Source organism: Bubalus kerabau, chromosome 1 (assembly GCF_029407905.1).
Source record: "Bubalus kerabau isolate K-KA32 ecotype Philippines breed swamp buffalo chromosome 1, PCC_UOA_SB_1v2, whole genome shotgun sequence".
In the NCBI taxonomy this organism is placed as follows: domain Eukaryota; kingdom Metazoa; phylum Chordata; class Mammalia; order Artiodactyla; family Bovidae; genus Bubalus; species Bubalus kerabau.
Window position 1 is genome coordinate 5,151,747 of NC_073624.1, and position 243,793 is coordinate 5,395,539.

Sequence of the window (243,793 nt, forward strand, 5' to 3'; positions counted from 1 at the left end):
TGCACGTAAGTTTCCAACAGAAAGAACGGTGTCCGTTAAGTCCAGTCGCTCAGTCGTGTCCGACTCTTTGCAACCCCGTGGACTGCAACACTCCAGGCCTCCCTGTCCATCACCAGGTCCCGGAGCTTGCTCAAACTCAAGTCCGTTGAGTCAGTCATGCCATCCAACCATATGATCCTCTGTCGTCCCCTTCTCCTCCTGCCTTCAATCTTTCCCAGCATCAGGGTCTTTTCCAAGGAGTCAGTTCTTCGCATCAAGTGGCCAAAGTATTGAAGGTTCAGCCTCAGCATCAGTGCTTCCAATGAATATTCAGGACTGATTTCCTTTAGGATGGACTGGTTGGGTCTCCTTGCAGTCCAAGGGACTCTCAAGAGTCTTCTCCAACACCACATTTCAAAAGCATCAATTCTTCAGTGCTCAGCTTTCTTTACAGTCCAACTCTCATATCCGTACATGACTACCGGAAAAACCATAGCCTTGACTAGACGGACCTTTGTTGGCAAAGTACTGTCCCTGCTTTTTAAGATGCCGTCTGGAACAATGTGCTGGTATGTAATAGGCAACCCAGAGGCTCTGGTTCCTATTGCAGTCACTTACCCATGATGCACCACCTGTGCCCAGGGTCCCTGCGTGGTGGATGGACATCGGCTGGTGCGCCCTGCTTGACCACCTCTTCTCAGATTGTTACATCCAGGGCAGGCAAGGCAGGGCACCGGGCATCTTGCCCAGGGTGCTGCACTCAGCCCACTAAGCATACCTATCCTCTTCCTTCCTTGGAGCTTCCCCAGTGGCTCAGCAGTAAAAACATTCGCCTGCCAATTTAGGAGAAGCAGGAGATGTGGGTTCAATCCCTGGATCAGGAAGATCCCCTGGAGAAGGAAATGGCAATCCACTCCAGTATTCTTGCCCAGGAAATCCCATGGACAGAGGAGCCTGGTGGGCTACAGACCATGGGGTCGCAAAGAGTCCGACACGACTGAGTGACTAAACAATAACAAATTCCCACCTCGCCCCTGGGATGCTGGAAGCCTGGGCAGGTGGGTGCCCCCCCTCTGCTCATGCATCCCTTAGGCAGTCGTCGCACAGCTTTGCCTTTCGAAAGCTCTGCCTGATACTGATACCGAACCTGCCTCCTGGGCCCTGGCCACGACACCTGGGGGTCTCTGCCTCACTTCAGGTGAACGTGTGGGGCCTTGTCTCCACCTGAGGCTGCTGGTTCCTCTGCACATGTTTCTTACCTCCTCCAGCCTGAAACCTCAGGCTAAGCCCTACCCCCAGAACTTCTGCCTTGGCCCCCTTGTACACCCTGGCAGGTTCTGTCCCCCAGAACAGCCAGCGCTGGCCATTCAAGAAGATTCCATCCCCCCTGCACACCCCACGCTGATTTTGCCCTTGAGAAGCCTTTGGTTGGCGGCATAGGCTAAGATGAGGGGGAAGTTTATCTATGGGTGAATGCTGATTGCCCCCCATCTGGCTGGATCAGGTTGCAGGTGGGGAGATGAGACTGGGGTGGGGGAAGGGTCATGGAAAGAAGGAGGAAATGGAAGAGAATGGGTAGGGGAGCAGAGACCTACCTCCACGTGGGGACTTGGGGAGGGCAGAGATGGAGAGGGAATTTTAAAGATACTTTGCTGCTTATTAAAAATCTACACTGTGCAAGCAGAGAGCAGCCTGCATTTTCCATAGTGTGGAAGACTAATCACTGATCAATAGTCCAACAGCAAAGCAATGAAAATAATATATGGGTCTACGTATATGAACATGCTTTTATAGGCGTGCATATATACATATATTAAAAAGCATCACACCGGACAAGCAAGAACAAGGAGCAGCCTCCCAGGCCAGAGAACTAGGAGTGAGATTGGAAGTCCCCAGAGGTGAGCAGTTGCCGAGGCTGGCTCTGCCCCAGGGACATTTGCCAAGGTCAGACACCTGATCATCCTTTTCCATGACCACACTTGGCTCTGGGGTGGAGGAAAGCCTGGGCTGCCCAGCATGAGTTAGATAGGGAACCTCATGGACAGCTGGACTCTCCCGAGGGCCATGCTTTCACTGCTGGAATAAGTTACTAGGAAAAAGCCTGAAAAAACAAGGACGCTAGCCTACATCAAGCTTGGCACTGGGGAAAAAAAGAATCTCCCTGAAGCCATAACCACCAGCCAGCCCCAGTACAGGCTTTACACTGGCCTTGGGGACCACAAATCCCCAAGGAAGACTTTAATTTAATGGGAGACAACTCAGAGTGACCCTCGGAATCCTGCTGAAGCAGACGTGAATTATCTCTGGAGGGTCCCATTTTCAACGTAAGCCTCGAAGCATTACCAGTGATTAAGTAGAAAGGACAGCTTCCCAGATGGCTCAGTGGTAAAGAGTCCACCTGCCCAGCAGGAGACGCGGGTTCGACCCCTGGGTTGGGAAGATCCCCTGGAATAGTTACAGGCTACCCATTGCAGTGTTCTTGCCTGGAGCATCCCATGGAGAGAGGGGCCTGGCGGTGACGATGGTGGTGGGGGGGTGGTAATGACGGTGACCGTGATGTCACCCGACGAGTGCTACGCGTCCTGCAATGTTCCAAGCTCTTTAGGTGGATCGTCTTCTTTAACGTTCATAACAACCCTTCAGAGAGTAGATTCCTGATTGCTTTGATTTGACAGAGAAGGAAACGGCGGCTCAGGCAGGTAAAGGGATTCACTCAGCATCACAGAGCAAGTAGCTGATGGACCTGATGTTCACGCCTCGGAGTCTGACTCAAGCTTTGTGCTCTAACCACTGCGCAACACTGCCTTGTCCGCCCCAGGCTGTGAGCACCTCCAGGATACAGCCGCTGTCTGAGCTCTCCCTGTATCCCCGGCTCCGAGACGGGGCTGCACACGGCTGGTGCTCAGGAAGGCCTCTTAGTGTGGCCTGTGCACAATGACCTTTGCAGATGCAAAACCCCGCCCTGCGCATTGACACATTCCCTTTACAGGCAATAAGCATATCAACGGATTTGAAACCGTCTAGATTCATGAATAAAAGCATACAATCGTTGGCCAACGCTGACTCTTCCTGAAAGCATCATTTCTGGGACATCCTATGGTCTGCTTTACAATCAGTCAGGCCACCCAGAATCTGTTGTCCCAGCCCCGTCCAGAGCCCCAGAGACCCAGGGATCCTGGCTGCTCTCTGAGCCAGTGGGCGAGGACCCCCCCGGCTCCAAGGTGAGAAGACCTGTGATGACCTGAGGTGAGAAGACCTGTGATGATCCTCAGACTCGGCTGCCTGGGCTCTCAAAAGGAAGAAGAGTTGGGGAGGAGGGGTGGGCAGGGGCTGGGGGAGGGGAGGTGGCAGCTCGATCTGTCATGGAAAGAGAGAGGGAGGGATGCTTTCCTGCAGACAAGCTGTTCGCTTACCAGCTGACTTTGGTGAGAGAAAGAAAGAAAGAAAAAATTCCCAGTGCCATCTGCTCCCAGAGCGAGGCTGGTGTGGGGCCTGGGGCTCCCTGTGGCTTGGGCAGCCAGACCCAGTTTCAGAATCTGAGACAGCTGCCCCCTGGGTTATTTTGGGAAGCCGCTCAGCGCCGAGGCGCCCCGGCCTTCGAGGCATTTCCCGTCACTCCAGAGCTGTTTGCACACCAGCCCAAGACTGCCAGCTCCTTCCCCGGCCCTGGATGGGTTCCAGTTCAGCCCACGGGAATTGTCCTGCTTCCAGCTCCGGCTGCAACAACGCCAACCAGGGTCAGATTTCTTGGGACTGAGGAGAGAGGGAGGAGAGGGCAGTGGGCTCCGCAGCACCCCCTTCTCGGACTCCTTGGTAGGAATCACCCCCTCCACCCGCCTCGAGCCCCGCCAGCCGAAGATGTCCGCCCTGTCACATCCCTCATCCCTTCTCCAGTCTCTCCCCAGGGATGCCCCCACCCCTCTGGTCCCGAGGGGAGGAGGGCGAAGGGGTCTCAGCAGGGAATGACAACATCCAAAGGGCCTGGGAAGATCTTGGGCCTCTCAGGGAAGGACCTGAAGACAGCTTGGAAAGGCTGGGGTGGGTAGGAGATAGGACACGGTCAGTGAGTAGACACAAAGCCAGCAGCGCCGGGAGGACCCAGAGCATCAGGGAGCAGGGAGCTTTACAGCAGGACAGTAACGGGCTCAGGCTCCTCGGACAGGAAAACGCCAACCTCGGCTATGGAATTGGGGTCAGAGGGGAAGGATGCAGAGAGCCCACCTGGGGAGTCACTGCACTGAACTCCCTGGCTAGACTTCCAGGGGCAGAAGTGAGGGGAGGAGGGCCTGGGTCTGAGAGGCGAGGAAAAGGCAGAAAGGACGCAGTGCCCGGGTTAGAGATGGAGGGCGGCAGGGGGCGGCGGTGTCCAGACTGAGCCACAGGTCTCAGGCTTGGGAACCTGGAGGCTGGGGTGCACGCTCCGTCACTTCAGTCGTGTCCGACTCTTTGCAACCCCATGGACTATAGCCTGCCAGGCTCTTCTGTCCGTGGGATTTCCCAGTCAAGAATACTGGAATGGGTTGCCATGCTCTCCTCCAGGGGATCTTCCTGACCCAGAGATCAAACCCACGTCTCCTGTGTCTCCTGGATTGCAGGCGGATTCTTCACCACTGAGCTATTGGGGAAAACCCCAGGAGGTTGCAGGGGCTGGAAAAAAGGCTGGGGAGTCAGGAGGCAGGACAGCGGAAGGGGCAAGTTCTGACTTCAATGTGATGAGTTTGGGGTGGGAACCCCAAGGGGCCCTGTGCCCTGGGCAGTTCAAAATGTGGGTCTTGTCAGGCAGGAGCCTGGTGGTTGCCAGGGGCCGGAGGGGTAGGGATAAAGAGTTACGGTCTAACAGGTCCTGAGTTTCAGCTTTGCAAAATGAAAAGAGTTCTGGAGATGGGGGCGATGGTGCCACCCAGGTTCAGATAATGCCACTGAACCACACATGTTACAGTGCCTGAAATGGAAAATTTCATTATGTGTATTTTATCACAATAAAAAATTTTAATGGCTGCAACCCTCCAATTAAAATGCAGAGACATTCAGATCAGATAAAAAGACATAACTATTTGGGTCTATAGGAAAGCCTCTTGGGGGGACTTCCCTGGTGGTCCGGTGGTTGCAACTCCATGCTTCCAAAGCAGAGGGTGCGGGTTTGACCCCTGGTCAGGGAGCTAAGGTGCCTCTCAGTGTGGGCAGAAACATTTTCCTTAAAAACTCTCTTACATAAAGACACAGATCCTTTACAAGGAGAAGAAGAGAAAAGATTCCCTGCTAACACTGAAAGAAAGCTTATAAGGAGCTGCAGTAGAATCAAAGTGGATTTCAGAGCAAGAGAGATATTATAAGGGATTAAGAGAAGATCAAAAGGCTGTGACTATCGCCGAAGAGCAGCAGGCAGGTGGGCACTGGGTGGTCTCTCTCTCTCTCTGTTCCCATACCCACCTTCCCGCCAGCCTCCCATCCCGGGCACCCCTCCTTGTACCTGGAACCCAGCTCCTGCCCACTTGCCCAGGTGCCTCCCTCTTATAAGATGCTCTCTCTCACGTTTAATCTTTTCTCATCCAGAGCCTTCCCATGGGCATTTACACAGGCTCAGGCCTCCCCACTCATAAGACGTCACATGCCCCGAGGCCCCAGGTTACCAGCTGGCTCCTCACCAGGCTCCACGGAGAGAAAGCATGAAATCAACCCCCCTCCTACTGCAAATCCTCAGGGTCTTTGCTCCCTCCCTTCCGCAGGCCTCCCCGCCACGTTGTCCGTCCTCACTCTTCTTCAGCTTGAAAACAAGTTAGAAAAAATTTTATTTTTGTAGCTTTATTGAGGAATACTGTCCACACAATGGACATGAGTTTGAGCCAAATCCGGGAGATGAGGAAGGACAGGGGGGCCTGGAGTGCTGCAGTCCATGGAGGCGCAAAGAGTCAGACACGACTTAGCGACTGAACAGCAACAACGATGTACAAAAAGGAACTTTTCCCAATTTTAAGCGTGTGATTTGATGAGTTTGAAAAAAGGTGGACAGTCACGTGAGCACACCGATCCCATAGAGCATTCCCATCACCCCAAATTCCTCTCCTGCCAGCCGGGAAAGCACTGATCTGCATTCTATCGCCAGGGCTGCGCCTTTTCTAGAATTTCCTATAAATGTGTAGCCTCTTGCGTCCCATTTCATTCCCTTAGCCTAACGCTGTTGACGGCATCCAGGCTGTTTTTGTATCAACACCCTTCCCTCTATGTCGCTAAGCAGAAGCCCATTGTATGGAGACTGGAGACACTCTAATTCCTTTATGCCTTTGCTGGCAATGGGCATTCGGGTTCTTCCCAGTCTTTGGTTTTTGTGAATAGTATTGCTATTCATGTCTAAGTCTTTGTGTAGACATATGTTCTCATTTTTCTTGGATAAATACCTCGCAGTGAAATGGCTAGGTCGTATGGTGAGTGTATGTGTTACTCTATAAGAAACTGCCAAACTGTTCTCTCAAGTAAACGTACCGTTTCGCATCCCACCAGCAACATATGAGGACTCGAATCGCACTACATCCTTGTCAACACTTGCTATTGTCAGTGTTTTCAATGTAGCGTGTGGTGGAATCTCGTTGTGGTTTTAATTTTATGTCTCTTAAGTAATGGTATTGAGAATCTGCTAGTCCGCTCTGGCTGCTATAATAAAATATCGTAGACTGGGCAGCTTCTAAAAACAGACAGGGCTTCCCTGGTGGTGCAGGGGATAAGAATCTGCCTGCCAGTGCAGGAGACATGGGTTCAGTCCCTGGCTCGGGAGAATCCCATATGCCATGGAGCAACGAAACCCGTGCACCGTACCACAACTTCCGCGCCTGGGAACCGCAGCTACTGAGCCTACGTGCAGCAACTGCTGAAGCTTGTATGTCCTGGAGCCCGTGCTCCACAACGAGAGAAGTCAGTGCACCGAGAAGCCTGCACGTCGCAAGGAGAGAGTGGCCCCTGCTTGCTGCAGCGAGAGCAAGCCCACACACAGAAACAAAGACCCAGAACAGCCAAAGATAACTAACCAAACAAATAACATTATTAAAAAAGAAAACAACCAAAACGCAGACTTTTATTTATCATAGTTCTGACACCTGGGAAGTTGAAGATGGAGGTCCCCAGTGATTTGGTATATGGTGAGGACCCCTCTTCCTGGTCTGCAGACGGCCACCTTCTTGCTATGTCCTCATATGGCAGAGACCAGTCTAGTCTCTCTTTTCTTCTAAGGATGCTAATCCCATCACGGGGCCCCACCCTCATCCTAATTGCCTGTAAGTTGGAGGGGAGCAGGTGGATGGGGTGGGGCAGATGTAAGACCACCCTGAGACTATCTCACACTCAGACACCCGCTCCAAGGGTTCTTGGCGTCAGTCACTCCCCATACAGAGCTCATCCTCTGAGTGCCACTCGCTGGTCGGGCAAACAGGGCCTGGCCCATGCAGGCCCCCTGCCCCAAAGCCAAGGAAAGAAAGTGAAGTTGCTCAGTCATGTCCGACTCTTTGCGACCCCATGGACTGTAGCCTACCAGGCTCCTCCATCATGGGATTTTCCAGGCAAGAGTACTGGAGTGGGGTGCCATTGCCTTCTCCAGGGGATCTTCCTGACCCAGGGATAGAACCCAGGTCTCCTGCATTGTAGGCAGACACTTTACTGTCTGAGCCACCAGCCCCTCCCCAAATCCAAGGCTATCAAACAGTGACAACTTCAGACCTAGTGGGCTCTGTCCTTACAGAAACTCAGAGCTGGTAGGGCAGGGGAGGGGCCCAAGGCCAGCTGGATCCAGCCCCACTGACCTTGCCCACCGACCCTCACTCTCGCCCACAGAGCCTCCTTCAGGTTTGTTCCCATCAGCCATCAGCTCCAGGAACCCCTGTTCCATCCTGTTACAGGGACTTCTGCTTCGAGAAACATAGACAGCAAGTGCCAGTCTCCCTGGAGAGAGTGATGCGGCAGCTCCCTGGGGACAGACAGGGAGTCGGTTCGACCTGCAAACCAGCCACGAGGAAATCTCTGTGACTTTCGGGTGAAACTCAGCACCGTGGCTGTGGGGTGGGCCTGGGCCTCGGCTCTTCTGGCAAGTAACTGAACTCACTTTCCAGAGGGGCACAGGGCTAGTTTTGCAGCCACGTGGGTCTCCTGCCTCTGGAGGGTGATCCTGGGCCCGTCACCCCCACGTGAGAGGCAGGTGGACAGCAGTAGCTGAGTGTGGCAGGCGGGTCTCTGCCATCGGGTCAGCACTGACACCTGAGGGCCCTCCTACTCCAGGGTCAGCCCCTCAGCCCCCTGAAGGTCAGCGATGCTGGGCCCCTCGCAGCTGCCTGGCGGTGGCCCTGGAGACAAGCTCCTGAACCCCTCGCCCGCCTGCCCCACGGGGAGGGATGCTGCACTGGGGCTCAGCTCATATCCGTGCATATTTAAGGGGGACCTTCCCAGGACATCGGCAAGCTCCCCACATCCCTCCCAGAGATCCATTTGTTAAAATAAACCAGGCGAGATCAGAGGTTGGCTCAGAACGAAACCACGCCTAATTGGGTTCAAAGATATTCAGACGGACGGAAACAGGAGACGGGGGAGGGCGGGTGTGCCACAGACACACAGGACAAGAGTGGGAGGCCCAGGGCTGCACCACGAGGAGGCCCTCCGCAGCCCGGGCCTCCAGTGGTCCCAGCAGCAGGCCATGAGCAGCAGCTCTGGGGGGCTGTGAGGATTAATTTGGGGACCTCTGGGGCACCCCATCCGTGCTTTCTTTCAGCTTGTGCTTGCGAAACAGGCTGTAGAGGACTCGCAGCGTGCTCTTGGCGTCCTTGTTCACGATGTCTGCGGGTCAGGAGAGAGCAGGGCAGTGGTCAGATCCAGGAGGGGGTGACCAACCATCTGGGTTTCCCCTAAACTGAGGGGTTTCCTGGGACACAAACTCTCAGGGCTAAACCTGGCAGAACTCCTAGCAAACCAGGACAGTTGGTCAAGCGAGCCCTGAGTTCCAGGACCCGTCACAGGGCACTGCCACTGCCTCCTCCCAGGCACCCTCTCGGGGGGCCCCCAACACAGCACCTCCTCCAGACCTCGGCTCTCTGGACAGTCCATCCCCAGGGACCTTGGTCCCCCATCTCCTCCCCCTAGGACTGTCCTCCACTAGGGTGGGTGGGAACCGTGGGCACAGGGCCCCCTCATAGGAAAACTCAGCAAACACCAGGCAAGAGGCTGCACCCCCACACCGCCCCGCTCGGGGGCCCTGGCACGAGGCTGCCTGCCTACGAGAGTCCTGTACTCACCTTCAGGGTTGACAGGGTAGCTGAGGAGGCCTTCTTCCTTCAGCAGCTCCAGGGCCAGGGTGACATTGTGCAGCTACAATGACAAAACCCCATCGGATGTTGGCAAGATGATTCATCATGCAGCCAGGAGGCCACTTCTAGGGGGAAAGGCAGTCCCCAAGGAAGGTACCCAGCCCAGGCATCAGGGAAGGCTTCCTGGTGGAGGTGACACCTGGGAGTGAGTCCTGCCAGGTGAGGAGACTTTAGCCAGGGAAGGAAGCATCCTGCCTTTTCTGATGCAGCCTCGGAGCCTGTGTGCAATCGAGACTCCTTATAAATAGCTGAGTTCCATGGGTAAAGCATAGATGAGGAGACTGAGGCTCAGAGTGGCCATGGGCCCATCTGAACTCACAAAACAGAAAGTGCTGGAGTCAGGTCTGTCTCCCTCTGATGCCTGCAAAGCAGCTGGGGCTGGGGGAGCCCATCCCAGTCCCAAAGCCCGCTTCAACCAGGCCAGGAGGTTCCCATGGCAACCTAGCCAGGGGCCCGGAGGCCCAGCTGGCAGAGCAGCAGGTAAGCAAAGCCCACCCGAGGGTGCCTAGCTTGCTCCCAGTCCCCTCCTAGTGGGTCTGGGCAGATCTGGGTTGGACATCTGTGCACCAGCCCCCAACAGGTCACAAGTCACAGGTCGGACAAGGCACATGTCCTGCCTGGGCCTTGTCCCCTCCTCCGTACAAGGGGAATAGCGCATCTCCCAGCGGCCTCTCCAAGCTGCCGTGTGGACCAGTGTGATGGTGGACCCAGAACTGGAATCCTGAGGCAAGACATGAAGGTGGAATAACGAAGGCAGAGCCAAGGCCTCCCTGCAAGTTTCTGCCGCCCCAGCTCCTACAAGGGCTGGGAAGTGGGCTGTTTGGGAGGCCAGGAGCCCCTGAAAGACTCTCTCAGAGAGCGAGAGGGGCAGGCCACAGTCCTGGTCCAAGAACACGGGGCAGGGGTTGGGGGAGCATCTTCAGCCCACCCCAAGGACTCCTGCTGCCTCCCAGGCAAGGGGCAGAGTCCTCCATGACAGCTGGCTTCCTGGAGGCTGTGTGGGGACCACAGGGATCCAGTGAGCAGGGTCCTTCTCCATGGAGGAGAGTTGAAGGAGCACCAGATGGACAGAGCAGGGACTTCCCTGGTGGCCCAGTGGCTGAGACTCCATGCTGCCAATGCAGGGGCAGGGGTTTGATCCCTGATCAGGGAACTAGACCCCACGCGCCACAACTACGAGTTTGCTTGATGCAACTAAGGATTTTGCATGCTGCCGCAGCTAAGGCCTGTCACAGCCTACACAAATAAATTATTTTTTAAAAATGGACAGAGTAGCAGAGCTGCATCCAAAATGCCAGGGAGAGGATGGTGGCAGCTGGGTCACCAGCCCAGCAGGGCTGCCCCTCTAGAGCCCATCACGAAGACCAAGGCTGTCACGGGTGCCGATGTTCCCCAACAGGCAGGTCACACCTCTGGGGATGTGCAGACTGGAGGAAGCGAACCTCAGAGTGAGTGAATCAGCCCTCCACTGCCGTCCTGTCTCTGGAAAATGAGGGTTGTTACTGTTGCTATTGTTTTCCTTCTCATTAGGAGCACCATTCACAAGATGCACAGAAGGTAAATACCAGAGTGAAGACAGGACACTGGGCTGGACTCTCCCGCCTCTCAGCCCAGCCTTTGTGCTCACCTCCAAGCCTGCATCCTCACAGGATGGTCCAGGGGACAGAAGGGAAAAGGGGTCTGGGACCAAATGGCTTTAGGAAACGTTGGCTTCCATAAAGTCCTATGGAAACCCTCTGCTGCAGGACTTCTCAGTGCCTTGAATGTGTTACAATGTATCCTGAGCTTTTGGGACTATGCATGTTTCCCCAAGTGATTTCACCAAGGGATCCATTTGTCACGGAGCAGCTCACGGGACCAGTTTCTCAGAAACACTTCATTCACTGACTTTAAATATTTATTGTTAGTTGTTTATTTCTCTTAGTTGCGGCATGCAGGGTCTTAAATCTTCGTTGCGGCACGTGGGTTCTTTCAGTTGCAGCCTGTACGACCTTTAATTGCGGCAGGCAAAGTCTTAGTTACTGCATGTGAGATCTTAGTTCCCTGACCAGGGATCAAACCCAGGACCTCTGCACTGGGAGCACAGAGTCTTAGCCACCAATCCACCAGGGAAGTCCCTAAAAAATATTTACTGATCATCTGCTATGCGCTGGCCACGCAACTGGGGCAAAACCCAGACCTGCTGCCTGCCCTCGTGGAATTCATGCTGAGTATCACCGCTGTCGACCCTAGAACAACAATCACTCAAGCTTCTTCGGGTCACGCTCCTCCACGATGCTCAGTCCGACCAGGAGTAGCTGCCCCAGGCTCTAGCCCCACCCCACCAGGTCTACCCAAAGCATTAGTTTTCTTGCATGCACAGTTTGAGATGATGAAAGGAAAATGACCATGTTCTGCGGAGCTCAGAGAAGCTCACAACCCAGGAGGGTGCATTCAAATCGTTCGAGAGAGCAGTCATTGCACGTGGGAGGAAGCCGAAGGCTCCCGGCCCCGGAGTTTTAATTTCTGCAGAGCCAACAATGGCCTCGCTCCTCCAGCCCTACTCTGCTTCCAGCACTGAATAGCAGCCTCACATCGACACCACTGGCAGAGAAGGTCTGATAACGAGAAATTCAATTTCCAGAAGCCACACGACTGAGATAACAATTCCTCGGGTGTCCCACCTCCGGAAAGGGCCGCCGTTCCGCCCTTTCCAGTTGATGACCTCGTCAGCATTTTTGTTACCCATTCCTGCAGCTGAGGTTTCTTACAATAGCCCATAAAAGTGCATTCTTGGGGCCTGAGCTGAGAGGCTGCTTCTTTTCCCTCCGAAGAATGTGGCCCATCTTCAAAACGTGGTTCTGAAATCAGTGGAGTCAGCAGGCCGGCTGCACGCGGGGGCCTTGGAAGGCGGGACATTTGTCCCCGGCTTGTAACTGGGGATTAGGAGGTGAGCGAGATACTGGACGCCAGCCTTGCCATCTGGTGAAGCTCTGACCTCCGAGTGACAAACAGGGGACCCCTGTGCTCCTTTGGGTCCCAGTTCTGAGCCCCTGGTTCCATGGGGATCTGCATGAGACCCACCCCACCGGCTCCATCCTCTTCACCTTCCCTCATTGATCACACCTGGGCATCCTGACTTCTGGATAAAAGTCAGCACCATGGTCTCAGCCTCGCTCTGACACACCTAAGCCCTTGCTCTGACCCTGCAACTCTGGGTGAACCTCGTTCTTGGTCTCACCCTGATTCCGTGTCCCACGGGGCTCACCCTGGCTCCCCAGGAAGGACATGAGGCTGTAGTTTCCACTTTGTAGACGGATGAGCCTGGTCATCATTCTAACCTCAACGCTAACTGGCTTACTTGCCCTGTCTGAAGTCAGTTTCCCTGGAGAGAAACAGGAATGGAAATAGTTCCTATTCAGAGGCCCGACGCAGGAAGGAATTGGTAAGTTCATCCATGCTGCCCGTGGGCAAGCACCTCCCTGGCTGCAGTCTCGTGTCCTCTCAGCCCCGCACACGGCAGGGGTCTCTGCACCGAGGCCACAGGGCCTTGTCTGGCCAAGAGGGTGAGAAGGAAGTGACAGCAGCCCGAGTCTGAGCCTGCACCTCGTGTGTCCTGCTTCATCTCTGGGTCCCCTGCCACTGCCATGAGAAAACCATGCCATGCTCACTGCTGGTCCCAGGAGGAGGCACAGAGCTGAACCGCCCTAGTGACCCCCGCCCAGACGGCCTGGCACCCAGCCCATCCCAGATGACTGATGGAGCCTGGCCACGCCTAGAGCAGCCAAAGCAGACAACCTGCAGACCCACAAGAAGGAAGGTTCGCAGGTTTCAGCCACTGGGTATTTGGGTTGTTTGTTACACAGCATTTCCACAGCAATAGCTGACTCACACAGTGCCCAGTGAAGGTGGAGAGTCCAGTAAGTGCTGACCGCTGTTTCTACCGCAGCATCAAATACTGCACTGCTCCAGCCTGTTTGCTCTTCAGCCAATATCCCAGCTCTGGGGACTCTGAGCCCAAATCACTCTTCCAGTCAAGAGCACCCCTGCCTCCTGAGAGGGTGGAGATGAGACCCACGAAGATGGCCAAAAGAAGAACATGGGCTGAGGGTCAAGAGGTCAGCCCCAGTTCCAGCTGGGCAGCCCTGGGCATGTCCCACGGCCTCCAGGGCCTCAGTTTTCCCTTCTGTAAAATGGAAATACAACCCTGCCCTGCACTCCACCCCCCAGGAACGTGGAGTGAGAGAGAAACGGGGGTAACGGGCCTGGTGAGGCCAGACTCAGGTAAGAACTCCCTGCGAACATGGGAAGAGCTGTGGTTCAGGGGCCTAGTGGGTGCCCAGGAGCCCAGAGGGGATGAGGAGGTGGTCGAAGCCAACACCCAGCTAAGGGAGCCAGAGCAAAGCAGGAGGAAGGTGCAGCTGGGGGCACCCTGGCAAAGACCTGGAGATGGCAGAGGCCCAGGGGGCGGTGTGGACCACAGGCAGGCAGGGAGGCTGTGGCCGGGAGGCAGGCCTGGAACATTCGACAGGAACCCTGGTAGGGGAAGGGGGTCAGGCTTGCAGCCAGAAGCAGGGTCAGATGGGGTTGCTGATATGTGGGAGCCAGGCAGAAACCAAGCTTGGAACTAGGTCAGGGCAACTGGGTCAGGGCCCAGGGCCCCCTCCCACCCCCCACCTCCCCAGGGAAGGCCTTGAGATCTGAACCATCCTCAGGGCCACAGGTACATCAAAGGGATGGAAATCATTCCTTTTCCCAGAAATCCCAAAGGCTGGCACTGGGAACTGGCACCCAGCCCTGCCTGGTGTCCCTTCTCTACAGAGGGAGAATGGAGTACCCTCCTGCCCTGGGCTGTCTGCTGCTGAACCAGCCAGAGGGACCTTGGTGTGGACAGAGTTCAGAGAGGGCCACCTGGGGTCCTGGGAGGGATGAGGGGACAAGGGACCACGTGCCCCTGGATGCTTCCACCTTCATGATACTCCAAACCCTTTCCTGTTATTTGTGTGGTCTGAGGGGCAGCAACCCACCCCCGTGTTCCTGCCTGGAGAATCCCATGGACAGAGGAGCCTGGCAGGCTGTTGTAGTCCATGGGGTAGCAAAGAGTCAGACACTTTGAGCGACTGAGCACAAAGGCCAGCAGGGCAGGGACTGTGAGCCCATTTTAGCCAAGAAGCCTGAGATGCCAGCAGTGAGCTGGTGGTGGATTGAGGGCCAGAGCAGAGGCTTTGTCTCTCTGCCAAGTCTGCCGAGACACGCAGCTCAGGACTGGAGTGAACCCTGCCCTCAGGGGCCTCAGTTTCCTCCTGTGGAGACTCATGAGCATCCCTTCCCTTCACCGGCAGGTGTCCCACATGGAAAGGACATTCCCAGAAGGGGAACAGACTGCACAAAAGCCCACAGGTGAGAGAGCTTGAGGAGCTCAAGGAACTGCAGAGGCTCCACATGACAGGCCTGGGGGAGGGGGAGGGAGGAGCCCCATGAGGGCCCAGAAGCTGGGAGCAGTCAGGCCGATGCCCTGTCCCTTCCACCAGCATCAATCTCACCATTGTCCTTCCCCAACTCAGGCATAGACACCCCATCCCATCCCCGCCTGGGCTAATGCAGCCATCTCCCAACCAGCCCCCCAGACTCCAGGGTCTACGTGGGAACTCCTGACTGCCACGAGGCCAGAACCCCTGCCACCTCTGATTCTTTGATGATGCTATCCCCTCCCCTGGGGTTTCCCAAGCCCTTCAGTCAACTTCAGGGGCCACCTCTCATGCAAGGCCTCTCCTGATTCCTGCAGATCGTACTAACCGCATTTTCTTGCATTCAGGTTCCCCACCAGCCCACCCACCATGAGCCAACACATTTCACTGCAGCCTGGAAGACCAGATATCACTGAGAGCACAGTGTTTATAGACTGAGGAGTCCTTGAAAGCAGGATCTGTGTTGGATCATCTTTATGGCCATAGGGCCTGACACCAAGCAGGACCTCAGAAAATGACGGATCAGGTGCATGGGTGAATGGGTGGGTGGACAGGTAGACGGATGGATGCTGGATGGATGGATGGATTATGTGTGGATGGATGATAAATGGATGGGTGGATGGATGATGGTAGATGGATGGATGAGTGGATGGATGATAGATGGGTGGATGATGGATGGATGGAAGGATGGATAGATGAATGGGTAGGTGGATGGATGGGTGGGTGGGTGGGTGGATGGTGGATGGATGGATGGATGATAGATGAATGGATAGGTGGATGGATGAGTGGCTGGATGGATGGATGGGTGGATGGATGATGTGTGGATATGGATGATGGATGGATGGAAGGATGGATAGATGAATGGGTAGGTGGATGGATGGGTAGGTGGGCGGATGGATGGTGGATGGATGGATGAGTGGGTGGGTGGAAGGATGATGTGTGGATGGATGATGGATGGATGGGTGGATGGATGAATGGATGGTGGATGAATGAGTGGATGGATGGATGGGTGGATGGATGATAGATAGATGAATGGGTAGGTGGATGGATGAGCGGGTGGCTGGATGGATGGATAGGTAGATGAATGTATGGATGGATAAATGGGTAGATGAACTGGGTGGATGAGTGAATCAGCAAGTCAATGGATAGGTGTAAGAGTCTGCAGGTGAGATTGGTGGGTGGATGGGCAGACATATGGACAACCAAAGTTTCCTTCACCCTTTACTTCACCTGTAAGGGAATGAATTAAGACTGATCATGCCAGTTTCCTAGATCTGGGCACTCAGAGGAAGAGGGGGAAAGGAAAATCTTTGCAAAAACTTACCATTTCTGCAGGAGAGCTGGGAGTGAGATAGAATTCCTTCAAGTGCAGGAAGAAGCCTTCCAGCTGTCCAATCAGCAAGAGTAAGATGACGCCATCTGCAAACTACAAAGGAGGGGACTGAAGACAGGCCGCCTGGAGGATCCCGCTCTGCCTGTTACAGGCTGTGTGACGATAGAGGTCACACAGCCTCTCTGGGCCTCGGGTTCCTCTTTGAGAAACAGGGATGACATCCTGGACCTTGCGGTGTTGTAAACAGCAGCAGGTATAAAGCAGTTATTGGCTGCCTAGCACACAGCACATGCTTGATAAGATGAGCCATTTTTACATTTTCTGTGAAATAGCCTCAAATCATTTTTTAAACCACATACTGTTCCATGAGCTACAGAGGCTCAGAAGAAAACAGAGTTAAGTGTAAAACTATTCCATCAGGGAAAGGCAGAGACCATCACACCGGGCTCATTTTGCTGGCTGCTACATTCGTATTTGTCTGTTCTGTCTGTACGTTCAGAGATAAATCCATCACCCCAGCATCACATCATATGCTAATATAATCCTATTCAATCTCTTCAAAGACACAAAACACAAGATTGAATATTGGAAGTAAGTCACCGCTAGAAGTCCTTAATGGAATTGCCTCGTAATAGGTCTGTTTCCATGCTGTTATTTTGGCCCCAAATCTTGCCTGCTAATGTGCCACTGAAATACCGGGGACTTTAATATCCCCCTTTATGCAACAGTCTCTAAATACCACTCTCACGTGTGCCATTTATTCTGCAAACACCTTTATTTTGCCAAATGAGACATAAAGATGAAACAGGCAGAATGTAAACCCAAGACATCATCTGTTCATACCCACATAAAACACAATAAAACCACAACTTTTCATTGTGTGTCCACTGTGTGTCAGTGAAGCAAAAGTCGCTCAGCCGTGTCCAACTCTTTGCGACCCCATGGACGGCACAGTCCATGGAGTTCTCCAGGCCAGAATACTTGAGTGGGGAGCCTTTCCCTTCTCCAGGGGATCTTCCCAACCCAGGGATCGAACCCAGGTCTCCCGCATTGCAGGCAGATTCTTTGCCAGCTGAGCTACCAGAGAAGCCCAAGAATCCTGGAATGGGTAGCCTATCCCTTCTCCAGTGGATCTTCCCGACCCAGGGGCGGAACCCAGGTCTCCCGCATTGCAGGCGGATTCTTTACCAAATGCCAGGTAATCCACAAAACGCCCGATGGTCTCCATCTCACTTGTTACTCACAGTTCTATGAGAGTGGGATCCTGCATGAGGCTCAGAGAAGTCCAGGTCCAAGGTCACACAGCTAAGATGAAGGAGGTGTGCTCAAGCCCAGGGGCAACGTGGGCCCACCTGGCTTCAGAGTCTGCCACCTCTACCCTGCTGTGTCATCAGACCACGTCACACACGGGCTTCTCATGTGGCCACCGTGCAAGGTGCTGATGGCGCAGCCTGGGTTCAAGTCCCAGCTCTACCACTTGGGCTTCCCAGGTGGCGCTAGTGGTAAAGAACTCGCCCGCCGCTGCAGGAGACATAAGAGACGGGTTCGATCCCTGGTCGGGAAGATCCCTTGGAGAAGGGAATGGCAACCCATTCCAGTATTCTTTGCCTGGAGAATCCCATGGACCAAGGAGCCTGGCGAGCTACAGTCCATGGGGTTACATAGAGTCAGACACGACTGAGTGACAAGCACCACTTAGTCACTGTGTGACCTTGGAAAAGTTCATTAACCTCTCCGTGCTTAATGTGCTTATCTGTAAAATGGGATAGTAGCAGTTCCCACCTAAGGAGGCTGTTGGGAGGAGTTGGTGAGCTGACACATGCAAAGGGCTTTGCTCACAGCCGGGCACAGGGCAGGGCTTCATCGGATTTGGCTCCAGGCACAGGGCTACATAAACCCTGTTCCCCCCTGGCTAATGACAGGCTGTGTCTGAGACATCAGCAGCTCCAGCTAAGCTCACCATTAGCCATTTGATGACCTCGCCACTGGTCCCCCCAGACCATGTTGTGTAAACAGAAGCCAGGTAGCCCGAATCCTGCACCACCATGTCCAGTTAACGCCACTGGGCTCCAGCAAGCTCCACTGCTGTGCTGAGGGGCCTGGGCTGGCCATCGGCTTCCCTGCCCCCAACTGTGTTAAGGGAAATCAGAGGCATAAAGTTCTGGTGGGAGGCCACGGTCCACCGCAGGAGGCTGACAGCTCAAGATTCTATTCCTGCCCCGGGACTGTTCAGCGTCATCAGCACTGTGGACCAGGAGACTCGGGAGCCCTCGGACACGGGGCTGTGCTGGCACCCACAACCCCACCAGGCATACGTGTGTGCATGCTAAGTCTCTTCAGTCATGTCCGACTCTGCGATTCCAGGCTCCACTGTCCATGGAATTCTCCAACAAGAATACTGGAGTGGGTGACCATGCTCTCCTGCAGGGGATCTTCCCGACCCAGGGATCAAACCCAGATCTCTTACATCTCCTGCACTTGCAGGCAGGTTCTTAACCACTAGCACCACCAGGGAAGACAATGCAATTAGACAGGGGACGCTTGTGTGTTTTGAGTCATCGTATAGCATAGTCCAAGATTAGTTTGGGGGAAAACGAGCTGCAAGGCAGTTGTTCCACAATGAAAGTGATTAACAGCACAGACAAACCCTGAGGTCCTCACTTCACAGGACCATTGTCCTGCCCCTGATTGGCGATGCTGCCTCCATGCAACACCCCCATTGAAGAGGAGGACCCCAGGTTTCTGAGAGGTGACACCCCGGGTCACACAAGGTGGGCCAGGCTCCCGGTGGGCCCTGCCGAACCCTCTCCCTTTGGCCTTTCCCGACCCTGGACCCTGCAGCCGCATCCCTACCTGAGTGTCTAGATTCTGCACGGACAGGCCCAAGCGGTCCAGCTCCTGGTTGACGAACTTCACGATGGCCTGTCCAGGGAAGAACCGAGGCGTCAGGCCCCCAGCTCAGGTTTGCCACCTTCCCACTCAGGGTCACAGAAAGCTTCTCCCCTCTGCCGCGTGGCACCCAGCACAGCAGCTGCAGAGTGAGAGCCAGATTCCTCCCCCTTTGCCCTACCCTCTCCCCCAGACCCAGGTCAGGTGGGCGGCGGGGGGGCGGGCGGCAGGAGGCACTCTTGGAACTTTGATCTCTACCTCTTTGACTGCGTTCACCTTCTCTGGAGCCAGCTTAAATAATTCATCAAAGACGTCCTCTGCAGACAGATCCAATAAACACCTCATTACGATGCTATTATCTTTGTGCCAAACAGGGACTTCTTTTCCACCAAAGTTTCTCAGAAGAATCAGTCCAGAGAGAGATGTAATTTTATCCCAAGTAAATAAGTAAGTGTTAGTTGCTCAGTCGTGTCCGACTCTATGACCCCATGGACTGTAGCCCACCAGGCTCCTCTGTCCATGGGGACTTTCCAGGCAAGAATACTGGAGTGAGTTGCCATGCCCTCCTCCAGGGAATCTTTCAATCCAGGGATCAGACCCATGTCTCTTATGTCTCCTGCGTTGGCAGAGAGGTTCTTTACCACTAGCGCCACTTGGAAAGCCCAGCTGGGCACACAATAGGTCTTAAATAAACAGTCATCATTTCTAGCGTGGACACCACCCCATCCCCTGGGAACTCGCCCTGCCTCCCCGCAGTTCCCTGCTCCACCCAGCAGTCCACAGGAGCTGCCATGGGTGGCTGAAAAGGGGCCAGCCCCAGACTGACTCCTGGCCCAGAGGTCTCCTCCCCAGCATCTGTGGAGTGGCAGAATAAGGGCATCCAGCCCTTGCAGAGAGGCTGAAATCCCCGCAGTGCACAGAAGGCCAGCACCCTCAGCAGCTGAGTCAGGCCCACGGGAGCATCTTAGCAACTCAGGCCCCTGGTCCAGACTCAGAGGCACCAAGTCCTCAGACTCAGGCCGTTTCCCACCAACTGCATTCCTGCCATGAGCAGCTAACATGCCTCCCTGGGGAGGCTGGTCCTCAAGGCACTGAACACCCAAACTGGGTAGAATTTACCTCTTGATTCTGCAGCCAGCTACTGTGTGAGTCTGAACAAGTCATTTCACCTCTCCATACCTCAGTTCCCTCATTAGTGAAGGGGAGAATAAGCAGCACCAGACCACACTATGTAGGTTAAAATGCCCCATAAACGGACAAACATGGCAGAAATGCCACTGAGCCCCCCCAGACCTCTTGGCCTATGGTTAGTGAAACTGTGCCCCTGAAGGAGCCACTCTGATGACCCAGGCTAGAACACGATGGACACTCTAGACACGGTGTTAGGAAGCCTTGTTCCGTGTCCCTGCCCCTCACTGTGTGACCCAGTCTCATGCAGCCCCCTAACAAACACTGCTCCCTGGGAAACCCCAGGTCCTCGGGCTGCCCCTCCACCTGCCCACACACAGACATCTCACCAGACCGGCCTTCCTGGTACCTCCCTTCTCCCACTCAACCTTTCTCAGTCCTTGCTTTCAGAAGCCCCTCACAGGTCATATTGCCTCCTCTGCAGGTGAGAACCCCCTGTCTATACAGCTGTGTTCCAAGTGGGGAAGGTTCAGGGAGGAAAAATCATATTTAGATGGATGGATGGATGATGAATGGATGGGCTGGTGGATAGATGAATGGATGGGTGAATAGATGGATGGATGGATGGATGGATGGATGAGTCGATGGATGCATAGATGGATGCATGCATAGATGGATGACCAACCGCCAGCTGGCCAGGTGGACTGACTAAGGAATAAATGAATGAAAGAAGGAATGGCTGAGTCAATCAGTCAATTGGTGAAGAACTCTGTCTCAAAAACAGCAGCCAAAGTAGTGAACAATCACTATTAAGCACTTTCTCTGTGCTAAGCACGTCCACAAAGTACCTTTTAACCCCTGCCACCAGCCTAAGAGGTGGGTGCCATTATTAACCCCATTTTATAGATGAGGAAACTGAGGCACAGACAAGTTCAGTCACTCGCCCAAGTTCACGTGGCTAATAAATGGGGGAATTGGCATTTGAACCCAGGTTGCCTGGCCCCAGAGCCCACACGCTGAACAATCCACAGGTTTCACCACCGATGGGAATTAAAAATCTCTCTACCCATATGAGCAGCATCACGAGAAGGAACAGCCAAATCCACGGGCAGACAGACAGAAGGGAGGACAAAAGGACAAGAGGGCTGGAGATACACATGCATGCATGCTAAGTCGCTTCAGTCGTGTCTCTTTGCGACTGATGGACTGTGGCCCGCCAGGCTCCTCTGTCCCTGGGATTCTTCAGGCTGAATACTGGAGTCGGTTTCCTCGCCCTCCTCCAGGGGATCTTCCCGACCCAGAGATCGAACCTGCATCTCTTACGTCGCGGACCACAGAGGAACTGTGAGCGCACCCAATCATCCACCAGTCATAATGCCATGTCTGCCTCAGCACATACCCAGCAGAAAAAGATTTCCCTAAATTAGGAAGGTACTCACTTGATGGCTGGTCCTTGTCTGCGCTAAAGAGAAAAAGATAGGGGGTGGGGGTGGGGAGAAAGCAAACACACGGTTAAAAAAAAACAACAACTTCAGAGACGTAGTGTCTTTGTGTGACAAGACCTGGCAGAGGCAAGGCTGACAGAGAAACTTGCAAGCTCCCTTTTCCTGGCAGTTCCGTAAGCAGGCAGGGCCCTCGTGGGAAGCAAATGGCAGAGGTCCAAACCTCCCCCTGAGGCTCCCACACCTAGAAATGCCTGAATTGTGTTGTTTTTGTGGTTGCTGTTTTAGCTGTGCTATGCTTGCTAAGTCGCTTCAGTCGTGTCTGACTCTTTGCGACCCCATGGACTGTAGCCTGCCAGGCTCCTCTGTCCGTGGGATTCTCCAGGCAAGAAAACTGGAGTGGGTTGCCACGCCCTCCTCCAGGGGATCTTCCCCACCCAGGGATCGAACCTGTGTCTCCTGCACTGGCAGGCAGGTTCTTTACCACCAGCACCACCTGGGAGTCTGTTGTAGTTGTGGTGGGGGCGTGTTACACGACACGATAAAAGCGCCCGAATCCTCACTTGAGAGCCAGCACATGTTTACCAATGCACACCCCTGTACGTCACCACCCCCAGCACGGCGCAGAACCTTCTAGCACCCCCAGCTGGTCCCCACCCCCTCATACCCCACAAAGGTCACTGCCGCTCACAGGTGCCTGGCTGTGTTTTCATCTGGTCTGTTGTGTTTGCAATGAAACCATGTGCACGCCCTCGTGTCTGGTTTCTTTCACCGCCTTTTTATTGTCACTGAGTGGTTTTGCCTGGACTTTGTTGTTAAGTGTTCCACACCCCCCCGCACACCCTGAAAGCTCAGTTCTGCCCGCCTTGCCCCCCCCCCACCCCCCATGCCTGGGGAAGGTTGGGCTCTCCCAGGAGAGCCAGGTGGTCCCTCTGACTGCCCGTGACCCTGGCAGGAAGCTGGGCCGAGAGGGTTGGGGGAAGCAGCCTGAGACGAAGGCCCAGGGTTCTGCACGGAGGCTGCTGCCAGGAGGGGCACAGGCCCTGTGCAGCCTGGGACACAAGCCCAGGGCCGGGGTGGGCCTCACCGAAGCGTCCGAGCTCAGCAGAGGCTGAGAAGCGTGGCTTTAGGGCTGCAAAGGGAGGAGGGGTGTGGCCACCATGACCGCTGCTAACTGCACCCTCTCTCTTAAGTTCCCCAAACTTGTTCTCAGAGCCTAAAGCTTCGGCATAGATGGGTCAAGACAGATGATGTGGAGGGCATCTAGCCTCATCAGGTGGGAGGGGAACAGGCCTTCTTCCTGGGGTGTCACTGGGAAGGCAGATGCGCCAGGCCTCACTGGCAGGATGGGCCAACAGACGTCTGCTGCCTCCACCCTGGCCATGCCTGGCCCACACACCTCCGCCACAGACATTACCTGCCATCAGCTTGCAGGGGTTCGAGCCCGTCACCCTAGCCTGGCCCCAGCGGACACCCAGGAGGTGTAGACCCAGAAGGACCTCAGGGCTGGGGGCACAAAAGAGGGGAAGGTCCCTTTACGTGCATCATCTATAACCCTCACGACAGGCCCAACAAGTAGGAAAGGGGGGTCCCCCTTTATCAAAGGCCTGAAGAAGCTCGGAGAAGGGGAGTGACTTGCACAAGGACGCAGAGCTCATACCAGGCTGAGCTGCGACCTCAGCCCAGGCAGGGCTGGCTGCCCAGTCTACAAGCAGGAGACAACTGAACTCGCCCAGCTGGGCCTCTGAGAGCTAAATGGGTCAAGGGAGCTGAAACAGCCCAGTGCCCTGCACACAGTAGGCCTTCGGGAAGGGTTAGACAAGAAAGAAGAATCCACAGCTTTCCTGGAAGAAACCCACTCTCAGGCCAACCCAGAAAGACCTTTGGACCAGATGGGGTGGGCGGCAAAAAGGGGAAGCCAGGCAGTGGCCCCTGGCAGGGTCTGGGGAAATGCAGGCCTGCGGGCGGAGCGGGGCCCCTCTGCAGTTCTGGCAGCTTTGCAAGGATGAGAGACATTCTAGCCGGACCAGGCGGAGATTCTACAATTCACAGAGTGGAACCTGCGGCCCAAACCCAGGGGCCTGCTGCAGGGCCAGCCCCCCACCCTTCCCACCCCTGGAACCTGGGCAGGTGTCCCAAAGTGTGAGCCCACGGGTGGCAGGGGGACCCTTGGCTGAGGTCAGTTACAATCTCCACCACAGGGGAGTCCAGGAATGCAAAATGGCCAGGTCTCCCTGGAGAGAGATGCAGCTGGCGGTGTTGGAGGGCTTGAGGGGAAAGGCACAGGGTACATGCATGGCTTCCTTTACCACCCAGGCTGTTGGGAGTTTTGGCCACAGGCCAGCTGGCCCCACGCCACTGAGACCCTTCTAAAGGCTCACCCAGCCTGCAGTTCAGAGGTGCCTAACAGCAGCCCCCCTTCTCCCTGGACCCCAGGACCCTGTGGTTGCCTTGTTGCAGAGCCCACGTGCACGGCCCTGACCCTGATGTGTTTCCAACCCTGCCATGGAGCGTGTGCAGTGAAGGTGGGTATAGGCGGCTCTCCCGGCCAGGACTCCATGGGCCGGGCAGCACTTAGTAGGGCCGGCAGAGTGAGGACCCTGCCCAAGAAGGTCAGGCAGGTCTGCCCCTGCCCCGGGGCCCACTGCCCACTCCCGAGAAAGCCCAGCGCCCCCGCCCTGCCTCACCCACACTCAGTGAGCTGCTCCACCGATTTCTCCGACTTCAGGCCGCTCTTGGTGCGCTAGGAGAGAGAACGGGGGGCGTAATGGAGTAGCCACAGAAAATTTTAGGGCTTGTGACTGCCGCCAGAGGAGACTGGAGGGCCCAAAGCTGCCCCGAGGAACCCAATTCACCCTGCCGCATCTGCTCCTCAAGGCGGCCTCCCTCCTGGGCAGCCCTTGTGAGACCAGCTTAACTGTCCTTCTTCCCACGGGCCCTGAGCCCGACAAAGAGGGGGGACTGTGTCTGCCTCGGTGCCCAGGTATCCCCAAAGTCCACTCAGTGTCTGGCTCACAGGGCGTCAATGGACACGTGTTTACCTGATAACATATAAGTGACTGGCTGGGTGAATAAATGAGTAGGTGGATGAATGAATGGGTGAATGGGAAGGTTAATGAATGAGTGGGTGGGTGAGTGGATGACTGAATGGATGAGTGGGTGGTTGGATGAATGGGTGGGTGAATGGATAAATGAATGGATGAGTGGCTGGGTGAATGAATGGTTGAGTGGGTAGATGAATGAACGGATGAGTGGGTGGGTGGGTGAGTGGATAAATGAATGGATGAGTGGGTGGGTGAATGAATGGATGAGTGAGTGGGTGGATGAATGGGTGGGTGAATGAATGAATAGGTGAATGCATGAAGGAATGAAGTCACCTCTGATTTACATATAGCCATAGAATTCGTTAGTGGTTTTGAAAAAGTCAGGATGCATTCTCATGAGTTTGGCTGGACTTGGCATATTCTGCCTTCTGGGATGAGGGAAGCTGGCTGCTCCCCAGGCGCCCAGGAGGTGGGGGTGGGGAGAGTGGATAGCAGGCATGGGGGGCCCTGTTGGTGGTACTCAGGGTCTGTCTGAGAGAGAAGGCACAGACTCCTGGGCCGTCAGCTACAGCGCAAGTCCACACGTGCTGGAGAGGGAGCGCTCAGTAGATGCTGGAACCAAAAAGGCCCCTGGGGCCACTCTCACACCCATGCATTGGTAGACAAGGTCGTCACAGCGGGAGGGCAGCGGCGGTGGCCCAGGGTGTGAAGGCTCCAGAGGGCCGTGAATAGATGGTCACTTACGGCCCACGTGGTAGCCATCAGCCAGGACCTTCAGGACACCCCAGGCAGGTGTCATCTGCTGAGTAAGTGGGGCTGACCGGTCCACAGACCTCGTCGTGGCCTGGCCTGGACTCTGCATCTCTTGCCCACAGCTCAGGCCCAGCTCCCCAACCGTCCTGGTGGGACCTGGTGTTTCTCCCGGCTCCCTGGAACTCACCCTGGTTCAGCCCCCGCACTGTGCGGCACCCACCCCCTGGTCTAGAGTGTGGTGACGCAGCCTCGAGATGCCCGACCTGCACGCAGGCATCCTCCGGGGCCCGCCCCTTACCTCCATGATGATCACCTCCACCTGCACGTTGGTCGGGAGGGGCAGGTCGGGCTGGAAGCGCTTGGCCAGGGCCACGAGGAGATGCAGGGTGGCCAGCAGGTCCTTGTTGAAGATACCTGGGAGGAGACGGGGGCACGAAGTCAGGGCCCCTGGGATACCCAAACCCGGGGCCACGCGGTGGGCTCCTTATTGTCTCTACCACCCTCTGCAGCCCGAGGAGCTCGGTGTCCAGTCATCAGGGGAGCAGAGGTCTGGAAATCTACATTCAGAACCTAAAAATAGTCTCACTTGCTCCGGTCATCCTTTCTGCAAATACAGCCCAAGGGCACGAGCCATGTCTGGAGGGAACTTTCACACACAGATGTTCACTGCAGCGCTGTTTAAACAACTAAATGTCCTACGGCAGGGCCCCGGCTGAACAAATTGTTAGATCTGAGCTGAACGTGACCTGATTTAGGGGCTTTGCTGGTGACTCAGACAGTAAAGAATCCACCTGCCATGCAGGAGACCTGGGTTCAATCCCTGAGTCAGGAAGATCCCCTGGAGAAGGGAAGAGCAACTCAGTTCAGTATTCTTGCCTGGAGAATTCCATGAACAGAGGGGCCTGGTGAGCCTGACGACCTGACTTGGGGCCAACATGACAAGCATCAGTTATTGAATGTGAGACTTGAAACGCAGTGGCGAGAATAATGACGGGGGCCTAACAAAAACTGACACGGAACTATATTCAGCGTCCTGTGATAAACCATGATGGAAAAGAATATTTAAAAAGAATGTATACATATGTATAACGGAGTGACTTTCCGGTACAGCAGAAATTAACACAATGATATAAACCAACCATACTTTAAACAAAAGGAGAAAAAAGGGGGTTTGAAAACTGTTACCACCTCACCTTTCATACTGTTTCCTACACCTACTTCTGCTTTACTGACTACGCCAAAGCCTCTGACTGCATGGATCACAACAAACTGTGGGAAATTGTGAAAGAGATGGGAATACCAGACCACCTGACCTGCCTCCTGAGAAACCTGTATGCAGGTCAGGAAGCAACAGTTAGAGCCGGACATGGAACAATAGACTGGTTCCAAATCGGGAAATAAGTACATCACAGCTGTATATGGTCACCCTGCTTATTTAACTTCTATGCAGAGTACATCATGAGAAATGCTTGGCTGGAAGAAGCACTAGCTGGAATCAAGATTGCCAGGAGAAATATCAATAACCTCAGATATGCAGATGACACCACCCTTATGGCAGAAAGTGAAGAGGAACTAAAAAGCCTCTTGATGAAAGTGAAAGAGGAGAGTGAAAAAGTTGGCTTAAAGCTCAACATTCAGAAAACGAAGATCATGGCACCTGGTCCCATCACTTCATGGCAAATAGATGGGGAAACAGTGGAAACAGTGACAGACTTTATTTTGGGGGGCTCCAAAATCACTGCAGATGGTGACTTCAGTCATGAAATTAAAAGAGGCTTCCTCCTTGGAAGAAAAGTTATGACCAACCTAGACAGCATATTAAAAAGCAGAGACATTACTTTGTCAACAAAGGGCCGTCTAGTCAAGGCTATGGTTTTTCCAATAGTCATGTATGGTTGTGAGAGTTGGACCATAAGGAAAGCTGAGCACCGAGGAATTGATGCTTTTGAACTGTGGTGTCGGAGAAGACTCTTGAGAGTCCTTTGGACAGCAAGGAGATCCAACCAGTCCATCCTAAAGGAAATGAGTCCTGAATATTCATTGGAAGGACTGATGCTGAACTTCAATACTTTGACCACCTGATACGAAGAACTGACTCATTGGAAAAGACCCTGATGCTGGGAAAGATTAAAGGCAAGAGGAGAAGGGGATGACAGAGGATGCGATGGTTGGATAGCATCACCGACTCGATGGATATGAGTTTGAGTAAACTCTGGGAGTTGGTGATGGACAGGGAGGCCTGGCGTGCTGCAGTCCATGGGGTCTCAAAGAGTCGGACACGACTGAGTGACTGAACTGAACTGACCACCTCACCACCCAACCTTGGAGAGGCTATTTCAACTCCTTCTAGTCTCAGTTTTCTCATCTGGAAAATGGGCAGGATGAAGAGGTTGGAATGGCAGGAAATCCTACCAAGTGGCTAACTGGGTGGGACTTTGCACACTCGTTTCTTACAAGCAGGCACTGCCGATGCAACTTAGATAAGTTAACAAAGCAGGCAGGCAGCACCGGTCCAACAAGGCAGCTGAGCTCGTGTGCGGTGCTTGGGAGTCGGGGAGCCGTGGCAGCCCTATGGAGAAGGCTGCCTTCATCATCCTCGTGCTGGGCTTCGAGGCAGCCCTGGCCCCTGGGTAAGGGCACTGTAATTCTGCCTCCTTGCCTGCCCGCTCCCAACCCTCTCCACACCAGCCCCACACACTCTCCACACTCCACTTGGCCTGTGGCTCCTCCAGCCGCAGGCTCTGGTCCACAGACTCCAGGACCGCCGTGAGCTTGCGCCTCTGGCTGGCTGCGGTCAAGGCGATCTCCTCCACGTCCAGCTTGAGTCCGCTCAGCTTCTCTGAGGACCAGAGAAAGAGGAGTGGGATGGAGGGAAAGGGTGGGAAAGGCTGGGGGGGTGCAGACAGATGGGGCTCCTGACAGGGGACCCACAGCCAGTCCACTTCCTCCAGGCAGTCACGGGGCATGCTGGTTATGTGGCTGGGCAAGCCCGGCTCTCTGGAGACACCCCCAGCCCACTCCACCTTGACCAAGACCCTGTGCCCCACCCCCTTCCTTCCACACAGTGACCCGCAGTCCTCCTCTCTGCGGGGCAGTGTGGTCTAGTGGTTAAAGCCAAGACCCCTGGCTTCTCCCTCCACCATCCCCCCACCACTGTCTTCATGGTGAGACCTTGGACAAGCTACCAGGCCTTTCGGAGCTCAGTTTCCTCATCTATAAAGTGGGGATGATCACAGAACAGCTGTGCTGAGGGTTAACAGTACCTGCTCCATGGCAAGAGCTCAGGAAGCCGTGGATGGTGGGCCTGTCCTGCAGCCGTCTGCCAAGGGCTCTGCGGAGGGCGCCAAACGAGCCCCAGGCTGGCCCACTCTGCCCCCTAGGACTTCCTGGGGCTGAAAGCAGCAACTTACGGAAAAGGTGGTGCAGGATGAGCCCGTCGAAAATGTCCTCCTCCAGGCTGCGGACCACAATGTGCTCTGGGAGGAGCTCAGCGTTGATCCAGTCCATCAGCACCTGTGGCCCCGAGGGACAGCTGATGGGGGGCCACTCCCCACCCGGCTTCTCGCTGGGCTCAGCTCTGCCCGCCTCCCACCAGTCAACTCCTACTCGTCCTTCAAGGCCAGGTCAAACATCGCCTCCTCTGGGAAGCCTGCTCTGATCTCCCAGGTTGTTAGGGGCCTGCTCTGGGCTCCAGCAGACCTGAGCACTTTGGGCTTTATTTTGTCCTGTGTAAGGTTTTGATAATACCGGGGTTTTAAAATCCTCTGGGGGGCGGTCAGAGGTGGTGCAGGTCAGGAGGTCTCCCTGGAGGAGGTAACAGAAACACCCCACGGAGACTAGAGGAATACTGCAGAGGAAAATGGAAGCCCCTAGCCTGTGCGCAGCTTACAGCTGAGAACTGGGTGGTGGCCGTGTGTTCCCACCACTCGGTCAGCTGTCCACTGCCCCAGGCAGCTGAGCCAGAGAAGGAGCGCGAGAGCTGGGGTCTATGACCTGGGTCCAAGCCCAGCTCCGTCACTGGCCACCGTGTGCCCCCCGTGGGTCAGGCCACTCCTGAGGCTCTGCTCCCTGGGACGCAGGTGACAGTTCACCTCTCTCAACCGCCAGGAGGCTTGCTGGGATCACGCACAGAAAGGCACACCACAGGTGCTCAGGCAAGATCCCTTCTGCAGCCACTCAACAGGCCTCCCGGGAGCCTGTGGGGTCGCCACCCACCAGCTTGAGGTTGGGGAGGGGGTGGCCCACGGTCCCAACCCCAAGAAGGTAGGAAGACTCCTCCAGAGAAAGATGGTCAGAGAAGGTTGCCGCACCTTTTGCAATTCTTCAAATTTGGGGTTATTCCGGGAAGTTGGGGGAAGGAACTTCCTCTTCTCTCCTGGAAACAGAGCGGGGCATGACACATGGATGGGGGCCTGAAGGTCAGCCCTGGAGCCAGCGTCTCGACCAAGAGGGGAGACTGGTCCTACAACTTCACACGCACACACACACACACACGCACGCACACACACATGTGCAGAAGGGCACTCAGACACACAGGCACACAAGTGCATTCACACACACGTAGATACACATTCACACATATGTACACATGCCATCACACATACACACAGACACACACACGCCCTGACCACCCAACATCCCCAGAGACCTGGGTTTCCCAGACACGCCTCGTCCTCTGCAGCCCCTTCCTTCATCCAAGTGGTTCCTGCCTACCCCAGGACACTCTTCCCCCTCACTTCTCTCATGAACACCAGCCCATCTTCAGACACCACAATATTCAAATTTGAGGAACATACATAAACTCGAAAATTATTTCTTGTCTATCTGAAATTCACATTTAACTGGACATTTTATCTGACCCTCTTTCCACATACATAAGAAGGGGTCACAGACCAGTTAAGCCCAGGTCCCTGGGCTCCAAGGGGCCGAGGCAGCGTTCAACCACGACTGCCAGGCTCCCCGGTGTGGGCAGGGCATTGAGGGCACCTGCTTCTCCACTGAGGCCCAAGACCTGGGTCAGCATCTCCTCTACATTGAAGAACCATGGAACCCACAAATGGCAGGGCCCAGGCGGACCCCTGAGGTCATCGAGTCTCAGTGGATGTGGGAGACACTGAGCCAACCCGGGGCTGGCTTTGCGCACATCCACAGGACGCATCGCCTCTGTGTTCACATCGCCCAGCTGGAGTCTTGCAGACATGCTGAAGACCTCTGAGTCCCACCCGGCCTGTGTGTTCCTCACAGGAGGACAGGCTCCGGCAAAGGCCTGGTGGCAGGGGTGGGGCGGGGGTGGCGGTGCCTGAACGGCCTTGGCCCCTTCCTGGAGCGTCCTTCCTGCCACTCTGAATCCCGCCATGTTCCAGCTCTGCCTGCCGGAATTGTAACTCCAGACCGACTATAAAACCAAAAATAAACACTTTTCCAAATCACGAAGCCCTGCCACCCTAACAGCAATTTTCCTCCTGATGCTTTTCAACCTGAAACCACTTATAAACCGAGAATGCCAGACAGTTCATGAAGCCAGCCCTGCGGCGCCGGGCTTGCGGGTCTGCAATGCCACCCTCTGTGCCTGCTTCCTCGTCTGTAAAAAGGAGGTGAGCATGCCCGCGACTACCACTCTTCAGAGTAACAGGTGAGATGCAGCTCAGCCCCCGCGCCAAGGGGACCACACAGCAGTCAGCATCCTCAACACTGTCCCCGTTAACCTGGAGAAGTGGGGTTATGCGGGATCTGGGGATAACTCAGTGGAAGGTTCCAGAAGCAGGGGCGTCAAGTATAAAGCAGGAGGTAGAGGCAGGGGCTGGACAGAACTGGGTGTTCAGCGAACCACCTGGCAGCCAAGGCAGGGCCTGATACGGCCCGGGGGGTGTCTCAGGATGCCGGCCCTGCCGCTCCGTCCCACCCGGCCCGCACCTTGTGAGAGTTCTTCCTCGGCCGGTGGGTCCTCCTTCCCAGGGAGATGCAGCAGGTCGTAGAGGGACTCCGGCTCCATCGCTGCCTTGCCGGCCCTGGGGAGGCAGGGAACCAAGGACGTCACCCCCGAGTCACCCTAAACTCGAGGTCTGCTGTTTCCTCTAGACACCAGGAGGCGCGGGGAGAGGCCGGGAGCTGGCTGGGGGTGGACAAGTCACCGTACTGCCCGGGCAAGGGGCCAGGGTGCCTGCTGAGAGGGTCGCTGGGAGCCAGTGCTTGCGGGACGGCCCACGGAAATAGGCGGCGGCTGAGGTCAGAACCTGTGCAGAGGCTTGGCGGGGAGGAGGGGTCCTCCTCGGTCGGGTGCGGAGCCGCCAGCCCACAGCCCCTCCTGAAGCACACAGGAACCTCCACCCACCCACCCCTACCCGGGCAGTAGGACCAAGGGGGCAACCCCCTGCTCAGAGCTTCTTGGATCCAGAAAACCCTCTGGCTGACCTCTGGGGGCAAATCTGCTGGAGGGGCGAGGGCAGCAGTGTGGCGGTGGTCATGTTGACAGGTGATGTCTGCAGACCAGGAGCTCCTACCGGGGCAGTGGTGGGGGACAGGCCTGTCCTCTCTGGGCCCTGAGCCTGAGTCAGGGGGCACAGAGCAGCCCCCCAGCCTCTGGGTGAGTGGACATGGGACTGGGGTGCAGGCTGGGCTCTCGGGGGTGTGGGCTGGTCCTGCCTGGCTCAAGTTCTGAGCGAGCTTCTCCATAGTGGGGCTTATCATCCTGGCCTGTCAAGGGAGCTCAGGGGTCTCTCCGCTCACCGGGAAGGGCCAGAGTTTTCAGAGCCGGCCCTCCTCATCCTCGCTGCGGGGGAGGGTGCCCGGCAGAGTCAGAGCCTCCTTCCTGCTCCCCTGGACTCACTTCCTCTCCTGACGGGTGCGGCCCCGCCCCCCACTTCCGCTCTGGCCCCTGGGCCTCCCGTAGCACTTTCAGCCCCAAACAAGACATTTGGGGCCAGGGGCCTCCTGCAACAGAAGCTGGTGGTCAGCTCTGGCCCCGGGGGAGGCCTGGCTGGATTAGCAGGGCCCAGAGCTGCCGTGAGATGGAGGCACTCACAAGATGCTGTGACATGGGCAGCCAGCCTGGGGACTCCGGGGCACTGTCTGCGGCTCCATCCTGCCCTAAATCGTGGGGGTGTGGAGAGCACAGCCACTGGGCCGACTCATCCCCCCGAATTCCCAAGCCTCCTTTTGGACGGGGTTCTGTTCAAAGGACGGGACCAGAGGAAAGGCGGGAACTAGGCCTGGGGAAGGGGGAGAGGTCAGGAGATTGGGTTCCAGGTGGGTTCCTCCTCCTGTGTGACTTTGGGCAAACAACCTCCCCTCTCTGTTCCTGATGCTCCTTTACCGGGAGGGGCTGAACCTGATGGGCGCCAAAGGCAGCAAGTGTCCACAGAGCTGGGAGCTCCCTCCAGCCATCAGCAGCCCCAGGGGCCGTCCCTTGCCAGACCTGGGCCTCCCTTTCTTCATTGGAAGACTTGGGGTGGCTGGTCTCCTTGGCTGAAGGTTAGGGGAGATGACAGGCTGGAAAGGGAAACTTTCCCTGGCTACACGAGAGCTGGGAGGGTGCCCTTCTGTCTGCCTGGGACTCTGGACTGGGGGAGTGGCCGCCTCCAAGCCTAAGAGGCAGGGGGACCAGCTGGGCGCAGGGAGTGCTCCGCCCGGCATCGTCCCCGTGGGACCTCGGCTAAGACCGGGTTCTCCCGGCCTCGTTTCCACGAGGCCTCCCAGAGCCTCCCTCTCTGTGTGCTTGAGCTCAGGCTCAGAACCGAGGACTCACCTGGCTGCTTCCTCCATGCAGGGAAATGAAGGCCACGGAGCTCAAGCGCTGGTGGTCCCCGGGTTCCAAAGCAAAGCCAGTTCCGGTGCCCTAGGTCGGCAGGGGCCGCCCTGGAGGCAGGGGCAAGCGGCTCACTTCCTCCGGGGCCTGTGGCTTCTGCAAAGCCATCCAGGCTGCGTCTGCAGGGCGCTTCCTCCTGGCGGGGCTGTAGAACCTGATGCTCTGAAAGCGATGCCACCGCAAGCCCCTCCGGAAGGCTCTGCCCCTGGGCGTATGGGCCCAGCCACACCTCCATGCTCCCCAGAGGCAGCTCAGAGCTTACATTTCTTCTTTCTGTCCCTCTCCCCTCCCAGATATGCAAACCAAGCCAGTTCCTGAGGCCAGAGGCTGGGAGTCAGCTTCCCCCGAGGCCCCAGCCCCTCCATCAGCAAGCTGTCAGAGCTGCCTCCAGGCTGTCCCTCCAGCTTCTTGTCCCCACCTGGCCAGGGCCCACCTTGTCCTCTCGCCTGGACCACACAGGAGCCTCCTAGCTGGGAACACACTGCTTGCTCAAACCCCACCTCCTACCTCTGAATTGTTCTCCATAAGCAACCAGAGGACCCCCTTCACATCTCAACTCACTTAAAACCCAACAGCGGGATCCAGTAGCCCTTAAAATGAAATCCAGTCTTCCCGGCCCAGCCCAAGGTCCTCATGGGACCTACCGGCTTTCTCTCCATTCTCATCTCCTGACCTCTCCCATCCTCATGCCCTCCCAGACTCGACAACCCTTCTATTGCCTGAAAGTGCCACCTACCTTCCTGCGTTAGGGTGGTCACACTTACTGTGCCCTCTACCTAGCTTTTAAAATGGCTGAGTCTGCATCGTTATCATCAGCTTAAGTGCCTCCTCCTTCAGGAAGCCTTCCGTAACTGCCTTATCTAAGAAGCAGATCCTCTCATGATCCCATACCACAGCCCCTTAAGGCTCCTGAGTCCTAGTGCCTAGAGCAATGCCTGGCTTGAAGTGGGCTCATTGGATAAACATTGATGGCTGTTGTTGCCTAAGGGGATCAGGAAGTTTTTCCGAGGAGATGTGGGCTTTGATGGATGAATAAGAGTTTGCCAGTTGAAGAAAGATGGGTAAGAATGTTCCAGGTGGAGGGAACAGCCTGTGCAAAGGACTAGAGGAACACAAGAAGGCGAGGTCCCAGGACAGCGGGGCGGACTCAAGCTGGTCTCTTGAGCTTGAGTCTTTACGAGCCAGGCTGAGCTTCCATAGCAACAGGTGACAGTGCTGGGTGACCAGAGACTAACCAGCCTTTCTCTGCTGACAGATCCTGCAGAAAAGGGGGCAGAGCACGTGGGAAGCGGGTGAGCAGGAAAGTGGGGCTGCTCATGAAAGGTCATGAAAATGACAAAAGGTATCACTGATGCTAATATTTGCTGAGTGACTGATGATGAAGCAAGGATAATGGTCAGGGCTTTAATTTCACTAGGACCCAGCTTCGCAGGCAGATGCTCTTACATCTGTACATTACAGAAGAAGACACAGAGATGCATGGTCTAGTCTGCCGCTCTGTCCCACCTGTATGAGACTGGGGTTTGTGACAAAATGCAGTGAGAAAGAGGCTGTCACTCAATACAATTTTTAAAATTTGAATTTCATATAGAAAACTATATAATTATTTTATATAACTGTATTAGAGTTATCTGTCATAGCTTGGACATCCCCGGTGTCTCAGCAGGTAAAGAATTCACCCGCAGTGCAAGAGATGCAGGTTCGATTCCTGGGTGGGGAAGATCCCCTGGAAGAGAGCATGGCAACCCACTCCAGTATTCTTGCCTGGAAAACCCCATGGACAGAGGAGCCTGGGGGGCTACCGTTCAAGGGGTTGCGAAGAGTTGGATACAACTGAGCAACTAAGTATACATACACATCATAGCTTAATTTTCCTTATCTAATCCCATGGACAGAGGAGCCTGGCAGGCTGCAGTCCACGATGTCCTGAGGGTCGGACACGACTTAGCACTAAAGGACGATGATGGACTATGTAAAGGATGTAAATTACATTACCAAATCTCAAGAAGTTTTGCTTGTTATTTTTTTCTTTTTTTGACATCTTACTACATTTGCTTTTTCTTTCACTTTTTTTTCTGAACCATTTAAAAATAAATTCCAAGGAGGGATTGTGACATGTCATCTCCAAATATTTCAGAATTTATCTCCTAGAAACAAACATATTCTTCCATTGGACCCTCCAGAAAATTAACACTGAAATAGTAATATTTTCATGCGCACTCAAATTTCCCCAAATATTATTATGCTGTTTACAGGGGTTTTGTTTGTATTATTTTTACTCCAAGATCCACTCGGAATCATAGGTATCTCTTGGTTGCACTCGTCTGCCATGTCTTGTCAGGCTTTTAATCTGGAACAGTCTTCTATAACATGAATATTTTTAAAGCACCCAGGTCGGTTGTCTTGTAGAATGCTAATTTCACCATATCTGTCATTTCCTCATCTGCTTCTACTGACTGATTCTGCTCCTGGTTATGGGTCACATTTTTCTGCCCGAATGCTAGATATCAAGGATTTTACGTTATTGGGCAAGTTTTGTTGCGTTCCTTTGAAGAGTGTTGGCGTTTTTCTTCTGTTGTTGTTCGGTCGCTCAATCATGTCCGACTGTTTGTGACCCCATGGACGGCAGCACACCGGACCTCCCTGTCCTTCGCCATCTCCCGGAGCTTGCTCATACTCATGCCTGTGGAGTCGGTGATGCCATCCAACCATCTCATCCTCTGTCGTCCCCTTCTCCTCCTGCCCTCTTCTTTCCCAGCATCAGGGTCTTTTTCAATGAGTCAGTTCTTCGCATCAGGTGGCCAAAGTATTGAAGCTTCAGCATCAGTCCTTCCAACGAATATTCCGTGTTGATTTCCTTTAGGATGGACTGGTTTGATCTTGCTGTCCAAGGGACTCTCAAGAGTCTTCCCTGGCACCATGGTTTGAAAGAAGTTTTCTGGCAGGCAGTTAATTGTGAATTACTCTGATACTTTTAAATTGCTTTTAACCTTGACCTCCTCAAACTCTGAGCTCTGTCTCCTCAACTCAGTGACACCACTGAGCTCTATTTAAGCTGCACCCCAGTCCAGGACTCACGTCCAGGCAGGGAGCCTAGGCAATGGTAGGGTTTACCTCATTTGTGTCCCTTTTATTAAGGTTCACAGACCTGCCTTGCCTCTATTCTAATGTCTAAAATAGTTGTTTCCTACATTTTGCCCAGTTTTCCAGTTATTTCTGCTGGAAAGGTAACTCTAAACATAGAAATCCTTCTCCCATGAGATACTTAATTAGAAAGAAGAGGTACATTTTCAGTGGACAAACATGATCAACATCAGTTTAACTAAATAATTAAAATAAATAAATATACTGAGAAATGGGAGGGATCCACGCATTATGTCTCCTGAGAAGATGCACTGAGAAGAACACCTGGCTTCTGCCAAAAATGCAGAACCTGAATCTCATCATGAGGGAAACATCAGACAAAGGCACGCTGAGAGACATTCCAGGCAGTAACCGACCTGCATTCTTCTCCATCAACGTCACGAAGGGTAAAGAGAGATTGAAGAACTGCTCCAGATTAGAGGAGGCTGCAGAGATGTGACAAGATGTCAGTGCATTCATTTCCTTGGGTAAAAGGACATTACTGAGACAACTGGAGAAATAGAATTCAGGCCGCTGGGTTAGATAATGCTATTGTACCGATGTCATTTCCGGTAATGACACGTGGACTGAAATTACGGAAGAGAACGTTTTGGTTTTTAGAAAACATACATCAACATACTTAGAAATAGAAGGGCATAATATATGCGACTTATTCTCAAGGATTCAGGAAAGACATAATTATCTAGACAGATAGACAGATGCTTGATATCCACATGGCCGACCAACATCTAAATATCTGCATTTATATCTATTTTGAGAAGGTAGAAAGGATAAAGCAAATATGGTAAAACGTTCATGTTTATGGGGATCAGGATAAATATAGGAATTCCTTATACCATTGCAACAACTTTATCCTAGGTCTGAAATTCAGTTCAGTTCAGTTCAGTCACTCAGTTGTGTCCGACCCTTTGCGACCCCATGGACTGCAGCACGCCAGGCCTCCCTGTCCGTCACCAGCTCCTGGAGTTTACTCAGACTCATGTCCATTGAGTCAGTGATGCCATGCAACCATCTCATCCTCTCTCATCCCCTTCTCCTCCCGCCCTTCAATCTTTCCCAGCATCAGGGTCTTTCCAAATGAATCAGTTCTTCTCATCAGGTGGTCAAAGGATTGAAGTTTCAGCTTCAGCATCAGTCCTTCCAATGAATATTCAGGACTGATTTCCTTTAGGATGGACTGGTCGGATCTCCTTGCAGTCCAAGGGACTCTCTGAAATTATGTAAGCACAAAATGTTAATTGAGGGACTTCCCTGGTGGCCCAGTGGTTGACTCTGCTCTCCCTTTGCAGACAGCACGGGTTGCATCCCTGGTCAGAGAACTTAAGATCCCACATGCACATGGCAAGGCCACATGGCAAGATGGGGAAACAGTGGAAACAGTGGCTGACTTTATATTTTTGGGCTCTAAAATCACTGCAGATGGTGACTGCAGCCATGAAATTAAAAGACACTTACTCCTTGGAAGAAAAACTATGACCAACCTAGACTATATATTAAAAAGCAGAGACATGACTTTGCTAACAAAGGTCCGTCTAGTCAAGGCTATGGCTTTTCCAGTGGTCATGTATGGATGTGAGAGTTGGACTATAAAGAAAGCTGAGCGCCAAAGAATTGATGCTTTTGAACTGTGGTGTTGGAGAGGACTCTTGAGAGTCCCTTGGACTTCAAGGAGATCCAACCAGTCCATCCTAAAGGAGATCAGTCCTGAATATTCATTGGAAGGACTGATGCTGAAGCTGAAACTTCAATCCTTTGACCACCTGATGAGAAGAACTGATTCATTTGAAAAGACCCTGATGCTGGGAAAGATTGGAGATGGGAGGAGAAGGGGATGACAGAGGATGAGATGGTTGGATGGCATCACCGACTCAGTGGACATCAGTTTGAGTGAACTCTGGGAGTCAGTGATGGACAGGAGGCCTGGCGTGCTGTGGTTCATAGGGTTCCAAAGAGTTGGACACGACTGAGAGACTGAACTGAACTGATATGTTCTGATGCTCACCTGTCCACAGTGTGGACAGGCTGTCAGGCAGCTCCTGGGCCCCGTGAAGCGTCCCATCGTTCTTTGCGTGCTCCTTCGGGCTGTCTGGCGCAATGCCAGTGCGTTTAAACAACCTTGAAGTTAGTGCTGATTGAGGGCACACTGTGTGCCAAGCTGACTCCTGAGGGTGCAGCAGGGAGCAGGGTAGACACCAGCCCTGCCTCGGGAGCTGAAGTGTGGACAGGTGTGCAGCCGTGGGAGGAAACGTGATGTGGGAGGAGATCCCGAACCGTATTCTACATATGCAGAAAATCAGCATCCTGCACACGTGTTAGGGAAGGGCGCGCCTATGTCAGCAAGGGAGCTGTGGGCTTAAACGTACAATGTGACTTCAAAGTTTCACTTGACGAGACCCTATCTGGTTGTCCTCAGCCCATTGCTGGGCCGAGCCACGGGGCCCTCCCTGGTCCACAGGGACGGGGGACATGGGCCAAATCCCTCTGCCTCCAAAGTCTCCCACCCCTCCTGCATCTTTCTAGTACATCACGGCCTTATTTTCTGCCCAGAACTTGCCCTGTCTGCACTGACTTTGCCCACCCCACCCTAGCTGCACACCCTTCCACACTTCAGCTCCGGAGGCAGGGCTGGTGTCTACCCTGCTCCCTGCTGCATCCTCAGGACTCAGCTTGGCACACAGTAGGCCCTCAATAAGTACTGACTAAATAAGGTTCTTTATCGGATCTTCCCTGTAGCTGAGACGGTAAAGAATCTGCCTGCAATGAAGAAGACCCAGGTTCGATCCCTGGGTCGGAAAGATCCTCTGGAGAAGGGCATGGCAACTCACTCCAGTTTTCTTGCCTGGAGAATCCCGTGGACAGAGGAGCCTGGTGGGCCACAGTCCATGGGGTCGCAGAGAGTCAGACACGACTGAGCGACTAACACTGCTGCTACTAAATACGGTTCAGGCTTCCCAGGTGGCACCAGTGGTAAAGAACCCGCCTGCCAGGGCAGGAGACGTGGGCTCGATCCCTGGGTTGGGAAGATCCCCTGGAGGGGTGTGGGAACCCACTCCAGTATTCTTGCCTGGAGAATCGCGTGGACAGAGGCGCCTGGGGGGCTACAGTCTAGAGGGTCATAGAGTTGGACATGACAGGAGCGACAGCATGCATGCACACTCACATGAGCACAGTTGAAGTCCCTATTGTGCTGAGCCTGTGGAGGGCCCCACATCCCACCCCAGGGTAAGGGCTAACCCTGGCCGCTAGTGAGGGAAACAAGGATTCATTGAATCAAATTATACCCGCAGGAGCAGATTTCCACTTGAAACGAAACCACACAGAATCTGAGCTTCCCAAGCACAAGATGCTGTCCTTGCAGAAGGAACCATCCCCGCCCCTGCAGCGTGCATGACCCGAGCTGTCAGCCTGGGAAAGGCTTAAACCAGATGACCTCAGGAGGTCCCTTCCTGCTCTGAGTTCTCAGGGTCTACACATCCTGCTGAGGTCAGGTGGCCACGCAATGTCATGGTTCCCCAAAGACTGATCACAAGGCAGAGACCCTGATGGGAACAGCGGTCCTGCCCCCAACACCCAGCAACAGCCCTGTGGGGAGGGATGGCTGGACGTGGAGGCTTTCCACTGACGCCATGGGGCCAGCCGGAAAGAAGGGGGAGAGAACTCGGAAAAGACGCCAACCAGAACGAGCACACCCCCACTCCAGGTGGACCCGAGGAACTCCATCCTTTTCCAGCAGTGCCTGCTGCCTCTCCCCAGACAGCGTTTCACCTCGCCCCGCCACACCCCTCCATCATTGCGCTTCTCCCTGGGAATGATCCACTCACTTGTCTCTCTCTCTCTCCATGGCTGTTGTCCCTGGCCACTCGGACAAGCCTTTGAGGAACGTCTCCGGAACAAGACCAACCAGAAGACCCCTCCTGGGAGACAAGGCATCATTGCTGGCCTGAAGAACTGTTGCAGGACGAAGCTTTAGCCTCATCAGTATTAACAGATAATCCCATCCAAGAAAACCACCGGTAAGACAGACTCGAGGAGCTGGCGAGCCACAGCAGGTTTCTCACGCTCAGCACCAGTCGACCTTTTGAGCTGGGGGAGCCTTCCTGTGTGTCCTGGAATGCTGACCAGCCCCTGGGACCACAGCCACCACCTGCACCTCCCACCTCCTCCCATTCCACAACCCAAACGGTGTGCTCTTGTTGCCAAGTGTGAGGGCTGGGGTGGCGGAGAACCACCCTCGTCAGTATTTTAAGGAACGGGGCAGTAAATAGGGTGGCAGTCGGGGGCTTGCTTCCGTGGCAGAGAATCCACCTGCCAACACAGAAGACGTGGGTTCGAAACCTGGGTTGGGAAGGTTCCCCTGAAGGAAATGGCAGCCCATTCCAGGATTCTTTCTGGGAAAATCCCGTGGTCAGAGGAGCCTGGCGGGGTGCTAGTCCATGCGGTCACAAAGAGTTGGACACGTCTGAGCGACTGAACACACGTGCCCTCTGGAAAACTGTGGGTCCGTGACCTCGCCAGCAGTCGCGTGGGAACAAAGCCAAATGTGAGCTCAGGGCTTTCTCCAAAGCCCAGGGTCTTTCCAGCAAGTTTGTCATTTCAGCATGTTTAAAGAGTGCTGTCGCCTCACCCCCCAGGCTAGCCACACGTCCACAGTCACTGTTTTAATTCTGACGTGGAGAAAAGTTTGATATACCTGAAGTGTCCCATGACTTCTGCGGGGGAGGGTTGATAGCAAGGCCAGCGTGGAACCCCAAAGATCTGGCCCCGTCAGGGGTCACCTCAGGGTCCCTGGCCCCAAAGGGTAGGGAGGGGACCAGGGCCCTGTAGCAGCTCGTGCCACTGGCCACTGGCATCTCTCGCTTGGGTTTGGAACCAGGCGCCTGGGCAGACTCGCCCGCTCCGTTCAGTAGTGTGACTCAGCCGCTGTGAGCCGCCAGCCTCTGCTCCCACCCAGGAAACCCTCCGTGCAGCGCCCCCTCCCCGGGGACCCTTCCCCCCAGAATGCAAGCTGTCTCCTCCCTCGTCCATCGGCAGCCCCGCGGGAAGCAGGGCTGCACTGGCGTCACGGAGCCAGCGCCGAGCACGGGGTGGCCAAGGCATGATGGCTAAAGGCGCAAAAGAAAGCCCGGCATGCAGACAGAGACAGCGGCCTTTATTGGGATAAACCACCGCACGCCGCCCGGAAAGCCGGCTCCCGCCGCCCGCCCGCGGGGCAGGTAACAACACAGCCAGGGTCTCAGTGGTTTTTATTTAATACCCAGAAATCCAAAGTAAACACTGCTTAAAACAAATCAAGGACACGAAGACACTGGCACACAAATCGGGCGAGAGAATTTGGCTGCTTTAAAACAACACAGCTCTGGAGTCACATCCAGTTAGGACCTCAGGGCACGTGGGGCTCTGGGCTCAGCACTTCGTGATGCCGTGTTCGAGGGGGAACCAGAGCTGCAAGCAGGCGCCCCAAAACCAGGGGAGGGGAGGGCGTTCAAAAGACAGGCCACCCGGAGAACAGTAAGAGGAGGCATGTCATGACCTTTATCCATCACTGCATGGCTACCGATGGCCTTGTTTTCACTTAGTTCCTGTGGATGAAGGTCCCTCTTCGGGGCGAAGGTGGGGAGGTCATTCACTACAAATGGGAATCAGTGGAGGAGGACGGGTTCTAGAACTTTCCTCAGTTAAGGACTAAGAGGGAAGCTTTTGCATTCCAAGGAACCCCCAGCAAGTGTCAGAAGAAAGTTGTTTCTGTTGCCACAGTTACCCCAGAAGATGCTGCAGCGTGTGGGCCTCCGCAGCGGGGAGGTCCCGGGCCCTGACACTCGTGTCCTGACAGCTGTTGTCCCCAAGCCACCAGGGACGGCGGGCGGATCCCAAGAGGAGGAATCTAGCCACTGCAGAGGTCACCCTGGCTTCGGCCTCAAAACTGCTTCCCAGCCCTCACCCCACATGGGCTTTCAATTCTGGTTCCGTCCAGACAGCAAAGGGAGGAAAGTGACGCGGACGGCTCGAGGGGTCCTGCACAGGTGGGCAGAAGGCACACCCACGCCTTGGTGCCAGTTTGAGAAAAAGTAATTTGGAGACCAGATGACATGCTTTGCTGGAGCAGGGCTTTAAAGAGTCAGCATTATGAGATAAAAGTGCCTGTCTAGAGTTTTCCCATATATTTATCATTCCTGTTACTCTCCTGCTTGAAACACAAGTGGGCTTGAAGTGGGCTCACTGCCCTGGGAGCTGAACCCCACCACCACCTCCCTCCCTAGAAGAACCAACGCCCCTCACCCACACTTTCAGGACGTGGAACAGGCCGGGGGAGCTGCCCACCTGGGCTGAAGACCCCAGGCTTCTTTCCAAACCCAGGCCTCCTCTCCTTCACCCCCAGCCCCACCCCCGCAGGCCCGCAGGAACTGGCATCGCCCCGCCAGGCCCACGAGTGCCCACAGCAGGTGGAGGGGCCTCGCCTCCCTGGCACCGTGGTTCCACGCGTGTAATGAAGGCAGCACAGAATGTTCCAGCCTCGGCAATTTTGTCAACGTGGATCTTTAATGTCACCGCCTCCCGCAGGAGACGCTGTAATGCCGTTTTAATTATTTCTTTCCCCTGCTGGGTAACCTCCTCCATCAAATTGGCTATTCTGAACCCAGCCCCAGGCTGGCAGCCGCCAGAGCCCAGGCAGAACAGACAGCTGTTCTTTAAGTCCTGAGCACTGGTACGCGATGTAATATTAATGACATGCTCAACAGCTCTGACCTACAGCAGGAAGGCAAATATCACAGAAGAGAAAGGCCCATGTTGCCGGGGTGCTGAGCAAACTCGGGGGTCCAGGTGTCATGAAAATCCCGGCTCCACAGGGAGGTGGGGGTGGGGGTGACCCAGTGGAAGACCCACCTGATACCCAGCCTAGGGGTACCCCTTTCTCTCCCGAGATGAGGCGGGCGAGGAGTGAAGGGCATACAAATGAGGGATCGCATTTCCTTCGACAGGGTGCCCCAAGGATGCCACAGGCTGCAGAAAGCTGGGAGTCGCGGAGGACAGAGGTGAACACTTCGCCTTCCCTCTTACAGGCTGAGCTGTGCCCCACCCCCGACCCCACATATTGAAGTCCTAACCCCCAGGACCTCAGCAGGTGACGGTATTTGGGGACAGGGGTCTTCACAGAGGTAATTAAGGTACTGTGAGGTCATTAGGGTCCACCCCAATCCGTTCTGCCTGGTGTCCTTATAAGAGATGAGACACAGAGTCACAGACGAGGGAGAAGCGTAGGAAGCGAGGGAAGACGGTGTCCATCTACAAGCCCAGGAGGCTCCGAAGGCACCAGCTCCGCTGATACCACTGTCTCGACTTCCAGCCTCTAGAACTGAGACAATAAACGTCCATGCTCTAACTCACCCCCCAACCCATGGCACTCTGTTACAGCAGCCCCTGAAAACTGAAACACCCTGCTTTCCAAAGGTTTTTGGAAAGGCATCCATCCTCAAACAGGGCCTCTGGGATTGGAGACTTCCCAGTGGAGCTGTCTCCAGCTGCCTTTTAGAGCCAGCTCCAACACAGCCCACTCAGCCGAAGCAAGAGATGAAGAAACGCCTCAGAAACCCTTCCTCCCACGGACCGTGGCCGCTGGGTCCACTGGGTCCCAGATGTCTGCGCAAAAGCGAAATGCAAGCCACACGGAGCAGACAAGGAGTGAGGATGCGAGTGGACACTCCGGTCACAGCTGAGGCTTCCAAGAGCTCGGAGGGACTTTTTTTTCAAACTGAAAAATGCTTTTTTGTAAAAAGGCCTGGCTGCCCAGGAGAGTCCTGCCCAGGAGATGCCACCAGGGGAGTCGAGCCATCGCCCTGCTGCAAGGCTGCAGTGTGTTTCTGATGACTTGTGATCACTGAGGGCTGTCAGCTGGAAGGCCAGGCACCCCGCCCCCGCCTCCCAGGGGCTGACCGTCGGGGTTCCGGTTTTTTTTTTCTTTTCCATCTTTTGATCAACAATTGACTTGGCCCCCTGTGGCACCCCAGGTGAGGCGAGGCTGCAAACTGGCCAAAGCACTGGTGTTGGGAACCTGCATTTCTAAGGATGCCACCCGCTGTGGAATTACAAGGAAAGGAGGTGAAGAGAATCTATCAGGAAAAAAAAGTGGGGTGGGGTGGGGAGCAACCACAGGCTGGGAGGGGAGGCCAGGGCACCTCCCGAAGCACGGTCCCCGCTGAGGTCACTGTGGCTCCTCGCTGTCACTCCAGGTGCTTGTACTTGGTGAACAGGTTGTAAAGAACCCGCAGGGTGGATTTGAGGTCCAGGTTTACCACATCTGCAGAAGGAAAACAGAGAAACCACTGCGGGTGAGAGAAGCTGCCCCAAGTCCTGGTGCCAACACCTGGGAGACACGGGGACACCCTCTACGTCCCCCGCAGAGCACTCTTGCTGTCCCCACCACTCACAGGCCACTTCCCGAGCCCCCAGGCTGCCACCCCACAGGATGAGCACTGGGATGGCGAGGATTCTCCTTCATCCCTTCCAAGATGGGACCAGACAAGTCTGCGTGGTACGGGGTCTAGGACAGCCAAGGACACGTACTGGGGATCGCGGGCCATCCTGCGGGCCTCCTGGGGCAGGGCAGGCGGGAGCCCTGGTCCTACCCCCTCGAGGTCAGGACCAAGGTGTGGCCCAGGAAGTCCAAGCACCTAGTTTGGTGGGAAGGGGCCCTGTCCCCCCTGGGGGTTGAGGCGCCTGGTTCTGCTCCTCCCTTGCTCTCTGAGCTCCGACAAGGGCTTGGGGAGGGCTGCGGTCATGGGTCACGGGACAGAGTTCCTGTCCTCGGATGGGTGTTCAGCAGTGACTGCTGAGCCTCCCGGGGGCGTGGGTGGCGGGTAATGAGAACACCCCACCCAGGATTCAAGCTGTCACTGTCGGGCAGGGGTCCAGGAGCTCTGGAGTCACCTGCAAACTTGTTATCATCAGGACTTGGAGGGCCCGTTCCACAGTCCCTGAATTGGAAGATGCTTTGAGAAGCACCCCCCCGCAACCCCACTCACCCACCCCAGGGCTTCAGTTGTCCTCTCAAGTTAAGAGATTCCTGGTAGAGGTCATTTAACACAGGAGTCAGGTGCGGCAGCGAGGAGGCCTCTCGCTGGGGATCTGCCAGCCTCCACTGCCACTCAGACCTCACAGGCCATGACCGAGCCACGGCCCTGCTTACAGGCACCACTGGGCCATCAGGACAGCAACCCGACAGGCATTAAACTGCAGCCAACCTTAAATATTGTCTCAAGACATGAAGCAGCGTCTCCAGTCTGAGCAAGGGCATCTGGTGAGGCAATCGAACCCTGAGCCCGTGGGGCAGAGGCCGCGTCCTCCAAGTCAAGTGATTACTGAAGAACTGGCCTTGGTGGCTTCGCCAGCACAGGACTCTAGGTCCCTGAAGCCCTGAGGGCAACAGGGAGCTGGGGTCGGCAGAGCCCGGCCTTTGAGCCACACACTCGGGGCCTGATGGGAGAGACACGGCTGGTCACCCAGCCCCTCGAAGACCTGGGTTACCTTCGGGGCGAGCCTTGGGCTTCTTAAGGCCTCCGTCCAGCATCAGCTCAAAGGCAAACGACACGTTGTGGACCTGCCAAGGAAGCCAGAGTTAGCGTCAGGGCTGCAACTGGTCCCAGGCCTGTCCACTGCCCTCCATCTCCACCAATTTTCTTCTAAGGGGATGGAAGCAAGCATGGACAGGGGAACCTTTGGAATAACTCGGCCCACAAGGACCAGGGGTGGGGAGGGGGAGGGAGTCTGCGGAGCACAACACACACCTGCCAGGTGGGCCTCACTCCCCTTCCCAGGGTGGGGGGGCCGGGAGACACAGGAAGGAGTGGGCGTCCCCAGGCTCCGACACGCCCTCGTGAAGACAAGTGAAGGCAGCTTCCTTTCACAGCTAAGGAACCGAGACTCCGAGAGGGCAAGTCACCTTCTGAAGGCGCCTGGCCCTGGGCCCTGTCCCCAGCACACAGCAGTCACCTGCTATCTGTCAGAAGGGCCTCAAGCCAGCTGAGTGTGATGGCGTGCCCTCAACAGGGGTATATCGGTAGCCCTGACCCAGAGCAGGTGCCGTGGACCCTGCTGGACCTGAAGTCAGGCCACTGGTGGGTGCTGCACAGCCTGGTCCTGACCCTCGACCTGCTCGATGCCCCGGAAAGGTGGGCACATCTGCACTCAGCCCCCAAGGATGCTAGCAGTTTGCTCATTTCTATTAATGGCTGCTGCAGAGGTTAGACACAGAGCCACCTCCACTGAGTTTCAAGTCCACCTGAACCGCGGAGATACTGATGAGCAACCAAATCACAGCCAGCCAGATGTCTGCATTGAGTGAAGGCTGGTGGAGGCTGGGGGAAGGAGGAGGGCAGGGAAACCAAAAAGTAAAATAAATCACAGATGTCAGAGCTGGAAAGGACTTTAGGGCTCTCCTGTCATCAAACACCCTTTAAACAGCAACGGTTTCATGATTTCCCTGCCAATGAATCAGAAACACCACAACAAGTTTGCCTGCAAAGTGGTTTAATGATTAACCAGGAAAAAGACACTTGGCAAAATACTCCTCCCTTAGTCAAGACCACGAGAGCTCGGGGCACAGCAGAGAAGCTTCCAGGCCACGGAGGCACTGGGTGGGCAGCACTCAGAGACATAGAGAAGGCCACCATCCGCTAAGTATCAAACAGGAGCCCGGCCCTGGCATGGGGGACACGCCCCAGAGTGGGTGCAGGACACACACCCAGACCTGGGTGAGCTGCAAATGACCTGAGGCTCGCGGGCCACGCCGAGGGGAGACAGGATGCAGGCTGTCAGAGTCCCACCTGCAGGGTCCGGACCCAGCCCGGAGAGAGGGCTGAACCCAGCTGGGCCTTGGAGCAGGGACACGCAAGGGAGATGACCGGAGGGTCTTAATCTCCCACTTCCCAAAGGAGGTCCTGGGCGAGACGGGTGAGACCATCTATCATCTGTGCTGAGAAAGTTCCCAGGCTCCGAGAGGCAGGGCCGGGCTTCAGCCCACACAAGTCTGGATCGGAACCTGTGCCCTGCCTCTGGGAACATCCTGCCTCTTCCACCATCCGCTGAGATCCGGATCCCTGAGTCATACACACAACAGGTTTGGAGTCAAGACGGAGCCAGGATGGCCAAGAGGGAGAAACAGGGTAATGGTCGGGTTAGACCATCAGCCCAACGTGGGAACAGACATCTTCCGTGGCCCCCAGGCTGGCAGGATGCGCCCCCATCACGGGTGTGGAGCATGGTCAAGTTCACGAGGCCCCTCCCTGCCCCAAGGAAAGACTGGCTGGCAGGGGGGTGGGGGTGTGGGAGGCGGGGAGGTGCAGGGGTCGGGGGAACATCCTTTCAAGGCCCACCTCTCTGCAGCTGCTCAGCGCAACCAGTGATAGGTTTTGAGCAAGACTTTCCTCTGCTTTCTTCTCCGTCCGAGGAAACCAGCAGACAGGAAGCTGCCCCTTCCCCTTCCGTTCTCTCACAGACCTAAGCCTCAACCCCACAACCTCACTGCCCCTGCAGAGAAGCACCCTCGGAGCCCGGCTCCACGGACCTGGCACAAAGAATAGCAAACACCTCCCGACAGGACGTGGGGCCCCCTCTTTGACCATGATCCCCGAGAGTGAGACCCCACCCCAGGCCACACTCTGAACCCCAAAGCCCCTCACTGCTCCCAGGAGGCAGTCCACGGCCAGACCCCCAAAGTGCTTTCTCTCTGTGCTGCAAAGGAGTTTCAAAAAACCAGGTGGGGAGAGAGAAGGGCAGAGGGTCCCAGAAAAGAATGGGGTCTCCTGGTTCCGCCCCTGCTGATGATCCATCCACACCCCAAGGACCCCTTTCCTCCCTGGGGACAGGGACTCCGATGAGGAAGCAAATGGGAAAGCACCCTGAAACTGCAAAGCCCTTTCTGGGACTTGCTTCCAGGAATAACCTTCAAGTCTCCAGAACACAGGCCACCCCCCAGAGAGAGAGGGACACTGTGGAATCTTCCAGAAGATGACCACAGGCCCAAGGTACCCAGCAAAGTGACCAGCACAGAGCAAGGCTCAATGGTGGGGCTCAAACAAGAAGCGCGGGCGGCACCCACGCCTCTGAGACGGCTCGATGGGGCTGTTCGGCTGTTTGCAGGAACCTCAGGGTTGGAGACGTCCCATCTCATCTTTCTAAACTCCAATGTGATCATTTAAAAGCACACGCCCACGATGCATCTCGGAGTTTGCTCACTGATCTCAGTCTCCTATCACTGCTACAAGGACTCTCAGTGCCTGGCAGAGTCTGGGGTCCCGAGGATGCTTCGAGAGGGTCTCTCAGCATGAGACACCACTGCCCGGCCACAGTGGGGACGAGGTGCCCGGCCCCGGCCAGAAGTGGGTTCTGGTCGGTGTAGCACAGAAAGGCCATCACCTGCGAGGTGGTGGGAGGACCTGGAGGTTAGGAAGCCCCACGGCCAACGAGGAGCCTCCCAATGGTACCATGAGGCCATCACTCGTGGGGAGGAAGGCAGAGAATCCAGGGGTGGGGCTGGGGGCTAACATGGCTGGAGAAAGACCCTCCAGAACAACGGCTTCCAGCCAGGAGAGCTCTGGAGGCCACTGGGCCACCACTGGACTCTACAAGCGTCGACGGTCTCACACCACGCGGGATGCTGTCCCCTACAGCAGCCACCCGCCTCCCGCTCGAGGTGAAGGTGGACCGAATAGGCCTTGAGCCTCCCAGGGCAGAGGGTGATGGACAGAGACTCGTCTCATCTCAGAGGGAAGGAGGCCGGGGCTGGGAGGGGCCGCCCCGCTACTGCACAGAGCCTGTCCCGGAAAGAAGCCCAGCTCCAGTCGGCCTGGCTGACCTCACCCTTCTCACCAGCCTTCATGCTCATTTTTGTTCAGCTCTTTGTTCAGCTTCATGAACAAAGAAAAGATCTCTCCAGAACAATGCTTCTGGAAACTTCCCTGGTGGTTCAGTGGCTAAGACTTCTGGGAACCTCCCTGGCGGTTCAGTGGTTAAGACTTTGCCTACCAGCTCAGGGGACATGGGTTCAAAAGATCCCACATGCCTTGCAGCCAAAAAAACCAACACATCAAACAGAAGCAATATTGTAACACATTCCATAGAGACTTTAGAAATGGTCCAGGTCAAAAAACAAACAAACAAAAATCCTTCTGCAGCCGGCCACGTGGGCAGGAAATGCAAGATGAACTCCGTGACCAAGCTGTCTGTCTTCCTGCCTCCTGACCTGCCCCACGAAGCCCCGAGCACCCCCTCACCCACTCTGTGCACCGAGGAGGGGACCGTGCCAGAACCTCGCTGATCTGCTCTGATCCATCTCAGCAGGCCAGACGGCAGCGACATTTGGCCGCGAGCAAGCAGCCCTCGCGATGCCAGAAGCAGGCTGATTGGTAAACACTGGCCCGGCTTCCGGATGCGTCTCTGGCTGCCGCGCCTGCTCGCCTCGTCTGTCTCCCTGACTCATGGGTCTAGCACTTCGAGAAAATAAAATGACAGATGCTCTCGAGTTCAAGCAATACGGTCAGTCCACGAGCCAGGTTTCTAAAGACGAGGGACTAAACACTGCTGGGATGGCTGGGCCTGCGGAAGCCCTTGGCAGGAGGCAAACGCCCGGTCATAAGAGTGTCCCAAATGTGAAGGCCATGCCCTTTGACCCAAACAATCCTCTTTGAGGATTTTCTTAGAAAACAATCCACAGGAATGGAAACATATATTTACATTTACATATTCATGATCGTGGCATCCAGTCCCATCACTTCATGGCAAATAGATGGGGAAAAAGTAGAAACAATAAGAGATTTTATTTTCTTGGGTTCCAAAATCGCTGTGGATGGTGACTGCAGAGCCATGAAATTAAAAGGCACTTGCTCCTTGGAAAGAAAGCTATGACCAACCTAGACAGCATATTAGAAAGCAGAGACATCATTTTGCCAAAAAGGTCCATATAATCAAAGCTATGGTTTTTCCATGTATGGATGTGAGAGTTGGACCATAAGGAAGGCTGCTGCTGCTAAGTCGCTTCAGTCGTGTCTGACTCAGTGCGACCCCATAGACGGCAGCCCACCAGGCTCCTCCGTCCCTGGGATTCTCCAGGCAAGAACACTGGAGTGGGTTGTCATTTCCTTCTCCAAGGAAGGCTGAATGCCAAAGAACTGATGTTTTTTTTCTCCAACTGAGGTGTTGGAGAAGACTCTTCAGAGTCCCTTGGACAGCAAGGAGATCAAACCAGTCAATTCTAAAGGAAATCAATCCTGAATATTCATTGGAAGGACTAATGCTTATGCTGAAGTTGAAGCTCCAATACTTTGGTCACCTCATGTGAAGAGCCGACTCATTTGAAAAGACCCTGATGCTGTGAAAGACTGAAGGCAAGAGGAGAAGTGGGCAGCAGAGGATGAGATGGTTGGATGGCATCACCACCTTAATGAATATGAGCTTGGGCAAGCTCTGGGAGTTAGTGAAGGGCAGGGAAGCCTGGCATGTTGCAGTCCATGGGGGTCAAACATTCGGACACGACTTAGCAACAGGACAACAACATATTCACAACAATACCTTATTGTTTTAATAGCCAAAAAGAAACAAATGAACTGCCCTAGAGTGGAAAACAGGGACACTGGCATCAGAGCCGCTCCATGGACGTTGTGCAGCCACTGAAGATGGTGTCTAGGAAGCTCATGAAGCAGCAGGCAGACCACGCGGCACGAACAGGGGAAGGATTTGCAACTCTACTGACATTCGGCCACAATTATGAAGACCAGCATCGTCCCAGGGAAAGAGTCCAACGAGAACGTGGCGCACGACCCCTGGATGCGTTAGGCGCTGCCCACAGGGCTCCTTCCTTTCCTGAGGGTCACGTGTCATCACCACACCATTTTCTGGGCAGGCTGGACTTCCCAAAGAGCGGCCCAGGGACTCTACACTGCTCACCGGGATGCGCGTGTCCCGGGCCACTCCCAGGATGGAGACCGCGCACACACGTACCTTCTGATCGAAGCTGTCGGGGGTCAGGTAGAAGTTGTGCAGGGGTACAAAGTAATCTTCCAGGAGCCCCATGAGCAGCACCAGGTACACGCCGTCTGCAAACTACAGAGGAACACGCGTCATGTTCTGGGCTGTGCACGGAGTCAGCAAAGGCTCTGCAGCCCCTCAAACGGAGGAAAAGTGCTTTAGAGTTAAAAAAAAATCCGTCTCTTGTTGAGGAACTCGAGCCTGCAGTCAGGTGAAGGGCCAGGGTGCAAAGCGGGCACTTGAGACTGTATGTGATCACATGAAGTGTGGCCAAGTGGGGAGGACCAGACCACTGACCTTGGGGATAACGCTGGGTCCCACCTCTCTGGGTTGTCGTGGGGACCCTGTGAGGAGGGGGGCAGGGAGCACCGGACACGCAGGGAGTGCTCCACCTGTGCCAGCAGTGGGCACAGTTAATCCACAGCCTGCAGGGTGCCCTAGGCTTTGGTTTGGGGTTTGCTGCCCTGTTCTGCTCGCTCACTTGGTAAGCTGCCTGGGTGTCTTCTTCTAGAGGTATTCACGGCGGGACAAGACTTTCCCATGCCCTGTGATGGAGGGCTTTTGTGTGCACCCAGCACGCAGGTCCATCCTAGCTGGGTCCTAATTGGTAGGCCACAGTCTCTCCCCAGATCCCAGCCCCTTGACCTGCTACATGGCCCAGCAGCACCTCCCATGCACAGGAAGCGGCCAGGAATCTAGATCCAAAGACTTTGCTCTTTGCCTGGGCTCCCTTGCTCCCAATAAGCCAGGACAGGGGGCAACTGCTCCTTTTGCAGGTAAACCAACGGAGACCAATGAAGGCAGAGCAACTAGCCCAGGGGGAGGAGAGGACCAAGGTGCAGGAGGCGGGGCCTGATCTCTGGGACATGGACCAGCACGCGGGGCGGGGAGGGGGCAGGACCCGTCCGCCCACCCTCCCAGAGGACATCTCCTGCAGATCAAGGACTTGTGACGAACCCAGCCTCCAGATTCTAAAGCTGTGTGGTCCAATACAGTTTCCACTGGCCACAAGTGCCAGCTGAAAATTTTCACAGGCTTTTGAATGATACTGACTTATTTCAAGTTTAAACATGTGGGGAGAAGCTCAGAGAGGTTGAGGAACTGCCTCAGTGTCACAGAGCTAGGAAGCTGCCCCACAATCTAAAGTGGTTTTAAAAAGAAAGGAAAACACACACATACACACCCCCAGAGCAAGAACTGGAGCCGTGTGCTTTGACTTCCAGGACATCAGAAGTTTAACAATGAACATATTTATGAAAATACTCAGAGTCCTTTGCAACAACAAAAAGAAAAATCTGTATTTCGGGGGCCGGGTATCTCTTTTGGTGGATCACTGGCTCAAAATATTTTTAAGATATTACTTCATGTGTGTTTGCTCAGTCACTCCAGTCATGTCCAATTCTTTGCAACCCTATGGACTATAGCTCACCAGGCTCCTCTGTCCATGGGATTCCCAGGCAAGAATACTGGAGTGGGTTGCCATACCCTCCTCCAGGGGATCTTCCCGGCCCAGGGATCGAGCCCAGGTCTCTCATGTCTCCTGTACTGGCAGGCGCGTTCTTTACCTCTAGCACCATTTGGGAAGCCCCATTACTTCCTACTGTGCAGTGACAGAAAAAAATAATGGACACACAGAGCAGACAGAGATCAATGCAAATTTAAGCTTAGAGTCAGCCTAAGATGCGTGGCTGTTGATACCAGCAGGCAGAGCCATCTGAGCAGTGACCATCAGGGACAGCTGGCGAGGATGTGGGTTCTCACCACTGCCGATTAGAGTTTCAGGCGGGCAAAGCTTCCGGGCCCTCCGTGTAACTATCCACCTTTGCTCTAACAACCCCATTTGTAGGAGTTTATCCTGAGGAAGCAGATAAAGGTATAAACAGCTGTGTCCAAAGATACTGGACACGGTATGTATCTACCAGATCAGGAAACGTCCTATCACAAGGACTGGATTTAATGACACGCAGAATAGGAGGCAACTACTAAAGTGACGAACACACACAGGCCAGACAACACGAAAGGGATGCGACGGAAACCCACTCACTCACACAGAAAGAGGCCCACACTATTAAGTAACACTTTACAAAACAGCTGTTTTGCAAAACAAACAAACAAACAAAAAAAAAACCTGACCCTCAGCCATTTCAAAAAACACACTCATGCATACAAACCATCTAGAAAAATGCACACCCAACCATTAACTGCAGTTGGTTACCTCTGGAGAGAACGGTGAGGGAGCTGGGGCAGGGGCAGACTAAAAGGATGGTTCCTTTTCAAATGAGTACACTTCTGGACTGTTAATGCATCAGGCCGCAAATAATCAGAGGCTTAACGCGTGATATTAGTAAACTGCTTAAAAAAAAAAAGTGTTCTTGCCAATGACACACAAATAAATATATACGTTAAAAAATGGGCCATTCAGCTTTCAAACATAGAGCGAGCTGCCCACGAGGAGCCATCCGTGTGGAGAAATGATCTGGAGTAAACCCCCAGCGTCGTTATCTCTGGGTGAGGGGATTACGGGTGATTTTTATTTGTTTTGCTTATCTGCATTTTCAGACGTTTCTACAATGAACCTGAATTACTTTTTTAATTAGAAAAGCAAATGAGAAAAGTTAAAGAAAGAGAAAGGAATGAATGCAATCACCCAGGGGTTTAAGAAGGATCAGCTGCACATTAGAGAAACGGGCACCGAGAACGCGAAAGACGTCAAACTCAAGCACCCAGCTAATCCCGGGGAAATTATGTTTTGTCTTTAATGCTTGCCAAGTGCTCAAAACATATTTTCACGCTGCAGCTTTCGCTCTGAGTGGGGGTGGGGAGGTATACTTTCTATACTTGCGGCAGGAGAAATATGTGGTGTGTATTCACTAGAGGGACGCCAGCCAGCATTTGCTGGCTCAGCACTAAGGGTAGGACGGCCACGGACAGCAGAAGCAGAGGCCGCCAGGGATGTCCCTGGTGGTCCAGAGGTTAAGACTCCTCACTCTCAGTGCAGGGGGCTGGGGTTCGATCCCTGGTCGGGGAAATAGATTCCACATGCTGTGCAGGCAAAACAATTTTAGAAAAATTTTAAAAAAAGGAAGCAGAGGCAGCCACATATTCTAGTTTGAGGGACACGCACACGCAGAGGCTCTTTGGTGGGGGTGCCGGCACCTTGGAGGGCGCTGCGGTTGAATTGCATCCCTGCACCAAAAAAGACACCGATGCTGGGAAAGATTGAGGGCAGGAGGAGAAGTGGGCAGCAGAGGACAAGAAGGTTGGAGGGCATCACCAACTCAGTGGACACAAGTGTGACCAACCTCTGGGAGTTGGTGATGGACAGGGAGGCCTGGCGTGCTGCAGTCCATGGGGTCATAAAGAGTCGGACACGACTGAGCGACTGAACAATAACAACAACCTAAAAAGATGTGTTGGAATCCTGACCCCCCCTCCCGAACCTGTGAGTGTAAATGTACTTGGAAATAGGGTCTTGGCAGAAGTAAGCTCGTTAGGGTGGGCTTTAATCCAACACAATTGCGTTTTTACCAAAAAAGGAGGGAAATTTGAATACAGATCCAAGTGAAAGCCAAGATGGAGACAATACATCTGATGACTCAAAAAGGCCCAAAGTTACCAGCAAGCCACCAGAAGCTGGGGGAGGGGCCTGGCACTGACCACGTCCCTGCCCCCCACCCCACCCCCCTCCCAGAGCCTTGGAATGAACAGCCCTGTAGACACCCTGATCTGGGATTTCTGGCTTCCAGAACTATGAGGTTATATGTGTTGTTTAAGGGGCTTTGTTCCAGAAGCCCCAGGAATTAAAACAGAGGGTGTGGGAGAAGGTCCAGGAGGCTGGGGCTGGGACTATTTCAACTGCGTGATGGACATTCTCTGTATGACGAACACAACGCTGTCTGATTTTGTTCACGCAGCCCACTGAAGATCAGAGAGCTGGCTGGAAACCACACCAGACAAAGGATTCTTCAACCCAGAACACGGCTCACCTGGGTCTCCAGTTCCGTCACCTCCAGATTCAGCTTGTTGAGGTGCTTGTTCACAAACGTGATGAGAGACTGCAAGGCAAAGAGACGCGGGAAACGTGAGGGCAAGATTCGGCTCCCACATCACGGGACAGTCCCGACAGGTGCCATCTCTGGCTCTGGGAGACGCTTCCGTAACCTCCCCTGTTGGCTGGAACGAAAGGCTCGAGTCGAAAATGAAATGTTCTTACAATCACCCTTGGTTTTAATGAGATAAAACCTAAATCTACCCCAGCTGGTAAAGAAATGCACAACTCTGTCCACCAGCCCATGTGCACACGTAATGTGTGCACGTACCATACTTAACAGCCCTGCAGAAGAGCGATCTGCGCCCCCAAGATGGATGTGCCAACTCCCACTCAGGGGGAGATACTTAACTGCTTCAACGTAGGCTAGCTGTAGCCTTGAACTACAAAAGACTGAGACAGAAAGGCTGCCCGGAGCCACCTCCATCAGAGTTTCAGTAAACGAAGAGACCTCAGAGACTTGCTGAGTCCTGGTGTGTACCTACACAGGGCCACTGGCTTCTCCTCTTTGGTGAAAGTTTAAAACTTGTCGCCTACAACTTGTCTCAGTAATCAAACTCAACTTTCATGGAAACTCAGTATCAACCCCATCTCTCCCTACCCTGGACATGATGTCATTTCCTATTCATTTAACCCAGATATACTATGTGCCCAGCACTCTGATTGGTGCTGGGGATGCAAGACAGTAAGACAGAGCCCCACCCTGACATCTGGGGCACGATTCTCCATACATACACCCAGTGGAGGCAATGGGGAATCCAGAGATGCAGCAAAGCAGATGAAACTCAAATGTCAGGGTGGTGGTGGGATGTCGACAAGAAGCACGTGGATCCCTGGAAGATGAGGGCGCAGGGGAGCATCTCGGCTGGGGGGTGGAGTGGGCGGAGCAGCCACCCAGGCTGTGTACACCTGTGGGAGCCCTCCAGGAGGTGGAAGGGATGGGAGAGAGGAGTCGGGTGTGATCTCAGAGGGACCTGGAGAGCTGGACAGGGTCCCCCTGCTTTTATTCTGGGATTCAGGAGACACTAACACGACTCCCAGTGTGGGGGTAGGGAAGGGCCAGGCTGGAAGCAGGAAGGTGTCAGGGAAACAAAAGGATTCTTCCTTGGTCATTGCTGGGATCCCCACAATACGCCTTCTCAAAGAATGAATCAGATCTACTGCAAGCCAGGGCTTCCCTGGTGGCTCAGCGGTCGAGAATCCACCCGCCAATGCAGGAGAGGGTAGGTTTGATCCCTGGGTAGGGAAGATCCCCTGGAGAAGGAAGTGGCAACCCAGTCCAGTATTCTTGCCTGGAAAGTCTCATGGACAGGGAGGTCTGGCATGCTGCAGGCCGTGGGGTCGCAGAGTCGGACATGACTGAGCTAGGGAACAGCAAGTTGTGTGTGCGCTGGACGGAGTCCAGGGGCCGGGTGTGGCCGGAGTTGGGCTGGGGGCACTGCTCCGAGGGCCCAGAGTACGCTGCTTGTTATCCAAGCACGTTCAGTAGGCTTCGCCCACTTCTGCAAAGTGCTTCAAGAACTAACAGTCTCATCATCCCAGCCTAGACCAACACTTTTCAAACGCGAGTTCCATGGGAATTTAATGTGTTCTATCTATCCCAACATATTTAAATCAACAGATCTCACTACAGACAAACAAGCTTGGGGAAATGCACCCCACCAAGCCCCCTCTTGGTGAAGTGAAAGTCGCTCAGTTGTGTCCGACTCTTTGTGACCCCATGGACTATCCAGTCCATGGAATTCTCCAGGCCAGAATACTGGAGTGGATAGCCTTTCCCTTCTCCAGGGAATCTTCCCAACCCAGGGATCAAACCCAGGTCTCCTGCATTGCAGGTGGATTCTTTACCATCTGAGCCACAAGGGAAGTCCAAGAATACTGGAGTGGGTAGCCTATCTCTTCTCCAGGGGATCTTTCCCACCCAGGAATCAAAACAGGGTCTCCTGCATTGCAGGCAGATTTGTTGCCAGCTGAGCTACCAGGGAAGCCCAAGGCCCCTCTTGGAGAACTGCAAAGCATGTCAGCATATTACAGACTCTGAGAAGTCCTGCATGAAGCAACCTGTGTGGGAAAACTATTCAAGATCGAGAGCCATCTGCGCAGGGTCAAGGGCTCAGATTTTACAAGCAGAGATCCATCCCACAGCTGCCTTCCTGAGCATTCTGCAGGCGCTCAAATAACTTGATGTGTACTGAGTCTTGACTCCTCCAGGGGGAGAGAAAGCCATCCGCCTGGAAGCTCGCCATTCCCCAGCCCCTGACTCCAGAGCCTTTTCACAGGGCTTCTTCCATCGGAGACTGACCAGCAGGCTGCCTCCCCTTTGCGCTCCCAGCTGGGGAGACAGGCCAAATGGAGCTCAGAACAGCTCTGCCAACAGTGCCTGCTTGTTTACCAGGCACGTCGTGGATGCAGCTTCGCGGTAACGAGGCCAGCACAAGCCAGCAGGCTGACATGCTGAAAAACATTAACACATTGAAAAAAAGCCTTGATTCGGAAATGAACTGCCCCCCAGCGCTGGCAGGGTAATTCACTCCACAGCAGTGGCGGGGAGGATGGCCAGGAAGATACCCAGCAGCAGAGATGCTGAGTTAAAAAGGTGCTAATTTTATGCACTGCAGTTACGCTTTTGACTATAATTACACTTCAATCCATGTGGCAAACACTTCAGAGATTTCAAACATTTTCCCACCTCCTTCCCAGCACGGAGTTCATGCTGTTAAAAAAAAAAAGCACCCAGAGATGGAGGGAAACACCCTGACTGAGAACTCACCTTCTTCACAACACTGAGCTTGTCAGGGGCGTGGTCGAAGAGCGTGTCGAAGGCGTCCCGCTCTGCAGAGACACGGAGAAGGGTTTAAGGAGACGCGGGTGCTGCTCTGATCATCTCTGCATATCCCTGAAACCAAGCAGTGTCTAATCCCCCGGCATGTTCCACCTGCCTGGAAGCCTTTGCACTCCTGCCAGAGCCAAGAGGCAGGTGCTGACAAGGAGCAAGATCAAGGGAAAGACGCTTTGAAGGGTCCCTCTAACTCAGTTTCTGCCTCTGAACACAGAATACAGGGGAAGCACTCAGACATCACATCCTAGTCTCTCTCCATTTTCCCCACACACCTTGTTGATACATCTCGTGGATAAATCTGACCACCTCCCCAGGTAATTGTGGCTGCCACCCCCAAACAAGCCCTCACCTGGGGATGGTGGCTACAACTTCCTGCTGAATGGGTTCCACTCCTGCACTCCCAACTCCTCTGATCCATTCTCCCCTGAAGGCCCAGTAAGCCCTTTAAAGTTTTGCTGTTCAGTCGCTAAGCTGTGTCCGATTCTTTGGGACCCCGTGGGCTGCAGTACACCAGGCTTCCCACTTTAAAGTGTAAATTGGATCATTTCTTTCTCCCTCCCCACCCCTGCTTTCTTTCCATGAAGAAAGCTGAGCACCGAAGAATTGATGCTTTTGAACTGTGGTGTTGGAGAAGACTCTTGAGAGTCCCTTGGACTGCAAGGAGATCCAACCAGTCCATTCTAAAGGAGATCAGTCCTGGGTGTTCATTGGAAGGACTGATGCTGAAGCTGAAACTCCAATACTTTGGCCACCTCATGCGAAGAATTGACTCTTTGGAAAAGACCTTGATGTTGGGAAAGATTGAAGGCGGAAGGAGAAGGGAATGATAGAGGATGAGATGGTTGGATGGCATCACCGACTCAATGGACATGAGTTTGGGTAAGCTCCGGGAGTCAGTGATGGACAGGGATGGATGGCGTGCTGCAGTCCATGGGGTCACCAAGAGTTAGACATGACTGAGTGACTGAACTGAACTGGACCCCATCCCTGTGGGGACTAAAACTCTCCATCACGCTCTCATCGCTCTTATAATAAAGTTCTCTCTCTCCCATGAGCGCACAGGGCCCACAACTGCAGCATCACCTCCCAACACCCGCCCCTGCCTCACTCCACCCACTGGTGCCTCCCTCTGTCACACGCCCATCATCAGGCCTCTGCACCTGTTCCTCACCAGCCTCACCTCCCTGAGGTCGTCTGGGGGGCCTTCTACAACCACCTGTCTCTAAAAGAGCACCCCACTTCCACTCTCTGTCCTCTCACCCTGGTGCAACTTTCCTAGCCATTACTCACGGCTGTCAGTAAAGAATCTGCCTGCAAGGCAAGAGCCCCAGGTTTAATCCCTGGGTTGGGAAGATTCCCCCAAAGGAGGAGATGGCAACCCACTCCAGTATTCTTGCCTGGAGAATCTCATGGACAGAGGAGCCTGGCGGGCTATGGGGTCTATGGGGTCGCAAGACTCGGACACAACTGAGTGACTAAACTTCCACATCACTCTGTGCGAGCACGTTCTGGTTTTCCTTCTCTGCTGGACTGTCTGCTCCTTGCAGCCCGGGACCACTGTCTCACTTCTTCACTGCCCCATCACTGGCTCCAGAACCGTGAAGGGCCTGCAGCCAGTCCTCAGAACAAAGGAAAAGGGCCAGGAAATCCTGCTCAGAACCCCTCGCCAGCTGCTCTTCCCCAGGGTATCCACCTCTGTGGGAAGACCCCCAGGGCCGGAAGGGACCTATCCTGCCGCGTCCCAGGGACCCCGACCCACTCGACCTGCCTGCCACTTGTGGGCCCACCCATGCCTTCCAAATTAACACAGAATCAACCCCTTCTCTTTCAGTTGCAAGGCCACCAGAGGCTGGGGCGACGTGGCCGTCAGTGGACCAGACTGTCTGGGCCAAGGGCCTGCTTCCAGCCTGACGCTGCTATGGCAGGTCACATGGAGGCAGACAGAGCCCACTGCCGCCTGGAGCCCAGGCAGGGGGGCGGAGGTCTCAGGGTGGGACCCAGGGCCCGGGGGCCCCCTTCGGTCCTCAAGGATACCCGGCCCCCCAATGTGCCTGGGGGTGGTCAATGCTCAGAGAACCTCAACCAGCAGAGAGGCCCTCTATCCAAGCTGGGGCTGGGACTCAAACCCCCTGCATGGAGTCTGGGGGAGGGCTGGGGTAGGAAGAGCCCTGCACCCGTCTGGAGGGGGCTGGAACCTGGATCTAGAGATGACCCAGGGCCTGCTTCAGGATCGCATCAACTGAGAGAGGGGAGAAATGAGAAAAAGGCAGGTCATGACCAAGGGAGCCAGAGCCTGCGCCTCTCCTGGAGGAAGCATCCCAGATACTCCCCGGAGGCCGCCCCCAACGGCAGGCACTCAGCACCCACAGGCCAGGGCCCCTAAAGGCAGCTGGCCCAGCCCAGGTAGCCTCCCCCTTGGCCTTGGGGGCAGGCAGCAGGAAGGAAGGTGACAGGCAAAGAGGAAGGTGTGTATGCATGGTGTGTGTGTGTGTGTGTGGTGTGTACATACACGTGTGCACAGGGCTGGGGAGTGTGTCTGTGGAGGGGCACCCCGCTTTTTTCACCTAAAGGCCAACAGTGACCCAAAGGCCTGACCCTGCAGGTTTTCCTCCCCCCAGCTTTTCTACCGCGGCAGCTGTAAATTATTTTTATAATCATCTAAGTCCGATTATACTCAACAAGACAGTCTGCTAAGAGGGAGGGAAAAGAAAAAAAAAAAAAGCTAAATCTTCATAAAGCAAAACACAAACTTTAAATGCAGCTTAAGAAAACCCCCAGGAGCAGAACAGCCTTGACGTCAGCCGGATATATTTAGCCGAGCCACCGCTGGGCCAGCAGAGGCAGGGCGGCAGGGGGGCCATCGCGGGGCCTGGAGGCCGGGGCCCCCACGCCCGCTCGCCTGTCCCTGGGGGGCGGATGGCGTCACGGCCGAGGCCTGGGGAATGACAACTAATCTGGCAGAGAGCCTGGGGCCCGTGACTTAGGCAAAGCGTCTCCCTCCATGAGGTGGGGGTGAAAACAGACCCCAGCTCACCACCAGCGTTAAGGATTAAGCGAGGTAATGAATCAAGGGTGAATCAAGGGCTTCCCAAGTGGCGCTAGTGGTAAAGAACCCGAATGCCGATGCAGGAGACATAAGAGACGTGGGTTTGATCCCTGGGTCGGGAAGTTCCCCTGGAGGAGGAAATGGCAACCCACTCCAGTGTTCTTGCTTGGAAAATCCCATGGACAGAGGACCCTGGCGGGGGGCTACAGTCCATAGGATCGCAAAGAGACGGACACGACTGAAGCGACTTAGCACCCAGCACGCACAGAGAAACGGACTTCCCTGGTGGCTCAGACGGTAAAGCATCTGCCTACAATGAGGGAGACCCGGGTTCAATCCCTGGGTCGGGAAGATCTCCTGGAGAAGGAAATGGCAACCCACTCCAGGATTCTTGCTGGAAGATCCCATGGGTGCAGGAGCCTGGTAGGCAACGGTCCTTGGGGTCGCAAAGAGTCGGACATGACTGAGCAACTTCACTTTCACTTTCACACACAGGGTATAAAGGGAGAAGCAAGTGTGTCACTGATGTCCTCGTCCTGCCCCCACCCTGACCTCCCCGTAGGCTCTGGGGACAGTCACAGGGATGAATGAACAGGGGGCAGCCCTGCTCCCAGGAAGGGCACAGGCAGTCCACAGATGGGTACCAATAAAGCCAGAAAGATGCAGGAAGCAGCTGCATCAGCCAGGACCTCAGTGTCCACCGAAGTTCAACTTCCAAAGATGCTCAGCTTACTCCAGAAGAAGTGGGCCCTGTCTGAGTCTACATTTTTGAAATCAGAAGGGTGTCCAAAAGTCCTGAATTTCTGGCTTCTCTTGAAGAAATAGGAGCCGAGGCAAGAGTGAACTTCCATTCGTCTTCCCCTACTCCCAGTATTGATGAGCCCCCCGTGGAAGTGGAGGCGCAGACTCCCCTGTTCGCCCCCAGGCACCAGCACTCCCCGCCACACACAGCACAGAGGTGTCAGGGGTGGGGGAAGCCCTTCATCATTCAGTATTCTCACCACTTCCCTCTTTCGTGAGACCCATCTGGTCCCTGGGGCCCCGGAGCTTGGGGACATGGACACAGGCCCGGGGTCAGAGGAGCCCTGATGTTCGAGTCCAGGCTCGCTAGGGCAAGAAGAGGAGGGTGTTCTGGGCAGAGGGAACAGAGAGCCAAGAGTGGGTTCCTGATGGTGTGGCCTGGGCAGGCGGCGGGGTGGTGGGGAGGGTGTTGGCTAAGAGGGCTAGGTCCCTTGAGGGTAAAAGGAGTGAGTGGTGGAGGGCGGAGACCAGGAATGGTGTGATCCAGCTGCAGCGTCAGAAGCAATGGGGAGATGTGAAGGGGAGAGACCAGGGGCTGCAAGGAGTCCTGGAAGAAAAAGAAGAAAGCTTCTCCATCCTTCTCTCCAACTTCCTGAAGCCCGGGATGGGGAGGGGCACCTGCGGAGAAGAGGCAGCCAGCAAGCCCGTTACCATGGAGACCGGGCTGCAGCTCCCCAGCTCCCCTGGGGAGAGAAGGGCCTCCCAACCACCCCAGCCGGGACAGCGGAGCCTGTAGAAGGCGGGTGGGGGGGCGGTCCCAGGGGAGGTGCAGAGCGCCCTCCCACCCCCTACCTCGCTCAGAGTGCTAAGGTGAGAAACTGAGGCCAAGAACTGGGCTCCCTGTGAAGCCTGCGCCACCCCGCGCCCTGCCCCAGGGCAGACACGAGCCAAGGAGGGCCTGCCTGGTGTTCCTTGAACATGTGTGGTCAGGGCTGGCGATGCACGCAGGGGACACATACCCCAGCCCGCAGGAGGCTCACAGCTCAAGACACGTGTGCGTGCTCAGTCACATCCCACTCTGACCCCCATGGACCGGAGCCCCCCAGGTTCCTCTGTCCGTGGGATTCTCCAGGCCAGAATCTTGGAGGGGGTTGCCATTTTCTCTTCCAAGGGAGCCTCCCGACCCAGGGATCGAACCCGCGTCTCTGACATCGGCAGGTGGATCCTTTACCACTGGGCCAACCAGGAAGTCCATGACTCAAGGAGCCACGTGCCAAGGGAAAGAGGGCAGGGCCAAGCAGGGGTCCCTGACCGTCCAGGCGCCCCCATGCTTGTCAGGCACGGAGCAAAAGCGTTCCCAGCGAGCAGAGGTGAGTAAAGAGATAATGGAGGGGAGGGGGGTCAGAGGACGGGCAGGGATTCGGGCAGCGGCATCAAGGAGGGCCTCCCTGGAGGAGGTGAGCCATGCGGGAATCTAGAGGGGGAGCATTTCAGGCCAGGGTACTGCGTGTACAAGAGCCGGAAGGGGAGTGCCGGGGTGAGGGGCTGCTGAGGGTGCAAAGAGGGGGGCCAGGAGGCCAGAGCAGAGAAGAGGGGTGTCCAGAGGGTGGTCTAAGGGGGCCTTGGAAGCCCCTGCGAGGGCTGCAAGGCTTTAGCTTTCGGCAAGCTGGGGGTGAGCGGAGGGAGGGGTTAAGGAGTGCAGAGGAGCCAACTCGAGGGGCCAGTGGGGGGAGGTGATGGGGTCTTGGGGCTGCAGGGCCCGAGGGCTCCCAAGGGACACGGGCATATCGGGGTAACCAGGAGACCCGGGGACCTGCGTCAGCAGGAGCCAGAGCTGGGGGCGGGCGAGTTGCCTGTCACCCACTAATGGCCTGTTTTGCATTTCAGGAGCACAGGCAGCCCCGGACATGACGAGGGCGACGACTCCAGGCTCCTCGGCCTCTCGGGTGCCACGGTGCACCCCCCACCACGCTCAGCCATCCCCGGGGACTCTCAGCCACCATCCAGTCCACCAGACCCCCGAGCGCCCCTTCTCAGGGCTGCCAGGGCCTTCCTGACTGAGCATCTAGCCCCTTCTAGCATGGGAGGCTGCACACAGACCCCAGTGGAACCGATCCCCCTGAAGCCCCCTGACTAGTCCAGGCCCCCTAGTCCTGTCCCCCACACTGAAGTGAAAACACACAGGAAACCAAGGCAACCCTTGAAGATGCTTGGAGGGCCCCACTTGAGTCCCCTCTGTCCTCAACAAGCCCGAAGGCACAGGGAGGGGATAGCAGGGTGCCCTGCGCCCACCCCCCGCACACCCAGGTGCCCCCACACCTGGAGCTGCACTCCCCACCCTATTCTGCAGCCTCAGCAACTGAACACAGGAGGATTCCTTTTCACTCCCTTTTTCTTTTAATGTTTTTTAATAATATAGACATAAAAAAGACCTCCACTGCTACTTAAAAAAAAAAAAAGTGAAGACTGAATTTCCCCAGCACAGCTCAAGGACTACTTAAGGACACTTAAGGACATATAATTGCTGCATTTTCTCTGGTTCAAGACCTCTGGGAACTGAAGAGCCGCTCGTCCTCTTTGCACCCAAGTGGCAGGGGTACCTCTGGTCCCCATAATCACCGTGAGGCCGCAGAGGCCAAGCCCAGGGGTGCCCCCAAGGCGCACCCCTCACCCCGAGGCCCCCACCCGCAGCTAGGGACAAGCTCCTGTGGCCGGCTCACAAGGCACGCAGGAAACTTCTATTTGGTCTCTATTTTCCTCCTAACGTCTGTACTCCCCTCTCTGCTCGCTGGAGAACACGGCATTTGGGGAGTGCTGAGGGCTTCTCGATTTGAAATATCACCAAAGCGGGGAGCCTGGCTCCAGCTGCCTCTGGCTATGACTAAGAGCTGGGGGCTTCCCCTCCCGGAGGGCTGAAACGCTGCCATGAGCTGCCCTTGCACCTGCCACCCCTCCCTGAGATGAAGATGGGATGGTGGGGCTTTCATGGGGCAGGAGACAGCTCTATGGGAACAGCCACTGAAAACCAATAGAGAAAGAGTCAGGCCCTGGGCCAAGCAGACTGAACGTCTGTTATCTCACAAAATCCACCAACAACTCCGAGGACCCATTTTACAGATGGGGAACAGTGAGGTGAAGGAGGAGGCCAAAGGTCACCCAGCCACGACCACAGTCAATGCTGCCTGACTCTAAGGTCTGTTAAGCCCGAGATTTTAAGGTGGAAAGCTGTGTATGAAAGTACATCCCAGGACTTCCCTGGTGGTCCAGCGGCTAAGACTCTGCGCTCCCAACACAGGGGGCTCCGATTCCACCCCTGGTCAGAGATCTAGGTCCTTCCTGCATGACGCAACTAAGAGCTCGAACGCCGCAACTAAAGGTTCCACGGGCCGCAACTGAGACCCAGCACAGCCCAACAAATTAAATAAATGATCCGTTTGGTAAAAAGTACATCCCATAAGGAACCTCTGAACCTCCCGCTAGCTAATGACGCTCTGTATTCACAGGGACATCCGCCCTCCCCCTTCTCCTGGTTCACTCCCGCCCACCTCACTTTTCTAACCCCCCGCCCAGCCTCCCGACAGCTGTGAGAAGCAAACCACACTCCAAAACCCACCCTGGGCCCTGCGGCCTCTGAGTGACCGTGTGAACCCTGGGGGCTTCCTGGGGCAGCCCCACAGTGCCCAGTGACCTCAGACGCCCCATGCCCTCCCCAACCGCTCCCCCACCCAGTTACTTACCAAAGCGCCCCATCATCATCCTGCAAACAAGAGCAGAGAGAAGCATCAGACGGTCCACAGAGCTGAGTGAGCTGCGGGACAGAGGGTGGTGGGGATGCCCCATGGGCCCCCAGCTGGCCAGTCAGAGACGGAGTTATAAAAATGTGAGTCCCACGTGGATAAGTTCTCTCCCGCTCTAATTACAAACAGGAGGTGCTTATGTGGATTCTAAATGTTTGCACAAGACCGGCAGCAAATAGACATCTCTAAACCATCCTTTTAATGACATTTGTTGTGAGGGGGGAGCGGGCATTTAATCGAGGGAGTAGTTAACACGGATAACATTTCAGCAGAAAACGGGTCTTTTGGCACCTTGAGCTTAAACTTTAAAATAAAATGATTATAATCCATCACATGCTCAGTCATGTCCGACTCTTGTGACCCCATGGACTGTAGCCCACCAGGCTCCTCTGTCCGTGGGATTCTCCAGGCAAGAATACTGGAGTGGGTTGCCATTTCCTCCTTCAGGGGAACTTCCCGACCCAGGGATGGAACCCGGGTCTCCTGAATTACAGGCGGATTCTTTACCACTTGAGCCATCGAGGAAGCCGCGAGTTTAACCTTTAAAATACAAGGGTGCAGACTACCCAGAGGTCACATTCTGGAGAATGTGAGGACAATGCTCTTCCGGGGAAGCGGGAGACTAAAGGGTCCTGGAGAAACACAGGCTGGGCCCTGACTCGAGGCGAGAGCTGAAGCCACGAAGGATGGGTGGCTGGTTCATCCCGGAGGCTCTGAGAGCACAAACGCACAGGTGTTTCTGTGCACCAGCTTCCTGAGAGGCAAAGAGACCTCAGCCTCACCCCCAAACCCCTCTAGACTCAAGTCCTTGCCTCCACCTTATTTAACAAGTAGTCTCTACAGCACCTACCATGCACAGGCCATAGAGATATGGAAATAAACACCCCATGGCCCTGCCGCAGGACACGTGATGGTGAGCGAGACTCCTAAGCCCGCACTTCTACACAGCCCACATGCACCAGAAATGAGACATACAGGAGATGCTACAGGAAGTAAAAGGAGCCAGCCACTCCTGCTTGGCAAACAGGGAGGGCTTCCAGAAGGAGGCGACCCATAGCACAGAGAAAACCTGGAGTCTGGGAGACCACGCAGGAGGCTGGGCAGCCTCTGCTGGAAACCTCTCTCTACCTTGACTTCGGGGCACCCCTACACCCCCGCCCCGCCCCACTGCCTGAAATTCCTTGAGAGCCACACTGTACATCTCACAAGGCCCCTGGGCTGGATTTCACATTTCTATGGACACGATCTTTCTTGCCAGCTAGACCGCCATCCTGGGAGGAGTAGAACCGCATCCTCTCAGCCTCTGGGCACCCAACACGGTGCCCAGCCCACTACAGGCCCTGTGGGTGCTGGTGACCGGTGTGAATCGTTGGGGCCACTCTCCCAGGGGCTGGCTCTGGAGACAAAGCTCCCACTGCCCCCTGCTGCCCTCTCAGGGATCCCTCATCCACTGTGAGACCAGGGAAGACGGACACAGCATCTTCCCATCACTGCAGGCAAGTAAAAGTTAAGGATGTTGAAAGAGGAAATGGGGGAGAGGTGTTTAGACTGATCGGGAGGACCTGTGGTCCTCATGGATTCATCCGTCTATCTTAGCTCCATCAGAGGGAGGGAGCCCCCCACCACAAATAGGCCTGGCTGCTCCCACCCCCTTCAATGGGCCATCTGCCTCCTGCTCTCCCATCCAGGGGGACCCGGGACACGCTGTGACCCACAGAAGACACAGCACGCAGGGGGCCAGAGGCCTGCTGTTGCCCTGTCATTCTCCGGGGACCCAGAGGACACCGGGAAGAAGCCTGCTCCATGAGAGTGAAAGACACGGGGAGCAACAGAGGCCCCCACTGGCCAGCGCCAACCACCAGACTGTCAGCAAATAAAGTGACTATTGATTTAAGCCCCTAGGTTTGGGGTGGTTATTTACACAATGATGGATAACCAAGACGCTAGCCCACTCCAGACTCCCCCCGCAAGCTGCCCTTCTCCTGCTCCCAAAGGGGTCGAGCTGCCTGCTTGAGACCTCTCCCCAGGCCAGGCTCAGCACCCCGTCCCCATCCCCCCTCCCCTCCTGTGGGCCACGAACAGCTGTGCACACACGTCAGGAAACACCCATCTCTCCCGTCCACCTGACGGCTCCCACACCGGGGGTGGCTTCCTGTGCCGGCCTGATTTCTGAAAGACCATCCATGAATTCATGACACAGTAATTAATCACTCCCTGAACTGAGCAGGTGGGTGAGCTGAGACATCAATTTTTAAAGTCCTGTTTCATCTGAAACAGCTTTAATAGGAAGGCACAGAGGCAGTGCATTTCAAAGGTTCTTTGTAGGGAGTCCTAAGGCCTCTTGCAAACCACACGCAAAATAGATCCAATTGATTTGCTATTTTCAATAGATTTGAAGCTTTTCAGACTTCTTAAAAATCGCCCTCTGGGCTTCTCGAAAAGGCAAGATGGCTCAGGACTTTCTCAAAGGAAGTTCTAGCTTAGATGCGTGACTCTCTCCCTCTGATGGAACTAAGATAGATGGATGAATCAATCAGGACCACGGGTCCCCTGGACCAGTCTAAACACCTCTGCCCCATTCCCTCTCTCAACATTCTTAAAGTTCACCTTCCAAAATAAGGAATAACAGTCCACATCTTTGGAGAATAACTTACTTCAAAACATTAAAAATGTGGACGTTGTTAGCATGCCTACTACAAGGAGTTCACTGTTATAAATTTCCCCTCATTCTTACAAGAGATTTTGAATGTGATCAATTATATTTTTCTTTATTATTCCCTGTCTCACTCCAGAAAAGACTTCCAGCAGCGTAAAGAAGTTTTAATTCATATGCCATAGGTATTGACTCATTTTTCTATTTAGGGAGAAAATAAAAGATATGGAATTTCTCATTTAAACACCAAACCAAACTGCTGTCTTGCCCTTCTTCAGCAAGACAAACAAACAAACAAAAAAGAAAACAAAGAACAAAAATCAAAACCAAAAACACTTTGAAGAAAGTGCACGGAAGACAGAAAGCTAGGGTGGACGCTTGGAGAAAATTCCATCCCAGGGTCAAGGGTCACACAGAGGAAAATAGCCCCCACATGTCTGAGGGTCCCTGGCTGGAGCAGGGCCTGGGGGCGGGGTCCACTTACTCGGTGGTCGTCGTCAGCTCCTCGGTGACGTGGCTGGAGTGCAGCAGGCCTTCCCGTTTCTGAAAACCCCAAAATGAACAAGCAAATCAACCCCCGGGCAGGCAGGCAGAGCAGGAGGACATCACTGGCGGGGCAGCCACTCCTGGGGGTGATGGCCCTTTGGTGGCTGGAACCCCACCCCCCCCACTACCCCCCAGACCCTCTGCTCTCCACACTGCTCTTAGAGCACGCAGCTGTGGGGGTCTCAGGAGAGTCAGCCCAGCTCCCAGAGGACGCCCTGCAGCCGGGGAGGCAAGGAGCATAAAGGAATATGCATGACACGAGGGAGGCACCAGATTAAAGAACACACGTGCACCGGGCTGAACAGGGTCGCCCAGGAGCTGTGTCCATTCAGAGCCTCAGAGCGTCACCTCATCTGGAAAGAGGGTTGCCGCAGGTGTAATAAAGTTAAGATGAGATCGTAATGGACTAGGGTGAGTCCTGGCCGAAGACTGGAGTCCTTACGAGAAGAAAAAAGAGAGACACAGAGGGAAGAGGCCACGTGAGGCAGAGGCAGAGACCGGAGGCACGTGTCCACAAGGTGAGGAAAGCCAAGCGTGCTGGCAGGCCCTGGAAAAGGGAAGGAAGAACCCTGGCCTAGAGCCTTCGGAGGGACCCAGTCGGCACCCCGATCTGGACTTCAGGCCTCTGTTATGTGAGAGGACAAACGTCTGCTTTCTTCAGCCACCGCTTTGTGGGATTTTCTTCCAGCAGCCCCAAGACACTAACACGGTGTGTGACACACCTGTTCTGGAGCCTGGCAGGTGCGGAGAGGCGACGATGGTGGTGGAGGGGAAGCCTGTGCGTCCCAGGGCGGAGCTCGGCAGTCTAACCCAACCCCCCTGTGAGCCCCTACTTGAACCCCTCCATGGACGGGGAGCTTACTTCCTGCTGGACACCTCTCCAGATCCAAGCTCCCCAGGCTCTCCTGAGCTCAGCCTCCAGGGAACTCGCACCACTGGATCTAGTGAATGGAGATAACCAGCATCAGGCGGCCGCCAGCTTTCCCAAGGCTTCACCCTGGCTGATTCTCAGGAGTGCCCATGGAGGGCTGGGGGTGGGGGTGTGGCCCAGAGACATGTTATCCACTTGCTCAGACATCAAAGGTGCATCAGGCTCCCACCGCACTCTGGACCCCGAGCTGGGTATGAGTCAGACAGACTGAATATTTTGAAGTCTATAGTAGAGACTCTTGAGAATCCCTTGGACTGCAAGGAGATCAAACCAGTCAATCCTAAAGGAAATCAGTCCTGACTATTCATTGAAAGGACAGATGCTGAAGCTCCAATACTTTGGTCATCTGATGCGAAGAGCTGACTCACTGGAAAAGACCCTGATGTTGGGAAAGATTGAAGGAAGGAGGAGAAGGGGACGACAGAGGATGAGGTGGTTGGATGGCATCACCGACTCAATGGATGAAAGTTCACGCAACCTCCAGGATATAGTGAAGGGAAGCATGGCGTGCTGCAGTCCACGGGGTTGCAAAGAGTTGGACAGGACTCAGCAACTGAGCAACAACAACACAGCAGAATCTCAATTTTATGGGGAAAGCGCTGGAGCTCAGGAAAACCAAGTGACCTTCCAAGGCCATGTTCCCAGGTGCAAATGTAGCCTTCCCTCACTCCTTCCCTCCACGAACTGCCACGCTTCTCCCATCTCCCCATCTCGACTGGATAACTGGGCGTGGAGGGAACAGGCCAGGGGCAGCTCTAAGGCCTGAGGCGGGCCAGTCCCCGGGGCCTCCCCTCCCGCTTCATTTCTCTCTGGCCATGGCCCAGAGAATCCTCCCGTGACCTTGGTCAAGGAAGAAAGTGCCAGCAAGTGCCTGCCTGGGCCAGTAAAACATTCTGCAAACCCCAAAGATTTTCTTGGACAAAAGTGCGGGCCTGAAAGGAAATATCCTGGTTACTGAGCGCAGAGAGTTCATGGAGCCCGGAGTCTGACGTATGTGGGTTTGGGAACCACGTTCTCATGTGTCCTTGGGAAGCCTTTCCCGGCCGACCGCCCCGGGTGAGCATCCAAGATGAAGGGAACAGGCACAGTCCCCTGTCCATCACCACCTCTGACTGCAAACGTTTCCCTTTGGGAAGCAGACACGGCAGAACAGCAGGTAAGCCTCGCCTGGGGCCCCAAGGGGCATTCCTGCCCATCAGGTCTGGGCCAGGCTGGGGGGGTGATGGAGGGGTCAGACGGCTTCGAAAAACACAGGATCAGCCAGAGCCTTGCAGACCGCAGAGACCATGAGACTGATAAGTTTAAAAACCAGAAGGGAGTGTGGCGCTGGACATCTCCACGAGAGACATCAGGTTCCAAGCGTAACCTCAGTGCTCTGGCAGAAGCAGCTGACCCTTGAACACCCCAGCCTGCTCTCCTCCAGCGTCCCCCACACCAGGGCGACGGCCCAGGACACAGTAGGTGCTTAATACATGTTTGCTGGACGAGACTGTACACACAAAGCCAAGGCAGGGTCTATGCCCTTAAATTCAGAGGAAATCGACACAGAAGGTCCAACTCCAATCAGGCACACCCTGATGCCCCGTTACATTTTTCCAAATGAAGCAAGCGAAATGACCCTCAGAAAGAGATGATGGGGGATGATGGATGTAATTGGCAGAGAACACAGAGAGGCTTTGATTGGGGTACCAGAGTATCTATTTCATTCCTCTGGTCTCAGCCCTCTCCACTGAGTAATAAACTCATTCAAGAGGCCTGAATTCCAGCTACTTGGCTTTGCACAGAAATGAATGCTCTTTTCAAAAACGTGGAAATTAAACCTCCACGCACTCAAGCCTTTGAATCTGCCTCTCTTGAAATCAATGCCATTGTTCCTGCTCCATCATTTACCTTGAATTCAGGGCAAGGCATGCATTTTGTCAAGAGGATAAAAAAAAAAAAATAGAAGGTATCCTCTTAGGGGAAAAAGAACAAAAAGCAGGTGAACCAGAAGAGGAACGAGGAGGAGTGCATCTTGGAGCCTCTGGGGAGGAGCCGTGGGCAAGCGGGCTGCCAGGCTGGCGATACTCACCCGCACGACCACCACTTGCACGGAGACGTGTTCTGGGAGGTGAATCGGGGCCCGGAAGTGCATGGCCAGGGCCACGAGGAGGTGCAGGATAGCCACTAGATTCTTCCCGTGGATCGCTGGCCGGGGAGGCAAGAAGGGGACCGTTTAGATCATAAGACAGGAACCCCAGGCCCACGTCCCAAAGCCAGTGAAACCAACCCCAAAGGGCCCGCTGAAAAGCACAGGGAACTATACTCAGTATTTTGCAATAGCCTGTAAGGAGAAAAGGGGGCTTCCCAGACGGCTCAGTGGGTAAAGAATCCGCTTGCAGTGCAGGAGACTCAAGAGACGAGAGTCCGATTCCTGGGTCGGGAAGATCCCCTGGAGGAGCGTATGGCAACCCACTCCACCATTCTTGCCTGGAGAATCCCATGGAGAGAAGAGCCTGGGGAGGGGGGCTACAGTTCATGGGGAGGCAAAGAGTCACACACGACTGAAGTAACCAAGCCCGCATAAGGAAACAATCTGAAAAGATGTGTATGTGTAACTGCATCACTCTGCCAAACACCTGAAACTAAGCCAACACTGGGAATCAACTATCCTTCGATTTTTAAAAAGAAAAAGGGGAGAGAAGGCAATGGAGATGCTGAATGCAAATGAGAGCTCAGGAAAACCACAGGCGGGACCACAGGCCGCGGAAACATGGAGCGAGCTGAGAAGCAGCCTGTGCGAATTTGCTTCATTCAGTTCTGGCTTCTCATTTTTTTCTTTCCTGTTGGCCTCAGGTGACTTATGCAACCGCGTTCAAAGGCACGCTGTTCGTAGAAGGAGTGAACCGGGTGGTGGGGAAAGAGAGCGCGTGGGCAGGAACGTACAATGGGCACAGGAGGCGGCAGAGGTTCAGGAGAAACAAGTCACCTGGTCGCTAACCCGCCCCAGCCATGCGCATTCTTATCTGGGCGCTTAACGGTCCTTTCCTCTATGCCACCAACCGTCTCCAACAGGGAACGCCAAGCAGGGCAAACGGAGCTTGGGGGTGTTGGACGTTGACTCCAGCCCTGCCTGGGGCCCTGGCTGCCAACCCAGCCCCACTAGCTCTTCTGCAGGATGTGGGCCAAGGTGTGGTTATCACCCGCCCTGTGCCAGGCTTTACTGATTTCCTACCCCAGCCTCACAACCCAGGAGGCAGGTCTGTTCTGGGTCTCCATGCGGAGAAGCCGGGAGAACCGGGCTGCAGTCTTGGTCTCACCCAAGGGCAGGGACCCCACGCGGCAGGGAGAGTGTCTAAGCCGCGCCCTGGGGGTAACGCTGGGCAGTGGGCAGCTGGGTCAAGCCCTTTCCAGCCTCTCATGGTCAATGCTCCACTCCTCCGGGTTTATGTTCCAGCCAGAAATACTACGATGCACGTATTCTTAAAGCCAGCAAGCTCAGTGACATATTCTAGGGACCAGACTGAACCCTCTCCCGAGGTCCTGCCTCGGCCAGTCACCAGAAGTACAGCTCGCTGGGTGTTGGTGCCACCGGTATGTGGGGTGGAAGAACCCCTCAAGCTTCTGTCTTATAACCCAAACCCCCGCCCTGGCTCTGGAAGTCTCCCTTGACCAACCAGAAACAACCCCTCTCCACTCTAAAGCCCGGGGACATCAGAGCATCGCGGGTGTGACTTCGCCCCTTATCGATGGGCCCCCGGGACCATTGCCTTCCTCCACTCCTGGCTGCCTCTCTCAGACCCAGAAGGTGACCCAGGTGGACCCGCAGATGAATGACTAGGCGGGAAGCTCGACGGCCAGGCCCCCCAGCTCCCTGTCCCCGACCCGCCGGCCGCTTACAGTCCACAGTCCACTGGAGCGGCCGGCTGTGGGGCCGCAGAAGCTCCTGCACCGCCTCTAGCACCGTCTGCAGTTTCTGCTTCTGTCCGATTTCCGACTGGGTCACCTCGGCCACGTTCAGCTTGCAGTCTGCCAGCTTTTCTGCAATGAGAAGGACAAGGACAGAGTGTCAGGAAAAGCTGGAGGGACTCAGGGCCGCCTAGTCAACTGGCTGCCATGAGGTCTCCCCACCCCTGGCATGGCCAAGTGGATCGGATCACCCCCGGCCGTGAGGCCCGCCAGGATGCTGAGCCACGGAATTCTGAACTTGCAAGTCACCGCCGTGTCTTAGAAAACTGTGCCAGCAGGAAAAGGAGGGGCGGGGAGGTCAAGGATTCAAGCGTGGGTGTCCCACCTGGGAACATTCTATGCACAGAGAATGGACAGGATGATTCAAGGTGCAGCTGGGGAGGCGAGGAGGTGACCTGCAGGGTCCGGCCCGGAGGTGAGGAGGCTGGGCCAGCGGGCTCCGGGGGGAGGACTTTGATGAGAAAACAGGAAGGCCTCAGATGTGGCCCCTGCCTCCTTGCATGCCCCCCGTTGTTCTTTCTCTAGTGCTCGGACACCACGGCGAGAAGGATTATGAGATATTCAGGTCCCTGTGACTCTTTTCTCACCAAGAGGGAGCAGGAAGCAGTCAAGAGGAGCCGACAAACACCGTCACGTCTGCTCCAGATTCGTTTATGGAGACTAAGCCTCGGGCTTCCCTGGTGGCTTAGCTGGTAAAGAATCTGCCGGTGATGTGGGAGACCTGGGTTTCATGTCTGTGTTGGGAAGATCCCCTGGAGAAGGGAAACGCTCCCCACTCCAGTATTCTGACCTGGAGAATTCCATGGAATGTATAGTCCATGGGATCACAAAGAGTTGGACACGACTGACCGACTTTCACTTTCACTAAGCCTCAGCCTTTGAGGCTTCATTCCCCTCCTGGGTGGGGCCAGAGGGACCCCTCACGGCACTCCTGTTGAGGGGCAGGCGAGAAGGGCTCCTCATTCAGTCATTCCCAGACTCGGGGGTTCCCCGATAGGTTGCCTCTGCAAAGCAACAGACAGGACATCACAGGACATAATGAGATCAGGAACCTGGATGGTGATGAGAAAGTGCTGGGCACAGAGCCTGACGCACTGTGAGCCTTGGGCACGGAGGTGCCGGGGGCGGTGGCACTGGTGGAGGGAGGTGCAAAGGCCGTCGCATCCAGGCCAGGCACAGGCAGGGCTTCTATTTGGCGAGTGGTCCCTAGCAAGGTTCGTTTAAGGCGTCTTCTCTGGAGGCCCCTGCTACTTCAACATGGTCTCCCCACACCCTCCCCTCCCTCAACCGGCACAAGAAGAAGCAGTTTAATAGCCCCCTTCAGGATTCTACGATGACACAGCAATACCTGCTGGGCTCAGGACACGTCTTCACTCATTCATTCATTCATTTACAGAAGAGTTACTGAGCACCGGCCATGTCCAGGTGAGGTCCTAGGGCCGGAGGCAGCACAGACCAGAGAGAGCTCTAACGGGGGGTCATGGGGGGGTCAGCCACACCTGAAGGGCATCGGCTCGTGTAGGGCAGGCTGTGCCGGAGGCAAAACGAAGCAGCTCAACCGAGGACGGAAGTGATTCCGTTTACGCCTTTTCATCTCCCCGCATCTGTATCTAATAGGTCTGAGCTGAATAACCCACCGCTGTCTGTCCACATGCATGCTCACTTGCTCTGTTGGTCCGACTCTCTATGACCCCCATGGACTCTGCCAGGCTGTAGCCCGCCAGGGTCCTCTGTCCACGGGGTTTTCCCAGCAAGAATACTGGAGTGGGTTGCTGTTTTCTCCTCCAGGTTGTCCATATGACCCCCCACCCTGAAAATACACAGAAGGTCCCCAGGCGCTCAACAGCCAGGGACAGGAGGGAGCAGAGGCCCCTGGGGAAGGAAGCAGGGCTGCAGAGAGCCTCGCCCACCAGGGAGAAACGGGGAGCCGGGCACGTCTCTGCGGTCCCTTCCAGCCAAACCTGCAGACGGAACGTCCCGGGGGAGGAGAGGCCGTCGATGGAGAAGGGAAGGAAAGGGCAGGGGCCCGCTAGAGCTGCCGTCACAAAGCACCGCGGGATGGGTGACTTAAACGTGGAGTTACTTCCACACCGTCCCAGAGGCTAGAAGTCCAAGATCAAGGTGTCAACAGAGTCAGTCTCCTCTGAGGCTTCTCAAGGATGTCGGCTTGCAGACATCCTCACCTGGCCTTCCCTCTGTGTGTGTATGCATCCTCCTCTCCTCTTCCTAAAAGGACACCAGTCTGAAGGGTTTAGGGCCCACCCCAGTGACCTCACTTTAACTACAAAGATGCTGTCTCCAAATACAGTCCCATTCTGAGGTCTTATGACTTCAGGGGGGACACAGCTCAGTCGATAACAGGAAACAAGGCAGTTGGTTGAGGCTGATGCTGCCTGCAGCCACGTCTCAGGAAACTCCCCCTTGTGGGACAGAAGAGGTCCTTGGCCGCCCGTATCACCCGCATCCATCTGCCCACTGATGGGGTTTGCAGGAGTGGCTCAGGGCTTTGGCGTGGCCAGGACCCCTCTCTCCAGAGCCTGGGAAGAGCCAGAGAAAGACGGGGTGGGCTCTTGAGGGGGCAGGAAAACATGGGCGAATACAGGGCTCTGGATACTTATTAAGGGACGAGGTGCCTGCCTTTCCTCCAGGAGAGGGGAGACCCTGAGTCCGAGCAGGACGGCAGCCAGCCCGGGGGCCCCTCACTGCCCACAGGTGGTCCCCTCGGACAACACTGCCCATGCAGGAGTGACACCACCTGGAACCTGCCCTGGCAGAGGGTCTGGCAGCTGCTCCCGGAATCCACTCTTAGGGAGAGGGATGCATGCGGGGGCCTAGTGGTGACCCACAGATGGGTCTGCTGTCTGTCCTCATCTCCCTCCCCCTGGCTCCTCCCCGCTCCTGGCTGCACCTTTCAGAATCCTGTCCTGGTGCCTCCTCTGACCACAGAGCCCCCTGCCGCCCCCCCCCTCCCCGCCCCAGGGCTCTGTCCCCAGACCTCTTCTCTCTACAGAGTGAGTGAAAGTCGCTCAGTCTTGTCCCACTCTTTGTGATTTCACGGGTTATACAGTCCATGAAATTCTTCAGGTCAGAATACTGCAGTGGGTAGCCTTTCCCTTCTCCAGGGGATCTTCCCAACCCAGGGATAGAACCCAGGTCTCCCGCATTGCAGGCGGATTCTTTACCAAGCCCAGAAATCAGGTTTTGGCCTTGACTTTCAGCCAAGGTCAAGTTTTAGCTTTCTGTCTTTGGAAAGCAAAGAGCTCAGTGCCTCCATCAGTGTCACTGCTGGCAGCCCTGGGCCCCAGGGTCAGTGATCCCCTTGGTTTCTACCGCACCTCATCAGCGCAACAGCATCATTAACATGACCCGGCAAGACCTTGTGAAGTTCCGTTAATATCTGGACAGTCTCCTCCATTGTTCTCTTCTTCAAACAAAGTGGTGTGTCAAACCACTTGACACCCAGGAGATTTCAGAACTGCCTTATCAAGGAGCACTTATGCAAGATAGTGAAACAGGATGGAGCTGCAGCTCCTTGGGACTAAAAAGGCTGCCTGAGCCAATGCCGACCTCTTGTTATACATTACAGATAACAAAACGGATGCAGCAGGACTCACGGACATCACAGCCCCTTTGGAGCAAGTCTCGCATTTGCTGAGACCAACAGAAGAGGGGACCCAAAGGGTGTGCCTTGAGCAGACAAGGACTTCCTACGGGTTACCTCCTCTCAGACGCGGCTGTGGCCCTACTCCAGAGAGGGTGCTGGCACCCTTTCCCGGCATCTACGGCTGAGATGCGGAGGCACCTTGAGAGCCAGACTCCCAGGATCACATCGTTAGATCTAAGGCTTAGGGACACAATTTCGTCAAGTGGCTGAGTGAGTGAAGCCATGGCTGCGTGCAAAAGGAATCAGAAACAGAAGAGTGAGTGAGCACCACACTTTTATGTCTGCTTATGAAAATATTAGAAAGTATGTTCTTTGGGCAGTGAATAAAGCAGAGGTTCAAAGGACTATTTCAATAAAGCAGCATCATCACCAACAGCTAAGTCTTCAAGTCCAGGAGTCAGGGGGAAGCTAGGTCTTTACATAGAGAAGGAAGGAAGGAGGCTGATGAGCCTGGGCAGCTTCACCACCAGCTGTGGTGGACAGGGTCAGCCCAAGACCCACACCCTCCTCCGTCCTCTGCTGAAAGTAAGCGTCTATCATCACAGATGTCCATTTCAACGGCCTCGAGAGCAACATAGCACGCGACGCGCTGAGAACCGCTGTACCGACGATCAGCATGAAACAACAAAGCTCCAACCACCATTTTAATAATCAAATGGTGACAGTGTCTAAACAATCTTGACAATGATTCAGATTTGCTCTTAAACCAAAGAAGTTCGTTCTAAGAGGTGCGCTCTCTGCTTAGCCAAACAGAGGTTTAATCCTTGGTCCAGGGCGTTCAGCCAAACACTGAATCTGGACACTCCCTGCGAGTGGGGGCACCTGGTCCCATGGTATTAACCATCTCAGCCGTGCCCGCCTCCACTCTCTCCCTGCGGTTGGCCTGGGTAGGATGGGCATCTCAGCCCTGGCAGATGGCACAGCAGCCTCCCCATCCCCACCCTGCCTCGCTACTCCTGAGGGCTTTCTCATTCACCGGTTGCTCAGGCCACAATCCTGGCCATCAGTGTTCATGTCTCTGGCAGCTTTAACCTCCAACATATCCTCTACTTCCACCCCACACCGAACCACCCCAACCAACGCCCAGGGCGCTGTGTCAGCGCTCTGACTGACTCCCCCATCTTCCCCTCCTGACCCTGCTCCCTGCCATTCTGAAGCCCTGCACTCAGAAGCCTAAGCGACCTTTTAAAGCACAAACTGCGATCTCATCACGGCCCTGCTCACATCCTCAGGTGGCTTCCTGCCATGTGTAATAAAAGCCTCTGTCCACCAGGGCACGTGGTCTGTCCACTGCCACCTCCTGCAGCCTTCTTCCGCTGCTCTTTAAACACTACAGACTCCTCCTCTCTTCAGAGTCCGGGCCCGGAAGATTCTTTCCATGCCAACTGGTGCAGAAGTCGGCTGGGATGTCAGCTCCCCTGGGGGCTGCCCCAGACCGCCCAGCCTTTCCAGCCCACCCAGCTCCGCCCCTTGTAAACCTCTCTGATTCTCTCCATAGTGCTTGGCACTCTCTCTCTGTTGTGGCCACACCGTGCGGCTGGTGGGATCTTAGTTCCCAGACCAGGGATGGAACCCACATGCCCTGCAGTGGAAACACGGAGCCCTAATGAGTGGACTTCCAGGGACATCACAGGCATTGTCTTAGACCGTCAATTTGTGTCTTAGAGCATCAATTTGTGTTCACAACGGTTCTCTCTCTCCCCTCTGGCAGAACAGGCATCGGTGGTGGGGCATGGGGACCTTCCTCTCTTATCACCACTGAGTCTCCACACCCGCCACCCTGTGGGTGAAAAGGTGTTCATTCAGCAAATGGAGGAACAACCAGAAGAGACACACCTTCTCCTTCCTCACATGCTTTCCAAGGACTGACCGAACAAGGACACCATGTCTTCAGAGCCGGGTACCTGACACAGTCCCCACGGCCTCTCAGGCCTCCCCCCCACCCCCAACGCAAGATCACATTGTCTGTAAGCACTGCTGTGCAGAGTGTGCAAACCAGCCCGTGGGGACCGCGCTTGAGGAAGGACGCAGAGGCCGAGCCGAGTCCACGACCCGGGCAGCTGCAGAGGCTGCATCCTGCAGGTCCAGGGTCAGCCCCCTCCCCATCAGTCTTCTTTCCCTCAGGATCTCCCACACCAAAAGCACCCCCTAAATCCCAGGTCCCTGATTCAGACCCCTCTGCCCCCAGAACATCCCTGCGGAGCAAAACGTGACCCCACCCCAGTACTGGTCCCGCCTGGAAGGAGTGACCCTCCAGGTGGTTTGTGGGGAGACCCCTGCACAGGACAGCACATATCTGTGGGGTCATTAAGGGGCAAGGAGAGTGAGTAGATGAGCCCAGAGAGCAGGTCTGCACCCCACCAGGGCTGCGATGGACCACTAGGAGGTGAGTCCCAGTGGACAAGGGAACACTGAGTCCTCCCAGCCACCCTCACGGGGACCCGAGAGAGGGGACCTGGAGCCCAATCGAAGCTGAAGGCCCAGGGACGCCACGTGGGAGCCGAGGGCTCAGGCCCACAGCTTATGGACAAGTGACTGATGTCGCCATGTAGAGCATGGCGTGGTCCAGCTCCGGGGCCACCCCTCCCGGGGACTCACCCAGCAGCTTCTGCAGCACCTGCCCATCGTACAGGTCCTCGTCCAGCTGCTTCACGATGATCCTCTCCTCCACCAGAACGTCGTTGATCCAGTCGATGAGGACCTGCGGGGGGACAGGCGTTACGGCCTCGCTGGTGCCTGGAGGGCCAGGCAGTGACTAGAGCGCATGCAGAGGGGGAGACGCCCCCAGGTCAGGCGCCGGGCGAGTCCAAGGGGAGAGGCCAGCTGCTCTCTGCACCCCCCATCCCACCAGGCTGCAGGGGGTCCCGCGGGATTCACAGGAGGCCGGGCAGAGGGTGGCACTGGAGGGAAACTAGCTGCCTCCCAGAGGGGGACTTGGGTGTGTGCGAAAACTCAGCCGAAGGAGATGATGGTATTCACCACAATGTGGAAGGCAAGGGGAGCAAATGAGGAACCATCAGTAACACACACGGCCCGAGGCAGGCCAGCGAGCCATAAAATGTCCACACCAGTCCTGCCCTTAATATCCGCGTCAAAACCACACGGACCTAAAGCTACAAAGAGCAGGGGATCCCGAGTGGCCGCTACTTACGGCTCTGAGAACCGGCTCCCAGGGGCACACTACTTTTCTAAGGCTTTCCTGAGATAGAAGCCACATTCCACACAACGCACCCTTTTAAAACGTGCGACTCGGCGGTTGTCAGTAGACTCACAAAGTTGTACAACAGGCACATTGCCCTCTGAAGGACAGTTCCATCCAAAGGAAACCCCGTACCGTCAGCAGTCACTCCTCCTTCCACACACCCCCGACCAGCTCCTCCCAACCACAAAACTGCTCTCTCGAGGGTTCTGCCTGTTCTGGATCCTTCGTATGAATGGGAACCGCATCGCTTGTGATCTTTCGTGTCGGGCTTCTTTCCCTTGCTGCTGCTGCTGCTAAGTCGCTTCAGTTGTGTCCGACTCTGTACGACCCAATGGACAGCAGCCCACCAGGCTCCTCTGTCCACGGGATTCTCCAGGCAAGAACACTGGAGTGGGGTGCTATCACCTTCTCCTTCTCTCCTTTAGCACGATGTTTTCAAGGTTCACCCACGTTGTGGCACATGCCGGGGCCTCGCTCCTTCTTACGGCTGAGTCACAGTCCATTGCTCAGAGAGACACACTTTACGGATTCATTCACCAGGTGATGGGCTTGCCACCCCTTTGGGCCTGGTGTCAGCCAAGCTACAACGAACACAGGCGTGCAAGCTTTATGTGAACACACGTGTTGATTTCTCTAGACCAGCCTTTTCTCAACAAGCTTGCCTTCAATTCACAGAGTTTAATATATCATAAAAGAAGACAGTTTCAACTGTGAAGAGAGTTGTGAAGAGGAGACACAGGATTCCCACTGAACAGAATCTCATTTGGCCGATGCTGTTTAAGGCACTTCTCCTCAAAATGAAAGCGATGCCCTGAATAGACTTGATCAAAAATGTATGTAGTCCACGGCTTCCCTGTGGAGCAAAACCATAAAACTGTCTAATTGGTCCCAATGACCTCCTGGAGATGGGCACTGATTGGTCCTCTCAGAGAGAAACGGAAAGAACACAAATCCAGCCTAAAGTGTCCTCTGTCACCCTCTGATACCACGCCATCTGCAAAACCGGCCACAAAGCAAATTTCTGTGGAGTATGTTCTATTTTCCCTCTAACTCAGAAATATTAAATCAGACACACAATCCCATGAAATAGAAGTAAAAGTAAATTAAAGGGAGGATGGGAGGAAGAAAGAGGTGTGCAGCCCTGTGGCATCCTGGTTCTGCCAAAGCCACCCCAGCAGGGGGGTGGGAGGGAGGTGGCCCCATGCTGCAGCCCTCCTCCATCCGCCTTCTTCAGGGAGGGAGCATCGGCCTGGGAGGCTGGGAGCCGGACATCCCCACCCAGCGGCCTTCTCTCCCCACCTCCAGCATCCTTCTCCCATCACCCAGCTCCCGCCTCCTCTCTGACCACCTTCTCAGTGTGCTTGTGTGTGTGTGTGTGTGTGTGTTTGGGGGGTCCCCATGACACTTTCCGATCGTCCGGATCTTCAAAGGAAATAGCCCTGGACAGCTCCTCTCCATTCTCTTCCAAGGCCAGCTCATGCCATCCCATGACGTTCAATGCTTCCCTCCCGGTCCCAGTAACCCCCTAAAGGTCCAGCCCCATCTCTGCCCCATCCTCTGCTGGTGTGTTTCATGAGCATCTCTGACTGAATCTGCTGCTCCCCCCCACCGACTCCCAAATCTCTTCCTTATCTGAGAAGCAAACAGAATACTGTGCTCCAGCTTCAGGAGCCTGGATTCCACCCCTTCATTCCTTCATCCCACTTCCTGACTGCATCCACTTCTCACCACCTCCTCTCCCACCACCTTCGTCCAAAGCACCTCCCTAGGCCATTGCCACAGCCCCACCGACCAAGCATGCTGCCTCCTCGCTGGTGCTCTTCAGATCCCCAAGCATGCTGCCTCCTCGCTGGTGCTCTTCAGATCCCCAAGCATGCTGCCTCCTCGCTGGTGCTCTTCAGATCCCCAAGCATGCTGCCTCCTCGCTGGTGCTCTTCAGATCCCCAAGCTCCTCTCGCCCCAGGCTTTTGCACACGCTAATCCTTGCAGCCTGAATGCACCTCCTCCTGCCTCCCTCACTGGCTGGCCAGCTCTCACTCATCCATCAGGTCTCAAGCTCCGTGATCATCCTCTGAGCACTCCCCACACACCCCACCCAGGCCACATTCCCCAACATGGCTCTCACTGCACTCAAGGGCCTTTCCCCAAACCTGTTCACGTTTGCAGTGAGAACACAACTTCATTTGTAACTATCTCCCTGCTGGACTTGACGCTCCATGAGGGCAGAAACTATGACCTCTTGTCTGTGGCTCTGTCTCCAGCACCCAGTGCTCACCGCCTGGCACTGAGTCCATCAGTTAACCTGCTGAGCACCCACTGTGTGCCGGGCCCAGCCCGTCAGTCAACCTGCTGAGCACCCACTGTGTGCCAGTCAGTTAACCTGCTGAGCACCCACTGTGTGGCGGGCCGAGCCCGTCAGTTAACTTACTGAGCATCTACTACGTGCCAGGCTCTGGGAATGAATCAGGTGAGGACTCTATCCTTGAGGATCTTCTCTTTCAATCAGACATTACAAGACAAACAAATGCACACACTGTCAGGCTATGATCGACGTTATGGAGAAAAATAAGTCAGAACCGTGTGTTGGTCATTCAGTCGTGTCCAAATCTTTGAGACCCCACAGACTGTAGCCTGCCCGGCTCCTCTGTCCATGGAATTCTCCAGGCAAGAGTCCTGGAGCGGGTTGCTATTTCCTTCTCCAGGGGATCTTCCCGACCCAGGGATCGAACCCGGATCTCCCACACTGCGGGCAGATTCTTTGCCATCTCAGCCACCAGAGGTAAAGAGCCCACCTGCCAGTGTAGGAGACGCAAGAGACATGAGTTTGATCCCTGGGTCAGGAAATGGCAACCCACTCCAATATTCTTGCCTGGAAAATTCCATGGACGGGGAGCCGGGCAGGCTGCAGCCCATGCGGTCGCAAAGGGTTGGAGGTGACTGAGCAATCACACACACACGTCAAAATACAGTGGAGAGGCCTGACAGGCACAGCTCGGCCAGGTGACCAGGTCAACATTACAGGGTCAGTCATGTTGTCACACGTGCCCTGGTGGGACGAGATGAGGGACCTTCACCTCTGTGGTCTCCCGCCCCAAACCCATGACTCTGAGAAAAACATCAGACTAAACCTAATAGGAAGACATCCTACAAAACCCCTGCCCGGCCCTCCTCAAAAGCAACATGGTCATCAAAAACAAGGCAAGCCTGAGAAACTGTCACTCCCAGAGGAGCTAAGGAGGCAGGATGACTAACGTCATGTGGGATCCTAGACGGGACCAGAAAAAGTATATCTGCTAAGCACTAAGGAAACTGGAATAAATGGTGGGCATTAGTTAACAGTAATGTATTCATGCTGGTTCATTAATACAACAAATGTACCATGTTGATCTAAGATGTTAATAACAGGGGTAAATTGGGTGTGGAAATATGGGAACTCTTACACTATCTTTGCTATTTTTCTGTAAATTGAAAACGGTTCTAAAAAATAGTCTCCTGAAAAAAATTAGGCAGAGTTTGGGGCTAGAGAGGGCAGAGGGTGGCATCATCAACTCAGTGGACGTGAATCTGAGCAAACGCTCAGAGATGCGGAAGGACAGGGGAGCCTGGCGTGCTGTGGTCCATGGGGTCGCAAAGAGTCGGGCACGACTGAGCGACTGAACAACAGCACCGGAGCCAAGCAGTCACATTGGACCAGCTCAAGGGCCGGCACTGAGGGCCTTTCTTGTGCCAGGCCGTGGGGCCAAAGGAGGCTCAACTGGCCCCCTCCTCGCTCCGGGAGTGCAGGTCCAGCCGGGGGACAGAGATGAAGGGTGAGCACCAGGCATCATGAAGAAGGCTGACCTGAGGGGTCACAGGGCCCCAGGATCAGAGGAAGCAGCTTTCAAGGGCAGGATAGGAAATGGCTGAACAGAAAGTGGGCCCCTGGGGGGGCGGGAGCAGGCAGGCCTGGCATCCGGGTGGTGAGATCCCGGCCACGGAGGAGCGATCTGCTGTCGCAGCGTGGACCCAGCAGGGAGGTTGGAGGGGCCGGAGCCCATGGAGAGGCCACCAAACAGCCTCCACGCTGGGCTGGAGTCCCAGACAACCACAGCTTGGCCACGCTGCCACCGGACCAGGGGCACAATTCCAAACACCACGCTTTTCCCCCTAAGACCCGAGACCCAGCAGGTCACCGGTGGTGGCTCTCAGAGGTTGACCCAGCACCTTCCCCCCACAACCCAAGACCCCAAGACCTGGCAGGTCACCGGTGGTGGCTCTCAGAGGCTGAATACCCAGCGTCCAGACCCCCGAACCCAAGACTCTTGTGTCTATGAGTCCATGGGGCCTTTTCTGGACACTTAATGAGATTTCATTGGCTTGTAATTTTTTAGCAAAGTATATGATTTAAATTTAAGGCATAAAAGTAAGTGCAGGCTTAGGGATCCTAACCCCCTTTTTGGTCTCTGAAGCCCCCCTTCCGGCTTCACTCCGGTCAGAGGGATTCCCCCCCAGTTCTCCCTGCTTCTCACCCGCCGATCCCCTGCCTGAGCAGCTTTCCCTTCCTCCTGAACTCCCTGCCCTTCCTTGGGCCCTCACAGCTGCCTCAGAGAGACTGGAAGCCCCTGGGGCCAGGGACCCCCGTCTGCTATCTCAAACTGCCCCCCACAGCACCCAGCAAAGCCCGACAGATGCTATAAATACCAGGTGTGTGTGCCTGCTCAGTCACACTGAGTGAGCAGTGTGACTGAGTGACTCAGTCACAGTCCTGTCCAACTCTTTTGCGACCCCGTGGACTGTAGCTCGCCAGGCTGTGGTCCATGGGATTTCCCAGGCAGGAATACTGGAGTGGGTTGCCATTTCCTCCTCCAGGGGATCTTCCTAACCCAGGATCAAACCCACATCTCTTGGGTCTCCTGCAATAGCAGGTGGGTTCTTTACCACTGGGAAGCCCAGGTAAGCAGGGACGGCTAATGAGGCTCCAAAGGTGGTTGATCACTTTTGGCTAACAATTTAAAAGATTTCGTAGGCAGAAGTTTAAAGTGCCCCCTAAGACCTCAATGGTCAGGCCCATAGGATCCCTCGGACAGCGCAATGATGGGACTGTACCCTGTGATCAGGCTGTTATGGGACAGCTGACCTCAAGAAACAGAGATTGTCCAAGGGCCTGACCTCATCAGGGGAGCCCTCTGACTTTGGTTCCAAAGGTCAGAGACCCAGAAGCCATAGAGGGATCCAGGAAGGGGAACGCCGGCTGTGACTGGAGAGTGAGGTGGGTGTCTGCAGGAGCAGAGTCGACTTCCGCCACCCCAGAGCCTCCAGTAAAGCACTCAGTGCGACTGGCACCCTGATTTCAGCCTCAGGAGACCCTGAGCAGAGGACCCGGCCAACCACACTGATTCCTGGACCTCAGAATTATGGGCTAACTAATAGATGTTGCTTTAGGCCACTGAATTGGTAAAAATTAATGTACACAGCAATAGAAAACTAATACAACCAGCAATCCACTATCACAAAGCCAAGCACGAGCCTCACAGACCACAACAGTACTCCCTGTAAAAACCGTGCACTGCTGATGTCTGGGGTCTGCACTCGAGACCCAGCTCCACTGGGGTGTTTGCTGTGTGACCTGGAGCCAGTCACTTCACCTCTCTGGGGCTTCAGAATCTTCACTGAAAAGAAGACAAATCAGTTCTTATCCCCCTGTGTTCTATGTGACCTGGCAACTTCCTTTCCAGAAGTTTCTCCCAAGGTGCCAGTCCAAATGTGCTCCTAGACATTTTCTAGCTCAGAAGCGATGCCAAATTTTGTGTGGAAAAAGCCGAATGCACAAGAGAAAAAAGCCTGTAGGGATGCAAATTAAACAATTGCCACTGCCTTCTGTTTGATTTTTACATCTTCCGGGTTTTCAGCAGTATATATTCTTCGGTAATTAGAAAGAATAATAATAGATGCCATTTATAAAAATTAATCACTATCCAGATGGCTTCTCTGCCGAAACTGACAAGCAAATCCTAAAATGCAAATGGAAAGTCAAGAGACCCCAAAAAGCCAAAACAATCTTGAGAAAGAAGAACAAAATTGAAGAACTCACACTTCCTGATTTCAAATCTTCCTACAAAGCTAGAATACCAAAACGTGACACAGAGGTCAGTGAAACAGAAATGGGAGCCAGAAATAAACCTCATGTTACAGTCAACTGATAATCCGTGAGAGGGCTGAGACAATTCAATGGGGAGAGAACGGTCTTTTTAACAAATGGTGCTGGGACAACGGGATATCCACATGTGAAAGAATGAAACTGAACCCTTCCTTTATACCACATGCAGAAATCAACTCAGAATGGATGTCCAACTCTTTGCGACTCTATGGACCATAGCCCACCCAGCTCCTCTGTCCCTGGGATTCTCCAAGCAAGAATACTGGAGAGGGTTGCCATGCCCTTCTCCAGGGGATCTTCCCTAAAAGGGACTGAAACCAGGTCTCCTGCATTGCAGGCAGATTCTTTACCATCTGAGCCTCTAGGGAAGCCCATGATATATCCATATGATGGAATGTTATTCAGCCATAAAAAAGGAATGGAGTTTGGACACATGCTACAACACAGATGCATCTTAAAAAACACGATGCCAAATCAAAGAGGCCAGACACAAAAGCCACATATTGTATGATTCCCCCTAAATGAAATACCCAGAATATGAAAATTACAGAGACGGAAGAATGCTATAGAGACAAAGTGGTTGCCAGTGGCCAGGAAGGGGGATTCAGGACTGAGTGCTGATGGATATGGGGTTTCTTTCTGGGGGTGATGAAAAGTCCTCGATTGATAGAGGTGATGGTTGGACAACTCTGGGAGGACACCAACAACCACTGAATTGTGCAGTACGGGAATTCTACCTCAGTACATCTGTTATTAAGAAGCTAATCTCTAGAACGCAGGTGTTAGCATCTGCCTCTGCAGGGGTCATAAACCTCGGCGATCTCACCAATGTTACTGTCACCAGCCCTGGAGCTCTCTGCGTGTCAGAAGCCCCTTTCTGATTTACTCAGCATAACCAGCAGCACCTAGCACATGTAGACACCGTCCGAGGTGTTTAAGCTACAAACGTGACCCAGTCTCTGTCTCACGTGGGTCGCAGATGCTTGCTGGTCCTCTCACAGCCACCAGAGGGCGCTGGTTCCTGCCCCACCACACCTCCACCCACTGAGAGTCAAACCCAGATTCACCTTCCGCCACCTCTCTGATCCCACCTCTGACCACCCTCGTCCTTGCTGTCGAAGTCCATTCTGCCTCCCTCGTTCGCCCTCATATCTGCCTGCACGTGTTTCCAATGGGGTCTCTGCACTTGGTGCCACCCTAGGTACCAAACAGCAGGTCTCCACTCAAATGCCCACCCTCAGCCACCCCACCGAAAACAGAAGGGAGAGGAAACCACCCCGCTTCTTGCTTTAGGTTCCTCCCAAGTGCTCACACCACCAGGTCACATATTCATTCGTCCCTGGACATGTCCGTCTCCCCAGCTGGACCGCCAGCCCGCTCAAAGCCATCACCCCAGGAGGGAGACTAGGAACAGAACCTCGAAGGTTCTCAAACCAACTGAAGAGCTGCCTCCAGACCGAAAGGTCTCTCGGGCACGCAGACCTTTGCCTCACCCAGGACGCAGACCTGTCGGAAAACACACAGAGATGTCTCTGCTATGAAGAGACGAAAACTTCAAAAATTCCCATCTGGATCTCTGACCTGGTCAAAGTGCAAATATGAAACTGAGACAGAAAAGGGATAAAAGTCAAATTTCACCCAACAAGCCACAGAGGTCAGCTCTGAGAAGCAAAAGCAGACCAGCCGCCCCACTTCACTGCCGCCCAGCAGAGGTGCAGTGACCCCGGCCACCACCAGTCACCTTCTCCTTGTACCGTCCAGGTCACCCGTCTCGGTCCTCCATCTCACAAAAGACTTTTTAAAGGTGGCAGCCGTCCTTATGTTTTCGAGATGTACTCATTTGCAAACCCCGACTCCCGCAGGCACGTGTCTAGGACGTGATATTAATGGTGCCCTGGGCACAGGGCTCTTTGCATGGACCTTCCACAAGCTTGCTTAAACTAGAATAAAAAATTACTTCCCTGAGTTCTGTCTGAATGATAATCAGGACCTGCAGCCTGTCTCCCCCAAAGCTATGACAGTTATGTTTTAATCACTTCCAAATACGCTTGTCATGGCTTAACTCACTGAGGATTCAGGCTCATTACAACCTGCAGACACATCACCAGGCATATCTGCCCAGAGAGGATGGCATCGTCTTCTGCCCAGAAGACCATCCTTGTGCAGCTGACTTTCTTCTTAGGGGTGAAAGGAGGGAGCAAACAGAACTTAATAACCCAGAAGAGTCTTGTCCAATAAACCGGGAGATGAGACGGGAGATCTGCTCCTGGGGAGAAATGCCAACCCCAGGGACGACACCGCCTGCCAGCCTTGGACCAACGCAGCCACCAGGGTGGAGGCCCCTCTCTGGCGATTTACTCTGGAAAGCACAAGAACTGCCATTCCTTCTTCCGAGGATCATTAAAAATACAAAGGATCTCATCTGTAAACTGCTATCCTCCCCGGGGAAGCACCAGCTATTCACCCTGTAAGAGAGTCAGGGCGCTCCTGGAGGACGCCAGCTCAAAGGACCGCAGGACGAAACCCGTGCAGAGAGGAGACAGGAGAAGTCTTTCTCAAACCCGCAGGACACTCACTTCTAAATTTGAACCACAGACCTGCCCGTGTGCCTCCCTCCCGGCTCGGCCCTGTTCACACCCACGTTCCAGTGCCCAACACAGCACCCTCCAGACAGCAAGCACGTAGCATCCGATGTCACTCCCATGCGTGTGGATGGGCACAACGGTTCTCCTACTGCAATCTGAACCGGGATTTGAATCCAGGAAGCCAACTCCAGAGCCCACCACGCCCACCCCTTCACACTGCGTCATACACAGTAGGTGCTCAAAGACGGTGCTTCAACGAACCACCTCACTCTTAACGCCCGGCTTAGCCAGATCCTGGTGGGCTTGTTGGTTGGTTTGTTTCACGGGAAGCAGAGAGCAGCTCATATGTTTTAAATGGTGACAGCCCGGAAGAGGGAGGTTCAGAGAGGCTAAGTTGACAGAGAGAGACAGGACAGCGGCCCAGACGAGAGGTTAAAAAGTGCAGGTGATGGAAAACAGAGAAAAAGCAAGGAGTCTGTGCTTCCTCTCAAAGGTCCCGCTGGTCCCATGGCTGGGATGTGGCCAGCTGTCAGGAGGTCAGCCGGACCTCACCCTGACCTGCTCAGGCCTGCACGTGGTTCAAGCCCGGCACCGAAAACAACCGCTTCCGGGCCGAATCCCAGCAGAGGTCCCTAGGAGGCAGCCTGTGCTGGGACCTGCTCAGATTTCATCAACCAGAAGCCTGGATAATCAGAGTCTAGGGCTTCCCAGGTGGTGCTAGTGGTAAAGAACCTGCCTGCCAATGCAGGAGACGTAAGAGAGGTGGGTTGGATCCCTGAGTTAGGAAGATCCCCTGGAGGAGGGCATGGCAACCCACTCCAGTGTTCTTGCCTGGAGAATCCCATGGACAGAGGAGCCTGGCGGGCTACAGTCCATGGGGTCTCAGAGTCAGACACGACTGAAGCAACTTAGTACCCACACACAGTGCAAGATGGGCATTCTGAAAAGCAGTAAGGATCACACAGGCAAAGTGGACAGAGGTCTGTCTGCACCACCAGGCCTGGCCATCCGCCCCCTCACCTGGCTCCCCAGGGCTCCTGGTGAACCACCTGCACCAGTATCCATAGGTCCCCCCAGCCCTTGCCCCCTCATCCCAGAGCTCGCCTTCTCAAGATTCGGATCCTGGAGGTCTGAACTGAGGCAAAAGGCCTGTCCTGCCCATGGGCTGGGCTGCACCCTCCCCCGGGTGGTCCTGATGCAGACCCTCACAACCAGCCAGCAGCCCAGCTCCCCAGTCAGCACCACGGTGCGCGGTGACCTCAGGGCACCAGGATTGAGCGGGGAGCAAAACAGTGACAGTCCTTGATGGCTGGGGGCATGTTCTAGAGGGAGGAGAAAGAACAAAACCAAACAAATAAACAGACAAGTGTTTCAGGCAACAGAAATTTGAGGCAAAGAGGGCAAGAACGTGGCGGGTGGGGCGGCACAGGCAAAGAGGGAGCCAGAGAACCCATCCCTGCGGAGGAAAAGTCAAGAGAAAACCAAAGGCTGAAAAATAGCGCTCCAGGCAAGAGGCTGCAGGCGGAGAGGCCAGGCACGTGGTGGGGTCCCGAGAGCCGCTCTGGGGGGTGATCTCCAAGCCCCTGGCACGTTCTGCCCAACAAAGCATCCTGGTTTACATGGGGACCTTGGCGGGCAGGAGAGGACCAGTGTCTGGGAGGAGTGGGCTCTCAGAACTGCCCATCGGGTAAGAGACGGAGAAGAGGATATTCCCCACCCTTTCCGGTCTTTAGTCCTCCTTTGCCCCTCAAGGTATTAATGCCCCACACCCCCAGCCCCTCCAGTTGGCACACTGTACACCCCAGACATGGGCCTGTACCTGAACTGGGAATCTGGGGGACGTGGAGCTGCCAAAGCCTCCTCGGGACCCCGTCGGGCTGGCCCTGGATGCAGAGATGCTGTGGTCACTCCGTGTGGGCTGACCAAGGATGCACAGCTGCCCAGCGTTCACCCCAAAGAGGCCAAAACTGCCTGCGGTCTTAGGAGGCAAAGCAGAGGCGGGTGAGGCTGAGCAAACCTGGAAGGGGCAGGAAGCGGCTCTGGATCCCATAAAGCAGGGAAGTGGCTTGTTTGTCTTGCATCCCTGGGGTCCAGCACAGCTCCCCGACCCCCAGCCAGGGCGGAGATGAGGCCTCAAATGGACAGACTCATTCAAGATTGGACACTTCACACCAGTTCACAGGATCACCTGGGGCGGAGGCGGGGAGTTACTTCTCTCTGAGCCCCCGTGTGGATTTAAGGATGATACCCAGCTCCCTGGGACTTGTTTCAAGGAGTTGATGCTCACGGGCTGTCAAGCTTTGCTCAAATGTCAAAGAAGGAAAAAATCAGAGCGGGCACGTGATGGTTCATTTTAAGTATCAGCTTGGCCAGGATGGATGCCAAGGCAGCTGATGAAACATTTGTTCTGGGTGTGTCTGTGCTGGGGTCTCCGGGAAGAGATCGGCATTTGACTCGGTGGCCTGAGTAAAGTAGAGGGGCTCTCCCCAGCATGGGAGGGTGGCACGCAATCCAGGGAGGGCCTGAACTGGACAAAAAGGTGGAGGAAGGCTACATTCCACCCTCTTTGTGCCTGGGGCATCCGTAGCCTGACCTCTCGGACCCACTTTCCTGGGCCCCCACTGGCAGAGGGCACATTAAGGGACTTCTCAGTCTCCAGCATCACGTGAGCTGATCCTTATAATAAATCCCTATAGAGAGACAGAGATATAGATAGAAACACAGGCAGACAGAGAGATAAGACAGGTAGATGGAGACAGAGAGAGGTAGAGAGACAGGGCCACCTCCCACAGGTTCGGTTCCTCTGGGGAACCTGACAAGCACAGAACATCCCCTTCTCCTACTTAAATGCCGCCCACGCTGGTCCAGTGGTTGAGAATCCGCCTTCCCGTGCAGGAGATGGGGCTCCATCCCCAGTTGGGGAACTGAAATCCCACATGCCGTGAAGCAACTAAGCCCGCACACCACAACCACTGAGCCTCCGTACCGCAACCAGAGAAGCCCACGTGCTGTAACTGAGACCCGACACAGCCAGATAAACAAATAACTAACGTTTTACACACATTGCCCGTGGAGAACGCCATGGTGGCTGAAATGCAGGGTCATTTTTCCTCACCAACATTCTTCAGTTCAGGAAAAAACCAAAGTGGTATTTGGCGGGGGGAGGGATCTAAACCAGGCAAATCTAAACGAAGCAATTTAAGTCGTTCAGCACCAACATGCTGGGATGGGCCCTAAAACAGGCTGGAGAAGGAAACGGCAACCCACTCCAGTGTTCCCGCCTGGAAAAACCCCATGGACCGAGGAGCCTGGTGGGCTACATTCCACGGGGTTGCAAAGAGTGGGACACGGCTTAGTGGCTGAGCACACGACGCACACACTGAAACAGACATTCTCTGTCTCGACGTTTTAAACAGCCACAACTTGCAAGGCTTCTGTTTATCCTGAAGAAGCCCTCGTGAAAAGGCAGTTGTGTCCCAACCGCAGTGGTTAAGGGGGAGACACTTTTGAAGAGCCCCCTTTGATGGGATGTGTGAGTGGCACTGTGCTAACTGGCATCTGCCCAGCCCGAGGCTGCTGGGTCGGGGCTCACAGGGTGAGGATGCGGACGGAGCCCTTGCCAGCCGGGGGATTACCTCTGAAGCCCTGCTGAAGTTGAGATCAGAGCAAAGTTCAAGCTGCGCTTGGAGCCTGACTAATGCTACCAATGAACCCTCACCACGAGGCGGGGCTCGAGAGACCCCTGGAGAGAGACGCGTGGCTGCAGCGGCCCCGAGGGAGCCCAGAGCCAGCGCCCGTCCCCCACCCTTGCTTCCCTGGCTTTCAGGAACTAGGTGGCTGTCCTCTGGCCTCGCCTGTCCCCGAGCGTCCAGACGTGGCTGAATCTGCCCACTGCCCAGAGCAGGGGTGTCACCATCCGATGAGGACCCGCAGGAGCGTCCGGAGAGACCCACGGGCCCGCTTTTCAGAGCCTCCTCTGAGCGCCCCTGTTGCTCCAGAATCTGAATGCCTTGATCTCGTCTGCAAGGCGCTACAAGAGTTCACTGCGGCTGCTCATTCCCAATCTTAAGAAAAGGGTCCCCGTGTCCCTGGGTACAGCACAGGAGGGTGAGCGGGCCATCTGAGAGCCCCTGGGGCCGGGCACCCCTGGGAGACGCTCCAAGCCATCCCGTCCACCGAACGCAGCATTGAGGCCCCTTGACCAGCCCCCTGGCTTCACTCCTTTGACCCAGAAGAGCCTGAACCCAAAGTCTTGCCCTCACAGGACACCCCAACCAGGAGGCTCACCCTCACCTTCACCAGCTCCTTGAATCTGGGGTCGTCCCTGGAGGTGGGGTCGATTACCGTGCGTTCCTCGTTCTCCTCTGTGGAGACAAAGGACAGACGGGTTAGCGTTGGTGGGGGCAGCTGTCTTCCCTTGCACGGATGGGGGGATCGAGAGCAGAGACACCCCCAAGGTCTTCTCACGGAGCAGCCCTGCAGCCAGGCACACGGCCGAGGTGGGCGGGCCTATCTTCCAGGAAGCCATGGGGCACCTACCCTGGTATTTTGGGAGAAGCGATGGGGTGCTGGGGGAGCACTGATTCAGATCCAGAGAAAAGTCACTATAAATAAACCTGAGGAAGAGTTGTCCTTCACCAAGAAAGCTTGCTACTATGTACGAGCAAAACCCTGTAACACGCAGGACAGACCTCCATTAAAGAACTGTGTGTTTAGTCGCTCAGTCGTGTCCGGCTCTTTTGTCACCCCACAGACTGTAGCCCACCAGGCTCCTCTGCCCAAGGGATTTCCCAGGCAAGAAAACTGGAGTGGGTTGCCATTTCCTTCTCCAGGGGATCTTCCCAACCCAGGGGATCGAACCCACATCTCCAGCATTGGCAGGTGGATTCTTTACCACTGAGCTGCATAAGGAGTCTTCCCGACATCAAAGAATTATGCTGTGCCAAATGTCCATAGTACCCAGGGTCGGGGGAGGGGAGAGAAACCCTGCTTTGGATCTGGGTGATTTCCAGACAGTGCTCGTCAGTTTCCTCCGGGAGAGAGTCACCTGCCTGGGCAGCAGCTGCAGCCAGCCTGAGGACACAGCACAAGAGGGTCTTCAGAGAGCTGAGGGGAAGCCCCGGAGGACCCACGCATCTCCGAGCCCACCCAGCAATTGGCTGCAGGTCGGCCGTCTTGACGGCCTTTGCGTTTCTTTCTCACCAGCTCCCGCTGGCCTGGCCTTGTGCTGGGAACCACAACAGAGGCATTCACCAGGACTTCCCTTTGAACCAGGGATTGGAAAGAAGCAGAATGTTCCAAGACAGCCTTCCAGGTCCATCAGATCCCAAAGCACGCGCTAAGGAAAAAGGTGTCCAGGCCGTCACCTCATCAGTGTTGGCGGGGACGTGGTCCCAGGGAGGTGGGCGCAGGGCCAGGACCACTCGGCAGGTCCCACCCAGCAAGCCCCTGGTGTTGGGAGGCCCCTCCAGCTTGCATAGAGACGGGGCAGGTATTAATACTTTTTCTGATTTTCTGTATTTAAAAAAATTTTTTGGACATGTATGCACTGCTTTCTTAGTCTTTCTTTTTCGCTGCACGGGGTCTCATTGCTGCGTGGGGGCTACTCAAGTTGTGGTGTGTGGGCTTCTCATTGCGATGGCTCCTCTTGCTTCCCTCGTTCTCTTGTAATTCCCCGTTACAGGCTCTAGGGCATGCAGGCTTCAGCAGCTGCAGCACGAAGTCTCAGCAGTTGTAGCTCTTGGGCTTAGCTGCTCCACAGCAAGTGGAATTCTCCCAACCAGAGATCGAACCCATGTCCCCTGCATTGGCAGGTGGATTCCTATCCACTGGACCACCAGGGAAGTCCCTGTTCTGTATTTTCAGATGCTTCGACATCCTGGGGCCTTAGGGACTTACGGGGATTCCCCGCTCAGAGCCAGCTGACTCCCAAGACAGCAATTGTGTCCCCTGTGAGTGCCTTTCAATGCAAACAACCAACCCAGAGCCCACCCCCCGCACCAGCCAGCTCTCTAACTGAGCTCCCATGGGGCTCTTACACAGCCAGCCAACAGCCCCTGCCCTAATCACCTGAGACCAGGTACAGACTCCTCAGGGCAGTTCCTGTGTCCCAGAGGCCCCTGAAACTACCCGAACCAGCGGATTAAACCTGCTCATGAACTCTGCTCACCCACTCTGTCCTGTGAAAACCACAGTAAAGGCATCTGCTCGTCCTTCCCTGACACTGCTACCCTCCCCTGGCACCCGGGGAACCGTGAGTGCAACAAACCGTCTTTTCAAGGACAGTCGGCTCCCCACTCTCTTGGCCCATCATACTTAAATACTAATAAAGCTGACATTTGCAACCAGAGAGGCCGAAACCTACAAGGGAAAGCTCGCTTTGTTCCTGCAGACTTTTTTCTAAACACGACCTTGAGCTGAGAGCCCGGCGTGAGGTCTGATCACAAGGCTCCTCGTCAGCCCCTCCCAGACCGACCGCACACCCAGGGAAGTGCAGCTCGCCCAGGACAAGGAGCTGGCGGAAGCGACAGTACCGAGCAGGGAGTCTTCGGGGTGGACCTCCACTGGGGCGGGGCACATGGGCGAGTTGATGGCATTCTTCCCTTCTTCCTGGAGGTCACTCACTGTCAAGAGAAAGAGAAAGGGCAAAACCAGTGAGTATAAATGGGCTAGCATGGCCTCACATGTTGGCAGTGGAAACAAAGAGAAATCAACTCGTGTTTTTAAGGCATTTAACAAACATTCCTAAGTGGCTGGTTGCCCAGAAAGAGTCCGAGGAAAAATGCCCTGAACCAAGAATACATTCTACAACTCCTCGCCCACGCCGGAGAGTGCCCAGTTCCGGCCAAGCCCTGCCAGGCTGTTCTCACCGCTCTTCGGAACACATGACTAAGACACAGAAGCTTCTGGATGCTTCCAGATCTTGCCCAGGGCTGCTGGGGTGGACACAGCTTGGATCGCAGTGACAGGGTCTGAGAAGGCAGGGTCCCTGTTGTGGACTCTGGGTGTGAAGACCCCCCTGCAGGCACACAGGCAAGCCCAGAGTCAGAGGCGGCGCTGCTGTCCATGGCCAAGTTCACGGGACAGAATCCTGCTGGCCTGACGCCCGGGGATGCCCAGGGTCAGGAGCAGTGGAACACACGGCAGAGTCTAACAAACTGGACCCAGAGACCTGGAGTCTCCTGAACCTTCGCAGGGACCGCAGGGCTGGCTCCACAGTGAGTGGGGCGGCCTCCATCCACAGAACAGAGAAGGTCCCCTGCCGCCCCCCCCACCGCACCCCTGTGCTAGAGACCCTCCAGGAAAGTAGCTCGAGTCTCACTGGCCAAGGCGTCACCCTGACACCGGGGGGCTCACAGCCTCAGCCTTCAACACCATGTTCCTTCCACTGGCCCCAACTGCGTCAGACCCGAGGCTCCAGCCCCCAGCCCCCATGCGGTGGGTGCAGGGGGCCCTGGGATCTGCCCCCTTTCCAGCCCTTGGCTAAGGACCGCTGGGCAACAGTCCCCCACCACGGACCACACAACCAGCCTCTCCCTTGGTGATCTCCAAGGACAAGGCCCAGGCTTTCTCCTCTGTTTTGTGTATTTATTTTTAATAGTCATTGATCTACAATGTTGCTTTCATTTCAAGGCCTTCTCCTGTGTAATGAAAAGGCCTTAGAGGTAGAGACCTACTTCCCCGTTCAAATCGAGGTCACCTTGAACACCTCCAATTCTGGGACCTGGAGGGGCAGGGGGACAGAGAAGCCAGGCGACAGGCACGATGGCCTCGGGGCAGGCAGGCACGTCTGGGAACCTCTCTGCCTGTCTTCTCAAACGTCAGGACCCCCGCAAGGACTGAATGCAATGATGAACGTGAGACCCTGAGGTCGGAGCCGGGCACGCCGTGGGCTCCCTGGACTCAGCCACAGACCCAGCTCTGGGGCCAAGGCCGCCTCTGCCCTGCATGAGGACGAAGGCAGTAGGGCCCAGGACGCCGGCTTCCAACGTCAGGAAGACCCTGATACAAATCTAAAAAGCCAGGGGGTGGAGTGAGGCTCTCCGGCACACCCACAGTCTACAGCAGCAATGCTTTACACAACGATTCACAGCAAAAGGTGGAAACGGCCCACGTGTCCCCCGACAGATGAACAGGCACACCAATGTGGTCCAAACACACAACTGAACGTTATCCACCCACAAAAAGGAAAGGAATTCAGGCACACGCTGCCACGGAGCCATGAGGACACTGTACTAAGGAAAATAACCCAGACACGAGACGGCAAGCCCTGCGTGATTCCACAGACACGAGGTCCTGAGAGCCAGATCCAGAGCCACCGAAAGTAGAATGCTGGGTGTCCGGGGCTGGGCACAGAGGGCAACTATGGGCAGTCAGGGGGTAAGGGGGGCAGAGCTTCACTTGGGCAGACGGAAGAGGTCTGGAGGTGGATGGGGCTGATGGCTACACAGCAATGTGAATGTACCCACTGAACCCCACGCTTAAAAAGGGTTAAAAGGGTAAATTGTATGTTGCGTGTATGTTACTACAATTTAAAAGGAGAAGAGAAAGTGGGCCCCTGCCAACAACAGTCTGGAAGGCCGACGCCCTGCAGCTCGAGGCGTCACAGTCTCTCCCCCGCCCCCGCCCCACATCCTAGGAGCAGAAAGCCACCTTTTTATCCCCGCATCCCTGGCCGAACGCTGTGCAAGAAGCAGACACATGGGAAACACCTTCACGAGCAAATGGGTTTGAGACGCACACACGCCCGCCCGGCTCCCCAATCCAAAGATCCCCAACCGTTCACTCAGACCCCCGAGAAAACAGACCAAGCTTCAGCAATTACTTTCCCTGCAGAACTAAGTTACGGAGTCTTTGAACCTGCAAAGAGCTTTCCAAGGCAGAAAAGGGAAGCGGGGAAAGGAGGTTTTTCACAAAAGTCCTCACAAGGGGACATGGGTAGCGGCCAGGGCCCCTTACTCCTGCCTCCTAGGCCAATGTCACCAATGGAGAACAGAGAGGCCAGGGAGGTCCCTCCCAGTCAAGTCCATCTGCGGTGGTTCTGTTCTCCGAGGAAGAAGAACAGAAGACCCTGGTGTCATACGAGCAGAGGGCTGCATAGGCGGGCTTCAAGTCCCAGGTGAGCCAGGCAGCTGAGTCCTTATAATGAACCCGCAGCTCCTCCCAGAAGCCCCAGAGCTGCCTCTCAGGTCATCCACTCGCCTGGACACCGGGCCTGGGCCAGAGCGACCAGTGGTGGGTGGGGGTGCAAGGGGTGCGGAAATAAAGAGATGCTTCCACAAGTCCTGCCGCCTGATCTCAGCAATAAGGAGGCGTGGAGGGGGGAGGGCGCGGGAACGGCATTTTCAAAGCAGAGAAACTGGGTCACATGAAAACAGAGAAATTTTCACACCGCCCTTGAACATCAAAGATAACACTAAACAGGGCTCGGGATCTGGCGGCTTTAATGGATGAGAAATGCTTGCACAGACCCACCCAGAACTCAGGGCCAACAGCACATTCTGCAGGCCTGTGAAGCATAAAGCCCCAAGGAACACAAGTATGGTCTGTGACCACCGAGCCCCGGGTCAGAGCTCACCGTGCCCTCTGTGGATGTGTGGCCTCCAACAAGACCCTTCACCTTGCCCAGCCTCAGTTTCCCCGTCTGGAACATGGGGAGGCAGCAGCACCTACCTCACAGGGGCTTCTGAGGAATCAGTTCATCCCAGGGAGAACCAGGGAAGGCTTCCTGGAGGAAGCAGTATCTGAACTTGGCCTTGAAAGATGGCAAGAACCTGGAAAAGGGACATTGGGACTCCATGCAAAGCCCATGGATGACAGATCAGAGAAGGGATTCTGGAAGCCCTGTGTGGCGGCCGCATCCATGCTGAAAACCAGCAGGGTTCTTCAGGACTCTGCTACTATTCATGGCCTGGGAACCCTGGGGGACACAGCCCTTTCACCGGGGAGCCTTCAGTCCGAATCTAATGACGATCTTCTGAGGGTCAGTCTGGAGTCCGGAAGGAGGGCGCCCCTTAAACCATGGCTTTTCCCCGAGGCCCACAGTCTGCCAGGTCAGTTCAGTTCAGTCACTCAGTCGTGTCCGACTCTTTGCGACCCCACGGACTGCAGCACGCCAGGCCTCCCTGTCCACCACCAGCTCCCAGAATTTACTCAAATTCACATCCATTGAGTCGGTGATGCCATTACACCATTTCATCCTCTGTTGTCCCCTTCTCCTCCCGCCTTCAATCTTTCCCAGCATCAGGGTCTTTTCAAGAGTCAGTTCTTCACAGCAGGGGCCCAAAGTACTGGAGTTTCAGCTTCAGCATCAGTCCTTCCAATGAATATTCAGGACTGATCTCCTTTAGGATGGACTGGTTGGGTCTCCTTGCAGTCCAAGGGGCTCTCAAGAGTCTTCTCCAACACCACAGTTTAAAGGCATCAATGCCAGGTCAGTGGCTTTCCACTAATCCCAGGAATATCTTGGCTTTGAAAGCACTGGTCCATTTGCCGGAAAGTCAGACACTTCAAAGACCGGAAACACCAATGATCTTGCATCACAGAGATAGATTCCCCTGGCGTGTGGTGTGCACACTGGATGGGGGCGTTCAAAGGGCCTGGGGTCCAAAGTCCCAGGGCCAGGGACTCATTGTTGTGCTAAGGGTCTGCCCATATCCACACTAAACCCAGCAAGCAGTGCGTTCCCAACCAAGGTTCACCTTCCCGCAGTGATACTCTGCGCAGTGGGCCACACGGGCGACACAGGGCTGCGGAGGAGCCAGGAGGGCCGGAGGCTGGGAGAGGCTCAGAAGGCAATCCGGGAGAGGCCCTGATCGCTCCGGTGCTCCTGTGGGGACAGCCACACCTCACCCAGCCCCGGGGTGCAGAGCGGGCTATGCAGACCACCATCACCAAAACCCAGGCGCTTTCAGAATAAAGCTGGAAATTTAGGGTTTGGGGCAGAATCTCCCAATTTATAAACGCAAGCAAGTAATTCAAACTCCGTGGCCCAGACAGGGGCCTCCGATTTGCAATCCCAGGTCACAGTAAATGTCCAGCCCACACTCCTGCCTGTCGGTGGGAGAGGGCCAGCATTTCCTGAGCACCTACTGAGTACCAGGCACCTTCCATGCCTTCCACTCATCTAATCTCCCAACACGTCTGTGAGGGAGTGGCTGGCCCTGGCTTGGTCCTCGCTGGGCCAGTGTCTATCAGACATGAAGGCATCTGATATACACCAACCATGAGCCCTGCAGGCAGGACTGAATCATTTCTACCTGGTCTTCACTCACTCTGCCCAGCTATGTCCTATCCATCTTCAAGCCTCAGCCTGCTGGCTGCCTCTTCCAGGAAGCCCTCCTGGGTGCTCCTCACCCATTCCAGGCTCCCTTCTGCCCAGCTCGCATCCCACTGCTGCTGCTGCTGCTAAGTCACTTCAGTCATGTCCTATACCCACCTCTTTCCTGGACCATCTGCCCACACCAGTGATAGCTCAGCTCCTGCACATAGTAGGTGTTTACATTTGAGAAGCTGCACAGTGAGGGGCTTGGAACCTGGGAGCCAGTCTGTTGTTTAACTACTCCATGCCTCAGTTTCCATCTGTGAAATGGGCCTGATTCACCCCCAGAGACGGAGAAGGTAATGACCACGCAGAACAATGTCTGTCATGCAGCAAGCGCTCAGTAAGCACTAGCTTCCAGCTTCTGCCAAACAGAGGGAGGCCTATGTGTTTCCAAACCCCATCTTCCTTCCATCACCCTACCCAGAGACCAGGCAAGGTTTAAAACACACACCACCTCTCCTGGTTGGAATGACAAATGCATGAAAAGGAGAAAAGAGAATCAAAAACTAAAACCTCAAACGTCTCACAAAGGGCCTGCCATTTACACCCCAGGCTGAGCGCAAAGGTTCCATCCTTGATTTTTTTTTTTTTTATCTTTTTCTTCCTACGGGTTCCACTTATTTATTTATTTATGCCCAGGCTCTTTCCCCTCCAAAAAAGGCTTTTAGGCAGCTTTTTTTTTTTTTTCTTTCCCCTTTTGACATTATTAAGAAAACACAACTTTGAAAGCAGGCTGCTTTTTAAAGAGCAAGGTTACCCTCAAGGGAAAACACAGATCTGAAGACAAAAAGGTTCCTTGCTCCATGAGGGGCACTGCGGCGGGAGTGGGGAGCACAACTCACCCCCTGTAAAGATGAGGTGCAAGACTCTCCCCGGGGGCTGACCTGCTGGGGGTTCAGCGAAGATGCAAAGCCCCCACGGTAGGCGAGCCGCGCCCTGGGAGACTGAAGTGCTGGCAACTGCATCTGGAACATTTTTCCAAGCGTGTCCCTTCAGCACGGCAGGCACGCCTGCCACCGATGAGGGCTTTTACACCATATATACCCACGTCCTGGTTTTCCCAGAGAACAAAAGGACGGGGGGAGAGTTTCCAGCGGGCCGTCTGAACCAAGATCAAAGAGAAACCCCAACAAAAGCGGCCGCATGCCCAGCCCCGGCTCCCCAGCTAAAAGAAGAACTTGGAAATGGCAGGAAAGCTGTCTCAATTTGGGGCACTTAACCAGCCCGTTTCAAGACGTGCCCACTTGCAGCTATGACAGATCCTACTCGAGGAAACGGAGTGGTCCTCAGAACTGCCAGGAAAGACAAAGAAGGATAAAGGAGGGAGTGTTCCCATGTGAGTCCACGGACCCCAGATCTCTGCCCCTGCCACCCCACCCCCAGACTCCTGTCCCTCCCACCCCACCCCCCAGACCCCTGTCCCTCCTACCCCACCCCACAGACCCCTGCCCCTCTCATCCCACCCCCCAGACCCCTGCCCTTGCCACCCCACCCCCCAGACCCCTGTCCCTCCCATCCCACCCCCCAGATCCCTGTCCCTCCCACCCCACCCCCCCCAGACCCCTGTCCCTCCTACCCCACCCCCCCAGACCCCTGCCCTCCCATCCCACCCCCCAGATCCCTGCCCTTGCCACCCCACCCCCCAGACCCCTGTCCCTCCCATCCCCCCCGAACCCTGTCCCTCCCACCCCAACCTCCCCAGACCCCTGCCCCTCCCACCCCAACCCCCCGAGACCCCTGCCCTCCTACCCCACCCCACAGACCCCTGCCCCTCCCATCCCCCCAGACCCCTGTTCCTCCCATCCCCCCCGAACCCTGTCCCTCCCACCCCACCCCCCCAGACCCCTGACCTCCCATCCCACCCCCCAGACCCCTGTCCCTCCCATCCCACCCCCCCAGACCCCGACCTCCCATCCCACCCCCCAGACTCCTGTCCCTCCCATCCCACCCCCCAGACCCCTGACCTCCCAACCCAGCCCCCAGACCCCTGTCTCTCCTACCCCACCCCCCAGACCCCTGCCCTTGCCACCCCACCCACCTAGGCTGGGGAGGGAGAGTCAGGGTTAACTCCATGTGTGTTAGAAGGACCCAACAAAATCTCTGTTAAATAAGGCTCTCCATCCACGGGATCACAAAAGCGTCAGGCACAACTGATGTGTGTGACTTCGCACCCACACATGCTTCCCCAGGGAAGGGAGAGATTTCTACGACTCTCCACCAACTCTCTGCGCTCAGAGGGATCGCTTCTTCGCAGAAGTTACACAGTTATCAGAATAACTAAGTTCATCAGCCATGAAGGTCTTCCTAACAGAGCAGCTCTTCTAAAAATAAATGAAGTTGTATTTCACGTGGGGAGCTCACAGCTCAGTGGAGAGACCATAGGGCCCAAATAAGACCTCAACAAGCACGATGACGCCCACAGACTCGACAGCTGGCGGGGGGAACACAGACTCTACAACCCTGCCTGACAGCCAAAGACCAGGTGACTAAATGACTGGATGGTCGTAATTCAAGAGGATGAGCTACTTCCGCCGTATCATCCTCGTTAAAGGCCTTGATACAGGAGGCCCAACCCTTCCCGGGAAGTCAAGGCTCCAGCTCCAGGATTCTCGGGATTGCGACAGATGGATGCCTGCATGCTGTCCAGGGTAAAAGGCAGGGAGTGCTAACAGTCCCAGAGACAGCCGCTGCCCTTCCCGACCCAGACATAGGGAAAGAGACTTTCAGCCACCCACACAGCAAAACGTAAAAGGAAGAGCCTCTTAACCTTTCAAGTGGCCGATCTGGTTTGTTTTTACTGAGGAAGACAAGCTGGCCCCGTCTCGGGGATGCCAGCCCAACGTAACGAGCTCAGAGTATTTATGTACGTTTAACCTGCCGCAGTTTCTCAGGGCAGGATGAGTGTCTGACAAGACCCCGGGAATAAGGAAGCACCGTGACTGCTGCCCGCACCGTGGGGATTACTCAGCCTGAACAGTCTGATCGATGGGGTTTGCTCTGCTGCAGTACAAGGTTCCATGTCATTTCTCCAGATGAAATAAGTTGAGAGGCGAAGAGAAATATGTGAGCATTTCAATAAGGCAAAGCCCGGCAGAGGTCAACAGGCATAGCTGACCCCACAGCAAGAGCCCGCAGCTGAAGAGCGGTCCTGTTCAGCCAGCCTCTGGTTTTACAGTGGCCGAGCTAACGACCGCTGGCAGCCCACGGGGCCGGCCCTGGTCCTGGGGGGAGGCTGGTGTGGGCGAAACACATGGGAGGGTGTGTCCTGGCCTCGTCCGCCCAGCTGCCTGGCTCAGCCCCTGGCACAGAGGAGACTCTCAAGGAACAAATGGACAATTAATTAAGTGCAATACATGTGATGGTGTTGAGTTTGGCTTTTTTTTTTTAAGAATTTTTTTTTTCAATGAGGACCATTTTTTAAAGTCTTCATCAAATTTGCTGCAATACTGCTTCTGTTTTATGTTTTGGGTTTTTGGTCACAAGGCACGTGGGATCTTCACTCCCTGATCAGGGATTGAACCCGCACCCACCCCGCCCTGCAGTGGAAAGTGAAGTCTTAACCCACTGGACCACGAGGGAAGTACTGTGATGCTGTTGACTTTTAAAAAGCAGGTTCCAAAATACGACAGCATGGTATTTATGCAAAATACAGAATCAGAAAACTCAAAACTGAGAATTCCCTGGCGGTCCAGTGGTTAGGATTCCGGGCTTCCACTGCAGAGGGGCACAGGTTCCATCCTTGGTTGGGGAAACCAAGATCCTGCATGCTCCATGGCACAGCTGGAAAAAAAAAAAAAACTCAAAAATTCATTTGTAAAAAAGAAAACGCAAAGCTATGTATTTCTATTGTACACAATGAATTCATAGAAAAAGGAACGGAAGGATGTGCGCCAGCATGACCAGAACAGCATCCCCTGTGAGAGGGCCATGACGCAAGGACAGGAGGAGGCCAGGGAGGCTCTGCCATGGCAGCGTTCACACGGTACTCGCGAAAATTAGAGCTAAAAGAAGGCGCAGCAAACGGATGCTCTATAGCAGGGACTCAAAGGAGACAGCAGTTCTACAGGGAAGGAGATCAGAGGCCTACCAGAGGAGGCGAGGCTGCCCGTGGAGCTGATTCTAGGCCCAAGACTGCAGGCGAAAGGCCCCAGTGTGTGGGCGAGAGCAAAGAAGAAAGAAGCAGCCACCAAGACGTGGGACTTAGAACCAGCCTCTGCAGCGGCGGCATCTCGGGTCCTGCCCTTGGGGCGACCGTGGACCGCGCCTCAACAGGATGGCCAGCCAGCCTCCCACAGACCCTCTCTTAGTCTCTTCCCACCCCAAGTCAGCCTCTCCCCTTCTGCAGGTGACCATCTGCACTCCACTTCTTCTCCTCTCCAGATCCATGTGCCTGTCTTCTGGTGAAGCAGGGCTCAGGTATTCTAGATCTCAGCCAGCGGGTACGCTGACTCCCCAGAACACAGTCAGGGAGGAGACTGGCCCAATGAGAGCTAACAGCTGCAAGGAGACTTCCCTAGGAATGCAAAATGATGGGCACTCTTTCGCCTTGGCCCTGACCTAGGGAGGATATAGGTGGAAGTCGCCCCCATCATCTTACCACCTCTCAGAAACTGGCAATGAAGGCACTGGGTCTGCAGAGCTGAGGGAACAGAGTTGAGCTGTGCCATCTGTCTGCTGGATCAAGCCTTACCTGAGGCTGGTGACCTCAAGGCCTTTCTATCAAATGCACCAGTGAGTTCCATTTATTCTTAATCCACTTTCAGTTGGATTCTCTGTCATTTGCAGACTGTCTGGCTGTCACTCCCTGATAAAGGGAAGCCCAGAACGCCCACTGGCTCCAGGATAACCAAACCCCTAAGAGTGGTACCCAAAGACTCCTGGTGAATGAACCCCACCCCCCGTCGAAGGGCAGATGCAGTTCCCATGCTTTTTCATCTCCCAATGAGGTCACTCCTTTGCCCCAGCTGTTTCACCACCAGAAATGCCCAGCCAACTCCACCCGGGACCCCAGATTCTTCAGGGAAGCATTCTCTGCACCCTCCACCCTGCGGGCAGAGTTAGGGTGCCTCCTCTGGGTTCCCTCAGCTCCCAGCACGCATGACAGCTTCCATCCCTTACCCCCCGAAAGGAAATCGTGCTGTGTCCACTGCCCTGTCCCACTGGCCAGGCACTGTTCAAAAGCTGGCACACGACAAGCATCCGATAAACATTCATAGAATAGATAAGTGACTGTAAATGCATTTACGCAGGCAAAATGGAGCCGGATAGAGAACACAGGTAAGAGACGCAAAGTCAGAAGAACTGGAAACAGGCTGTTCTTGCGAAACATTCCACCTCCAGCCACTTAATTGGGTGAAAAAGAGCGTTTCCATTAAGGCTTACATTAGCCTGGCAGTCGTGGGTCACCAAGAACCCAATTACTGCGATGCGGCCGCAGGGAGGGTGAGGACCCAAGAGAAAGGAATTTGCTCTGCAATTAGGGACTTACTGGGACAGGCTGCCTCTGAGGCAACACTCCCAGACCTCGCCCGCTAGAGCGCGCTCCCACCGGCCACCTGCTTTCACATCCCCAGCGGGGCCCCCTGGAAGGAACGCTCCTCCAGCTCCAGGACTCCAGGTCTTCCAACACCGAAGCCTGCTTAGGTGCAAACACAGAAAAGGCTGGAGCTCTCACAGATCACTCCCTCTGCCCAGAAGCAGTCCTTTTCCTCCCCTGAGCCCTGCGTGATCAGAAAACTGTGAGAACCACAGAAAAAAATGAATTGTCTGTGAGAAGGAGAGCGGGAAGAAAGACTTCTAGGTGAGCCTTCAACATCAGGTGCACCGCATGAACCGCCCGGAGAGCAGAAACCAGGACACGGGGGCAGACCCGGGCTTCTTGCTCATAAAACGATGGCTGATCCTTTAGGGACCAATGATGACTTGATAGTTCTTTCAGACCGAAAGCAAGTGGGTCAACTGATTCAAGTCACCTCTCTGAAAGTATCAGGTAGAAAGAATCCCCCAGGGGCCTGAGACGGGGTATGGGTCTGAGGGTGTCTGCTCCTGGTTTCTCCCCACTCCGGTCCACCCCATCACCCCCGCCCGTGTCTCCAGATGTTGTTCTCAAATGCAGGCCCATGGAGTCACTCCTCTGCCCACAGACTGCCCTGGTCCTCCACTTCTCCCAACACAAAACCCAAACCCCTCCCCATGCCATCCCACCCCCAACCACTGCAGAGCTCGGGGCCAGGTGTGGTCCCAGTCTTTGCCACCAGTGCTCCGCCGCCCCCAGGAGCACCGTGTCCAGTGGCTGAGCCCGGCTGCAAAGCCCACTGCAAACACCCCTTCTTTCCTGGCCCTGCTCAGAGGCGCCCTGGCCCAGGGTCCGTGCTGTGCAGACAGAATAGCAGAGAGAGGGGAGAATTTGGAGACTCATCACAGAACATCCCGTGACCTTGGGCTTTAAGTCCTCCTGCCTTTCACCGTCTCGCCTCTGCAGAGGGGTTAGAACCAGACCTGTCGTCGTGACCACTCATTTAACGAGGCGGTGCATCCAGCAGCAGCCACATGTAAATGCTGGGTCTCTCCATCCCCGTCCCCTTACCTGCACCTGCGCTGGGCAGCCAGGAGTGCTGAGCATCCTACGGAATCACCCGCTCGACAAGTCTGAGGGTGCACCAGGCACACGCCAGCTCAAGGTCGCGCAGCCCAGAGCTCCCAAGTTTACCAATAGAGTGGACGTGCAGATGTCCTCCTGTTCAATTATGAGCTCCCAGAGGCAGAGGTCAAGTCCAATAACCCCTGTGCCCCCAGAGGTGGGCTCCGCTCACAGAGGAGACCCCCTAAAGGAGCAGAATCAAAGCGGACCTCGTAAAGCCCGAGTTATCTGCCCGTGTCAAGGTGTGAAACAGTCTCATTAATTAGCATTCAGGATGACAAGGGGCCACACACCTCCAGGGTCACCAGTTCTTGAAGAATCCAGACGTCGCTCCATCCCCCTCACCACACTCCAGGCACGTCTCATCTCGAAGATCCTGCACACCCTGCTCAGGCATCACCACCACCATCTCTCAGGTCGCTGAGCACTTCAAGCAGACACTAATTAGGCTGCATTAGAACAAAACTGCAACTCTACAGAGAACATCAAGGTGGCAGGTGGATGGGGCCAGCCACTCAGCCTGACCTGAGCCCCCCATGCCCGTTCTGAAAGGGGCAAAGTGTGAAGGGCCTCCCGAAGTCAGCCAGCACAGAGCCGGGGCCAGAGGACCCATGCCCAGTGATCAACACATGACATGGAGCAGGAAGCTCAGAGCCCCCAGGAGGCTCAAAAGCATTGCTCATCTAACTCAGAGTGACATTAAAACGCAGTCGCATGCCAGAGGCAGGGGCATCGAGTGGGCCTGGTCAGGTGACATGCCTGTCTGGGGACGTGGAGGGCGCCGGTCTCCCCAGGAACCCCGAGGGCCACCATCATGTAGCAGGCTCTCCTGGAGCCCCTGGGGAATCGTGTGCATCACCCCACCCCTCTGACGAACACCTGGACCATACTCCTGAAGCTGGCCTGCCCCAACCCCCAGGGGGCCATCCCGCTTTGCCTCCTGTTTTCTCAGTCACCTTGGCTCAAGTCCCTGACAGTCACAGCACCCTGGTCACATCGTCCTAAGCTGATGGCAACCCTGTGACGTGCGCGCTCTGTTCTCTTAATCTGGGGAAGGTCCATCTGCCACATTTCCACCCATCAGCCGCGCTGGTTCTGAGTAGTTGAACGCGATATCAATCACCCGTCATGAAAATCCATCATTAACTAACGATAAAGGAGAGAGAGTCTAGAAAAAGTGGAAGGAGGAAGCAAAGGGGTGAAACCCCAGAAAAACTTAGAATTACCAAAAACAAGGGCTGCTGCTGCTAAGTCGCTTCAGTCGTGTCTGACTCTGTGCAACCCCAAAGACGGCAGCCCACCAGGCTCCCCCATCCCTGGGATTCTCCAGGCAAGAATACTGGAGTGGGTTGCCATTGCCTTCTCCAATGCATGAAAGTGAAAAGTGAAAGTGAAAGTGAAGTCGTGTCCGACTCTTTGCGACCCCATGGACTGTAGCCTACCAGGCTTCTCAGTCCATGGGATTTTCCAGGCAAGAGTACTGGAGTGGGGTGCCATTTCCTTCTCCAATATATAGTGGTCGTATCTGCTAATCCCAAACTCCAAGTTTATCCCTCCCCAGCCGCTTTGGTAACCATGAGTTTGTTTTCCATGTCTGTGAGTTTGTTTGTAAATAAGCTCATTTGTATCATTGCTTTGGATTTCACAAAGAAGTGATATCATATGATATTCATCTCCGTCTGACTTTCTTCACTTAGTATGATAATCTCTAATCCACCCATGTTGCTGCAAATGGCCTGAAACTAACATAATATTGTAAATCAACTATGTGCAGGCATGCTGAGTCACTTCAGTCATGTCTGACTCTTTGCAACCCCATGGACCGTAGCCCGCCAGGTTCCTCTGTCCACGGGATTCTCCACGCAAGATTACTGGAGTGGGTTGCCATGCCCTCCTCCAGGGGATCTTCCCAACCCAGGGATCAAACCCGAGTCTCTTATGTCTCCGGCATTGGCAGGCAGGTTCTTTACTACTAACGCCACCTGGGAAGCCCAAATCAACTATATTTCAATTACAAAAAGAAAAAACCTAGTCTCAAGGCCATCTCCCCTTGCGTGTGTCGGCCATGGTCTCGGCCCCTTGGAGATGTGTCCCACCCACTCGGAGATGCCATGAAACCTCAGCGGGACCAGCCTGATGAGGTTAACACACTCTGAGAGAAATGCGCTTCGTAAGAGAAAACACGAGATGGTGGGGAAGATAAAACTGGTGAAGCAAGTTGGGCCGGTCCCCGAGCCTCAGAGCTCATATTAATTAGCCAGATCGTTAATGTCCCATCGTGCCCAGGCAAGACCAAAGTGTGCTCTGCTGAGGAAATAAGAAGATTAAACCATTAAGTCATTTTAAGAAAAAAGAACGGATTCTCTGTGAACCTGCCGCAGGAACAAACGCTCCTGGGGGAAGAGCGCTTGGGATCCGCGGGAGGGAAACAGGAAGCACGGCGCCCTCTGGCGGCTCGCGTCCGCCTGCAGCCTGGAGCCCGGCCCCGCGGAGAACCCGCCGCTGGGCAGAGGTGCGCCTTCCAAAGACGGCCAGTTCTGGGGGTGCTGGAAGCCATGCGCCTCTGGGGCTGGCGGCTCCACCCGGAATGGATGCCACTCTGAGGGCGACAAAGTACAAGGGCCTTGAGGACCCACTGTGCTTCCCGGGGTCAGGCCTTTGAAGAGAAAGCCCCAGAGGAGCAAAGCAGGCGGCTACAGGCATGTGGAGATGCCCGCCCAAGCCAGGTCCCTACCCCAGACCCCACTACCCTGATCTGTTCCCTTCCTTTCCTTTCCAGTGTTAACACACTCGACGCACATGTGCTTCTGTGCTTCTGAATCCGTGACCATAGCGCCTTCAGGGCAGACGGAAGACCTGAGGCTCTCCCAGCTCCCTGCACAGGGCCCAGCCCAGAGGAAGCATCAGTAACACTTGGTGCATGAACAGTGAATTCGTGAATGAATGAAGGTTTCAGGACTCCAGCCTCCCTTTCCGGTTTCTTTTTGGAACTCGTAGGAGCTATTTTCTGGGAAAGACTGAGGGCAGGAGGAGAAGGAGGCGACAGCGGATGAGATGGTTGGATGGCATCACCCATTCACTGTAACAGGAGTCTGAGCAAACTCTGGGAGACAGGGGAGGAGGAGGGAGCCTGGCGTGCTGCAGTCCATGGGGCTGCAAGGAGTCAGACACGACCTAGAGACTGAACAACAACATGTAGGCTGCATAATGTCTCCTCGCCCCCAAGGAGGTCCCCGTCCTAATCCCTGGAAACGGCGACCTTATGAACAAAAGCGACTCTGTCCGTGTTATCAAGTGAAAGATCTTGCGATGGGAGATGACCCCCGATTATTGGGGTGAGCCCAGTGTCATCACAAAGGTCCTTGAGAGAGAAACACAGGTGGATCCGAGTGAGAAAAAGGCAACGTGACAACACAAACAGAGACAGCGTGGAAGCTGCAGGGCCGCTGGCTTTGGAGATGAGGAAGGGACCGTGAGCCAAGGGCCGTGAGCGCCTCTGGAAGCTGGAAAAGGGTTCTCCCCTGGAGCCTCCAGAAGGGACTCGGCCGAGCAGGCACCCTGACTTTAGGACTTACGACCCCCAGAGCTCTCAGATATTAAATGTGCTGCCTTAAGCCGCCCGATCCATGGTGATTCATCACAGCAACCAGGAGACACTCATGCAGACCTCAGGAGCCCCAGCCACTCCTCGTCATTGCAGAAGGGCCCAGGACACCCTCCGGCCGCACCTGCCTTACCGAGCACCTGCTCTGTGCGAGGCACCTGGCCAAGCTCCAGGGGCACAACGGTCACTGAAATAGGTCACAGCCTCGGCCACCGGAACAGAACCAACAAGCACGAAGAAGGCATCGGGCCAACGCTGCGGACGAATCCACAGCTGTCCCCTACGTGTGGCTCACCTGGCAGTGAGGCGGAGGAGGCCGGCTGCTTGATGGCGAACGCACTAGCGTGTACTCAGGTGCAACAAGAGCAGGACTGACTCACCGCCAGCAAGATCCAAAGTCGCTTCCCCACCAGCGCCTTCTCAGCCCGGCAGCCGCGGGTGGGAGGAGGGGGCAGGTCAGATGACCCGCTCTCCTCCCCGCCTGGAACAGCCAGGGATGTGCTAATTGCTTGACCTTTTCGGCCACAGCGGTGCCCCAGAACCCCTCCCGGCCCCGGAACTTTGTGTATCCTCTCTGTCCCCCCAGGGCACCCGGCTTCTCCCTCCTGCCTCCATCCTTCCAGGAATCGGGTCCACCAGGCCCTCGGGCCATTTTCAGACACTGGCAGAGTGCAAGCTCTTTCCCCAGGTCATCTTTCAAGTCACTGAAAATAGCAAATACCAGCCCAGATGTCAGAGTCGTTGCCAGGCCTCTGGACCCAGGCCCAGGGGATCTTCCCAACCCAGGGATCAAACCCGAGTCTCTTATGTCTCCTGTACCGTCTACAGTACAGCTGCATCCGGAGCACATTCGGAAGCTGATGGAGGAAAGGATGCCTGTCGCAGGAAGTCAACTGCCTTCTGCTGCATCCGGGTACCTCCCTTGCTTCTCCCAGCATGAGAACACTGGCCAGAGAAAGAGGCGGCAGAGTGGGGATGGGTAGGGAGGAAGAGGACAAGGACTCAATCGGGTGTGAGGATCCAGGCAAACTACCCATCTGGGTGTGTGACCTTGAGCAAGTTAACTTCTCCCGGTGTCAGTTTTCCCGTCAGGAGAAATGGGGACACGACCTTAAGTGAGGGCTTCTCTGGAAGGAGGGAGAGCCCCCCAGCCAAGTTTCTTTGACATAGTGTCGCCCCTGAAGTGAGGATGCAAACAAGGCTTGTAGGGTGTGGGGCCAGGACTCAGAGCTGGAGCCTGGGACTCCAATCTAGTGCTCCCGCTGTGCGGCTCTGCACGACGGCCCCCGGCTTTCAAGCACCCTGCCTGGACACACTCTAGGCTGTGACATGTGGAGACAGGAGGTCATGCTGGCATTTGGTGTGTAGGGGCCAAGGATGCTGCTGGACATCTGCTGTGTCAGGGACACCCCCATCCCCATGGGGGGTCATCCAGGGCAAAACGTGCGGCGTGCTGAGGTGGGGAAACCCTGCTGGAGCTGACTCGGGAACCGCAGAGGGTGGACAGGCGAGGGGTCCGGACACTGCACAGCTGTGCGGCACCCACAGGGAGTCAGCATCTAAGGACAAGCGTGGGCATCCTTCAGCCTCAGGACCAAGGCTGGGCAGGGTCCCAGACCCCAGACCCTCCCCCCAGGGAGCCCCCAAACACCCTCAGCACCCTGGCCGGGGGTCAGACCGGGCAGCTGGGAGGCAGGGGGACTGGGCAGTGAGGGATACTCCCCCATCCCACACCTCCTTCCTTCCTAAGGGGCGAGCAGCTAGTGGGGGTCCTAGCTATTCTGCGCCACAGGCTGGGATCCACCTGCCCTGGTCCTTGCTCCCTGGGGCTGCAGGCAGCTCAGCTGGCTACTTGCCCGAGGCCGTGGGCTCCCACCTCTGGTTGCCCTGGCAACCGGGCACCCTCCCTCCCCAAGGAAGCCACGGGCTCTGGCAGGGTGGGCGCTCTGGACTCTGCTGACAGCTGGGGGCAGGCAAGGACAGGCGGACTGGCCAAGTGTGAGCCAACATCCTGAACGGCCTAGACAGCTGCTGCCCAGAGGCTCCGCTGGCCCGAGCCCAGGATCACAGCGCTAAGGGACCTTCTGCTGCTGGCCTGGCTCACCCAGGTCCACAGAATGGACCGTGGAGCTCCAAACTAGAGCCTATCCTAAGGCAGCCAGGCTTCCTTCAGCCCATCTGCCGGAAGCCTGGCCCCAGCTTTAGATGACCAGCCCCTTCTTAGACTTCGGGAGCCCTCCCTGGAAGCCCACCCCAGGGCCCCTGGGGTGACTGGCACAGCAGCCTGCTTCACTCCTGACCCGAAGTCATGACACTGTTGTTACTTTATGTTTTAGTAAACGGTCTGTCTCAGAAACCCTCCTACACTGTTGGTGGGAATGTAAACTGGAGCCACTATGAAGAACAGTGTGGAGATTCCTCAAAAAACCAGAAACAGAGCTTCCCTATGATCCAGTCTCCTGGGCAAATATATTCAGACAAAACTGTAACTCAAAAGGATACCTGCCCTCAAAAGTGCACAGTAGCCAAGACATGGAATCAACCTAACTGTCCATCCACAGATGAACAGACAAGGGCGTGGCACGTGCATACGATGGGACACTACCCAGCCAAAAAAATGAATGAGACGATGCCATCGGCAGCAACAGGGCGGACCTAGAGAGTGTCGCACCACGTGAAGCCAGTCAGAAAGAGAAGACAAACACCACACGATGTCACTCATACGTGGAATCTAAAACAACACGAACGAACCCATCTACGAGAGAGAAACTGGCTCACAGATGCAGAGAACAGACTTACGGCTGCAAAGGAGGAGGGGAAGGTGGGGAGGGGGGATTGTGACTTCTGCATGGTAGATGCAAACTATTATGTGTACATGTAACTGAATCACTTTGCTGTCTGGCAGAAATTAACACGTCGTCAATCAACTATACTTCAATAAAATATATTTTTAAAAATAAAGAATAAATTGTCTATCTCCAGTTTGAACAGACAGTCCAGGGTCCTCTGTCTGTACTCTGGAAGCCCAGTCCGGGGTCTGACACACAGTAGGACTTCAACAGAAGCCCTCTGAATCCTGAGTAAAATATGTATCCTAACCATGCCTCCTCTCCCTCAGGGTTGCAGACTCATGAGAAAAACCTCGTGTAAAACCCTCAGCTGATGCTCAGTGAGCGCGTTGTGCGGGGACTTCCCGGGTGGCTCAGCGGTTAAGAATCCGCCTGCCAGTGCAGGAGTACGGGTTCGATCCATGGTCCAAGAAGAACGTGCCGTGGGGCAACCAAGCCTGTGGGTCACGTCTATGGAGCCTGCCCTCCAGAGTCTGCGAGCCGCAACAACTGAGCCCATGAGCCCTAAAGTCCGCACTCCCCAGCAAATAGCCCCTGCTCACCACAGAGAAAACCCATGAGCACCCACAAACAGCCGAAAATAAATCAATAAATAAAAATGGTTAAGATGGTAAATTGAAAAAAAAAGTATGCTGGGAGAGTTTTGACGACCTAGTACATGCAGGACAGTCATGGGCATGGCTGCAGGAAAGGGAAGTGGGCCCCGAGCCTGTCCCAGGACACAGCTTCTGGGGTCTGCTGGCTTCCTCCCTTTCGGAAGGGTGTGCCTCCCCTGCCAGGCCTTCTAGGCGGATGAACACTTCTGTTTCCAAGTGTACCCCAAGTTTAAAGGCGTGTCCCACTTCCCCAGCTGCACACGAACTTCTGTTGGGAGGGACACACGTCATCTCTTGTTCCCCTTTGTGTGTCGTTATGTGTGTCTGGGACCTTAGATGGTCAGGGGCTGGGGAAAGGAGGGTGGTTAGATGAATTCACTTTTCTTGTAGTGCTTGATTCCATTAAAAAGGAGTTCTAAACCAGGTAATAGAAAATAGTCGATGATGACATCAACAGTATTAACTTGCCTTTAAACGCAGATTTCCTCCCCTTAATAAAAGAAGTCTGCATTTGTATGCACATTTGCCAGTGTGATCACGATGGAATTGGGCTCTGTCTGCACCTGCTCATTCACTCATCCGACAACCACTTCGTGGATGTGCCCTAAAGTCAGGCCTGGCACCAGGAGGGTCGGGCAAGGACTCAGACACAGGCCCTGCCCAGAGGCAGAGGGTCTCGGCATCCAGGACACAGATAATGGAGGTCTATGAAGATGCTGGGGACCCAGGAGGGAACAAGCGGCAGGCAGTCCAGGCAGGCTTCCTGGAGGAGGCAGCCTTGGAGTCTAATCTTAAAGGAGCCCGGCCCACGAGGCAGAGAGAGAGGGTGCCAGTCTCCATCCCCACATTCCCAGGAGGCACGGGAAGTGTGTTCTTTTGCCCTGGGTTGTCCTGTAGCAGGAGGTTGGCTAACAAGCCGGGAAGAGAGGCGATGCTTCTGACGTCCTGCTCAGCAAACTGCCAGCTCTTCACCCTCAGGTTCCCTTCTCTTGTCCCATCCCATGCCCACCTTGAAGTCTCCCCAACCCAGAAAAGCCTGCAGGGTGGGGATGGAGACTATGGCCCGCGCCAGGAAGGAAGGAAGTCTGACTCTATCGAGGAGGGCCTGCCCATCCCACACCCTCATATATGAGCTCACACAGGCTTCTGGGGAGACAGCCAGCTGGGGGAACAGGGCGGGGGGCCACTACAGACCACGGAACGGAAGCCCAGCAAGCAGGTGACCTGGCCAAGGAGGAAGCTAAATTCCTAGTGGAACCCAGCTACCCAGCCACGACATCCTCAGCACAAAGTAACAGCCGTGGGGCAGACACATCTTAGAAAGGTCTTAACAGTCTTGGATCCCGCAGGCAGGCACTTAGCTGGGAGGAGAGGCGGGAGGCTGAGCAGAGGTCGGCAGTGATACAGAAGAGCCAGCAGCCGCCTGGCTCCCCCGGGTCTCGCTCTGGGCGGGTGGGGTGGCCGCAGGACTCCTCGACCGAGCAAGCGGGCTGCCTCGGTCACTGTCACTTTGCCGACGGGGAAGATAAAGCCAAGGTCCCACAGGTAGTAGGAAACGGAGCTGGGATCTGGCCTGCCAGTCCCACCAGCTGAGCAGCCAGAACAGATACACATTTGCTGACTTGAGCCCCAGCATAACCTCTGTGTCCTGGTAGTCAGCCTCATCAGCAGAAAAGACAGGACCAAGCACAGCGGTGGTGAGCGCTATTCCATAAAAGTCCTCCGAGTGCAAAGACAGAGCGGGGCTGCTGATCAGCAGGCTGTGAGGGGTGGCGGGGGGAGGGGGGGCTGTGGGGGCACATGACCACGGAGCCACAACAAAGGGGGGCGAGCTTTCAGAGCCTGGGGACCCCTTTTCTAACAGAAAACTTAACAGACCACCTCCTCCTCCTTGCATCAGTCATTGTTACTTTTTCAGACAGAGAGAACATTCCAGCACGGCTTTCAGCTTTTTGAAGTCCAACAGAACCCGAGAAAAACTGGAAACCAGCAGTATTTACTGAGCAAGATCGCTATTTACTTGATCCCCATCATTATTTCCCCAAGTGAGTTCCGCAGACAAGGACGCTCACAGGTGTGGTATGAATTTAGGGTCAAGGAAGTGGAGGAAGTGGGTGAAGCAGAGCTACCCAGGAGGTTTTTCTTTCTTCTGCAGGACCTCTCAGAGGCTTGACTGTGCCTGTGTGCACCTTGTGATTCCCCTGGGGGAGGGTGGAGAACTCAGTAATCCACCCCTTCGGGAAGAAAAGGCAAGAGGCACAAAGCCCATCACAGCCCCGGGAGGGTGGACAGAGTCTGACCCCCTCCCCGCTACCGTCCCCTCCCAGCACCACCTGGGAAGGGCCACCTGGCCTGGCTCAGTCACTCTACGCCTTTTATCATCAAGTCTAAGTAAAATGAGGGCTTCCCTGGTGGCTCAGCTGGTAAAGAACCCGCCTGCAATGCAGGAGACCTGGGTTCAATCCCTGGGTTGGGAAGATCCCCTGGAGAAGGGAAAGGCTCCCCACTCCAGTAGTCTGGCCTGGAGAATCCCATGGACTGTATAGACCATGGGGTCGCAAAGAGTCGGACACAACTCAGCGACTTTCACTATTGTCCCAGAAGAACGGGTTCAGAGAGTAAACTAGGATCCTCCCTGCATTCAGCTTCCTTAAACCCCTCCCTCAATGGCTGGTTTCCCCTCGTAGAATCATCCTAACACACCTATGTGAATGGTCGAGGCAAAAATCGGTCTGTGAACTTTTCTCATGGTCCAGTGAGGTGGTGCCCATGCCCCACAGCAAGAGAAGCCACCGCAATGAGAAGCCTGCGCTCTGGGACTAGAAAGTGGGCCCCGCTCGCTGTAACTAGAGAAAGCCTGCACGTAGCAATGAAGACCCAGTAGAGCCAAAAATAAATTAATTAATGTTAAAATTGATCTGAGACCTCCTTGAGGGAAGGGGTATCTTGGTCACCTGCAGACCTGGACACCCATGACCTTTTCTTTAAGGACCCTAACCCTCCAGGCGGAGGCCAAGGAAGACGTGAGTTCTTTATTCCATCAGCAGGGAAGGAGCATGTGCAGGAAGCATCTTGGTGTCTGTGGCCCAGGAGTATTTGAACAACCATCATCTCACTCTGTCCCCCAAAAGGTCCCGGGGAGATGGCCTTCAAGCCTCAAGCTGAGGTTAAGAGCTCCCACCAAACTTCAGACTCCTGTTCCCATTTGCTGTGTGACCTTGGGTGGGTTAGTCAGCCTTTCTGTGCTTCAGTTGCGCTGTAAAATAAAACTGCTATGCAGATTGCATGAGACGAAGCACATTAAGAGACAGGGATAGCTCCTAGGCCCCAAAGATCTTGGCACATATCAGCTGTACCGATGTCCCCCATTTCAACTGCGGCGATCGGTGCTAATCAGGGCAGAGCTGGGCTCACCCCCAGACCGCCCCTTCCACTGATGCTGCCTTTGAAGAAAAGGCAGACCAAATCTCTCATCCAGTGGCAACAAGAGGAGCCAGATACTGGCCCCAAACCGCCAGTTTAAAGAGAAGACAGAATCAAAAGAGAAAGAGAAAATCCATTGTATCATTAAAGAGAAATTCATCACCTTCAAGAGCGCTAAAAATTCTTAATTGCTACTTGTCCCCGACAATGCTCCCAACACCACCCCTCTATCAAGACCCAAAGACCCACATGGCCCACTGGAGCTATGAAAACTTCCCAACAGGCTTCATTCCGCAAATCAGGCGCCGGTCCATCTGGGCCGAGGGGGCTACAAGAGGCCCCTGTTCCCACCGACCTCACACCACATCCTCACTACCTTCCTGGGGAAGGTTGAAGAACCAGCCCAGGGTCCATTCTGGGATGAATGACCCTCCACCATAAAGCAGAGAAGGAATGAAGGTTGGCCTGGGCATAGCTTCTGCTGAAAATGACGAGAAAGAAAACAGAGAGCAGGACTTCCCTGGGGGGTCCAGGGGCTAAGACTCCATGCTCCCAATGCAGGGGGCCTGGGATCGATCCCTGGTCAGGGAACTAGATCCCACAAGGAAGGTCAAGGATCCCACGTGCAGGAACGAAGACCTGGTGCAGCCAAATAAGTGAATAAAAAATATTTAAAGGAAAAAAAAGAAACAGGGAGGACTCACTGGCGAAGCAGGCGCGATTGGAGGAGGAGGAGTGAGACGTGCAGGCGAGCGTGAGGCCAGTGGGGACTCGGCGGGGAGACGGGCGAGACACACACCGTGGTCACGCGAGGGCCCCATCAAGGATGCTGACATGACTTGCAATTCCAGGGAAAGGCCCCTTTTGGGCGACTCTGAGGAAGGCCACAGGGGACAGAGCTGCCGGGAGGATGGGGTCGTTTTCACACGATAGGGCTCTGCTAACCACAAAGTCTTATTTCTATCTCTGCTGCCAACGGCTTCATGGGCAGGCAAACTACTCCCCAGGAAAAAAAAAAAAAAAACCCACAAGAAGAAGGAAGGAAGGGAGTATCCATTCCTGTGTGTGACTTAAGATGTGTTTGGCTCAGCAAAAAGCTCAACAATAGACTTTGGCCTCCAATACGCCTTCGATCACAGCCTGGCTGCCGGGCAGGTGGACGGGAGGGTCCACGAGGGGCTCAGCCCAGGTGCCTGTCCCAACGCCAAGCAGAACGCAGGACGCAGGCCCACGCGCCCCACGGCGCCTCTGCTGGACGCTGACTGCCTCAGGAGGGCCGGCGCTAATGAGAACACTTGTCACCCCGTTTCCACGACAACAGAAATCAAATACCAGAAACAAAGCCAGAGCAGGAGCTGAGGCCGCTCAAACTGGCAGACTGCTTCCTGTGACATGGGCTTCTCAGGGTGGGGGACCAGGGAAGGTGCTAGTGTTGGGGGGCAGGGCCAGGGTGCAGAAGCAGAACCACGCCCACCTTTGCCCCAAACTCCTCGATTTAGCCACAGGACACACTGCACGGCCTCAAGCCTGGACCGGTCACCTACCAGCTGGGTGACCATGGCAGGGCACCTGTCTGTGCCTGGTTCCCTCATCCATAAAGTGGGACTGACAACAGGGTTGGCAGAATAAATAAATTTATATATCTTCTGGTAAGAAGTGCTACTCACTCTTTTTCATTTATTCTATTAAAAAAATTTTTTTTTTGTCACACAAGATGTGGGATCTTAGTTCCCCAATCAGGGATTGAACCTACATCCCCTACATTGGAAGTGCAGAGTCTCAACCACTGAGCCACCAGGCAAGTCCCGCTGTTCATCGAGTATATGAGGTACATCAAGGCTGTATATTGTCACTCTGCTTATTTAACTTCTATGCAGAGAACATCATGCCAGTGCCGGACTGGATAAGTCAAAGCTGGAATCAAGATTGCCGGGAGAAATACCAACAATCTCAGATATGCAGATGATACCACTCTAATGGCAGAAAGTGAAGAGGAACTAAAGAGCCTCTTGATCAGGGTGAAAGAGGAGAGTGAAAAAGATGGCTTAAAACTCAACATTCAAAGAACTAAGATCATGGCATCCAGTTGAATCACCTCATGGCAAACAGATGAGGAAACAGTGACAGATTTTATTTTCTTGGGCTCCAAAATCACTGCAGACAGTGACTGCAGCCATGAAATTAAAAGACACTTGCTCCTTGGAAGAACAGCTACGACAAACCTAGACTGCATATTAAAAAGCAAAGATACCACTTTGCCGACAAAGCTCCATCTAGTCAAAGCTATGGTTTTTCCATCTAGTCAAAGTAGTCATGTACGGATGTGAGAGTTGGACCGTAAAGAAGGCTGAGCACTGAAGAATTGATGCTTTTAAACTGTAATGCTGGAGAAGACTCTTGAGAGTCCCTTGGATTGCAAGGAGATCAAACCAGTCAGTCTTAAAGGAAATCAACCCTGAATATTCATTGGAAGGACTGATACTGAAGCTGATGCTCCAATACTTTGGCCACCTGATGGGAAGAGCTGACTCACTGGAAAAGACTCTGATGCTGGGAAAGATTGAAGGCAGGAAGAGAAGGGGGCAAGAGAGGATGAGATGGTTAGATAGTATCACCGACTCAATGGACATGAGTTTGAGCAAGCTCCGGCAGTTGGTGATGGACAGGGAAGCCTGGCACGCTGCAGTCCATGGGGTCACAAAGAGTTGGACACAACTGAGCGACTGAACAAGAAAGCAATTCCGGAAGGAAACACATGCTTGCTGTACATGCGGCCTGACTGACCCACCAATTCCCAAGTTTGCTCAAGTGGGGAGTGTGTGAGCCCAACAGGGACACTGGTGCCTGGGGCGGGCCCTCTGTGGGCAGGGGCTTTGGGGCTGTGGGCGATCACGGGACAGGGCTGCCTGGGGGACCCAGCCCAGCCCAGGCTAGGCCAGCAGCAGCACAGGATCCTCCAGACTTGGTGCAAACCAAGGATCATCCAGAGTCAAGACCCGGGTCCCCACACAGCCAGGAACCCAAGGCTTATACAGTCCCAAAGCTGGTCGTGGTCTAATGGTTCTACTTGGGGCCCTGATGAAGGAGCCTTTCAGGGGTGAATGGCATTTCCCCCAAAATCCATTTGTTGGAGTCCTAACCCCCAGGACCTCAGAAGATGACTGAATTTGGAGAGAGAGCCTTTAAGGTCACGTGGGCGGGCCCTAAAGCCCTACAACTGGTGGCCTGGGAAGGAGAGGCGATGGGGACACAGGCACACACAGGGCTGACCAAGGGAGGACACAGGGTGGACTCCAGCCCGAAGCCAAGGAGAGAAAGCGGTCCTGACAGCACAGCCAGCCCCCAGGGCTGCGAGCCGACAGGCGTCTGCTGTTGGAGCTGCCCAGGCGTCCGCTGTTGTGGGTGCCCAAGGGCACACCTCTTTAGCTCGAGCAGGGCCCGGGCCTCCTGTGGGCGCTCAGAAAGGAAGGCCCTGGCCCACCCTGAACGGAAGGGCCACGTCCGAGGGCACCAGCGCCCCGCGGAGGCCTGCACCCAGAGGACCTCCAGGTCTGCCAGCTCTGCCACGCAGATGCGGGGAGCCGGTGCTCAGCTCCTGGAGGGCAAGAATAACAGAGCATCAGTCACGAAAGGAGAACGGCCCAGGCTATAACAGCAAACAGCTGTGTGTGTGAAAAATTACAGAAGAGTCAGGAGCCCCACGGTGTCATCTCAAAGGGGCAGGTTTAGACAATTCGAGTTGAAGGACAGCTCGCCTTTCACTTGCTCAGCGTCTGTGCATCCAGGGCCTCCTGCCTGCCAGGCGCTGGGGGTCCCTGACGCTGGGCCAGGCCGGTGAAGCCTGCTCCCCATGTGCCGATTTTGGAATAAAATAGGGGCTACATCCATTCTTTCATCTGACCCTCATCACGCTCCCTAAGGCAGCCAGAAAGTTCTCATCACCATCCCCACTTAATGGAGCACAAAACTGAGGCAGGGGGTGGTGCTCTGGGCTGCTGGAGTCGGGGCCCCGCCCCAGACGTGCGCTGTGCACCTACTGTGTGCCGGTGTCCCTGAAGCCTGAGCACAGCAGTGACAGCGCAAGGGCCTCGGCTTCAAAGTGGGAGGAAGCCGATCAGCAAGAAAATACGGTATTTCAGAGGATGCACCGAGCGATGGAGACAGGCAAGGAAGAGGGTGGAAGCCACACCTTACTAAGATAACTCACACTAAACCAACTGCAGCTTAACTGTTTGGGTTTTGGCTTTTTAATTAGGGTGTAGTTAATTACAACATTGTGTTAGTTTCAAGGTAAAAAGAGTGAAAGTCGCTCAGTCGTGTCCGACTCTTTGTGACCCCATGGACTATACAGTCTATGGAATTCTCCAGGCCAGAATCCTGGAGTGGGCAGCCTTTCCTTCTCCAGGGGATCTTCCCAACCCAGGGACAGAACTCAGGTCTCCCACCTTGCAGACAGATTCCTTACCAGCTGAGCCACCAGGAAAGCCCATGGATAGGTAGCCAATCCCTTCTCCAAGGGATCTTCCTGACCTAGGAATCGAACGAGGGTCTCCTGCATTGCAGGTGGATCCTTTACCAGCTGAGCTACCAGGGAAGGTGTACAGCAAAATGAATCAGTTATGCAAATACATATAGCCACTCTTCAGGCTGTTTTCCCACGTTGGTCATTACAGAGCACGGAGTGGTGTGGCCTGTGCTGCACTGTAGGTCCCGATCACTTACCTATTAGTGTGCCTATGCGTCAATCCTGATCTCCCGGCTTACCCCCACCCTTACCCCCTGGTAACCATAAGTTTATTTTCAACACAGGTTAACTGTTTCATTCTGTTTACAGGCTGGTTACATCCATTTCAATTGGGGCTTCCCTGGTAGCTCAGCTGGTGGTAAAGAATCCATCTGCAATGCAGGAGACTCCAGTTCAATTCCCGGGTCCGGAAGATCTGCTGCAGAAGGGATAGGTTACCTATTCAGGAGTTTTCCTGGTGGCTCAGATGGTAAAGAATCCACTTGCAATGCGGGAGACCTGGGTTCAGTCCCTGGGTTGGGAAGATCCCCTGGAGAAGGGAAAGGCTACCCACTCCAGTATTCTCGCCTGGAGAATTCCCATGGACAGAGGGGCCTGGTGGGCTACAGTCCAGGGGGTCTCAAAGAGTTGGACACAACTGAGCAACTAAGCACCGCGCGCGCACACACACACACACACACACAGACACACACGGATGTCCAGTACACCTGTGTCACCAGATGATATTCACCCAGAAGTCCCACTGGGTATAACTCAAGGCCATACCCGAAACCCTGAGAATGGACCCCGAAACTCCTGCCTCCACCCACCTTTCTCACCACAGGTTTCTTTCACCTCTGGCTCAGCCCAAGCTGCTCCTGCTCCACATGTTTAAAAGGTCCTTACTGAAGGCAGTTCCTGTGGCCCAGACACTGCAGCCAAAGATGCTCCCCCGACAACCAGCCACGGAATTCTCACGCGAAAAGCCACCTGCCATTTCTGGATGTCCTTTCCACCTTCTCAGAACATAAACAAGAAGGTCTCTGCCCATGACAAGCAGAGAAGGTGTCACAGCGAAACAACGCAACCTGGGACAGCATCCCCCTCCCTTGCCACTGTGCTCGGCCACAAGCCCCAAGGAGCGTGACGAGTGCTATTTAAATCCAAATGGCAGCAGCCTGAGCATCTGCTGAATCCTCCTTACCTGTCAAACGAGGGAAGCGAGAGTCTTAAAAGGAAGAGACCTACAGCATCTCGTTTTCAGCCAACACAAGCGATGCCAAGGGTGGGATACCCTGGGTTTACGCCCAACACCCACATCGTGTGGCGATGGCCGTCTCCCCTCCCCTAAGGACAGGGATGGGACCCGATGTCGGATCACTGAAGGTCCCGAGGCGTCAGTGGGTGGAGTGTGTGTCCGAGAAAATGGCTGTTTGTCTGATGGCTGGAAAAGCAGGCAGAATGAAATGATAAAGGCGAAGTTACTCTAAAAACGCTTGTCGGTTTGTGAGCTGTGGGCACCACGGAAATGCAAGCCTCACAGTCTTTTTCAAAGGAAAACAGAGACACGACTCCTTCTGCTCTTTCTAAACCAAGAACGCTTTTCCAGAAGGACCTCGGAGTGGGCAGAGTCAAGACGAAACACAACCCACTGTGTGTGTACAATCTATCCCCACGGCTCTCTCTTCCAAGAAGACAATAGTAGTAATAATAATAACCAGGTTTTAGACACAACGTGCAGTGGCCTGTGGGTAGAATTTGTTGTTTGTTGTTCTTGAGTCGCTAGGTCGTGTCTGACTCTTTGCGACCCCATGGATTCTAGCCCGCCAGGCTCCTCTATCCATGGGATTACCCAGGCAAGCATACTGGAGCGGGTTGCCATTTCCTCCCCTAGGGGATTTTCCCAACCCAGGGATCCAACCCCTGTCCCCTGCTTGGCAGGTGGATTCTTTACCTCTAAGCCACTTGGGAAGCCCAGAATCGGTGGAATAGGGTCCCCCAAAGTTTCGCATCCACCTGGAACCCATGAATGTGACCTTATCTGGAGATGAGGCCTCTGCCAAGGTAATCAAAGTCAGATGGGACCTACAGGATTGGGGTGGGCCCTACAAGCGGGATTGGCAGTGTCCTTACAAGTGGGAAATCTGAACACACACAGAGGGAAGAAGGCCACGTGACGACAGAGGCAGAGGTTGGAGTGATGTGCCTACAAGCCAAGGACACAGACAACTTCCAGAGCCACCAGGAACTAGGAAAAGGCAAGGAGGGGCCCCGCACCCCCAGGACCCCATCCCCAGGACCCCAGCTGAACTTGAGACACACATGAACTACAAAGTGGGCTCCCTGGTTGTGTCCACTGGCTCCTAAGCGTGGCTAAGGCAGGCGCGGCCCCCAGGCAGGCCTGCTCAGAGTGCTGGAAAGCCCAGGCTTCGGGCCCCGGTCGCAGACGCCCCCTGCACGCCTCTGTGCCTGGCTCCGGGCTGAGACCCAGCACGAGCCTCTTGACGGCTCTCTGGACGTCCTAAGAGCACGCAGATTATTTTTAGCAGCCGTTACTGCTCTCCTGTCACTTCATTAATTTTAAAGCCAAATAACCCCGTTATATATGACTTGACTGGCTTGTAAAATTACCCTTCGTTCCAACAAATATTTATTGAGCATGCCACCGTGTGCTATATTTGGCTTGGTACATTACATTTTTCCAAAAATAATTAACTTAGCTAACGATCACAAATCCCCTAATTAAATTTGCTCTTAAATGTGTTTAATTTTCCCACAAATGGAACGAGGAGATTACAAGTTGACCATTTTTCCCAGGTTGAGACAAGAAGCAAAAAAGGGAGAAGAGAGGACTTCCTGGTGGTCCGAAGGTTATCACTCGGCGCGTCCACTGCAGGGGGCGTGGGTTCAATCCCTGGTTGGGGAACTAAGGTTCTGCATGCCTTGTGGAGTGATGGAAAAAAAAGAGGAGCTGCTAGCATCAGGGCCCATCCAATAAGAATTCCACCACTTGCATTCACCCCACCACCTCTCTGGGCGTCTTAGGTGGTCACCCTCACACCCTGACGCTGCCTTATCACCTGCTTTGGAAAACCGGTGATGGCACAGAGAGATGGAGTAGCTCCCAGGAGGAGAGCCAGGAGCCAGGCCTCCATAGCATCAGAGTCAGCTCCTGCCTCCAGCTGCCCTCCTGCCACGGATCAGAATTGGGCCACAGGAAACACATGCAGCTACGTCACCCTCTCCTGAGCTCCAGGGTGACAGTGGTCCCGGCGAGTGATGTGGCACAGGGGGCCAAGGTGGGCGGCCTGGCTGCCTGGCGGGCGGGGCTGGGCAGAGCCGTGGGTGACCTCGAGAGTCACGGGGACGCACACACGTGGCTCCAGACAAATCAAGTTCAAAGTCAGGCAAAGCCCAAGAATGTGTGTGGCCACGCCACAGGAAAACAAAACCTGCTAAGGGGGCACATTCGAGGGGCGGCGGGTCCCATCCACTGGGAGGGAGAGGCCCCAACAGGGAGGGGTGCAGACAGCGTAATCTAAGCCAGGTGGTTAGGGCACCAGGGACTTCTCTATTATTCTTTACACTGTACACATGTACACTTTTTTTGCAAGTGCAATACATCTCACAATAGTTTTTTTACTTTTAAAAAAACTGTGGTGGGGACTTCCCAGGTGGTCCAGTGGTTAGGGCTCAGCACGTCCACCATAGGGGACATGGGTCCAATCGCTGGTCAGGGAGCTAGGATCCTGCAAACTGCTCAGCACGGCCAAGAAAATAAATAAAAATAAAATCTAAAAAATAAAGCAGGGACTTCCCCAGCGGTCCAGTGGGGAAGACCCCACCGTCTAGAGCAGGAGGCACACGTTCAATTCCCTGGTCAGGGAACTGAGATTCCACATGCCATGGGCAGCAGTCAAAAATTTAAAAACAAAACAAAACTTAAAATTGTGGTAAAATATGGGTAACATGACATTTACCGTTTTCAGCATTTTTAAGTGGACAGTTGAGTGGCCTCAAGTGTATTTACACTGTTGTCCGGCCATCGCCACCCACAGAACACTGCCTCTTCCCAGCTCTGTCCCCATATAACAATAACGTCCCCCTTCCCCTCCCCAGCCTCTGGCAACCACCACTCCACTGTCCGTCGCTGTGAACCTGACTCTTCTCGGTGCCTCGTGTGAGTGGAATCACGCAGTACTTATCCTTTTGTGACTGGCTCGTTTCACTGAGCATAGCGTCCTTGAGGTTCATCAGTGGTGTGGCCTGGTGTCAGGTTTCCTTTTTTAAGGCTGAGTCATATTCCCTCGTATGGATAAGCCACATCTGCTTAATTTCTTCCATCCGTGGACTCACGAGCTATTTTCACTTTGGGGCTGTTGCTAGTCAAGTTTGTGTCATGATCTATTTTTAAACACCAGCTTCCCAAGAAGGAGAGGGTTTGGGGAAAGACACACCAAGTGCTTCCCGGTCCCAGGCCCTGCGTCCACTCACATGGAAAGTACCCGGGGTTGCTGGCCCACAGTGCCCACCGTATGTTCTGATGGCCACTTCAGAGGCTCCGGGAAAAGGCAGAGGTAGCAATGATGCAATACCTTAAATGGTCATCTAAGAACATTCTAGAAAGTAGAACAGGTCATGCAAACAGGGCTTTTTTCATCATTGGTTTAAAGCAGGGATTGGCAAAGTACGGCCAGGGGGCCAAATCCAGCCCACCACCCACTTTTTTCTCTAATGTAGTTCTTTTTTTTTTTTTTTTAAATTTTATTTTATTTTTAAACTTAACATAACTGTATTAGATTTGCCAAATATCAAAATGAATCCGCCACAGGTATACATGTGTTCCCCATCCTGAACCCTCCTCCCTCCTCCCTCCCCATTCCATCCCTCTGGGTCGTCCCAGTGCACCAGTAGTTCTTTTATTATATATATTTTTAAGTGCATTTATTTTTGGCAGTGCCGGGTCTTTGATGCACAGGCTTTCTCCAGTTGCGGCAAGTGGGGCTACTCTTCACTGCAGGGCACGGGCTTCTCACTGCGGAGGCCTCTCTTGTTAGGGAGCCTGGGCTCGAGGCACTCGGACTTCAGTACTGGCAGCGTGTGGGCTCACGCTGAGTGGGCTCAGTTGTGGCTCACGGGCTTAGCTGCTCCGCGGCATGTGGCATCCTCCCGGACCAGGGATTGAACCCATGTCCCCTGCACTGGCAGGCTGACTCTCATCCAGCGGACCGCCAGGGAGGCCCCTCCACCTGCCTTTACTGGCACACACCCACATCTGTATGTCTATGTGTCATCTACGGCAGCTTTCACACTATCAAGGGCGGGGTGGGTGGTTTCGATAGAAACCAGAGGGCTCACAAAGTCTCAAGCACTCGTTCTTTGGACCTTTACAGACGAAGCTTGCCGGCCTTTCAATGATTAACAGAAATCATAACACCATCTTTTAATATGGCCATGGCGTGGAGGATCTAGGGCTGGGGTGACAGCAGGAATGGGAATTCTTTCCTCAGTTCTTAGAACCAGGGGAGGAGAGTAGGCTGAAGACCTCCCTCCGCCCCACGTCTAGCCAGTAGCATCTGAGCAAGTCCAGCGTGGCCTGCCTGTCCCCATCCACACCACCTCTTGGCCAAGGCCTCCAGTTTAACCTGACTTCTTCCTGCGACCTTCAGATTTCACTCACGACCTCAACTGGCTGGAGAACCAGGCAACCGGCAGGTCAGAGGCCAGCTGAGGCTGTACGCGTGTCCTAGGGTGGCTGCGACCAACGTCCACAGACTGGGTGGCTGAAAGCAACACACGTTCACTCACTCACAGTCTAGAGGCCAGAAGTCTGGGGACCAGGGTGCAGGCGGGACGGTACCCCCACACACACCCAGAGGCCCCGAGAGGACGCTTCCTGCCTCCTCCTGGTGTCTGGCTGTGGCCCTCAGTCCTTGGCTTGTGGCTGCATCCCTGGGCCCCCTGCTCTGTCCTCACACAGCCCCCCAACCTCACGTGACAGTGTCTTTCTCCCCTTCCTCTTCTAAGGACCCAGTCACACTGGATAGAGCCCATCCCACCCCAGCATGACCTCATCTTTACTTACATCTTTCGGGGGCGGGGGGAAGGGGCATGCCACGTGTACAGCTTCTAGGATCTTAGTTCCCGGACTAGGGATTGAACCTATATTCTTTGCAGCAATGCCACAGAGTCCTGGCCATTGGACCACCATGGAATTCCCTTTACTTACATCTTAATCACATCCTCAAAGACCCTATTACCCTAAACAGCCACATTCCCAGGTCCCAGAACTAGGAAGAACTAGCTCTTCAGAGGCCACAATTCCGCCCCATAACAGAGATCTTCACCCTTGTTTCTCTCCAGGCCTTCTTGGTCTGCTGATGACATTCACGGAAGCAAAGCGTTTCTGCTCTGAGCTTCATTTACTAATTACTGACCAGGGGATTTTTGCAGCAACTAACACCTGCGACCAGTGATTTTTATTTTGGCCAGCCAAAAATCATCTCTGTTACTTCACTAACACTTTGCGGGTTGTTACATTCAACAGTTACACCTGACACAGCCGTAAAGTCTTCTAGTTTTCGGGAAACGTTATCTTCAACCCACTCTTCTATAGAAAGAAGCAAAGGCATATTCTCCAGCACTATGAGTTTCATTTTCACTCTCCGTATCAGAATCAATCACTAGGCTTTTTGTCTTTTTCTTGGTCTTAATATTCACATCATCTAAATCAGAACTATATGCTGAAGAACTACCATCTTCTGAGACACTGGAATATAAATCACTTGAACAATCAGATACAGGAGCTGCATGAAATTCACCGAAAAATTATTCTTCGATCAAAATTTTGCAATGTGTCATCTTCAAAAATTTTTACCTTTATAACATACACAAGGTCGAAACAAAAACCTAAGGAAGCAAAAATGTGACTGATAACGGCAATCATAAGTTGTCTAATGAACCCTTGATCAATTTTAAGCTCTGACAACTTCGCCCAGAGATGTTAACTGTAACATCCTCTAAAAACACATTAAGACATCTCCGGTCAATAATGTGTTAAGTGCAGAGTCAATTATCCACAGACTCCTGCCACTGAGAGGGGAGAGGGGACACGGGTAGCTGCCTGTCTCCCGTCCCCACTGGGGCCACCCCCACTTGTTATGAGCCCCTGCTCACGGGCTCACTGACCCGGCACAGGTCAAGCCCGTGGCCATACGCCCAGGGACAGAGTCACAGGCTATATCCGGCTCCAGCCAGGCCAGCAGAACACTGTCCTCTTTGTCATAATCCCCCCAGTGCCTATAAACAGCCCGAGCGGTGGAGCAGCTCTTCCGGGCCCTCTCCCTCGCTTCAGAAGAATTATGTCTATTTTGCAGCACAGAATTTGCGGCTACAAAGCCCATGTTTTTGATTACACAGCACCTGTCAAAGGAGACCTTTTCCACTCACCGGCAGGAGAACTTTTATGGCTTGAAGTGTCACAGGAGATCTATGCCTCTCCCTTCGTGGCTGCTACTCAGCCCAGATGGAGCCTGGAAGCCGGCTGCTCCAGGGACAGGCACGGGCCGCCGGGGACTCGATCCCGCAGATTAGAGAGCCAAAGCCAGCCACCAGGGGCACGAGCGTGACACAGGCAGAAATAAACCCCCCCTTCCCTGGTCTCAGCTTCTGGTTTCACTCTTCTGCCCAATGCAGTCGTCCACGGGTACTTAGAGACAAATGTGTGCACACTCAGATGACCCCTGACGCTTCACAAGGCCCTCCTCACACGTTATCGAGTGTGATTCTTAAAGCAATCCTGGAGATTGATGAGGGAGACACTGCCATCCCTTGTTCAGAGAAGGGAACAGGGCTGAGCCCGGCTCAAGGTCACCGAGCTAAGAGGGGACAAATGGCCCAGGTCTCACCACCAATCTGCACACGGAGTCTTAAAGGGTGCCGAAGATCACTGTAGGGGAGAGGGGGTGGGGGATTTCTCTTTAAATAAATTTAAGAAGTCAGAAAGGACTAAAAACATACCCCAAATCCAGAGAGTAGAATCTATGCCATAGATCAGGAATCGGGCTTCCCAGGTGGCTCAGAGGGTAAAGAATCCACTTGTGATACAGGTGATATGGGAGACACAGGTTCAATCCCTGGGTCAGAAAGACCCCTTGGAGGAGGGCATGGCAACCCACTCTAGTATTCTTGCCTGGAGGACTCCACAGACAGAAGAATCTGGTGGGCTACATACAGTCCATAGGATCGCAAAGAGTCGGACATGACTGAAGTGATGGGGCACACGCGCACATACACACACGTAGACACACACATCAGGAGTCAGTCAACTATGACCCGGGGCCCAATTTTGGTCCCTGGCTGAATTCAATAAATAAGCTTTATTGGAACGCAGGCGCATCAGTTGTGTGTTTTCTATGGCTGTTGCTGGCTGCAAGGGCAGAGCTGAGTAGCTGCCACAAGACTGAAACATTTGCTGTCTGGCCCTTTACAGTAATGGTTTGCAGACCCCTCTCTAGATGATGGCTGGGAGGCAGAGGAAGAAATTTGGGCAAGTCCAGCCCCAGGCGCACACCCAGGACCTTGCATGCCCACGACAGCAAATCTGCAGCTCTGTGCCAGGCTCGTTCACAGTGGGAGCATCCAGATCCAATCCCCAACGGAGACAAACAAGGGCTGAGTCAGGCGCCAGCTGCTTGGGCACCAAACTCCACCCGCTCTGTGTTCCGGATGGCTGAGCCCGCGTTCCGGGTGGAAATCGGCTGCCTTTAATAGGAATGAAGCATCAATTTGAGTTTGATTTCCAGCCTGAACCTCCAGGGCTACCGCAGTCCCTAAAGTTCCTTGCAATGCGCTCAGAAATCGTGCTCCAAATTGGATCACTCCAACACTGAGAATAAAAGCCATCAGTGGGGCCACTCCAGCCGCGGGGACGCAGCCTCACAGGGCCTTTTACCGCTGGAGAAATCAAATCAACCTCTGCCTTTGGAGGGTCCCCCTGCTCACATTTTCACCAGGTGGATATTTTTAAGCTGGTTCAAAGTGTGGAACAACATCCAAATTGAATCAGACCGGGCTAACCTGGAGAAATGGATCTTCCATTCTCAGGCAGGGTCGGAAAAGAGGACAAGGCCGGGGAGAAAAGGAGTCCCTTTGACGCCGCTTGCCAATCACAGTCATGGTCGGCGCCCTTTATTACGACACTCGAGAACTCTGAGTTCATGCAGGACCTACACTGAGAAGAAAACCCAACCAGAGCCCTGGATTCCTACCCCGTCTTGGGGCCTCTGCTTCCTCATCTGCAACTGAGACTCAATCCTCATTTGATGTGTTTTGGAAGGAGGCTCACCTTGGAGCCAGAGAGCTGGACTTGCAGCTGGAGACCTCGGGGCTAGAGTCAGATAATCTGAAGCGGAGCCCACCGGCCACCCCAGAGACAGGGCAGGACACAGAGGATACAGGACAGGATGGGCTGAGGATGCTCAGGTGACCTGACTGGAGGGAGGGGGAGGGGAGGCAGGGCAAGTGATGCAGGCGGGGCAGGGTCTCACGGAAAGTGGGATCCGGCTGCTCTCATCACTCAAAAGCCAATACAGAGGCAAGGCTGGTGGAAAGGAAAGTTTGCTTTATTTCAGATGTTGGCAACCGGGGGCTTCCCAGGTGGCTCAGGGGTAAAGAATCTGCCTGCCAATACAGGAGACACTGGAGACTCGGGTTCGATCTCTGGGTCGGGAGGATCCCCTGGAGGAGGGCATGGCAACCCACTCCAGTATTCTTGTCTGAAGAATCCCATGGACAGAGGAGCCTGGAGGGCTAGTCCATGGGGTAGCACAGAGTCGGAACGACTGAGCTTGCACGCTCAGCATGCACAACCAGGGGGGTGGGGATAGGGATTGGACGCCTGTCCAAGGCAGACTCCCCACACACAGCCACCTCAGTGAGCTGGAGATTTCACTGGCGGAGGGAGGAAGCTCCACGAAGAAAGAGCAGTCAGCTCTAACAGTCGTCTTGCAATTGGTCATCAGTGGTCTGACCGGCCTTATCTTGATTGTTTTAAGTGCAGTTAATCTTCTGTACCAGGGTCGGCTCCTTCCCCTTTCCCTGAGGCCAGTTCTCGGAACTGCAGCCACTTACGTCATGGCCAGAGCCTGGTCCTCAGGTAGTTAACTTCACCACCTGGTGAGGGCTTCAGTGTCTATAAGACAGCTCCCAGGATATAGCTCAGAATATCATCTACAGCCCTTGAGAAGGAACTAAAGGTCCTCGCCCATGCTTAATGACTAAACTCTTATTATTTGCTTTCCTTTGACTGCTTTCCTTTGTTTCTGCATTTTCTCACTTCTGTGACTAAACTCATTCTTTGGCGAAAGTTTTCCCACAGACAAAAGTCAGGAAGAGGGCGTGGGGGACAGGGACCATAGGGCCTGTTCCGTTTCAGCACCAGCTCTAATCTCTGGGCGGGTCCTCCCAGACCAGCCCCTCTGTCTCTTCTCAGGCTTGTTTATCTAAGCCAAACCTTTCTGCTTGAAACAAGGCAGCCGCATCTCCCTCACCTACCACCTAAAGGATCCTGACCAGCGCTTCTCTGGCTCAAAGCTGACTCTCCCTCCATAAGGAAGTAAAGAGGATTTAAGTCTCACCCCATTCAAATGCAAGGCCCTCAACTGGGTTTCTCTTGGGTTGGGGTGTTTTGTTTCTCTCTGTTGGGTTTCCGGCGATGGTTGCTCTCATCCGTCACTGGGCTGGAAAGGCCCCTGAGTGTCCGTGGGGAGACGGATGACCATGCCCAGGGCCTGCCTCTAAGTTCACACCCCCAAGTTAACAGCCCTGCCTCCCTCCTGTCTCGTGGCAGCAAAGCTCCATGACTCGGCATCTTTGCCAGTCCTCTTCTCTAAAAATAAACACACCTTGAAAGAGGCGGCCCAGGAAGGAGCAGGGTTCCCCATGGTGTGTGACTGGCTTGGCGCTGGTCCTCAACCTGCGTGGACAGTGCTGCTTCTGCCAGTGATGGTCAAGGCCAGAAACTGGCCTCTGAGTCGTCCTCAGTGTGGTTCATGCCTCACCGGTCACAAGCCCCGCCCCACTCCGTGATCCAACCAGACACTGTCTTCCTGTCCAGGGGCTGCCCCGAGGAAGCACACAGAGGGGGAAGTCCTGTCTCACAGTCCTGGAGGCTGGAGGTCCGCCAGCCAGGGTGGTTTCTCCTGAGGGCTCCTTGCTAGGCGTGTGGACGGCAGCCTGCTCCCGCATCTTCACCGCTTCCCTTTGTGAGTCTGCGTCCTGTTTGTGCTCAGCCGCTTCAGTCGTGTCCAACTCTGCGACCCGGTAGACTCTAGCCTGCCAGGCTCCACCTGTCCATGGGACTCTCCAGGCAAGGATACTGGAGTGGGCTGCCATTTCCTCCTCCAGGGGATCTTCCCCACCCAGGGATTGAAGCTGCTTCCCTTACATCGCCTGCATTAGCAAGCGCGTCCTTTACCACCAGCACCACCAGGGAAGCCCTGTGTCCCGAGTTCCCCTAAAATAAGGACGCAATTCACATGGGATGAGAGCCCACCCTCCACCCTAACTCTGACTTAATTAGCTCTGTCAAAACCCTCCCTCCAAAGCAAGGTCACACCGCGGGACCAGGGGTTAGGACTTTAACACCCGAACTGGGAAGGATACAACCTTCCCCTCATGACCTTCTTTATCCCTGCCCATCAACCACCCCAACACCTACCTCTTGGCCTTCCCACATGCTATTCCCCCGTCTGTCCTCACTTCCTGCTAAATCCAACACATTCCCCAGCTCAGAGCTCAAGTACACCTTTGCAGGAGTGCCTGCCTCCCTGACCCCAGGCCAGGGCTGGACCAACATATGTGCTAAGGCCCCCTGGTCCCTGGAAAGCATCAGGGTCTGGTCTGTCTGTTCTGGGACCACCTAGGGACTGTGCCAGCATTGTATAGGCTCTGTTCCCAAGGCTGCTCCAGGAAAGCATGAATGAATGAGTCAGTGCCTCACTGCGTTTTCCCTAAAGAAGGCAGCAGAGGCACCTTTGCCGACAAAGGTCCATATACTCAAAGCTATGGTTTTTCCAGGGGTCATGGACCAATGTGAAAGTTGACAGTAAAGAAAGCTGGGCACCGAAGAATTGATGCTTTTGAACTGTGGTATCAGAGAAGACGCTTGAGAGTCCCTTGGACTGCAAAGACATCAAACCAAACAATCCTAAAAGAAATCAACCTTGAATATTGATTGCATGGACTGATGCTGAAGCTGAAGCTCCAGTACTTTGGCCACCTGATGCAAAAAGCCGAGTCGTTGGAAAAGACCCTGATGCCAGGAAAGATTGAGGGCAGGAGGAGAAGGGGGCAACAGAGGACGAGATGGTTGGATGGCATCACCGACTCAATGGACATGAGTTTGAGCAAACTCCGGGAGACAGTGAAAGACAGGGAGCCTGTCGTGCTACAGTCCATGGGTCACAAAGAGTCAGACACAACTGAGCGACTGAACGACAGAGGAACCACAAGTCTGCCCCATCCTCTGGCAGCCACTCTCCCAAATGTCATTAAAACCACATCCTGGAGTGACCGGGCTGTGGTCTCTGAGCTTCCAGAGTGTGGTCCAGACTGAGGAGTGGGCAGAGGTTCCCCGTGCAGCCCAGGTCCTCTCGCACAAGCCCTGGGGGCCTCTCCGTCCTCGCTCCCCATCTGTGAAATGGGATCATAATATGCCCTGGGGCTGCTGCGAGGACAGAGGAGCAGATAGTGTGCAGGGCTGGGGAGGGTGCTGGCTCAGAGAAGGCATCAAAAACGAGAAGGAAGGCAAACCACAGCTCCCACCAGCCTTCCGTGCAGGCCCTCGCTTATCCTCAAGGCCAGTGGAGACCAGGCTGCCGCTCCCCTGTTGTCGCTATCAGTGAGGGCCCTGAGGCTCGGTCAGCAGACTCTGGCACGGAAACCCTGCTGCTCATCAAGGAAGCTTCTAGGGCCCTTTTCATCCTGCCTCAGGTGGTTTCTTGGGGGCACCTCCCTCGATTAGCAACTGTTAGAATCTGCCCTTTGGAACTCAGGGAAGGTCATGGAATCTAGAGTCTTGCCTACAAGAAATGGCAGGATGGGCGGGGGGGATGCAGGGAACGGTGGTGCAAAAAGGCTTCTGTGCCCAGGAGCTGCCCAGGGTCGTGCTCGGTTTCAGCCTCAGCCTCCAAGTCCCCAGCCATGCCTTCTACTCTGTCCTGAACCAGTGGAGGAAATGAGCCTGTGAGAGCACCCTGCGGTCTCACCCAGGATTCTGCAGAACCATCCTTGTCTAGCTCCCACTCTGGCTGACCCTACAGGGATCTTGGGCTCCCAAATCACGGCGGATGAGGACTGCAGCCATGAAATGAAGACACTTGCTCCTTGGAAGAAAAGCTAGACAGCATATTAAAAGCAGAGACATCACTCTGTCGACAAAGGTCCCTATAGTCAAAGCTATGGTTTTTCTGGTAGTCGTGTACGGGTATGAGTTGGACCATAAAGAAGGCTGAGCACCAAAGAACTGATGCTTTCGAACTGTGGTGCTGGAGAAGACTCTTGAGAGTCCCTTGGACAGCAAGGAGATCAAACAAGTCAATCTTAAAGGAAATCAACCTTGAATATTCATTGGAAGGACTGATGCTAAAGCTGATACTTTGGCCACCTGATGTGAAGAGCTGACTCACTGGAAAAAAAGACCCTGATGCTGGGAAAGATTGAAGGCAAAAGAAGAAGGCAGCAGAGGATGAGATGGCTGGATGGCATCACTAACTCTGTGGACATGAGTTTAAGCAACCTGCAGGAGATGAGGGACAGGGAAGCTAGGCGTGCTGCAGCCCATGGGGTGGCAAAGAGCTGGATATATCTTAACGACTGAACAACAACAATCCCTGGCTAGCACCCAGTCTGGCTGACGCTGCCAGGGCAGTAAGTGCCCCTCTTTTAATCAGGTGCATCCAGGGGTTGCATAAGGAGATAAGGTGTCACCGAGACAGCCTGCCTTGGCTTCATGACTGTCAGCTGCACCATCCTCTGTGCCCCGACCTCAGCCTCTATCAGACTTGCCACATGGCCACTTGAGAGCTGACTTGGTCCACCTCCAGGGCGATGGGCTTATCCCCTCCTGCAGTCAGCCCCCTGGCCGGCCCCCGACCCCCATCGGCCAAGCCCTGCCAGCCGAACGACCTCTCCTGGTTGTCAGGGATACCCATCCACAAAGGCAAGACCCCAGCGAATGGTAAGAACCAGGCAAGCGGGCAAGCGAGGGGGGCCCTGAAGTGCAGGAACCAGTTAACACCTGGCATGCAAAACAGTTCCACTTACAACAGCATCAGAGACAGACCACCAGGGATAAATCTAACCAAGCAGGCACACCAGCGCGCGGAGAACTACGTATCCCTGCAGAAGGACACGAAGGAAGAAAGACCTAAATAAACAGAAAGACGTGCCGTGTTCCTGGACTGGAAGACTTAGTACTGTTAAGATGACTGTCCTACCCAATTCTGAAACTCAATGCAATCCCTACCAAAATCCCAACAGCAATTCTTACAGAAATATAACATCCACCCTAAAATTCATATGGACTCTCAAAGGACCCCGAAGAGCCAAAACAATCTTGAAAAGGCAAGAACAAACAGCTACAGCACACAGCGTGATACTGGCGCATAGCCTAGACACACAGAGCCCAAAACACACCCTCAGCCGACAGTGAGCTGGCGTTCATTCAGTGGGGAGCCAAGAGTGGGCCTCCCTGGTGACTCAGACGGTAAAGCATCTGCTTGCAACATGGGAGACCCGGGTTCGATCCCTGGGTCAAGAAGATCCTCTGAAGAAGGATATGGCCACCCAACTCCAGTATTCTTGCCTGGAGAATTCCAAGGACAGAGGAGCCTGGCGGGCTACAGTCCAGGGGGTCTCAAAGAGTCGGACACAACTGAGTGACTTTCACTTTCCCTTTTTCAAAAAGTGGACAGTAAGAGCGAAGGGAGAATCAACACCACAAGAGCTCAAGGTCACTCCACTGGTCACCGATCCCACCGTGGTAGCTGGTCTCGAGGGAGATCAGTGAATGCGCTGATGAATGACGGTGAGCCTGGAAGGCTCAAAGATTAACGAATCACAGTGAACAAATGAGAGATGAGAAGCGGGGCACTGGTCAGCAGTGAAACGGAAACTGTTAGTCGTTCAGTCCTGTCTGACTCTCTGCAACCCCATGGAAAGCAGCCCGCCAGGCTCCTCTGTCCATGGGGATTCTCCAAGCAAGAATACTGGAAGGGGTTGCCATGCCCTCCTCCAGGGGATCTTCCCAACCCAGGGATGGAACCCGCGTCTCTTATGTCTCCTCTATGGGTAGGCAGGCTCCTTAGCAGCCTGGGAAGCCCCACCAGACACCTGTGCCAACAATAAGACCCCTCAGAAGTACTCAGGCCCCTAATACATATGGGCTCATTCCCCCTCCCTGAATCTCTCAGAGCATCATTTTAAAATAATTGTCTTGACCCTAGGGGTCATCAAACCAGTTCTGTAAGCTATGATCGGCACATTTCTCCAATGACATGAAGCAGAATCATATAGGAGAAGTCCATGTGCTTCATGGAGGATCCCATCCTCCCCTCCAGACTAAGGATACTGGCTCGGAAACAGGCAGGGGTGCTGATCTATGAGGGAGGAGTGGGACAAGCTCTGATATTCTGCTCTCAGCCACACACTTTTTTTTTTTTTTTTGACAGCTTGATTGAGATAGAATTCACATTCCATGCAATTCACCCTTTGACAGGGTGCAATTCAATGATTTGGGGTATATTCATAGAATTTTGGAAACATCACTGCAATCAATTTAATAACGTTCCCATCACCCCACAAAGAAGCCCTAGGCCCATTAGCGGTCACTCCTGTCTCTCCTGCCCACAGCCCCTGTCAATCACTAGTCTAGTTCCTGTCTCTGTGGATTTGCCTCTTCTGGACACACCATTCGAAAGGAATCGTACAACATGCGGCCTTTTTTGCTTCTGGCTTCTCTCACTGAGCATCAGGATTTCAAGGTTGACCCATAATGCAGCCTGTATCACTACATTGCTCCTTTTTACTGCCAAATAGAATTCCACCGTATGGGGCTTCCCTGGTGGCTCAGCGGTAAAGAACCAGCTTGTGATGCAGGAGATTAGGATTCAATCCCTGGGTCAGGAAGATCCCCTGGAGGAAGACATGACAATCCCCTTCAGTGTTCTTGCCTGGGGAATCCCATGGACACAGGAGCCTGGCAGGCTGCAGTCCATAGGATCAGACACAGCTCAGCGACTAAAAAACCATCACCACCTTCCACCATATGGGGAGGGCACAGCGTGTGTTTCCATCAGCTACTGATGGACATCCGAGCTGTCTCCACTTCGTGGCAATCTCGAACAAGGAGCAAAGACCTGACACGACCTTTAAACAAACACCAGTCTCTTCAGGGACAGCACTCACACGCCGCTTCTGATCAAGCCAGCTAAGTGCTTACAGAAAGGATATTCTTTTCTTCCTAGGGATTTTTCTAAACAAGAAAATTAAGAGCAGCCTACAAGCAGGGCTCTCAGAAAGAAAATCTAAATAATAATTGTAGAAATGTGTCCTTGTGACGGGGCCCAAGCAAAAAATAAAACCAAGCCCAGCTGCACACAATAAGATTGAAATGCTGTGTGCGTCTCCAACAAAATTTCAAATCATTAAAATCTCATTATACTAATAATATGTTTTCTGGATCGACTTGACTAAAACACTCTCTTCCCCTAACAAAGTGGAGACGTTCCCAGAAACGGTCGCAGCGCAGGGAGTTTGAGGAGGAAGTGCAATCCCCTGGGACACCTGGTCTCCCGGCCCATCTCTGCACATTTTTTGCTGTCTGGACCCGATCGGACGACTGGCAGAAATTGTTGTTCTGGCCAAAGAGTTTACTTAGGTTTTTCCATGAGATGTTATGGAAAAATCTGAATGAACTTTTTGGCCAGCCCAACACAACGACTGTGCTCTAGCTTCTGAGCTCTCCTCCCTTCACTTGGGTTCTTTTTTGCATATTTATTTTATTTTTTTATTTATTTGGCTGCACCGGGTCTTAGTCTCGGCACACAGCATCTTTGACCTTCCCTGAGGCACGAGGGATCTTTAGGATCTTTACAGTATGCGGAATCTAGTTCCCTGACCGGGGATGGAACCCTGCCCCCCTGTATTAGGAGCGAGGAGTCTCAGCCACTGGACCACCAGGGAAGTCCCTTCACTTGTGTTCTTCTCTCAAGTTTTCTTAAATAAATGCAAGCAACCATCCAAATATTAATAGGCCATGATATTTTATTCCTTCTGTTCAGTTACTGCCGCCCGCAGCCTTCACTTTCTGCACCTGTTCTGTATTTGATGGATACAGTGGGGAGTGGCCACAATGGTAATTTTGATGAGACCGATGGTTAACATCTAGGTAGAGCTCATGATGTGCGAGCCTAGGCATTCTCCTAAATTTTCACAATTATAATTTTCAAAGTGAGCAGAAACATATAAAGAACTTGGCCGTGAACACCTGCACACCACTGCCTGGAGTCTGACATTTTTCTGTAATTATTTCACTGTGTATCCATCAATCCATCGCTCTATCTAGCAATCTATCTGTATTAACAAATTATGACAGATGCGTGGCTTAAAACAATATATATTTATTATCTTAGAGTTCTGGGGGGTCAGAAGTCCAATTGACTTGGGTACCAGTTCCACTTCTGAGCACCAGCTGTGATTCTAACACAGGTTCCAATGTGTATGGGGTTTTTGTCCACATCAAGCAATTCTCAAGCGCTGGCTGGCTGCCTAACAATTCAATTTCACTCTCTCTGTATAAAATACATAACCAATAAGGACCTAAATTTTGCTGGCTAAACCCCTGGTGTCAGGAGGGCTGTGTTCCCTCTGGAGGGTGTAGGAGAATCTGTTTCTTGGTTTTTCCAGCTTCTACAGGTGCCCACGTTCCCTGGCTCGTGGTCCTGTATCACTCCAACTTTTGTTTCCACTGACACATCTCTTTCCCTTACACAGCCCTCCTGCCTTCCTTCTATAAGGACCCTGTGCCCACTGGGATAATCCAGGATCATCGCCCCACCCTAGCCCCTCAACTCAATCACATCTGCTAAGTCCTTTGACCATGTAAGGTGATGGAGTTAAGACTCTGGGTAACGGGATATGGACATCTCTGGGGACATCTCTGTGATCAGCCTGCCACACCATCATAACGTTCATGCATTTCAGACTAAACTCCAGACAGAGATACTCTGCCCCTAAACATACACATCTCTATCTAAAGTGCTGTATTTATTTATAATTCTTTTTTTCGAGTTGAAATGCGCATACATTGAAATCCACATCAAGATAGAGGACATCCCTATCAAGATAGAGGATATCCTCACAGCAACAGAGGATGCCATCTGCCCCTCCCCAGCCAGGTCAGCCCACCCCCGAGGCAACCAGCAGAGATTAGCTGCGTGCATCTAGACCTCCTCCTCCTGAGAAACGGGGCCACGGTGTGCACTCCTTGGGCCTGGCTTCTGCTGGCACCGCGGTTTGGAGCATCCTGGCGCTGTGCGCGCTGGTCACGGGTTCCTTCTCATCCCGGGAGCCCCGCCCACTTCTCTATCCTCCTGTTGACGGGCGGCCGAACTGTCTCCGGGGTTAGGTTACCGTGAATAGAGCTGCTATAAACATCGTGCTACAAGGCTTCATAAGCACACAGGTGTCTGTGTCTCTTGAGTATCTCATATTGGAACTGCTGGGTCACAGGGAGGAGGGAGGTTTAATTTTTCAAGAAACTACCAAACTGATGCCCTAAGTTTCGGCTCCACTGTAAACCCCACCTCCAGCGTGTATGAACCTTCCATCTGCTCCACTTTCTCCCTGAATTGCGGTGAGATCATTTCAGCCATGCTGGCAGGTGTGGAGTGTGTCTCTCTGCTTCTAATTTGTGGTTCGTTTCCCGGGTGACTAATGATGCTGAGCTGAGGTCTTTTCCAGATGCATGTTAGTCATTTGTATATCATCTCGGATGGAACATCTGTTCAAACCTTTATTCTTTTACTGGGTTGTCTTTCTATTATCAGTTGAAGGAGTTCTTTTTATATCCTAGACACCAGTCCTTTATCAGACATGTGTTTTGGAAATTGTGATAATGGTGATTTGTAATAAGAAATACATATATCTGATCTTCATCCAAATTCCTGGCCCTAGGTCCTAAACCCTAGGAATTTCCTAAGTGATGAGAGCAATAAAGGCATCTTATGTGAATGGGGCAAGTTGTGCAAAGCCCCTAGGTACTCTAAGGATGGGGGTGGAGGCCAGGGGACCCAACCATGTGGTCAGAGAGTTGGTACTTGCAGGCACTCCACCAAATTTCCGGGGAGGAGAGAAGGGCTAGAGATGGACCTGCTCAGTCTCTAATGGTCAGGGAGTTCATCACCCGTGCCTACGTAATGAAGCCTTTACAAAAGCCCAGAAGGACTGGGTACAGAGAGGCTCCAGGTTGGTGAACAAAGTAGGTACTGGGGGGCACCCCTTCCCACATGCCTCACCCTGCATCTCTTCCATCCGACTGTCCCTGAGTTACATATCTTTATGATAAACCAGCAACCTACTGAGTACAATGTTCCTCTGAGTTCAGTGAGCTGCTCTAGCAAAGTAATCAAACCCAAGGAGGGGGTTGTTTTATACCCAGTCAGTTGGAAGCACAGGTGACAACTTGGACTCATGATCAGCAGCCAAAGTCGGGGGCGGTCTCGCGGGACGGAACCCTTGACTTGTGGCGTCGGGCGCCGTCTCTGGGTGGCGTCTGAACTGAGTATTTCTCACTTGAGGTATTTACAATGTTGTGTTACTTTCTGAGCATACAGCACAGCGGGGCTTCCCTGGCGGCTCCGACGGCAGAGAATCTGCCTGCAACGCAGGAGACCTGGGTTCAACCCCTGGATCAAGAGGATCCCCTGGAGAAGGAATGGCCACCCACTCCAGTATTCCTGCCTGGAGAAGTCCACAGACAGAGAAGCCTGGTGGCTTACAGTCCACGGGGTGGCAAAAGGTCGGAGACGAATGAAGCAACACTTTGACTTCACTTCATACCGCAAAGTAATTCAGTTACACAAACACCTGTATCTATTTTTTTCAGATTCTTTTTCTTCTAAGTTATTACAAAACATTGGGTAGAGTCCCCTGTGCTGCACTGTAGGTCCTGGTTCGTTATGTACTTTATACAGAGAGAATGGCATTGAATTGTTGGGCAGCTGGCTAGTTCTGGAGAATTGCATGATGTGGATTAAAAAAAATCCCCACACACATCAGAATTGGCGTCAGAATCACAGCCGGTGCTCAGAAGTGGAATTGGTACCCAAGTCATGGGAATATTTCCTTCCACGCGATCACTTGATCAGACCCAGCTGAACTTATATAATTTCATTGAATAACCCAATTCCCCCAAATATCCTTTACGTATTCTTTATAGAAGAGGAAACTGAGGCACGGGGTAGAGAAGTATCTTGCCCAGGTCCGGGCCCCCGAGAGCAGCAGAACAAGTTGTGACCCTCAAAGGTAGGTCCCCAGGTCAGCAGCCTTAACCACTATGCAGAGTGCCTCTTGCTCATGCAGCAAATAAACAAGGACTGTGGTAAGTGGCATTTCTTATCTCTGGAGAGGGGATGGTGACACACCAGGCCGGGGGACCCAGATGAGCCGGGCGCTGGCCACAGAGCCCATAGCCTCTGGGAGGAAGGCACGGGACATGGTGGGCAAGTGGGCAGCACGGGGCTCATCTTCAAGCCAACAGGGCAGGAAAAGAGGGCATGTGAGGGCCCCGAGCCAAGGAATATGGGGGATGGGCCAGGCGCCGGGCGGGCTGCGGAGGGCAGCAGCCTGGCCGGGGTCCCGGAGCAGCACAAAGCCGCTGGGGTTCTGCCTTCTTTCTGCAAATGGCAACGAGTCCATTCAGCACAAAGTGGATCTCGTTTGTCTCCAGAGCATCTCTCTACCATCGGGGCTGAGTGTACCTCATGCCAGGAATGATAATGACTTTGCTGCAGACCAGCTGGAAAGGTTACTGGCATCTGAATGGCTCTTCCAGTTGACAAGGTTGGTGGAGATCAAGAGCCAAGGCTGCCAAGGTTTTAATCTCACCGGCCCAGCAGGGTAACCTCCTGCAGAGGACTTTACTTCTCTGGGCCTCTGTTTGCTCATCTGAAAAATGGGAATAACTAAGAAGTATCCACTTATCAGCTGTGTGTGAGGATTAACTGAGTCATGGGTGGAGTGGTTAGTGCTGTGCCTAGAATATTCCAGGTGCCAACAAGCCTCAGCTGTGAGCCCTGACCTGAGTGGACTCTGTTCTGGGTAATAAAAAAAAAAATCTTTCCCTCACTTCTTAGATGAATGCCTTTTAAGCTTGTATATATTAAGGTCTTACTTTAAAAGTAAGGTATGTCTTTCAAAGTTAAGACTTTACTTCATTCAGGTCTCACTTTGAAAGATAATATTAATTTTCAAAACAAAAAACAGAGAGATGAAGACACTTTGAGGCTTTGGGAAAGTTGTCCTTCCAAGTCTATTTATACCAACAATGAATTCTGACCACCACAAGCCTGGTGTCCTCTTCCCAGCCTGCTCAAAGGATACTCTGCCCCCATACTTAAAGCAGCACCTGGATGCTTCTAGCAGATTCCATGGTGATAGGAGAAGCAGCAAACACCAAGGGTGGCCTTGGCTCCATCGAACCAGACAGCTGCTTCCGGGACTGCTGGATTCAAGGAAGCCCTGAGACTCAGGAAACCGTCAGTCCCTCTTCACCTTGTTAATAACTCAATATTAAACTAAAAGCTTAGTTTAAGCTTTAGTTGAGAAGATCCCCTGGAGTAGGAAATGGCAATCCACTCCAGTATTCTTGCCTGGAAAATCCCATGGACAGAGGAGCCTGGCGGGGTACAGTCTGTGGGGTCACAGAGTCGGAGACAACTGAGCGACTAACACTTCCTTCACTTTTCAAACTAAAAGCTAGATCCTTTGGAACTAACTTTTCAGATGAAAGTATGAAAACAACAGGTGTCAACTATTAAGATGGTGTTACTTGGGGAAACCAACATCCCTGACCCACTGCTTGATGAGCAAGTAAAGCTTCAAAGACGCAGACCAAGGACAATCATTTTGAAACACCCAAGCTTGACAAGCAAGCGTTCCAACTGCTAACCTGCAAACATAAGAATCTGCTCAGATGCTTCCTTAGGCTGCTGGCAAGGAAGCACCATCAGGGGGCCAGGCTGGGCGAGGATGGCTGCTGAGCCGGTCTCACCCACAAGGACCACTGAACCCCAGCTCAGAAACACCTGCTGCCTCGCAGACACAGGGATTCCCACTTCTCGGCAGCGCACAGCTCAAGGGAGCGTGCACGATGCTTCCTGGCCACACTTGGGCAGGACAAGAGGTAGGATCCCAACATTCCCCGAAAGGCAAACGACTTAAAGGGTTTGTGTCCCTCTGACACCAACCACCCACTAACACCTGCATGGGACACACCGTGAGAGAAGCAGCCCAGAGCTGCTGACATGATGCAGGACCAGAGTGAGAAGAGGCTTCTATTCCGGAGAAGACACTCACTCAGCAGTGAACCCACCCATACCCACACCAGGCTTGACTAACTTGGTCCCAGCATCGTTTCCCCAGCCCAGATGCAGCCTCAGAATCCTTCATAACACACAGGCAGACAGTCATTACCACTTGAATTGTCAGAAGGAAAAGGGCTGCCAGCCCAGCCCTACCAGGAACCAGCTCTGTGTCAATATCGTACCTGTCAACATTATCAGTAACACTTGCTTCCCTGGTGGCTCAGACAGTAAAGAATCTGCCTGCAATGTAGGAGACCCGGGTTCGATCCCTGGGTCAGGAAGATCCCCTGGAAGGGAATGGCAACCCAGTCCAGTACTCTTGCCTGAAAAATTCCAGAGACAGAGGAGCCTGGTGGGCACCGTGGGGTTGCAAAGAGCTGGACATGACTGAAGAGACTCAGCATGCGCTTACGAGCACTCAGTTGCTGATAAGACCTTCATCACATTGTCTCCTCACATCACCTAAGGGCAAGAGTCATCGTGATCCACCTGGGCTCGGTCAGGCAAAGAGGCTGACAGACACGGAGGAACAGGCCCTCAGAGCAAGGATGTGAGTAGAGCTGGCTCCAGCCACCGGCAAGCTGTCTCCCCAAGAAATGCACTGCCTTTCCAGGAACCAGAGAGGCCTCGTGGCTCAGAAATGCAGAGCTGGTGTCTCCCCCACATTCTTCCAACTCACAAATGAGGAAGTGATGCCCCAAAGCTGTAACACAAAGATGGCAAACCGCACTGCGTTATCAAAGGGGACTCCACGACCCGGACGCTTGGAGAAAGAAGGCAGAAAATGAAAGCGCCCCCGGCCTCCAGGAGCCGGTCATGTGACGCCCCAGATGCTGTGAGTGCCAGAAACCAGAAGGTGCTAGAGCCTGCCCCCATTCCATTTGCTCTTCCAACCAGGAAGCGGCACCTCCTTTAACGCTACTAACAAGGAGCATCTCCAGCCATTAAAAAAAAGAATGAAATAAGGCCATCGGCAGCAACGCGGATAAACCTGGAGATGATCATGCTGAGTGGAGCGAGCCAGACAAAGACAAATATCATATGATGCTGCTTACACGTGGGATCTAGAAAAAATGATACAAATGAATTTTACTCACAAAACAGAAACGGACTCAGAGACACAGAAGTCATATTTATGGTTACTAAATGGGAAAGGGTAAGGATAAATTTGAAGTTTGAGATTAACATACACACATCGCTATATATAAAATAATCTAAAAAACCTACCATATAGCATTGGGAACTATATTTAATATCTTATAATAACCTATAAAGGACAAGAATCCGAGAAAAGAATAAAAGTATGTATATATATATATATGAGCTTCCCAGGTGGTGCTAGTGCTAAGAACCCACCTGCCAATGCCGGAGACATAAGAGACACGGGTTTGATTCCTGGGTCAGGAAGATCCCCTAAAGGAGGGTATGGCAACCCACTCCAGTATTCTTGCCCCTGGACAGAGGAGTCTGGCGGGCTACAGTCCACAGAGTTGGAAAGAGTTGGACATGACTGAAGTGACTTAGCACGGACGTAGGCATATATATGTGTCATTGTTCAGTCACTCAGTCATGTCCAACTCTTTGAGACCCCATGGATTGCAGCATGTCAGGCTTCCCTGTCCTTCACTATTTCCCGGAGGTTGTTCAAACTCATGCCCATCGAGTCGATGATGCCATCCAACCATCTCATCCTTTGTCATCCCCTTCTCCTCTTGTGTATATATAACCGAATCAGTTTGCTATACACCAAAAACTAAGATGACATTGTCAATCAACTATACTTTAAAAAATAAAGCAACATTTCAATGAGTCAGAAGCGACTAAAAGCTCCTACAATTGATTGCAGTTCACATTTATATTCTCTTCCCCCAATAGCACTGAGTTCCGGCCATCAGATTAACACCACTGGGTCAACAAATGTCTGTAAGGCACTCCTGGACTTACTAATGGGCTTCCCTGGTAGCTCAGCTGGTAAAGAATCTGCCTGCAATGCAAAAGACCCTGGTTCAATTCCTGGGTCGGGAAGATCCCCTGGAGAAGGCATAGGCTACCCACTCCAGTATTCATCAGCTTCCCTGGTAGCTCAGCTGGTAAAGAAGCCACACACAATGCAGGAAACCTGGATTCGATCCCTGGGTTTGGAAGATCCCCTGCAGGAGGGCATGGCAACCCACCCCAGTATTCTTGCCTGGAGAATCCCCATCGACAGAGGAGCCTGGTGGGCTACGGTCCATGGGGTTGCAAAGAGTCAGACACGACTGAGCAACTAAGCACTACACAGACTTACTAAATGTCTCTTCAGTCACTACATAATCTAGTAAATAATAAATATACTCATTAGGAAGTAAAGCCATTTTTCATCTGAAACCTAAAAGGTCAGGCGTATGGCTAATAGAAGGAGAAAACATGCTTTCTTCAGGTATATCTTTGCTGCAATGGAACCGCACATTTTAAAACAAGAAAATAGCTGGGTAAAAGTACCTGCCCTCTGCTGACCACAGCAGGGGGGAAATCCATCACACAGAGTACTTAAAATCCGCTCACAGCTGGCGCTCACCCACTTACATCCGCTAACCATCCTTTAATTATTCTGACGACTGGACAGGGAGCGCGAGGGTAAGCAACTTCGGGATGTACAATAAATATTAATTCCATGGACTGGGGACAGGAATTCAAAGCTGAGCTCCTCTGATGAGTGTGGGGTTGCCAAGGCGACCTGACTCTCCTGGGACCACTCAGGTATAACCAAGATGCTAGGAGGACCACAGAGAGTTTGCTGAAAGGTAATGAACACAAAGTCATCACTCCGGGCCCAGCATCTCTACCGAAGCAAAGTTTCCTAGAGATTTCAGCAGATGGCCAGGAAAAAATAAAAAGCCCAGCGTGGGACATGCTGACGTGCCTACGTGCTTCTGTCTGAAATGCCCCAGGTGCATCTGGACAACAGTGGAACAAAGAGAAATGTTGGATCTGAAGATTATAAACAGAATAATAAGCAAAGGAAACCTGACAAAGCCATACCAAGCCCCCCTGAAAGCCACTTCCTCTCAGCCACAGAGAGAGAGGAAGACAGAGAAGTGATTTCCAGTGACTCCCCAAGGAGCGTGTACATTACAGGGGCCGACAGACTGACCCCCTCTCGGACCAAAAGCAGCTCCCACGGGCAGGGGCAGCCCTGCTCAGAGAGGATGCATGAGGGTTTGGAGCGAGAGACATGGCAGGGTCTGTTGGGAAGCTCACAGCCCACTGGATTCAAACAGGACCCACACTGACTTCTCTTCCCACTGAATCTTCTAGAGCCCACTGGGTACATGGCCCCAGTCCCTCAACCGCTCACCTCCCTCCCCTTCTTACCAGCCACCCTCTTTCTCTCCTTGCACATCAGGAGGTCCAACCCACAGTCACTGTGATCTGTAGCGATCACTTCCTAAGCGTCTTGTCCCTCATCAAGGTGATCATGTCAGTAAAGAGCCCCAGGTACATCCTACCTCCCTGGACAAAGGGGACCATACTCAGTACAAATCTCTTCCCTTCGTCTTGTGGCAAAGAAAGACACTATTCCATTCTTATTTTCAAAGGTACGTGGGATGGTGTGCTGAGATCTGCCTAAAAGAGGATGTGGAAATCACTTCGAAGTCACCATCTGCCCCCAATAAGCTTTTTATGCAAAAGACCCCGAAAAGCTGTGAACTCCACACCTCCCCAGGTGCCTCAGCCCCGGGAGTAACTGGGAGCAGGGTCAGGGGCCCTGGAGAAAGGTGGGGCCTCATCTAACCTGTTTCTATGCAAAGTTCCTTCCATCTCAGAGCAGCCTCTGGGTCGTTGCCCCTACATCAAGCCCTGCAGCTGCGGCTTCCTCACATCTCAGGAATCCTGCTGCTCCCAGCCCCGTACACTGCCTCCAGGAAGCCCACCCTGCCTGCACCTACACTCCAGCTGTTTCCTTACCAGTCGCCCCAATCCAGTTCACTCCACACCAGACTCTCTAAAGTAGTAGGGATATCGATTGGACACTGGCGCCCACTATTCACCAAGGATGATAGGGTCCGGTAACCACTCCAGCCTGTCCTGAGGCTGACCTTGGCCCACAAACCACACCACAGTCTGGCCACTCTGAATGGCCTGCACTTCCCCAGCAGGATTAGCTGGGGCCTCCTTCATGGCCCCTCTGATTCAGACTGGGTGTCCCCCCGGGTATCCATCACCATACCTGCCCCCGGCCCCACAGCGCCCAGACTCCTGAGGACAGGCCTGGGTCAGGTCCCTGCAGGCAACCAGCTCCCAGCTGCCAGGTCAAGATTCTCCCCTGCTGTGTCCTTAGGTCCTGGGAGCTCCGGGAGCCTCTTTCCTCTGCTGTCCTGGGACGGAGGCGAGAGGGCCTTCACCTCCCCACCCCCACCTCCCATCCGTCTCCCACCCAGAGCAATTATGGAGGACTCAACTGCAATTTCCTCTGAACTTTCACAGAAGTCTTCCGTGTCTCCTCACTCTCCGTCCAGAGAGGAGGGGGTCTGCCGGGGACACCCCATCTCGCTCCAGAACCCCTACCCCCAGGTGACTCTGTGTTTGGGCCACACCTGCTTGTAACCAGCTGGCCCAGCACAGGTACCTGGCCCCCGTGGGCAGTCCAGATTCTCCCCCTTAGGAAACTGAGCTGAGAGTTTGAAAGAAAGTGAAGTTGCTCAGTTGTGTCCCACTCTTTGCAACCCCATGGACTGTAGCCTACCAGGCTCCTCCGTCCATGGGATTTTCCAGGCAAGAATACTGGCGTGGATTGCCATTTCCTTCTCCAGGGGATCTTCCCGACCCAGGGATCGAATCCGGGTCTCCTGAATTGCAGGCAGACTCTTTACTGTCTGAGCCACCAGGGAAGTCCAAGCTGAGAACCACTGGTTTAAACTGCAGCTACCAGGTAAGGTTGTGTTTCCTCAACCATAAAGTGAGGGCAAAAGTCCCGCCTTGCAGGTAACTTGTGGGCAGGTGAGAAGTCTTCCCCTTGCCGGGCACCTCTGTCCAGGTGCTCTTCTTACGGAGAAGGGTTGATGTGGGATGGTGTTTGGGGACAGCCCAGAGTCCACGCAGCTGGTCCCTCTGTAAAGAACAGGGCGAACCGAAGGGAACACACTGGGGTCAGCAGAGCTGGTTTCGACTGAGAGTGTCTCCTGGAAGTTATTTAAAACCCAGAAAAGCAACTCAATACTTTCAACACTCAGTGCAAAGTTGCAGCCACCTGGTGTCTCTTTATATCTAGTTCCTGAGGTTTCAGTCAATGTCTTGCTCATTTATCTCTATGTGCGCATCAAGGGCTCAGAAGACGACCAGGGTGAAGAAAATCAGAAGACAAGTCGCAGGGCCAGAGAAAGTGTTTACCAAAGATGCATCTGATAAACGATTTGTATCTAAAATACACCAAGAAGTCCTAAAACTCAGCTACAAGAAATCAAACCACTTGATTTAAAGAATAAGGGACTTCCCTGGCAGGTCCAGTGGTTAAGACGCCGAGTTGCCAAGGCAGGGGCACGGTTCAATCCCTGGTCGGGGAACTAAGATCCCACATGCCACAAGGCATGGCCAAAACAAAAAAAATAAAGGATACATTAAAAAAAAAAATGGGCCAAAGATCTGAGCGGACACTTTGCCAAAGAAGCTGTACAGATGACACATGAGCCTAGAAAAAGAAGCTCCACATCATGTCATTAGAGAATGAGGACCTAAAACTGCTGTAAAAAATATAATTACAAAAAGAAAGCAACCAGTGGACAGCAACTTCCTGAACACTTGCTTTCCCCGGAAAAGCAGGATGGACAGAGCCTCTGGCTCGGCCGTGGTGGGCTCAGCTCTCACAGGCTGGCGCTGGTCCCTGGGGTCTGGGCAGAGGGTGGAGGTCAAGGCAGGCGGGAACCTCTCAGGCAAACGGGTGGAGGCGAGCCCATCCCCACCTTCCAGCCAGGGCCTCCTGGCCCCAGAGCTGGACCCCTGCCTCTAAGGACTTTACATAGCTGCAAGGGCATCCATCCCGGGGTGCCCCCTCACCCCATCCTGGCCTGCAGGACTGCTGGGGACCCCCGCGGGGAGTCTTCCTCTGCACCTGCTCCGTCCAGCTCTTTAACCTGAACCACTTTAGTGATTGGCCCTTCACAGTCCCCGGGCTTTCTACGGGGAGTTTTGGGGTTTTTTAACTGTTCCTTTCCACTTTTCCCAGCGCCCCACTGTTCATCACAGTTCCGTTTTCTAAGCCGGGCCACCACATGACACGACTTGCTTCCCTCCCATAGACTATCACAGCCTTAATCATGCTATGAACTCACCCAGGGCACTTCCTGCAAGGGTTCCTCCAAACCCCAGCACACATTTCTGAACATGACCTCCCCTGGCAAGCGACAGGACATTCACCCCCAATACGTGCCTCGGTGCTTGTCACAGCCCGAGCTCTGCAGGGTCAAATGCCCCACGCGCCGGAATCTCTAACTTCCCAGCAGTGCGGTCCTTGTCCCGGCGCCCTCCCCCTCACCTCCACCCACACTACTGAACTCATCGTGGACTTTCTAACAAAAAGGAAATGAAACCCACCATGCAGATGGCAGCACTCGAATCACCGTCTTCCCGAAGGTCCCTGGCAGGCAAATGAGCGCCTTCCCATGGGGGGTCTGGGTGGGGCCAGGACCTGCTGCAAGTGAACCACATGAGTGGCAGGGAGGGCAGGTTGCCAAGGCAGGTTGCCAAGGCAACAGGCCCAGAGGGAGACCAGCAACTCTCCATCAATCATTCAGGACCTCATTCTCCAGCCTTCGCACCTTGGCCTCCCTCCCACTCCCCACTCCTTCCGCTCTTCCCACAAGACAGACCGAAGCCACGGAGCCCTTCCAAGGTCAGTCCTCTTGGAATTCCTGCATCCAAGCTTGATTAACATTTGTGACCTTCTGTCTGCATGGGGGGGAACCACTGAGGGTGCCAGGCACCCCAATCTTGAGAAATGAGGCAGGGGACCCAGCTAACTCACACAGCAAAGCGAAAGCAGCTGGGAGTTCCTGGCGGTCCAGTGGTTAGGACCCAGCATTTTCACTGTCCAAGGCCTGGGTTCAATCCCTGGTCAAGGAATTAAGATCCCACAAACCGTGTGGTGTGGCCAAAACAAACAGAAAAAAAAAAAAAGCTATACTACAGAAATATCTCTTTCCTTCTGCTGTTTCATGGCTATTTTGTTCATCACTGGATGATTCTGACTACTCTTGGTATATTCAAATTGAACCAGATTCGCCCTTGATTTTCTAGACGCATGCTAGTTCACAAAGGCAAAGACAAACATTTTGCTTTGGAACTTGGGGCTAGTCCATGAGTTCAGGCATTTGCTCTTCATATTTCAAGGGAGTAAATGTCACCTATAAAAAGCTGTCATCATCCAGAAGATTCCGCTGACTTGCTATTCTGTGAGAGATGGCTTTCCTGGTTCCTTCGGGTCTCAAACATCACCTGCTCTGAGGCCTTCCCCAGGCACCTGTCTGATTGCACTCTTACACTTTCTTCCTAGCAGATATTATTATAAATCTGTTTTATTTATTATGACTGAGTCCCTGGTCCACGAAAGAAGAGCCTTGTCCATCTTTTCTTCCTAGGGTCCCACGGCAGGCAATGAATGAATTGGAGAGTATATAACATTTGTGTTTATAACTGCCGTAAGGCATAAAGAGGAACCGAAATGATTTTGGTGAGCGTGACAGATCATTCCCGCTGCCCCTCTGATCTGCAGATCAGAGACACAGTGGGAATGATCTAGGGTGGGGGTAGGCCATTTATCATCTCATTTAGGAGGTGTGACTTGATAGAAGTAACGCAGCCAGTCTGGATCCTAAATGTCAGGCTTCAGAGAGGAGTGACTCATCTGCTTTGTGCAACTTGTCAACTGAAAAAAAATGCACAGCCTCAAAGTCGAGAGTTATGTTTTAATTGGTGGACAAAACTGAGGACATAAGCCTGGGACTAGGCTAGCTCTGAGAGAGGGCTCCAGAAGAGGCAAGGGAGGAGCCAGGATACACAGGAGTTTTTGCAACAAAGACCAGTGAATCCAAACATCAAAAGATCACTGTTAATTAAGGAAAAAGAGATATTTCAAGTTAAAGCATTTAGTACTTTTCTCTGTACAGATGTGAGAGCTGGGCAGTGAAGAAGGCGGAGTACCAAAGAATTGATGCTTATGAACTGTGGTGCTGGAGAAGACTCTTGAGAGTCTCTTGGACTGCAAGGAGATCAAACCCGTCAATCATAAAGGAAATCAATCCTGAATATTCATTGGAAGGACTGATGCCAAATCTGAAGTTCCAATGCTTTGGCTGACTCATTGGAAGAGACCCTGATGCTGGGAAAGATTGAAGGCGGGAGGAGAAGGGGATAACAGAGAATGAGATGGTTGGATGGCATCACCGACTCGATGGACATGAGTTTGAGCAAACTCCGGGAGTTGGCGCTGGACCGGGAGGCCTGGCGCGCTGCAGTCCATGGGGTCGCAGAGAGTCGGACTCGACTGAGCGACTGACAGCAACAGTGCACGGGAAGCTGCCCAGGCCCACGCCCGGAGGAGTCGCCCCGCAGCTCCTGAGGCCAGCGTCCCGCGCTTCCGGGGCTGAGTCACGGGGAGGGGGTGGGGGGTGCAGGGGCTGCTCAGCAGGATTTGTCTCCATCCTGAATGTCCTCCTCCGGGCGCAATTCCACATCCTTTCACTTACTGATACGGCAGACAGCATTTTTTTCATTGATAAACTAAAGGTGAAAGGCCCTGCCCTCAGGGGGAACCATCTAATGTGGGAGAACTGTCACCGGCGGGAGATGCACGGACACACACACGGACACACACACGGATACACACACACAAGGACACACACACACACGGACACACACACATGGACATACACACACATGGACACACACACACACGGACACACACACATGGACACACACACACATGGACACACACACACAAGGACACACACACACGGACACACACACACACGGACACACATACACGGACACACACACACACACGGACACACACACCCCCGAGCGGAAGGTGTGTCAGTGTCTGTACATCTGCTCAGCCCTCAAGGTAATAGGTCACAGACATCCCCAGGAATACACATGTCAAAGAGAGAAATTAACATGGGACCACATGAGCCTGCAAGCCTGTCCTTGGGGTACACATGTTCCTGGGGGGTACATTAGCCTGGCAGGCACAGGAAGACTCTCTAAAGCACAGTCAGGCTCCCGGTGGTTTAAAGACCTCACTGGACACCCCTGACTCGGGATTCTCTCTCCCAAGGTCCAGACTGTGGCCAGCTCCCACCAGCCTGGTTCACAGCCAGCGCAGCACTACCCACCCTCACCCGCAGGAAATCTGGGCCCGGGGAAAGACTCCCCTGGCCAGAACAAAGGGAAAAACCAAGAATGCAGTCCAGGGAGAGGCCCAGGGAACAGCCGTGTTTAAAGAACACAAACAAGAGGCCCGAAGTCACATCTCCACAGCTCTTAAAAATTGTAAGAGGTGGCAGGAAGTTTTTTAGGATAATTTTCGTGGACACGTGGAGGCAAACATGGAGGGGCCTCTGCAGTCCGTTCGGGCGGGCCTCGCGGCCTCGGGCATCCCTTTCCTCCTCCCCTCTCACCCAGGCTGGGGGCGCAATCCGTGCAGTGCACCGCACCCCGAAAACCAGCGGACTCCCAGCAGTAGGCTCATCCCTCAGTGGTGCCCAATAAATACTCATCGAGCGGCCCCCAGGCAGGGCTGAACGCGCGGGCCTGCGGCCGGGGGAGGAGGCTAAAGAAATGGCTGGTGACCCGGGCCGCGGTGGGCGCAGGGCTGTCTCCAGCGGGCCGGGGGGCTCGTCCCCACGGCTGCTCAGCGTCCTGTCCTTAGCAGGAGCCGGCGATGCGCGTTTCGATGACGCCAGGAGCCCAAAGTGGGCTCCGTGAGCCGCCGGGAGAGGGGGCGCCGCCAGGTTGGCGGCTGGTTCCCGGTCTGGCGTTTAAAGGGGGTCAAGGGCTGTCCTGAAGGTCACGGCGGCGCGCTGCGCGGGCCCGGCGAGCTTGGGGAACCATGCGCGCGCGACCCGGAGCGGAGAGGCAGCGTGGTGCCCCGAGCCGCTCAATCGGGTCCGGCGGGGACTCGGGCCGCGTGGTCCCCGCTGCGCTCCATCCGGTCCAGGCGGGGCTCGGCGGTGTGCGCGCGCGGGCACGCGCGGCGGGTCGGCCGCCCGCATGGGTCTCGCGGAGCGGAGAGCGGCGCGGGCGCGGCTGGAGGCCGGCGGCGGGCGCACTCACCCTCCTTGGCCTTCTTCTTCCTCGCCAGCGTGCCGCCCAGCTTGCCGAGGAACGATTCGTCCTTCTTCATCCTGTGGGGCCGCAGGGCGGGCGAGCGCAGCGGCGCGGAGGACATGGGGGCGCGCGGGGACCCCGGTGGCCGGGCCGGGAGCAGCGCGTCTGGGAGCCGCCCTGGTCGCCTCCGCCGCCGCCGCCGCCGCCCGCTCGCCCCGGGGAGTGGCCGGGAGGGCGCGGCCCCGGCGCCGGCCCCCGCCCCCCGCCCGCCCCTGGCCCCTGGCCCCGGCGGCGTCCCGCCGCCCGAGGTCTGGCTCTGGGTCACCACGTCCAGCCCGCGAGAGCCGTCGGCGGTTCCCACGCGCCGCGTCACACTCACTCTCCAAACGCAGCAGTAGTTCCGCTCCTAAATGCCGCCAATCGGACAGACCACGGGCCCTCTGCCCCCCTTTTGTTCTGCTCGTTTAAGCCCTGGACTCGGGTGACCTTACCTGGGCGCCGGGGTGGGGGTGGGGGGTCAGCGAGGCAGCCAGGACCACCACCTTTGCACAGCCGTGCACATCAGATAAGCGCACAAATGGGTCGTTGCATTTGCTGAGCTTTTCCCCACAACCAGGCCAGGGGCTGGGGGGAGCCCTTGTGACCTGTGCCCGCCCTTTAGAAGCTTGGCACGTGGTAGGCAATGGCTACATGAGTACCCTCCTGCACACCTCGCCCTGTCCCAGAGGTGATTCCGGCAGAGGAATGAGCCCTAGTGTGGAATCAGGGGCTGGTGTTCCGGAGAAAAGCAGGGCAGGAAGACCAGAGGGGACAGTGTAGGGGGCTCCAAGGAGGAAAGAGAAGAGGAGGAGGAAGAGGTTTTCTGTGGAGGTGATGTGGTGGACTTGGGTTCTGCAGAGTTGACTCTGGGTGAGGTGAGTGGGGAAGGACTGAGCCTGGAGACCAGGTCCCAGGCTTCAACAGGAGAGATGAACAGGTTTGTGGAGAAGTTCACAGGTGGAAGGACTCCCAGGCTGGAAGGAGCGGGAAGAGTTAAGCCTGTTTCCTGCTGGGCCCAGGCCAGCGGGGCAGAGGACTTACCCAGCAGATAGAGACTATCAGAGGAGGCCTGACTGGGGAGGAGCAGGGGGTGGCCAGGTCCGGGTGTGGGTAACATTGTTTTTCTGTCTCCCCGGGAGCTGTGGAGGTTTCTTTTGGCCTGCTGATTGGTGCTAGGCCCTGCCCTCCCACGGAGAATGTGCTGACCTCAGGGGCAGAGCCTTGCCCTCCCAGAGCTGGTGATCCAGGGGGACACTCATGCCCCACAGTTAGGAATCCAGCCAGGTGGGAGGGCAGCCAGAGTGTTATGGACCAGGGTGCTTGCCCTGTTTAACTAACAGAAACTGATCAGAGGCCAGACAAGTCTTCCAGGCAGGGCTTTACTGGGGGCTCTGCTGCAGCAAGGGGGAGCAAGAACAAACCACAGGCCCCCTTCCTCACTTCCTGGGGGGTGGGCAAACTGGTTCTTTATATGGGGTGAGGGTAGGGGGTGTGTCCAGGGTCAGGTGGGAGGGGTGGCTTAGGTGGTTTATCACCCCTTAGGTGATCTGCAAGGACATCCAACCAGTCCATCCTAAAGGAAATCAGTCCTGAATATTCATTGGAAGGACTGATGCTGACGCTGAAACTCCAATACTGTGACCACCTGATGCGAAGAACTGACTCATTGGAAAAGACCCTGATGCTGGGAAAGATTGAAGGCAGGAGGAGAAGGGGGCCACAGCGGATAAGATGGTTGGATGGCATCACCGACTTGATGGACGTGAGTTTGAGCGAGCTCCGGGGGTTGGTGATGGACGGGGAGGCCTCGCGTGCTGCCGTCCATGGGGTCACAGAGAGTCGGACACGACTGAGCGACTGAACTGAACTGAACTGAGGTGATGCTGAGTGCAGGGGGCAGATGCAGTGCCTTTGCTCCTGGCTCTTCAAAAGTGGCAGTGGGGTCTTTGGGTCTCTTTGTGTCTTTTGTCCAGAACTTGCCCTAACTGCACACGCGTGCAGTTATTTTTAGTCCTGTATTGTTTCTTGGTATTTTGTTGCTGAAGGAGAAGGGTGTCCCGGTGCAGACATTGCAGCACAGTGTCCCGGGGTCCAGGCCTGTCTCAGGAAGAAGAGAAGGGATATGGATGTCTCATCCTCTCATTAGCAGCAGGCAGGATGGAGAGAACTCGAGGGAAGACCCAGGTAACCGGGAGAGGGGAGGCGAGCCAGGGATGCAGGCTGCCCGGTGTGACTGAGTGAGCGGATGAGGTAGGGGGATCAGGGATCCCTAGGAACCCTGAGGATGGTTAAAGCAAAACCCGGAGCCAGAGACCAATTCAGAAGCTACTGTAAGGGGCGAGGCCAGAGTTGCCCATGGCAGTGGCAGAAGGAAGGGACGGATAAGAATAAACTTTCAAGGCTGCAAACCACAACCCGTGGGGAATCCTTGGATGATTGGTTTAGGGACAGGGAAGGGTCAGAGGGCTCTGAGGCTTCTTAGCTGCACGGCCTGATTTGGGGTGTCACTAACCACCCTGGGGATAACACAGAAAGGTGGTGAATGTGGTCACTGAAATCCTGATGGCGTCATGGCACAGTCAAGGCTAGACTGCTCTGAATGCTGAAGGAGACTGACATCTGGGGCAGGGGTTTCTGGCCACTTTGAGAATCTGGTGCGAGGTACAGACCGTCCCCTCTAAGGAAACACACACAAGGTGCTGGACACTGTTCATGGACGCCCACGGTCAGCTCACCCTCCCACCGCCCCAGGCATAGCCACAGAACCCAGGAGGAGAGCGTGCAATCAGGAGAGGGGGAGGAAAAACAACTCTTGGGAAATAAAATAGGAAAAGCTGAGCTCCCGGGCATGGTCCTGGACGCCTTGTAATTGCCCAGTCGATGATTAATTGGATATTTCATCAGTGGCTCCAGCTTCCCAGCGGACACACAGAATTTACAATTTTCCTTAGGTCACTGCTAACTTGAACACCACAAGGACAGATTGGAGCCTACTTTAAAAGATGCCATTACCCCATGGAAGAATCTCTCTAGAAGATACTCAAGCCCTGCCAACCGCCCACCTATTTCAGAAAGGACTATTGGCTGCAGTCAAGTGATTCTCAGTTGGAAGAGGAACTGACTTGGGCCTCACATGACAATGGGGTTCTGGAATTTTGTAGACATCATGTGTGTAGAAACATAATCATGTTTCCAGTGCCAGGTGGTACGTGCTGCTGAGAAATCCATGCAAAGCAGAGACTTCTGGGTTTAGTTCATTGTCATTCCCTCCCCTGAGGTGAGGGATGGTCTGGCAGCCTCAAAGACGCTGGACCATGGGCTCTGTTTCCCTTGCACCTCTTGGACTGGAGGATAGTCTGATTTTTTTTTTTAATGGTCTTGGACCTTTGACCTTTTTTTTTTTTTTAATTTTTTGCTGCTCTGAGTCTTCATTGCCTGGGGTGGGATTTCTCTAGTTGTGACAAGCAGGATTTCCTTGCAGTGCTTGGCCTTCTCATTGTGGTGGCTTCTCCTGTTTCCGACCGCACAGACTCTAGGAGATGCTGGCTTGGAGCTTGTGGCTCCCGGACTTAGTTGCCTCTCGGTGTGTGGGATCTTTCCAGATCAGGATCGAACCCATGTCCCCTGCATTGACAGGAGGATTCTTATCCACTGTGCCACCTGGGAAGTCCTGGTTTCTTATCAAATGCAGCTTACAAGCTTTTTTACAATTATTGTGTTAGTTGTAACATATTTGTTTTTATTTTTGACTCTTGTATGCTACAGATAACAATCAAGAAATGACTTAGTGGCTGTGGATGAATTTGGGTTCCTTTTGCAGGGTTAGAGGCTGGAGGGATTAAACTAAACCCCAGAAAGTTTCCCTCGCTCCAGGCCTGGCTCCTGGGGAATTTGCCCAGTATTCTGTCCAGAGCAGTCTAACTAAAACAACTTTCCAAATTGCTTTCAGAGCAGCAAACGTCTACATTCACTTGAAGGTTGGAAAGTGCTGGTTGTTAAGAGAGAGAATTTAATGAGAAGCAGAAAAATGATCTTAGTTCCTGTCCTCACTTACTCGACATTCCATTTCTTCAGTTCAGTTCAGTTGAGCACTCAGTCGTGTCCGACTCTTTGTGACCCCATGGACTGCAGCACGCCAGGCATCCCTGTCTATCACTAACTCCCAGTTTACTCAAACTCATGTCCATTGAGTTGGTGATGCCATCCAACCATCTCATCCTCTGCTGTCCTCTTCTCCTCCTGCCTTCAATCTTTCCCAACATCAGGGTCTTTTCAACTGAGTCAGTTCTTTGAATCAGGTGGCCAAAGTATTAGAGTTTCAGCTTCAGCATCAATCCTTCCAATGAATATTCAGGACTCATTTCCTTTAGGATGGACTGGTTGCATCTCCTTGCAGTCCAAGGGACTCTCAAGAGTCTTCTCCAGCACCACAGTTCAAAAGCATCAGTTCTTCGGCGCTCAGCTTTCTTTATGGCCCAACTCTCACATCCATACATGACTACTGCAAAAACCATAGCTTTGACTAGACAGACCTTTGTTGGCAAAGTAATGTCTCTGCTTTTTAATAGGCTGTCTAAGTTGGTCATAGCTTTTCTTCCAAAGAGCAAGTGTCCTTTAATTTCACTTGCTCCTTCTAATTTCATGGCTGCAGTCACCATCTGCAGGGATTTTGGAGCCCCCCAAAATAAAGTTGTTCACTGTTTCCACTGTTTCCACATCTATTTGCCATGAAGTGATGGGACCGGATGCCATGATCTTAGTTTTCTGAATATTGAGTTTTAAGCCAACTTTTTCATGCTCCTCTTTCACTTTCATCAAGAGGCTCTTTAATTCTTCTTTGATTTCTGCCATAAGGGTGGTGTCATCTGCATATCTGAGGTTATCAATATTTCTCCTGGCAATCTTGATTCCAGTTTGTGCTTGATCCAACCCAGCATTTCGCATGATGTACTCTGCATATAAATAAGCAGGGTGGCAATATACAGCCTTGACATACTCCTTTCTCAATTTGGAACCAGTCCATTGTTCCATGTCCAGTTCTAACTGTTGCATCTTGACCTGCATACATATTTCTCAGAAGGCAGGTCAGGTGGTCTGCTATTCCCATCTCTTTAACAATTTTCCACAGTTTGTTGTGATCCACACAGTCAAAGGCTTTGGTGTAGTCAATAAAGCAGAATTAAATGTTTTTCTGGAAGTCTCTTGCTTTTTCTATGATCCAGCAGATGTTGGCAATTTGATCTCTGGTTCCTCTGCCTTTTCTAAATCCAGCTTGAACATCTGGAATTTCACAGTTCACGTATTGTTGAAGCCTGGCTTGGGGGAATATGAGCATTACTTTGCTAGCATGTGAGATGAGTGCAATTGTGTGGTAGTTTGAACATTCTTTGACATTGCCTTTCTTTTGGATTGGAATGAAAGCTAACCTTTTCCACTGCTGAGTTTTTCAAATTTGCTGACATACTGAGTGCAGCACTTTTGCAGCATTATCTTTTAAGATTTGAAAGAGCTCAGCTGGAATTCCATCACCTCCACTAGCTTTGTTCACAGCTTTGTTCCACTTCTTAGCATGCCGCATGTGTATCACCTGTGCCACGGCTTGGTATGCATTTTACATTTAGAAAATCATTATGAAAATCAGGTTACATGCAGCCACCCCTATGATAGAAAACCATTTGATTTGCTTTAAAATATATATATTTATTTATTTACTTTGGCTGTGCTGGGACTTTGTTGCTGTGTGCAGTCTTTCTCTAGCTGTAGTAGGTGGGACCTACTCTCTAGTTGCAATGCTCCGGGCTTCTCACTGTGGTGGCTTATCTTGTAGCTTCCGTGGTTGCAGCTCAGGGGCTCTAGAGCTCAGGCCCCTGAGTTGTGGTGCATGGGCTTAGTTGCTCCTTGGCATATGGGATCTTCCCGGACCAGGGATTGAACCCATGTCCCTTGTATTGCAAGGTAGATTCTTAACCGCTGGACCACCAGGGAAACCCCTCGATTTACTTTTGAACTATGGCTTCCAAAGGTTCCATCTCCTTATCCAAATGGCTCAGCGGTAAAGAATCCTCCTGCCAACGCAGGAGACATGGGCTCGATCCCTGGGTGGGGAAGATCCCCTGTAGGAGGAAATGGCAACCCAATGCAGTATTCTTGCCTGGAGAATCCCATGGACAGAGAAGCCTGGCGGGCTATGGTCCATGGGGTTGCAAAGAGTGGGACACAACTGAGCACATGTGGATGGATATAAGAATAAGAAACTAACATTCCAGGAGCACAAGCCGGATCCAGGCCCTGGGGGAGGCCCCACACCGTGTGCTCTCGGGCAAACTCAGAGCCAGGTTCTCCGGCCGTTCCGTCCGTCTTCCTTGCAGGTGGACAGGCTCTGGGTGATGCAGGCGGATGTCATCTGTCCTAACACTTCAGTTGCGGCAGACCAAACAAGCCGCCTTGAAAGTAACCAGACAAGAGGATGAATATACCTATGGCTATATTCATGTAATAAATTCTAGCAAGCAATCAGAAAGAGCTGCAGTCACCGTATCTCAAAAACATGTCCAGGGACTTCTCTGGCGGTCCAGAGGTTAAGACCCTGAGGTTGCAGTGCAGGGAGGACACGTTCAATCGGACGTCAGGGAACTAATATCCACAGGTGGTGCGATGAGGCCAAATTAGAAAAAGAAAAAAAAAATGCATTCAGCAACAAAAGCCAGTGCAAAGGCACACACTGGGGGAGTCCACTTATTTGAAGTTCAGCAGCAGAGTGGTCAGAGTTCTGAGTGATGCACGCTGGCCATATCTTGGGCTGGCTGGGGCGGGGTGGGGGGCTGGGGGTCACACAGGTTGTTTGCTAAGTACAACTCCATCACCCACACACTGGAGAATTGTGCGCTTCACTATATGTCAGTTACACCTCCATAGAGGCTTGGGGGAAAGAAAACAAATGGATGACATGCCAAGGCAAGATAATTTGAGTTCTGTTCCTTACCTGCATTTGGGTTTCATTCCTTCTCAACGCGTCTCCTGTGATAATACGGCAGCTCAGGAAGCCCTTAAAGGGAGTTTTAAAAGCTGCACGCCTTCTCCCATTTCCCTTCCAGAGAAGAAGTGATATCTTTCAAAACACGAAAAACGGCCTTTAGCTCTCGGGGAGAGAAAAGAGAGCTCATTCGAAGGAGGAATGAAACTGTGAAATGTTCCCCTGTGCTGTTCATTTTCAAACCTAGCAATTTCAGGAGACTTAGAAGTGTGTAGGCAAGCGATAGAAATAATTGATTCAGTGATGGAGAAAATGCCTTATCTCCCCCAGGTTACACGCCAATGCAGTCTTTCTGCCCTTTGGAGCAGCATTTTCAAGCGTGCTGTAATCATAACATCCAAAGTAGTCTTTTGAACGGCGTGATTTAATCAGTTTGCTAATTTAGTGATCTGGCAAGAGAGGAACCTGTGATTTTCGCTTTAAATGCTAGAAGCATGAGAAGATGACCACACTTGCCCAGAATCTTGAAACTGTGGTGGTAACACTTTTTTCCAGAACCACGTGTGAGAGAAACACAAATGCCTGACTGCAATGATCAACAGCTTTTAACTCAAGCGATTTTGGAAACATCAGCACACTTTGAAACAAGGGAAGTTGGATTTTCATTTATTGGCAACTCCTCTGAGTCTTCTTTTTGCCTAGTAGGCAAATTAAACTACACATACACTTTGTTCCTGTAAGTATTTTAGAGATGAGGAATGCATGAGAGATTGGCACCAAGTTATTAATTCCTCATCTTGCATGGGGGAGAGATTGGGAAAGTCCTCTAAAAGATTATGCCCCCCTTCAAAAAAGATTGACTCCTAGCTTTCAGAGAGCAAGTTCCTTGAAAAATGCCAACATCTCTTATGCAGGTGGGAGAACAAAGGCCCGGCCTATTAGACAGTCACACTTTAGTCTAAATTTCTTTCACTATTCATTTATCGTAATGTATTGTCACCTGCCTAGAAAATAAAAGGCTTTACTTTCCTCCTCCTGTCTCACTGGGCACAATAAGGGAATAAAAGCTGTGCTGTTTTTGTTTTTGTTTTAATTTATTTGGCTGTATCAGGTCGTAATAGCAGTAGAGCTGACACAAAGGCTCAGTAGTTGTGGCCTGCAGAGTAAATTGCCGCGCAGCATATGGGATCTTAGTTCCCAGACCAGCAATCAAACCCATGTCCCCTGCCTTGGAAGGCAGATTCTTAACCACTGAACCACCACGTAAGTCCTGAGAGCTGTGCTTTGTATGGAGGGAAAATGATGAACGGTAGGGGTCCTCTAGGGCAGTGAGCTTGCTGCCAGATGGAGCAGGGGAATTAGCCACCAAGCACATCATGAGAACATCACTGGGGCTGGGGAAGACAGGAGCCAGGGTAGGGATCTATAAGGAGTCAGGCAGGAAATATTTTCCACTTTTGGGGCCAGACAGCCTTTGCAGCTCCTCAGTTTTGCTCTCATAATCTGAAAACAGCCATAGACAATATGGAAGCAAATGCATGGCTCTCTTCCGATACACGTTCATTCTGCATTCAGAACTTTGGAGTTCACATAATTTTCATGTGTCATGAAACATTCTTTTGATGTTTCTATCAACACGGTTAAAACATGAACCCATTCTTAGCTCATAGGTGATACAAAAAGCAGGCTGGATTTGGAAGCAGATCATACCCAAACTGCATTTCATTAAACTGCATTTTTTTTAATTTCTTTTTTTACTTCTTATCTGCATGTTTTTGCCGGAAAGCCCTAATAGTGGTAATAATGAGGGCGCCACTAAAAATCGGTGCCTAAACGTGCCAGTGACTCAGAGTCCATAACTCCAAAGCAGTTCACCAAAGCTTCCCAGGCACTGGAAATTTATTGTTAGCACGCCTTCCAAAGTGGGCCAGTAACAACTGCGCTTCTTATGTCTTACTTATTCTATAAGATTTGTTTATTCTGTAAGACTCTCCACACTGTTACCCAGAGGTAGGAGTGTGTTGCGGCTGTTGGTGGTGGTGGTGGTTGTTTAGCCTCTAAGTCGTATCCAACTCTTCTTCGACCCCATGGACTGTAGCCCACCAGGCTCCTCTATCCATAGGCTTTCCCAGGCAAGAATACTGGAATGGGTTGCCATTTCCTCCTCCAGGGGATCTTCCTGACCCAGGGGTCAAACCCACGTCTCCTGCATTAGCAAACGGGTGCTTTACCGCTGGGATGAATTGTCTTTCTGGAAAATAGGAACCACTTCAACATACATCACTGAACACATAAGTTAAAGCAGAGTCCAGCGACACCATATGACATGCAGCAGGGCTGTCTGACATGTGTGACGCCATCCACGATGTGGGGTTAAATAGAAAAGCAAGCTGTGCTTCCACATTCCACACTTATGCACTCATTGATTTCACACACCCTGGGTGTCAAGGTAGGTACTGGGCATGACTCCAGGCCTTGGGACATACCAGGCACAAACTCGAGCAGGCCTGCCCGGTGGAGCTTACAGTCTCATGGCAGAGGAATAAAGTCAGTGATTTTAAAAACCCATGAACAAGAGAAAGACAAATATCATGATATTGCTTATGTGGAAGCTAAAATAAATGATGAAATACACTTATTTATGAAACAGAAATAGACTCAGACATAAATAACAAACTTACGGTTATCAAAGAGGAAAGGGGAAATTAGGAGTTTGGGATTAACATATATGCACCACATATATAAAATGTATAACCGACAAGGATCTGCTGTATAGCACAGGGAACTCTACTCAGTATCTTGTAGTCACCTAAAGCGGGGGAGAATCTAAAAAGAATATACACAGATGCATAACTGATCACTTTGCTGTACGTTGAAGACTAACACCGCACTATAAATCAACTCTATTTCAAACAAAAAACTTTAAAGGAAGTTTTCAAAAAATAAACCAAGTACTTGTATGTGTTATACATACTTACATTTTACACATATGTGAACCTTTACGGAAATCCACCTTTTAATCCTCAAACACTTTGTCGAGGGGAAACGGCTGATTTTGAACTCTGCCTTTCTATCTGGCAGTACTAACAATAACAAATGGAAATTTATGCAGAGCAAATAGAACTGATTTCAGGACTAATCAGAATACATTTTGATTGAGAAAGCGGATACTCAGAAAGCACGTCATCATCAGGGAAATGCACCATCTCGTGCATAAGGGAGACCAATTTTCATTTGTTCAGGGTCATGACTCCTATATTAAAGTATGTTTTAAAGTATGTTCCGTGATTATCCACCCATCACACCTACAGTAGTTCATCACTAACTGAGACCTGAAGGCTGAGCAGCTGTAAGCAAATTATGCTCTGGAATCAGGACAGTATTAAACCGTGAAGCTCAGCTCTGTGTGATAAATTATCTTAGACTGTCAAAATTTCAAATTTGCAAGGAGATAAGAAAATGCAAGGCTTGAAAAGGCTATTCGATCTTCAGTGCTGTTTAAATATTTATTACTTACAAAGCAGAAAGAGACTCACAGACTTAGAGAATGAAATTATGGTTACCAGTGGGCAAGGGTGGGGGAGAGGGACAGTTAGGGAGTTTGGGATGGATGTGTACACACAGCTGTATTTAAAATGGATCACCAACAAAGACCTATTGTATAGCATAGGGAACTCTGCTCCATGTTACGTGGCGGCCTGGATGGGAGAATGGATACATGTAAATGTATGGCTAAGTCCCTTTGCTGTCCACTTGAAGCTATTACAAAATTGTTAATTGGCTATACTCCAATATAAATTTAAAAGTTTTAAAAATTTTATTATGAAAAACTATTACAATATGGAGCTGATTTTTTTTTTTCCAGAAACCAGGCAGCAGTAGCCTGGGCCCTCGCCCTCCAGGTGGCTGACCATGAAGCTACCTGTGATATAACCTACAAACCATTATAAAAGTCAGCCGCACAGACTGCAACCAAAAACACTTTTCTGCAATGAAATGCGGCAGTTTTCTTGTCATCTGAAAGAAAAAGGCAGAATGAGTCTTTATTTTCTCTAGATGCGTCATGCCTTCCATGCAGTAAATATTCAGTAAATATTTCATGAATCAGAAAAGCCTGCCCCAGAGGCGGAAACAGCCTGGTGTCCATCACAGATGAATGGATAAACGAAACATGGTCCAACCCGACATACCCACATGTGATGCCTACCCACGCAACAGCAGGGACCACCCTGAGGACGTGACGCTCAGTGAAATAAGCCAGACACAAAAGCAATACCATACGATTTCCCTCACAAGGGCACCCAGAAGAGTCAAGTTCCCAGAGACAGGAAGTAGAAGGGGGGTCGTGGGGGGCTGGTTTAATAGGGACAGAGAGAATGGGGAGTTGGTTTAATAGGGACAGAATTTCATCTTTGCAGGATAAAATGAGTGTGGAGGTGAAGGGAGGTGATGGTGTCCAACGGTGAACTTAATGCCTCTGAGCTGTGTATTTTAAATGGTTGGAATGGTGGCTTTTATCTTAAGTATGTTTTTACCACCATTTTTTAAGCCCGTGTCTAAGGCCCCAAATAAATCGGGCCCTGAAAATAAAGGTAATGTAACAAACAGAAAGTACTGTGTGGGAAAAGCTAAGACTTTCCCAGGGAGGAGAAGTAACAGGAAAGAGAGACGGATGAATAAACCAAGCAGCTGAAGATGGAAGAACAGAGAGTGGATAGTCCCCTAGAGACAGAAGAGGGTTAACCGGAGGGCCAGCCCTGGAGAAGGAGAGAATGAAGGATTGCTACACCGCCAGCCCCGAGGGGACGATGGGGATGTGGAGAATCGCACATAAATCCTGCTGCAGAGTGGGATGCATGGCCTGGTGAGAAGGCCCCCGGCTGAACTGCAGAGCGAGCGCAGGAGAGAGTAACCAGCTTCTGGGAAGAAGGGGCTGTAAATGGTCCCTGCCCTTCCCTCCCTCCTCCCCACCCCTCCTCCCCACCCTCCTCCCCATCCTGGTCTTCCAGCCTCCAGCTTTCCAGAGCTCCCTGCTGACCCCATGATGGCCCTTCCCCCGCAATCAGGGAGTGTTGCCTCTGCTTCTGAACCCCACACAGAGCCTTGCACACACTCAGAGCCCAATCAGTGTTTGCTGGATGGTTGGAAGGATGGAAGGATGGATGGATGGATGGGTGAAGGGCAAATGATGGATGACTGGAGGCTGGTGGTAATTACAGCAGGAGGTTACTCCTGCCACTTGGGATAATTGTGACGTTTGCATCCACCCAGAAAAGCTTTTTTCGACGGACACAAATTATTTACGGCTTCTTCATACACTCAGTCCCAGTGACAGATGTAGGGATGAGGAAATGAGAGAAGAAGGCGTGACATGGAAACATTAGGAAGCGAAGCTTTACTGGCGCTTGCTTTCCGGCTGCCTCTTCAGGAAGGAAAGGGGGGCTGACAGAGCCTGTGCTGGGGGGAGAGTGGGGTCTAGCGTTCAAGGAGGGACTGGAAAGGATCAAACCACGTCAACCCCAAACCTCCCAGGCGCTTCTGAGTTAATGCACACCAGCTGGCTGCGTGGGGCCGTGGGACACCATAGGACCTGGAGGAGGAGCGCTGGACCGGGCCTGAGACTCTGCATTGCTGATGCGCCCCCAAGTGAAGCCGATGCCTCTGGCTTTTCGGTTCCGGTGTCACTCTCTGAGTGGAAAGGCTATACAATATTCTTTTATCAAAAGGTCACCATGGGCTTCTGGGATAAGAAAATCGCCACCACCCCCCTCCTCAGAATATCACTTGTTTTCTCAGAAATTTCCAAGTGTATGATGCTAAAAGACTCCCCTTTAACGCATTCACTGTTTTAAAATGATGCACAGCACCGATCCTCCAGTGCACAGTGGGAAGCCCAGGACCGAGCCTGGGCCTGGGAGGTTTCAGGCATTCTCAACGTATTTTTTAAATCCTCCAACTACTCAAATAATTACTTTTTAAAAATGTATGCTGGTTGGACTTCCCTGGTGGTCTGGTGGTTAAGAAGCCAATGCAGGGGACACAGGTTCAATCTCTGGTCCAGGAAGATCCCACATGCCGTGGGACAACTAAGCCCATGAGCCAGAACTACTGAACAGTCCCTGCTCCGAAGTAAGAAGTCACAGCCATGAGAAGCCCGTACACTGCAGCCCAAGAAAACCCGTGCGCAGCCACAGAGACCTGGTGCAGCCATAAATAAATAAATACAAATTTTAAAAAAAACCTCCAAAATAAAAAAATTAAAATTAAAAAAAAAATGTATGCATGCGGCTCTCCTGCTCTCCCCCTTTCGTGGATGGGAGGGGCAGACCCCTGCCAGGGAGGAGGCGCCTGGGCCATCTGCTCAAGGGAAGGGACAGAAAGGCCATTGTGAGGCTGGTCGGTCGTCCCCCCACCAAAGGGTGAAGGTCTCCCTTTGAAACCCGGATTCCCCTTTTTAGTAAAAGAGCCATTGTCACCAGAATGAGGCTCCAAAGGCCAGGCTGGGGTGGGGGGCGTCTCTCCTATTCTGACCCCCTTCTTCACCGTCCGCCTCCTCTCCCTTCCTGACACTCCTGCTGAAAGAGTGTTCTGTTCTCTGCTGCCCCCTTCATGCCTTCATCCTCAACTGTCCTCCGCACAGCCTAATTACAGGTTGAATTGTTTCCCCAAAGCGTGTTAAAGCCCAGTCCTTGGACTGGGACCTTGCCTGGAAGTAGGGTCTTTGCAGATGTGATGGAGTTAAGATGAGTCGTTAGGGTGGGCCTTCATCCATAGACTGGCAGAGCCCCCGGGAAGCTGGAGGCAGTCCACAAGCCAAGACACACCAAGGGTCCCCTGGGACACCAGAAGCTAGAGAAAGGCGTGGGAAGGTCCTCCCAGAGGCTTCAGAGAGGCCTCGTGGATTTGGACCTTGATTTCGGACTTGCCATCCACAGTCAGCCCCAGGGGAGCTGAGTGATTACCCTCCAAGGAACCATATGTATTTGGAGGGTAGTCTGGCTTCCCTGGTGGTTCAGATGGTTAAAAAAAAAAAAAAAAAAAAAAAATCCGCCTGCAATGCAGGAGACCTGGGTTCAATCCCTGGGTTGGGAAGATCTGGAGGAGGACATGGCAATCCACTCCAGTTTTCTTGCCTGGAGAATCCCCATGGACAGAGGAGCCTGGCGGGCTGCAGTCCATGGGGTCGCAAAGAGTCAGACACGACTGGAGCAATTAAGCACTCACACTGGCTTCCCAGGTGGCTCAGCAATAAAGAATCTGGTGTGCCAAGCAGGAGACTCGGGTACAATCCCTAAGGTTGGGAAGATCCCCTGGAGGAGGAAATGGCAACCCACTCCAGTATTCTTGCCTGGAAAATCCCATGGACAGAGGAGCCTGGTGGGATACGGCCCATGGGGTCGCAAAGAGTCGGCTATGACTGAGTGACTGAGCACTTAGTGAAGTCAGCCAGTCCCCTGTCTGGGATATGGGGTCCTCGGGGACTCCTCCTTCTCCTGGACCTGTTGGTCTCTTGTCTTCAATCTCGTTATCAGCCCTCCTCTCTACAAGCCTGAGCTCATGTTTTGCATCACTCACCTGGATCAAGATAAGGGTCTCTCAGCCAGGAAATCCCAAATCTGATCACGGCACTCCCTGGCTTCATTTTTCAAAGGCTTCCCAAGACCCCCAGTCCTTCCTTGGCGCTCCATGGTCTTGTCACCTCCTGACTCTCCATCTTTTTGTCCGATTCACAGCTGTCCTCAACAAGCCCTCCTTGACTCCCCAGTCTGTACACATGCAGTGTGCTCTCTCCCCACCTTGCTTCTCTGACTTGACTCCCTCCCAGGCCCAGCGGCTTACCTCCTTCTTGGTGTCTCTCCGTTCCCTGGAGGCCCTTCTGGTTGAGTCATCACACTGGGTGACGTAGGTGTTTGTCACATTTACTTATTCATTCGTTTGCTCGTTCATTCATTCAACAAGCATATCAAGTGCCTGCTCGTATAGAGCTTCCATTCTAGGGGACGAAAGCTCACACACACACAGAGTTCGAATGGAAGGTTGTCATAAGTGAAGGGCAGGTATGCAGGTTTATGGGAATCCCCTGGTGGTCCAGTGCTTAGGACTCGGAGCTTTCCCTGCCTGGGGTATGGGTTTGATAAGGTCCCACGAGCCACGTGGCCAAAACAAAAAGTTATGTGGGTTTAAACACCACATTGACATTAACGATTCCCACACTTCCCTCTTTGGTCCCGTAGCCACTGGGCTCCAGATCCACAAACCTCAGGGGTTAGCAAACGACCAGCCCAGATATCCAGCCTGTGCCTGTTTTATAAGATCTGAGACCTAAGGGTGGTTTTTAAATAGTGAAAATATATCAACAAAAGAATGTTTCCTGGCAACTTTTTGCTCTTTTTCTTATTTTTTTTTCTTTTTTAACAATCAGATTCTTTGCCACTATGGCAGATTTTAACATAAGAATAATCATGCTCCTTGGAGAAATGAACACATCTTTTTTTTTTTGGCTGCACCATGCAGCAAGCAAGATCTTAGTTCCCCAAACAGGGAGCGAAACTTCTCCCCTTACATTGGAAGTGTGGAGTCTTAACCACTGGGCTTCCAAGGAAGTCCCATGAACACATCTTTTAAATGCTTGATTTTTCTTTAATTCTGCTACCAATTATTTGGATATATTAACCCAGAATATTTGAGAGAACTGTCTTTTAAATAGAAGTTTACTACTTCCCTGGGAGTTCAGACAGTAAAGAATCCGCTTACAATGCAGGAAACTTGAGTTGGATCCCTGGGTCAGGAAGAGCCCCTGGAGAAGGGCATGGCAACCCACTCCAGTATTCTTGCCTGGAGAATCCCATGGACAGAGGAGCCTGGCGGGTTTCAGTCCATGGGGTCACAGAGTCAGACACGCCTGAGTGACTAACATTTGCACACTTGACACTCCAGAGCAAGGGGCCTTAGAGACTGTGGGTGCTGTGCGAGGCTTATGTTCATTGCTGGATTTGAAACTTGTGTAGAACTTGGAACATTCTTTATCCTGAAGACTTTTGTTTGCGGGTCTAGTGTGCCTTATTAATTTCAGAGATCTATTATTCATTTCCCCGCAGAGCAGTCAGGAACTTGCAAGAGAATCACTAACTTCGGCTCCCGTCACCGTGTCTCCCTGAACCATCCGGACTCCGACAGGCACCGCCCGGCAGCCTTGCGTGGGAGCTGTCAGATCTGGAGTCAGGCTTGATGAAAGAGCTGCTTTCCTTCCCGGCCTTTACCAATCTTCTGAGCTCTGTGTGCAGTTCAAATCGATTCCACTTGTTTTCCAGGCTGTCTTGGCATTTCCATCTCATTCCTGAAGAAGGCAAGCTATAGATTTTCATGTATACGTCTTAGGATAAACATTAAGATTGGATCCGACTTAAATCGCTAAATAACACACACCTCGCCTATCTCATCCGAGTTTTTCTTTTAAAACAACATATTTTTTTAATAGAACCTGCCTGACAAACACCTTCGGCCATGTGATCAAGGCCGATGTCATAGCGGTCAGCCACGGTGACAGCATGTGCCCTGATGGGATGGGATGAAAATGACAATTTGCCCCTGTGGTCATCGCCCTCAAGCCCACAACTCCAGTCTAATCAGGAGAAAAACAGCAGGCAAACTCCAGTTGCTTCCGCACAACCGGCCCAGGCCTCCGCCAAGCTGTCAAGGTCATCCAAAAAAAGGGAAGTCTGAGAGATCGTCACCACCAGAGGAGCTAAGGAGACAGGACAACTGGGGTCATGTGGGACCTGGACCAGGAAAGTACATCGAGTGAAAACGAAGAAAATCTGAGACTAGACGAGTTAATGGTAACGTGTTCGTGGGGGTTCATCAGTTGTAACAAACGGACCCAGACTAATGTGATGAATGTAATTAATTGCTCATTAATAATTGCAATAATTGCTCATTAATAATGAATGTGATTAATGGGCTCATTAATGTGGGAAAGCTGGGTGAGGGCGGTATGGAAACTCTGCCCTCTTTTCAAAATGTATCTGTAAACATAGAACTGTAAGGCGGAAGGCTCAGTTTTAAAAAGTTCATCATCGATTTTTAAAGAGCTGGGTTACTCTTTTCACCTTCATTTCAAAGGAAAGATTTCCACTTTCCAAGTTTTCAAAGCTCATAAGGAAGTCCGCTGGGGAATCTGTTATGAGCAGGCAGCAGCCTTCTCCGTCCTCTGTCCCCACCCAAAACCTTTGCAAATCAATTAGATATTTTTAGAATCCTTTTGGATCCGTGGTTCTTAATTTCCCTTAAATGGACTTCAGGTGTTAACCCTCCTGAGTGTTCTGGCTTCGTCAGCAGACACGAGCAGTTGCAAGCGAACCGAGGGGACGCTGCGGGGACCCAGGGGAGCGGCCATGCGCAGACGGGGTGCCCTCCGAAAAGACATCAACAGTCCACCTGAGAGCTTGCTCACCTGTCCCGGCACCTGCTGCCGGCAGGGGGCGTTCAGGTCTCGAGATGCATTTGCCCTTCCTCTGCCTTTGGCTCAGCCTCTCGGTGACCGACGTCCACCCTCAGCAAACACTTAGTTTCTTTTTTTTTTTAAGTTACTCAAGCCCAGAAGAGGTGGGACTTGTTTCCTTATGTTCTCTGACAAGAGAATGACATGCAGAGAAATGAGCTCTTTTCCAGCTCCAGAGTCTCAGACACCAAGGACTGGGGAGGACTGTGTGTCAGTGGGGGTGTACGGAGAAGCAGAACCAAACCAATCAATACATGTGTCTCAGGAGGGATAGACAGATGTAGTCTTCTCCTATATAAATAGAGAGAGACAGAGACAGATCCCAGGGCGGGTGTCAGCCAGCCCATTAAGGATCCGAATAAAACAAAAGTTGGAGGAAAAAAGAAGTTGCCCTGTTTCCTGCCTCTCTGTTGAACTGGGACATCGCCTCTCCTCCTCTCCTGCCCCTCAGCTGGATTTGCACCCCAGCTCTGCTGGTTCTCAGACCCTGGGACTTGGACTGAATTATGCCACCAGCCTTCCCGAGTCTCTAGCTGGCAGACAGCAGATAGGGACTTCTCAGCCTGTGTAATGGAGTGAGCCAATTCCCTGTATTAAATCTCCTTTTATATGTATATATATCCTACTGATTCTGTTTTCCTGGAGAGTCCTGTCTTTGTTCAGTCGGTAAGTTATGTTCAACTCTTTGCAACCCCAGGGACTGCAGCATGCCAGGCCTCCCTGTCCATCACCAACTCCTGGAGTTTGCCCAAGTTCGTGTCCACTGAATCAGTGATGCCATCCAACCATCTCATCCTCTGTCGTCCCCTTCTCCTCCTGCCTTCGATCTTTCCCAGCATCAGGGTCTTTTCCAAGGAGTCGGCTCTTCGCATCAGGTGGCCAAAGTATTGGAGCTTCAGCTTCAGGATCAGTCCTTCCAATGAGTATTCAGGGTTGATTTTCTTTACAATGGACTGGTTTGATGTCCTTGCAGTCCTAAGGCCTCTCAAGCGCCTTCTCCAGCACCACAGTTTAACTCCTGGAAATGCCCAGCTACTCTCCCCCTGAGGCCTTTGTATAGGCTGTTCCTCTTCCTACTTGCTGTTCCCTTCACCTGCTGCCCTGCCTGCTTGCTTCTCCTTCCTCACATCTCAGCTTAAGTGTCCAGTCTTCAGAGAAGCCTCTTTGGACCCCACAGAACAGGATCAACACACTCCTCCAGTACCTTTCTGGATCTCTGAGACCCACTGGAGAGTCAGCCCGGGCTCCCCCGGGGTGTTGGGGACAGGCGGGGGGCGGGGGGGCGGTGGGACCACAAGACTGAGGGGGAGCTGACTCTCAGAGAGGACAAGGGGCAGGCCCCGCAGAACAGAGGACCAGTGGCTGGCAGCTACAGGTCACTGGAAATGGCCAGGGGCAGCGGGCACCCGGGGCAGGACAGGGATGAGGGATGAGCAGACACGAGAGGCCCGGGGTATTCGGGGATAAATAAGGAGGCCGCGTGGATGGATTACGGGTTGGGGGTGGGGAGGCTCCTTGCACTCCTGCTCCAAGCCCAGCACCAAGCACGTGTGTTGAGTGAATGAGCAAACGAACAGAGGAAGTGAGGATTCAAGGCCTCTGGCTCCTGGCTCCTGAGCACGAGCTTTTCCTGTTCCCCACACCCGGAAGGGCCAGAGGAGGCTGTTTCCAGACAGACAGGAGGCGAGGCCGAGCCCAGAGCTGAGGCCGCGGGGATGGGAAGGGTCAGAGTCCCGGTGGCTCGGTCCTGGCCTGGCACTGCAGCCGGTTCCTATCGGTGCTCAGGTGAGGGCTGTGCATGCAAGCTTGCGGATGAACCCGACCTCACCTTTACTGGAGCAGCAGCTCAGAAGTCTCACCCCGTCGGATCTCAGCACGTCCCCCTGTTAAGGACAGCATGTCCACTTTTACCCCTGCGTGTTCAATGTCAACTCACACCACGGTCTCCTGACTGTGTTCTAATACTTCCAGCCGTGGCTCTGTCTGCTTAGTGTTTCAGGGAAATTACGTTTAGATGAGCGGTAATTTCTGGGTATGATAATAAGATTGAAGCCGTTGTACTTGGGTCTCTGACTCAGTCTAGGGAGGTCACCTTCTATTTCACATGACGGATGGAGCCAGGCTGGCTATTATCTCAGCCAGGCGAAGTCGGAATATTTTAATTGACCAAGCCCATCTATCTAGTGACAGAGTAGAAAATGCTTCCTTTGTTAGAAATGGATTGATGGAAAAGGAGGAAAAACTGGGTAGAGAGGCTGCAATTTTCATAGTTGATCCAGATTCGTAGAATGTACGTTCTTCTCAAAAATGATTACTGTTTATTTCCCCAGCAGGATAATGCACGAACCGTCTTTGTTCTTTAAAGTTATCTAATGATTTGGCAAAGGAATCCGGTAATTTATTCATCAGGGGAACGCCATGTAGAGTCACAACCAGGCTTGGGGACGAGGTGACCATCGGGCCCTCTGGCAGAGCATCCTTTGTGCTTCAAGGCGGCTGGTTTGACCTCAGGAAAGCAGAGTCGAGACGGCTTCCCACGGTTCACTTCTCAGACCCACATGTATGAGTGTAAACGTAAAACATGCCTACATTTTATTCCAAATTTAAACCAATCTTTTCTCTTTACGGTACACCCAGGTGATAATTCAGGAAAGATTCAAAATTTCTCCCCTGCTCACACCACGTTCTGGATGGTATTTACAATCCAAGCTAAAGCCCACCCACTCCATCCTCATCCCTACTCCCACCCACCCCAATGCGGATAGCGGGTCTCAGCCCCTACTGTGTGTCAGGCCCTCCACGTACATTTCCTCCAACACAGAGGTTCCACCAGCCCCATTTCACAGAAGAGAAATGTGAGGGCAGGGAGGGGAACATGGTTTATATCTGGTAATAAAAGGAGGGTTTTTAATTCCCAGCTTGTCCCTCAGCAAAGACAAGAGTCCCTTCTCACTCAGGTCCATACAGGGCCCTCACAAGTACTCTAGGAATTACTCCAGTGCAAATATTGGATCATTTTCTGGGGAAGACCTCTACAGGCTGAGATGACTTTGTCTGTTTGTTTGTTTGGGGGGTGGGGCACAACTCATGGCTTGCAGGATCTTAGTTCCTTGACCAGGGATTGAACAGTGGAAGCCTGAAGTCCTAACCACTGAACCGCCAGGGAAGTCCCTGAAATAACTTGCTTTGGATGACAATAGATCAGGGTTTCTCAATGTGTGGTCCGTGGGCCCCCGGGGGCCCCTGAGACTTTCAGAGCGTTTTCGAGGTCAAAGCAATTTTTATAACACTAGTGAATGAGTGATAGTTGCTCAGTCGTGTCTGACTCTTTGCAAACCCATGGACTGTATGACCCCAGACTATACGGGCAATGGAATTCTCCAGTCCAGAATACTGGAGTGGGTAGCCTTTCCCTTCTCCGGGGGATCTTCCCAACCCAGGGATCGAACCCAGGTCTCCCACATTGCAGGCAGATTCTTTACCAGCTGAGGTACAAGGGAAGCCCACTAAGATGTCAACAAAGATTCATATAGTCAAAGCTACGGTTTTTCCAGTAATCATGTATAGATACGAGAATTGGACCATAAAGAAGGCTGAGCGCCGAAGAATTGATGCTTTGAATTGTGGTGTTGGAGAAGACTCTTGAGAGTCCCTTGGACTGCAAGGAGATCAAACCAGTCGATCCTAAAGGAAATCAACCCTGAATATTCACTGGAAGGACTGATGCTGAAGTTGGAGCTCCAGTACTTTGGCCGCCTGATGTGAAGAGCCCACTTAACTGGAAAAGACACTGATGCTGGGAAAGATTGAGGGCAAGAGGAGAAGAGGGCAAGAGGATGAGATGGTTGGATGGCATCACCGACTCCATGGACATGAGTTTGAGCAACCTCTGGGAGACAGTGAAGGACAGGGAAGCCTGGCGTGCTGCAGCTCATGAGGTTGCAAAGAGTCAGACACGACTGAGTGACTGAACAACAACAAAGATGTTCCCTGGTGATTCAGTTCCCTGGGGTGATACGTGCACTCACGCAAGCACGATAGTGGGTACAAGCGCTGGGGCCTGGACACGGGGCAGGGCTGAGCCCCAGCCCGCACTCGAGGTCACTGTATCCTACACCCTGGGACTGAAGCAAAAATGCCAGGTTCACTGGAGAACACCCTTGGTGAGGCAGAAACACTGGATTTCATTAAATTCCAGCCCTTTAACATTCTGTGCGCTGACACAGGGGGCACAGAGGCACGTCTGTCTCAGGGAAAAGCCGAGTGGCTGGGCTGGGGGAAAACAGCCACTCTTCCCATGGAGCGTCAATCATTGTTACTTAAGGAATGACTGATGACCTGGGGTTATTCAGATGGGTTGCTTGGCAGACGTTTCCTTAAAAATGAATGAAGTGAGCTTCAAGGAAAGCAACTAACAGAATTTGCTGCCAAGGAGAGCATGGGAGCTTTCACGTGAAAATTGGAACTTGGAGAAACTTGTATCTGCCACTGTGAGCTTGGCAGCTTCGCAATACTTAAACGATTCTTCTGATGAGAGCAGTGGTGACATTAAAGAATGCGATCTTTTAATTTTGCATAATCATGCCATGGGTCAGTATTTGGAAGATTTGCACGACTTTGTGGGCCAGTATTTCCCAAATGACCACTGTATGATGCTACAAAAATCGTGCCTGGGTAGCAGACCCAGTTACAGTGCCAGAGGGACCCATGGACCTGATGTAACTGAGTGTGAGAAGCCACTGATGTGATTTCAGATTCCAACTGGCAACTAACCTTTGAAAAACCACCACTTGTTGAGTTTTGGTGAATTATCAAAGAATATTCAGCCAAGTCATCTGAAAAGACTATTAAAGTAACCACCTCTAAGGACTTCCCTGGAGGTCCAGCGGTTAAGAATCTGCTTTCCAATGCAGGGGACGGGGGTTTGATCCCAGTAGGGAAACTAAGATTCCACAGGCTTGAGGAGCAGTTAAGCCCGTGCACCACAATGAATATTAAAAAAAAATACTCTCCTCTTTTCCAAATACCTATCTATATGAGGTTAGCGTTTCTTATATACCTAAACCACGCTAAGTGCAAGAGATTGATGCAGAAGTAGATATAAGAAACCCTGTATTGTTGAAGACACCTAATAAAGAGATTTGCAAAATGGCAAAACAATGCCACTCTTGTCACTCTATTTTTTTGGAATAGTTTCCTCCCGCCCACCCCCATAAAATGTTATGTATGTTAGCAAGCAATGGGTTTGTTATTTTTAAATGAATTATGTTTTTCAAAATTTTGTCTTAATTTCTAGTTCAGTAAGTATTCGTATCCATCTACATAAACAAAAGCTCTTTGGAGGGTCCTCCAAAATTTTTGGCAGGGTGAAGGAGTCCACAGGCCAAAAAATCTGAGAAACGCAGTCGTACACAATCATCTGAAGAGATCAGTAAAAAGATAAAAGAGGCAATATTTAGTTATTGTCCCTGAGATTAAATGTTGGTGCTGTGAACAAGCTTTTAAAAACGGTCTAATAAGTGGTTGTGTCATGGAGATCATTGACCATGTAAATATTTCATGAAGCGGTACTGATGGCTTGGGAGAGAATTTCTGGGTAAGCATCATCTGGTTCAGAAAATGCTGCATCTGGCTGGGGTTCGAGTCCAGTCTGAATCACAAAGTACCCACTGCTTTCTCCTTGTATCTAATGTTGAAACACAGGCAGAGCGATCGACAGTGTTACATGTCAGCTCCGAGTTACACGGGGGCATAAAGCCTCAGAAAACCCACAGGCAGCATCCTTGGGACCCCGGGAATACAGCACCTGAAGGGACCAAACCCAAATCCTGTCCTTTGACAGAAGAGGGCCGTAGCCAGAGGGAAGGAGTGGGTGGGGCTGGTGAAGAGCCCTAAGGACCAGAGCAGCATCATGACGTGGGGCCCATGGTTATCCACCTTCCGTGCCTCGTCCCTGGACACGCGCAGGTGCTCCCACTTCTGACGGGCCCATGGCAGGAACTATATAGATGCTAAAACAGTCAAACAGGGCCCATGGGCACCCAGGGGTGATGTGTGCTAAAGGAGAACCACTCCCAGCTCCAGCCCTCTGCTGCCTGTAGCAATGAAGACTTCTTGTCATCCGACCCACTTCTTTAGAGAAACTAGAAATGGAAATCTTGGGTACAGCCACCTGATTTATTTATTTTTTGGCTGCGCCGGGTCTTCGTTGCTGCATGTGGGATCTTTAGTTTTGACAGGTGAGCTCTTAATTGCACCACGTGGGATCTAGTTCCCCGACCAGGGATCAAACCTGGCCGCCCCTCCCCACCCCCACCCACCCCCCCGCCACCCTGAATTGGGAGCATAGAGTCTTAGCCACTGCACCACCTTAGGAAGTCCCCAGCCACCTGATTTCAAACATTTCATTTTCTTTCAAGCGCAGCTCTCTGCTTTTTGTTCTAGACTAAGGCATCTACTTCTTTGGTGATCTTTAACATAATGCTGAAGCTGAAGCTCCAATACTTTGGCCACCTGATGCAAAGAACTAACTCACTGGAAAAGACCCTGAGGCTGGGAAAGATTGAGGGCAGGAGGAGAAGGGGACGACAGAGGATGAGATGGTTGGATGGCATCACTGACTCAATGGACATGAGTCTGGGTAGGCTCCAGGAGTTGGTGATGGACAGGGAGGCCTGGCGTGCTGTAGTCCATGGGGTCTCAAAGAGTCAGACACGACTGAGCGACTGAACTGAACTGAACCCACAGTGCATTTGAGCACATCTAATTACCCTAAAGGTAGGTTTATCTGGTCTTAAGCAAATTCACATGGAATTTAGAAAGATGGTAATGACAACCCTGTATGCGAGACAGCAAGAGACACAGGTGTATAGAACAGTCTTTTGGACTCTGTGGGAGAGGGAAGAGGGGGGATGATTTGGGAGAATGGCATTGAAATATGTATATTATCATATGTGAAACGAATCGCCAGTCCAGGTTTGATGCAGAATACAGCATGCTCGGGGCTGGTGCACTGGGATGACCCAGAAGGATGGGATGGGGAGGGAGGTGGGAGGGGGGTTCAGGATGGGGAACACATGTACACCCGTGGTGGATTCATGTCAATGTATGGCAAAACCAATACAATATTGTAAAGTAACTAGCCTCCAATTAAAATAAATAAATTTATATTAAAAAAAAAAAGCAAGCTCACAAACTAAAGAGAATTCTTAGCTTCAGGAGCTGTGGGGGTATGAGGAAGATGTCAAAAGTGCAGGGTCTATGCCAGAATCAGCCTCAGGGGAAGTGTGGCCTGACCTTCGCCAGCAGGGCCTGCTTGACTGTCCTTTGCTCCAGTGACCGAGACCCCTGTAGCACAGCCTGTCTCCTCCTTGGATAGTAAAAGCCTTGCAGACAACAGACAGGAGGGAGGGGGTTGGCGGGGCGGGACACGGGTGGCTGGCGGCTCAGCTCCAGGAGCACGTGGCTGATGCAACTTGTGTAAAAGGTCAGCGTGCGAGGGCAGTGACCGCCACGATGCATCACGGATGGGTTTTCTTCTGCAGGCACTGAGACAACTATCTTTGCTGAAGCTAGCCTCGGTCATATGCACAACATGACTGGCCCAGCATGTTTCCAGCAAGGGAGACGGCTGCGTTCCCCTTCAGAATGAAGACATGGAGGGCTTCATGTCTTGGCCCATTCCTTTGCAGAGTGACGTGAAACCCTGATTGAACAAATATTGAACTCCGGTCTAATCCCAAAAGCTCAGGTATTTAGAGAAAAATGAAGTCAAATTAAGATGCAAAGGGAATTCCCTGGTGGTCCAGTGGTTAGAGCTTGGTGCTTTCACTGCTGAGCAGCGGCCGCAGGTTCGATTCCTGGTCAGGGAACTAAGACCCCACAAGGTGGGAGGCGCAGCCACAGAGACTAGCGGAGGCAGGGTGGTGCTCTTCACGCTCCTTTTTATGACATCTTTTGCTCTAAACAGCAGCTATGAAGCTCAGTCCACAGTGAACCGGCCTGGGCTCTGGTCTTCTAGCACTTTGTGAAGGGCTCCTGGCTTCCTGCTCCAGTCTGCCCACTGAACCCCACCGAGAAGGGACAGAATTCTGATCTCACCCCGTGTCTCCACTGCTTCCACTCCACCCTGTGAAGCAGCCTGAGAAGCGTGTTTGCCACTGAAACCCGCTCCTGACCCAGCAGATGGCCGACCTGCTGCGCTTTCATTGAGGAGCTAGGCTGGCGGCCCGAGGTGACCCGGCCCTGCGTGATTAAAGATGCACCGTTTCAAAAGTGACTTCTTTTTGGATTCTCCACCAAAGTGGGAGATGAATTCACAAAGGTCATGGAGTCTGAGAGTCTGGGTTACCTGGATTTTTACTGTTCCTAATTTGTAGTCTGAACACAACAAAGTCCTACTGTGGGTTTCTAATTTTGCCACAAGTATCGATGTGAAACTGGAAACAATAAAGCAACTCAGGGGAAAAAAAGTATATTCTCCCAGATTCCCAACTATTAAGAGAGGTAAAATTTTCTCCTTAAGTATCCTCAGCAAAATCTCCATAGTTCACGTGGGCTGTGAGGGGGGAGATACGCCTCGGAGGCCTGAGCACAGGTGGGTCCCTGGACTTGGGCGCCCTTGGCGGGAATATTAACCAGGTAACGGGAGGATGAAGCTGAGGGGCACTGAGCCCCAGCCGGGGGCGTGGGGGTTGGGAGGGATATCTGATAGCAAACTCTGGCTAAGGCCCACTGGGGCAACACCTGCACCCCTGGACATTTTTACGTTTTTAGAAGAATTCAAAGGAGGTTTAAATTGTTAAAACTTTCTTCTCATGTGGCTAATTAAGTCTACCCTAAAATATTACTTTGAGAAATAGATACTAGGTGTGTTAGGCAGGATAAAGTTTCCCCAAAGATGCCCACATTCTAACTCCTGGAACCTGTGGGTATCTGACTCAGTGTGGCTGGGGCATTATTAGATTGTGGTAGAACTGAGGCTGCTGACCACCTGATGGTAACATCAGACCAGCCTGGAGTGCCCGGGTGGGCCCAGAGACGAGGCAAAGAGTCAGAGGGAGACGGAAGATTGAGCTGCGGCATTGAAGACACAGGAAGGGGCCATCAGCCAGGGATCGTGGGCGCCTCAGGAAGCTGGGGAAGGTCAGGAAACCGACCCTCCCCTGGAACGTCCAGCAGGCACGCAGCCCTGCAGACGCCTGGTTTCAGGCCAGCAAGACCCATTTTGGACTCCTGGCGTATGGACTGCAAGGAGACGGCTCTGTGTTACGCTGAGCCTCTAAGTCCGTGGTGCTTTGTTAGGGCAGCACGGAAGCGGATTCACGCGTCTTTAACACGAGGCGACTGCGCCTCGCTCCCTGCCTCCCTGACATCAGGCTGGTTCATCCTTCAGGGCGCTCACACTGGCTGAGATGACCCTGTGCCTGCAGCCCTGCACAGGCCCTTCTCAGCCGGCACTGAGTCAGAGCACACACACCCCCTAGCGGCGGGCTCTGCGGATCGCTTCATGGAGAATGCCCATCGCAGTCATGAGAATTTGAGGCGGGGGCTCACAGAAGCTTTGAGAAACAGCCCAGATAGACTATTTCAGTCAATCCACCAAAAAATATAATAGTAATGATGATAATGAGAGTTGTTAGTCACTTAGTCCTGTCTGACTCTGAGACCCTATGGACTGTAGCCCGCCAGGCTCCTCTGTCCATGGGACTCTCCAGGCAAGGATACTGGAGTGGGTTGCCATGCCCTCCTCCAGGGGATCTTCCCGACCCAGGGGTCGAACCGGCATCTGCTGCACTGGAGGCAGAAGCTTCGCTACGGAGCCAGCCACCAGGGAAGCCCAGGGATGAGGATAATAATCACTCTTTCTAATGCTGTTTTACAGTTTGCACACAGCCATCCCATTGCTGATTCCACCTAATCTGTGGCAACTGAGCACTGAGACCTGAAGAGTCTGGGACGAAAGGGGAATCGGGAGGCGACTGGCCGGCCCCCCACCCGGCGGCACGCATGAAGGAAGGCGCACAAGGCCACCTGACCTCAGAGGAAGCGGCACGAGCAGCCTTGGAGAGGAAATCCCATCCACGACACAGCTGAGGATCTGTATTTGAAAATTTATTGACATGGTTTCCCACAAGGACTGCAGTCGAAGGATCCGTGAAGTGTGTCTGTCTGGAGAGAGAGTGTGGCCCCGAGAATCTCAGTGCTGCCTGGGTCCTGGAGCCGCTGCTGGGGGGGCCGGAGGATGCGCTGCATCCACTACAGGAACCTGATCCCAGCTCCGAACTGGACGCCGTCACAGATCCTGGAAAACAAAGTGCTTTCTCTTAAGGCAGGAAGTCAAAGCTCAGGTCTGCTCTGCTTGCCCCGCCGCTGTCGGCGCCAGAGACATGCACGGCTCAGACACAAGGCCCGCGGCCCTGCCTCTCGGGAGGCCCGGGCCCTCCTGGCCTCCCGGCCTCACCCGCTGGCTCTGGCCGCTCCCTCCTCCACCTTTGGAGGATGGACGAGGGAACGAAACGGGAAACACAAATCCCCCTCCCTGCTTCCTCCTCTACTCCTGTTTCCCCAGTCCTGACCCAAGTGAAGACAACAGGGGGACCTCGGAGCGAAACAGTCACCAACAACAAAACTCTGGTGTGGGCGGTGGAGGTGGGTTGGGGGGGAAGCTTTGTTTCCCCTAAGGTCACCAGGCTACCAGGATGACCCAGGGAGGTCGGGGAGGGAGCTGGGAGGAGCGCAGAAACCAGAAGAATCCCAGGGTCTGGCAACAGCAGAACCCACAGCCCCACAGGGTTTGCCCCGACCACCGCTTTGCAGCCTGCTCCTCTCGCAGGAAAGGAAGGACGCAGGAGGTCACGTGGGTTGCAGCATCTGCCACCCACTGAAACTTTCACAGGTTCCCTTCTGTGCGCTGTTGATCACCAGCTGACAGGCCCCTGGGCCTGAGTTCAGATGGGCAAGGGGGCCGAGCAGCGAGGAGGCGGCTGTGGTCACGGCAGGGTCCTGGGAGCCGAGCTCCACACCCAGACCGCACGCGTGCCCGAGGGCCCGGCAGTGTCCATGACGGCCTGGCCCCTGTGCCAGCCGCACGCAGCACACAGGCTGAGAATCACCGGCCGAGGTGCGTTCCTGGGACCCCCCCCAGCGATGTCAATGCCCACCGGGCCAAGAACCGCTCCCCAGCACGGAAGGTGGTCTCCTGCACTGCCCACCTGCTGGCCAGGCTCAGAGGCAGGACCAGGGCTGTATGGTCCTGGGGTCACAACACCAGGAAACAGAAGCTTCCAGCGAAAGCGTAGTTCCAAATCCCAACCGGCAGTTGATGACGATATGTTTGTGGAACACGGCGTGTTTTTGCAAGTTCTGACAGTTTCCAGAAAAACTGGACAAGAACAGCCCCCTCACTGAGAGGAAAGCTGATGTTCCACTGTCACAAGGCCTGTGCCTCCCGCTCCCCGTCCTTAGAACTTAAGACGCAGGAAAGCTGACAGAAAGTGGTTTTCAGCCTGACTGTGAGCGGGGAGACAAAATAACCTGATCAATTAAGAGACTCGAGACAGAGAAACACTGCTGTTGCCAGTGACCGCCTGCAGGGTCAAGGGTGCTCACTGACCGACGGCGTCAGCAGAAGTCACCTGACCGGAAGGGACGGCCACAGTCCAGCCCCAGCGTGACCCTGAGTAAACCTCACCGCTGTCCTTAAATGGCAAAGACCCACAGTCAGGACACAACTGTGTTTGCACAGCTTAATTCCGCTGAGATCCAAACGTGTCTTTACCTTTTATATTTTCGGGTCCATAAAAGGGGGTCCAATGCCTACATTCGCTATTTAGGAAAACGTCTGAAAACAGGCTACAAGATAAAAATAAGTCAAGTCCTAGGCTTACACGGTTCAGAAACAAGCAGGCATTCCCATAAAGGCTCGTTTACTTGAACTATATAAACAGATTAAACAACTTTACAAGTGCATGTTTATGTTCAGAGACTGTATAAACAGGTCATTGGAAAGATACCCGCTACACATACCCAGAACGGTGTCGCCGATGCCAGGAGCGTGGAGACGGCCTCACCAAACACCCCTCATCCTGTTCTGTGTCCCCTGTAACTTGTAAGCTTGTAACTCAGGAGGTGCCTCAGAAATCCCCCGTGTCTTCAGTCGCCCCCTCCCGCCGGCACGGTCTCCGGCCCTGCAGGGTCCCCCAGCATCAGGCTCCCATCCTCCCCCTGCAGGCCCCGGACCTGAATCTGGCACGGGCGACTCCGCGGGAGGCAGGCTGACGAGGGCCAGAACTCAGAGACCCTGGTGTGTGCCCGAGGGGAAAAGGCCAGAGGAGACACGAGGGGACGAGAGTGCCCGGAACTCAGTCCCCGCCCGGCATCAAGGCCGCCCCGCGCCTCGCTTCTGCCCCTGCAGAAGGGGTGCAAGTTGGCGCCCGCAGGCATCTCCTGCTTGCAGAGCCTGCGAGGAGAGTGGACCCAGCCGGGCTTCCTCAGAGCCTCGGATTCTGGGAGCACAGTGACACCCAGTGGCCTCAAAGGACGCTGCAACCACACTTCCAGTCGGAAGGATGGGAGGCCTCCCCAGAGCCAGCAGGGTGGGCCCAGGTCACACAGCCAGGGACAGGCAGGGGCTGGCCCTGCAGCCCACCCACAGCGCAGCCAGTCGAGGGGCTGTGGCCACTCCTCCGCGGCTGACAGTCACGGTGAAACAGTAGAGCTACAGCAAAAACCCCACCCGCGTGTCCAGGCTCCCCTGAAACAAGGAACATCTATGACCTATTTACTTGTATGATCGGGACTAATATTACACACGGTTAATCTCCATCAAACAATCGTCATGGAAACAGCCTGGGTACTCTCTGAGACAGAGAAGCTGGTAGCGAGTCAAAGTGTAAATGAGGAGACAGAGACAGTTCTCATCTTTGCTTTTGCCCGCAGTGTGGCACAGCCTCACCGCAGGGGTCTCTGAGCAGGTGGGTGGGGTGCTGGGCTCCTCTGCTGGCATTGGGGGTGGAGGGAACGGCGCGCACTCTGGCCTCAGCAGGCTGGTGCTCCCTGGCACCCCTGACGGACACACACACCATCGTCCTGCTCACCCAGGCACATTATGGCTTGAGAAGCGCCGGCTGGGATGGTTCTCTGTGACTCCATCCCAGGGCGGGTGCAGGGTGAGCACCACACCTCGGCCGCTCCCTGCAAGGATTCAGTGAGCACCTGGGTATTACGCCAGGGAGCCCCGGGGCCACACCTGTGGCGGGCAGGTAAGATGTCACCTAGCGCACAAGCCTGGCTCTGGACAAAGTGCCCAATCCCCCACGCTGCACTCTCCCTGAAATCAGGACACGTCACCCACCTCTATTACATGTCTCCATCACAGTGAGCCAGGCGGCAGCCCCGGGCACACTGCAGACGGGGAGGGAGCGGGGGGACCCGGTGTGCTTCCCAAGGGAGCAGCTGGCCGGGGCGACTGCACCGGTCACAGCAGCAACATGAGGAACAACCAGCCCTGCTCACACCACACCGGACACGGCTCTGCACGTGAATGGGTGCTCACTCACTCAGTCCCCAAACCGGCAGAGCGACCGCTACCGCTAGCGCCCATTCTCGAGATGTGAAAACAGAGGCCTGCAAAGGTTACGCCCCTCACCCCAGGCCACACGGCCGCCGAGCTGCGCTCCAGGGCACACCCAGCCTGAGCACCCAGACCCTCCTCGGCTCAACAGGCAAGGCGTGGAGGGGCGTTAACCATGGTCAGAGCCGCAGACCCGCGAGGGCGTGGGGAGGAAGGGCTCCGACGTCACGGGGGGCCCCGGCCCGAGCCAGCCTTCCAGCGAGACGAGCAGGGCAGACTGCACTGGGCCAACGCCCACAGGGGACTCGGGTGATGGATGCTGACCTGCACCTAAGAGCACAGCCTTGTCAGAAGGTCCCTGACACGGCTCCTCCCAGAACACCGTCACCCAGCGCGCTGAGCGAAAAGAGGAGGGAGCAGAGGCGGCACGGGACCCCCTCCAACATCGCAGACCACAGCTTGGCACTGGACGCCTGGGCAACGATGACTCAGCATCACGGCGGATCACAGACAGAATGCCAAGGATAAAAACACACAGCCGTCGAGACTCTGAAGTGTGTGCGTGTGAAGATACTCAGAGGTTAACAGAAACATGTGGCCTCCCCACCCGCATAAGCTGAGGCCCGAACCCTAAGCTCACGTGATGGGACCTGGGGAGGTGACCCAGTCACCACAGATGAGGGAGCTTAGCCAGGACGGGGTCCTTGGTGGGCTCAGTGTCCCTGTGAGAAAAGACACCAGAGAGCTTGCTCTGTCCCCAGGTGAGGATGCAGAGAGAAGGGGCCATCCGCCAATCAGGAAGGGCACCCTGGGCCACAAACCGAACCTGCCAGCATCCTGACCCCAGCCTTCCCAGCCCCCAGACAGTGAGGAATCCACAGCTGCTCTCTAAGCTGCCAGTCCGTGGTATTACATACTATGATGATGATATCTCTAGGCTTCTTGAACTTTCTAAAATGCACACCAAACACTTTAAGAAACAGAATTAATTTCTTCTTCAGCACAAATCAATGACGGCTGGAGAAACTCCAGACAGCCGGTTCCTCTGCTGCCCAGAGAAGGCTCTGGAGGGCACAGAGCTGCGTCCACCCCAGCCTTTCGGGCTCCCGGCCTGCAAAGGCCCCATGGCAACACCTCATCCCCCTCAGCATAGACCAGCAGCGCGGGCCACCGCCTCCAGCCAGACCGCCCGGGGGGGTCCCGCTGCTCGGCAGCAAGTGCAAATAGCGTGAGGTGGGGGGACGAGGACACCCCACAGCCTGTCCTCCAAACCGGATGGAAAGAAAAACCCCGCGGAGGAAAATCCCTGTATTTTCACTCCTTTGCCAACTATTCAATTTCTCCTAAAGTCCTGAATCTTAAAGGCTGTTGGTGAAGTGACTGCTGCTGCTGAGTTGCTAAGTCGTGTCTGACTCTTTGTGACCCCATGGACTGTAGCATGCCAGGCTTCCCTGTCCTTCACGATCTTCTGGAGTTTGCTCAAACTCCTGCCCATCGAGTCGGTGATGCCAGTGATGAAGCAGGTTCAGACAGAGCACAGTGATGGGAGAGGGCCACGTGCCTCTCGAGAGGAGCCCTGCACCTACCTGTCCCCACGCTGCACGCCCATGGGGACGCAGTAGTTGAGCTCCAGCCGCGCGATGTTGCCCAGCCTGAGGACGATGCCCGCCCCGTAGGACCAGCGGATGCACTCGGCCAGCTTCCGGATGTGGGCTTTGGGGCCCTCCCCTGAAAAGAGAGGGGAGGGGGGCGTGACCAACCGCACGTGGCCCCCCACGCGCTGCCTGTGGATAGCCCCGGCTCTCTCCGCGTGGCCTCCGATCATCGTGAGAGCCAGGTCAAGCTCTCTGAGGAGAATGCACGAAAGTGACACCAGGTCCAAACTCAAGACAGGGCTGGGGACCGCACCACCTCGCCGCCCCAGGAGGACGCAGGTCTCTCAGTTCTCTGGGCCCGGCGCGTTCTGGTCCCTTTTCCGTATCCCCTGAGCACCCAGGAAGCCTGACTCCAAGCCTTGGTTTCCAGACACCTCCCACGTCTCTGCTGCTGGATATGTCTGTGCCCTTCACCCAGCCCTGAGCTCCAAGAGGAAGAGACCGGCTCCGTAGCCTTAACGACTGGCACAGAGTTATGTTTGCTCAAGAAATGTTTGCTAAATAAATACTTTTTTTTTTGGCAAGAGAGCACCAGATGATTTTCATGTTTCAGTCATTTGGCCAATCGCTTTACTCTGGGCATTGTATCAGGTGACGTAGGCATTGAAGGTGAGCACACGCGTGCATGCTCAGTCGTGCCCAGCTCTTCGTGACCCTATGGACCGTAGCCCACGAGGCTCCTCAGTCTGTGGAATTGTCCCAGCAAGAATACTGGAATGGGTTGCCATTTTCTCCTCCAGGGCATAGTTGGTACATTTAAAGATGACATAATCTAAACCAGGGGCTTCCCAGGTGGCTTAGGGGTAAAGAACCCGCCTGCCAATGCAGGAGACACGAGGGGCGAGGGTTCAATCCCTGGGTCGGGAAGATCCCCTGGAGAAGGAAGTGGCAACCCACTCCAGTATTCTTGCCTGGAAAATCCCCTGGACAGAGGAGCCTGGCGGGCCACAGTCCATGGAGTCAGACACGGCTGAGCAACTGAGCACAGCAATCTAAAGGAGAAAGACACCTACTCGCATCCCGTGCCTTTAAACATAAGGTCAGGTGTGCTGACTGGCTGCTAAGGAGTCCAAGTCTTACCGTAGTTGAGGTTGCAGAGGTTCCCCGCATTGAGGAAGAAGTGTGTCCTGAAGAGCTCTCCAAAGCCGCCCTGGCCGGGCCGGAAGGGTAACGGGGTGTACAGGTGCAGCCCGCCGGCCCAGTAGGCTTCCCCGCCCAGGTAGTCACCTAGGCAAGGAAGGAGCACAGATCAAAACGAGGTCACAGGTTCAGGACCACCCCGACGGCCCACCAGGAACAAGAGTGAGGGGTGTGCTGTGATCAGGACACACTCCATGCCCTGGCCACGAGCAGCTGCTCTTCTAACCTCTGAGGCTGTCGGCCTCCTTTTAAACAATGTTTCTTATTCTCTTTGTTTGTTTTATAATTTGCTTTAACTGAAGGGGAAAAAAAGCTAATACATCATTTAGGAAAGAATGAAACCAGTAATTGATAGTATCTGTGAAATGCTTACAACAGAACAAGCGAACTAATGGAAATCGCTTTCTCCGCAACTGCAGATGACTAGATCATTGTTGCTTGGCAAACGAAATGCATTATTCTGCAGAAATTTCAAGACCTCACTACAGAGAGACAAAATGCAGAAAATGTCTCTGTCGTTTCTGGAAATGGTCACACTAGCTATTAACCCAAAGGTACGGAGGGCCTGCTCCCCACTGCACAAGGACGCTGTCCCAGCTCAAAGTCTTCACGGAAGAGGCTCGTTCTCAAAGGTTCATGACCACTTGGGGTTTTTTTTGTTTGCTTACATAATGCATAATAATACAAATTACTTCTACAAATGTCCCTACTATTTCAACTACAAATAGCCACAACATTAAAACAACAACAAAACCCTCTGAACTGTTTATACTTTGTTACTAAATACTATTTGTAAAGTGCCTCAGTCTCCTTTAATACAAAATGACCCGACCATGACAAAGAAAACTGCAGGTTGTCTTCAAATTAACCTCTCAAGGGATGAACTGTTTATTAGAGACTCCAGCGTCTCCTCACCCCGGTCAATACTGAAGTTCTAGAGGGAACAACGGACCGAGAGCAGGAGGTCAACCGGGCCTGATTTTCATTTCCCAGCAAGTGCTCCTCTCCTTCCTTAAATAACCTCTTTATTCTCATCATGGGAGTATAAAAAAGGAAATTCTCCTTTAATTTCTACCATTAAGAGAAAACCAGCTAACATCCTGGTGTCCTTCCTTTCAGTGAATTACAATGAAATATTAAATAAGAAAATAAAATGTAAGTGTATATATACATATCTTTCAGTCCTGATTTTTTTTTTTCATTTACTGTACTAAAAGCACTTCCCTCTAAGACTTCTTATTCTTTGAAAATGTGATTTTGATGCCTGAATAATCAGATATATGGACCATAATGCAATGACCTGTGGTTCGGAAGCTAACTCATGTCTGAGTCTTTGACCCCACAGCCTGTAGCCCACCAGGCTGCGCTGTCCATGAGATTTCCCAAGCCAGAATACTGGAGTGGATTGCCATTTCCTGCTCCAGGGTACCTTCTGGGCCACAGATGGCACCTGCCTGGGCTCCTGCAGGCAGTCTCCCGCACTGGAGGCTGATTCTTTACCGACTGAGCCAGCAGGGAAGCCCGATGTGATTGCCTACCCTTGACTACTGTCCTTTCGGTGTTCAGCTTCTTGAGAGTGGATGTTAACCTGTGATGGGCTTTCCTGCACACACATGTTTTTAAACCATCTTGAAGGATAATATACACACAAAAAGCACACACATCCTAAGTGTACAATGCAGTGAATTTCCAGGCCCAGAACACACGATACAGTGAGCACCTAGACCAAGAGACAGACACACGCAGCGCCCTGGGGAGGCCCTGTGCTCCCCTCTAATCACCACCCACGCCAAAGGCAACCATCACCTGTCGCCCAACAGCACAGAGCTCTTTACCCGGCCGCCACGCTTTGCGCAGGTAGAACACAGAGCGTGCACCTGCTGGGGCTGACTCTTTGGGGGGAGGCGTATGTTTCTTAAGTTTGTTCAGGCCACCCCATCAGTGGCCCTAACTTGCTCGTCCTCGTTGCTATATGATAAACCACAGTGTGAAGACACACCGTTAGCTGCCTGTCCTGTGGCTGGCGGGCATTTGGGTTTCCAGTTTTCAGTGCTGTTATCCACGTGTGTTGGTCACTCAGTCGTGTCCGACTCTTTGCGACCCCTACAGACTGTAGCCAGCCTGGATCCTCTGTCCATGGGATTTTCCAGGCAAGAAAACTGGAACGGGTTGCCATTCCCTTCTAGTTCTTATATATATATATATGTTTTAGGTTCCTGATAAATATTGTCAAACCGCTTTCATAAAAAGTTATGGTGATTTACACCCTTACTCACAGAATCCTACCAATGGCCTTTTAATAGGTAATTAAATAAAACATCACTGTGTTTTAATTTTCAGGCAAATGAAAGACTCCAAAACTTTTATCTAGTCACTAAATAATACTTGCTACAGTGAAAAAAGAAATTGTTACTTTTCCAAGAGAAAAGGACAGACTAATGAAAGCATCCTAAAAGCAAATGAAAAGAAGTAATTTATATTTTGTACAAAAATTTATGCCGTGGATGATCATTATTTTTAATAATATAAAATAGGAACAACAAAGATGTTTAAAAAAAGTTAAGAAAATCAGGATAGACTATTTTATAATGTAATAACATGTGTCCTATCTAAATGATGTTTTTCGTAACACATGGCAATTCGCTAATAAAATGTCAAAGACTGGAGAGAGTTCCCGAAACAGGAATGCTCACACTCTGCTAGACAGACTATGATTGAGCACAATATAAACCCTTGAGGATACTCAAAATCCATCGATCTAGCAATTCCAACCTAGAACTTTATATTATATAGTAAAACTTATAGATAAGCACAAAGATTGAGTTAGGTTATTCACTGACACATAGTTATTTAAAATAAGAAAAAAAGAAAAGAGTCTAAATGTCTAACACTTGGGATTTGGTTTAGAAAGGTCACAGTATGGCAAGAACGTGAAATATGCAGCCATTAAAAATGATAAGGCTTTTATCTTTCTGAGTCATTGCTGGTGGGAATGCAAAATGGTATTGCTATTTTGGAGGACAGTCTGGCATTTTCTTACAAAGCTAAACATAATTTTACCATACAATCCAGCAATTGCACTCCTTGGTTTTTACCCAAACGAGCTGAAAAATCTTACGTCCAGATAAAAAAAAGCTGCACACAGATATATCTATCAGCTTTACTCGTAATTGCGAAAAGTTGGATGTCCTGCAAGCAAGATGTCCTTCAACAGGTGAATGGATAAACCACCCTGTGGAACAGCCAGGCAGTGGGGGGAGTACTATTTGGTGATAAAAAGATATGAGCAATCAAGCTATGAAAAGACACAGAGGGCCGAGTCACTATATTGGATATCTGAAACTAATACAATGCTATAAATCAGCTACACTCCAATTAAGACACACACACACACACACACAGCTCCTTAGACACACACACACATACACACAGCTCCTTAGAGACACACACACACACACACACACCCACAGGACATCTGAAACTAATACAATGCTATAAATCAGCTATACTCCAATTAAGACACACACACACACACAGAGCTCCTTAGACATACATACATACACACTGGACATCTGAAACAAATACAATGCTATAAACCAGCTACACTCCAATTAAGATATACACACACACACACAGAGCTCCTTAGACACATACACACACACATGCACACACACGTAAACAAAAATTTGATAAATACATTGACCAAAAGAGGGAACAAAAGATACAGAGGAACCTGAAATGCATACTGTTTCGTCAAAAAAGCCAGTCTGAAAAGCACATATACTGTGACTCCAACTATATGACATTCTGGAAAAGGCAAAACCAGGGAGGAAGTCAAGGTCAGAGGCCGTCAGGAGCAGAGGAGGAGGCAGGGAGGAGGGAACGAACAGGTGGAGCACAGCGAACGTTCGGGGGTGAACGCTGGATGGATGCGTGCCGTCACCCATCTGCCAAAACCCGGACACTTCACAGCACAGGCAGGGGATGCCCACGGGAACCATGCCGCTTAGTTGGTAGTAACAAGTCAGTACCTGGAGAAGGGAATGGTAACCTGCTCCGGTATTCTTGCCTGGAGAATCCCATGGACAGAGGAGCCTGGTGGCTACAGTCCATGGGGTCGCACAGAGTGGGACACAACTGAGCGATTTAGCAGCAGCAGCAACACGTCCCTGCTGGCTCATCAACTGTGACACCGCCCCACGCTAACAGAGGGCGCTTGTGAAAAAGGGTCCTATGGGCGTGTATGGTGAACTCTGCACTCGGTGCCCAATTTTTCTGTTAAACCTAAAACTACTCTCAAAAATAAAGTCCATTACACAGGGTATAGAGTCGACGACATTTTATGAATCACTACGCTGCACACCTAAAATTTATGTAATATTATAAGCTGACCATACATCTCAGTAAACAAGCTTAATGTAAACGTGTGAAAAATTTGCAAAGTGAAGAGAGACACTTTAAAAAAAATATCATTCATCGGTCCCATCACCCAGATAAAACCATAACTAATGTTTAGTTATATTTTCTCTAAGTATTTTTATAAAAATGCATGTTTATTGCTTACTTTTACTATATGCATTTTTTTTAAATTTTAAATAAAGTACACTACTTAAAAAAATTGTAGTTTGTAGCCAGGACATGGAAGCAACCTAGATGTCCATCAGCAGATGAATGGATAAGAAAGCTGTGGTACATATACACAATGGAGTATTACTCAGCCATTAAAAAGAATACATTTGAATCAGTTCTAATGAGGTGGATGAAACTGGAGCCTATTATACAGGGTGAAGTAAGCCAGAAAGAAAAACACCAATACAGTATACTAACGCATATATATGGAATTTAGAAAGATGGTAACAATAACCCTGTATACGAGATAGCAAAAGAGACACTGATGTATAGAACAGTCTTATGGACTCTGTGGGAGAGGGAGAGGGTGGGAAGATTTGGGAGAATGACATTGAAACATGTAAAATATCATGTATGAAACGAGTCGCCAGTCCAGGTTCGATGCACGATACTGGATGCTTGGGGCTGGTGCACTGGGATGACGCAGAGGGATGGTATGGGGAGGGTGGAGGGAGGAGGGTTCAGAATGGGGAACACATGTATACCTGTGGTGGATTCATTTCAATATTTGGCAAAACCAATACAATTATAAGTTTAAAAATAAAATAAAATTAAAAAAATAAAAAATTGTAGTTTGTCAATGAGATAAAATAAGCAGCCATAAAAAAATGATAAAGTACTTATTCCTATAAACATCTTTTCATATACTGTTACTGAGGGGGTGGTAAGTATATATTATTTTGTAATTTAAACAAACAAATACAGGGTTCAAAAATGAGATGTAAATGCAGCTTCGGTTTTTTTTCAATGTGGTGTATTTTGGGGAAGGACAGACCTTCGCTCTGTGGCCCGACGCTGTGCATGCTGAAGCCCCGCACGCTGGTGGGTCCGCCGAGGTAGAACCTGGAAGAGGGAAGAGCTGTCAGAGGAAGTCGCTGTCACACACCGCAAGTGCGGAGGGCACGCTCGCTTCTGGGGGGCCCACGTCGTCACACGCTGCACATCTCAGGACTGGGGAGATGCACGCAAGAACGGAGGACGCCATTAAAATCCAAGCTTTGGGGGCGGGGAGATACTTCATTGTATTAAAAATTGTTATGTTCTCTTTGAGTATGAAAGAAAAAAGTTCATACGGGTTATCGTTTAGTCGCTCAGTCCTGTCCAACTCTTTGCAACCCCCATGGACTATAGCCCGCCAGGCTCCTCTGTCCATGGCATTTCCCAGGCAAGAATACTGGAGCAGGTTGCCATTTCCTTCTCACGTGGATCATCCCGATCCAGGGATCAAACCTGCATCTCCTGCATTGGCAGGCAGATTCTTTACCACGGAGCCACCAGGGAAGCCCCGTATATGTTATAGAAACACAGAGAAACATTTAAGAAAGTAATAAAACAATCCTGTCATTGGCAAGCAGGGTTAACATTTAGGATTACAGTGAATCCTTAAACAACCCATGGGCTTCCCTTGTGGCTCAGATGGTAAAGAATCTGCCTGCAATGCAGGAGCCCAGGTTCAGTCCCTGGGTCGGGAAGATCCCCTGGAGAAGGAAACTGCAACCCACTCCAGTATTCTTGTCTGGGAAATCCCATGGACAGGGGAGGCTGGTAGGCTACAGTCCATGGGGTTGCAAAGAGTCAGATACCACTGAGCGACTTTCATTTTCTTTCACTTGAACAACTCAGAGGTTAACCCAAATATACCCTGCGGTCAGTCCTCTGTGCCTGGGCTTCCTGCACAGCCACGGATGTAACCAACTCCTGGCCACGCAGTGCTGCAGTGTACTGCCGAAGGAGGCCCGCCGACAGGAGGACCCCCGTGCTCAAACTCACGTTTGTTCAGGGTCAAAGGTACTTACTGTTAATCAATTTTTTGTGAATGTGTATTTGTGTGAGAGTATATACATACAAATTTATGTACACATCTGTATTAAATTGGTGACATACTACATTTTGCATACATTTTTGCATCCTTCTTGTTTTTTAAAAATTAGCATAAAGCTATACAGGGTATTTTGAAATTAGCTTAAACCTAAAAACTAATTTAGAATGTGAAATAAGTGCTCTCCTAAATAGTTAAACTTCTTTTGTAAGAAACCAACCAGAAAGATCCAAAGGAAGCCACTTGCAAACCACCCATTCGTTTATTATCACTTACCTATCAGCAATGCTCGATGGTTTATCACCCATGGGTACCAACATTCCACCCCAGAGAGATGCTGAAAAAACCTATTGAAATAGAAACAAAAAACCGTTTTCTTCCAGCGTTTCTTTCCTTCCGAGTATCAGCAGACAGAAAACGCGCTGAGGTCTGGTCGCGGCCCTGCGTGTCCAGCGCGGAGCTCTGGGCTGGGGCATGAAGGCTGCAGAGGGGAACGCCTGGCTCGGGCAGGGGAAGAGCCACAGCTCGGAGCGTTCTGAGGGTATCTGTGTAACTCGCAACTTCAAATTTCAAGACGTACGAGACATAAGCAAAAAAAACAAGCCTAAACCTTCAGCAGGGGCTGGCTCTGACACTGGGCAACACCCTCCCTTCCGAGAAGCCAAGCCCAGTGGGCCATGCCACGGCCAGATGGAGGGGGACCAGGCCCCGACAAGAGAGTCGGCATCCAAAGGCCTCTGTGGCTTGGCCTCACGTCCTGAGGGTGCCTGGCATCTCAGGAAAAGGAGGCAGCAGGTAAGAAAATGCTACAAGTAAGAAATTCAGGGCTTTGCTGGTGGCTCCGTGGTAACGAATCCACCTGCTGATGCTGGAGACACAGGTTTGATCCCCAATCTGGGAAGAACGCAGGTGCTGCAGAGCAACTAAGCCCGTGCACCCCAACTACTGAGTCTGCATTCTAGGGCCCAGGAGCCGCAATGATGGGAGCCCTAGAGCTCGCACTCTACAGTGAGGGAAGCTGCCACAATGCGAAACCCTCACACTCTGACAAGAGAAAAGCGTGCAGAGCAATGAAGGCCCGGCATGGCCAAAAATAAATAATAAAACAAACGAAAAAAAAAAGAAATGCAGAGAAACACACATCCAACCCAACCCTCAGGGACGGCACTTTCGTCTGACAGGTCAGGGTCGGGGCGGTGAATGATCCCATGCAGGGATCTGATCTTCACACCATGTCATCCCCGCCCAGAAATGCCCCGGTGATGCCTGAGACCACAGTGGGCCCTCTGGGCTCCTGACCCCTGGCCGTCATCATGCGCCCCGGCATCTCCTGAGCACTCCCCACAGGCTTCTGCCCAACTTGTCCTCTTGGACATGCAAAGTCCACATCCTTCAAAGCTGCCCAGAGGGCTCTTTTTTAGAAGCTTCTGTAGGAAGAATCGCAGATGAAAACCGGGGCAGAGTGGGCAGAGAGGGCCAAGTGCACGTTCTATTCTGAGAAATGCGTCTTTGCTCAACGATGTGACAGACCGCTGCACAACAGGGCGAGGGGCTGGAGCCTGGCACGCAGCGGGGCGGCCGCCCCCTGGACAAGACGCTTCTGGCAGACTGTCCTCCCTGCCCCGACCCCCCAACGGTCACGACCTAAGGGGCAGGGGGCGACAAGGAGCACTGATGCCCCCCCAAGACAGGCCCACCGTGCCGCCTGTCCCGCTGAGCTCGGTGACCACGGGAGCCCCAGGTGACCCCACACCTAGGCCTCTCCACCCGCTCCCTCCAGCACCGGGCACCCCAATTCTTCAACACCAGCAGGACGATGAGCCCACCCCCTGGTTCCCTCCTGTCCTGACTCCCCGCTCACTCCACTGAAATCCCACGGCCTGTTACTAAAAACGAGCTGCTTTATGCACCTCACATGGTTGTCCCAGGGTGGGTGGGGACAGGGGGAGAGACCCCTGAGGGTGGAGGGGCTCATTAAAGACGCCCCCCCGACCAACGACGATAAGGCAGCACCCCCGTGGCCGCCTTCCACCCCTCAGTCTGCTGTCCTGCTCCTCACGTCTCTCATCACTGCCTGCTGGGTTACATATCCATCTCGTTGCTTGCGGGACTCCCCTCCACTAGCGTGTGAGAGCACGGACTGCTTTATTTACTGGGGTGCTCTTGGTGCCCAGACAGTGCCTGGCAGCCAGCCAGTCTGTGTGAGAAGAAGGGAGGGATGGACGTACGCACAGATGGACAGGTGGGAGGACAGATGGGCGGGCAGATGGATGGACAGAGGGAAAGGAAGCCGAGGAAGAGACATCGAGGCATGGGAGGAGAAGGCATGATGCAGTCAAGGAGGGCTGGTGGTGTGCCAGGGAGTGGGCACAGGAGGGGACAGGAGAGAGCTCGCTGAACTCAACAAGAAATCAGCCCCGGCAGCCTCCAGAGAAGCAGAGAAAAAGAAAAGGCAGGGACCACATTCTGAGTGCGCTGAGTCCAGGACCGATAGGAAGCAGTGATAAACGACTTCACAGTCAGACGTGTGTACTGTTTTGTCAGAACTCGCGCCTCGCCCCCAGGTTCTGAGGCAGCAGTGGGGTGTGGAGAGCTGTCCCCAGCCACCCAGGCGCTAGGAAGAGTGGACAACAGGCACAGTGTCTCCCGGCTTGGGCTCCATTGCCTCGGGCAGAGTCCGGTCACTCACTCCTCAGGTCCTGAGGGAAGCAGGAGGAGCTAAACCAAAGCCGGTTAAAAACATTTAACACGGAGATTCCTGGAGACACCCAGAGCCTAAAGACCTAGCAAAGTCGGGTGAAGACGCAGAACTTCTAGGGACGTAACATCAGGAGGCAAAGACGGAGGCACACGTGTCCTCCAGACACGCTTCTTGACGGCCCTGAGATGATGGTGAGTGGGGAAGGGGCTCTTCCGTGTGAAATAACTGACAGGTGAGTTTTAAAGGAGCTAACCATCGCTTCTCCCCAGAGCAGCCTCAATTCTGGCCACACTTAAGAGATGACGCACTTGAGCTTCAAGCGTGACTGTTCTCATTTCCTCTTCCGAGCTTTAGATATTCGGGAACTAGGATCTAGTCAGATTCCAAAAACACAGGCGACAAGCAGCTGGCGAGATACTCACTGTGTCAAGGATGAGTTGTTTATTCAACTGAAGCTCAAAATCTTCTTTTAGGAAGCTCACGTCCCCTCCGGTGTAGCCGGCCAGCTCCTGTCGGGGAGGGTCTCAGGTGGGACGGAGCCCACAGCGCGGCGGCAGCAACCGCAGCACCACTGCAGGCCGCGCTCTGTGCTCTTGGGGAGGCAACGGACCACGCCTGTGCCCCAGAGGCTGCCGCCTGCTCGTGCGGGACAGCAGCAGGGGCCTGGCAGAGACACCGGCACCAGACACAGAGCAACCGCAGAGAAGGTCGCTCCTTACGTGTGCCAGGAAAACACCGGCAACATCGATGTTCGTTACAGAGCTTGCTAAGGATGGTGGCTCAGGCGTAGAGAACCCGCCTGCCGATGCAGGAGATGAGGGTTCGATCCCCGGGTTGGGAAAATCCCTTGGAGTAGGAAATGGTAACCTATTCCAGTATTCTTGCCTAGGAAATCCCATGGACAGGGGAGCCTGGAGGGCTACAGCCCATGGGGTCGCAAAGAGTCAGGCACGACTTAGCAACTGAACAGTAACAGGATGACATGACTTGTTTGGCCCAATCAGTGTTTGGAAAAAGAATATTAGCCCATCTCTCACAATTTCACACATTTTCATATGAAAATGGGAGAAGGAAAAGGCAACCCACTCCAGTACGCTTGCCTAGAGAGTCCCATGGAGAGAGGAGCCTGGCGGGCTGCTGTCCATTGGGTCGCACAGAGTCGGACACGACTGAAGTGACTTAGCAGCAGCGACAGCATATGAAAACTGGATTCCCAGCTGCTCCTCTGACACTGAGTTCAGGCAGACACAGGGTTGGAGCCCCCTCCCCAGCCAGCTTCTCCCCGAGGTCACCGGCTGGGCCCTGCCGGTGTCAGGGTTACAACCCTGGGCTTGTGTGCTCATCAAGGACCACCAAGGAAACCAGTCCCACCAAGTCACGACTTGGCTCCTGGTCTGTGAAGTGACACATCAGAGGCTGGCACCTCATCCTGACTCAGCTCCGTGAAGGCAGAGTCTGAGCTGCAGGGAGCAAATCCAGGGCTAGGAACCCTGGGAGGGAGGGACACCCTTGCAAGCCATTCCAGAATGACCTTTACAGCTAAAGGCAGCTGCAAGTATTAACAACGTGACCGCCCCCAAGGGACGCCCCAGTCCCCCAGGAGCCTGCAGGGGCCACAGGGGAGGGAATGCTCACCTGGTTCACCTTCAGCAAAGCACCTCTTTTCGGCAGGATGGAGGAGTTCCGAGAGTCGATGACCATCGAGTGCTGGAAGAGGTAAGGACAGGGTGTCTGCGCTTTAATATGGAATGACACTCCCTGAGCGCTGGCTGCTCGCCAGGCTCAGTGCCGAGCTTTCCCTTAGGTGGCTTCACCTTCATTAAAACCTCCCATTCTGTGTGAGGACCCAACGGAGTCAGGGAGACAGGTCATGTCTGCTGGCTGGGTGACTCCGAGCCCGTCCCCAGCCCTGTTTTCTCAGGGAGCTTGATGCCCTGATGGACGTCAGCTCAGCCTGCTTCCAGCTAAGACACCACAGTGGGCCCTTATTCCCTCCGTTTCCATCACCTCCGATGTTACTTAGGAAAAAAGGACGTGAGGCTGTGTCCAGATATTTACAGTGACCGGTCCTAGCCACCGTTCTAGCCGCCCCAATCGTGACACCGCTCGGTCCCTCCTGATGGAGGTAAACGCCATTCTCCCAACGCATATGGCCTGGCTGCACCAGGGCAGGCACACGTTGACGGCAGACGCAAAGCCCTTACCGAGAGAGACGACTTCAGCGAGTGCCCGCTCTCCTTCCGGACAGCGAAGGACGCGACCCTGGAGAGGCAGCCCAGCTCCCGCCAGACGCCCTCCCACTTGATCGTGTGGCTCGTCTTCCAGGTGGGAAACTGCAAGCGAACGCAGAGAACTGTCAGCCTTCGTGCTGCGTGGACGCAGCGTCATCCCAGCCAGGGTTGTGTGGTGACGCGTCATTAGATTGTTAGCCGATCAAAAACTAAGCCACTCTGTGAAACGATGGGATGGGAAGAGACAAAGACAAGGCAAACTGGGAAGGAGGGAGTGGAAGCGGGCGGGGCAGGGCTGGGGGAGAAAGCCAAGGTCCCCATCAGAGGGAAAAACTGCTTGAGCAGCAGGGCTGCGCTCTGAGCCAGGAGACGGGCATCGCTGGTCTGATGCTGCAGGAACTTTATAACCACCTGGTTTCTTTTCCATCCGAAAGACCACGGGACACGCACCCCACCTGGTTTGCTGAAGCCAGGCAGGGTGACCCACGTGAGCCACCTCAGCCCCCAGAGAAGAGCAGGGAGACGGGGTCACAAGTCCGTGAAGAGTGGAGGTACTGGGTGGGGGGCATGCCACAATAGCTTCCTGGGCCCCTCCCTGGAGACGCTCACCCAGCAGGGCATGCAGGGCCATGAACGTGCAGGAGAGGCAGAAGCAGTGGGTCTGAAGACCGCACACAAGGAACTACTTTTACAAAGCATGCGCCTCAAGTCTTTCCTCATCAAACTAAAGCCTACACCAGGAGGGGAGGAAGGGGGACAAGCTAGAAAGGAAGGTAAAGAAGAGCAAGGTTCGTTGTAAAATTGAAAAATGGTCAAACAACAGTAATTCCACGCGATGCATCCCGCCAGAAGTGAACGCGCTATAAACCAATGATGAAAGCATCCGGTAACCTGATGTGACCTTAACTGGCTGTCAGGAGCGATCGATCTGAGCGTGCACGAGGAAGGACAAACAGACGGTGTCCCAGGAAGTCAGGGGCAGGGAAGAGATGTGACCGGGTCAAAGTATCTGCCGCTGTGGGAGTTGGCCACCCTCTCTGGCCCTGGCAACGGGCACTTGGCGAGTGGGGAGGGGACGCCCGGGAGGCGGCTGGCAGCAGGACAGGCAGCAGAGGGTGACCCCAGCGACGGGGCCCCCGGCTCCAAGCTTCAGCCCACGTGTGGATGCGTGCCTGGCCCCGCCCCCTTGGCCGAGTCTGGGGATCAGGTCCCACGTAGGCACACAAAGAGAAGGACGGGAAAGCCACTCACGCTGTACTCCGCTGATACGCCTCGGTCTGTCTCCCGGAGCGAGCTCCAAGGGAACTGTCCTGTGACTTTGTATAAGTTTACGGAGAAACTAGAAAACAAGAGGACAGAGCTTTACATGCTGGTACGCGATTATACCTGGTGCACCACCTAAATCAACAGATTCACAGCTACACCTTGGGGCTCATCTGCACAGGGAAATCTACGCGTGTGGTGACACAACAGAAGCGTCGGCCGATCCTGCAAAGTTTCTTTTCAGAAACATCCACTACAGCTACCTTAACCCCTAAACCAGGCCACTGAACACAACGATCCACTGGGTTTCCTACTTTCTATCGAAGTTTCCAGGCTGTGGTTTGAAGAAGGACAGGCCATACGAAGTTTCTTTTGTTCCATAGGAAAACTGGAAAGTCACCTTTTCTGCCCGGCCTAGAAGATTAGGGAGTTTGAGGCCAAGGACCTGGGAGCAAAAGAAAAACAGCAGAGGTTTTGTAAGTAAGTTCATCTATGTCATTTCTTTTTAGAGTCCACTTACAAGAGGTGTATGATATTTCCCCTTCTCTGAATTACTTCACTCGGCATGACAATCTCTAGGTCCACCCATGTTGCTGCAAATGGCATTATTTCACCCTGCTTAATGGCTGAGTAATATTCTATTATATATGCGTACCCCTCACAGACTTAGAGGACGAACTTACGGTTACTAGTAGGGAAGGGAGGAGGGAAGGGATAGTGAGCGAGTTTGTGATGGACATGTACACACGGCTGTATTTAAAATGGATAACCAATAAGGACCTGCACAGGGAACTCGGCTCAATGTTTCGCAGCAGCCTGGATGGGAGGAGAGCTTGGGGGAGAATGGATACATGTATGCGTACGGCTGAGTCCCTGTGCTGTCCACCTGAAACCATCACAACACTGTTTATCAGCTACACCCCAATGCAAAATAAAAAGTTTAAGAAAAAAAATGGAATCATACAAAAAAGAAAAACAGCAGGGGTTTAGATGGAAGGAATAACTCTCACAGACACGGAGTAAAGATGTACAGAGGGTCCGCCTTTCATCTGTAATTGCGCTTCTTCTTTAAAGCCTGCCTCTGCCGGGGGCACACGCCTGATGAATGTTAGGGTTAGGCTAATCCTGCTGACTGTGAAGCTCAGAGAAACTGACTCTGTGTGCTTGGAGTTCAGGAGAATTTGAATAAGAAACTATTAATATGAACATGGGTTATCAACACCCCGTTCTCAAACAACCCATCTTCATAACAAAGCGTGTTGTAATCAACTCTAGGAAGATTAATGAGAACCACAGGACAGCTTACAAATAAAGACTAAAGGTCATGGAAAAGTTTTGGAACTACCATTAGTTTTTAGAGCATAGTTCACAACTGGGGACTTCCCTGGTGACTGAGACTCCACACTTGCCATTCAGGGGGCCTGGTCAAGGAAGCAGGTCCCACATGCTGCAACTAAAGATCCCTCACGCCACAGCCGAGACCAGAACAGGCAAATAAATAAATATTTTTTAAAAAATTCAAAGTTCACTATGGCAAGTCCCACCCTCAGGAAGGGAAAGCCCATGTCTTACCATACTGCCTTCATTGTTCCCGACCATGGTGTTGTAACTGCCCGTTAACCTCCTTAACTCAGTGACTTCAAAGGTAACGTCTAACCCGTTGGGAAGTGCATCATCACCTAGTAAGTGCAAAAGATGAAACAGTTAAGGCAGCGTGGTGTGCAGCTTTATTTTCTGTCCCGGTGCGATAAATGGCAGAATGCAAACTGAGCCTCCGCTGATTTTACAGCCTCCTTTGGAACACACACACTGTGGTCTAAAGCCCAAGAACGTGCGTGAAAACCCCATCACATCCCGACACATGGGTCTGGTTTCTGCGGTGGAAGACCGCGAGGTCAGGCTTTGCTGAAAGGAGTCATAAGCAGCAGCAGCAGCAGTATTATGTAAACACACGTCATTTGCATTACTTCCTTATGGTACTTATTCCCCCACAAATGAGCTCCTTAAAAATGCCGGGGGGGGCCTCAGTTCAATGGACGTTAAAACATGGAATTCGAGTGAGAGGGGCTCGAGTAACCCTGACGGAGAAGCAACAGCTCGAGCCGGATGTAGGACGTGGATGGTTCTGTCCTTCCCAAGCTGGTGGCATGGGCCTGAGTTCAGCAGAGCTGCCCATCACCCACCTAGGGTCCTGCGGGGCAGGGCCCTGCGCACCAGAAAGGCCAAGGTTGATCCTGCAGCCCTGGCTGGACACCCACGGCCTCTGGGAGCTGTCAGACCCACGGACACCCAGGCAGGGGCTCCCAAACTCTCAGATTCAGCTTGTCCAGGCTGGAGCCTTGGCACCACTTTTTTTTTTAATTAGCAGAATTTATTGTTTAGAGGAGCAGTTTTAGGTTTATAGAAAAACTGAGCAGAAAGTACGGAGAGTTCCCATAAGCCCCCTCTACACACACCCCCTCCCCCCGTCACACGCCGCACTGGTGGCCATGTTTGTTACAACTGATGAACCGACAGAGATGTTCCTGTTAACTCAAGTGTGGCCTGCGCTAAGGTTCACTTTTGGCACTGCACATTCTAGACATCTGACAAATGGATGATGTCCACATTCTTTCTTAAAAGCTCCCGGGTAGTTCTAAAGGCAGCCATGGTAGAGAACCAGGGACAGAAGTGAACCAGCTGACCACATACACATCACATTCACAAAGGCAGGAGAGCGCTAAATCTAAACGTCACGCCGGGACTCGCCACCAACAAGCACTCCGGAGCACTGGCAAGGGCCACTGCCGTACCCCTGTCCCGCTGGGGGAGAGAGACCAGGGGCCTCTGTTAGTCACAGATGGCTCTGTATTCCAGGTAATAGAAACGTCTTCCATTTACACAGCATTTTGTATTTTTGCAAGCACTTTCATATACTGTTTCATTTTCATCTTCTCAAAATTATCTTTCACTCAATCCTGAAGAGTTCACTTGTTCTCTGATTCATTCCAAACATGTATTTTTCGGGGGACGTCGGAACGGAGTGAACCGCCACACACGGAGTCCTTCACAACCTGTCTCCTGATCCTTCTCCTGCCTCGTCTTGCTTCACTCATTCCCCATGACTGCCTTCTGGCTCTGGAGCCCTGGCGTCCACCCAGTGACCCTTTCTCTCTGGCCACAGGGCCTATTCTCTCTCCCTAGCATAGTCCTCATCAGCCCTGCTCCCCAAGCGTGCTCACGCGCATCTTTTAGGTCTCAGCATCTGTGTCACCTCGTCCAGGAAGTCTTCTCTGACCCACTTTGCCTCTGCTGACCAAGAGACTAGGTCTCCTCCTCCAGGGCCTCGCCCCCATACAGCACAACCTATCAGCTGAACTGTCCTCACTTCTCTGTCTGTCCCTAACCCTCTTCCACTTGACCAGAAGCTTCTTTGGAAAGACACCATGTCTTATCTGCCACGGGCTCTTCCTATGGCATGGACTCATTAACCAAAGAATAAACACCAAGGTAAGACAGCTGCCCAATATCATAGCAATTGAGGAAGTGAATAGACGCTCAAAAGTGAAATCTGACTCCCACTTGCCTCCTCTTCTTAACACATATTTAGGTGGAATCTGCCAAGAGCTCATTCAGACACCCGCTGGGGTGGGCTATCCAGAAAAAGCCCGGCTCTCTCCTTCTCAGAACCCTGGTCCCATCCAGGGGCTCAGCAAGCAGCATCTTCAGTCACCTGACCTCCCTCAGCCTGACTTGAAGACCCAGTGAATTCCTTGAGAATGCACGTGCTCTCTGCCTGGACACGTAAATAGTGTCTGTGATCCTAGGGGAACAGATCCTAGGTGAAATCAGAGAGAAGCTGCAACCAGGATGCCTACCCTGACACGTATCGATCAAAACATCCACTTGTCTAAATATCCCTAGACGCAGCAACTTTTCACGGGCTTCGTGAGACTTCCTCATAACCTGGAAGAGAGAAAAACAGAAACGGTATTCCTCTAAGATACAGAGACATACACGGTGGCTGTGAGACCAGGCTGGCAGCTTAGCATTCGTGCAAAGTTGATAATTCCCTGAGAAGAATATTAATCTTTAAAAAAAAACAAAAAACTATATTTTTAAAAGTGGGAATGGCTGAACACTGCTTAAGAGATCACATGCAATGGGGGCTGGAGCCAGCGGGACGTGGTCACAAAGAAGCTGCTGGCGACTCTGCCAGGCACCTAAGTGTGGTTCCGAGAGCAGACTCAAGAAAGCCACAGAGGAGAGGACGGTGCAAGCCGGGAAAGATGCGGGGGCATAAACAAGTAAGGGCCCGAGGAGTCGGCAGGGGTGGGTGGCAGGGAACAGCCCAGCCCCCACGGTCATGGAGGGCCCTGAAGGGAAAGTGTGCTGAGCACCAGGGGGCTGCAGGAAGAGTCAAGACCCCCCACCAGCAGCTCTGCGGCAAAGCTGGGACGGCTGCAAGGGACACAGGGATGGGCGGCCCTGGGCAGGACGGGGGAACACCTCTTCTTTGGGGTCAGGGTGGATGCGAGAGCATGTCAGCTTGTGGGGGGGCTTCTGGGAACAGAAGGGGTTCAGCCCCCTTCCCGGTAGGAGGCGAGCTCATCAGTGGGGGCGGGATACCCAGTGGTGCGAGCAGAGGCCCACGGGGTCTTCGGAAGGGGATGGGAAGAAGGCCACGCAGAGGGGAATACTTGCCTCAATAAGGTTTTTAGCCTTAAAAACATCTCTGATTTCATACATGATGATGTCGTCCTTAGTCCTTCCAAGTCCATCAAAATGCACATGTTGAACCACCACCTGAACGCGATAAGGGGACAAAAGATTGTTGAGAACAAGACGCGGCAAAAGGCCAGATGTCACGGCTAAAGACAACACCTAAAACTACTTTCAAAGACTTTCTTTTTTTAATTTAATGAGCCACGTTTCTTAACCCCATGCCTTTTCAAAACAACTGGTCGCTTGAACTGACTAGGTCTGTACTTCTTGTGAACGAGACTTACAAGCTCCCTGCAGCCAGATGACCAAGGGCCAGGTCAGCCCTAAAGCCAGGCAGGGTGCAGAGATCCTCTGGACCCCCTTCCCCACATGCTCCCTGGGGCACCGGCCTCTGGATGATGCCGACTGTGACCTGGTTTAATAACTGAGTATTTTGCCGGAGATCCTGTGTGGATTTCAATATGGCATGATAAACGCCAGCTCAGAGCCTTTCCCTTGTCTATAAAGACTTACTTCATTCATTCATTCAATGAAAATGCACTGATTACCTATGAACCAAGTATCATACTGAACACTGAGAATATATCAGCAACCAAAACTTTAAAATTTCTGACTCTATGGAGGTTATATACTAAAAGGGAGAGAAACAGGCAACGTACATAGTAGAGCAGATGGTAGTGAGTAACAGAAAAATCAAGCAGGCGTAACGGGAAGTGCTAGGACCTGCATGACTTATAGGTGATCAGAACACTATACTACAATCGTAATCAAAGAACTAATCAAAGGGAGGAAGGCGGGAGGGAGGTTCAAGAGGGCAGCGACATATGTACACCTATGGCTGATTCAGGTTGATGTATGGCAGAAACCAACACAATAGGGTAAAGCAATTATCCTCCAATTAAAACTAAGTAAATTTAAAATAGAAAAAAGAACTAATGAAAATGTGTTTACATATCTGTATTTAATTTCAAAGGCAACAAAGTTTAGAAAAAGTTTCATTCAAAACCCAAAGTCTTTTCTGGGAGGAGGGAACACAGTTTAAATTTTAGCACCACTTGAGTTTCTCTTTGAAATACTTTTGTTTTTTTTTCTAACAGAAATACAAAAATGGGTTTGTTTACCCTTTCCACACAAAGAATCACCAAGAAAAAAGTGTTCCTCTAAAACCAGAAGCTATTTCTCTCAGCATCCAGTCTTTCTAAAATGTAGCTGGCTGCAAACTCTTCTTTGATAAAGGTGTCAACAAGGTTAACCCCTGTCTGTTTTCCCAGCAGTTTGTGGAAGCGAGTGCTTCTAGCAACAACAGGACGGAGCCCTCGCCCTCCACAGGATACGCACATCCCTGTTCTCAAGAATTTCCTGCTTAGCTTCAGGTTCAACTTCAACAAATTCAGCTTCTTCTCCTAACGCTCCGAAATCAGGTCCACTGGCTGGCAGAGGCTCCAAACTCTGAAAGAGAGTGGGGGGAACCACAGATATATGAACTTCCATTAAAAAGCCAAATCTTTTCGTTTTTGTCTCAGATGGCGCTCCAGAAAACTCAGGACCACAGGCCCTTCTCGTGCTGGTGGCAGTGGGGTGGGAGCACAGAGAGTGCGAGCAGCTGCCGGCTCGCGAGCCTTCGGCTGACAGTGACCCTTCGGGGTCCAGAGTACTGTTATTACAGAAAACAAAGGTGAAAATTAATCAACAAAAGGGTCAGGCACAAACTACAATCACTGTTCCAAGAACTTAGCTCTGTACACCTGAGACTCATGTGAAAACAACAACAAAAATTGCTTTCCTGTTACAGAAAGCATCCTCATTTTTTTTAATCAAAACTAGATACAATCTAGGATAGTTACATTAACAAACCAAATTATTTAAAGATACTTCTCCGGACTCTGGTAAGATTTGTTTTGGTTCAGAAAGTCTCACTTAACTAAGGGGAGCGGCATATGCCAGAAAGCGGTCCTTCAGTCTGAAGTGACATTACCTCAAAAGCGTTCAAGCATCTTCTGAGGAAGGATTCTACAGTAATAATTATGGAGATATGATAAGAGTATGCAAAACAATGCACATATAATATGGTATATTTATTACATACATAATTGCTTCAGTCCACGGGGTCACATGGTAAAGCCGGAGCCAATACAATACTGGAGACCCAGGTTCAATCCCTGGGTAGGGAAGATCTGGAGAAGGCAATGGCAACCCACTCCAGGACTCTTGCCTGGAAAATCCCATGGATGGAGGAGCCTGGAGGACTACAGTTCATGGGGTCGCAAAGAGTTGGACACAACTGAGCGACTTCACTTCACTTCATGGGGTCCACAAAGAATCAGACACGGCTGAACAACGTGACTGCCTAACCACGGGGACTCCCAGACGCTCGAGTGGCACCAGGTGAGTGCACACACAGGCAGCTCTGGGAGAACCGTGGTACCCGTAGCCGGCTGCTTCCTCCCTCCACCAGCTCTCTCCATAGAGAAGCACTTGTGAAGCGCGCGGGCGTTATCTGCCGCCTGCGGAACGTGCAGCAAGGCGGACTCTGGGCCGTTCTCGCCTTTTCCCTGGAATGTTCAATGGCCTGTCAGCACACCCTTCATCATGGCACTGGTCCTCTGGAAAGGTACTGACCTCACAGTACCATGGCCGCTTTCCCATCCTGGCCCTAAAAAGCGCCCCCAGGGACGCAGCGGCGCGCGGAGGAGCTCCACTACGCAGCCCCTTCTGCTACTCCAGACTCGACCCCGACCACACGCAACCCTCGCAATCCTGTCTGGGCGCCCCTGGTCCTCTCCGCCCAGGATAACCAGCCTCCTCCCCAGAGATGAGCCGAAAGAGCCACCCTCGGCGTCATCTCCTCTGTGAGCCGTCCCTGCTTCTTCAGCGAGAATCCGTCCCTCCTTCACAGGGATACCCCTCGGCTGAAGTTTACGACCTTGGCAAGTACTCCTTTTTGTTTTTACCTGCCCGGCTATATCAGAAATACTCATTTATGGAATGGGTGAGTGACTGATTTTCTTTTGTTCTCACGTTTAATAAATATCTGAGTGAGCAGGGAAGGCAGCCGTGAATAAGACAGACTGGGTCCTTCCCTCAGGGGTTGACGTGGATTATTTACATGAGTAAAAAGGGAAGATGATGTTGGGCAAAGAAATAGAATTTATTTCACATAATTATCCTTTCACTTTTGTTGTGTAAATATTTAAAACAAGGGATCATTACTGTATTTCTCAAACATGCAAACAAATCAAAATAGTAACTTTAAGATTTTTTTTAATGTGGACCATTTTTAAAGTCTTTATTCTGGTTTATGTTTGTTGGTTTTTTGGCCACAAGGCATGTGGGATCTTAGCTTTCTGACCAGGGATCAGACAAACACCTCCTGCATTGGAAGGCAAAGTCTTAACCACTGGACTGCCAGGGAAGTCCCTAAAATAGTAACTTTTTAATGCAACCTTTCATGAACATGCTTCTGTATTTACGTTTACATAGTGCTAAAAAGTGTATTACAGATGAGTAAATCCTATATGCAGAGTATATACTATGGTTAGGAACATACACACATATTCGTTGTTCTTAATCCGAATGCTTGACTAACAGATTTTTGTCTGGACATAAAGTTCATGTGCTATTGTGCTCAAATAAATTCCCTTATGGTTCCTAAAATCTCATCTCGAAGCACAGAACATATTTCACCAAAGACTTGCCACACCCATTTGTAGTCTTAAATCTGAAATTTACACTTTTAAGTTCAACAGATGGTGTCTTTACAGTCTCACCAATTGCACCAAAGCTTGATGTCCTAGATTAACTGCTTCACCAATTCATTCATTCATTCACCAAATATCCATTCAGTACGTGACAAGCACTTGCAAGAGTCTCACCTTCACAGGATTTACCTTGCAGTGCCTGGCTAAGTAGTCAGGGAAATGAATTAAAATAAATATTTGGATCCAGCCTCTAACCTTTAAGCAGATGTCTACTGTGAGTCGACAAACTTTACCGAGCACCACATGCCAAGCACTGGGCAAGGCAGTGCTAACAGAAGAAACAGGACATGAAATAAATTTAATGAACATAAAATTTCATAAATGAAAATGAACATAAAATGAACATAAACGTTATGAACACCATCTTTAAAGTGATATAGACTAGAATGAGACAGAAAATACCAGAAAAAATAATAGATATCGATGGTAAATACTGTTTCAGAAAACTTTTTTATTCCAATTTTTTTTTTAATTTTTTGGTCTTGCCACGAAATGTGTGGGATCCTAGCTCCCCAACCTGGGATTGAACCTTTCCTGCACCCCCCGCCCCACAGTGGAAACAGCATCCCAACCACAGGACCGCCAGGGAAGTCCTGATTCAGAAAACTTTTGTTTCACATATGCATGAGGGTACTAGATAGCAAATATGGGAAGTTTTCTTACTGTGAGTTCTGACCAAAAAATTCAAACACTGGCTAGTGAAGTTAAAGAACTGAAATTATTTTTTGTCAATATAGTCAACAAAAGAGTGGCAGTTTCAGTGTCAAAGGAGCTCGATAAAAGCAAAGTCTTTTTGTTCCTATACTCTGAGCACCTAGAACGGTGCCAGGCAGCACACAGCTGACTATCGGTAAACATTAGCTGAATAAATGAACAAATGCTTACTTTGCCAAGATGCTACAAGGGATCCAAGGCAAATAAGATGCGGTTCCTATTGTCATCTAGAAACTAAGAATCTAAAAGGTTAAGTGAAAAATGCAGAGCTAAAACAGGGCACCAGAATAGAAATGTCAATCAAGGAGGTTGGTAGCACATCTAAAATGAGGAAGGGAGGGGAGACAAGGTTTGTGTAGAAAATGATTTGAACTGAGTTCTAAAAAACCATGGGCTTCCTTTGTGGCTCAGCTGGTAAAGAATCCACCTGCAATGCAGGAGACCTGGGTTCAATCCCTGGGTTGGGACGATCCCCTGGAGAAGGGAAAGGCTCCCCACTCCAGTATTCTGGCCTGGAGAATTCCATGGACTGTATAGTCCACGGGGTCGCAAAGAGTCGGACACGAATGAGGAACCTTCACTTCACTTCTAAGAGACTGGCCTGTTTCGTCAGCTATTGGGAGTGATGAGAGAGAGGAGCTACGCCCACCAGCACGGTCCAAATAGTGTTTTATTTGAAGGAAATATCTGGCAAAGGGAAGTTAAGTTCAATTCTGGACACCATGTTGAGACATCTGTGCTAAATTCTTTCAGGAAAACTCCTGAAAACTTCTGAGCAGTGCAGCTATCTACGCTGCAGAAAAAGTGCTGTGGGCTGGGACTCAGAAACATGCAGATGGTTCAGAACATTCAGTTTCAGAACATTCTGAGGCTTGACCGGTAAGGCCTTGGACAGATATTCTTTCTCTGGGCCTCAGTTAAGATTGCGATAGAGGAGAGCAGCTGGGCAGTCTGCCTACCGCACCGCAGGCAAGCAAGTGCATTTACATGCATTCTGTTTCAATTCTCCCAACAGCCCAGTGAGTGGACACTATTACCGCCTCCACTCAGCCGGGTTCCCTCTTTGCGCGGTAACCAGGAGACCTAAGGACTTCTGAGCCTGGGTTGGAAGACTTAAGAAGATGCTTCCTGCTCTAGAAAAGACTAGCAAGACCCCAGCAGCGGCTGAGCGGGAGAAACTGGAAAAATCAAAAAAGCAGAAACATTACTTTACCAATAGAGATCCATCTAGTCAAAGCTCTGGTTTTTCCAGTGGTCATGGATGGATGTGAGAGTTGGACTATAAAGAAAGCTGAGCGCCGAAGAATTGATGCTTTTGAAGTGTGGTGTTGGAGAAGACTCTTGAGAGAGTCCCTTGGACTGCAAGAAGATACAACCAGTCCATCCTAAAAGAAATCGGTCCTGAATATTCTTTGGAAGGACTGATGCTGAAGCTGAAACTCCAATACTTTGGTCACCTGATGCGGGCCACCTGATGCAAAGAAACCGACTCATTGGAAAAGATCCTGATGCTGGGAAAGATTGAACGAGGGAGGAGAAGGGACGACAGAGGATGAGATGGTTGGGGGACATCACCGACTCAATGGACATGAGTTTGAGCTAACTCCAGGAGTTGGTGATGGAGAGGGAGGCCTGGGATGCTGCAGTCCACGGGGTCGCAAAGAGTCGGACACGACTGAGCGACTGAACTGAAGGAACTCAGACGCCCGAAACTGCTGAGGGCAGAAAAAATTTATTCCTCCACTGCAGGACATCGCGGAAAGCCTACTGGCCCTTTCCGGGCCCCACTGCTAAGTGACCTTGGGCAAGTCAGGTCTCTTCTCTGGGTATAGGTTTTCCAGCTCGAAAGCCTGCCGTAGCGGGTGGAGGAATCTTTGCGGCCTCCTCCACCCGGCCCGCGGCGGCACAGCGCTGGGGCTCCCCCCACCCCCACCCCAGCACCGTTCCCCGCTAGCCTTCGGGCCCCACCGCCCTCTGTTAACCCGGGCAGCCCCGGGCGCAGCCGCGAGAGCGTGTCCCCGCGGCGCCCGCCCCGAGGTCACGCTGCAAGCGCGGGTCGCTGGGCCTCTTACCCGGGCGTGCACCGTCCCCATGGCTCCCTCTCTGGCCGCCGCCTCCCAGAGCAGTCCCGGCCGGACGAAGGCTCGGCGGGTGAGGACAGAGGGCGGGGCTCCGGTGACCGAACTCCGGGTTAAGGCAACACCCACAAGCCCCAAGACGCGGCGGACTGGGGGCGGCCATGATGTCCCGCCTTCGTCCCGCCCCTTGGCTCTCGGTGCTTCCGCTCATTGGCTCATAGGCGTCCGTGACCCGGATGTACACGCGGACGCCCGGAAGCCCTGAGACCCAGAGACGGCCCCAGCGCCGCGCGTTCGTTAGCGCTCAGAGGAGCTGGCCGCGAGTGGACGGCGGGTCTCCGTGGGTATCTAGTGGGGGTGGGCGCCCCGAGTTACCCCTGGGGGACAGTACGCCAGTTGGTGAGCGTGTCGGGCCTCATGTCTTTCCCTTAAACCACGTGTTTAGTTCAGTTCAGCCGCTCAGTCGTGTCAGACTCTTTGCGACCCCATGGACTGCAGCACGCCAGGCCTCCCTGTGCATCGCCACCTCCTCGGAGTTTGCTCAAATTCGTGTCCATGTCCTTGGCTCCGCGGTGCCTCTCTTGTCCCCGCACTCTGGCGAAGCGCCGCGGCTCTCCACGCCTGGCTGCGGCTATGGCCTCCCCAGCCCCTGCCTGCGGAGCCTCACAAATCCGGATTGGCGCCCTGCACCTCTCCCGCTGGCCACATGGACCCTTCACGTCTCTGAAGCTCCCAGGGCTCAGGCTCCTCGTTGACAGAATGAAGGTGACGTCGTACCTGCTTAGCAGGGATGAATTACAAGGCTTTTGCACGAGAGTATGGCGAGTGAGCAGCTAGTCAATGGCCCCTATTCTTTCAACTGCAGTAAATGTCAAGAGTGTTAACCGGGGGTTGACGTGGGGACTATTCACATTGAAAAATAAGACAGCTCTGGTGCTACTGAGCCTAAGCTCGCTCTGATCCTGGTAGGATAGGCAGTGAATCTGGGGAGAGGAGGAAATGAGGCCAGGAGTCTGACTTTATTTGGAAAGCTGGCTGACTGAGAAGAGAGCAGACTGATGTCTCAAAGTAACCCATCTTGTAGGGGTCTGGATGCCAGGTTCTTTTATGGATCTGAGATGGGGGAGGGGCGAGGAGACAAAGTAAAATAAAGGCCTTTAATCTTGGAAATATTCTTTTAGAATGCCAGGTCTCAGGCAGAGAGATATGTTAACTTCTTTCTTCCTGCCTTCTCCAGGTGGACAGGGTTATGCACAAAGGCACTTTAGCTTAACAGGCAGAGGGGCAGAATTCTCTGAGGCAGGGCATTATGTATGATTGTAATAACGAAAGCAACAGAAAGCAAGTGGAACAGTTTCAAGGTGGAGTCAGAATTGACTTCTCCCTGCAACGTGGGGCTTTATTTTGGTGGTGGAAACAGCTTCCTGTCTCAAATGACAGCATGTAATAAGTAATAGCACATGGTGATAAATGCAGTGAGAGAAACAAGAGAACGGTTTTCATTATCATGTGGTCTCACGTTTCCACCCCGTCCCAGAGACCCTGACACCCTTTCCCATTTAAGTAGCAGTACCTTAATTCTCTTGCCTTCCTGGGGTAAATATTAAGTCCATATTCCCCTTCTCGCCTGGGAAGAGACAAGACATTAGCTCCTCCCAGGCGCCCCTTCCCACACCGCATTCCTTGCCAGTTGACCTAGTCATCTGTTTGAGCTGGACTGGTGCCTGGAGGCGGAGCCCAGTCCTTCGCTCCACGAGCCCAGAGGCTGCATGGTGCCTGGCGTGGTGCAGGGACTCAGTTAATATTTCCCGAATTACTGCTCTCCCACCGTAGGCTACAGCAGTCAGAAAGACACTGCTTATATTAAAAATGCACATTCCTGGGCCTCAGCCCTGATCTACTGAACCAACCCCCGGAAAGTAGAACCTGGAGATATGAGTTTTTTAAAATGGGCTATATTATTCTTTTAGCCATTATGTTTAAGAACCCCACAGTAAAGAATCTGCCTGCGGTGCGGGTTCCGTCCCTGGGTGGGGAAGATCCCCTGGAGAAGGAAATGGCAACCCACTGCAGTATTCTTGCCTGGGAAATGCCATGGACAGAGGAGACTGGTGGCCTACAGTCCATGGGGTTGTAAAAGAGTCAGACACGACTTAGTGATTAAACAGCAACATTCTAAAAAGCTTTAGGTCTGTGTCTGACTTTATCACTCATTTCTAAAGTCTCTGAAGACTTGGGCTACTCACGTGCTTATAAGGAACTTGGCCAGAATTGAGTGCAGAGGTGCTCAGCAAGGGGGAGGAGGAAGCAGAGGCAGCGGCAGCAACAGAGCATCTGCAAGCGGGGCAGGGCTGTGACAGAGGTCTGGCCCAGAGGCTTCTGGGTCTGGGCATACATTTGAAGGACAGCGAGCTGATGGAAGAACTGGGCTGTAAGTTAGCAGTTGACCCCTGGCAAGTCACACCCTCTTTAAGGGTTACTTTTCTCCACTGTAAAATAGAGATGAGCTTGCTAAGGACCAAAAACAGAAGGTTTTTGTTTTACATGTTTTATATTTCACACTGGGAAGTAATGGGTCCTGGGCTTTTGTACTCGTTTAGGCCATTTTGGATCACCCCTTGGCAGGAGATCAAAACCAGATTCGCTCCCCATTAATGGTTACGAGAGCTGGCTTTATGGGCAGACCCGCTGGTTGGGTTTCAGCCATGATTCTGTCACTGCTAAGCTGTGTGGACTTAGGCAGGGCCTGTACCTCTCTGGGTCAGTTTCCCCTTTGGTGAAGTGAGGGTGGTGATGGTATCTACCTCATAAGGTTAGTAAATAATGTAAGGGTTTGCCTGGCCTAGAGAGAAAGGGCAGGTGCACACGCACGCATGCACAGACACACAGCCTGCAACCAGGCCTAGAGAGAGCACGTGTGCACACGTGCACACAGACACACACACAGACTGCAACCAGGCCTAGAGGGAGAGAGCGCATGTGCACACACACACACACACACACACACACACAGCTGCAACCAGGCCTAGAGGGAGAGAGCACGTGTGCACACGCACACACACACACACAGCTGCAACCAGGCCTAGAGGGGGAGAGAGCACGTGTGCACACCCACACACACACACACACACACACAGCTGCAACCAGGCCTAGAGGGGGAGAGAGCACGTGTGCACACCCACACACACACACACACAGCTGCAACCAGGCCTAGAGGGAGAGAGAGCATGTGAGCACACTCACACACACAGTGCCTGCAACCAGGCCTAGAGGGAGAGAGCATGTGTGCACACCCACACACCCACACACACACAGCTGCAACCAGGCCTAGAGAGAGAGAGAACACGCACACACAGCCTGAAACCAGGCCTAGAGAGAGCATGTGCCTGTGCACACACACACACACACCGTTAACCATCACAGTTAGGGGAGCTTTTATAAAGGATGAAACAGACCCAGAAAGAGTAAGCAACTTACCCTATAGCCAAGCTGGACCCAGAGTGATATGGCTCCGCCACTGGCTCTTAGCCACGTCTGAATGATGCCCACATGTCCCAGGGTCTGGAGACAGGGCAGTGAAGTAGATATGACTCAGAAGCCTCCCGACCCTTAAAAGGGAGGGGGGGAGCATATATAACAGGCTGTGCCGGATTGTTTCTGGGCAAGACCCCGAGGGCCCTCGGCTCAGTGCCCACAGGCCCAGCCCCTGGGGCCCCGGACACCTGCCTCTGGCCACCAAAGTGAGGCTTTGAGGGTCTTACCGATCCCCAGCTCAGACACAAAAGATTGTGATGTGTGAAAACTTGGACACAGATTTCCAAAGATCATCTAGGAGAAGGAGCAAATTTTAAGCACGAGTCACACAAGTTGGACACTTATTTTTAAAATTCATCCTCCTGTTGCCTGAACCTCAATTTTCTCAAGTACAAGGTGAAGATGGTGGTTCCTAAAGCATAATGGGGTAGTGAGGATTTACGGAGAGAGATCACGGGCCTGGCGCACTGAAGCTGAATAAACTAGGCTTTCTTCCTGCATTTCCTTGTTATTCTCTTACGAAAGCCTCCTCTCAAAGATAAGCCGTGACTTTGACCTGCAGATTGCAACACAAGTCCTGAGCCAAATATCTGAGAGCCTACTGTGTACAAGGGCCAGGGTGGCTGAGGACGTGTTGAACACAGAGTCACAGCTCTGCCCTCTCTGATGGTCACAATGTACGCTTTTTTTTTTTTGGTCACACCGTGTGGCATGCAGGATCTTAGTTCCTATCCAGGGATCAAGTCCTTGCCTCCTGGTATGTCCCCTGAAGTAGAAGCATGGAGTCCTAACCACTGGACTGCCAGGGAATTCCCCGTACATTAACATTTCAAAGGCTCTGAGACATCCTGTAATGCATACACCTGTTAGGGTTTCTTTAACCCAGTATTTCCCGGGTTATTTATTCTGCCATAAAGACTGTGGTTTTTTTGAGGTTTTCAGTGGCCCTGTTCACCAGAATTTCTGCTCTTCCTCTTTGAGGCAAAAGGTAGACTTGCGTTTCCATGGCCCCCATCCATGTGACTTGCTTTGGTCAAGTGGTGGGCAGAAGGGAGAGCTGGCACCTGGATGGAAACCTTCAAGCACCATGTTCCTCCCCCACCGCCCACCTGACCCTGGGTCCAGAGGCAGGGAAAGGTTCAGCCTGGGCCACCCGGGTCCAAAGGGTACACACCCTGAGAAGTGAAACTTTGGGGAGCATAACACTGTTTATCCTAACTGATAAAAGTCCCTAGTCGCATCTGCAGGGACATCAGCGTTCTGGAAAACTTGGTTTACGAAGGGCTGACCTAAATGCAGGTTAGTGACCACACTGGTTCCCTTGACAAATCAAACCCCGAGTCTCAGAGGCCATGAGGAAGGCACGCTGGGTCTTCACAGATCCCTGCAGTGGTGACCCCTGCTCTTAGTTTGGGGTGCCCTGAGGTGAGGGCCTCACCTCCATCCCGTCTCCCCAGCTCCTGCCACCGGAGGAGTGAAGGTGAGCGGCTGAGAGGAAAGGACAAGGGTGCCAGCAGGAAGCGGGAGACCAGGCGGGATGCCCGGGGCTGGGGCCGTTGCAGGGAAGGCAGCTTCTTCGGGTTGGGGTGGGAGGTGACTTGACCGATTCTGGGCCCCAGAATGGCCTGAGGCAGAGTTCAGACCACCAGCCCCTGCCCGGAAGTTGTTGCCACAGCCCAGGGCAGGGGCGGGCTGCCAAGAGGGACTGGCTTCCAGGTGCCTGAAGTGGAAGTGGAGGTGGACGGGCAGGACACGGACTAGCTGGGGGAGAAGCGCGGCGGGACTTTAGGCACCGCCAGGTCCTGGTTCCGATGACAGAGCTGAGGAGCTCTGCCCTGGGGGAGGGTGTGAGGGAGGAAACCAGGGGCAGGTGGGGGGGTGTTAGGTGGGCCCTCCCCTGAACCAGAGACTGGGGAGTCATCGGAGTGAGCGAGGCCTCCCCAGGGGTGACTGGATGCTTTCTGCAGAGCAGCATGTCCAGGCCCTGGGGAAGAGCCGAGTACCCAGGAGGAAATCGGGGAGTCTGGGGTCCCAGAGGAAGGAGGGTCTGGGCCTCAGTGTCCAGGACAGAGCAGGTGAAGGCCACCTGGCCTGGCGTGGCCCATCTGGAGCAGCGGGCCCGTGAACCCGCTTAGGGATTGGGTGGGGGGTCCCAGAAGAGATTAAAGGAGCTTGGCCATGAGCCGAAGACAGCAGCACATAACGAAGGATGCAGAGACACGGGGAAGCGGTTCAACAATCACATTTATTATGAATTATTTCCTGATGAACGCAGAAATTTAATATAAAATGTAATTACACGGAAGGGCATCATGGTAACCACCGTCGGTAACTGGGCAAACTCAGTCTCCACTCTACACATACACGTAAACACACATATTTTATTTCCTTAGCAAGACTGGGCTCATGCTTCTCAGCAGGCTCTGCTATCTGTTTACCAAACAGACGGTTGTTCCCTGGCATGAATCACACTGCACAGCGCTAATTCCTGATACTGGAGCATCCCAGCCTACCGAGCGGATCATCAATATTTGACAAGGTGGGAGAAACTTGAGAATGTTTCACACGCTGATGAGAAACCTGCAGTGCTGGAGAGGTGAGGATGTCAAGGGGTGGCCTGGGGTCAGCCAATGAGGACGAGACGAGGCAGCAGTGAGGCGGAACCCTGGATATTCCTAAGAAAAAGTAATACACTTCCTCGTCTTAGTGCACGTTTGAAACAAATTAATAAACACATGCTCATCGTAACAAGGTGGAATAATCACAGATAGTAAGAAAATAAGTCCCATGTAATCCTATGTTAACACATCTCTCTCCTTACAATGACGTCAGAACCAGTGCAGAGAATACTATCTAAATGGAAGTGTCTTGGTTATTGTAAAATGCTGCTAAGGTGGGGTTGCATGTGTTTAGACCCGGGCCTTGGTTCTGACAGAGAAGGCCACTGGGACCCCGAGCACCGGGCTCGGGGAAGGTGTGAGGGCGTCACCAGGAGTCCAGGTCAGCTCAGCAAGGGGACAGTGCTTTGACCTGGGGCCCAGGTGGCCAGAGAGCCCACCACTCAGCCTTGCCTCACTCAGGATGTAAGGGTTACCAGCACAGGAGGCCCCAGAAACATGAGGAGCCAGCCACGGGGCACTTCCCTGCTCTGCGAGCCGACCCTGTGTTTTCACAGGCAGCCCCTGCCTGCTGCCCTCACGGTGAGGTGCTCTGTCTGGCCCTGCTGGTTCTTCGGCTCCAGGACACCTACACGATGTGGGTCAGAGCTGCGACTTTTCACGCCCACAAGTAGGATTTGAGCTTATTGTTCCTTTCCTTTTTGGTATCCTCAAATGCATAAATAAGAAAAACACGCACACATTGCTCCTTGGGTCATATGACCCGGGGCAGGGGGCCCATGTAATCTGTGCCTGCCAACAGATTACCACCCTGGAGAGACGGTGAATGCCTGCCTCCTGCTCGTCTCCATTAGAGCTTGGGCGGGGGAAGGTGGGGGGCAGGTGCCAGGGTGACTGTCTTATGCACTGGATTTCTATTTTCAAGGCTTCTCTGAATATTTTATTAATTCTCATAATAGATAATTCAACAGATTTTAAGAATCCTTTATATTTAATATCAGTTCAGTTCAGTCGCTCAGTCGTGTCCAACTCTGGGACCCCATGAACCGTAGCATGCCAGGCCTCTCTGTCCATTACCAACTCTCAGAGTCCACCCAAACCCATGTCCATGGAGTCAGTGATGCCATCCAACCATCTCATCCTCTGTCGTCCACTTCTCCTGCCCTCAATCGTTCCCAGCAACAGGGTCTTTTCAAATCAGCTCTTCACATCAGGTGGCCAAAGTATTGGAGTTTCAGCTTCAACATCAGTCCTTCCAATTAAAACCCAGACTGATCTTTAGGATGGACTGGTTGGATCTCCTTGCAGTCCAAGGGACTCTCAAGAGTCTTCTCTAACACTACAGTTCAAAAGCATCAATTCTTCTGTGCTCAGCTTTCTTTATATTCCAACTCTCACATCCACACATGATCACTGGAAAAACCATCGTCTTGACTAGACAGACCTTTGTTGGCAAAGTAATGTCTCTGCTTTTAAATATGCTATCAAGGTTGGTCATAACTTTCCTTCCAAGGAGTAAGCATCTTTTAATTTCATGGCTGCAATCACCATCTGCAGTGATTGTGGAGCGCAGAAAAATAAAGGCAGCCACTGTTTCCACTGTTTCCTCACCTATTTGCCATGAAGTGATGGGACCAAATGCCATGATCTTCGTTTTCTGAATGTTGAGGTTTAAGCCAACTTTTCCACTCTCCACTTTCACTTTCATCAAGAGGCACTTTAGTTCTTCTTCACTTTCTGCCATAAGGGTGGTGTCATTTGCATATCTGAGGTTATTGATTTCTCCCAGCAATCTTGATTCTAGCTTGTGCTTCCTCCAGCTTAGCTTTTCTCATGATATACTCTGCATATAAGTTAAATAAGCAGGGTGACAATATACAGCCTTTTCCTATTTGGAACCAGTCTGTTGTTCCATGTCCAATTCTAACTGTTGCTTCCTGACCTGCATACAGATTTCTCAAGAGGCAGGTCAGGTGGTCTGGTATTCCCATCTCTTTCAGAATTTTCCACAGTTTATTGTGATCCACACAATGAAAGGCTTTGGCGTAGTCAATAAAGCAGAAATAGATGTTTTTCTGGAACTCTCTTGCTTTTTTGATGATCCAGTAGATGTTGGCAATTTGATCTCTGGTTCCTCTGCCTTTTCTAAAACCAGCTTGAACATCTGGAAGTTCACAGTTCACATATTGCTGAAGCCTGGCTTGAAGAATTTTAAGCATTACTTTACTAGCGTATGAGATTAGTGCAATTGTGCGGTTTGTTTGAGCATTCTTTGGCATTGCCTTTCTTTGGGATTGGAAGGAAAACTGACCTTTTCCAGTCCTGTGGCCACTGCTGGGTTTCCAAATTTGCTGGCATATTGAGTGCAGCACTTTCACAGCATCATCTTTCAGGATTTGAAATAGCTCCACTGGCATTCCATCACCTCCACTAGCTTTGTTCTTAGTGATGCTCCTAAGGCCCACTTGACTTCACATTCCAGGATGTCTGACTCTAGCTGAGTGATCACACCATCATGATTATCTAGGTCATGAAGATCTTTTTTGTACAGTTCTGTGTATTCTTGCCACCTCTTCTTAGTATCTTCTGCTTCTGTTAGGTCCATACCATTTCTGTCCTTTATCGAGCCCATCTTTGCAGGAAATGTTCCCTTGGTATCTCTAATTTTCTTGAAGAGATCTCTAGTCTTTCCCATTCTATCGTTTTCCTCTATTTCTTTGCATTGATTGCTGAGGAAGGCTTTCTTATCTCTGCTTGTTATTCTTTGGAACTCTGTATTCAAATGGGTATATCTTTCCTTTTCTCCTCTGCTTTTCACACCTATTTGTAAGGCCTCCTCCAATACCCATTTTGCTTTTCTGTATTTCTTTTTCTTGGGGATGGTCTTGATTCCTGTCTCCTGTACAATGTCACAAACCTCCATCCATAGTTCATCAGGTACTCTATCAGATCTAGTCCCTTAAATCTATTTCTCACCTCCACTGTATAGTCATAAGGGATTTGATTTAGGTCACACCTGAATGGTCTAGTGGTTTTCTCCACTTTCTTCAATTTCAGTCTGAATTTGGCAATAAGTTCATGATCTGAGCCACAGTCAGCTCCTGGTCTTGTTTTTGCTGACTCTATCGAGCTTCTCCAACTTTGGCGGCAAAGAATGGAATCAATCTGATTTCGCTGTTGACCATCTGGTGATGTCTATGTGTAGAGTCTTCTCTTGTGTTGTTGGAAGAGGGTGTTTGCTATGACCAGTGCGTTCTCTTGGCAAAACTCTATTAGCCTTTGGCCTGCTTCATTCTGTACTCCAAGGCCAAATTTGCCTGTTACTCCAGGTGTTTCTTGACTTCCTACTTTTGCATTCCAGTCCCCTAGAATGAAAAGGACATCATTTTGGGGTGTTAGTTTTAGAAGGTCTTCATAAAACTGTTCAACTTCAGCTTCTTCAGCGTTACTGGTTGTAGCACAGGCTTGGATTACCGTGATATTGAATGGTTTGCCTTGGAAACGAACAGAGATCATTCTGTCGTTTTTGAGATTGCATCCAAGTACTGAATTTCGAACTCTTTTGTTGACCATGATGGCTACTCCGTTTCTTCTGAGGGATTCCTGCCCACAGGAGTAGATATAATGCTCACCTGCGTTAAATTCACCCATTCCAGTCCATCTTGGTTCACTGATTACTAGAATGTCGATGTTCACTCTTGTCATCTCCTGTTTGACCACTTTCAATTTGCCTTGATTCATGGACCTGACATTCCAGGTTCCTATGCAATATTGCTCTTTACAACATCGAAACCTGCTTCTATCACCAGTCCCATCCACAACTGGGTGGTGTTTTTGCTTTGGCCCCATCCCTTCATTCTTTCTGGAGTTATTTCTCCACTGATCTCCAGTAGCATATTGGCCACCTACCAGCCTGGAGGGTTCATCTTTCAGCGTCCTATCTTTTTGCCTTTTCATGCTGTTCATGGGGTTCTCAAGTCAAGAATACTAAAGTGGTTTGCCATTCCCTTCTCCAGTGGACCACACTCCGTCAGCCCTCTCCACCATGACCCGCCCGTCTTGGGTGGCCCCACACGGCATGGCTTAGTTTCATTGAGTTACACAAGGCTGTGGTCCGTGTGATCAGATTGGCCCGTTGTCTGTGACTGTGGTTTCCGTCTGTCTGCCCTCTGAGGCCCTCTCTCAGTGCCTGCCGAAAGTTATGTTTAATATAACGCCACCAAATATTTAGGATAGGTAAGTACTATTGCCTGGAAAATCCCATGGACGGAGGAGCCTGGTAGGCTGCAGTCCATGGGGTCGCTAAGAGTCGGGCACGACTGAGCAACTTCACTTTCACTTTTCACTTGCATGCATTGGAGAAGGAAATGGCAGCCCACTCCAGTATTCTTGCCTGGAGAATCCCAGGGACAGAGGAGCCTAGTGGGCTGCCGTCTATGGGGTCACACAGAGTCGGACAGGACTGAAGCGACTTAGCAGCAGCCGCAGCAGCAGAAAGATGCACCAGAACGTTCATAAGTTACCACCTCGTAATGCCCCCAGAAACCAGGGGTGTCCTTGGGAGGATGGCACCCCACCTCGCCCGACACAGGCTGCTTTCTGTACGGAGAGATGGGACCATAGTCCTTCCCCTCAACCCCCAAGACTGCACAAAGGGCAGCCCAGCTCCCCACCGCAAGGTCCCCGATCCAAACACCAGTCACCCTAGGAACCTGCCCTGGGACAGCCGAGTGGTGACGAGTCAGCCACAGACGCCCCGCACGCCGGGCTCCCTCGTGGAGTTTCCCAACCAAGCCAACGACACTTAGAGCCTCATATCCTGGATATGGTTGAGCTGTGCATGCACCGCGCACACCAAGAGTAGCTTCCTAGCTTTTTGTAAGACAGAAAGATTGCCTTTGGTTTCAGGACACTACAAACTCAGCACACAGGTCATTCTGTGTACATCATAGGTGTCAGCTCTGGCCTCTGCGGGACGTCCACAGGGTGGGTGTCTGGGTCCTCGGAGGAGCAGAGAGCCCGGCGGCACCTACGGTGTTCTGGTTTGTGGAGGAAGGCCGTTGGCCACTTCCTGAGATTTGGGATCTGAAACAAACGAAGAATTCTGACTCAGCTGCCGACCTGCCGCTCTGGAGTGCAGTGTCAGTGGGGATGCGGGAGGGGGGACATTGTCACACGGTCTGGGTCTGAAGGGTGGCCGAGCCCAAGTCCACTGCCTCCTTGGGTCCCCCATTCCCGTGCTGGGCTGACATCACCATCCCACGCCTCCAAACCTGTGGCCCTCCCAGCCACCTGGACACCTCCCACTGGACATGCACAGGCCCGGAGGAGCACATCAGTCACCGCCACGCACACCAGCTCACCCGCCAGGGTGGCCCTCTGCAGCCACACCACCATCCCCCCCACCCCTGGTCCTGCCTGCCGACCAGCCTGGAGCTGAGCAGCACCTTGCAGCTGCTATCATCCTGTCCTGGAGCCTACGAACCGCACTCAGCCCTGCAGTTTCTCTGGAGAGCAAGCCCTTCCCCTCACTGGGCCAGATCTGCCCTCTCTGGGGATCTGGCCTCCGCAAGCCCACTCCTGTCCTTTTCCCAGCACAAGCCAGACCCCTTCGTCCCTGCTTTAAACCTTCCACATCTGTTAAAAGAAAATCTGCAGGGCTCATCTCCCAAGCACCTGCCACATGTCAGGACTGAGTTTGGGCCCCCAAAAGCCTCGCAGACACCAAATGAGGCGAGGAGGCTCACCCCGGGCGAACGGGGGAGGAAGGCGAGGTCCACGACTTTCAAGACAAAAGTCCCAGAATCCTGACGGGACCAGGCCCTCCTTGCTCCTCATTAGTGTTCAGATTTCAGACAGCGGTGGCAGCAGCGCCTGGGCCATGTGAACAGTGTGGGTGGCCGGGTTCCAGCCCAAGAGACCGGGATTCAGGGGGTCTAAGGTCAGGCGGGAATTTGCATTAACAGATGCGCACACATGCACACACAGACACACACACAGAAGGGCCCTGCCCCTCTCTCCCTGCCTCACCCCCTGCCCGTGCTACCAGTACCCGAGCCACTCCCTTTAGGCAAACCAATGCTACCTGTCCATTGGCCCTGCTCCTACTCCATCAGCCAGCTCCTCCCGCCTCTGCCCTCAACATGGGCTCAGTGGGGGACTTCCCTGGCTGTCCAGTGGCTAAGACTCCGTGATCCCAGTGCAGGGGGCCGGAGTTGGATCCCTGGTCAGGGAACTAGACCCCACACGCTGCAACTCAAGATCCCACGTGCTGAAAGTAGAACATGGCCCAGCTAAATAAACAACTTTTTTAAAATTACGCTCCATGGACACACCTCCTGGGGCTTCAGGACACCCTCTGCAGGGGAGTCTCGGTCACTAGCTTCCAGCAGGTACACTGGGACCTCTGATGAGCCCAGCTGCCTCCCGTAAGGCAGGGCCTCTGGCACCAGGGGACACGGTCCCTGCCCCCTCTCCGGGGCCTGATGACATTCCTAGGATGGCGCGTAAGGCCTGAGCAGATGAGAGGGTGCCGGGTGGACCCCCAGACCCACAACCAAATCACTTACCTGGAAACGGGGAGCAGACGCACCATGGCTTGAGAACACACGTGGGAGGTGGCCGACCACAGCCACTGGATGTCACTGGGCACGTCAGGAAGCCACGTCACCAATCTGCAGGAAGGAAAACGCAGAGACGCACACCTCGTACGTGGGTGAAGACGAGCCACAGCAGAAAGGACGAGAGGAAACCCACCCCAAAGGCAGACACCTGACGCCAGTACCGTCGTGCAGGTACTGCCAGGGTCACTTCTAACCCCAAGCTGATAAATTCCACAAGGCAAGCCCACCTAAAAGCCTAAAGCAAAATGAGGCCACTTTCGATTCAGGAAAGCTCAAGGGACTTACACGGAGTTAAAAGACCTGGGTCTTGCAAGAGCTTGCTCTCCGGGGCATCATGGAGCCTGACACACAGCATCTTCTGATTGAAACACCACCCCCTGCACCCACATCGAAGGTGCCTGGCCATATGCATGCCCGCTGCGCTCTACAGCCTGGGAACCGCAACTACTGAAGCCCACGTGCCTGAGAGCCCGTGCTCAGCAACCAGAGAAGTCGATGCAATGGGAAGCCATGACTGCACCTGGACAGCAGCCCTCAATCACCGCAACTAGAGAAAAGCCCACGCAGCGGTGAAGACCCAGAACACAAAAATAAATATTTTTTAAAAGTGAAACTGTTAGTTGCTCAGTCTGGGTGACTCTTTGCAACCCCATGGACTGGAACCTCTGTCCCTGGGATTCTCCAAGCAAGAATACTGGAGTGGGTTTCCATTCCCTTCTCCTGGGATCCTCCCAACCCAGGAATCAAATCTGGGTATCCTGCATTAAAAAAAAAAAGAAAGAAAATCCTACTGTATAGCACATCGAACTTTTGTGCCAGCCTGCTTGGGAGTGGGGTATGGGGGAGAATGGATACGTGTATATGTATGGCTGAGTTCCTTCACTGTTCACCCAAAACTATCAGAACATTGTTAATCGACTATACCCCCATAAACACGTTTTTGGTGTTAAAAAATTAAAAAAAAAAATAAAAATAGTAAATATCAAGGGACTTCCTGGTGGTCCAGTGGTAAGGAATCTGCCCTCCATTGCAGGGGATGAGGGTTCAATTCCTGGTCAGGGAACTAAGATCACACATGCCCCAGGGCAACTAAGCCCGCTCGCCACAACTAGAGAAGCCCACGTGCATCCTGGTCTGGAAACCAAGCACAAACACAATAAACAAATAAGAGAAGTTATCAAAGTACTTTTTTAAAACAAAAGAAAAGGAAGGAAAAACTATGCCAGAGCAGCCGGGCCTCCTCCCAGGGCAAGGCAGGTGGCTGACTGGCAGGGCTGGGGAGTGATCTGGGAGGTCCAGCAGAGCCAGAGAACTGAGCCAGATTTTGAAGGATGGCTGGGACTTTTAGGGGCTTCCCTCATAACTCAGTTGGTAAAGAAACCGCCCGGTTCGATCCCTGGGTAGGGAAGATCTGCTGGAGAAGGGAAAAGCTACCCTCTCCAGGATTCTTGGGCTTCCCCTGTGGTTCAGCTGGTCAAGAATCTGCTGCAATGTAGGAGACCCCAGGTTGATCCCTGGGTTCGGAAGATCCCCTGGAGAAGGGAAAGCCTACTCAATCCAGTATTCTTGGCCTGGAGAATTCCATGGACTGTATAGTCCATGGGGTCGCAAAGAATAGGACATGACTGAGCGACCTTCACTTTCACTCCGGGACTTTTAAAAAGACAGACTGAAAGATATGCTGACTACGTTGCTAAAAAGAAAAGAAACACTAAAGAAAATCTGAAGAAAACGCAGGGAAAACAAATGCCCAGGAATCTAGCAGCCACACAGCATAGGCCTCAGGATCCTTCTAACACACCAGGAATAAATCCCCCTCCCTCCCAAAAACAGAGACCTACAAGAAGCCACAAACCTGAGGGAGCAATGAGAAAGGAGCTGGGGTGGCCAGGGGCTCGCCAACCAGGCACCTTTCCAGGGTGTTCCCCGCAGACGGCGAGCTCCACCCAGATGTGCAAGGAGCCAGGCTCTGGGCTGAGCGCCCAGCGTGACTCCTCTCACTGAATCCTCACCCTACCTCCAAGCCCCGAGAGGAAGCCAGACAGCCACGGAAAGCGTTCACCTCTGGACCACAGCGATGGCAGACTCCACGGGCAGCATCACGTAGGACATGATCTTAACTGGTAAGAAGTTGCAAATCCTGTTTCTGTACCCATCTGGGTTTCTGACTGCCTTCCTCAGTGCTGAAAAACACAAGTTGGAGGTCTGTTTCCCACCAGCGTAAAAACCAAGCCACCTTCCCCAACTGGTGCCTGGAATTTCTATAAATCCTACCAAACCTGGCAGCTAAGCAATCAGAAAGGGAAAAAGTGAGAGTGAACGTTTCTCAGTCGTGCCCCAGTCTTCGTGACCCCATGGACTGTAGCCTGCCGGGCTCCTCTGTTCATGGGGTGCTCCAGGCCAGAATACTGGAATGGGGAGCCTTTCCCTTCTCCAGGGGATCTTCCCAACCCAGGGATCGAACCCAGGTCTCCCACATTGCAGGTGGGTCCTTGACCATCTGAGTCAGCAGGGAAGGAATCAGAAGCTCTGACAATTGAGGTCAGATGTGGGATGTGCCTACACAGCCCTTGCATCGCCAACAGGACACAGGATCCCTTTTAAAGAGTCTCCTTTAAACTGACTCCCTGCAGAAGGGAATGGCAACCCACTCCAGTCTTCTCGCCTGGAGAGTTTCATGGATAGAGGCGTCTGCTGGGCTACAATCCGTGGGGTCGCAAAGAGCTGGACACGACTGAGCAGCTTTCACTACTACATTTTACTTTATCTTTTATTTATTAAATTTATGTGGCTGTGCTGAGTCTTAGCTGTGACATGTGGTATCCAGTTCCTGGACCAGGCATTGAACCTGGGGCCCTGCTTTGAGAGCTGCATTGACTCTTAGGCACTGCACTGAGTCTTCCAGACTGGAAATCCCACTTCAGTACTACTTTACATTACTTTTGGAGGCAGACACAAATGTCTCAAATCTCCCCAGCCCAGGCTTCGTGAGCTTTTCTTTGCATCTGCAATTGGATTCCACTCTGCCACCTGGGACCCCTAGCCTTCAATTTTCCCCTGTGTGATGACCTCACGATGCCTCAGATCACAATAACCTGAGCAGCTGCTGGTCAGTGCGAATCCTAGGGCGTTAGTACCTGAGGCAAGAAACAGCATCCCTTTCATCTTTGTTTTATTCAGCGGCTCAGTTGTGTCCGACTCTTAGTGACCCCATGGACTGCAGCACGCCAGGCTTCCCTGTCCTTCACCGTCTCCCAGAGTTTGCTCAAACTCATGTGCATTGAGTCAGTGATGCGATCCAACCGTCTCATCCTGTGTCGCCCCCTTCTCCTCCTGCCCTCCATCTTTCCCAGCATCAGGTTCTTTTCCAATAAGTCAGCTTTGAAGTGAAGTGAAGTTGCTCAGTCGTGTCTGACTCTTTGCGACCCCGTGGACTGTAGCCCACCAGGCTCTTCCGTCCATGGGATCCTCCATGCAAGAGTACTGGACTGGGTTGCCATTTCCTTCACTTTCCCCAAATGCCTGACTGGAAACTGGACGGTGCACTCATCTGTCCATCAGATAGTTTGTGATGACGCGATAAAATACATCACCTTCAGTGAAGGTTCAAAACTGTGGTTTGGGGAGGAGGAAGGCGTTAGGAGGGGCTCCTCAAGAGAGAGAAGGCTTTGAGATGGGAGTACAGACAGCAAACGGCATCGTCAAAGAACAGGCCTCCCCTAGGAGTCCCCCTAGAAATCCAATGTGTTGGGACTTTTGAGCAGAGAGCACAGCAGGTTAACTCAAAACTCAGATAGAGGACTTCCCTGCTGGTCCAGTGGATCAGGACCCTCCTGCCAGCGCAGGGCACATGGGTTCTAGCCCTGGTCCAGGGCATTCCATATGCTGTGGAGCACTAAGCCTGTGTGCCACAACTACTGAGCCCTCGCACCTGGAGCCTGTGCTCCGCAGCAAAAGAAGCCACCGCAGTGAGGAACCTGGGGACCACAACCACGAGTAGCCCCTGCTCGCTCAGGGACAGCAACGAAGACCCAGTTCAGCTCAGTCACCCAGTCGTGTCTGACTGTGACCCCATGGACTGCAGGACGCCAGGCCTCCCTGTCCACTGCCAACTCCGGGAGCTTGCTCAGACTCATGTCCATCGAGTTGGTGATGCCATCCAACCATCTCATCCTCTGTCGCCCCCTTCTAATCCTGCCCTCAATCTTTCCCAGCATCAGGGTCTTTTCCAGTGAGTCAGCTCTTCACATCACGTGGCCACAATATTGGAGTTTCAGCTTCAGCACCAGTCCTTCCAATGAGTATTCAGAACTGGTCTCCTTTAGGATGGACTGGTTGGATCTCCTTGCAGTCCAAGGAGACTCTCAAGAGTCTTCTACAACACAAGAGTTCAAAAGCATCAATTCTTCCACGTTCAGCTTTCTTAATAGTTGCACGTCTTACATAAATACATAATACCTGTAAAAACTATAGCCTTGGCTAGATGGAACGAAGACCCAGTGCAACCAAAAATGAATTAAATTAAAAAAAAAACACCCCTGCTGCCATGTTATGTGCCAGCCTGGGTGGCAGGAGGGTTTGACAGAGAATGGATACCTGTATGGCTGAGTTCCTTCACTGTTCCCCTGAAAATATCAGGACACTGTAAATCAGTTCTACCCCAATATAAAATGTTTTTGGTGTTAAAAATAAATAGATAAATAAAATAAAAACTCAGCCGGAGTTTGTTTTCCTCTGTCCATGACCAAATGGGAAGGGAGACAGAGCAAGGACCCAGGGGGATGGGAGGTCCATGCGCGGAGGTGGGGGTCCCAACCGACCTGCGTTGGTTGCTCCGCCCTGTTTCTCCCGGGGCAGCAGTTGGATCTTCCTCCACGGCTCACAGGGAAGCCGCCCTTCCTCCTCTGAAAGGGTCACCGACCACCGCCTCCTCTGCGCCCCCCGCCTCCCCGCCCCCAGAGCCAGTACCCATGCTGAGCTTGGGCGACAGGGTGTCCAGGACGCTCTCGTCCCAGGTCAGCACGCTGAGGCGCAGGTGGTCCAGCAGCTCGACTGCCTCAGGCCCCGCCTCCCACGTGGCCACACCCAGAAGAGGCTCCAGGCTCCTGGGCTCCGACTCTGCGGGGGACGCGCTCAGGCACGGATGGGGCCCTTCACGGATGCCTGCGAAAGGCACGGAAACAAAACCCATCAGGCGATTTCAGTCAGCACGGCCACTACTCGCCCAGCCACCCTGCCCACCCAGTTAGAGGAAGCTAACAAGCCTGTTATAGGTACGCAACGTGGATCCACCTGGAAATAATCCGCCTGGGATCCCCCCTGCTCCACCTCGAACAGGGACCACCACTCCTAACAGGGAGAGCGCAGTGTGGTCCTTTGAAGAGGACGGATGAGGCGGGCAGCTGGCTCTGTCACGCACCAGCCGTGTGGGCTCTAGAGCCACACGTGGATTCATGAGGTTCAGAGGAAAGGATGATTTACAACAACTGAACCACTGGAGAAGCCCAGTGTTCAGGCCCTGCACGACCCATGCAGCTGCTCCCAGCTGAACGCTGAGGAATCAGAAGCCCAGAGAGGTGAAGTCACACAGCCGACACGCGGCAGAGCGATATTCAAACCCAGGTCTGATATCAAAGATGGCACCCTTCCATCACCCGACCTTGAAAAGAAGCCACAGGTCGGGGAGTCTGTGCTGGCCCTGCCCTGGGTGCCAGGGCTCAGGGGCTGATCCCAGTGGGTGATTCCTGCTCTCACGCTGCGTGGGAACGGTGGGAAGGGTAGACTTGGATGCCCACTCCTCCCCCATCTAACCTCTCGCTTCCAACCTCAGGTTAAAAGCCCAGGGGCTGTCCCTGCATGCCCCCCGCCTCACTCCCAAGCTACACCTCCCACTTTGACTCCCTTGCATCTTTCCAGCCTCTGACAGACACACAGCTCAGCCTCTGGGGACTTATTCTGTCTGAGGAATGTGTCAGAGAATCTGTTTCCAAGGAACACCTGTCCCGCCCCCATGCATCCTCTGCTGAACCCCAAGGAAGCCAGGGGGACCAAAGCAGAACCTGGCTTAGATCCTTAAACCCAAACCCAGCACCCATGCTGCAAGCGCCCAGCCCCACGCCAGGATTTAGAATGACTAAGAATCAGTCGGCATCATTTACTCCAAACTCCTCTTGCTACAGATGTGGAAACAGAGGCCCAGAGAGAGAAGGGGCTTGCCCAAAATCACCTACCAACTTCTAGAGGGTCCCTCATTGTCTTTTATTCCCAGGTGATTCCGAATTCCAATCCCAGTTCAGACCTGCTTTCTAGAACCTCGAACTCTGACATCACTATGCCTCCTGTGTATATGTGTGCCAAGTCGCTTCAGTCGTGTCCAACTCTGAGACCCCGTGGACTGTAGCCCACCAGGCTCCTCTGTCCATGGAGATTCTCCAGGCTAGAATACTGCAGTGGGTTGCCAGGCCCTCCTCCCGGGGGTCTTTCCAACCCAGGGAACAAACCTGCATCTCCCACAACTCTCGCATTGGCCAGTGGGTTCTTTACCACGAGTGCCACCTGGGAAGGCCAAGCCCCTCTGCCAACCACCCAAATCTGTCCCAGGGCACCACACACGGGGCTCTCGAGCTTTCCTGCAGGACCCATGCCCTCCCAAGGGCCCAAACCGTGAGCACCGCCCTCTGCTCCGGTCCCAGCCATAGAAACCAGGGGCAGGACTTCATCCCCGAGTCCTCCTCCTCGGCAATCTCTGGTGGGTCGTCTCCAAGTCCTGTCCCCTCCGGCCCCTTCCACCTTGCTGCCGTGACCCCAGCCAAACCCATGGTGGCCACCTTGACCAGGGATGTTGGCCTCATCCTCTCTGTACTGCAGCCAGGGGCCCTGGCAAAGCTCCCTCTGCCTGCCCTCACTCCCACGTCAGCAGCCCTCCCTGGGTCCCTATGGCTGTGAGATGCAAGCCCGTCTCCAGCTCCACAAGGCCCAGCCTTGCCCCTCTTTCCATTCACCCCCATTCCTGCCCCGCTCTGATCTGTTCCTCTGTCCCCCACCCCCACCACTCCAGTGATACATGCCTCTTTCTACCTCAAACAGACTACCTGTCAGCAGGACTCATGCTCACACCCCCCCATGCCTAGAACATTCCTGTTCACCCTCAAGGCATCACTGCAGATTCGCACCTTCCAGGAGCCCTGCTTTCCGCTGTCTTGCAGAACCCCACCCCCCTTCCCCTAACTGAACCCCACCTGAATCTACAGCATCCTGTACGTTCCGGCCAGGGCACTGAGCCCTTTGGCAGCCTTCTATTCAGGTACCTGGCCCCTCCCCAATCTCAAAACTAACTCCAGGAAGGCAGAAGCTACATCTGTCTACCCACTGTGGAGTCCCAAGCACACAGCCAACTGCTTAGCACCCAGAAGGTATACGGTAAGCACTTTCTGAGCAGATAAATACACGAATGTCCCATGAACCACACCAGCTCCTCGGCCTCGGACAAAGACTAATTCAGAGGGGATCAGTGACTGTAGCAACCGATAGTGTCGGGGAAAAATAGCTCGAGACATAACTAATACTTGGTTCCACACTAACACGTGAAGAACCCAAGTTCCCCAGCCCAGACCAGCCAGGACCTTTCCCCAGAACACAGCTGGGCTGGTGGGCACCGCCCACACCTGGCTGGAGGCAGCTCTCCTGATGGCTTCACCTGAGACCCAGAAACCGTTTCTCTTCCTTCCTCATCAAACTGCTGCTGCTAAGTCGCTTCAGTCATGTCCGACTCTGTGTGACCCCACGGACTGCAGCCTACCAGGCTCCTCCATCCATGGGACTTTCCAGGCAACAGTACTGGAGTGGAGTGCCATTGCCTTCTCCCCATCAAAGTAAAGGTTCACAATTGTTCAAGCAAAAATGAAAAGCAAAGGAGCTGCCTTCGGCTGCAGACAGGGACACTGCAGAGGGAAAGGAACCCTGGGGCTGCAGGGTCAGCCAGGCTCACCCCAGCCCTGCTTCCCAGAGTGCGGGCCGTGGCTGCCTCCATTTCTCCATCTGTAAAATGGGGGCAATGATTTCCTATTTCTCAGGGCCGAGCCCGATGGCAGGTGAATGTCCTGAGCGTTGAGTGATGGCACCAGCACGGCTCCCTGGTGACCAAGAATGAACAGAAAACGGACTCAAAGGGCACGGCTGCCGCCGTCGCCATACGCACCGTTCTTCTCCAAGAACCTGAGCGCGTCCACATATCCTTGAAGGCACAGCTCTCCAAGCACCTGTGGACAAACCACGTGACGTGAACCGCTGGCGGAGTCAGCACGCGCCAATCCTTCCAGCAGCGCCTGAAGACGGCAGGCGCAGAGCCAGGAACCCTCGGAGCTCCGAGTCGACGCCTCCTGTGGACAGGGTTCTGCGCTCCTGGGAAGAGGCAGCCCCGCTTCCTGGCAGGACTCCCCTCGAAGGACACCCGCTCCGCGCGCAGCCTGGACTGGTGCCCCAGCATGACGGGAGCTGGTTCCTCTGGTGTCCTTTGGTCCCTGGATGAGCCTCCATCCTCACAAATACCAGGGCCTGATCTGCTTGTCATGGGACACTGAGCTGCCTCCTCTGCACTCAAACCACATGGGCTCCCGATGCTGTGGTCCAGCCTTATCTCTACCCATGAGACACGCCATCACGTAGGCTGTATGGCATGGCCTTCTTTCTCCCCAGAGAGCTGTCACTGTGCAGATTCTACCAACTTTCTTACTATGTTACGGTGGTAAGGTCCACCACACTAGAGCGACAGTCAAAATAAAGATTAAACGGGGAATTTCCCGGTGGTCCAGTGGTTAAGACTCCATGCTTTCACGCCAAGGACTCGAGTTCAATCCCTCAAGATCCTACAAGTCTCAAGGCCAGCTGGGGAGAAAAGGAAAAGATTAAACCACCAAACGCAGTGTAATTCCTGACCATGGCTGCCAATAATCATTGGGGGACTTACCTGGTGGTCTGGGGGCTCAGGCTCTGCACGCCCGAGGCAGGGGGTTTCAACCTCTGCTCAGGGAACTAGATCTTGTGTGCCACAACTAAGACCCAGTGGAGCCAAATTAATTAATTTAAAAAGAATCACTGGGATAATTAAAAAAATAAAAAACAAAAACACCCTACTGCCCAGGCTGTGATGTGCTGTGGTCAGTCGTGTCCAACTCATTTGCTCCTTTGCCTTGGGATTTCCCCAGTAAGAATACTGGAGTGGGTTGCCATTTCTTTCTCCAGGGGATCTTACCAACCCAGGGACCAAACCCGAGTCTCTTGCATCTCCTGCATTGGCAGATGGATTCAGGCTGTGGATACTTAAGCCACAACCCCTGGAAGAGGGATCTCAGTGGCAACCCCACCCCTCCGTTTCAGTGGCCCCAGGGGATTCCGGTGGCCAGCGGGAGGCAGCCCTGAACTGAGTTCCTTTTCAAGGATGGGCTTTGTTGCTGTTGGTCCGTCAGTGTGGGGAACAGCTGCTGCTCTGCTCACTCAGTCATGTCCGACTCTTTGTGACCCTCTGGACTGTAGCCCGCCAGGCTCCTCTGTCCGTGGGACTTTTCAGGCAAGAATACTGCGGTGGCTTCCCATTTCCTTCCCCCAACTCAGGGACTGAACCCACATCTCCCGCGTCTCCTGCATCGCAGGCAGATTCTTTACCCAGTGAGCCATCCGGGAAGCCTGAACAGCTGCTGGGTCCCCTGGAAAAGAGGGATGCAAAGAGGAGTACAGCACCCCCAAAACTCACAGCCCCCTCTCACCTTGACATCCAGCAGGAGCAGCGACCGGAACATCAGGTAGAGGTTCTCTGTGCAGAAGTGCATTTTGAGCTTGGTGAAGCCTTCGTGAAGAAAGAACGTGGACTTGACTTTGGGGCAGATGTCGCTCTCCCCATAGAAGGGGGACACAGTGATGGTCTTTTTGGAATCAACGAAGGGCATGATATCCCTTACTCCTCCATCCACATATCGCTTTTAAGGGAGAAGACAAAAACAAAGGGCACACTGTCAGAAGCTCTGGGCTGGAGTTTTCTGTGTGCTTCAGATTAGGGATAGAGACTTCTCAGAGCCGCAGGCAGACCTAGTGAGAGACCAGGGAGTTTGGAACAACTCTTGCAGCAAATCCCCAGCAAGCATTTCTGTGCCAGGCCAGGCTGCAGGTTGTCACTCAGGACTGCCACATGCTGTTGCGTAGTGTGCGCACTGCACCAGAACAGTGCCGGGTGAAGAGGCACACGGAGGCTGGCGCCTGGCCACGTTGCTGGGCCGGGTCATGAGCGCCCCCAGGCGAGTCCATGTACTTCCCATGCACTGGGGGCGCTGTGCGTACTCAGGGCAGAGTGTGATGTAGATGCGGCCAAAGACAGACAGATGGTCAGGGGTTCGATTCCCGAGGCCCCCTGTTGCTTGAGCGATCTTGGACGAGACACCTAACCTGTGGTCCTGACTCTCTGTCCACACCTGGGCAATGAGAACCAGCACTGCAGACTGAAATGACACAGCGAACCTGGGACTTGCGCTCTTAAAAACTGGCATCTTATGCCACAGGAAAGGAGCATCTGGGTAAGCACTGTGAGAATCCATTTTCCTGTATTCCATGGTAAGCGCTCAGGCACTCTGTTGTGTCCAGCTCTTTACGACCCCATGGACTGTGGCCCACCAGACTCCTCTGCCCATGGGATTCTCCAGGCAAGAATACCTGGAATGGGGGTGCCATCTCCTACTCCAAGGGATCTTCCCGACCCAGGAATCAAACCCAAACTCTTGCGTCTCCTGCATTGGCAGGCAGGTTCTTTATCACTGAGCCACCTGGGAAGTCCTCCTATTAATGTATTCATAGCCTCGAACAACCCTAGTGCCCACGGCCAGGCGAGGGCAGCAAGGTTTTGCTACCGTTTGGATCGAGTCTGGACCTATGAAACCAACATCTTGAATGATTCCCGGAGCTCAAACCATCATAGTCCAGCTGTCGATGCCCATGGTGGGGATGGGGGGCCTTCAAATATCACAAGGGGGAGGCTTTCCCCAGCCAGTCCTTCCAAAGGGAGAAATGCAGGGCACACTTTGGCCTAAAATGCGTCCCGGACAGGATCGGGCGTGTTCAGGCATGCCTTGGGTATCAGGGGAGTCCCCCCTTGAGGCCCAAAGTGATCAGGTGTGCACGCGCAGCACTAGTCTCTGTATCGCTGCTGTTGGTCGGCGTCAAATCCCTCACTGGCAGAAAGGGGCTCGGAACCCAGCGTCAGCAAAGTTGAGATGAGATGGGCGGAAGCCGGGGACTGTTTTTCCAATTGTTTTTTATGTTTTTAATTCATGTTTGCTGGAGCCTAGGTGCTTCTCAGCCTAGGTGTCTTAGTTTCTGCTGTACAACAATGGGCAGTTTCTGCTGTTATACACACACACACATCCCCTCTTTTGCCGCTCAAGGTCTACTGTAAAGTCCAATGGCTCCTCTGGCCTGTGGGGTTTTCCTCCAGCCTGAACTTTCCTGGAGGAATGTTCTGAGTTTGCTCAGTGGAATCCCAAGAACACTCTGCTCTGACTTTCAGCAGGTTTTGTCTGAGGACACTGAGGGTGTGACTCTGTGGCCCACGGCCGGGGCGGCCAAGGGGAAGCGCAAAGATGACAATGACAAGAAGGACAAAACCCACATTTACCTAATACTTAAGAGCGCCAGGCTCTGTGCTGGGCACCTCCGTGCACCATTGCAGGTAAGTTCCACGAAAGCGCAACAACTGCACACTATTATTGACTCCCAGTTTGCAATTCATTCCACGACTTAAGAAATGTGTCCAGAGACTTCCCTGGAGGCTCGGTGGCTAAGATCCCACACTCCCAACACAGGGGGGCCGGGTTCAGTAGCTGGTCAGGGAACTAGACCGGGGACACCACGGCTAAGCATTTGCATGCTACCACCGAAGAGCCAGAGTACCGCAACTAAGACCCGGCACAGCCAAATCAGCAAATAAATGTTAGAAAGAAAGCAAGGAACGTGTCAACGTGGCCCAGCTAACATGGGCTAAAGCAGACACTCGATTCTAGGTTTGTGTGCCAGGCAGGGGCTGTGAGAACCACAGGTGACCACTTCATGGCTCCAGGCCTCGGTTTTCTCATCTGTAAATAGGGCCAGCTGTGTGTCTGTCTGGCGGCAGCTCCGGGGCATGAGTGAGCCTATTCACAACCTGCCTTTGCAAGTCGCTTTGCAATGTGAGGCCCGTACTGCTGTTAAAGCGTGAACCGAAAGGGCTTCTGATGTGCCTTCCTGCTGAGACATGGGGATGTCTCGTCTTCTCTCCCACAGCTGTGACAACCTAAACGGTCTCCAGACGTCGCCAGATGTCCCGGGACAAGGGACAGAATTATCTGACAACCACTGCCCTAGAAGGAGGCTGCCAGGTGGTCTAGCATCCAGCCCAGAGTCTGTAGGACCAACACCTCAACTTCTGCTCTTCCTCCTGAGCCAGTGCTCAGGAATAGCCACATGTGTCTACATAGCAGTTGAATCACAGCCCTGTCGGAAGCCTCTGCCCAAAGCCATGGACTGAAAAAGACAGAGTCAGAGGCAGAGAGGATTGAAACTCTCAGCTCCTCAGAATTAAACCTTAAGTGAGTAAATTGACTCTTGAGCATCTTATACTCTAAGTAGGCCACTGGGCACCTATTTCGGTGCTCATGTGGAGATTATGTGAATAGCTTATGTTACAGGTGAGCAGTTAATTATCCCACACGATGTCGGTTTTGCTTCAAGAGAGCTTGGAAGGGGTTCAGCTGTGGAACCTCTGTCTGAAGGCTGAGAGGCAAAAGGCTTTCTTCATTTAGGGACAGGTCTTGGGGGCCCAGGGTACCTGAGCCCAGTGCCTTGTCTTCCTTTTTTTTTTTCTTTTTAAGATGCTTAGTACAGGATCTTAGTTCCTGGACCAGGGATGGACCCAGGCCCTTGGGAGTGAAAGTGCAGAGTCTTAACCACTGGACCACCAGGGAATTCCCAGAAACACAGTTTAAAAGTGGACTTACCACGCCTCTGAAGGAAGGGGGGATCCAGCCACAGATGAAAGGGACGTAGGAGGAACAACACAAAGCCTGCAAAGACAAAAGACAGTGAAACCACAGCACAGCCCAGATCAGGCGGCCTTTTACTCCCTGGGCCTTTACAAGCCTTCTACAAGCAAGGACAGCAATAAGCCTGAAAGCGCTGCTGGCAGAGCAGGTGCTTTACTGAATGGTTGGATGAAGATGAGCCTGCCCACACACTTACTACTTCAGCGTGCTTGCGTGCTAGGTCACATCCGACTCTTTGTGACCGGCATGAACCACAGCCCACCAGTCTCCTCTGCCCATGGGGTTTTCCAGGCAAGAACACTGGAGTGGAGTGCCATTGCCTTCTCTGGGAGATTAGATCAGGGCTTTGCAATTACTGACACTCATCAGAATCACCTGGAAAGCTTGGCCAATCACAGACTCGGGGCCCCACCCCTAAGATTCTGATGAGGCAGATTGGAGGCGGGGCCTGAGAGCCTGCACTTCTAAAACACCCCCAGGAGATACTGCTGCTGCAGGTCCCGGGGGACCACGCTCTGCATCTCACCGAGCTAGCGAGCATTAAATTAAGCATGATGTAACACTGGTGCAATGAGAGAAAAGGGCTCCTGTGGGAATGCACAGGTGCTGGTACCTAGAAAATGCTCCCGGACAAGGTTAAGTGGAAGACGACACTGGCTGCTGAGAAGCAGCTGGTTATATTCGCCAGGCAGCTGGCTCGTATGGACCCGTGTTAAGTGAAATGACGCCCAAGGCATTCTCACAAAAGACTCAGCCAAACCAAATGGCATTTTGATATCACCAATGATCTTCTCTGTGCTAAAGCCAGAGGACAGAAATAACCAAGACATGCTCCCACCCTTTTTGGGCTTCACCGGGCAGGTTCTTATTAAGAAACGGGCATCGTTGGGAGGACGGCCACACACATAAGGTCCCTGGAGCAGGAGGTTATGAACCAAGTCGTGAAGGAGGGGGAGACACTGTTTGAAGCTGACACTGTCTGGGACACCCCAGGTTTGCACAGGCTCTGGACCAGCCCACTGGAAGCACACAGCTTACATCACTCTGGTGCAGGAAGCCAACCAGCATCACGGGCAGCCAGGTTGTCCTGCATCTTAAGTAAAAAATGGGGCAGACTGGCTTACAACAGCCCCTCCCTGTGTTGCTTCCAAAACGAAATGGCCCTTCCGACTTGACAGTACCCAGATAAGCCGCTTACGTCCACGACTTCTTCCTTGGAACGAAAATCCGACACCAGCACGCTTTTTCCGTCGGACACTCTGGTAAGCGAGATGACCATCTTGCCCGAGACAAGCTGGTGGACGTTGTCAGGGAGGTGTCTCTGGAGACTGTCTCGGGTGTGCTTGCTCAAACTGAAGCCTGGGTGGACGATCCCCAATTTATGGCTTCTGGCTCTCCGGGTGAGGTCCATGAGGATCTGCAGTGTCTGGTCTGTGTGGAGGGTGAAGTGGGAGATGGGCAGGGTGGGGAAGAAGGGAGGGGTAGGGGTGGAGAGAGAAATATGCAAAGGAATGTACCACCCTGGAGGTGGCCATTGCTTTGCGGTGGGACCAGAAACCTGATGGCAAGGAAGCTGCCAACCCTCTCCTTTGTCTAGGCCTGGGCCGCCGGATCTGGCCGGGGGTTCCTGAGCCTGAGATGTGGTTAGTCCACACTGATGGGTAAAAGATGCACGGGATCCCGAGGGCTCAGAATGACAATAACAACAACAGAAACGTTGACTATCTCACGGATAATGTTTTGTGTTGATTAGATGTGAAAATGGCAATATTTGGGCTATACTGGGATAAATAAAACAAATTTCACTGATGTCTTTTATTTCTTCCATGTGATTCAATGGACATGAATTTCAGCAAATTCCAGGAAATACTGAAGGACAGGGAAGCCTGGTGTGCTGCAGTCCACGGGGTGGCAAAGAATCAGACACGACTTGGTGACTGAACCACAACAACTAGGAAATAAAGATAACATAATCCTGTTGGTCAGAGCCGTTCTTGACCCTCCCGGGCCAGAGGAACAAGCCTCCAGAGGCCCAGGAGGCCTCTCTTCGTCTTCATCCCTCCATCAAGCCCAGATGCCAGGAACCCACAGCATCAGAGCTTGAGCCTGGATGGGCCTAACCCTGCAGGGAGCAGACAGCAAGTGCAGGCTGGGACCTGAGTTTGAATCCTGTCTCTACCTCTTACTACCTGAGCAACTTAAACACGTTACATCACTGCTTCTGAGGCTCAGACAGTATGTTTTTAATGTGGGACAACACTCACCTACATTTTGGAGAAGGAGAAGGTTAGGTACACTAAAATCTGTGCACGGTCAACCCAGAGGAAGCACCTCGTAAATAACTAGACTTAACTTTCAAAAACATATTTGCTTATTTATTTGGCTGCACCAGGTCTTGGTTGCGGCACACGGAACTGTGTGAAGAGCTTTGATCGTCACTGTGGCAGGCTAGTTCTTCCCATGCAGCATGCAAATTCCCAGTGCAGCATGAGAACTCTTAGTTGTGACATGTAGGATCTAGTTCCCCAACCAGGGATGCAACCCGGGTCCCCTGCATTGGGAGCATCGAGTCTTAGCTACTGGACCACCAAGGAAGTCCCCAGACTTAACTTTTAACTTCTGGAAAGGGAAAGAGTCACTCAGCCCCGGGGCTCCTCTGTCCATGGGGATTCTCCAGGCAAGAATACTGGAGTGGACCGCCATGCCCTCCTCCAGGGGATCTTCCCCACCCAGGGATCGAACCTGGGTCTCCTGCAGCGCAGGCAGATTCTTTACCCTCTGAGCCACCAAGGACACTTTTAACCTCTAATGCTACAATTGCCAGACCGTCTAGTGGACACAGGGCCCATTCATGCTCCATCTGACCTCACTCACTGGCCTGGTCCCCTCTGGTGGCCTGCACTGCCCTGGCAGGCAGTGCCAGCCCAAGCCCTGGTCATCCACAGATGCCGGAACGCAGAGGGCCCGGACACACCAGCAGGCCCTGACCTACTTCCGACTCCACTGGGCTCTCCCTGCACATGTGGCCCCTTTGAGCCCAGACAGAAGGCACATGATTGCACAGAGCTGCTTGCTTCTGCCAGGCTCTCCTTCCAGGTCAGCCCTGGCTGAGAGGTGCGCTCAGGAACCCTGCCCAAGCCACAGGCCCTGGGAATGCTCCCCGGAGCTCCCCAAAGTCAGACAGGCAGTTAAAGCAGGAAACCGGGGCTCCCAGACCCTGCAGAGCAGTTCTTGCCAGAACCCTCAGACTCTTTCCGGGGACTTGCTGGTCCCAAGCCTCCCCCTGCAAGCCCAGCCCCTCCGCTGCACCTGTCCTCTACCTGTGAACCTCCTCCAGGCTGGAGTCGGCCGACTTCCGGTGCTGGGGTCTGTGCATCTGAATCAATGAAACATTGGACTGTGTGCATGTCTCCAGGTCACAAGCCGGAGACGCAAGGGTTGGCTTTTATCACAGCTCAAGTCCAAGCTGTGCAGACTGGCTGTGTGTCCAGTCGAGTCACCCCCGAGGTCACATTCCCTGCTCTTTGCCCCTCTCCCTCTCGATGGAGACGGTTGCCAGCGTGGGCTCTCTCTCCTGGCCTCACGCAGGGGAAATGGGAACTCAGCTCCCCAGACCGCGTCATGGTCCCTCCTCCCCGTCGCTCCGAGACCACCTGGCTCTCAGTCCCTGAGTAGGGTGGGGGGCTTCCTCCAAGCCCGGGCGCCAAAAGGGAATTGAGGCAAGGATGCGCCCCGGGTTTCCACGCCCCGCTTCCAGGGCTCCCCGGCGCCGGGCAAAAAAAGATGCACTGGACAACGCAACTGTTTGGGGGAGACCCCGGCTTTACCCCCGCAGGGCCCGCTTCCAGCCTTGCTCCCAGCGCGCGCCCCATCCCGGCGCGGAGCCCGGGACCTACCCAGCGGGATCCCGGAGAGGAAGAAGGCGCAGTACAGCGCGCCCGACGAGGCGCCGAAGAACTTTTGCACTTGGCGGAGGAAGTGCGGGGCGTGCTCGCTCAGGCAGTGGGTCACCCCAATGTAGTAGACGCTCAGGAAGCCGCAGCCAGCGAAGGACAGGCTCCAGCCGCTCTCGGCGTCGTACATAGCGGCGGCAGGTTGGGGCGGTGGGCCGGGGTCCGAGCGCGCCTCGGCTCCGTCCGCGCCCACCCTGGTTCTCCGCCGGGCCTGGGCGCCGCAGCCCGGGCTATTCCCGGCGCGACGTCACCGGCCCCGGCCCCGCCCCGCTCCGACCACGCGAGCGAGCCTCCGGGCGGCCCAGTGCTGGTAGCGCGGCCACCCCGCCCTCCCCGGAGGCGGGAGGCTGGGAGGGGTCTGGACCCTGCGGAGAGGAGAGCGGAAGACCTGTGCCAGGTGAGGGTGGAGGAGGGAGTTCCTGCAGCTCCTTTGACAGTGGAGATCGAGAGCTTCAGTGCCGGTTCCTTTTCACCCCTTCAATTCAGTTCAGTCGCTCAGTCGTGTCCGATTCTTTGTGACCCCATGAATCGCTGCCCGCCAGGCCTCCCTGTCCATCACCAACTCCCAGAGTTCACTCAGACTCAAGTCCATCGAGTCGGTGATGCCATCCAGCCATCTCATCCTCTGTCGTCCCCTTCTCCTCCTGCCCCCAATCCCTCCCAGCATCAGGGTTTTCCAATGAGTCAACTGTTCGCATAAGGTGGCCAAAGAACTGGAATTTCAGCTTTAGCATCATTTCTTCCAAAGAAATCCCAGGGCTGATCTCCTTCAGAATGGACTGGTTGGATCTCCTTGCAGTCCAGGGGACTCTCAAGAGTCTTGTCCAACACCACAGTTCAAAAGCATCAATTCTTCGGCGCTCAGCCTTCTTCACAGTCCAATCTCACAT

The 243,793-nt window shown here is 53.1% G+C and overlaps 4 protein-coding genes and 3 long non-coding RNA genes across 17 annotated transcripts; 3 read left to right on the forward strand and 4 right to left on the reverse strand.

The window, feature by feature from the left end:
* Nucleotides 1–7,070: 7,070 nt before the first annotated feature.
* PARVG (parvin gamma) lies at nt 7,071–33,734 on the reverse strand. 3 transcript variants are annotated; one of them, XM_055565480.1, is made up of 13 exons: nt 33,098–33,734; nt 31,267–31,361; nt 29,664–29,728; nt 28,764–28,866; nt 28,052–28,192; nt 25,652–25,767; nt 24,244–24,299; nt 21,554–21,576; nt 19,245–19,303; nt 18,951–19,019; nt 16,089–16,190; nt 9,246–9,318; nt 7,071–8,790 (listed from the first exon to the last, which is right to left on the reverse strand). In XM_055565480.1, the coding sequence occupies exons 1-13, from the start codon at nt 33,112–33,114 to the stop codon at nt 8,681–8,683; spliced, it is 1,029 nt and encodes a 342-aa protein (XP_055421455.1). In that variant the 5' UTR covers nt 33,115–33,734; the 3' UTR covers nt 7,071–8,680. The 3 variants fall into 3 exon arrangements, with proteins under 3 accessions (XP_055421455.1, XP_055421401.1, XP_055421521.1); XM_055565426.1 differs by lacking the exon at nt 33,098–33,734 and adding an exon at nt 32,080–32,185; XM_055565546.1 differs by lacking the exons at nt 7,071–8,790; nt 9,246–9,318; nt 33,098–33,734 and adding exons at nt 15,628–15,994; nt 32,080–32,185.
* On the forward strand, nt 12,478–16,432 carry LOC129640350 (uncharacterized). 3 transcript variants are annotated; one of them, XR_008708787.1, is made up of 5 exons: nt 12,478–12,741; nt 13,246–13,580; nt 14,639–14,696; nt 15,112–15,290; nt 16,100–16,432. It is a non-coding gene; the product is annotated as an uncharacterized LOC129640350 (long non-coding RNA). The 3 variants fall into 3 exon arrangements; XR_008708785.1 differs by having other exon boundaries at nt 12,478–13,580; XR_008708768.1 differs by lacking the exon at nt 13,246–13,580.
* A 9,085-nt stretch (nt 33,735–42,819) lies between the features above and the next one.
* Nucleotides 42,820–155,571, reverse strand: PARVB (parvin beta). The gene is made up of 13 exons (XM_055565792.1): nt 155,346–155,571; nt 95,986–96,075; nt 93,746–93,816; nt 80,128–80,230; nt 73,797–73,937; nt 71,989–72,104; nt 68,925–68,983; nt 65,728–65,747; nt 58,135–58,196; nt 55,303–55,371; nt 51,290–51,391; nt 45,821–45,893; nt 42,820–44,594 (listed from the first exon to the last, which is right to left on the reverse strand). The coding sequence occupies exons 1-13, from the start codon at nt 155,458–155,460 to the stop codon at nt 44,518–44,520; spliced, it is 1,098 nt and encodes a 365-aa protein (XP_055421767.1). The 5' UTR covers nt 155,461–155,571; the 3' UTR covers nt 42,820–44,517.
* A 27,379-nt stretch (nt 155,572–182,950) lies between these two features.
* Nucleotides 182,951–213,270, reverse strand: SAMM50 (SAMM50 sorting and assembly machinery component). The gene is made up of 15 exons (XM_055565797.1): nt 213,112–213,270; nt 207,906–208,016; nt 206,547–206,648; nt 205,721–205,808; nt 203,436–203,542; nt 202,178–202,308; nt 201,852–201,939; nt 200,574–200,702; nt 200,005–200,076; nt 198,792–198,878; nt 195,945–196,015; nt 194,625–194,692; nt 189,161–189,307; nt 188,012–188,153; nt 182,951–183,155 (listed from the first exon to the last, which is right to left on the reverse strand). The coding sequence occupies exons 1-15, from the start codon at nt 213,130–213,132 to the stop codon at nt 183,110–183,112; spliced, it is 1,410 nt and encodes a 469-aa protein (XP_055421772.1). The 5' UTR covers nt 213,133–213,270; the 3' UTR covers nt 182,951–183,109.
* Nucleotides 213,271–213,318: 48 nt separating this feature from the next.
* Nucleotides 213,319–214,716, forward strand: LOC129640711 (uncharacterized). Its single transcript, XR_008708951.1, has 2 exons — nt 213,319–213,457; nt 213,563–214,716. It is a non-coding gene; the product is annotated as an uncharacterized LOC129640711 (long non-coding RNA).
* A 4,472-nt stretch (nt 214,717–219,188) lies between these two features.
* Nucleotides 219,189–243,149, reverse strand: PNPLA3 (patatin like phospholipase domain containing 3). Of its 6 annotated transcripts, none has more exons than XM_055565869.1 (10): nt 242,847–243,149; nt 240,149–240,381; nt 238,906–238,971; nt 235,654–235,863; nt 234,090–234,150; nt 230,861–231,055; nt 227,955–228,075; nt 225,839–225,943; nt 224,215–224,354; nt 219,189–219,326 (listed from the first exon to the last, which is right to left on the reverse strand). In XM_055565869.1, the coding sequence occupies exons 1-9, from the start codon at nt 243,031–243,033 to the stop codon at nt 224,225–224,227; spliced, it is 1,308 nt and encodes a 435-aa protein (XP_055421844.1). In that variant the 5' UTR covers nt 243,034–243,149; the 3' UTR covers nt 219,189–219,326; nt 224,215–224,224. The 6 variants fall into 6 exon arrangements, with proteins under 6 accessions (XP_055421844.1, XP_055421869.1, XP_055421807.1 ...); XM_055565832.1 differs by having other exon boundaries at nt 219,209–219,326; nt 224,199–224,354; XM_055565894.1 differs by lacking the exon at nt 224,215–224,354 and having other exon boundaries at nt 219,190–219,326.
* Nucleotides 239,147–241,585, forward strand: LOC129641194 (uncharacterized). Of its 2 annotated transcripts, none has more exons than XR_008709277.1 (2): nt 239,147–240,212; nt 240,804–241,585. It is a non-coding gene; the product is annotated as an uncharacterized LOC129641194 (long non-coding RNA). The 2 variants fall into 2 exon arrangements; XR_008709276.1 differs by lacking the exon at nt 239,147–240,212 and adding an exon at nt 240,213–240,350.
* Nucleotides 243,150–243,793: the final 644 nt, after the last annotated feature.

Bases quoted from the DNA above. Each gene is read 5' to 3' on its own strand.
- PARVG (XM_055565426.1), bottom strand. From the start codon at position 32,117: ATGAGGAGGGCCGGCTCTGAAAACTCTGGCCCTTCCCG. The intron at 28,193-28,763 runs GTAAGTTGCTGC...TCTGGTCCTCAG, and splicing joins CATCCTGCACCACCTTTTCC to AGAAGCTGAGCGGACTCAAG. The intron at 16,191-18,950 runs GTAGGGATGCGG...CCTCCTTTGTAG, and splicing joins TGCAGAATCTAGACACTCAG to TTTGCAGATGGCGTCATCTT.
- PARVB (XM_055565792.1), bottom strand. From the start codon at position 155,460: ATGTCCTCCGCGCCGCTGCGCTCGCCCGCCCTGCGGCCCCACAGGATG. The intron at 96,076-155,345 runs GTGAGTGCGCCC...TTCTCTTGACAG, and splicing joins GAAGAAGAAGGCCAAGGAGG to TGAGTGACCTCCAGGAAGAA. The intron at 80,231-93,745 runs GTGAGGGTGAGC...GTCCCCCCGCAG, and splicing joins GATTCAAGGAGCTGGTGAAG to GTCCTCATCGACTGGATCAA.
- SAMM50 (XM_055565797.1), bottom strand. From the start codon at position 213,132: ATGGGGACGGTGCACGCCCGG. The intron at 194,693-195,944 runs GTAAGTGATAAT...TCCCTCTTCCAG, and splicing joins CCATCGAGCATTGCTGATAG to GTTCTACCTCGGCGGACCCA. The intron at 183,156-188,011 runs GTAGGTGCAGGG...TTTGTTTTCCAG, and splicing joins GGCGTGCAGCGTGGGGACAG to GATCTGTGACGGCGTCCAGT.
- PNPLA3 (XM_055565869.1), bottom strand. From the start codon at position 243,033: ATGTACGACGCCGAGAGCGGCTGGAGCCTGTCCTTCGCTGGCTGCGGC. The intron at 234,151-235,653 runs GTGAGAGGGGGC...GTTTGTCCACAG, and splicing joins TGCTCCTGCTGGATGTCAAG to GTGCTTGGAGAGCTGTGCCT. The intron at 224,355-225,838 runs GTAAGTGATTTG...CGTTTGTTTCAG, and splicing joins CGTCTGCTCCCCGTTTCCAG to ATCCCAAATCTCAGGAAGTG.